The sequence below is a fragment of the Corythoichthys intestinalis genome, chromosome 4 (genome assembly GCF_030265065.1).
Source record: "Corythoichthys intestinalis isolate RoL2023-P3 chromosome 4, ASM3026506v1, whole genome shotgun sequence".
Classification (NCBI taxonomy): Eukaryota; Metazoa; Chordata; class Actinopteri; order Syngnathiformes; family Syngnathidae; genus Corythoichthys; species Corythoichthys intestinalis.
The window spans coordinates 32,812,971-33,101,328 of record NC_080398.1 but is presented as its reverse complement, the minus strand read 5'-3'; the positions used below and the strand labels follow the sequence as shown (position 1 = coordinate 33,101,328).

At 38.6% G+C, this 288,358-nt stretch overlaps 1 protein-coding gene across 6 annotated transcripts; it reads right to left on the bottom strand.

Annotated features, from left to right (window-relative positions):
* Positions 1-104,249: 104,249 nt before the first annotated feature.
* Positions 104,250-279,535, bottom strand: satb1b (SATB homeobox 1b). 6 transcript variants are annotated; one of them, XM_057834421.1, is made up of 13 exons: positions 279,343-279,535; positions 231,595-231,840; positions 214,648-214,824; positions 212,692-212,818; positions 206,126-206,174; positions 186,573-186,684; positions 182,877-182,954; positions 176,375-176,895; positions 172,505-172,717; positions 160,485-160,556; positions 157,865-158,023; positions 116,858-117,070; positions 104,250-109,271 (listed from the first exon to the last, which is right to left on the bottom strand). In XM_057834421.1, the coding sequence occupies exons 2-13, from the start codon at positions 231,809-231,811 to the stop codon at positions 108,741-108,743; spliced, it is 2,469 nt and encodes an 822-aa protein (XP_057690404.1). In that variant the 5' UTR covers positions 231,812-231,840; positions 279,343-279,535; the 3' UTR covers positions 104,250-108,740. The 6 variants fall into 6 exon arrangements, with proteins under 6 accessions (XP_057690404.1, XP_057690400.1, XP_057690403.1 ...); XM_057834417.1 differs by having other exon boundaries at positions 206,051-206,174; positions 279,343-279,534; XM_057834420.1 differs by having other exon boundaries at positions 157,865-158,020; positions 206,051-206,174; positions 279,343-279,534.
* Positions 279,536-288,358: the final 8,823 nt, after the last annotated feature.

Sequence of the window (288,358 nt, the reverse complement as noted above, 5' to 3'; positions counted from 1 at the left end):
ATCAACAAAATCTCACCTGCCGGGAAAAAAAAAAAAAAAAAAAAAAAAAAAAAAAAAACAATCAGCGGTTGGCTTTGTTTTTCTTTGCAGATTAAATGTTCAACTTTTCAAGCAGGAATGAAAAGAGAAAAAGGTGCACGGCAAATTGGGGCTAAGGGGCCTCGTTGATGTAATCTAGTAATGGCTATAATCCTGATGCATGAATAAAGATGGCCGCCGTCACCTGGCTTCTTGATGGTGGTCAAATAACATTCAATGGATTAGAAAACATTTATGTAATGCATAATATATATTTAATATATATTTATATAAATGTTATTTTTCGGTCATTTAAATCAGAGCTTGCCAATGATTACACATTTTAATCACGATTAATCGCATGAGATTACTGCGATTAATCACACTGTCAAATTGAAACTGGGGCTGTCAAAATCATCGCGTTAACGGGCGGTAATTAATTTTTTAAATTACGTTAAAATATTTGACGCAATTAACGCACATGCCCCGCTCAAACAGACTAAAATGACAGTACAGTGTAATGTCCGCTTGTTACTTGTTTTTTGGTGTTTGGCGCCCTCTGTTGGCGTTTGGGTCCAACTGATTTCATGGGTTAGTACCATGAGTGAGCATGGTGTAATTATTGACAACAACAATGGCGAGCTACTAGTTTATTTTTTGATTGAAAATTTTACAAATTTTAATAAAACGAAAACATTAAGAGGGGGTTTTAATATGAAATTTCTATAACTTGTACTAACATTTATCTTTTAAGAACTACAAGTCTTTCTATCCATGGATCGCTTTAAGAGAATGTTAATAATGTTAATGCCATCTTGTTGATTTATTGTCATATTGGCATATTTTATAGATGGTTTGAATTTCGATTAATTGCGATTAATTACGATTAATTAATTTTTAAGCTGTAATTAACTCCATTAAAAATTTTAATTGTTTGACAGCCCTAATTGAAATACGTATTTCTGAAGGCTTTCATATTAAATGTGTGGTAAATACTACTTTTCAATTCATTATCGGATGACAATGAGATTAATCACAGTTAAACTCACGTGATTAAGCGCAATTAAAATGTGTAATCATTGCCCAGTCCTACCTTAAATATCATAGAGCATCCTTTCATTGGTTAAGAGCACCAAATTCTGGTGGTCTATGGCAAATGCCAATCGAACTCTACAGTGCTGCGTAGTGAGCATGGGGCTCCCTACAGGACGTCAGGCCCCAAGGCCATCCTCATCAGTGGGGCAAATAAGTATTTAGTCAACCACCAATTGTGCAAGTTTTCCTATTTGAAAAGATTAGAGAGACCTGTAATTGTCAACATGGGTAAACCTCAACCATGAGACAGAATGTGGAAAAAAGAAAAAAAGAAAATCACATTGTTTGATTTTTAAAGAATTAATTTCCAAATTAGAGTGGAAAATAAGTATTTGGTCACCAACAAACAAGCAAGATTTCTGGTTGTCAAAGAGGTCTAACTTCTTCTAACGAGGTCTAACGAGGCCCCACTCGTTACCTGTATTAATGCCACCTGTTTTAACTCATTATCGGTATAAAAGACACCTGTCCACAACCTCAGTCAGTCACACTCCAAACTCCACTATGGCCAAGACCAAAGAGCTGTCGAACGACACCAGAGACAAAATTGTAGACCAGGCTGGGAAGACTGAATCTGCAATAGGTAAAACGCTTGGTGTAAAGAAATCAACTGTGGGAGCAATTATTAGAAAATAGAAGACATACAAGACCACTGATAATCTCCCTCGATATGGGGCTCCATGCAAGATCTCACCCCGTGGCGTCAAAATGATAACAAGAAAGGGAGCAAAAACCCAGAACCACACCGGAGGACCTAGTGAATGACCTACAGAGAGCGGGGACCGCGGTAACAAAGGCTACTATCAGTAACACAATGCGCCGCCAGGGACTCAAATCCTGCACTGCCAGACGTGTCCCCCTGCTGAAGTCAATCCATGTCCAGGCCCAACTGTGGTTCGCTAGAGAGCATTTGGATGATCCAGAAGAGGACTAAGGGAATGTGTTATGGTCAGAAGAAACCAAATAGCCCTTTTTGGTAAAAACACAGGTTCTCGTCTTTGGAGGAGAAAGAATACTGAATTGCATCCACAGAACACCATACCCACTGTGAAGCATGGGGGTGGAAACATCATGTTTTGTGGCTGTTTTTCTGCAAAGGGACCAGGACGACTGATCTGTGTCAAAGAAAGACCATAGGGCCATGTATCGAAAGATTTTGAGTGAAAATCTCCTTCCATCAGCAAGGGCATTGAAAATTAGACATGGCACGGTGTTTCAGCATGACAATGATCCCAAACACACAGCCATGGCAACAAAGGAGTGGCTTCGTAAGAAGCATTTCAAGGTCCTGGAGTGGACTAGCCAGTCTCCAGATCTCAACCCCGTAGAAAATCTGTGGAGGGAGTTAAAAGTCCGTGTTGGCCAATGACAGCCCCAAAACATGACTGCTCTAGAGGAGATCTGCATGGACGAATGGGCCAAAATACCAGCAACAGTGTGTGAAAAGTTTGTGAAGAGTTACAGAAAACATTTGGCCTCCGTTAAGGCCAACAAATGGTACATAACAAAGTATTGAGATGAACTTTTGGTATTGACCAAATACTTATTTTCCACCATGATTTGCAAATAAATTCTTTAAAAATCAAACAATGTGATTTTCTGTTTTTTTTTTTTTCCACATTCTGTCTCTCACGGTTGACAATCACAGGCCTCTCTAATATTTTGAAGTGGGAGGAGTACTTGTACAATTAGTGGTTGACTAAATACTTATTTGCCCCACTGTATATACACCCACCCATACACACCCCCACACACAAAGTGGGCCGCCCAGGCCAGAAACGCCAGGGACATTTTTTGGTTCCAGTCCACCCCTGCTACTTACTATCTTCATCAATGGCAGTCAATGAGTGCTCATTACAGTTGAAGTGTATGGACGCTAATGTTCCCTTTAGATAAGCGTTTGGGTCTCCTTCAAAGCGAATCGCTGGTCTTGAACTCTGCTTTAATCCATGATTACCAGTGTCCCAATTAAACCTAATCTACGATTACAAAATCAAATATCTTTTCCTTCACTGCGGCGAGATTATTCAAATCCCCGCTAGTGTAATCGCAGCCGCGCGTAATCTGGACCCGCCGCGTTTGCCATTCATCCGCCCGCTCGCAAAGAACCGCGGAGCAGCGGGGAACACCGTCAAACTTCGCCGCCTATTTTCGATCATTAAAATATTAATAGCAGATTAAGCGCCTTAATGTTGTCAAATACAATAGTTATTCGGCGCCTTTCTTTGAGCGGAAAGCATGTTGGGAACGGGCGCGTAATCCCCCTTCGACGCTACCTTCTCGCTAAAACGTGTGACTAATGGCCGCAAAGCCGCAGCTTTGGGAGCGACGCCGCAAAGCGCCAATGCGCTCAAACGCACCTCGGGGTCGCCGTCCCGTTATCCCGCCTCGCCGTAATAACATTAAGAGAGATTTAAAGGACGGCGTGCGTTGAGTGATAAGGTGAAGCTTCCGAAATGTTGACCACCAGCAAAATGGGATCCAACCCTTTTATACACGAATTATGATTTTGTTTTGTTTAATGAACCTTTAGAAGGCACTCATTTAACTAATTCGCTGCCATTGACAGTGTGAGACGTCCAATCCATTTAGACAGGGTGGCTGTACGTCAGTAAACCAACCCCCACTTGCCCAAAAATTACAACCAGGGCCGGCCCAGCCTATACGCAGACTATGCAGCTGCTTAGGGCCCCTGACCACTAGGGGGCCCCCAATCTGGCGATTTTTAAATTTATATTCTATTTTGTTTACTACAGTTTGCTTTACTTTCGTGAGTTTTGATACTTGATTACAAGCTTAAAAAATTAAAGTTCTTCCTTAACTTTCCTCTTTTAGAAAAAGATTTGGCGCTATCTACTGTAAGTACTGACAATCATTTGGGGTGAGAAGTTTGAAGTATGCAGTGCTACAAAATCTGATTAATATACAAAATATGGACGTATGGGTTGGATTGCATGTATGGATTTCACAGTACACTGTGACGAAATGGTGGGCCAAAAATATGGGCCCCTTTGCATTATTTTGCTTAGGGCCCCCAAATGGCCTGGGCCGGCCCGGATTACAACCTTACATGTAACCGGACCGTCAGCCCTCCGACACATACACACACACACGTCTGTGAAAAAAAGTTTCATACGTAGTACTTTGTAGTAGGTCTAAAGTAACTTTGTAGTTTGTAGTAAGATAACTACCTAACAACAAAGTATGCTAATTTGATGACAGTAAAACTAATGCTCTATAACACAGGTCATGAATGTGTAAGTAAAGTTCTTAAATAAATAAAACATACTCACATATTGTTGTGTAAAAATGATCTCCTTGGTGGTGAATAGACATGTGCCAATTACCGGTTTCAAGGTAGGTATACCGTGGTATGAAAATGTCAAGGTTCTAAAACCGCAAACATTTTCTGTCATACCATCCCTACGGTAGTTGCTATTTTGTAATGTCCCGAAAATGCAGGAAGAAATCTCTCACTTGCAGCTGCAAGGCTCAACCCTCCCTCAGGTTCTTGCTCATTATCAGTAAGTCAGCTGTGCTACACGATGGCCGGAGGAGGTGAAACTTCTGACCTTTTTCCCCCCATCGAAGACAACGAAATAGCTGGTGTGGGAATACATCGGCTACAGAAAAGTTACAGACGGCCGCAGCTTATAGGACGAGGGCCAAACGACATGTAAAACATGTTTGCAGAGGGTGGCTACCGAGGAGGCCATACTTCCAATTAGGGCTGCAACTATCAATTATTTTAGTAGTCGATTAATTGATTAATTATTTGGTCCGAATAATCGAGTAATCGGATAACGAACATAAAAAAATTAAAATATCTGAGCTGAGCCCCAAACGGTAGAAAAAAATAAATTAATATGTACAACAAAAGAACAATTGGCTAACTTACATAGCAAAAGTCCGCTAGCTTAAATGCTATAAAATGCTAACTTTTTTATTTTTTAATTGTTCTTAACAAATTCTTCGGACACATATTCCCACAAAAACAGCTAAATATACCTATAAACTAAAATACGCATGCATTAAAAAAAACTTTAGCGCAAACAAAAACTTAGTTTAGGTTGGTCTTAACAGGGAGCAGCTGGATCCAGCCATGTGAAATGAGGCAGACTAGAGGGCAGTGTATCCACCCAAATCAATAAAGCTAAATGCAAACACTTTCAAAACAAACCATTACTGTCATGTTTATGTGCCTTCTCAGTTCTTTTCTTTCCTTTCCAGCACATTATGCAGCTGGATGGGCGGGGCTGTGCTGCACACCTGTGGCACATTTGGAGCGCTCATTATTTAAGGACTCCTGTCACCGTCTGCGAGTGTCGGACTATTGCATTTGCTTGTTACCTGCTTTGCTTACCGCTGTGTGCTCATCGTCACCCTTGGTGCTTCCCGACATTCTTCGATCGTGTTCTGGTTTGATCTCATTTACTTTTGTGTTTTATTGGGATTTTGTAATTGAAATTTTGTACTGTTATATTCACGCCATTTTGGCGTGCTCTCTCAGTTGTATTTTCTTACTCGCGTTTTCTAGCGTGCTCTCTCAGTTGTATTTTCTGACCCGCGTTTTCTAGCGTGCTCTCTCAGTTGTATTTTCTTACCCGCGTTACTTAGCGTACTCTCTCAGTTGTATTTTCTTACTCGCGTTACTTTGGCGTGCTCCCTTTGTTCTCGTTTTTGTAATAAATACTTCTAATTTCAAAGTCTGTGTTTGGATCCATATTGTAACATAACAATTACAATGCCACTTTAATTAAATGAATACTCGAAGCAGCAAAATTTAATTCGAATCTTTTTTTCTAATCGAATACTTGAGTTAATCGATTAATCGTTGCAGTACTACCTCAAATTACAATTTATACAAAACTAAAGGTTAGTAACACTGTTATGAATGTTTCCTACCAGCTACAAGAGTTAACTCTAGCGTGTGTAGTGTGTCATCGGTGGTAAAACGTGTTTTTTATTTTTCTCTCTGGCAACTGTCAGTGTTGAGAGAGTGTGTGCATAATGTAAACATGATACGAGTCATACACACTTGCTTTTTATGGAAAATAACTCAATTATTTTTGTTCTGATGGTAATAATGTTGAGCTGTGGCTCTCGGTTTAGGCTCACCTAAAGGACTGCATTTATTTTAATTTCATTTAGAATCTTTCAGTTATTATTATTTTTAATTTATTTTAACTTAACATTATATTGTACTAATGCTCCCATTTGCTAATATTTATTTTTGAATAATAACAATCCTGTTCAATTAATTTTTGTTTTGTTTTGTTTTAACCCAGATATCGCAAAGTAACACATTTTAGAGCTGTAATTGCAATACCGTGATACAGTGAAATCGTGATATTTTTGGTTAAGGTTATCATACTGTCAAAATTTCATACCGGCACATGCCTAGTAGTGAGACTGTTGCCATCAGATGTGTAAGTGTGACTGTAAATGTATACTGACGGGTACAGTTGATCAGAATCAAAGGTTACTAGTGCTAACCCTTGATATTCAATTGGAAACATTTGGGGTCATTTTTGACTCCACTCATGGAACAATGGGGTTGTGATACAAAAACTGCAATTTCCTAAAATGCGATTTTTTTGTTTTTATCTTGAAGGAGATAGTACCTTTTTTCGTAGGCACTGTCCAACTGTTTGCATTACTCTAACACACGTAATATAATCAATCAGGGAATAGTTTCTCGTATTTACTGTTTGTATTACTCTAACACACCCAATATAAGAAAAATAGCACTTATACCATAGTTTAAGGAAAACAAGCAGAATATCAGGCATAAGAGATAAACAACGCGTGCATCATACAACTGACTGAGCAAGATTGACGAATCAGTTCTCCCGGACAGTCCAGAACAAATGGCGGTACGCTCTATCCCACAGGTGTCAAACCGATTCCAGAAAGGGCCAAGTGGGTGCTGGATTTTGTTCCAACCGATAACTCGCAGAGAGTTTAACCAATGAACTTCCTTCAGAAACAAGCAGCACCTGACAAAGTTTAACTGATTACACATGTAAAAGATCTAATTGGCAAAAAGGTGTCCTCTTCATTGGTTGGAAAGCAAACCTGCACCCACTTGGCCCTTTCTGGAATCGGTTTGACACCTGTGCTCTATCCCAACACATGGAACACCGGAGAACGCCCGATATCCAACTGATAAGTTTCCAAGAGCCCCTTTGACGCTGAGGTGGCAAAATCCACAACTCTCGTTGTCTGGATAACGGTAACTCCCGAATCCTCCTGTCCAATCAACAAACAGACAATAATCCTAGACACACCCTTCTTCCTGCCCACAGCCTGCCCCGCGAGAGTCTTCAAAAGACTGAATGTTTAACTAATTGTGATCATTTTCTCGGGAAGCTTTTGTTGACTTCTGATATGGTGACCTTGAAATGAGTTTGCATCCTCGCCTGAGTCTATTTCACCTTTCTGTTTGATCGCTGTTGACCCGAATAAGTTGCCAACTTGTTCTCAGTGAGCCTTCTTTAACCTTTCATAATGGAGTCAGTACAAAGGGTTAAGACTAAGGTGAACACGTGGGGTTTGGCCCTATGGCCGGATTGTCAGGGTCCCGTCAGCCCGGCCCGTTGCATCTGTGCCAGCACGGGTCCGGCGGTTCGGCTGGCGTGATTACGGTGGTCTGGCTAGAAGGTCAGATTCCTTCAATCTGCAATGGCTTCATGTCGCAAACGTGTTTTATGCGGAATTACTGGAATATGCAAATCTAAATACTTTTAATTAAAAAAATTTCAAAGAATAACAACCCTTGGGGTCATTTTGACCCCAGTTATATCAAAGAGTTAATATTATTATTATTATTATATTTATATTAGTGCTGTCAAATTTATCGCGTTAACGGGCGGTAATTAATTTTTTGAATTAATCACGTTATAATATTTGACGCACCGAACATAAAATACACGACAGCACACCCTGTGGCGAAACAATGCATTATAATTCCAATCAGTCATACAATAACAGTTAACAGCATTTGTTAACGAAAAAAAATTAAATCTGTTAGTGACACCACAAGCAATGACGAAGAATGTTTTTTTACAGAGTGTAAAGCTTTCGGTTTGCGGTTTAGCGAACGTACCTCCGGTGAACATTTCAAAATAAAAGCACGTCATGTTCGTCATATAAATAATTTATTTCTGTAGTTAATCCCACATACTTCAGAATTAATGTTATAATATGTTGAGTACATACTACAGAATACAGATTCTACGCTAAGAATAGCTTTCAAATGACACTCTTTATGACAAATATGATTGGCAATGAATAATTATTATAATTATTATCCTACTATTATTATATAGTAGTATACTATTATAATAATGCTAGAATTTTTTTTTTAAGAATTGTTTTGAATAATGTTGGAAAGGCAAAGTCAGTGTTCTGAATGTTTACTTTCCATTCTTTTGCACTAGTAAATGCTATCAGCATTTAACCTCATTGTTTATTTGTGATTAATTATTGTTATTTATAGGGTTGTTCTGATCATGTCTTTTTGCTCCCGATCCGATCGTTTTAGTTTGAGTATCTGCCGATCCCGATATTTCCCGATCCGATTGCTTTTTTTTGCTCCCGATTCAATTCCAATCATTCCCGATAATTTTTCCCGATCATATACATTTTGGCAATGCATTAAGAAAAAAAATGAATAAAACTCGGACGAATATATACATTCAACATACAGTACATAAGTACTGTATTTGTTTATTATGACAATAAATCCTCAAGATGGCATTTAGATTATTAACATTCTTTCTATGAGAGGGATCCACGGATAGAAAGACTTGTGACTTTGTATGTTGTGACTAAATATTGCCATCTAGTGTATTTTCTGAGCTTTCAGTAAATGATACTGCAGCCATTCAACCCAAATGCATGATGGGAAGTGGAACCATGACTGTGCGTAGTGCTACCAATTGATATATCTTCTCTGCGTTGGGAAACAACATAAGGTGTTAAGAAAAAGATCAATTGCTACCTTGCTTCCCCATATTGCTTCACATGATATTTGTAATCGTAGGGAGAGGGATTGTAAGTCTTTAGCCTATTAAAAAAAAGGCTCCAAAGGCTGGGAAAATTCACTCTACTCATTTTACGCTGCCTTTTATCTCTCTCAATGGGTAAAGCGGCGCCATTACAGATTGAGCGCGACAATGCGTGAGTAGGTCGTGCAACGCATGCATTTATTGCGTTAAATATTTAACGTGATACATTTTTTAAAAATTAATTACCGCCGTTATCGGGATAAATTTGATAACCCTACCTAAAGACTCTGGATGAGTGTAACATATTATGTCTGTAACGTTAAATACAATTAGAAAACGATTTAATTAAAAAAAATATATATATATTAAAAAAAGGCATGGCTGATATTTTTTTGTCGATTCCGATACTTTGAAAATGACGTGATCGGACCCGATCAATCGGGATGCCGATCGATCGGGACATCTCTAATATTTACATGATTATTTGTACTTTAATAAAGAATTTAAGTGTTCCAAAATGGTTTTGTGAATAAGTGATGAAAAAAAGGAAAGAAAAGAAAAGAAAATTATTAGATTAGTCGATTAATCGTAAAACTAGTCGGCTGACTAATCAGGAGAAAATTTGTCGTTTCGGACAGCTTTAGTGTACCGGAACATATTTCCTCCACACCCTTCTCACCTTTTTAACCCCTGACCCATGACGAGGGCCCCTGGATATGTTCGCCTTAGGCCCCAAAATTCGCCACTGCTTACAGTACAATAGCAAACTTGTGTAGGAAGTTGAGTTGCGCTGGAACGTGCCAACAGGAGCGATTTAAGTTCTCCTTCCTCCTCCTCGTCGCCGTGGGGAGAGGGGAGGTTCTGCCGCGGCCTGATAAGTCATCTACATGAATGCCTGCTGCTTCTCGCAGGTATGTAAATAAAACAACAAGCCCTCTTTTTATCCCCTCGCCACAAAAGAATGTGGCTAGATTAAACGGCGGCGTCAATAGCCAACCCTTCCCGCGACAGAGTGCCAAAAGACTAATATTAGTATCTCCGGGAAATAATCTCCCTTTTTACTCTGCAAGTTTCCCCGTCGAACGCCATTCACGTTTTATCAGAGGATTTAAGAAACGCTTTATAAGCTGGATCCCCTCGGGAGAGGTTCTCATTCGCCTCCTTTCCAGAGGCGAGCGAACCAGCGGCACCTTGGCGGTGAGCAAAGAGAGGAGGAGGAGGAAGAAAAAGAGAAGAAGAGGAGGAGGAATTAATTTTTACCCTCTGGGGGGAGAAAAAGAGAGGATGCGGAGAATCTGAAATCTCACTGTGATTGGCGTTTAGGCGCGGAGCGAGCGGAGAGAGAAGCCACGCTTGTTACCGATGATTTGTTTGGGCGAACAGACGTTTAGCGGCGCTACGCTCAAAGGGAAAAAAGTCACAGATAGCGGGAAGTAAACTGGAAGTGAAGAAGGAAAGAATACAAACTAAGGAAGGAAGTGGGAAAGCAAAATGAAACTCAAGTGAGAAGGAGAAATGGAAACAGGAGGAGGAAGAAGTAGCAAGAAACCAGCAGGTGGTAAGCAGGAAGGTGGGGAAAAAAGGAGGAATGGAGGAAACATGAAGTGACATATGAGCTGAAATTGACACGACATGAGCAGGAAGGAAGCGGGAAGTAAACAAGAAGCGAAAAGTAGGAAATTCGGTGTAGGTTAGGGTGGCCAAACGTCCTCTTTTGCCCGGACATGTCCTCTTATTACGTGCTCTCCGGAGGGTCCGGCCGGGTTTCATAAATTCATGAAAATGTCCGGTTTTTATGATTTTTCACGGGACTAATTTGAAGAGAATCCCTCCGGCCGCTAGGAGGCAGCGCCTGCCTTCGTTGACGTGGCTCCGACTAGTAGGGGCGGGAGAAGGGGTAGATTTCTTCTTGTTTTTTGTGGGCAGTTTACCCTTTGTTTCATGGGGAATTACCACCATCTAATGTCAGTTGACAGTTAGTATTATATTTTAACTTGGAGCGCCTGCCCAGTTAAGAGTTTTTTACGATGAATACGTATAAAACGGCAACAGTTGTCTTCTGTCAGAGATTTGTACTGGCGTAATCTGTAAAATCTCGTTCGGTGTTGCATCATTGCGCTGCCGATGATTGTAAACTTTTATAGCAAAGTTTGATTTTGCCTCGCCCGGTACTCGCTAACAGGGTAGCTATCAGTTTGCTCAGCCGCGCTAGGCATTACGAGCGATGTAGTTTTGAAGTGCTGCGTTTGGAAACATGCTGGTTGAATAGCTTGTCAGTTTATTTTGGTTATTGTTTGCGTACAATCTAAAACACTGAATGGGAATAAAAATTGAGTGGGAATAACAATTTGTCAACGACAATTGTCGTGATAGTAATTCATAAAAATGTTGAGTTGGCACATAGTTCAAGTATCTCGAGGCCGAGTGTCCTCTTTTCTGAAAATCAAAATATGGTCACCCCAGTGTAGGTGCACTATCTGCTCGGGGGGCCTGCGCCTTCTGATGACATCACAACAACGCTCATGTAGCATTCGGGGAATGTGGGAAGTCGGATTTTCCAACCTCCGACCAGGAAAAATATAATTGGAACACCACTCGAACTGGGAGATCCTAGTCGCGAAATCGGGGGAAAAAAGTACCACTTCACGAGTTGCTTTAATCTGACATCAAAACAACGTATTGATGACACAATAATGACGTCTGTTGAAATTAAGTTTGTTTGAGGCGCCATGTATTTTTTCTCATAAAGTAAATTAGCTAAATGATTTTTTTTTTTATTTTGCCTTTCAGCGAGGATGTAACTAAAGAAGGCAGTTTCAGTGTGCAATTGATCTCAACCGCAATTTTTCCTCCACTTTTCGATCGCTTCTGAAAAGGCAGGTTTGCTGGAGGTCAAAATGTCTTGAAATGGCCAAAATCAAAAAAAGACTAATTGTCGCTATCAACCATCTTTGTTGTTTATATTTGCTTGAAACGCTTTGAGGTCGCAACTGGGACCATCCGAGTGGGATACAGTAAGCATACCTGTCAAGTTGTACAGTAGGGATGGGAATCGAAATCCGATTCCAATTCCGAACCGGTTCCTAGTGTTTCGAGGCCTCGACATCACAATGAAAAAGCCTTGACAATCCCTTTAACGATTCCTAAAGACGCATATTGCGTCTTGACTGTCTTGTTGTCCGGACGCATCAAACTAGCATGGCGCCAAGAACCACCCGCTCCAAAGTTTGGCTACACTTCACCAGGAAAGAGGGTGAAAATGAAAGGTTCCGATGGTTTAGCACGAGTATTGCATAATAGACTGCACTTTCCTCACCGAGACAGCTATACAGCTAGCTTAACTCCGAAATGACGATACAGAAGACGTTGGTATAATTTGCTGACTTTATTCAACCATCACTTGAAGAGTGAAACTAAAAATAGAAATGAAACAAATCAATTTCGTCCCCAATAACAAACAGGTTTGCATCAACGTAAATCAGCGATGATTAGCTGCTAATACAACAATAACAAAACGGTTAGCATGCGCTCGCTAGCATTACCACATCGTTCAAACCACTACACAACTGGATTTAAGTGTCCGATCGCGAGTGGAAACACACAACAACAACACAAAAGATGATACATACAGGCGTTGCCTCTGTAGATGTTTAACAAACATTAACAAAGAACGTAGGGTCGTAGCAGTGCTTCCCTCTCTCACTAACTCGCTTGGATGCGGCATTTCATCTTCGCGTGTAAGCGCGCTCTTCTTCACGTGAGCGCGTTCTTCATCGCATGAGGAAGCGCAAGGGCGCCCCCACTTGAGCATGGAAGCACCATAAAAACTAAAAGGCATGCATTTCAATATACTGGTAAATAATACGCTTTAACAGGGGTCCCGGCCCGCCCCGACATTTGGTCCGGCCCCCTGAACAATACCAGAGAGCATTTTGATTTTTTTTTTTTTTCTTTTCTCATTAGTGTTATTTATTTTCTGGCCTTTTTCTGTGAAGAACTCAGAGAGGGTTATTTGGTTATTATCTATTTGATTAATAGTGTTATTATTATTTATTATTATATTATTATTTATATTTTATTTACTTTTGTTCCGTGAAGAATCCAGAAAGGGTTATTTGATTGTGGCTCTCTGAAAAACAATATTTTTTTACATTTAGGCACTCCTGCAATTGTGACACTTTCTGTTACAAACTGACCCCGGCCCCTCATCAGAGAAGGGAAAAGTTATGTGGCCCTCACAGGAAAAGGTTTGGGGACCCCTGCAAGTTTAACACATATTGCCAACGGCAGACCAACGACCTACAGTATATGCCAGTCAGAGGTTGCGCTAGACATTTTCGTTGTCTGTCATTTTGACTGACAGGGTCATAAAAATCCGGTCATAATCTATTTTTACCCGTCACTTAAATTTTTAAAATGATAATGATGACATATTCAATAGTATTTAGTTTTCATTCATTTTAATTAATATTGTACCGCTTGCTTGGCGGCGAAAAATTAGACACGGAAGTTGTGGTATTTTTCTCCCTCTTTTTACTCTGCTTATTATCCACTCGCTCTCGCTATATGATTGGCTGAAGAGTCTAAATGCTCTCCCGTGATTGGCCGAAGAGTTGAAATGCTCTCCCGTGAAATGCCTGTTCAAAAATGTTCCCGTTGTTACTTCTTGCGTTCGCTTAAAAGTGCTCATTTAAAAAGGAAAATCGATGGATGATACTACACACAGAGCGTATTATTAACAAATGCTAAAGTTGTATATTCATGTAGCGAGAATAAGGAACGTCAATGACAAGCGCAGGCCCCCGCGAGTGGATAGTGAGGGGAATAGGACAGTGCGCCTACGCCCCCAAAGAAAAAGAGGCAACTATATAGACCCCAATCACCAACGTCACACAATGATCTTAATTGTGGTTGTCAGCCCCAAATCTTCTAAATATATATTAAATGCATCTTACCTGGCACACCGGGTGCACCAATAAGAACCTCGCGTTGATGTGTCAATCACGGTGCCGCCGCCAGACCCCGGTGACGCTACAATATTCTGACAGAATAGCCAACGACGTCATGCATTAAGAGAGACAATAGCTAATTAATATGCTCACTCGCCACCCTATGGTCTGGGGTGTGAATTGCAACCTGTCAAAATGACGGACGGACTTCAGTTTTTTCCGTCGCCGTTTTAAAAAACCGGTCAACGACGGAAAATATTCGGTTAACGTGACCCCTGATGCCAGTATATACCAATATTTTTTTATTTCTATTAGAAAAATGTTTCAGTAAAATGTTACACATTCTTGTGCATTTGCCACTTATTGCCACAGTTAATATTGAGGCTTTGGGCCTCTTTTGACTTCGTTGTGAGTTTGTAAAGTTGTGATTTCTGATTAAACAAACTCGATGCCAATCAAAACGTTTGTTCTTCTTTTCCCCAAAATTAGAATCGATAAGAGAATCGATAAAGAATCGAATCGTTAAGCAATATCGATAATGGAATCGGAATCATAAAAATCCTATCAATCCCCATCCGTATTGTACAGTTTCGGTGTAATTTGTACAAGTGAGCACTGATATTTAAATGTGTACGCCATACGTTAAAAATTTGTACGTTTTTCGTGCATTACGTTTTTTTTTTCTTACGTTCGGATTTTGTCACCGTTTCGGACATGACGCAATGTGCGTTACTAGGTTGGTTGAATGAAGCGACAAAAGTCAGAGACACTGTGAGAGAACAGTGTTGTGATGCTGTAGCAAACGCGATGCTAGGCTAGGTGGCCCCAGTATTTCCTGACTGTAGCCGACAGCTTACAATCTATGCCTAAATATCAAATGCTTATAGAACTACATCCGAAATGACAGACGGCGGCGTTAATAAACAGCTGCCATTTTGAAGCAGTAGACTTCTCAGAAAGTCTCTGTTGTAGTGAACCTTCCTAGCGAACCTAAGTAACTTTTCATCTAAAATACTCCTAAATCGGCAAAATCTTGACTTGAATCTATCTTTAAATGGTGAAACAGTTTTAAAACTTTCACATGTCGAAAGTAGACAGAAGGGAGCTAATCCAAAAACATTAGCAATTTTAACAACTTTAACAGTTGATTCACAACATTAAACGATTTCCAAACATAGCAAAGGTTACTATGTTTTTTTTTTTGTTTATTTAATGAAAAAAAAAAAAAAAAAAAACATGAAAGGTAACACCAGTTACTTTGCCATGTAACTAATTACTCTTACCTTCAGGTAACTGAGTTCCTGACTCAATTCCTTTTTGGGAGAAGTAATTTGTAACTAATTAATTACTTTTTAAAAGTAAGATTAACAACACTGGTCATAAAGATGAAGTCTGCAGAATGAAAAGTGACTAAAGTGGAGATTTCATTCTGCCAATTTGTTGCGGAACACAATTTGCCTGCAACTATTGCTGATCACTTCTCAGAATTAGCAGAAGAAATGTTCCCTGACTCAAAGATTGCATCGGTAAGTGTATTTTCTCAGTTTTTAATTCATATTTGGACACACTAACGAACTACCTTCAAGTCAAACTGAATTGTGAGATGAAGTGCCATGAAGTGCAGCCATCAAGACATGATAGAAATTGCCAAAAGTGCTACATACAATTATAACAAAAGTCACTGTTAAATTTAATAATCATGATGCTGAAGATATTGATTGTTCTTTGATTGCACCAGGTTATATGTTACAATATTACTAATAAATCAATATTATTTTAAAGATTGAGTTTTATTTTTGTTTCATATTGGCCGCTATATAGAACGTTGTAAGCATAGGCGGATATACTATTCAGGCGAAGTAGACGATCGCCTTAGGCCCCCAACCGGTAGGGGTTCCACAACCAGCTGCCCTTGCCCCAACGAGCAACGGCTTGGGCCACCGGAGCCAGCAGCACCCCCAGCTATTCGTCATGTATAATTACCGTAATTTCCCGAATATAACGCGCACTTTTTTCCCCCAAAATCAACTTGTAAACTCATGGTGCGCATTATAAACGGGTACATGGATGGAGACAGAAATATATATGTATTACATATATATACAAACCGATTTTTTTTCATTGACACGGCCACGTTGTGTTGAAGAAACGTCGGCGGCGACCCGTTGCCGACCATTATGGTACGTGACGTCACCGTTTTGTTTCGGTAATAATTCACTGTAATCGGCCGAATGATTTCGTCTATGTTAAATTCTGCTTTTTTCACTCTTCATAAAGCACAGAATTTAGTTTCTTGAACTCATTTGAGTCGTCGTTTATTGCAGCTCCGCAATTCGGACCATAACAAATGTAAGGACACACACTTCCTGTGTCCGTCAACTATATCGGTCCCTCGGGAAACTCAAACCCAAATAACAATAGTTCCTTTTGTTACTGTCGTGTTGACAGCTATGAGCTCTCACGGATTTCCGACTTACGTTCTCACTTTCATTTTACCGTATCAATCCATGGAAGAAACATTTATTCATCATGAGGAAACGAGCAAGTTATACAACAGCCTTTAAAAGAAAAGTCACATCTGTTTTGTTTTCTCCTAGATTCTGGTAAGTTGGAGAAGTTGTCAAATCATATTATTACCGTAAATATTGTCAGTTTACGGTAATGTTTTGAACTACCAATGTGCTATGCTTGTGCAGTGTTTCACCAGTCAGTAAAATGACATCTCTGTATCTGTACACAAGCTCTGTTTTCTTCTAAAATTAGGGTGCGCGTTATAAACGGGTACAATAATTTTACAAGTAAATTTGGGGTGCGCATTATACATGGGTGCGCCTTATATTTGGGAAATTACGGTATGTCAGCATACCAAACAAAAAAATAACAAAACAAAAAAGAAAGTCATTTGAAAGTGGAATTTATATTATCTCCACCCCCCCACCCCCCCCCCCCACCCCCGTTTAGTATCGCTTAGCTCCGCTTAGCTGTTCGTTAGCTTCGCTGAGCTCTCCCGCGGTTTTCACGCCACTAAGCTCGCTATTTTTACAGCTCACTTGCTATTTTGCACGTCGGCTATCGTTTATCTCGAACACATGAGTGAACGTGCTCTCCATGAAAGCCAAAGTGCAGTGAGGGAGAAGTTGAGAACAGGCCTCTAATGCCTGTTTTAACTTTCTTTTTCTTCTTCACACTGAACATAAAATACACGACAGCACACCCTGTGGCGAAACAATGTAGTACAGTTCCAATCAGTCATACAATTACACTCAACAGCTGGTTAACAGCAAAAGCACATCATGTTCGTCATATAAATAATGATTTCTGGAGTTAATCCCACATACTTCAGAATTAATATTATAATATGTTGAGTAAATACTACATAACACAGATTCTACACTAAGAATAGCTTTCAAATGACATTCTTCATGACAAATATGATTGGCAATGAATAATTATTATAATTATTATACTACCGTAATTTTCGCACTATAAGGCGCACCTGACTATAAGCCGCCACCCACCAAATTTGACACAAAAACTGCATTTGTTCATGGATAAGCCGCACTGGACTACAAGCTGCAGCTGTCCTCACTGTATTATGGGATATTTACACCAAAAGATATTAACCGGGAAAACTTTATTTGACAGCGACATCATACGACTGTCATGAGACCAAATGAACCACCATGAAGCTTTGAACCAATTGGCGCAAAGCTTCATTGCCACAAGAAGGGGGAGACAGTCTGCCTTTGCTGCCATCTGCTGTCAACATTTTTGTTGTCCAACATGCATCCTAGCATGCATTGCAGCACTACAGATGTAAATAACAATAAAATTCAAGTTTTGTGCTAATTATTTCTTCAGTTACTGTTCCAGTTGTTTCATTATTTGCTAGTTTTGGTATTTGGTTAACACTTTATTTGACAGTGGCGCCATACGGCTATCAGTAGACAATCATAATTATGATATGAGACTGTCATGAGCATTAGTGAATGCTTATAACAGATGTCATTAAGTGTTATCTGGCAAATTATCTCACTTTTGAATGGATGTAAACAATCCGAACTGGACATAAATGGAGTTAGTAACATAATTTGCCGGACGACACTTAATGACATCTGTCATAAGCATTCAGTAATGCCCACGATAGTGTTATGTCATAATTATGAGGGTCTTATGACGCCACTGTCAAATAAAGTGTTAAGAATTAACCCAAATAAATCAACAAATAAGCCGCACAGGACTATTAGCCGCAGGGTTCAAAATGAAGGAAAAAAGTGGCGGCTTATAGTCCGAAAATTACAGTACTATTATATATAGTAGTATACTATAATAATATTGCTAGAATTGTTTTAAAGAATTGTTTTGAATAATGTTGGAAAGGCAAAGTCAGTGTTCTGAATCTGTTTACTTTCCGTTCTTTTGCACTAAATGCTATCAGCATTTAACCTCATTGTTTGTTTGTGATTAATTAGTTATTTACATGATTATTTGTACTTTAATAAAGAATTTAAGTGTTCCAATATAGTTTTGTGAATTAATAAGTGTCAACAAAAATTTCATTGCTAAATTAGTAAAAAAAGAAAATTATTAGATTAGTCGATTAATCGTAAAACTAGTCGGCTGACTAATCAGGAGAAAATGTGCCGTTTAGGACAGCCCAAGTGTACCAGAACATATTTCCTCCTCACCTTTTTCACCTTTTTAACCCCTGACCCATGAAAAGGGCCCCTGGATATGTTCGCCTTAGGCCCCAAAGTTGCCAAGTCCGCCACTGGTTGTAAGATTAGTCACCAATTTGTAAGGGCATACATCACTATTTGTCAGATTGCCAACGGCCTCGGGTTGACAGGTATGCTGTAAGTGCGACTTCCCACTTTCCTCAAATGCAGCAAAAGTGTGTAAATTGTGTGTGTGTGTGCGTAACCACTTGAAATAAGGTTCTTGCATAAATACTGTTCAATTTTTTTTTTTTAGCGTGGTTACACATTTCATATGTAAAAGGTTTAAATCAGGATTATTTAACTCGCTGAAGTAGTTTATTTAGTCTTACTTAAATAATTTAGACATTTTTTTATTTACATAATAGTTACTTAAAACAGTTGTCTGGAACCACTCGAAATAAGGTTCTCACATAAATAATGTTTCATTGTTTTGACTATACAAGAAGTAGGAAAGAAGAAGGGCAAAAAACAAAAGAATTAAGAAGGAGCAGGACAAAAATGTGCAGGAAAGAAGGTAAAGCAATTTGCAAGAAACCAGCAGTGAGCAGTTGTGCAAAAAGTCATTGATCTACCACGAGATAAGCTTTTTGGGTTTATCCTGAATTTAAGCCCACCACACACACAACCATGTGACTGTCAGGAACAAATTATACTTGGTGGCAATCTCCAGTGTTGTTTTTGCCGCGTTGACTCCGAAGATAAAGTCCCATCTTTAACTTTTTGACAGTGAACTCATTGTTTTCTTCAACCAAACATGGCATGATTGCAAAGGAAGAAGTGGATTTCCTGGCCGCAAACCTCATTCTCGCATTTTTTGATATAAAACCACAGGGGTAGACGGGTTAGCAACAATAGCAATGCGCTGCCCCCATTCTTCTGTTTCTCAAACGCCTCAGTCCAAATCTTCTCCTGGCCTTTACCGACCTCTGCGTTAATACCCCAAACTGCGGTCCATCCAAAGCCGTGAGCTTCTTCCCGACTTGGGAAGTTCTTCCTCTGAGTTCCGACAGCCAAGCGGTCACGGATCTGCTCGCGCAATTCATCTCAGAACCTCATCGCTACTTGGACGCTCCTCACCGCCAATTCTCAGAGCTTAGTTCCGACGAGTACACTTCGGTATTTTTTCGCAGATACTTTTCTCCCGCTTTTACGTCGACCTTCGCCACTTTGCTTTATGGAGATTACAGCAGCCGGCCACGGAGTCGTGAGCCAAGCGGCTCTTTATTTCCCGGGCCGCTCGAGCCCGAAAGCCTCACCGCTGAAGTCGTCGCTTCTCCGGCCGCCCGCCCGCCGTCGGCCCGGTGACTTACGGAGTCGGGGAACGAGGGTCCGCCGCTGCCAAGCTTGACTTGGAGTGCACTTTCCTGATAAACAAAAGCACATCCGGGTTTGAGCTTCTCATTTCACACTATGTGCTTTGGCTGCAGGCGACGCTTTGCCGGAGCCTCTGGCCCCGAGTCCAAAAGACGGCTCCAGTTGGCTTTCCTTAAACAAAAAAACAAAAAAAGAAGATGCCACATGTGGAGGATTAGCCGCCATCCTTCATCCTCGGAGCTCTTTGCTCGCCCTCCGCCTACCTCAACCTCCACTTTTTCGCCTCCAGAACCTGCTGCAACGTGGTCAGCCGATTCCCTTCCTCCACCTGCGAAGCACTCCCTCAATTGGATTCCCACCTTCCGTATCAAGGCCGACTTGGACAAAAAACACACTCGTGAATTCATTTTAAGCTCTTAAAAGCCGAACACAATAATCTGTTTGAGAATGCAGGTGGACTTCCAAACACTTGGTCTTTGATATTTGCTGAGCAAAATTATGAAGGGCTCTTTTGTTGCATAATTATGCAAGAAATATTTTATGGGAAACTTTATTTCCTTTCAAGTTACGGTCATTTGTAACACACAAGTTACAGACAATCTGTTTTGGGGTATTTTCGAGTCCATGGTATAACGGAGAGGTTGTACAATTTCAGCAAGTTACAGTAATTTTGGGACTATAAGTCGCACCAGCCCCCAGGGGGTTCAGGGGGTTGTTTCATCGGAGACCAAGAAAAAATATTTTACAAAAAGGGAAATGTATTTGTTTCCCTGTATATTAAGTCAAATTAGATAAAATAGCAAATATGTACACTGCGAGTTAATCTTTTTGATGTTGACATGATCTGGGTGTTGGCAATTAAATATTGAAACTTTTTGACGCATTTGTCAAAATGGGCAATGTGACTTGACAATCGTACATACGTGATAAAAATTAATTTATCATATTACAAATTTTTGCATGATAACTAGGGGTGTACCAGCACACAAAAATCTCGGTTCGGTATGTACCTCGGTTTTGAGATCATGGTTCGGTGTATTTTCGCTACAGTAAGAAAACAAAATGCAAAATATAAATGAGCTAGTTGTTTATTACACACCTTTGTGCTTTCAGCAATAGGAACATTAGCCTATACAAAGCAAGAATTCTGCTCAAAAAGTAGTGGGTATTTAAAGATAATCCAACAACAATTTGCCTTTCAGACCCCGTGTATTGGTCAGCTTTCTTTCTGAAAGAAAAGAAAAAAGAAGTCCTGTGCTAAAGAGAAAAGCAATCCCAATGACAAAGATTTTAACATGTATTTTACAAATGAAATGCCTCAGTGAATCATTTTTTTTTTTTCGCTTTCAAAAGCTTTATTGGTGGATTTTCTCACGTTAAAACGCCACACAGAAATTAATAAATTTAATTGTGTCAGCAGGATCTGTGTATTATTCTTATTATTTAATTACAGGTGTTTTAGCTCATTTCAATTTATTTTATTTGAATGGGCTATTATTTATTTTATTATGTGTTTATATTTTACAAATGCGATATATATGTGATGTTGTATAACTTTAGTTCCTATGTGAATATTAGTTCCTACTTGTTTTGTTGTGGTGGGAGGGTTTTGTATTGAACACGGAGCTATGTTGGTTATTATTATAGCAGAGAAGACAGCAGAAAATCAACAAAGACAAGTCATCTGTGGCCCGATCTACCACTCAAGAGGTCTGATGGACTCAAAAAGTGGGTTACGATTGCATATTAGTTTGAAAATCGAGCGGATCGACCATATTTTTACACGAGTGACTTCCGGTCTGCCCGACCCTAGCTACCGGTAGTAGTATTGACGCAGGACGGTTGCGTCTCGCGTCAAATAATAAACTCTGCCGTTCTTTCCACATGCGCCGTTTTGAGCCACTTCTGGGACGTGTCTAACACGCGGCCGCACTGCGACTGGAGTGCATTGGCTGATTGACTTTAACACCAGCGTTTCACTGCGTTCTCGCGGCGGCCACGTTCTCGCGCCGTCGACGTTTCTGGGTTATACTGTCGTACCGTGTTGGTCCTCATTATAGTAGAGAAGACGGAGGAAATATAATCTACACAAAGAAACTGTAACCCGATGGACTCACAGCCTCGAAAAGTTAGGGTTACATTACGTCAGAAACTCATTCGATACGCCTCCGTTCCAAACCGAGCACTACGTACCGAAACGGTTCAATACAAATACATGTACCGTTACAGCCTTAATGATAACGTTAGCTGTTTTGAGGGATAGCATTTCACGTTCAATTGTGGAAAAACTAGTCAGTTTTTAATTTGATGTATGATATTCTGAAGAAAAACAAACAACAGTTATAGTTACAGTCTCTTTTTATTCCGGACCAAAAAAAAAAAAAAAAAAAAACAATCAAGCAATGACGCCTATCCAAATTATGGGGCTTGGTTTTTTTGTTTGTTTGTTTGTTTGTTTGTTTGGGTCATCGTGTAAATTGTAGATTTATTAATTCCCACTTATTTGTTCATTTTACTTGGTACAGTGGTATGAAAAAGTATCTGAACCTTTTGGAATTTCTCACATTTCTGCATGAAATCACCATCAAATGTGATCTGATCTTTGTCAAAATCACACAGATGAAAAAACAATGTCTGCTTTAACTAAAACCACCCAAACATTAATAGGTTTTCATTAGGGCTGTCAAACGATTAAAATTTTTAATCGATTTAATCACAGCTTAAAAATTAATTAATCGTAATTAATCGCAATTCAAACCATCTATAAAGTATGCCATATTTTTCTGTAAATTGTTGGAATGGAAAGATAAGACACAAGACAGATGTATACATTCAACATACTGTACATAAGTACTGTATTTGTTTATTATAATAATAAATCAACAAGATGGCATTAACATTAACATTCTGTTAAAGCGATCCATAGATAGAAAGACTTGTAGTTCTTAAAATATAAATGTTAGTACAAGTTATAGAAATTTTAAATTAAAACCCCTCTTCATGTTTTAGTTGTAATAAAATTTGTAAAAAATTTCAATCAAAAAAATAAACTAGTAGCTCGCCATTGTTGATGTCAATAATTACACAATGCTCATGGTGCTTAAACCCATAAAATCAGTCGCACCCAAGTGCCAGCAGAGGGCGACAAAACACCAAAAAACACAAGTAACAAGTGGACATGACACTGTGCTGTCATTTTAATCTGTTTGAGCGGGCCATGTGCGTTAATTGCGTCAAATATTTTAACATGATTAATTAAATTAATTACCGCCCGTTAACGCGATAATTTTGACAGCCGTAGTTTTCATTTTAATGATAGTATGCAAACAACGACAGACAAGGGGAATAATAAGTAAGTGAATCGTCACATTTAAAATTTTGTGACCCCCCAGCCCCCCCACCCCACACCCCCCGCTTTGGAAGCAATAACAGATCAGTCTGGCACATCGATCAGGACTAATCTTGGCCCATTCTTCCATACATAGCTGCTGTACTGTAGTTCAGTCAGATTCCTGGGATATCTGGCATGAATCACTTTCTTTAGGTCATGCCACAGCATCTCATTGGGGTTCAAGTCTGGACTTTGACTTGGCCACTCCAGAACGTGTATTTTGTTCTGAAACCATTCTGAAGTAGATTTACTTTTGTGTTTTGGATCATTGTCTTGTTGCAGCATCTATCCTCTTTTTAGCTTCAACTGTCTGACAGACCGCCCCACGTTTTCCTGTAAAACAGCCTGATAAATACAGTGGGGCAAATAAGTATTTAGTCAACCACCAATTGTGCAAGTTCTCCTACTTGAAAAGATTAGAGAGGCCTGTAATTGTCAACATGGGTAAACCTCAACCATGTGAGACAGAATGTGAAAAAAAACAGAAAATCAAATTGTTTGATTTTTTAAGAATTGATTTCCAAATCAGAGTGGAAAATAAGTATTTGGTCACCAAAAAATAATATTATGCAGCTCCTGTCATTTATGCAAATGACCTTTTGATGGATGACGTAATCAACGTCCCTTTTGTGCAACAGTCAAAAATATGGTATTGTTAGGTGTTCCTTTTGACACCAGTAAAAGAACTATGGTTATTGGGTGTCTCTGAAGTCTGGTTCGCGTGTAGGTGTGAGAGGAAACCTGTGGAGCTGAGGCGCCAGGGTGTCTGGTAGTCTTTTGTTATTTGGGGTCTCCCAACGTGGCGAGGGGTTTAGGAGGATGTGGTGTGGGCTGTGTGTTCGTGGTGAGACACTGCGTCTGCGGTCAGTAGGGGTCCGCCATGCAGGTGTTGCGGGGCGTCTTTGCTGAGAAGAATAGTTGAGACATGTCCAGACAGCCCCCCTATGTAGGCCCACGTGATCTGCGTGGGGTGGGACCAGCGAATAGGTTAGTTTAGCCTTGCAATGCTAAACAGTTATTTTCGTTAGCCTACCTTAACAGTGCGCTGCGACAGACCTTTCCTCCCCAGCTGTGGACCAATTTCCCAGGCTTTGACGGTTTTGTTGGGCTATACGTTTTAAAAGTCTTACATGAGTGCCTTTTCTAGATTTTTCTAACTCAACAGTGTTTTTGATCTTTTCCCAAACAGCGTCACCACATCTACTCTAAAGCACAACGTCTGTCAAGTTTGCTTGAACATTTCAACGCTGCTGATACTGTTTTTTTTTTTTGGTACAACATCACCTTGGTTTGATTTATTTTCACAAGAGCATTTGATAGTTAGCATGTTTTATGTATACTTTTTTTTTTGGGGTACAACTTCACCCTACTTTATTTATTTATCTTACAAGAGTTTTTGATAGTTAGCATGCTCTATTTAATGAAAAGCATCCAAATAAGAGTTAAATAGCGACCTACCAACAATGTTGCAGTTTTTGGAGAGTCTTCAGAAGATGCATCTTCCTTGCGTTGCCGCGGGAGACTGATTTGACACATGTTTCAATACACATTGCGAATCTCCGCCCCCCATTTTTGAGTCGGCCTATGTCGCATTGTGGTGAGCGTGAAAAGCTGATGACATAGACCAGAAACCCTGCCTCTGTAAACATGAACGCCATGCCCCTGAAACGTGATACAATTTCCAAACCTGAATGTTTGACCGTAAAGTAGATTTAATGTTTGAATAACTGCAGACATAGCCACTCTATTAACGTATGTGAGTTTTTTCTGCCACGGTAGATCTGTTTCTAAAAAGTCAATGTGTCTGTAAGGGCTATAAGTTAAGAAATGACGAACACATTCTTAATATCAAGATGACGGAAAAACAACAGGTTGTTGTATTGCGCAGTTTCATTACAAATGTGATAGTTCAAGAGAGTCAAACTTAAGGCGGGACCCTAATCAGTAGCAAAAATAAAAAATTAAATAATGCATTGGATATTTTAAAAACACACAGCAGCTGAGCTGTATTATTAACCGTCTCTGATAATACTGCGTTACATAGAAGCTTACATTCGTGTGTAACAGAATGTAGTATATCTGATTCAGATAAATATGAAATGTTTTAAAATACTGTCTATTGTGTTCTAATTCTTCAATCAGTAAGTAAAAACATCTTTGATATGAAAGATATAACGTGTAGAACATGAAAAGTACAACATGAAATAATGAATATAAAAGAATACTCCATCCGAGGTGTTACAAACTGACTCTTAACATTAGTATATCTGGAGGAATTTCGTAGGATTCACTACAGACTTCAAAACGCATTGTCCCCAAACTATGTATAATAAAAAAATGTACGATAATTTATGATAACGTAATAATTTCTTAGTTTGTAAGTTTTTAAAGAGTCTAGTCAGCAGTATAAGTAAGTTCAGATCAAATACCGATCCACAAACACGTGCAACTAGATAAAACATTTGAGGTGTTAATTTTAACAAGGGGACAGGGGGAAGGCAAAGGTAGGGCCAAGCAAGCAAATTAACATAGAATACTGGAAGGCTTCAGAGCCCAAGACAATTATATATTTAAAAATATCTGCAATGATACTATTGTTATTTCAAAGGATTTCATGAACATTACTTAAGTGCAGTACGCATTTGTTTTGTGCATATATTCATCCATTCCACATCCTAAGAAATGATTCCACATCTTATACAGTTGGTATACCTTCTCTTGGAAAACAAAATCGGTTTGTAAGTGCATAATATGTGCTCTTACGCAAGGCAAACGTTTTCACTTGAAAAGTGCAACAAGCAACAAATACGGTACCTCGAAAAGCATACTGTAAGTTTCTGAACAACGATGAGGGAATTTGTCAGACCATCTTTAACCTTCTGTCCTTTCCTATTCCAAAAGCTACCACTACTTTCATACACTTAACTCATACCAGAGTCAATCCAAGCTAATTAAAACATTATGTTTACTAAGTTCTATTACATTCGTGCTTAACAGAATGTAGTATATCTGATTCAAATAAATATGAAATGTTTTAAAATAGTGTATAGAGTGTTCTAATTCTTCAATCAGTAAATAGAAACATCTTTGATATGAAAGATATAACGTGTAGAACATGAAAAGTAAAACATAAAATATTGAATATAAAAGAATACTCCATATGAGGTGTTACAAACTGACTCTGTTAACATTAGTATATCTGGGGGAATTTCGTAGGATTCACTACAGACTTCAAAACGCATTGTCCCCAAACTATGTATAATTAAAAAATGTACGATAATTTATGATAACGTAATAATTTAGTAGTTTGTAAGTTTTTAAAGAGTTTAGTCAGCAATATGAGTAAGTTCAGATCCAATACCGATCCACAAACACGTGCAACTAGATAAAACATTTGGAGTGTTCATTTCGACAAGGGGACAGGGGGAAGGCAAAGGTAGGGCCTAGCAAGCAAATTAACATAGAATACAGGAAGGCTTCAGAGCCCAAGACAATTATATATTTAAAAATATCTGCAATGATACTATTGTTATTTCAAAGGATTTCATGAACATTACTTAAGTGCAGTACGCATTTGTTTTGTGCATATATTCATCCATTCCACATCCTAAGAAATGATTCCACATCTTATACAGTTGGTATACCTTCTCTTGGAAAACAAAATCGGTTTGTAAGTGCATAATATGCGCTCTTACGCAAGGCAAACGTTTTCACTTGAAAAGTGCAACAAGCAACAAATACGGAACCTCGAAAAGCATACTGTAAGTTTCTGAACAACGATGAGGGAATTTGTCAGACCAACTTCAACCTTCTGTCCTTTCCTATTCTAAAAGCTAGCACTACTTCCATACACTTAGCTCATACCAGAGCCAATCCAAGTTAATTAAAACATTATGTTTACTAAGTTCTATTCAAATAAGAGTAAGGTAGTTACATACCAGCTTTGTTAATGAGCATACGTATGCGCAGTTTGATGATGAGTCGTGTTTCTCACTGATAGGATTTACACAAAATAATTTGAAAATACTTTAGCCTTAAAACTATTCATTTAACACACACGGCACCATCACCCCCCACCGTTAGGACCAGCGAAACACCCCCCAACTAGTTACAACATTTGAAGTGTTAATTTAAACAAGGGGACAGGCAAGGGCATTCCGTATGCTAGTAAGGCCTCTGATTTTTACCCATTACATAGCTTGCTGAAGACTTAAAGATTGTCATTGTTTTTCTTCTACCTCAAAACCTCTGTTTATTTTGTTTTGATATAGAACTAACTATATGTATTTTTAATACATCCACATCATTTAGCTTTTTAAATTAGTCTTTTCAGTTAGCAGTTTAAATTTGTCTTTTTAAAAACTTCAGCTGTAGTCTCAGACGCCAGGCTCTAACTGTTTTCGTAACGCAATTTATGAATTACTTTTTTCTGCATAACCACAATAAGTAGGTAAACTTTACAGTTACTTGAATGATAAATACTTAAAGACATCCTGAAGTACCTTCATCAACATGGATTTTTTTTTCTTTTAAGACATCCATTAGCTAGGTTATTGAAGACACAGAAGATATACTTTTTTCCTACAAAAGCTTTTGTTTTTTAATTGGAGTAATTGCAGATGTTTTTAATATGTCATAAAAAACATGAATTACGACAATAAAACACAACCAAGTCACTTACGCACTATGTAAAAGAATTTCAGTCCCAGTGCTTGTATTTACTTTTTTGAATGGTGTTCATTTAAAGAGAATGACCTGAAAATATGTATATTATACAGTATCAGCTTTTCTGTGATAATGTCTAAGTCAAATTATAGCCCAAATATTGCATGCCTGACTTTAGAACATATGTGGACAAAGGAAGCATGTTTCACAATCCCATGGCCATGGAGATTTTAAACATAGGCAGTGCTCATTTTAAATGTCTTTTTTTTTTTTTTTTCCCCCCCTACCACTTTTTTTTTTCTTTGCTTGCGTTTGATTGCATCTAATCCATCTTTGCCCTACAACGTACAGACCACCTACATTGGCCGACATTTCTCTACTGTCCCATGTTTTGTCAGAATATGTTGCTTTGTTATATTACGTTGTGGACTTTTTGCGAGTAAGACTGCAACGCCGAGGAAATAAAAATACTATAACGCTGTTGCAACACTTATTCCGTCTTCGGTAGGTTTTAAAACAAAAATACTCAAGGCGGAGACGGTGGAACCGACTCGGGCGTAGGCGTCGCAGCGCCACCATCAGGCATTAGCCTACATCAAGAGGTTTCTTCGCGACAACAACAGTTTTGGCGACTTGTTCGACAAAGACGTTGAGATGGCGCGCTTGCAAAAGCTGCTTAAAAGTACCGTTTATCCCATTCATTTAGCTATCTACATGTTTACATTGTGAAAATCCATTCATTTAGCTATCTACACGTTTACATTGTGAAAATGTTCATGTTTTCCTGATGTCTTTGATTCGCATTCCCACCAGGTGATACGTTCCCATGGACAATTAACCTGGCTCAGTTTAGCGCGCGCACTTTGCTGGGGCAGCAGCCCAGCTCGAGCCTCCTCAAACCAAACCAAACCAAACACATCACACAAGACGAATAATTATTCAGAAAGAAGACACTCTTTTGTTGTCTGCCGCCATGTTGACCCCCACTGGGTGGTCAGGTACTCAAACCCTTAGGTCAGTCATACATCCCCCAACAACTAGCTAAATATCTAGATTTGCTTATATTTTATAGATACCGTGCATCTTACATGAAGGCTTACACTAGGAGGATTTTTTTTTTTTTAAACAGTTTGCTGAACAATTTACAACACCTTTTTACAACGGTACTGATCGTTATTCGCATTATTTTGTTTTTGCTGGAACAAATGCTGCCTAAAAATTAAAAACTGAGAGAAACAGCGCGGCTTAGTTCCCTTCCTCATGCCTATTCCTGCTACCAGACGATTAAGTCAACCCTGCTACGTCCTGTGAAAAGTTTTAACCGGTAAAGACTCTGACTCGGGTTGGAAGGAATTGCTACAGCTTCACCCACCAGTGCCTAATTTTGTTAGGGTCTATATCGTAAGTCTTTGATGAAACAATCACATTTGCTGTTTTTACCTTTCTGGCACTGATCTGATGGGCTAAACGCTCGCCGCTTTATGTGCGTACTCTTACTTTTGTGCGTGCGTGTGTGTGTTCAGTCAGCTATCAAATTGCAATGATTATAACGTGTACATGTTTTCCACAATGTGTGTGTAATTTTATTCGTGGTCAATAGTCAGAACATTTTTTGTTAACTTATATTCTTCAATTAAAGTGATTGACGTCGACGGCACGGTTACAGAGTGAATAGCATGTCGGTCTTACAGTTTCAAGAACAATGATTCAATCCAGGCCTTTCAGTGTTTTCTCCAGGTGCTCTGTTTTCCTCCCACAATCCAAAAACATGCACGGAAGCCCGATCAAATATTTCAAATTGTCCTTGGGTATGAGTGCATGCGTAAACCGTTGTATGTCTCGTTGTGCTCTGCGAATACTTAGCAACCAAATCAAGGTGTACCCTCCAACAACCCCAAGATCCGCGAGAGGATAAGCGGCATGGAAGACGAATGAATGAAAGGTATAAAGTTTATCTATTGGATTTTGGGGTTTGGCGTAAAAGTTAGTCAACAGTTCAACTTCAATAAAATCCTGAAAATGTTATATTCGAGTCTTATTTTTAACAATATTGTACATTTTTCCCCTCTTTCTAGTCCTCTTCAGACAAGCTGTACGGTCCCACAAGTGTGATTGCAAGGAATATCGGTCAAATTTGACAAAGTTTTGGACGAAAGCTGGGTATGAATGAAAGTAAAGTGGGTTGTATCTGGATGAGAGATCCAACCAATCTGGATGAGGTAGTCGTATAGATGTTGAAAGAATGGCGTATGTGTCGCGGACCTGAAGTTCGCACGGAAGAGTCGATTGAGGGTCTCGAAGCATGTCAGCTAAATCTCACGGCTGATAAAATGTGGCAGATACTGCGGTCCACATCGCTAAATACTTTGAAATTCAAGTTGTAGCTGCAGAAACTACAAACAGATATGGCTTCATCTAAAAAATGTTTTAAAGTTGCTTTTCCTGTATACGTAACGCAATCAATGGATGTAAGACTGACAGGTTTATCGACTACTACTAATTTTGTTTATTTTAAAAACAACATCCGTCAATCATGATTGTACTTTTGTTCGTGAAATTATCAATTCATTTACTGTAATAAATGTGAAATTATCAATTCATTCACTGTAATAAATGCATATTTTGCTAATGTTCATATTTTGTGACTTTTTTTTTTCCAACCTAGACATTGGCCAAGGTTATGATTATATAACAATACTAATATTCATCATCATCATAGGTTTTGTGGAGTAGGTTACTTACTGCTTTCACACACGTTACAACCCCTCCCAGGACAATGATGCACCCACCTCCCTCATGGGCCATTAAGCTATTGCCTATCCCTCGTGGAAGCAGGGGCCATTAAGCCATTGCCTATCCCTCGTGGATCCTTCATGTTCTCAACCGCACCCTGAATGACTTTTGACTTCTTGTTTTTTTCACACCTAATGAAGGCAAATGAATAATTTGGTGATAACTATACTTGTTCTGATTCTATTAGTTACGAGACAACTTAATCAAGCAATAGCTTTTTGCTGTAGAAACATCAAAGGTAAAAATCGATTATTAAACTCACAGTGTTTATGTAGTAAACATATAAATATAGAGAATAAGGTCGCCATGTAAGAATAGAAATGGTACAAATGCATTGCGTAATGATAGCAGTGCGTGTGAGGAAGAGATATCCCCGGCAATTTAAAGTGAACCGAGGCGCTGTACTGTTGAAATAAGAACAAATAGTAATATTTACTGAAAGTAAGTGGAATAATCTGACAAATCAATATGTTTACTAGTTTTTAACACTCAAAACAAGATGGGGAAAATTATTGACTAGGTTTAGGAAAAATAATCTGAGACTATGCCTCTCGCCTGGTCTGGGAACACCTAGGGATCCCGACGGAGGAGCTTGGGTAAGGGAAGTCTTTAGAACCAACTTCCCTTGGATAAATGACCAGCTCAATAGGCAACATTGGCTGTCTACCGAACAATAATATGTGGGGGATACCCTGTCGCGTCATTTTTTTGTACAATCGTAGGTATGTGTTAAGGCAGGGGTTACCAAACTACGACCCGCGGGCCGGATACGGCCCGCCTCCACATTTGGTCCGGCCCCCTCAACAATTTTTTTTCTTAATTGTGTTATTTATTTCCTGGCTTTTTTTCTGCAAAGAACCCAGAGGGGGGAATTTGGTTATTATCTATTTAATTAATAGTGTTATTATATTATATTATATTATATTATAATTTTATTTACTTTTGTTTCGTGATGAATCCAGAAAAGGTTATTTGATTATGTCTTTGGGAAGTCCTCGCCTAGCATATGCGATGGCCCTTGGGCGGTCTCCCTGCTCTTGATAGAGCATACCCCACAACCCATCACGGCAGGCATCTGTATGCAAGATATATGGAAGCTGTGGGTCTACAAAAGCAAGAATTGGGGCTGAAGTTAGTTTCTCTATTATCGTTAGAGATGCTGTCTCACACTCGGGAGCCCACTGCTCGGCCAAAGACTGGTTGGAAGTGCAAGCGACTTGGGATGCCTCACATTTGTAAATCTTCCCTTGTGTCTTTGGTGAGAGATAATTCATGAGACGATTGAGGGGTTTCGTTATCTAGGAGAATCCCTCGACAAAACGTCGATAGTAACCCGCAAAGCCAGGGAAAAAATTCAGGTCTTTGAGAGTAGATGGGTGTGGCCAGGTTTTCAAAACTGAGATTTTATCCGAATCAGTATGAACTCTATGAGCATTCACAACATCCCCCAAATATTTAACTGAGTCTCGGAAAAAAAACACTTTTCTGGAAATGATTTTCATAAATCTGTTTCCGTGCTTCGGGCATTTGTGTCATTTTTTCACCTAAATCAAGAAAAAATTGCTTTCAACTAAGGTTTTGAACAATATATTTTCTTGAATAAAGAACATTTCTGACAAACAAGCTTTTTAAAAAAAATAGGGAGGTGTGTTTCTGCAGTGTAAGACTCCACAAAACCTATGATGATGATGAATATTAGTATTGTTATATAATCATAACCTTGGCCAATGTCTAGGTTGGAAAAAAAAAAGTCACAAAATATGAACATTAGCAAAATATGCATTTATTACAGTGAATGAATTGATAATTTCACATTTATTACAGTAAATGAATTGATAATTTCACGAACAAAAGTACAATCATGATTGACGGATGTTGTTTTTAAAATAAACAAAATTAGTAGTAGTCGATAAACCTGTCAGTCTTACATCCATTGATTGCGTTACGTATACAGGAAAAGCAACTTTAAAACATTTTTTAGATGAAGCCATATCTGTTTGTAGTTTCTGCAGCTACAACTTGAATTTCAAAGTATTTAGCGATGTGGACCGCAGTATCTGCCACATTTTATCAGCCGTGAGATTTAGCTGACATGCTTCGAGACCCTCAATCGACTCTTCCGTGCGAACTTCAGGTCCGCGACACATACGCCATTCTTTCAACATCTATACGACTACCTCATCCAGATTGGTTGGATCTCTCATCCAGATACAACCCACTTTACTTTCATTCATACCCAGCTTTCGTCCAAAACTTTGTCAAATTTGACCGATATTCCTTGCAATCACACTTGTGGGACCGTACAGCTTGTCTGAAGAGGACTAGAAAGAGGGGAAAAATGTACAATATTGTTAAAAATAAGACTCGAATATAACATTTTCAGGATTTTATTGAAGTTGAACTGTTGACTAACTTTTACGCCAAACCCCAAAATCCAATAGATAAACTTTATACCTTTCATTCATTCGTCTTCCATGCCGCTTATCCTCTCGCGGATCTTGGGGTTGTTGGAGGGTACACCTTGATTTGGTTGCTAAGTATTCGCAGAGCACAACGAGACATACAACGGTTTACGCATGCACTCATACCCAAGGACAATTTGAAATATTTGATCGGGCTTCCGTGCATGTTTTTGGATTGTGGGAGGAAAACAGAGCACCTGGAGAAAACACTGAAAGGCCTGGATTGAATCATTGTTCTTGAAACTGTAAGACCGACATGCTATTCACTCTGTAACCGTGCCGTCGACGTCAATCACTTTAATTGAAGAATATAAGTTAACAAAAAATGTTCTGACTATTGACCACGAATAAAATTACACACACATTGTGGAAAACATGTACACGTTATAATCATTGCAATTTGATAGCTGACTGAACACACACACGCACGCACAAAAGTAAGAGTACGCACATAAAGCGGCGAGCGTTTAGCCCATCAGATCAGTGCCAGAAAGGTAAAAACAGCAAATGTGATTGTTTCATCAAAGACTTACGATATAGACCCTAACAAAATTAGGCACTGGTGGGTGAAGCTGTAGCAATTCCTTCCAACCCGAGTCAGAGTCTTTACCGGTTAAAACTTTTCACAGGACGTAGCAGGGTTGACTTAATCGTCTGGTAGCAGGAATAGGCATGAGGAAGGGAACTAAGCCGCGCTGTTTCTCTCAGTTTTTAATTTTTAGGCAGCATTTGTTCCAGCAAAAACAAAATAATGCGAATAACGATCAGTACCGTTGTAAAAAGGTGTTGTAAATTGTTCAGCAAACTGTTTAAAAAAAAAAAAATCCTCCTAGTGTAAGCCTTCATGTAAGATGCACGGTATCTATAAAATATAAGCAAATCTAGATATTTAGCTAGTTGTTGGGGGATGTATGACTGACCTAAGGGTTTGAGTACCTGACCACCCAGTGGGGGTCAACATGGCGGCAGACAACAAAAGAGTGTCTTCTTTCTGAATAATTATTCGTCTTGTGTGATGTGTTTGGTTTGGTTTGGTTTGAGGAGGCTCGAGCTGGGCTGCTGCCCCAGCAAAGTGCGCGCGCTAAACTGAGCCAGGTTAATTGTCCATGGGAACGTATCACCTGGTGGGAATGCGAATCAAAGACATCAGGAAAACATGAACATTTTCACAATGTAAACGTGTAGATAGCTAAATGAATGGATTTTCACAATGTAAACATGTAGATAGCTAAATGAATGGGATAAACGGTACTTTTAAGCAGCTTTTGCAAGCGCGCCATCTCAACGTCTTTGTCGAACAAGTCGCCAAAACTGTTGTTGTCGCGAAGAAACCTCTTGATGTAGGCTAATGCCTGATGGTGGCGCTGCGACGCCTACGCCCGAGTCGGTTCCACCGTCTCCGCCTTGAGTATTTTTGTTTTAAAACCTACCGAAGACGGAATAAGTGTTGCAACAGCGTTATAGTATTTTTATTTCCTCGGCGTTGCAGTCTTACTCGCAAAAAGTCCACAACGTAATATAACAAAGCAACATATTCTGACAAAACATGGGACAGTAGAGAAATGTCGGCCAATGTAGGTGGTCTGTACGTTGTAGGGCAAAGATGGATTAGATGCAATCAAACGCAAGCAAAGAAAAAAAAAAGTGGTAGGGGGGGAAAAAAAAAAAAAAAAGACATTTAAAATGAGCACTGCCTATGTTTAAAATCTCCATGGCCATGGGATTGTGAAACATGCTTCCTTTGTCCACATATGTTCTAAAGTCAGGCATGCAATATTTGGGCTATAATTTGACTTAGACATTATCACAGAAAAGCTGATACTGTATAATATACATATTTTCAGGTCATTCTCTTTAAATGAACACCATTCAAAAAAGTAAATACAAGCACTGGGACTGAAATTCTTTTACATAGTGCGTAAGTGACTTGGTTGTGTTTTATTGTCGTAATTCATGTTTTTTATGACATATTAAAAACATCTGCAATTACTCCAATTAAAAAACAAAAGCTTTTGTAGGAAAAAAGTATATCTTCTGTGTCTTCAATAACCTAGCTAATGGATGTCTTAAAAGAAAAAAAAATCCATGTTGATGAAGGTACTTCAGGATGTCTTTAAGTATTTATCATTCAAGTAACTGTAAAGTTTACCTACTTATTGTGGTTATGCAGAAAAAAGTAATTCATAAATTGCGTTACGAAAACAGTTAGAGCCTGGCGTCTGAGACTACAGCTGAAGTTTTTAAAAAGACAAATTTAAACTGCTAACTGAAAAGACTAATTTAAAAAGCTAAATGATGTGGATGTATTAAAAATACATATAGTTAGTTCTATATCAAAACAAAATAAACAGAGGTTTTGAGGTAGAAGAAAAACAATGACAATCTTTAAGTCTTCAGCAAGCTATGTAATGGGTAAAAATCAGAGGCCTTACTAGCATACGGAATGCCCTTGCCTGTCCCCTTGTTTAAATTAACACTTCAAATGTTGTAACTAGTTGGGGGGTGTTTCGCTGGTCCTAACGGTGGGGGGTGATGGTGCCGTGTGTGTTAAATGAATAGTTTTAAGGCTAAAGTATTTTCAAATTATTTTGTGTAAATCCTATCAGTGAGAAACACGACTCATCATCAAACTGCGCATACGTATGCTCATTAACAAAGCTGGTATGTAACTACCTTACTCTTATTTGAATAGAACTTAGTAAACATAATGTTTTAATTAACTTGGATTGGCTCTGGTATGAGCTAAGTGTATGGAAGTAGTGCTAGCTTTTAGAATAGGAAAGGACAGAAGGTTGAAGTTGGTCTGACAAATTCCCTCATCGTTGTTCAGAAACTTACAGTATGCTTTTCGAGGTTCCGTATTTGTTGCTTGTTGCACTTTTCAAGTGAAAACGTTTGCCTTGCGTAAGAGCGCATATTATGCACTTACAAACCGATTTTGTTTTCCAAGAGAAGGTATACCAACTGTATAAGATGTGGAATCATTTCTTAGGATGTGGAATGGATGAATATATGCACAAAACAAATGCGTACTGCACTTAAGTAATGTTCATGAAATCCTTTGAAATAACAATAGTATCATTGCAGATATTTTTAAATATATAATTGTCTTGGGCTCTGAAGCCTTCCTGTATTCTATGTTAATTTGCTTGCTAGGCCCTACCTTTGCCTTCCCCCTGTCCCCTTGTCGAAATGAACACTCCAAATGTTTTATCTAGTTGCACGTGTTTGTGGATCGGTATTGGATCTGAACTTACTCATATTGCTGACTAAACTCTTTAAAAACTTACAAACTACTAAATTATTACGTTATCATAAATTATCGTACATTTTTTAATTATACATAGTTTGGGGACAATGCGTTTTGAAGTCTGTAGTGAATCCTACGAAATTCCCCCAGATATACTAATGTTAACAGAGTCAGTTTGTAACACCTCATATGGAGTATTCTTTTATATTCAATATTTTATGTTTTACTTTTCATGTTCTACACGTTATATCTTTCATATCAAAGATGTTTCTATTTACTGATTGAAGAATTAGAACACTCTATACACTATTTTAAAACATTTCATATTTATTTGAATCAGATATACTACATTCTGTTAAGCACGAATGTAATAGAACTTAGTAAACATAATGTTTTAATTAGCTTGGATTGACTCTGGTATGAGTTAAGTGTATGAAAGTAGTGGTAGCTTTTGGAATAGGAAAGGACAGAAGGTTAAAGATGGTCTGACAAATTCCCTCATCGTTGTTCAGAAACTTACAGTATGCTTTTCGAGGTACCGTATTTGTTGCTTGTTGCACTTTTCAAGTGAAAACGTTTGCCTTGCGTAAGAGCACATATTATGCACTTACAAACCGATTTTGTTTTCCAAGAGAAGGTATACCAACTGTATAAGATGTGGAATCATTTCTTAGGATGTGGAATGGATGAATATATGCACAAAACAAATGCGTACTGCACTTAAGTAATGTTCATGAAATCCTTTGAAATAACAATAGTATCATTGCAGATATTTTTAAATATATAATTGTCTTGGGCTCTGAAGCCTTCCAGTATTCTATGTTAATTTGCTTGCTTGGCCCTACCTTTGCCTTCCCCCTGTCCCCTTGTTAAAATTAACACCTCAAATGTTTTATCTAGTTGCACGTGTTTGTGGATCGGTATTTGATCTGAACTTACTTATACTGCTGACTAGACTCTTTAAAAACTTACAAACTAAGAAATTATTACGTTATCATAAATTATCGTACATTTTTTTATTATACATAGTTTGGGGACAATGCGTTTTGAAGTCTGTAGTGAATCCTACGAAATTCCTCCAGATATACTAATGTTAAGAGTCAGTTTGTAACACCTCGGATGGAGTATTCTTTTATATTCATTATTTCATGTTGTACTTTTCATGTTCTACACGTTATATCTTTCATATCAAAGATGTTTTTACTTACTGATTGAAGAATTAGAACACAATAGACAGTATTTTAAAACATTTCATATTTATCTGAATCAGATATACTACATTCTGTTACACACGAATGTAAGCTTCTATGTAACGCAGTATTATCAGAGACGGTTAATAATACAGCTCAGCTGCTGTGTGTTTTTAAAATATCCAATGCATTATTTAATTTTTTATTTTTGCTACTGATTAGGGTCCCGCCTTAAGTTTGACTCTCTTGAACTATCACATTTGTAATGAAACTGCGCAATACAACAACCTGTTGTTTTTCCGTCATCTTGATATTAAGAATGTGTTCGTCATTTCTTAACTTATAGCCCTTACAGACACATTGACTTTTTAGAAACAGATCTACCGTGGCAGAAAAAACTCACATACGTTAATAGAGTGGCTATGTCTGCAGTTATTCAAACATTAAATCTACTTTACGGTCAAACATTCAGGTTTGGAAATTGTATCACGTTTCAGGGGCATGGCGTTCATGTTTACAGAGGCAGGGTTTCTGGTCTATGTCATCAGCTTTTCACGCTCACCACAATGCGACATAGGCCGACTCAAAAATGGGGGGCGGAGATTCGCAATGTGTATTGAAACATGTGTCAAATCAGTCTCCCGCGGCAACGCAAGGAAGATGCATCTTCTGAAGACTCTCCAAAAACTGCAACATTGTTGGTAGGTCGCTATTTAACTCTTATTTGGATGCTTTTCATTAAATAGAGCATGCTAACTATCAAAAACTCTTGTAAGATAAATAAATAAAGTAGGGTGAAGTTGTACCCCAAAAAAAAAAGTATACATAAAACATGCTAACTATCAAATGCTCTTGTGAAAATAAATCAAACCAAGGTGATGTTGTACCAAAAAAAAAAAACAGTATCAGCAGCGTTGAAATGTTCAAGCAAACTTGACAGACGTTGTGCTTTAGAGTAGATGTGGTGACGCTGTTTGGGAAAAGATCAAAAACACTGTTGAGTTAGAAAAATCTAGAAAAGGCACTCATGTAAGACTTTTAAAACGTATAGCCCAACAAAACCGTCAAAGCCTGGGAAATTGGTCCACAGCTGGGGAGGAAAGGTCTGTCGCAGCGCACTGTTAAGGTAGGCTAACGAAAATAACTGTTTAGCATTGCAAGGCTAAACTAACCTATTCGCTGGTCCCACCCCACGCAGATCACGTGGGCCTACATAGGGGGGCTGTCTGGACATGTCTCAACTATTCTTCTCAGCAAAGACGCCCCGCAACACCTGCATGGCGGACCCCTACTGACCGCAGACGCAGTGTCTCACCACGAACACACAGCCCACACCACATCCTCCTAAACCCCTCGCCACGTTGGGAGACCCCAAATAACAAAAGACTACCAGACACCCTGGCGCCTCAGCTCCACAGGTTTCCTCTCACACCTACACGCGAACCAGACTTCAGAGACACCCAATAACCATAGTTCTTTTACTGGTGTCAAAAGGAACACCTAACAATACCATATTTTTGACTGTTGCACAAAAGGGACGTTGATTACGTCATCCATCAAAAGGTCATTTGCATAAATGACAGGAGCTGCATAATATTATTTTTTTGTCACCTACAAACAAGGAAGATTTCTGGCTGTTAAAGAGGTCTAACTTCTTCTACCGAGGTCTAAAGAGGCTCCACTCGTTACCTGTATTAATGTCACCTGCTTTAACTCATTATCGGTATAAAAGACACCTGTCCACAAACTCAGTCAGTCACACTCCAAACTCCACTATGGCCAAGACAAAAGAGCTGTCGAAGGACACCAGAGACAAAATTGTAGACCTGCACCAGGCTGGGAAGACTGTATCTGCAATAGGTAAAACGCTTGGTGTAAAGAAATCAACTGTGGGAGCAATTATTAGAAAATGGAAGACATACAATACCACTGATAATCTCCCTCGATCTGGAGCTCCATGCAAGATCTCACACCGTGGCGTCAAAATGATAACAAGAACAGTGAGCATAAATCTCAAAACCACACGGGGGGGACCTAGTGAATGACCTACAGAGAGCTGGGACCACAGTAACAAAGGCTACTATCAGTAACACAATGCAACACAACACAAAGCACTGCCAGACGTATCCCCCTGCTGAAACCAGTACATGTCCAGGCCCGTCTGCGGTTCGCTAGAGCGCATTTGGATGATCCAGAAGAGGACTGGGAGAACGTGTTATGGTCAGATGAAACCAAAATAGAACTTTTGGTAGAAACACAGGTTCTCGTGTTTGGAGGAGAAAGAATAGTAAATTGCATCCGAAGAACACCATACCCACCGTGAAGCATGGGGGTGGAAACATCATGTTTTGGGGCTGTTTTTCTGCAAAGGGACAAGGACTACTGATATGTGTAAAGGAAAGAATAAAATTTCTGATTGAGGGGTAAGAATGGACCGGCACATTCAGCAAGTGAAAAGGGGTCGATGTAAGTCTAAACATAAATAACTCATTTACTCCCAAAATCGTACGTAAACGTAAAAACGTTTTATTTCTAATTGTGTCAGTGTCCCAAAAACGGATTTATACTGTACGTCTTTTAAGTTTTTTTTTCACAAGAGACATCTCTAGGTTCTGATGCAAGTTCGCTCCAAAGCACAGCACTCAAAATCTATTTTAAAGCAATAAAACTGGCCACTGGAGGGCAGTAGTGCATTTGGTAAGAACTCATATCGGACCATGAAAGGAAATGAAGAGAAATAGTCAGGAAACGGAAGTTGGAAGAAGTAAGAAGCGTGAGAAAAATGTGAAGAACGATGTAAACACGAGGCACATGCCCCACAAAAGTTCCTTAGGTGAATTCTGTTATAAGGTCACTTCAAAGAAACATTTAAAAAAATCTATCTTGATGAGACAGACAGGCGGTGATGAGGGAAAAATTTACCCCATCTGCCGATACAGCCGCAGTCACAACAGCGTCATCTCTCAGTTCAGTAGTTTAGTTATGTGTAAATAAATTGTTACTTTGCTATCAAAAGCTCTATTTGTCTTGTTGTTTATGTTATTTTGTAGAAGGAAAACATTATTCATGTGTATGGGATGTCACAAAAGTAAAAAATAGCTGTGTTAAAGTCAGTTTTTACAAAAAGCTCAATTTCTCTGTTTTTTTCATCAGAAACAAACTAAGCTATTTTCTAATGCTGATATCTAAAGAATGGAAAAAGACATTAAGTTACTTTTTTTCCTGCTGAAAGAAGAGAGTCTAATATTTCATGTTTATATAGCAATAGAACAGAATTTTCTGTGGGCCTTGCAAAATCAGTCACAATCCAGTAAAACGACCAGGAGCGAAGGGGGTTGCTCTGGTGAAAATGGCTGGGAGTGAATGAGTTAAAGTACTGTAATTCATTTAATATGGTAGGGTAAATTCTATCCTTACAACATATGGGAAGACACTCTAAATCAGGGGTCCCCAACGACCGGGCCGCGGACCGGTAACAGTCCGTGGCGCATTTGGTACTGGGCCGCGCAGAAATAATAAATTATTTATTAAAGACTGCATTCTGGCCGATTGACTTTGGCCTGTGCCGCTTAACACACCAATATCCCTGTCTACTCTACATATACAACTACAGGATAGGAGGTCATCATAGAAATGCATTGATTGGGCTGTTAGCACTAAATCTTGTTTTGTATATCTACAGTTGTGGTCAGAAGTTTACATACACTTGTGAAGAACATAATGTCATGGCTCTCTTGCGTTTCCAGTTATTTCTACAACTCTGATTTTTCTCTGATAGAGTGATTGGAACAGATACTTCTTTGTCACAAAAAACATTCATGAAGTTTGGTTCTTTTATGACTTTATTATGGGTGAACAGAAAAAAGGGATCAAATCTGCTGGGTCAAAAATATACATACAGTAGCGCTAATATTTGGTAACATGTCCCTTGGCCATTTTCACTTCAATTAGGCGCTTTTGGTAGCCATCCACAAGCTTCTGGCAAGCTTCTGGTTGAATCTTTGACCACTTCTCTTGACAGAATTGGTGCAGTTCAGTAAAATTTGATGGCTTTCTGACATGGACTTGTTTCTTCAGCATTGTCGACAAGTTCTCAATGGCGTTTAAGTCAGGACTTTGGGAAGGCCATTCGAAAACCTTAATTCTAGTCTGATTTAGCCATTCCATTACCACTTTTGATGTGTGTTTGGGGTCATTGTCCTGTTGGAACACCCAACTGCGCCCAAGACCCAATCTTCGGGCTGATGACGTTAGGTTATCTTGAAGAATTTGAAGGTAATCCTCCTTCTTCATTATCCCATTTACTCTCTGTAAAGCACCAGTTCCATTGGCAGCAAACAGCCCCACAGCATAATACTACCACCACCGTGCTTGACGGTGGGCATGGTGTACTTGGGGTTAAAGGCCTCACCTTTTCTCCTCCAAACATATTGCTGGGCATTGTGGCCAAACAGCTCGATTTTTGTTTCGTCTGACCACAGAACTTTCCTCCAGAAGGTCTTATCTTTGTCCATGTGATCAGCAGCCAACTTCAGTTGAGCCTTAAGGTGCCGCTTTTGGAGCAAGGGCTTCCTTCTTGCACGGCAGCCTCTCAGTCCATGGAGATTCAAAACACGCTTGACTGTGGAAACTGACACCTGTGTTCCAGCAGCTTCTAGTTCTTGGCAGATCTGCTTTTTGGTGATTCTCGGTTGAATCTTCACCCTCCTGACCAATTTTCTCTCAGCAGCAGGCGATAGCTTGCGTTTTCTTCCTGATCGTGGCAGTGACAAAACAGTGCTATGCACTTTATACTTGCAAACAATTGTTTGCACTGTTGCTCTTGGGACCTGCAGCTGCTTTGAAATGGCTCCAAGTGACTTTCCTGACTTGTTCAAGTCAATGATTCGCTTTTTCAGATCCATGTATGTATATTTTTGACCCAGCAGATTTGATCACTTTTTCTGAACTGCACCAATTCTGTCAAGAGGTGTGGTCAAAGATTCAACCAGAAGCTTGCCGGAAGCTTGTGGATGGCTACCAAAAGCGCCTAATTGAAGTGAAAATGGCCAAGGGACATGTTACCAAATATTAGCGCTGCTGTATGTATATTTTTGGCCCAGCAGATTTGATCCCTTTTTACTGTTCACCCATAATAAAGTCATAAAAGAACCAAACTTCATGAATGTTTTTTGTGACAAAGAAGTATCTGTTCCAATCACTCTATCAGAGAAAAATCAGAGTTGTAGAAATAACTGGAAACTCAAGAGAGCCATGACATTATGTTCTTCACAAGTGTATGTAAACTTTTGACCACAACTGTATATAACTGAAATCATTATATAATGCCAGTAAGTTTCATTGAAAGTTGGTTGGGACAATTAGATCATCCTGAAACGTTGGTAGTGTTATGTCCCTGTCATCCTTATGCAAACCTTGACTAAATCGCATTCACACTTGTAATATGTTCTACCACTGAGTAATTCCACTGTTGATCGTGAGATAGTTAAACACTGCTTTGTTTGAAACTTAAATCTAAAAAAAAAAGAAGGCTGAAAACAAGGAAGTATTCAATCTCACTCTATCTTTTAACATCACGCTCCATCAATCCATTTAAGTTTCGGATGTAATAATCAAGTAAAGCAGAGACACATGAACACTTCTACATTCTCAAGTCCCTAAATGATCCTCTTGTTATCAAACGCGTGCGCCTATGCTAGCTCTCCTCGTACATATGGCGCTTCAATGGCGACGCGCGACACGTGCTACGACGCGGCAGCAGCAGATGGACGGAAAGCGGGAACGCACGACCAACATGTGCCTTAATGCTCCTTCTATTAGAAAAGCGGCGGCGGGATCTGACGGCGAGTGGCACCCGTCAAGGCCCGAGCGCCCGTACCAGAGCAGCGATTAGCATTCACCGTTAGCCCTCATGCGCGCCCACCAGTCTCCAACCCCCGCCCTCACCGGCCCCCGCGGGGCCCTCTGCTGTCTCGGTGAACAGATGTGCCGCCCACTCGCAACAGTTGTACGCTCCACGAGCTGGCCTTGTGGGAGACGGCGGCCCTGAAGACGATAGCTCGCCACGTTAGTGTGCTTTTACCGGAACGATATTTACCCAAAAAGCTGCACCTGCTAAATGTTGGCGCGAGGAATAATTCTGGAGTATTCAGGAACAAAAACAACTTCAATTGTTCGTAAAATACATGTCAGATTTAATTTTGGATGGCCAATTGCAAATGGAACGAACAGCACGTGGATTCTTCCTCTGGTGTTAATTTAAGCAGCTAATAATAAACAGGCACGCACTAATAACGCTTAATGAACGCTTACAGAACAACTTGGTTTTAATGCAATAGTTCATTTTAATTGCTTTTTAATGCAACGCCTCGACTAGGATGTCGCATAACTTTCATTTGTTTTTTTAATCCAGTGTGTATTGTCTTGATAAAATAAGATAAAACTTTATTAATCTTACACGGGGCGGAATGGCATATTAAAGGAGGACAATAGAAAAGATAGAAGCTTAGAAAATGATGGAATCAGAATTAAATGAAGTACATAATTACGATTATCATTATTGCGATAATGATAAGGAGGATGGTGATGATTTTTTAATTATTATTCCTATTATTAGTGTTGAGAATTAAAAGAATGGCATTGCATGTTTCAAAAAATTTGAAATACATACATAATTCCTTTTTTTTTTATATAATTTGAAAATTATATTATTAAATTATGTTAAATAATAAAAGAAACATTAAATCATTATAGATTTAAATACATATGTTTAATTTATGTTATTGATGATTATAATAAACCAAAACACTTCATTGCATTAGATGTAGTGAAAATAACTGTAATAATTGTAATGATCATAATAATTTGTTGATAAATAAAATATCATTATATATGTATGTGGCGGAAAACACTCTGGTGACTTGAAGTTCCGCTCTGAGAGCCCCAATTTGGCCAAACTCAAAATTGTCCTATATGCATGTGTGATACATCATTGGAAATCTTAAAATCTCAATTTTCTGGGGAAAGAAAAAATTTGAACGGGAGGGCATTTAAAAAAAAAAAAACAGAAAAACATTTTTTTAAACAGCAAAACCCTAACTGGAGGTGAGAGCACACAAGAGCAGAATTAAAGGCGCCATGACTTTAACGAGATATTGTCGCTTACTTACCTTGTTTTGATCCAAAAACTCCATGTAGCATGTATCATTGAGTGTCAAGACAGAGCTGTGAATGGCCACAGCTGGATTTGGGGGGGATTTTATGGGTAAAACATGGTAATATAACAAGGGCCGCGATGCAGAAATCCCAGACATCAATGAGTGGTCGACATGTTCTTTTTTTCATGTATTTACCCTTTAGTTATGAAGTAGATATCCGTGACTTAGTCAACCACTAATTGTGCAAGTTGTCCCACTTGAAAATATTAGAGAGGCCTGTAATTGTCAACATGGGTAAACCTCAACCATGAGAGACAGAATTGTTTGATTTTTAAAGAATTTATTTGCAAATCATGGTGGAAAATAAGTATTTGGTCAATACCAAAAGTTCATCTCAAAACGGAGGCCAAACGTTTTCTGTAACTCTTCACAAGCTTTTCACACACTGTATTTTGGCCCCTTCCTCCATGCAGATCTCCTCTAGAGCCGTGATGTTTTGGGGCTGTCGTTGGGCAACACGGACTTTCAACTCCCTCCACACATTTTCTATGGGGTTGAACTCTGGAGACTGGCTAGGCCATTACAGGACCTTGAAATGCTTCTTACGAAGCCACTCCTTTGTTGCCCTGGCTGTGTGTTTGGGATTGTCATGCTGAAAGACCCAGCCACGTCTCATCTTCAATGCCCATGCTGATGGAAGGAGATTTTCACTCAAAATCTCTCGACACATGGCCCCATTCATTCTTTCCTTTACACAGATCAGTCGTCCTGGTTCCTTTGCAGAAAAACAGCCCCAAAGCATGATGTTTCCACCCCCATGCTTCACAGTGAGTATGGTGTTCTTCGGATGCAATTCAGTATTCTTTCTCCTTCAAACACGAGAACCTGTGTTTCTACCAAAAAGTTCTATTTTGGTTTCATCTGACCATAACACATTCTCCCAGTCCTCTTCTGGAGCATCCAAATGCTCTCTAGTGAACTGCAGACGGTCCTGGACGTGTACTTTCTTCAGCAGGGGGACACGTCTGGCAGTGCAGGATTTGAGTCCCTGGCGGCGCGTTGTGTTACTGATAGTAACCTAGTAGCCTTTGTTACTGTGGTCCCAGCTCTCTGTAGGTCATTCACTAGGTCCCCCCGTGTGGCTCTGGGATTTTTGCTCACCGTTTTTGTTACCATTTTGACGCAACGGGGTGAGATCTTGCATGGAGCCCCAGATCGAGGGAGATTATCAGTGGTCTTGTGGTGTTGTGGACAGGTGTCTTTTGTACCGATAATGAGATAAAACAGGTGCCATTAATACAGGTAACGAGTGGAGCCTCATTAGATCTCGTGTCTCACCCGGTGAGCAAAAATCCCAGAACCACACACCTAGTGAATGACCTACAGAGAGCGGGGACCGCGGTAACAAAGGCTACTATCAGTAACACAATGCGCCGCCAGGGACTCAAATCCTGCACTGCCAGACGTGTCCCCCTGCTGAAGTCAATCCATGTCCAGGCCCAACTGTGGTTCGCTAGAGAGCATTTGGATGATCCAGAAGAGGACTGGGGGAATGTGTTATGGTCAGAAGAAACCAAATAGCCCTTTTTGGTAAAAACACAGGTTCTCGTCTTTGGAGGAGAAAGAATACGGAATTGCATCCGAAGAACACCAAACCCACTGTGAAGCATGGAGGTGGAAACATCATGCTTTGGGGCTGTTTTTCTGCAAAGGGACCAGGACGACTGATCTGTGTAAAGGAAAGAATGAATGGGGCCATGTATCGAGAGATTTTGAGTGAAAATCTCCTTCCATCAGCAAGGGCATTGAAGATGGGACGTGGCTGGGTCTTTCAGCATGACAATGATCCCAAATACACAGCCAGGGCAACAAAGGAGTGGCTTCGTAAGAAGCATTTCAAGGTCCTGGAGTGGCCTAACCAGTCTCCAGATCTCAACCCCATAGAAAATCTGTGGAGGGAGTTAAAAGTCCGTGTTGCCCAACGACAGCCCCAAAACATCACTGCTATAGAGGAGATCTGCATGGAGGAATGGGCCAAAATACCAGCAACAGTGTGTGAAAAGCTTGTGAAGAGTTACAGAAAACATTTGGCCTCTGTTATTGCCAACAAAGAAACCATAACAAAGTATTGAGATGAACTTTTGGTATTGACCAAATACTTATTTTCCACCATGATTTGCAAATAAATTCTTTAAAATTCAAACAATGTGATTTTCTGGGATTTTTTTTCCACATTCTGTCTCTCATGGTTGATGTTTACCCATGGTGACATTTACAGGCCTCTCTAACATTTTCAAGTGGGAGAACTTGCACTATTAGTGGTTGACTAAATACTTATTTGCCCCACTGTATACATGCATAAAAAGAATAATAAATAATGATAGACTGAATGATATGATTTGTCCTACTATGTTATACAGATTGTACAGTATTGTATGGGGCTTCTTATTCGCTAGAGTTAGTGTAGAATGGGGTGGATATCAATTGATTGTCATGTAAAGTACAGTAAAGCTCCAATAAACAGCAGAGTGAGTGGCAGCCCATAATAATGTTTCTGGATGTGTAAAAAGGGGCCGATTTGAACCCACAGCTTGCCACCAGCTCAAAAATCAACATCTCGCAGAAGGACTTTGCCCCCAAATTCACGTGTCAACACGCTGAGTCAACAGCAGCTGATCTGGGAGCAGCTCGGCTGCCGTCTGGACAAAAGCAAGAAAGAAAAAAAAGGAGGGGTAGAAAATGTCTGTGCCGCTTTGGATTTTCGTTTTCGTGTGTCTGTCGTTGTGAGGAAGCAGAGAAGTTTTAGGTCTCCTCTTACAAAACTGCTTTGTTCGACAATCAGGAGCCAAGATGGCCACTTGATCCTCAAACATTACATATTCTGTTTGTTCATGTATACGTCTTAGCTTCTATTGTATAGACAAGTGATTCTCAAAGTGTGCTAGTGTGGGCTCCTTCTAGTGGTATGTGAAAGAATCACTAAAAGATTTGTAAAATGTCATATTTAATACATTAAATTGGTTGAGTTGTCGTAACTGTTGTCACAATCAAGGGCGTAGGTTTGGTCTCAACATTGATAGGGACGATATAACAGCATAACCTGGATGTACACTTTTTGCTGGGGACGGGACATTAATGAGACCAAAAAGATTGAGTGAACGGGAGTCAGGTCTACAGTTCTCAAGAATATGAACCTAATCAATTGATAGGCTAAATGATCAATGCAAAATAAATCTGTATTGACTTATACTAACTTCATGTGTATTAGTTCAGGTGATATGCCGTTCGATTCAAACCTTCATTTCAAAAGCTACTAAAGAAACATTTTTAAAAATTCCAGAATATATGTCTAGATTTTATTAGTAAATTTAAATGTCAATATTTAAACATAACTTCAATTATATTAACATACACAATAAATGCAAAATTGTTAATAATCTCTTAACTATCAGGGCATGCATTTTTCCCCCTTAGGACTACTCAACATTGTCTGTCTAAATAAATAAATTAAAGCTAACTAAAAACGTATTTTTCAGGGAATAACAGAAATATAAATGGAGCGTTTCTTCTGGTAAAACACTACTGCTTTTGTCCACAAGGACAACCAAACTCAACAAGAAATGAAGGATCCTTTCAGACCACATAGATAAAATACAATTGTAAATTAACTGACACACACAGAATTGGGACTGCTCTCTCCAACCAGCTTCTTGCTCACATTTTCCTGGTTCTATAGTTTCCAGCAGAGTTCACTACATTTCTCACAGTTTAATTAATGGTAAAAGTCAAAAACACATAAAGGAGGACACTTCTCTCTAGGCAGCTTCCTACTCTAATTATGCTAAATGTGATGCAGATCTGACTTTCAGTTGCAAAATTAGAGGTGTGTTCCCTACCTCCACAACATTGACATCTTTTTACATTACTTACAGTGGCTGCTGCTGCTGCTGCTGCTGGTGCTACTTGCTGACCGAAAAAAACCCAACTTCTAATATCCTTCCTCTTCGAAAGGAGCGGAGGCGGCAGCATGACGCTACGTATTATGTCGGGGCTGTGCTTGTGTGTGTTTTGGGGGGGTCAAAGTCACCTAGTTATCAGCCAATCAAACGCAAGTTTGAAGGGTAAAAAAATGGACCGGCACATTCAGCAAGTGAAAAGGGGAAAATGTAAGTCTGAACATAACAAATAATTCACTTAATAATGGTAAGGTCAATTCTATCCTTACAACATACAGTATGTGAAGACAAACTAAATTACCTATTTAACTGAACTCATTATATAATGCAAATAAGGCTGCTTAAAAGTTGGTGGGGACAATGTCAGTATCCTGAAAACTTGGCAGTGTTATGTCCATACCGTCCCTATACAAATTTACGCCCATGGTCGCAATACTAAAAATACACCATACATACATACTGTACATACATACGTAACATACTCCAAAAATGAGTAGTAATAGTAATGGAGGACATTCTTGCATTTTCTTTGTTAACTCATTGGCTGCCATTGACAGTGCTAGAGGGCCAATTCATTTAGGGGCCGTTTAAATGGTGACTCTCCGAGAATAAGAAAAATTTCTAATTTGCATTTATATGGTTTCGTCTCCATTTGAACAATGTCGCAATTCTGCATGAAAACGATGTAGTGTTCATGCCAGGCCCTAGGAGGCAGTGCAGATTTACAAGGCGACAGCCAATGATGCACTTTGACTCCAACAAGCTCCTCACCCCGGAAGACAACATACCCGCTCTCTCTTAGCAATGGTATTTTTCTTTTGCTCCAAAAGGCAAAAAAAAGGAAACATTGCACACATTTAAATTAAAAATATTATAAAAACAGTAAATTAGAAACCGACGATCCGCCATTTGTTGTTTTTAATGTTTAATAGCGGCGCTGCGCACGCCCAATGTGACGTGTTTGAGTGCTTACGTCATCGAAGCGAAGAAGGTTGCCATTCATATGAATGCGCTGCGACCCCCCGAATCGAATCGTTCCACTTTGGAGGCAGGATTCGGAGATTTGTGCCTTTGCCTTCTGTCTTCGCCGACACCATATGAACGCAACGCCATTCGGCTACTCAGTCATTGCGTCTTCGTGTCGCAGAGTCGCCATGTAAACTGCCCATGAGACTGGAAGAGTTAAAATGAATTTGACATCTAGTGGCGTCAATGGGACTGAAATATGAGCATTTACAGCCAGTAATTTTACATGAAATGAATTTGCATCGTTTTCAATGGCAGGCAGTTAATTAACTTTCAGTTACTTGTTAATTTTAAGGTACATACGGGTCATTTCCTGTTGATTTGGGGTCAATTCTTATACATTTTGGGACATTCCCACGTCACCTCCTGTACATTTTGAATCATTTCCTAGTTATTTTAGAGCATTTTCCAGTCATCTCCTGTTCGTCACTTCTATTTGATTTTGGAGCATTTATGTGTCACTTCCTGTGGATATTGGGCCACTTTCTGTATGTTTTGGGTCTTTCACAGATCCCTGTTTGTTAATTTAGATTCTCTTTTTAATGATTTGAGGGCATTTTGGGTCACTTTCTGTACGTTATAGGTCACTTACTGTTAATTTTGTGGCAATTCGAGGATTTTTTGTGGGGGGGTCAAAAATTATGACCACCAATGTATAAACACTGAGTTAATTTTTTAAAAAGTTGTCTTTAACTCATGTAGTATTGAAAATGGCATTGAGTATTGACATCGAGTTGAAAATTTGAGAATGGTGATAACAGTAGGAGTGGCCCCATCTTGTTTAAAATCAAATCGTCAACATTGGCTGTTAAATAGCCAATTCCCTTTACGAACAGGGCGGCGTCGGCCCGAGGGTGTACACTGCGTCAGCTGATAGTGCGACGGGTGGGCCGAGGTGGGCCCGCAGGGGCAGGGTTGGCGCGTCAGAGGCCGGCCGCCGCTCTCCTGGCATTTTGGCAGAGTCAGGCGGGCGAAAGCGCATCTAAGCTGGTTTAGGAGATTCAAATATGGCCGCTCTTGGCGCCATCTTGATCGCCAGTTGGCCCCCAGAGGTAGAAAACAGGGATCCCACAGAACAGTTGCCACATTCTGCTGCCTTGTGATGGAGTTTGTTCCATGATCACACTTATTGACTGCCATTGACAGCGATAGACGTCCAGTTTATTTAAACTGGGAGGTTTTTGACATTAAAACTGTTCAGAATCCGGGCACTTAGACTTCCATTCTCTGTGTCAAACAGCTGAACAGGACAGGTTTAAAAATAAAATAAAATAAATAAATAAAAAATAAACTGGGAGGTTTAGCAGCGATGGAAGTACATGTTATATGGTGGGAGCTAAAAGTATATGAAATAAATTTTTTCGTATACCGAATCTCATTTTACATTTGCATTTTCAGTTAAAAGGACGAAAATTTGCCACTGAATAGTGTGAAGAACCGTAGTCCTTTTGTGATGACGTAATCAAAACACTGCGTAAAGCAACACTACTGGCTCACAGCCAACATGTTCGCGGTTTGGAAGTATTTTCAGGTATCAAAGAAACATAATAAATTATTAAATGAAGGAAAATTAATTTGCTTCATCACTGCTACACGCGCATTCTGAATTCCTTTTCCAATGATGTCCCGCATCATATGGAGTACAGTACATTTGAGTTTAATCAAGCGAACAGTATATGAATAAAGTAGTATTTAAATGCATACATGTGCATTTGCTGTAGTTTAGTACGATACGTTTATAGCGCCCTCCCTATGGGTTTCAGGGTTTCACCTTTCAAACTAAATTTCTTGAGGCTCCGGGGTTGTGGAACCAATGCCCTAGCAAAGGACATTAAACGGAAAATAATTTTTTTTTTAAATCAAAAAATGAAATAGAAATTGAATTATATGCATGTGCATTTTTTGACCTTTCGGTTTTCAGCCAAATGTTTCCAATATTCGGTTTTCCAATTCAGCCTAGAATTTTGCTTTCGCTACATCCCTACAAACACATGAAACAATACAGTGGGGCAAATAAGTATTTAGTCAACCACTAATTGTGCAAGTACTCCCACTTGAAAATATTAGAGAGGCCTGTAATTGTCAACATGGGTAAACCTCAACCATGACCGACAGAATGTGGAAAAAAAAAAAAAGAAAATACAGAAAAATCACATTGTTTGAATTTTAAAGAATTTATTTGCAAATCATGGTATCATGGTAGAAAATAAGTATTCGGTCAATACCAGAAGTTCATCTCAATACTTTGTTATGTACCCTTTTTTGGCCATAACAGAGGCCAAACGTTTTCTGTAACTCTTCACAAGCTTTTCATACACTGTTGCTGGTATTTTGGCCCATTCCTCCATGCAGATCTCCTCTAGAGCAGTGATGTTTTGGGGCTGCCGTTGGGCAACACAGACTTTCAACACCCTCCACAGATTTTCTATGGGGTTGAGATCTGGAGACTGGCTAGGCCACTCCAGGACCTTGAAATGCTTCTTGCGAAGCCACTCCTTTATTACCCTGGCTGTGTGTTTGGGATCATTGTCATGCTGAAAGACCCAGCCACGTCTCATCTTCAATGCCCTTGCTGATGGAAGGAGATTTTCACTCAAAATCTCTCGACACATGGCCCCATTCATTCTTTCCTTTACACAGATCAGTCGTCCTGGTCCATTTGCAGAAAAACAGCCCCAAAGCATGATGTTTCCACCCCTAAGCTTCACAGTGGGTATGGTGTTCTTTGGATGCAATTCAGTATTCTTTCTCTTCCAAACACGAGAACCTGTGTTTCTACCAAAAAGTTCTATTTTGGTTTCATCTGACCATAACACATTCTCCCAATCCTCTTCTGGATCATACAAGTGCTCTCTAGCGAACCGCAGACGGGCCTGGACGTGTACTTTCTTCAGGAGGGGGACACGTCTGGCAGTGCAGGATTTGAGTCCCTGGCGGTGCATTGTGTTACTGATAGTAGCCTTTGTTATTGTGGTCCCAGCTCTCTGTAGGTCATTCACTAGGTCCCCGCGTGTGGTTCTGGATTTTTTGCTCACTGGTTTTGTCATCATTTTGGCGCCACGGGGTGAGATCTTGCATGGAGCCCCAGATCGTGGGAGATTATCAGTGGTCTTGTATGTCTTCCATTTTTTAATAATTGCCCCCACAGTTGATTTCTTTTCACCAAGTCTTTTACCTATTGCAGATTCAGTCTTCCCAGCCTGGTGCAGGTCTACAATTTTGTCTCTGGTGTCCTTCGACAGCTCTTTGGTCTTGGCCATAGTGGAGTTTGGTGTGTGACTGACTGACTTTGTGGACAGGTGTGTTTTATACCGATAATGAGTTAAAACAGGTGCCATTAATACAGGTAACAAGTGGAGCCTCGTTAGACCTCGTTAGAAGTAGTTAGACCTCTTTGACAGCCAGAAATCTTGCTTGTTTGTAGGTGACCAAATACTTATTTTCCACTCTAATTTGGAAATAAATTCTTTAAAAATCAAACAATGTGATTTTCTGTTTTTTTTTTTTTTTTTTTCCACATTCTGTCTCTCATGGTCGAGGTTTACCCATGTTGACAATTATAGGCCTCTCTAATCTTTTCAAGTAGGAGAACTTGTACAATTGGTGGTTGACGAAGTACTTATTTGCCCTACTGTATACACCTTACCTTTCGAGTGAGGAGATGTCCTAAAGTGAAAGTGATACCAACAATAGTCCCAATAGGAAAACAAAATCATATTACTGAGCATGATGGGAAAGATTCTGACCAATACGGCAGCAGGATCATATGGCACATTTATGGCGCGACTTTTCAAATGCCACTGGGAATGACATATCTTTAATAGTGCATAGGCTTAATAATTTTTCGTAATATGAAGGGGGGGGGGGAAGCATTAAAAAAACATTTCGTGAAATGGATTTTACAGGTACCGAAGCTTTTGTATCTTGAGATACCACTATACTTGTCAAATTCTAAATAATAATAGATAAATCAATCACCAAATTTTAAGAAATAAATACAATTTTCTACTTTAAAAGGAATTTTAGGGACAAAAAATGATAAATGTGAAAAAGTAATGAATAAGTAACAATCTCATTCAGTGTTTCCTGTTTTAAATGAATCTGTATGCGTTTGACTTCCGAATTAATTTTTTGTTATATTGTGATACTCTTTTACTAAATAATGCTAAGTATTAATTGACATATTTACGTATTTTCAGTGACGTCATGCAATTCTTGTTATTTATGCGACTTTGTTAGCGTTTATTATACAGTTATCAGTATTATTTCTATTTGTTGCTATAGTTGTCATAGTAGTAGAACTGACATTTACTCTTTTTCCCAAGCTTTTTATTTTGGGGTCGTGTTGAATGAATGGACTTCCAAAACAACAGTGAGCTGATTATCGGGGCGATAGGTCGGACGGCGTGACCCATGCTCGTCCCGAACACACAATATGAACATTATGTGAGGCTCAACAAAGTCTATTGACATCGTCACAATAAAAGTCCCTGGAGGGCGCTGATGGAATTCTATGATAACCGTAAAAATCCCCTTAATTTCCCCCTGAAATGTTGTTAAAAAAGCAAAACAATTCATGTAGTCAAGCGAAGGAAGTGAATTGCGGCAATAGATGGCGCTATGATGATAGCGTATGCCTGTGCTCATACTTAACTCTTTGGCTGCCATTGACGGCAATGCAATGCCGGTGAAGGAGTTCATATGTGGGCTGTGATATTATTTTATATTTCAGTCATCTTTATCTGATAATAGTGGTTTCAGTCAAAGAAATCATAAGGTCTTAATCTACAGTGGTATGAAAAAGTATCTGAACCTTTTGGAATTTCTCACATTTCTGTATAAAATTACTATCTGATCTTTGCTCAAAATCACACAGATGAAAAATAAATCTCTGCTTTAACTAAAACCACATAAACATTTATAGGTTTTCATATTTTATTGAGGATTGTATGTGAACAATTACAGAAGGGAGAAAAATAAGTGAGCCATCACATTTGATACGCCCGACCCGCCCACAGCAGCCTCCCCCCCCCGGCAGCAATAACTTCAACCAGAGACGCTTCCTGTGGCTGCAGATCAGTCTGGCACATCGATCAGGACTATTCTTGGCCCATTCTTCCCTACAAAACTGCTGTAGTTCAAGTCTGGACTTTGACTTGGCCACTCCAGAACGTGTATTATGTTCTTCTGAAACCATTCTGAAGTTGATTTACTTCTGTGTTTTGGATCCAGGGGTCGCGTTAACCGAATATTTTCCGTCATTGACCGGTTTTTTAAAACGGTGACGGAAAAAACTGAAGTCCGTCCGTCATTTTGACAGGTTGCAATTCACACCCCAGACCACAGGGTGGCGAGTGAGCATATTAATTAGCTATTGTCTCTCTTAATGCATGACGTCGTTGGCTATTCTGTCAGAATATTGTAGCGTCACCGGGGTCTGGCGGCGGCACCGTGATTGACACATCAACGCGAGGTTCTTATTGGTGCACCCGGTGTGCCAGCGCGTCATCCAATTGGTGGACTAGATTGCCGCCTGTGTATAGACCCCAATCACATGACGTCACAACTCCGCCCCCCTGACTGGAGCCGCCATATTGTGTGTCAGCTCGTCGTGTTTACACATTACCGCTACGTACATGCCTCCTATTACGGCGTGTTTTTCTGCTCGTTAACATTAATAATCAAAATGGTGAAGGCGTGTGTGGCGGTTGGTGGCAGTAACAGAGAAGATAGACGGAGAGACTTGAAGTTCTACCGTATTCTGAGAGACCCGAAGAGGAGAGCGAGATGGACTGCTGTAATTCGACAAGAAATCTGGGCACCAAACGATCACCACAGACTATGTAGTAGTCATTTTATATCTGGTAAGATGCATTTAATATATATTTAGAAGATTTTGGGCTGACAACCACAATTAAGATCATTGTGTGACGTTGGTGATTGGGGTCTATATAGTTGCCTCTTTTTCTTTGGGGGTGGAGTTGTTGTTTTGTTGGTGTTGTTGGCGGTAAGCAGAGTAAAAAGAGGGAGAAAAATACCACGACTTCCGTGTCTAATTTTTCGCCGCCAAGCAAGCGTTACAATTATTAATTAAAAATGAATGAAGACTAAATACTATTGAATATGTCATCATTATCATTTTAAAAATTTAAGTGACGGGTAAAAATAGATTATGACCGGATTTTTATGACCCTGTCAGTCAAAATGACAGACAACGAAAATGTCTAGCGCAACCTCTGCGATCATTGTCTTGTTGCAGCATCCATCTTTTATTTTAATTTCAACTGTCTGACAGACGGCCTAATATTTTCCTGCAAAACATCCTGACAAACCGTTGAATTCATTTTTCCATTAATGATTGCAAGTTGTCCTGGCCCCGAGGCAGCAAAACAGCCCCAAATCATGATGCTCCCTCCACCATGCTTCACGGTGGGGATGAGGTGTTGATGTTGGTGAGCTGTTCCATTTTTCCTCCACACATGACGTTGTGTGTTACTCCCAAACAAATCATCTTTTGTTTCATCAGTTCACAAAATATTTTGCCAAAACTTCTGTGGAGCATCCAATTGCCTTTTTGCGAACATTAAATGAGCAACAATGTTTTTTAGAAAGCACTGGCTTCCTCTGTTGAGTCCTCCCATGACCACCATTCTTGGCCATAGGTTTACATATAGTTGATGTGTGCACAGAGATATTGGACTGTGCCAGTGATTTCTCTAAGTCCTTAGCAGACACAGTAGGGTTCTTTTTTTTTTTTTACCTCTATGAGTATTCTGCGCTGAACTCTTGGCATCATCTTTGGTGGACGGCCACTCCTTGGGAGTGAAGCAACAGTGTCAAACTCTCTATTTGTAGACAACTTCTCTGAAAGTCGATTGATGGTACATCCAGACTTTTAAAGATGGTTTTGTATCCTTTCTCAGGTTTATTCAAATCAACAATCCTTGATCGCAGGTCTTCAGACAGCTCTTTTGACCGATCCATGATGCACATGAGACAATGCTTCTTATCAAGACATTTCTTATCAGGCGTGTGATTTATAGTGGGCAGGAGAGCTTTAAAGAATCTGGGCACTTAGACTTCCATTCTCTGTGTCAAACAGCTGAACAGGACAGGTTTAAAAAAATAAATAAATAAATAAAAATAAAAAAATCTGTGATTGGGCACACATCTGACTTAAATTGTTTAGAAAAAATGGTTTCGATTGCTCTTTAAAGTGCATGTGACATGAAAAAGCATGTTTATTTCATAATACACGCAGTATTTTATGCTCCTGAATGATATGGACCGCTTGGATGTGTGTGGAAGCGATCGCTATATTTATTTAGTTTTTTGAATCCCATGAAAATGAGTGACTTCCGGCTTCGGTCTTGCATTGAGGAGGAGGGCGCTGTGACGTGTACGGTTGAAGGCGTCCTCTTCACTTTCCAGCCGTACTGTTGTGTATGAGGACTAAGGATTCAGCTGATTTTGCGGATTAATACGTTTATTTTTCGCATCACACCAGCAAAACGGCTGCAGAAAAATCTTGCTATATGAGCGAGAGGCGTGTGCGCCTTTTTGGAGTTTCAAAAGGTTCCCATTCACCGTGGATATTGGCCAAAACAAGCCCGACTACTGTGGGACCATTGGACTTACGAGGAAGTGAGTAAACATCTTGTTTTGTATTATGTCAAATACGAATATAGCGATTACAAAGTAAACACTACAAACTTTCTTTAAATAAAGGACTACCTACGTTTGATCATTGATAGGCATGTAAAAAGCTCTCCTCATGCACATTAGCTGCACGTTAGCTGCACAACAACTGCAGCCGCCCTCCTCCGGGGAACGAGCTGTAAATTGCTCTCCGCCGGGCGGTTTGCCGGTCCGCAAAGACAATCGACAACCCAGTTGTCATGTCAAATAATCCGGGCTAGTTATGTGTGTTTTTTTCGCTTCGAAGACTTTGAAACATCACTCGGTTCGGGTTAGCATGTCGGCTAGCTGTCGCGCCTCTTGGTTTGTTTACATTCTCCAAAACCGGGGAAGGGAAATGACATATGTCCGATTTAGGTGTCATAAAATATTGTTCGGGAGGTGCGATAGTAAAGGTGAAGTCGACAGTTTTGACCATATGAAGTAATTTTGCCATGTCGTCCTGAATAAGTGTATTTTTATGATTTCATATTCCATTTAGCACAAGACTGTTATTTGTCATGACCATGCCATTTATTTAGCAATTGGGGAAAATACTTGGATAAAAAGAATATCCTGTAAAAATATTGAAGTAAAGAGACAGAAACAATGACATTTTGCAGCTCTCTTCGTGGCGTTTTCCTCGTTGTGAATACTTCCCCCTCGACAAGCTGACAGGTCCTTCTCAAGCCATTGGGGAAAAATACTTGGATAAAAAGAATATCCTGTAAAAATATTGGAGTAGAGAGACTGAAACAATGACATTTTGCGGCTCTCTTCGTCGCGTTTTCCTCGTTCTGAATAATTCCTCCTCAATGGGCTGAATAGTAAAACCGATGAGCCCAGTCTCCCGCTGACGTCATCCACCTGTTGGGGACGCTCAAGCCCTATAACGGTAGGCCTGGCTAACCGGCAGATAAAAAGACTAATTTCTCGTCATCTGCGCTTTGCTAAATTGTTGTATATAGTCAAATCGTCTCAAAATATGATTCTAATTCACATAATAATGCTATTTAAGACTTTTTTCTACTGTCGTATGCTCTTTAAGTCTCCTTAGACAGAGGGTTCACTAACTTATTTTTCCCCCTTTTGTCATTGTGTGCATGTTATCCTCATTAAAATATGAAAACCTATAATTGTTTAGGTGGTTTTAGTTAAAACAGACACTGTTTTTACATCTATGTGATTTTGACAAAGATCAGATCACATTTGATGGTGATTTTATGCAGAAATGTGAGAAGTTCCAAAAGGTTCAGATATTTTTTCATACTACTGTAGTTTTAGTCACATATAAGGCTGCATCGGCACATCAATTAAATCAATTAAAATTTATTAATAAATGAGCTACCAACAAACTTGATAATTTATGCCAGTAGCTATAAGCAGTCCCGTTTAAGTCCTTGTTTGTGTGTAATGTGAGGCTGCACCAGTAATTAGAGCAAGAGAGAGGGAGTTCCCTGTTACACTGAGGTTTGGTTGCTGAATCAATAATATTACAAAGTGTCAAGAGTTAGATTGTCTTTTGTGTTATAAGATCCAGTGTGCCTCCATCAGATGTGAGTAAATGAAGCAAATTGTATTGTTTGGATTCTTTGTTGATGAGCCGTTACTACTTAGCACGGCGCTCTAAGCTAGTTAGCGATTATGCTAATCAGTGTCTTCAGTATCTGTTTGTATTGTGTTTTGGAGAAGCATATGCTTTTTATAAAGAAACCACCCATTCATATAACAACTTAGTCTCCTTTCACTACAAACTCCCATTCAAACTGTAATAATGTCATACAAGAGAGTGTGCTTTGAAATTGGATTTGGATTGTATTTATGAACAACTTTTTGATGGAACTGATTTATTACAGTCTGCCTCCTCCTTATTCGATCTTTATTTAGTTTGTTTAAAGAAAATAAATGAGTCATTGAAACAATTAATATAAACGCTTTGCCTACAAGAACAAAAAATGTCAATCGGCAACACTTTTCTATGAATTTGAATGAACTGGACTCTTGTCTGTTATGTGTAATACTGAGAAATTCTTTTTATGTTTTATACTCAGAATCTTTATTAGAACATTTTTTTAAACCAGATTAATATCATACTGTATTCTCTACCAACACCTCCCCATCAAATTGAATTAAACATCTATCGCCGTCAATGGCACTGAAACGTTCACTGCCGTCCCTGCCCATTCAAATGATTTGGACATCCATCACCGTCAATGGCAGTCAATGAGTTAAAAATATTCAGATTATTACATGTTATTTAGCTCAATGAACAGTTTCCGTCAGACCACCAAATGAGAAGACATAAAATAGCTTACGTCACCTGCCCAAGGCAGATTAGAATGGCATAGCAACACGTGCAGACTGAAACCTGATTGGACAGACAAAATAAAATCATACAGCCCACTGTATGCAGTGACCAAGAAAAGTGTGATGCATTATACAAAATACCCTTTTCTCCTACATTTCAAAGTGTTACACAACTTGTTGAACCCTTGCATGCTTTTTCTATGCTCAAAAACATGCTAGCACGTTCCCAAGGCGATGCCAAGCCCTGGCATCAGCTCCTCCTAATTTCATTGCGGCGAGCGCGGTCTCATGGAGTAGGCCCATTTATTAGAGATTGCTTTTAGTCTAATTCAATCAGGGCCTTTTTTTAAAAACTTGTTTATTTCCGTGCTGAAAGTCCGGCTGAGGAAAAGCGAGGCCGTATTTCCCTCATTAGCCGTAATAATGGGCGTAATAGCAATAATGGCATTTAATGCAATCAAAGGCAGAGACGCGGCCCATCAATGTCGGAGGTAAAATATACAAGCGACTCTACACATCATTTTGGACCACTTAAAGGAGGAGGAAGGTCGGCGGATCTCGCGCCATAAAAACTAGATTTGATTTCACGCGTTCAAACTTAGCGGCTGTTGATATATATCGTAAAAATTGTTGCCCTGTTGTCTTCCCCATGAATTAATTGGTGAAAATGGCGGCAGTAGACGTCCAATCCATTTTGACTAGGGGAGGCTGACGGAGACTGATCACTGCCAGCCCCCCAGTCAAAACAGATCAGATGAAAATTGACGTCTACGGCAGCTAATGAGCCAACATACCAACTGCTTAAGGCGAAGACGGATTCAGTTGAATCGAAATGTCTTGTACGAAGCCCCAGACATGACATAATTGGGAAAAAAATTAGCTCGTATGCACGCTCACATTGTTTGCGCACACGGGATACTATGTTGTGTGAACAAACTAGTACCGTATTTTTCGGACTATAAGTCGCACCTAAGTATAAGTTGCACCAGCCATAAAATGCCCAACGAAGAGGGAAAAAAAACATATAAGTCGCACTGGGGTATAAGTCGCATTTTGGGGGGAAATTTACAAGATAAAATCCAACACATAGAACAGATATGTCATCTTGAAAGGCAATTTAATATAAAAACTAGGGCTGTCAAACGAATAAAATTTTTAATCGAGTTAATTACATCTTAAAAATTAATTAATCGTAATTAATTGCAATTAATCGCAATTAAACCATCTATAAAATATGCCTTATTTTTCTGTAAATTATTGTTGGAATGGAAAGATAGGACAAAAGATGGATATATACATTCAACATACGGTACATAAAGACTGTATTTGTTTATTATAACAATAAATCAACAAGATGGCATTAACATTATTAACATTCTGTTAAAGCGATCCATGGATAGAAAGACTTGTAGTTCTTAAAAGAAAAATGTTAGTACAAGTTATAGAAATTTTATATTAAAACCCCTCTTAATGTTTTCTTTTTAATAAAATTTGTAAAATTTTCAATCAAAAAATAAACTAGTAGCCCGCCATTATTGATGTCAATAATTACTTACACAATGCTCATGGGTGCTGAAGCCTATAAAATCAGTCGCACCCAAGCGCCAGCAGAGGGCGGCAAAACTCCATAAAACACAATTAACAAGTGAGCGTTTCACTGTACTTTCATTTAAATCTGTGAGCGGGGCATCTGCGTTAATTGCGTCAAATATTTTAACGTGATTAATTTAAAAAATTAATTAACGCCCGTTAACGCGATAATTTTGACAGCCCTAATAAAAACACAATAGAGAACAACATGCTGAATAAGTGTATAGTATGATGTTACATGATGCATAAACAACGGAATGCGAATATACTGTCCTCACCAGGACGCTACGGCTCGGTCCTGGCTATACAGGTAGCTAAACTCCCAAATGACGATGTTGGACGTCCGTATAATTTGCTGAATCAATTTCGTCCTCGATACCAAACAGGTTCACATCAACGTAAATAAATGATAATTAGGTGCTATTACAGCAATGACTCAAACGGTGAGCATGCATTCACTAGCATTAGCACATCGTTCAAACAACCACACAACTGGCTATAAGTGTCCGATCGCGGGTGGAAAACAAACAACAACAACAGAAAAGATGATACACACAGGCGTTGCCTCTGTAGAGATATTTTACAAGCATAAACAATGAACGTAGGCCATGTTTCTCTCTCTCTGTCTCTCTCTCTCTCTCTCTCGCTCTCTCTTGCCCACTCGCTCAGAGATGCCACAAACTAAAAGCATGCATTTCAATATAAAAAGTCAATAATACAATTAAACACACATTGCCAAACATAAAACGCCAACGTGGCCATAGCTATTAAGAGTTATTCAGATAACTATAGCATAAAGTACATGCTAACAAGTTTACCAAACCATCAGCGTCACTCCAAAACACAAAAATAAGACTTGAAATGATATCATAATGTGTTAATAGTTTCACACATAAGTCGCTCCTGAGTATAAGTCGCACCCCCAGCCAAACTATGGGAAAAAAAGCTGCGACTTATAGTTCGAAAAATACGGTACTTTACGTGAAAGACTTTATACTTCGTGTGAACAGGTTTTTTGATAAAAATATTACTATTATAAATGTCGATCATATCTCACTGTCCTGATTCTGATCTTGTAGAATTAGTTAAAAGAACAAAGAAAGTGTGCTTGATGTCTTTACCGAGCTGGAATAAGCCCAAAAAGTGTACTTGTGGGAGGAGTCAATTTTTGGTTCTTTTGTAAGCTAATGCATTTTATCAAAATTTCAAAAATGATCATAAATACACTTTTGGGCCAGGGAGCGCCAAGAAACATTCCAAATACCCACCAGGACTCTTGGCACAGCCCAAATATGCAAAAAAAATAGTCTTGTGTAGGAAGTATATTTTTTTGTTTTTGTTTTGTAATGTCCGGACTTAGTTTTTTTTTGTTTTTTGTTTTTTTTCCAATTTTAAAAAATGACAAATAAACACTTTTGGTCCAGAGAGCATCGGAAAATGTTCTAAAAACCCTTCGTGACTCTTGGCACAGCCCAAATATGCCAAAAAGTGTCATTGTGGGGGAGTCCATTTTTCACAGTTTTTCAAAATTTCAAAAATGATAATAAAAACTTTTGGACCAGGGAGCACCGGGAAACCTTCCAAAAACCCGTCAGGACTCTTGGCACAGCCCACATATGCCAAAATAGTGTACTTGTGGTGGGAGTCAATTTTTGGTTCTTTTGTAAGGTCTGGGGTTTACGCACAGATCAATAAACAGTTTTGGGCCAAGGAGCACCGGGAAACTTTCCAAAACCCGGCAGGACTCTTGACACACCCCAAATATGCCAAAAAAGTATACTTGTGGGGGAATTCAATTTTTGGTTCTTTTGTAAGGTTTTGTAAGGCTTACGCATTTTTTCAAAATTGATCAAAAAACACTTTAGGGCCAGGGAACGCCGGGAAACATTCCAAGTACCCGCCAGGACTCTTGGCACATCCCAAATATGAAAAAAAAAGTCTTGTGTAGGACGGAGATTTTTTGGGTCTTTTGTAAGTCTTTTTTCTTTTCAATTTAAAAAAAATGATCAAAAAACTCTTTTTTGCCAGGGAGCACCGGGAAATGTTCTAAAAACCCTTCAGGACTCTTGGCCCAAACATTCCAAAAAGTGTACTTGTGGGGGTAGTTTATTTTTCGCATTTTTTCTAAATTTCAAAAATGATCATAAAAAAAACTTTTGGGCCAGGGACCACTGGGAAACATTTCAGATACGTGCCAGGACTCTTGGCACAGCCCAAATATGCCAAAAAAAGTGTACTTGTGTCGGAAGTGTCACGTATGTGCGTGGCAGGCAAGCGGTGTGTGGACCCAAATGCAGGGAAAGTGAGGCGAGGCAGGTAGACGATGCAAAAACGATTTAATTAAGGCTAGCAAAAACAAAGTACCAACAAATAACTCAGGTCACTAACAAAGGCTGGATATCAAAAACTTACTGAGACGAACACGAGGGCTTGGACAGGACTTGAAACTGGCGTTGACATAGACACTGACGGAGACTGACATCGACAAGCACATGGGCATTGACATTGACGATGACGCAACAAGGACTGAAAAGAAACTGGGAGCTTATATACACACGTAGACAAAGGGTAACGAGACAACGAGGAACAGCTGGGTAACACACTAGGATGCAGATTGCAGGACACTGGGAGAAGGCACAACAGGTGAAATCAATGGGCAATCACAGAGACAAGTCACACAAGGAGAAAACCAACACAAAACCTAACAGTAAGTAGATTTTTTGGTTCTTTTGTAGGGTCCGAGGCTGTTATTTTTAATTTATCAAAATTATCAAAAAACATTTTTGGGCCAGGGAGCGACGTAAAACATTACAGAAACCCACCAGGACACTTGGCACAGCCCAAATATGCCAAAAATGTGTACTTGTGTCGGAAGTAGATTTTTTTTTTGGTTCTGTTGTAGGGTTCGAGGCTGTTTTTTTTTTAATTTATCAAAATGATCAAAAAACATTTTTGGGCCCGGGAGCGATGTAAAACATTCCAGAAACCCGCCAGGACACTTGGCACAGCCCAAATATGCCAAAAAAGTGTACTTGTGTAGGAAGTAGATTTTTTGGTTCTTTTGTAAGTTTTTTTTTTTTTTTTTTTTTTTTTTATTTAAAAAAATGATCAAAAACATCCCTAATTATTTCATTTTTTGCCAGCTGTAGAGCTCTTCGTTGGGGCCCATAGGTTTAGTGCGTGTGTGTGTTTACGTACATTTTCATTGAACAAAAATAAAAGAATTTTAGAACACATTCATTTAAATATTTGCCTATATATATATATTTTAGGGCTGTCAAAATTATCACGTTAACGGGCGTTAATTAATTTTTTAAATTAATCACGTTAAAATATTTGACGCAATTAACGCACATGCCCGCTCAGACAGATTTAAATGACAGTACAGTGAAATGCTCACTTGTGTTTTATGGAGTTTTGCCGCCCTCTGCTGGCGCTTGGGTGCGACGGATTTTATATTTTTCAGCACCCATGAACATTGTGTAAGTAATTATTGACATCAACAATGGCGGGCTACTAGTTTATTTTTTGATTGAAAATTTTACAAATTTTACTAAAACGAAAACATTAAGAGGTTTTAATATAAAATTTCTCTAACTTGTACTAACATTTTTCTTTTAAGAACTACAAGTCTTTCTATCCATGGATCGCTTTAACAGAATGTTAATAATGTTAATGCCATCTTGTTGATTTATTGTTATAATAAACAAATACAGTCCTTATGTACCGTATGTTGAATGTATATATCCATCTTGTGTCTTATCTTTCCATTCCAACAATAATTTACAGAAAAATATGGCATATTCTATAGATGGTTTAAATTGTGATTAATTGCGATTAATTACGATTAATTAATTTTTAAGCTGTAATTAACTCGATTAAAAATTTTAATCGTTTGACAGCCCTAATATATTTTTTATTAGAAGTATATAGTTCATACAAAACTTGTGTGTTTATTGTTCATCTGTAAAAACAGAACACGTGATTTAACACTGGTAATTTAAGTGTAAATTATCTTTTGAATATTCACAGTTAATGCATATTGAACTGAAAACAGTAAAATAGTTAATTTGCGATAGATTTTTAAAAGAGTAAAAGAACTCAGGTTAACCACCTCTCAGAATAGTTACGCTACATAAGGGAACACATCAACAACCTTCTTACTTTTCACTCGACTTTAACGTTTTTATAAACTAACCCATTGACTGCCATTTCTTTAAGGAGTCCTCCCACGACCTCAATACAAGCAAGCTTCATCCGACATTGAGCGACGCTAAAATCTATGAGCAGATGCTGACGTGCCGTCCGCCTTTCCAGGGATTATTACTTATTTACGCACGCTGGTGACGACACGCGCACGTGAGGAACGGCCACGCTAGGCATTCTGGGTAACAAAGCCAACTAACGGAGGCCTCGGGTGGCGTGCCAGGCCCGGCCAAATCTACCTGATGAAGGCGCTTTTGTCTCCAGGTCGCTAATCGCCGAGCACACGCTAATGGCGAGCGAGCTAATTGCCAGCACGCTAACGACGAGTGCGCTAATAGGTCCGCGTCTGTCGCACGTGATTGTTTTTGACTGGTCGTCTGGTCCTGGGAAATGAGAGCAAAACGTGTTTCTGCAGACTCTCTGCTAATGTCTATGGCGCAGGCGTCAACATGCTTTGTGCGAAATGAATTAGCGCTAATTAAAAATCAACAGAAATGAGCATGCAACACTCTGTGCCCCATTAATATTTGAACCAGCGGAAGCAGCAGCAGCAGTAATTAAAGCAGCACTTGCTCTTCTGGCTCTAGCTATCCACAGAAAAACAAAATAGAAAAGAATACAGGTGTGTTTCTTGTCAACAACGCTGGTATGATGATGGATCAATATCATCCTTCATCATTTGCAGGCTTGGCTAAAACAAGACGAGTCGTTTAGCAAGTGAGACGCAAAGAATGTCGCATAAAAAATGGGTAAAATAGTCAATCCAGATTTGAAATTCAAGAAAAAGTGAGAATTTTTTTTCCATGAAAAAAATCTATTTTTCTGGAGAGAACAATAAAGAGTAGTGAAATAGACAATAAGAAATAGTTAAAGATTTTTAATTTTTTTTTATTTTTTTAAGAAATAGTGTTTTCTTTTAAGCTAAATCAATAGTATTTTTTTCCTAGAGTAAGATTTTTAAGTGTTCTGTTAAGAAAATATTAAAAATTTTGAGTAATATTGTTTGAAAAAAAACTTTCTGTTGGGGGGAAAACAACTTTTTTTCATTATTGTTTTCACGAATTAAGTTCAACTTTTGTGGTCTTTTGTGTGATGAATTTCATAAATATATATGGCAGAAAACAGACAAGACTGAAAGAGCAGTTTCTGCTCTTGCACTCCTCTTTAAAATAAAATGCTGCATTTTAAGCCAAAGAACTGTTGTGTTTGTTAGAACAATATATCTATATGCTGCCATAGCAGATTCATTGCGCATTAAGCCCCTGAACTATTTTTAATTTGTCTCTTTTACCCTGTAAACCCCCGTTTACAGACATCGAAAAACCACTTTTGTTCCAACCCCCAAATTTTGGAATGGTATGGTGTGTCAGGGTAGGGTAGGGTTTTGGTATGGGATGGGATGGGATGGGATGGGGTGATAGGTTTTTTGTATGGTATGGTACGTCTGGTATGGTATATCATGGTGGGGTAGGGTTTTAGTATGGTATGTTATGGTAGGGTAAGGAAGGATTTTGGTATGGTAGGGTTTTGGTATGGTACAGTAGGGTAGGGTAGGGTAGGGTAAGGTAGAGTAAGGTAGGGTAGGTTAGGGTAGGGTTTTGTTATGGTATGGTATGGTATGGTATGGTATGGTATGGTATGGTATGGTATGGTATGGTATGGTATGGTATGGTATGGTATAGTAAGGTAGGGTTTTTGTATGTATGGTATGGTATGAGAGAGGGTAAAAAGTAGTAGTAGTTCTCCGCTACGAGCCAGAGTAAATTTTGGTATGGTATGGTATGGTATGGCATGGTAGGGTTTTGTGATGGTATGGTATGGTAGGTTAGGGTTTTGGTCTGGTCTGGTATGCTATGGTAAGGTAGGATTCTGGTACGTTAGGTTAGGTTAGGTTAGGTTAGGTTAGGTTAGGTTAGGTTAGGTTAGGTTAGGTTAGGTTAGGGTTTTTGTATGGTATGGTAGGGTAAATTTTGGTATGGTATGGTATGGTATGGTATGGTATGGTATGGTATGGTGGGGTATGGTGGGGTTGGAGAGGGTTTTGATATGGTATGGTGGGGTATGGTTGGGTTTCGGTATGGTATGGTAGGTTAGGGTAGGGTTTTGGTCTGGTATGGTATGCTATGGTAGGGTAGGGTTTTGATATGGTATAGTATGCTATGGTAGGGTGGGATTTTGGTATTGTAGGCTTTTGGTATGGTACGGTAGGGTAGGTTATGTTATGGTAGGGTAGGGCAGGGCAGGGTAAGGTAGGCTTTTGGTATGGTAGGGTAGAGTAAGGTAGGGTATGATAGGTTAGGGTTGGGTTTTGGTATGGTATGGTATGGTATGTCAGGGTAGGGTTTTTTTTTATGGTATGGTATGGTAGGGTAAATTTTGGTATGTTATGGTATGGTGGGGTAGGGTAGGGTTTTGAAATGGTATGGTGGGGTATGGTAGGGTTTCGGTATTGCATTGTAGGTTAGGGTAGGGTTTCGGTATGTATGGTATGGTATGAGAGAAGGTAAATAGTAGTAGTTCTCCGCTACGAGCCAGAGTAAATTTTGGTATGGTATGGTATGGTGTGGTGGGGTAGGGTAGAGTTTTGATATGGTATGGTGGGGTATGGTAGGGTTTCGGTATGGTATGGTGTGGTATGGTATGGTATGGCATAGGGTTTGGGTATGGTATGCTGGGGTATGGTAGGATTTTGGTAGGGTAGAGTAAGGTAGGGTAGGATAGGTTAGGGTAGGGTTTTGGTATGTATGGTATGTCAGAGTAGGGTTTTTGTATGGTATGGTAGGATAGGGTAAATTTTGGTGTGGTATGATGTGTCAGGGTATGGTATGGTATGGTGGGTTAGGGTTTTCAGTATGGTAGGGTTTTGGTATGGTAGGTTAGGGTGGGGTTTTAGTCTGGTCTGGTCTGGTTTGCGATGGTAGGGTAGGGATTTGGTATGATAGGGTTTTGGTACGTTTTTGGTATGGTAGGGTAGGGTTTTGGTAGGGTAGAGTAAGGTAGGGTAGGATAGGTTAGGGTAGGGTTTTGGTATGTATGGTATGTCAGGGTAGGGTTTTTGTATGGTATGGTAGGGTAGGGTAAATTTTGGTATGGTATGGTGCGACAGGGTATGGTATGGTGGGGTAGGGTTTGGGTATGGTATGCTGGGGTTTGGTAGAGTTTTGGTAAGGTAGGTTAGGGTAGGGTTTTAGTCTGGTCTGGTCTGGTTTGCGATTGTAGGGTAGGGATTTGGTATGGTATGGTGTGGTATGGTATGCTATGGTCGGTTAGGATTTTGGTATGATAGGATTTTGGTACATTAGGTTAGGTTAGGTTAGGTTAGGTTAGGTTAGGTTAGGGTAGGGTAGGGTAGGGTTTTAGTATGGTACGGTATGGTATGTCAGGGTAAGGTTTTTGTATGGTATGGTATGGAAGGGTAGTGTAAATTTTGGTATGGTATGGTATGGTATGGTATGGTATGGTGGGGTATGGTAGGGTTTCGGTATGGTAGGTTAGGGTAGGGTTTTGGTCTGGTATGGTATAGCATGCTATGGTAGGGTTGTTCTCTTACTTCTCACAGGATGTTTATTTGGAAAACCTAGATGTTGCTACAGTTTTCATTATTCAATCATTCAGTGGGGTATCACAAAACAATTAGGCATGAAATGTTAAATCCAAGACCGCATATATCGCTTTGATATCAGTATTGGATTTATGGAGTTGGACAACATTGGGATATCGGTTAAAAGTCATTATTCTATATTATTGTAACCTATATATTTTCTATTCTGTGATCATAATGTCATATCTTTTTTAGAATTAAAAAAATATAAATATATACCTTTTTTTTTCCCCCAACAATTCTTTTTTCAGAAATATTTTTGCTGCAAGTCTCTCCTAGTTCAAACAGATTGGACGTCTACAACCAACAATACCATTGCAATATTATCACGTTTTCACGGAAAAAATGTTCCAAAACATTTCAAGGAGTTACCGTGTCGGAATGTTTGCTATCTGAACTGTTTTTGTTTGGGTCGCCAAAAAATAAAAAATAAAAAAAATAAAAACGGTTGAGAGACGGCAACTGTTTTTCGGCCGCGATTGCATAAATAAAGCATGTGGCAACATCTGGTCTTTGCAGCGCGGCGAGCGTTTTAATGCGACGCATGGGCTCACGCTTCCTTTTAGCGTGGAATAATCAACCATCTTTGGGGAATTCAAAAGCCTCCCGTCCCCGCTGTCTTGCTTTTCATTTACCGTCCTCCCTCCCTTCACGCCGTCACCCCATTTACCGAGACTTTCTTTCTTACTTAGTTGATTTTAATTTTTTATACCCTAGGGAACACGGCTATGTATGTGTGTCTGTCATCATCCAGCACAATTAAAATTTACGCACACTCTCGTCCTCGCTCGTCCCCATTTGCCGCCACTTCCTGCCACCCGGAAAACGCCCGTGATGGAAAAAGTTGTACATTTGTTCTTGTATGCACAGCATTACAATTAAGCACATCAATTAAACACATAAGTGACTTTTCCTGGGCTAGAGTGATATGCTGCGTTCAAACCGGCCGTTTTTTTTTCTCGTTTCGCGATGGGTTAGGGCGACAGGTTGCATCACGACCGGCGACATACGTCAGGCGCGACGCCCTGTCGCCATTTGTGACCAGATAGGCCACCCAACAGAGAAGATTGCTAAGTTTAATTTAGCAATCTGCGACAGATTTCAGCAACCAATCAAATATGCTTTCTCATTCACGTGACTTCGGTTGCCGGAACCTTCCTCAACATCCCATCAACAAAAGTGCAAACAAAGAAAGAAGAAAAAAATTGGACTGCGAGAATACTCAAAATATTCTGGGATTGAATATTATGCAATATTATGAGAATTAAGTCATACATTGTAATCAAGTTGTTTTCGTCAACAATGACGGCAAGTATTTTGTTGATAAACCATTTTTTTTCATGCCGATACGATAACGAGATAAAAATGTGTCTTGGAGACTAATTCATAATAAGACATATGACATTTCATCTGACAAGACCACAACGAGACGAAAATGCGTCATAGTTTTCGTCATATGTTCACAATGTGTGACATTTTTCTTCATAGATGGAGTTTGACTTTTGGGGTACGGGGCGGCACAACAGATAAAGACCCCGAAACGCAGTGTCAGCAATAAAAGTAATTTACAATATTATTTATAATTATAAGTTGACAATTAGCTTTTTTTGTTTCCCATCATTCTTGAGGGGAATTCTAAATTAGGCTGCTTAGGCAATACTTTTTGCCAAATCGTCATGCGTTGAATATGGTACACCTGACGGTGCCGTGCTAATGTAGTTACCCCAGTCAAAAATTGTATCCCCTGGGCAGAGCCATATGGAGGTAGATTTGTGTCTTCATTATTCAATATATATATAAAAAAAAGTTGCTTCAAACAAAATATATATTTTCAACCCCAAAAAAAGTCGCTTGAATCAAAAAAAAAAAAAAAAAAAAAAAATGTTTGAATGCAAAAATAAATTTGAAACTCACTTTTTATTGAAGCTACTTTTTTGATTGAAGTGTTTGGGCCACATTTTGGCTAGGACATTTTTGTCTTTATTATTCAATCAAAAAATAAATTGCTTCAAAAAATTTATTTTCAAATTGAAAAATCACTTCAATCAATAAAAAGAAAAATTGCAATCATAGAAAAAGTGTTTGAATGCGAAAAAATATTTGAGATAAAAAATTATGCATTTGAATACTTAATTTTTCATTCTTTGAAGCAATCCTTTTTGTGTTTGGGCCATATTATGGGTAGGACATTTGTGTCTAAATCATTCAATCCCAAATAAAGTTGCTTCAATCAAAAACATTTTTTTTTTTTTTTTTTTTTTTAAAACCTGTCCTGTTCAGCTGTTTGACACAGAGAATGGAAGTCTAAGTGCCCAGATTCAAAATTCATCAAAAACATATTTTCAATAAAAAAAAAAAATCATTTGAAAAATAAAATTGCCCTCCCCTGATTTCTTTTTGGGGGGGGGGGATTTTATGCAAAGCAAATGACCGTCTAAGTTGCTAGTCACATTATCTGTTTGAAAAATAATTTTGACCCATTATAAGATTATATTTATTTGTTCATTTCATTCATTTTTGTTGCAGTTTTATTGCTTTACAACTTTTATACATATGGGAAAGTCAATTACATGCAATGACATTTTTCGGCCACCAGGGGGGGCCTGCCCCCCCCCCCTTAAAATCTGCTCATGATTTTCTTATTGTACGTATCAGTGTTTGGGTCGTGTCACTCATGTGAGTTGTCACCCTGACCGTCACCAGTGATGCTCTTTGGACGAATAATGCTTAATTTCTGTTGGAATTCAATGTTGTTATTTTTTTTGGTTGTTGTTGTTGTTGTATTTCTTTGGCTTAATATGGTTATGTAATATGTTATTGTACAGTGTAACCCCAGTTAAAATAATTACATTAAATTACATTAAAAATTGAGAAAATAAGTAATAAATAAACCACCAAACTAGTGAGTCATTTGCATATTAAGAGTGATTAAAAATGGTAATTTTCTAAATAATTAACATTTATAAATATTGAATAAGTTACTAATTTTTGCTTTCACTAATAGTTTTTTCAAGAGTGAGAGAGCCCCTCCCCTACCCACGAGCCTCAGACAAGAGACTAGTGACGAGATTTGTCGTTCACTTGAGTAAACGAATCCATTCCGGTTCGTTCAGTAAAAAGATTCGTTCAAACAAATCGTTCAACGAATCGTTCGCCCCCCTCATCTCCCTCCCCGCCCAAACGAATCGTTCGGTTACTGAACGGGAAGTGACGTTGCCGAACGAATCACCAAAGACCGCTTCGCAGTATAACTGAACGGGAAGTGACATTGCTTGGTCCCTCCCTCTCTTCCACATTGACCACTCGTCGTAGTTTCAGAAATGAGTGACAGGCGGTATCATTCTGCTTTCACAGACAGCCTCGTCTCCCTCCTGCTGCTGCAAAAGCGAGGGAGAACTTCCGCGTCGTCTGTCCTAGTTCTATGGGCTCAGTCATGGCTCGTGCTTGCATTTCGATTTAGGACACGGTTAAACATTTTCAGACTTTCTTTAGCAGGTTCTTGATCACACATACAATCACATATACAGCATGTTTGCTGTCACGAAAATAAAAATACATCGAAAGTTTAATTTCTGAATATGGAACGACCAACACATCATATTTACATCTCGCTCTGTTGTATTTTTGTTTTTCAGTATTAAGATGATCGTGTTGAATTTTTGCACTGGTATTAATAAATAAAATAATCCGGTCAGCTCCCCTGTCGTCCCCACATCTCAGATCGTCAAATGCTGACGAGAAATAATTGTTAGCTCTTTACGATGTCGCCTTTCTACTCTCATTAGTCTGTTAAGAAAAATGTAGACATATTGCGACATCTCCCGTGTCTGCGTGCGTTGTTTTGGGCGCTTGAGTAGCACATGATGGACGGATTGACATAATTTGTCAAACCAACCAACACCCGACACGCTGACACGAAAAAAAAAAATAAAACACTCGGGAAAAAATTGACATGTATATACAGTTTCATTGCAAATCAGTATTATGGTGATCATACTAAATATTTTTTTCTGTGCACATATGAGGTAAATATCGCTGCCATGAAGCCTCCATATAGTGACAGTTCTCTGCCCGCTTCACTGCCGTCACGCGACCGCAGCTCAGCTTTTGCTTGCCTCGTAGCTACCCGTGTTTTAAATTACTGTAAATTTGATAGTATGTCGTCATAGGCAGTCACGAGTTTGTTGAGAAAAGTACTACTCTAAACAATGCTCGCTAGATTTGTGTGGTGTTTTTGTCTGTTTGAGCAGCATTTGATAGGCTCCACGTTAACAAATATGTGACAAAGTCATTTCCTTTCATTTTCTGATTCGTTCACCGCATAGTCATTACTGGAAAATCAAGTTAGCAGCAAGCTAGGTCAGGAACCGGAGGACCGAGTCACTGAACGGGAAGTGACAAAACTCAGTCTTGCCCCCCTGCCTGCACGCTGGCTGCTTATTGGCCACACGTGGACGTGAGTGACAAACGCCCTGATTCTGTTTCCGCTCCCTCCCCTGCCCGCGATGAGGCTGGCGTCTGATTGGTCGTGTGCGATGTCAGAAGACGCTGCCGCTTGCTCAACGCCCTCCCACGCAGCGAACAAGCAGCACCACCTTCATAGAACGAATCAGTGCAGATGATGATTAGTTCGGTCTCGTTCACCAAAACAATTCGTTCAAAAAGAACGAATCGTTCGCGACCGATACAACACTACAAGAGACCGATGGGAAGCGTAGCAGTTGGCTACGAGCTACCGCTAATAAAGAGACGAATTAAACCATTTTTTCTTCCAAAACGCCGATCCTGAGCCTCACTACAAGAGTGGTGTGACCCTTTGGAAGGCTCAAAACTTTAACCAGACACGTTTTAGTAAGTTTTATTTTGTTAAAATGCTTATTTTGAGAAGTTAGTTTTAGCGGAGCTACCATGCAATGGGCACATTCAGTTGCCACAACTTATACTATGAAACGTAGAATTATATTGGATGTAAGTGTCATTGGTAGTATTTTATTTCAATGAAAAAGTGATGATGTATTTTATTTTGTGACTTAAATTAATTTGATGTGAAAAATGTGCCGTATTGTGGATAAACGGTCGACTAACGGCTACGTTTGAGCCGCCATTTTAGGTCTGGAAATGCGGCCTTCCTAGCAGCTAGACTGAGTTAAAACTAGGGCTGCAGCTATCAAATATTTTAGTAATCGAGTAATCGACTGAAAATTATATCGATTAATCGAGTAATCGGATAAAACAAATATATTTTTAGGTGAAGAGCAATTATAGATATACATGAGAAAACAAGACATTTTATCATTTTCAGTCAATCAATGTCTTTATTTTTGATGTATATTGTTGAAAACAGCCAACAATTGCATCTCAGATGTAACTAGAATTTTAAAAAATGACTAATTCACTGCTTTCACTCAAAAAACTTTTAGATCTTATTTTAAAAAAGTATATCTATATATATAAACACACCTAAAAATGCCTTTACGCTTGATAACACACATCACTTAAAAGTTAGGATTTTCCCCCACGTTTTTCAATTAAATTTCTATTTGTGTCAAGCCATTTTTAAGTTCTAGTTAAGTTTTAAGTTAGTCTAAACTGTAAGTCCCGATAGGATTTTGAGTTTTTGCACTGTTCAAAATAAATGTATGATACAGGCTGTATTGGAGCACATTAGGGACTAGTGCTACTTGGTGTTTTATCCAGCAATGACTACTGAGCTAAAATTGATAGTTAGCATTATTGAGTTTTTATTTGACACCCTCATCACTCCACAACGCTATGTTATGTTATAGCCTGTATGTAAGACACGTTAGCCACGCATCGAAAGCGGTCTTAATTAATTGAAACCTAGCCCTCCGCAGTGCTAACGTAAGGTGAGCTAGTAGTGACAGTAACGTTAATCTTATACAGTACATTAGCGTTTAGCGCTCTTTATTAGCGCTTAGCGCTCTACTGCTTTAAGATGGCGGCTGTTTGCTAACGCTGCCCAGACGCGGCCGAGTCTGTCATTGCGCATCTAGTTCAACATACATGTGATCTCTATGAGACTCACTGGACGCTACCTGCAACTAACGTAGCATGAGCGGGCTAGTATTTAGCAACGTCGGCGTCGTTTGTAGCGGTTGTCGGCTGCAGTAAGTTTTTTTTTTTTGCTTCTTCCAATACGCACGTGACATCAGCGCGTTGTCCCGCATTAAAAGTAGTCCGAGCAAAACGTGATGCTTTGAGCTGTCAAAATAAACGATTACTCGAGGTGAATAAAATTACTCGGATCAGTTTTTAAACTCGAGTTACTCGAGTTGCTCGAGTATTCGTTTCAGCTCTAGTTAAAACTATTTTTTTTTTGTTGTACAAATGTCTAAAATTTATTTCTCGTGGCCTGATAACAGGCCAGGTTTTTTTTCCCCCTTGGGAAAAGCCACTGAGTTTCCCCCGAAACTCAGACTACCAATTGAAGAGTGACGACGACGTCAAGGACAACAGGATTCTCGGTAAGAGCTGAGTGGCGAGCTAACCCAAGAGCTGGATTTTCCCTTCTGAACAACGAGCTACCGTCACAACCAAGGTTGCGGTAGGAGTTGGATTATGTTTTTTCTTTTGGATGGACAGAACTGAATGGTGTGCTTCCTATACACCACAAACCCATTGGATCTTTGGAGGACAATTAACGGACAGCTAAATTGTTCTACATTTGGTTTTGAGTGTTAAGTTCTTTCAATAATTTGAACTTCTAAGTGCCTTCGAATATTATTTGGAGTGTTACAAATTGATTGTTGCGCAATATTGTGATTTTGCTTTAAAACTAAACAAAACACAATAATCACTATAAGTAGAAAACCTGACCGGTCAGAAGACAGAACAAAACTAGGGTAAAAAAAAAAAAAAAAAAAGAAAGAAACAAAACAACTGATTGCACCTACCTTTTATTATAATCTTTAATATAAGATTAAGGAGGTTTATAGCAAAAGGTATTTTGCACAGGTACACCTTGTAAATTGATGGACATTACTTTTTTTGTTAATTGTAGTTTGTCCATTGTCTTGTTAATTTGTTTAGTAAATTGCCGGCTTTGTTTCAAGTAGTATCTGTCTCTGGTTCCTTCCTTTTCTTACTTACCACTCCCCGAACCTAGAACTAGTCCGGTAGCCCACATCACCCTCTGCCTAACAGCAGAGGCGCTACAACAGTGTTATAATAAAAATTCATATAGATAACTTTGTGCTGACAAAAAAATACCATTAAAAAAACAAACATCTTAAGCAGTGACTCACAATGTTACTCATTACTTGAGTATTCTTCTGGTCAAATATTTTTTTACTTGTACTTGAGTAATATTATTTTGAAGTAACACTACTCTGACTTATAAATATAATAAAAATTTTGGCTACTCTACCCACTTCTGGTAGTAGTGCTCTGTGCTTCCGGTTGTAAATAAAACCACTGGAAAACCCTTTGTTCTTGTAGACGCGACAATGTGTGCTCGTCCATTAATGTTCATTCGAAATTTTTCTTGAACTAAAAGCCTTTAAATTTTTACAGGCAAAAAAATATTCAGTATTCGTCGCCTAAAACTACGAAAACGTTTTGAGTATTCGTTGATGAAAACTAGATGAAGACTAAGACCTTTTGAAATGACTAAAATACAACTAAGACGAATAAGTATTTCGTTCAAGAAACTATGACGATAATTAAAAGGGCTGCCAAAAACGACATGGATTGTAATATTTTGAGGGAAAACTCATAGTATTACGATATTAAAGTCGATTATAGTCTTAATATTATGAGAATGTAGGCTTACATTATAATGTTAAAGGATTGAAATCGTAATATTACGAGATTAGTTGTTTTGTTGGTTATTTTTACGTTACGTAACTAGGCGTGCTGGTATGATACTCTGACAGTATGGTAACCTTAAGCCAAAATATCACGGTTTGACCGTATTGCAATTACAGCTCTAAGATGTGTGACTTTCAGATATTAGGGATAAAAAAATATATATATATATTCCATTGAACAGGATTTTTATTTTTCGAAAAATATTAGCAAATTGGAACATACAGTACGTATAATGTTAAGTTCAAATAAATAAATATATATATATATATATATATATATATATATATATATATATATATATATATATATATATATATATGGCGGAAAACACAGACAAGAATGAAAAAGCAGTTTCTGCTCTTGCACTCCTCTTGAAAAGAAACTGCTGTATTTTAAGCCAAAACAACTGTTGTGTTTGATAGAGCAATATGTCTATATGCTGCCATAGCAGATTCACAGCGCATTAAGCCCCCGAACTATTTTTATTTTGTCTGTTTAACCCTGGAAACCCACGTTTACAGACGTCGCGCAACCGCTTTTGTTTCAACCCAGCCATAAAACGAAGGTAATTAATTATATTTATTATTCAGCATGTCTGTCGTTTATAGCTTAGAATCATTAATTGATGTCTAATGTTTCGTTAAAAAAAAAAAAAAATTTAAAAAATGATTCACTCGCATATTTTAAATTTTTAAACAAATTACGTCACAATGAAAAAAATGGCGTCTGTAAAAAAGTCACGGATATATACCTCATAACTATCGCTTAAATGTGCTGTATTCTTTTGTTACTGTCGCATTTTCTCCGATATGTTAGATGGTAAATAATTGATCCAAACAAAAACAAAAAAAACATTTAAAAGGGTAAATATATGAAAAAGAACATCTCAACTATTCCTTGATGTCTGCGATTTCTGCATCGCGATCTTTGTCATATTACCATGTTTCACCCATAAAATCCCCCCAAAATCCAGCTGTGGACATTCACAGCTGTGTCTTGACACTCAGTGATACATGCTACATGGAGTTTTTGGATTGAAACAAGGTAAGTACGCAATAATATCTTGTTAAAGTCATGGCGTCTGTAATTCTGCTCTTGCGTGCTCTCACCTCCGGATGGGGTTATGCTGTTTATAATTTTTTTTTTTTTTTTCAAAAAGCCCTCCTGTTCAAATTTTTTCTTTCCCCAGAAAGTTGAGATTTTAAGCTTTCCAATAATGTATAGACCCTACTCACCTACGTCACAAAATGACGTGTCGCTGTAGCCGGCCGCCATATTATCCGTATTTTTTTAGACCTATTCTCATTGTTTTCAATTAGTCGTGCAAGTTATAGAGCAATTCATGGAAGCCCTGGTGTTATCTGACGCCGTAAACCCATTGGATGCGTTGCATAAAAGGCATTATGTGAAAAAGCTTCAGTTTATCCATTCGCCAGATCCATATTTGATGCCTAAATCGATGTTTTTCGACCTGCTGTCTTCGCCGTCTATGCCTGACCCTGATATTTACAACTATGCTACGTTGCTGGTTGGGTGAAACAGATCCTCGTACACGAAAATTCGGCAGGAATCTTGTGCTCTGGAAGGTGAGTTACGAAATTTTCCATTCAAAATCTTTTGTTCTTGCTACAGTGCCTTGCAAAAGTATTCGGCCCCCTTGAATCTTGCAACCTTTCGCCACATTTCAGGCTTCAAACATAAAGATATGAAATTTAATTTTTTTGTCAAGAATCAACAACAAGTGGGACACAATCGTGAAGTGGAACAACATTTATTGGATAATTGAAACTGTTTTAACAAATAAAAAACTGAAAAGTGGGGCGTGCAATATTATTCGGCCCCTTTACTTTCAGTGCAGCAAACTCACTCCAGAAGTTCAGTGAGGATCTCTGAATGATCCAATGTTGTCCTAAATGACCGATGATGATAAATAGAATCCAAATGTGTGTAATCAAGTCTCTGTATAAATGCACCTGCTTTGTGATAGTCTCAGGGTTCTGTTTAAAGTGCACAGAGCATTATGAAAACCAAGGAACACACCAGGCAGGTCTGAGATAATGTGGAGAAGTTTAAAGCTGGATTTGGATACAAAAAGATTTCCCAAGCTTTAAACATCTCAAGGACCACTGTGCAAGCCATCATATTGAAATGGAAGGAGCATCAGACCACTGCAAATCTACCAAGACCCGGCCGTCCTTCCAAACTTTCTTCTCAAACAAGGAGAAAACTGATCAGAGATGCAGCCAAGAGGCCCATGATCACTCTGGATGAACTGCAGAGATCTACAGCTGAGGTGGGAGAGTCTGTCCATAGGACAACAATCAGTTGTACACTGCACAAATCTGGCCTTTATGGAAGAGTGGCAAGAAGAAAGCCATTTCTCAAAGATATCCATAAAAAGTCTCGTTTAAAGTTTGCCACAAGCCACCTGGGAGACACACCAAACATGTGGAAGAAGGTGCTCTGGTCAGATGAAACCAAAATTGAACTTTTTGGCCACAATGCAAAACGATATGTTTGGCATAAAAGCAACACAGCTCATCACCCTGAACACACCATCCCCACGGTCAAACATGGTGGTGGCAGCATCATGGTTTGGGCCTGCTTTTCTTCAGCAGGGACAGGGAAGATGGTTAAAATTGACGGGAAGATGGATGCAGCCAAATACAGGAACATTCTGGAAGAAAACCTGTTTGTATCTGCACAAGACCTGAGACTGGGACGGAGATTTATCTTCCAACAGGACAATGATCCAAAACATAAAGCCAAATCTACAATGGAATGCTTCAAAAATAAACGTATCCAGGTGTTAGAATGGCCAAGTCAAAGTGCAGACCTGAATCCAATCGAGAATCTGTGGAAAGAGCTGAAGACTGCTGTTCACAAACACTCTCCATCCAACCTCACTGAGCTCGAGCTGTTTTGCAAGGAAGAATGGGCAAGAATGTCAGTCTCTCGATGTGCAAAACTGATAGAAACATACCCCAAGCGACTTGCAGCTGTAATTGGAGCAAAAGGTGGCGATACAAAGTATTAACGCAAGGGGGCCGAATAATATTGCACGCCCCACTTTTCAGTTTTTTATTTGTTAAAAAAGTTTAAATTATCCAATAAATTTTGTTCCACTTCACGATTGTGTCCCACTTGTTGTTGATTCTTGACAAAAAATTAAAATTGTATATCTTTATGTTTGAAGCCTGAAATGTGGCGAAAGGTTGCAAGGTCCAAGGGGGCCGAATACTTTTGCAAGGCACTGTAACATCCACTGTCAAGTCTAATGTATTTCATGTCATTTGTCAATGGAGCTAGGGCTTTTAATGTTTATATGGTTTAGCGATAGCACTCTCACTACATACATATATAATATGTAATAAATATGAAGTGCGATAGCACTACTCCAGATTGTCCCTAGTTGAATTTATTTTTTGGCTTTTGACCTAGTGAAATTGTAAATTAATTGTATGACAACTGTCTTATTATCCCCTTATATATTTTCACGTAGTTCATTCACAACGTTTGAGTGTATGTTGTCGGCGATTAGCCTAGCAATGATCTTAATTGTGGTTGTCAGCCCAAAACCCTCTAAATATATATTAAATGCATCTTACCAGATATAAAATGACTACTACATAATCTGTGGTAGTCGTTTGGAGCCCAGTTTTCTCGTCGAATTGCAGCAGTCAATCTCGCTCTCCTCTCCGGGTCTCTCGGAATAAGGTAAAACTTCAAGTCTCTCCGTCTATCTTCTCTGTTTTTGCAACCGACCGCCACACACGACTTCACCATTTTGATTATTAATGTTAACGAGCAGAAAAACACGCCATAATAGGAGGAATTTACGAAGCGCTAATGCATTAACATGACGAGTATAGGGACAACATGCCGCGGGGGCGTGGCTGTGACGTCACGTGAGTAGGGTCTATCACACATGCATATCGGACAACTTTGAAATTTGGCAAAATTGGGGGTCTCATAGCGGAGCTTCAAGTCACCTGAGTGTTTTCCGCCATATATATATTCTAAATAAAATTAAAATAAATGCTCAAAACAACTCAACAATATTACCATCAGAACAAAAATAGTTTAATCATTTTCAATAAAAAGCACGTGTGTATGACTCGTATCATGTTTATATTATACTCTCTTTCTCAACACAGTTGCCAGAGAGAAAAAAAACACGTTTTACCACCGCTACACACACTGGAGTTAACTCTCGTAGCTGATGGGAAACGTTCATGAAAGTGTTTACTAAACTTTAATTTTGTATAAATGTGAAATCATATTGGATATTGCCTCCTCAGCAGCCACCCTCCGCAAACATGTCGGTTGAGTCTAAGCCGTAGCTGTCTGTAACTTTTCTGGTGCCCAAGTATTCCCATACCAGCGATTTCGTTTTTCTTCGATGGGGGAAAAAATCCAGTTTCACCTCCTCCAGCCATCGTGTAACACAGCTGACTCACTGACACTGAGCAACAACCGGTGGGGGAGGGTTGAGCCTTACAGCTGCAAGCGAGGGATTACTCCATGCATTTTTGGAACATATAAAATAGCTAATACCTTAGGGACGGTATGACGGAATTTTTTTACGGTTTTGAAACCTTAATGGTTTTATACCACAGTATACCTTGAAAACAATTTGTGAAGTTGGGTGACCACTCATCATCATGCTTGGGCATTGCTTGTGGTGTCCCCCAGGGTTCAGTGTTAGGTCCAAAACTGTTTATTCTTTATATAAATGATATATGCAGTTTCAAGAATACTTAAATTAGTTTTATTTGCAGATGACACAAGTATTTTTTCTTCTGGGGGGGATTTACATGAGCTCCTGGGTAGGGTTTATGATGAAATTTGTAAATTAAAAACATGGTTTGACAGAAACATATGATCATTAAACTTAAGTAAAACAAAATTTATGTTATTTAGCAGATGCAATAAAAACAGTGAAGTACAAATACAGATAGATGGGGTAAATATTGAAAGGGTCTATGAAAACAAATTTCATGGGGTAGTTATTGATGAGAAGATTAAGTGGAAAGCTCATATTAAACATATACAAAGTAAATTATCAAGAAGCATTTCAGTACTGAGTAAAGCAAAACACAGTCTTGACCATAAATCACTCCACATACTTTACTGTTCTTTAATCTTGCCATATTTACACTACTGTGCAGAAGTCTGGGGTAATACTTATAAATGTACAATGAATTCACTATCCATTTTACAAAAAAGAGCCATAAGAATAGTAAATAACCCTGGTTATAGGCATCATACAAATACATTATTTTTAAATTCCGGAACATTAAAATTCATGGACTTGGTTCATTTTCAAACAGCTAAGCTAATGTATAAGGCTTCACACAGGTCACTTCCTGGCAATATACAGAAATTATTTTTTAACAGGGAAGGACAATACAGCTTCACTTACAGCATCAGAGGGTACGAACTACACTAAAAAGTTTTTGCGTTTCAGTTTGTGGAGTGAAGCTGTGGAATAAACTAGATGAGGGGCTTAAGCAATGTCTAAGCATGACCCAGTTTAGGAAGTGGTACAAGCACATGGTTTTCACTGGGTACAGGGAAGAGGAAGGGGTTAAATTATAGGGGTATTCACATATCTGTTATTGGCTAAGTCCTGTTTATTTTTGTTTATCTTGCATCTTCTGTATATGGTTATTTAGTTTATTTCATTGTTAATATGAGGACTAGTTATATAGGGCGGACAGATATAATTAAGGAATAGAAATGGGGGTAGGTTTTAATAAGCAAATGCTTCATCCTACTCCAGACATGTCCAAAGTGCGGCCCGGGGGCCAAATGCGGCCCGTGGTCAAATCTCATCCGGCCCCCAGCCTGTGTCATAAAATCAATAATGTCTGGCCCGCACACAGAAGTAATAAATTGGTCAGCAGTACTGCTACCAGCATATGAAGTAGCTTACACACTAAATGCTGCTCCTCATTTACCCACTAAAAGGCAGCAGCACTCTAAGCAACATTACCCTGCGTGACCCTTTACTCCCAATTTTCTAAAATGGCGACAATCAACAACAAAAAAAAGAAAGTTGACTGAGATGGCCGACGCCTCAAGGATAGGTGGAATTTGGACTATTTCTTCAGTAAAATACGCAAAAACTGTGTCTGCCTCATTTGCAAAGAGACAGTCGCTGTTTTTAAAGAGTTCGATGTGAGGCGATATTACTAAACAAGACAAGCTGACATGTATGACAAGATTACAGGGAAGATACAGAGTGAGAAATTGAAGCAACTTGAACCTAGTTTAATTTCTGTTATCTCGAGAATATCATTGGTTCTGTCTGATTTAAAAAAAAAAAAAAAATTTGTTTTGTTTGTCTATTATTTTTATTTTTTTCTCATGTCCAAATAAAGCATTCATTCATTCATTCATTCATTCATTCATTCATTCAAACCGGTAATCGGCACATGCCTATGTTATGCAGACTTTTGGCGACATAAGATCTGTATAACACAAAACAAATTTTGGCGTGATATCAAAAGATTAAAGAAATATTAGAAGAAAAATTATAATAAAATAAAAAATCAAAGTCGTTAAAAACCATATTTCTACGTATCATGAGCCGGGAGTTGATTCATGTCATTCGTTCGTTCGTTCATTTGACCATTCCGGTCAAAATGGATTGGACGTCTAGCACTGTCAGTTGCCACGTTTACATGGAGCCAAATATTCCAATTACAATCGGAATATTTGTTCAAACCGAATAAATGTGTTCCATATAAACACCTCATTCAGACTGAACAGGCCCAAACCGAATGGAATTTCATTCCGATTCACAGGGGTGGAATATTCCTTTTCCCAAACCGATTAGAAGTAAAATTATATCATGTAAACAGGGAAGCGGAATGGTGTCTGGTTGCGTTCTTTCTGCGCATGCTCCGTACTGACGTGGTGACGTCACTCGGTGACATAAGTAACGTCACTTCCAAGCACACGCACAGCGCACCCACACAACTTTTTAAATGAACGGCGTATCATTCTGAAGTTTTGTTTCCACTCGAAAAGTTAAAACAGCAGCTGATCTGACGATCGATCTCCATGTTTTGCAACGTGACGCTTTGTTTTGATTAATCTGCGCATGTCAGACGGCAGTTGTCAAACGTCCTTTCGGAATAAAGGCAGTCACATGTAAACGCTGGATCGGAATAGATGAAGTGACATGTAAACAGCTGATGTGAAATTTCCATTCGGAATGATTTGAATCGGTATGAATAAAAGTCAGCATGTAAACGTGGCTAGTGGCACTGGAAGATGAACATTCATAGCCAGTCCTTCCCGTTAAAAATGAATTGGATGTCCACCATTGTCAATGACAGGCAATAAATTATTTTGGGTTACTTGTTCATTTTGGGGTTATCAATTGGAATAGGAAGGCCACCATTTTGTTGTGAAGCAGTATATAGATCAATACTAAAGAAGTTTTGTTGCCTCATGGGTGTCAAGAATGGCTTCACCGTTTCATCATTTTGAAGCTTAGCTATGAAATTTGGGATATGAGAAGCTATTTGTCACCCATTTGTAAATGAACGGAAAACGTGTGTTGTGTAGAAATTCTATCTCACAGTGATGTGCCTATTCTGGGCGTTAAAATATGACGTCAAGGAAAAATGATGTTTCTACCCTGCATTCAATAGCAGGAAGTGGTAAGAAACAAAAGGCATTATCAAGACGCGCCGGGTTCCCAAAAGGCGAAGGCAGGTCACAGCTAAAACCAAGACACCGTTGCGTTTTCACTTAAGTCCAACATGGCAAGGCAAAGTGCCACTCCAGGGATTTTTCAAATTAAGAGAATCATATAGCTTTTTAAGCATTACTAATCACGTGTTATAAACTGCTGAAAAAAGTGCCCTTTTGCCAACTATGTGGAAACATATATTCTCCGCTACGAGCCATCTGTCGGCGCGTCGCGATGATCCCGGGATCGAAGCGCGTCGCCGCAACTTGAGCATCCCGCCAACTCCCAGGTGCGAACGCACTTTGGCTAAATCCCGCAATCTTTCCTTCAATAAGGTTTCAAATATTGCCGAGGTTCAGCGAGGTTTAACGACATTTAGGAAAATCAAAGATGAAGGCTCTGAGGGATTCAGAATGTTTGCGGGCTAAAAGTCAAAGACGAATTGCAGTTTTTCTAAAATGGGACTAAAGCACAGGCGGAGTTTGACTTTTGGGCCGGGGGGGCACAACATGTTGAAGACCCCAAAACGCAGTGTCAGCAATAAAATTAACTTACAAGAATAGTTAATATTTATAATAATAAGTTGAAAATGAGCATTTTTTGTTTCCCATCATTCTTGAGGGGAATTTTAAATCTGGCTGCTTAGGTCAGCTGTACTTTTCGCCAAGATCGTCATCCATTGAATATGGTACGCCCACCGGTGTCGTGCCATTGTAGTTACCCCAGTCAAAAATTGTATCCCCTGGGCGGAGCCATATAGAGGTAGATTTGTGTCTTCATTATTTGATAAAAAAAATTTTTGTTTGAATGCAAAAATTAATATGAAACTCAAAAAATGCCTTTGAAAGCTATTTTTCTTTGAAATTTTTGGGGATTGAAGTCTTTTTTTTTTTTTTTTTTTTTTTTTAATTGAAGTAATGTTGTTTTGCGTTTGGGCCATATTTTGGCTAGGACATTTGTGTCTTTATTATTCAATCCAAAAATAAGTTGCTTCAAAGAAAAAATATATATTTTCAAATATAAATATACATTTTCAAATCACTTCAATCAAAAAAAAAAAAAAAGATACATAAATAAATCATTAAAAAAAGTTTTTGAATGCAAAAAAATATTTGACACTCAAATATTTGCATTTGAACACATTTCATTTTTAATTTAAAAAGTTTTCTTTGATTCTAGCAATCCTTTTTGTGTAAGGGCCATATTATGGGTAGGACATTGGTGTCTAAGTCATTAAATCCCCCCAAAAAGTTTTTTCAGTCAAAGAAAAAATATATATTTTCAAACAAAAGTAAAAATCATTTGAAAATTTTAAATAATATGCAAAGCAAATGACCGCCTAGGGTGCTAGTCACTGTTTGAAAAATTATTTTGACCCATTATAAAAATATCTTTTTTGTTCATTTACTAATTTTTTTTGTTTCCTTTAATGCTTTACAACTTAATAAAATTAATCATGTTAAAATATTTGACGCATTTAACGCACATGCCCCGCTCAAACAGATTAAAATGACAGCACAGTATCATGTCCATTTGTTACTTGTGTTTTTTGGGTGTTTTGTCGCCCTCTGCTGGTGCTTTGGTGCGACTGATTTTATGGGTTTCAGCACCAAAAGCATTGTGTACTTATTGACATCAACAATGGCGAGCTACTAGTTTATTTTTTTGATTGAAAATTTTACAAATTTTATGAAAACGAAAACATTAAGAGGTGTTTTAATGTAAAATTTCTATAACTTGTACTAACATTTATCTTTTAAGAACTACAAGACTTTCTATCCATGGATCGCTTTAACAGAATGTTAATGTTAATGTCATTGTGTTGATTTATTGTTATAATAAACAAATACTGTACTTATGTACAGTATGTTGAATGTATATATCCGTCTAGTGTCTTATCTTTCCATTCCAACAATAATTTACTGAAAAATATGGCATATTTTATAGATGGTTTGAATTGCGGTTTAATTACGATTAATTAATTTTTGAGCTATGATTAACTCGATTAAAATTTGTAATCGTTTGACAGCCCTAATATATACTGTATATAGGAAAGTTAATTACATGCAATGACACCGCCATTAGGGGATGCCTGCCCCCCCTTAAACTCTGCTTTGGGACTAAAGATAGCTAAAGATGAATGTAGCACGTATTAGGGCCAAAGAAAAAGAAAAAAGAAGGGACATGTCGTACTATTGCTACGAGAAAAAAAAGTATTAAAAAGTCTAAAAGTCTAAGACTATTAGGTAGGGGTAGTGCAGCTGTAATCAGCTACACATTATACGTACATGTATCGTAGCTGAGAGCTAAGACATAATCCTGGTTAATGAAATATTTCAAATAGATCTTTGTTATGATTCTTCTTGGGAAAAAAAAATATGGGGAAAAAAAATTTGTTTGTCATGATACTAGGCAATGTCGCCGCGGCATGACATGCTAAGGCTATCCAACAACGATGGAGCCCACCACAACAGCTTCAAAAAATCCTAGGGGAAACCCTGAAGGCTCTCACCAAGTCCCTTATTTCCTTCAGAAATGTTATCTTCCAATATCTGTCATTCCCTTACTTGAGAAAATGGCTAATTTTAGCATAGAATTGCATTAAACACTTGTAAAAATTGTACTTTTCATAAAAAGTAAAATTTTTTGTAAAAATGACTTGTACCTGTAGCATAAATAAATGTCTAAATAAAGCGTGCGCAAGAGACAGTGAGAGGCAGTCAAGCACTTTTCATGGCCTCCCTAAGTACTTGGGAAAAAAACAGCCCTATAAAAACGTTATTGCGAATACGAGTGGCACCTCAGCGCACCCGCGCTGTTGAGTCTGTTTTGGTCAACGCACAAGTGGCGTCGACGCGTTATAGTACCGCTCCCAAAAAGTGGCGATGGGAGTTCAGAGTTCAACGAGCGATAAGAGGATGCCAGCTGTTAGTCATATGTTTGTTACCAAGCACAAATTTTCAACAGTTTTCATATAGCTGCAGCTTGCTATTCTTTTCACTCATTAGCTGCCATTGACGGCGGGAAACGTCCAATCCATTTTTTACTGAGAGGGGCTAGCAGCAATTGAACGTCTATGGCAGTTAATGTTTTAAGGAGACTAAACTTCCTGTCGCGCCGTGACAGAGTGCAGGTCCGCCAGAACCTGCATTAGACATGATGCCGGATGTTTTATCTACAGGTAAATTCAATCAAATCAAATAATACAATAAGTACGCACAGGTCAGTCTGACGACCCATAAGCCTGAGGGAAGGCACCGGAAATTTGACACTGACTTCAATGGGAAGTGATTGACATCTCAGGCACAAAAACAGCGTTGACACGAGTGACAATTACGCGACAACGAAACCTGATGTCAATATTTCAGTAGGAATAATGGTAACTCTATACAATAAGGGTCCCTTAATTAACATTAGTTAATGCATTTTTAGACAATAAGTAATGTTTAAGTAACATTACTAGGGATGGGAATTGATAGGATTTTTATGATTCCGATTCCATTATCGATATTGCTTAACGATTCGATTCTTTATCGATTCTCTTATCGATTCTAATTTGGGGAAAAAGAAGAACAAATGTTTTGATTGGCATCGAGTTTGTTTAATCAGAAGTCACAACCTTACAAACTCACAACGAGATCAAAAGAGGCCCAAAGCCTCAATGTTAACTGTGGCAATAAGTGGCAAATACACAAGAATGTGTAACATTTTACTGAAACATTTATCTAATAGAAATAAAAAATATTGGTATATATTGGCAGATAGGTTGTTGTTCTGCCTTTGGCAATATGTGTTAAATGCAGGGGTCCCCAAACTTTTTCCCGTGAGGGCCACATAACTTTTCCCTTCTCTGATGAGGGGCCGGGGTCAGTTTGTAACAGAAAAAGTGTGACGATTGCAGAAGTGCATAAATGTAAAACATTGTTGTTTTTCAGAAAGCCACAATCAAATAACCCTTTCTGGATTCTTCACGGAATGAAAGTAAATAAAATAAAAATAATCATATAATATAATAATAATAATAATAATATTTAATAATGCAAAACACTATTAATTTAATAGATAATAACCAAATAACCCTCTCTGAATTCTTCAAGGAAAAGGCCAGGAAATAATTAACATGATTGAGAAAAAAAAAAAATCCAAAATGGCCGGACCAAATGTGGAGGCGGGCCGTATTTGGGCCGCGGGCCGCAGTTTGGGGACAGTTGGGTTAACGTGTATTATCTACCATTACATTGAAATGCATGCCTTTTAGTTTTTGTGGCGCTTACACGCTCAAGTGGGGGCGCCCTTGCGCTTCCTGACGCGAAGAAGAACGCGCTCACGTGAAGAAGAGCGCGCTTACACCCGAAGAAGAAATGCCGCATCCAAGCGAGTGAGCAAGTTAGTGAGAGAGGGAAACACTTCTACAAGCCTACGTTCTTTGTTAATGTTAATATCTACAGAGGCAACGCCTGTATGTATCATCTTTTGTGTTGTTGTTGTTGTTGTGTTTCCACTCGCGATCGGACACTTAAATCCAGTTGTGTAGTGGTTTGAACGATGTGCTAATGCTAGCGAACGAATGATAACCATTTGTTATTACTGTTATTAACAGCTGATCATCGCTGATTTAGGTTGATGCAAACCTGTTTGTTATTGGGGATGAAATTGATTTGTTTCATTTCTATTCTTAGTTTCACTCTTCAAGTGATGGTTGAATAAAGTCAGCAAATTATACCAACGTCTTCTGCATCGTCATTTGGGAGTTTAGCTTGCTGTATAGCCAGGACTGAGCCTTAGCCTCTCTGTGAGGACAGCGCAGTCGTATTCCCTCCCGATGCAGTTATCTCCACCTTGCAATGACTGCAAGTCGCTTTGTTGTAATTTTTCCTCGTGAAGTGAAGACACACTTTTGAGCGTATGAACCTACGTGCTGTCATTGTTATGTTTATGGCTGCAATGCTCGTGCTTACCCGTCGTAACCTTTCATTTTCACACTCTTTCCTGGTGAAGTGTAGTCAAACTTTGGAGCGAGTGGTTCTTGGCGCCATGCTAGTTTGATGCGTCTGGACAACAAGACACGTCACGACGCAATACGCGTCTTTAGGAATCGTTAAAGGGATCGTTAAGGCTTTTTCATTGTGATGTCGAGGCCTCGAAACACTCGGAACCGGTTCCGAATTGGAATCGGATTTCGATTCCCATCCCTAAACATTACAATAATTAATATAATTGCTTATCTAACATCTATTAATATATTAATTAACATGAGTTAATTGATGCATTAGTTAATGCATAACCAGACAGTAACTAATGGCTTGGTAAAATTAAAAAATATAAATAGGCCTATAAAGGGTTAGGGTTAGGGTTTAGGGTTAGGGTTTGTTAAGTTAAGCATTTATAATTTCTTGGTTAAGGGACACATGTGCTACACTTTACCATAAGGGTCCAAAAAGCATTCAGTAATGGTTAATAAAGGTTAAGGGGGGGGGGGGGGGGGGGTGTAAGCATTTATAATTTCTTAGTTAAGGGACACATGTGCTACACTTTATAATAAGGGTCCAAAAACATTCAGTAATGGTTAATTAAGGTTAAGTAATACTTATGAGGTACGCCCACGTGAAATAATACCATACTTAAGGTGAGGTTAGCAGCACCCAAGGACTCACAGAGCAATGTTTCTCATTTTAAAATAACAGTCACTTGTTAGTAGCAGTATTCATTATTAACTATTTATTAATGCACTAATGTATATGTGAATTAATGTTAAGTAATGTATTATACACTCACTGGCCACTTTATTAGGTACACCATGCTAGTAACGGGTTGGACCCCCTTTTGCCTTCAGAACTGCCTCAATTCTTCGTGATTCAACAAGGTGCTGGAAGCATTCCTCAGAGAGTTTGGTCCATATTGACATGATGGCATCACACAGTTGGTGCAGATTTGTCGGCTGCACATCCATGATGCGAATCTCCCGTTCCACCACATCCCAAAGATGCTCTATTGGATTGAGATCTGGTGACTGTGGAGGCCATTTGAGTACAGTGAACTCATTGTCATGTTCAAGAAACCAGTCTGAGATGATTCCAGCTTTAAAACATGGCGAATTATCCATTACACCACCACCACCAGCCTGAACCGTTGCTACAAGGCAGGATGGATCCATGCTTTCATGTTGTTGACGCCAAATTCTGACCCTACCATCCGAATGTCGCAGCAGAAATCGAGACTCATCAGACCAGGCAAAGTTTTTCCAATCTTCTATTGTCCAATTTTGATGAGCTTGTGCAAATTGTAGCCTCAGTTTCTTGTTTTTAGCTGAAAGGAGTGGCACCCGGCGTGGTCTTCTGCTGCTGTAGCCCATCTGCCTCAACGTTCGATGTACTGTGCGTTCAGAGATGCTCTTCTGCCTGCCTTGGTCGTAACGGATGGTTATTTGAGTCACTGTTGCCTTTCTATCAGCTCGAACCAGTCTGGCCATTCTCCTCTGACCTCTGGCATCAACAAGGCATTTCCGCCCACAGAACTGCCGCTCACTGGATATTTTTTTCTTTTTCGGACCATTCTCTGTAAACCCTAGAGATTGTTGTGCGTGAAAATCCCAGTAGATCAGCAGTTTCTGAAATACTCAGACCAGCCCTTCTGGCACCAACAACCATGCCACGTTCAAAGTCACTCAAATCACCTTTCTTCCCCATACTGATGCTTGGTTTGAACTGCAGGAGTTTGTCTTAAACCATGTCTACATGCCTAAATGCACTGAGTTGCCGCCATGTGATTGGTTGATTAGAAATTAAGTGTTAACGATCAGTTGGACAGGTGTACCTAATAAAGTGGCCGGTGAGATTATATATCATATATTATAACCTAACCTTAAGTATGGTATTATTTCACGTGAACGTAACTCATAAGTATTACTTAACCTTTATTGACCATTACTGAACTCTTTTTGGACCCTTATTGTAAAGTGTAGCACACGTGTCCCTTAACTAAGAAATTATAAATACTTAAGTTAACAAACCCTAACCCTATATAGGCGTATATATATTTTTTTAATTTTACCAAACTATTAGTTACTGTCTGGTTGTGCATTAACAAATGCATTATCTAATGTTAATTAATATATTACTAAATGTTAAGTAAGGGATTATATGAATTATTGTAATGTTACCTAAACATTAGTTATTGTCTTAAAATGCATTAAATAATGCATTAATTTAATCTTAAATAATAAATTAATAAATGTTAGATAAGGGATTAAATAAATTATTGCCATGTTACCTAAAAATGAGTTATTGTCTAAAAATGCATTAACTAATTTTAATTAAGGGACCCTTATTGTAAAGTGTTACCGAAATAATTCATGCGCATTCTTTGATTTGTGTTTTAAACTTTATTCTAATTTTTCTAAATATGTTGGAATTATGCAGGCAACTATGTTGGTAATACTCAATACATTGTAGTAGAGTTGTTCGATATTGTCGGGTAGCCGATAATATCGGCCATTAAAAGCATTTTAAAATGATAATATAATATCGACATTGGTTTCTTAGTATCGATTTTGAGCTACTATGCATGTTACCTTCAAAGTGAATGTAGAAACCTTCTGCCTTTGTATAAGGGCTGGTCACAGTTTAGCACAGCAATTATGCTTATTGACCATTAGATGTCTCCAAACTAAGATGCTTGAGATTTTTTATGTGAGCAGACCATTTGCTATTGTGGTGCAAAAAATAAATGAACAATAAATGATTGAAAAATAATGAATTATTATTATAGGCACTTATCCCCATAACTTCAGTTGAAGTTGTTTTCTTATTTTTCACAGAATGTTTATTTGAAAAATATTGAAGTTATTACATTTATCATTATTCAACCATATAGTGGGGCATCACAATACAATTAGCCATAATATGTTAAGTTCATGACCGCATATATCAGTGTCGGTTTCATATCGATATCGGATTTTTGGAGTTGGACATTATCAGGATATCGGTTATCGGTTAAAAAGTCACTATCGGACAAATCCACATGATAGGTTTGCTGCAGCTCTCGATTATTTTAGTAGTCGATTAATCGATGAACTAGTTAGTTTGAATAATCGAATAATCGGATGAGGAGCATAGAAAATTAAAATACCTGAGCTGAGCCTCAAATGGAATAAAAACATAAATAAATGAGGATTTAAGTACAACAAAAAGAACAATTGGCTAACTTACATCGCAAAAGTCCGCTAGCTTAAATGCTATAAAATGCTAACTTAAAAAAAAAAAAAAATTCTCATTAATTTACATTTTGTTTTTTCTATTCTTGTTTTTAAAATACTGTAGTATTTTAAAGTAACAATTTTAGTGGGGTTTCCCCTCGATGATAACAAAATACAATTATGTTCTCCAGTAATTCAGTTAGAAAAAAAAAAAACTTTATTTGCAAAAAATGAAGATAAAATGTTTTTTCTTTTTTTATTGGTTAAAAACTTTAAAAACAAACCAATACTGAAATTTATTGTATGCTTTATACTAATAGATAGACTCAACGTAACCTAACCAAACTCAAACTCCGTTTAACAATCCATTAGTTTTGCCTTTGTGTTCTCGTTATCATTGTACTTTTCGCAAATTAAATTATTTGTCCTCATGATTATGCGAAACATACTATAGATTCCCCCATCACCCCTTGTTTTCATATGCGTCACATGCTGCGAATTACGCTAACCTCACTGTCTTCTGTTACCTTCCGTGATTGACATGTTTGTCATTTAGGTGAACAGTCAGAAGCAGGTCAAACCTGTTTTGGATGACATCACAATTGTTCATTTAAACTCACTGGCTGTCATTGACGATGCTAGGTGGCAGTGAATGTTCACTGCCATCCATTTCAAATGGATTGGACGTCTAGCCTCATCAGTGACACTGAAAGAGTTAATTATCAGAAGCAATAATTATCTTGTTAATTAGGTAATTATATGTTTGAAAGTTTGAAAAACAAACAATGCGGTCAGGGCGCATTCACAACAGAATGTTTTTAACTCATTGGCCTCCATTGAAGGCAATGGACATCTATAACCGTCGTTGTTAAATAAGGTAGTTGACAGAAAGCGGAGGCAAAACAGACGTTTGTTCATTTCGGCGTTTTCAATTAGCGAGCGACTCGCCGGGGCAAACAAATATGAATAAAATGTGTGTCAATATGAATAAAGGGAGGTGAAGACGGCAGCAAACAAGAGGAGCGCCGCCGAGTCATTATGAGGGGTTTCTGTCTGTTTGTTGAGATTGAGAATGTGCAGATGGCGAGCGATCGCCGGTTGCGTTGTTCCGTCGCTCGTTGAAAGAAAATGAAGTGAATTGCGTTGTGGGAAAAGTTTCTCTCTGTGAAAAAAGTGGGTGTCACAGCGATACGATACTAGTATCGGTATCTACTAATACTACTACTACTACTTTACTGATACAAGTATCATTAACGTATCGGAGCGAAAAAAAAAAAAAGAATGGGCAGTGCTAAGAAATTGAGATCTAGTTTCCAACCGTTGGTTGCCCTACTCAATATGGCCACTGTAAAAAGCTTTGTGCTTTTCCCAGCATACATTGCGGCGCTACAAATGTAATTTATGTTCGAAGTTAATGTTGTGTGATAACTATTTCTTTTCCAGTTGTTTCATGACTTTCTAGTTAGCTATTTAGTTTGTTGTTGTATGATCATTTTAGTTTGGTTTATGAACGAATTTTCATTCGCTGCCACCCACCCACTCACTTCAAATAGACTGAAGGTTTCGCGATGTCAATGGTGGACAATAAATTGAGCAGTGTCTGACCACGGAGACAAGACTGAAAATACAACTGCTCTTGCACCCTTATTTAAAATAAACTGCTGTATTTTAAGCCAAAAGCACTGTTGTGTTTGATAGAACAACATGTCTATATGCTGCACAGCAGATTCATGGCGCATTAGGCCCCCGAACTATTTTTAATTTGTCCGTTTTACCCTGAAAACCCCTGTTTACAGACGTCGCGCAACCGCTTTTGTTTCAGCCCAGCCATAAAACGAAGGTAATTATTTATATTTATCATTCAAAATGTCTGTCGTTTTTAACTTAGAATCATTAATTGATGTCTCATATTTCGTATGGGGAAAAAAAAAAGACTTTAAAAAATTACTCGCATATTTTAAACTTTTAAACAAATTATGTCACAATGAAAAAAATGGTGTCTGTAAAAAACTCACGGAAACTCATGGGAAAACCCATTGGCAGTGTATCAAATACTTGTTCTCCCCACTATATGTATATGTATATATATATATATATATATATATATATATATATATATATATATATATATATATATATATATATATATATATTAGGGCTGTCAAACGATTAAAATTTTTAATCGAGTTAATTACAGCTTAAAAATTAATTCATCGTAATTAATCGCAATTAATCGCAATTCAAACCATCTATAAAATATGCCATATTTTTCTGTAAATTATTGTTGGAATGGAAAGATAAGACAAGATGGATATATACATTCAACATACGGTACATAAGGACTGTATTTGTTTATTATAACAATAAATCAACAAGATGGCATTAACATTATTAACATTCTGTTAAAGTGATCCATGGATAGAAAGACTTGTAGTTCTTAAAAGATGAATATTAGTACAAGTTATAGAAATGTTATATTAAAACGCCTCTTAATGTTTTCGTTTTAATAAAATTTGTAAAATTTTCTATCAAAAAATAAACTAGTACCCCTATTCTGTCCTCAATGTGTGTGAGTACACAAATTGACAGATAGCGAACATAAGTTCCAAAAAGAAATCAGACAGTGTGGCAAAGTTGCATGGGCTTTACTGAAGTCATCTCTTTTTGACAGGAGCACGTTTCTTGTATTTTTGTAAAACTGAAAATAACAAGGCAATGTGTCAATAACTTGCATAAATCACAAAATAACATCAAATGTACACACACGTGTCCATTTGAGCAGTAGCACTAGCCAATTAGCTCACAAGCATCTAACAATGTAACTGCATTTCACCATATATGTGAACAAATTCAAATACACATCATCAATAACTATCTAATGCTCATGAATATAAACAAAGGAGGAATATAACTCACAAGCGATGCATGTATTAGACACAAACAGTGTGATGGGGCTATGAGAACTGCCACTGAATACTGGATGCGGACGTTAGCTGGTCTGAATAGCACTGTCTATTAATGTGAGTTCGCGTCGACATATAATCACGTCAGAAAAGCGCGCCGAAACCCAAATAATCAGCTGCACTGAATCGCCAGCAGAGGGCGACATTACGCCACATAACATATGCAAGTCACACCCAAGCGCCAGCAGAGGGCGGAAAAACTCCATAAAACAATTAACAAGTTGGCCTTTCACTGTACTGACATTTAAATCTGTCTGAGCGGGCCTAGTGCGTTAATTGCGTCAAATATTTTAACGTGATTAATTTAAAAAATTAATTAACGCCCGTTAACGCGATAATTTTGACAGCCCTAATATATATATATATATATATATATATATATATATATACGTATGTGACTGTCGATTGATGAACATCCAGACTTTTAGAGATGGTTTTGTATCTTTTCCCAGATTTATACAAATCAACAATCCTTGGTAGCAAGTCTTCAGATAGCTCTTTTGACCGAGCCATGATGCACATCAGACAATGCTTCTCATCAAGACATTTCTTACCAGGTGTGTGTTTTATAGTGTTTTGGTAAAAAATGGTTTAATTCCTCTTTGTCTCCTTAGGCAGAGGGTTCACTTACTTATCATTCTATCCTTCTATTCTTCCTTATCCTCATTCAAATATGAAAACCTAGAAATGTTTGAGTGGTTTTAGTTAAAGCAGACAGTTTTTTCATCTTTGTGATTTTGACAAAGATCAGATCACATTTGATGGTGATTTTATGCAGAAATGTGATAATTTCCAAAAGGTTCAGATACTTTTTCATACCTTTGTAACTTGTAGTGTTAGCATGGCATTTGTGTTAGCATAGCGTTCATGCTAGCATTAGCATTTAACTCTTGCCTTTTACATACAGTTTGTGGCGTCCAGGTGAGTGTAGTTACAGTAATTTAAAATACTGTGCGTTTTTCCTGCTACAATGTCTGTATTGTCATCAAGAAGATGTTGATGTCCTAGTAGACTTAACAATGTGCTCGTCTGTTTATGTTAGGGTGACCAAACGTCCTCTTTTGCCCGGACAAGTCCTACTTTCACGTAGTGTCCTCGTGGTCTGGGCGGGTTTTATAAATTCATAAAAATGTCCAGTTTTTATGATTTTTCACGGGACCAATTTGAAGAGAATCCCTCTGACCGCTGGGTGGCAGCAGTTGACATGGCTCCTACGAGAATGGAGGGAAGTAGTAGTTCTTCTTGTTTTTGTTGGCAGTTTACCCCTATCATGAGGCATTACTGCCATCTACTGGGTTGACGATTTGGCCACAATGCCTGAAGTTTTTTTTTTAATGATAAATACGTATATAATGGCAACTGTTGACTTCTGTCGGAGCTTTGACTGTAAAATCCCGTTTGGATCGCATCGGCGCGCTGCCAATGATTGTAAACTTTTATAGCAAAGTTTGATTTTTGCCTCAGCTAGCTATCAGCCAGCTAAACCGCGCTAGGCATTATGGGAAACGTAGTTTTGAACTACTACGTTTGGAAACATGCTGATTGAATAGTTTGTCAGTTTATTTCAGTTTTTGTTTGTGTGCAATCTAGAACATTGAATGAGAACATCAATTGAATGGGAATAACAATTTGTCAAGGACAATTGTCGTGATAGTAATTTATAAAAATGTTTAGTTGGCACATAGCCTACTGTGTGTATGTGTATTGACTGGACTACATTTCCATGGGTCTGCATTATATATATCTATATAATATTTTAGTCATTTTTTTTTTTTTTTCAAACTGCATTTTTCCATCCAAAATGAGGGGCCACACTTTAAATATATTAAAGTGATATAGGCATCTTTGAGTGAACTTCGAGTAAAATTCAAGTAACTTGAGGTCGGGCTGAGGCTGGGCAGAGTGTCCTCTTTTTTAGAAATCAAAATATGGTCACCCTAGTCTATGTTAATTCAAAATTGTTGGTAACCTTTTATTTATTTATTTATTTATTTATTCATGGACTAAAACTTTTGACGTTTATAGGCCAAAACATTTTGAAAATTGTTGACTAAAACTAGACGAACACGAACACATTTTGAAATAACTAAAATATAGAAGTCGGACATCCGGGCATTAATGACGTCACCAGCCACAACAAAGCGTCACCATATTGAAAACGGGGCAAAAGACGAGTCACAAGCAGTTGCTCGGTCGTGCGTTGTAATACAAAAGCGTTGAACTTTCGTCTCATTTGCGGTCTTTTTTCCGTCGGAATGACTAGAAGTTGCTGTGTTGCGGGTTGTCATACAAGGAAGAGTTCGGAGCCGCATTTGAAGTTCTTTACTCTTCCTCGTGAGAAGAAAAGGAGTGACAAATGGCTGAAAGCGATTGATCGAGGAACAGTAAAAGAAGACGGTTCCGTGGACTATTCTCACCTGTGGGAACCTAAATCCAAGCACATTTACGCTAGCAGCCGACATGTTATCACTGGTGAGTAAACTTTAACAGATTTTTTTTTTTTCCCCAATTAGCTGCTAGGATTCAATAGACTAGGCACTGGTTATTATTACCGTAACCGGCAACTCGCAAAGCGTTATTTTTCTTTTGCCGTGAACTGCTCTGATTAGTCATTCGGTATATTATTGGCCTGGTGGGAATTGGTTATTTTGCCGTGACGTGTTCACGGCTAAATAACGCTTGGAGGCGAATTACCGGTTACGGCAGAAATAATCACTCCGTATATACTACCAGTTTTCTTCGTTCCACACAGTACATATTACACATAATTGACAAAGGTCAACTTACTGGGTTACTTTATGAGATAGTTGTATATGTTTCCGAACTCCAATGCAGGCCATTCCTTTGGATTGTTCATCCAGCTATCAGCTGCGACTTTGTATGCGCAGATTTGCAAGCCGCGTCTGTCGGCAGTGACTCGTGATAATAATAAGCCATTTTTAAGACGTTTTTATGAAAAAAGACGCAAAACACACCTGAAATAGTAAATGAATTTCAGACGTTTGTCTACGGAATGTTTAGCTGTGTGTGCCCCCTTTGCAAAATGGCGACACGTTGCTATGGGGATGGGAATTGATAGGATTTTTACGATTCCGATTCCATTATCGATATTGCTTAACTATTCGATTCTTTATCGATTCTCTTAGCGATTCTAATTTGGGGAAAAAGAAGAACAAACATTTTGATTGGCATCGAGTTTGTTTAATCAGAAGTCACAACCTTACAAACTCACAACGAGGTCAAAAGAGGCCCAAAGCCTCAATGTTAACTGTGGCAATAAGTGGCCAATACACGGTAATTTTAAATTGTATCGCCTCCTCGCGTCTGTCGGCAGTGACTCGTGATAATAGGAAGCCATGTTTAAGACGTTTTTATGAATAAAGACACAAAACACACCTGAAATAGTATATGAATTTCAGACGTTTGTCTACGGAATGTTTAGCTGTGCGTGCCCCCTTTGCAAAATGGCGACAAGTTGCTATAGGGATGGGAATTGATAGGATTTTTACAATTCCGATTCCATTATCGATATTGCTTAACGATTCGATTCTTTATCGATTCTCTTATCGATTCTAATTTGGGGAAAAAGAAGAACAAACATTTTGATTGGCATCGAGTTTGTTTAATCAGAAGTCACAACCTTACAAACTCACAACGAGGTCAAAAGAGGCCCAAAGCCTCAATGTTAACTGTGGCAATAAGTGGCAAATACACAAGAATGTGTAACATTTTACTGAAACTTTTTTTTAATAGAAATAAAAAATATTGGTATGTATTGTCATATTGGTTGTTGTTCTGCCTTTGGCAATATGTGTTAAACGCAGGGGTCCCCAAACTTTTTCCTGTGAGGGCCATATAACTTTTCCCTTCTCTGATGAGGGGCCGGGGTCAGTTTGTAACAGAAAAAGTGTGACGATTGCAGGAGTGCCTAAATGTAAAAATTTATTGTTTTTCAGAAAGCCACAATCAAATAACCCTTTCTGGATTCTTCACGGAACAAAAGTAAATAAAATAAAAATTATAATATAATATAATATAATAATAAAAACACTATTAATTAAATATATAATAACGAAATAACCCTCTCGTAGTTCTTCACAGAAAAGGCCAGGAAATAAATAACCATTGAGAAAAAAAAAAAAAATCAAAATGCTCTCTGGTATTGTTCAGGGGGCCGGACCAAATGTGAAGGCGGGCCGTATTCGGCCCGTGGGCCGTGGTTTGGAGACCCCTGGGTTAAAGTGTTTATTTATCATTATTGAAAGGCATGCCTTTTAGTTTTTATGGCGCTTTCACGCTCAAGTGGGGGCGCCCTTGCGCTTCCTCACTTGAAGAAGGACGCGCGCACGTGAAGTAGAGCGCGCTTACATGCGAAGAAGAAATGCCCCATCCAAGCGGGTGAGCGAGTTAGTGAGAGAGGGAAACACTGCGATTAGCCTACGTTCTTTGTTTTTGTTCATGTTTGTAAAATATCTACAGAGGCAACGCCTGTATGTATCATCTGTTGTGTTGTTGTTGTGTTTTCCACTCGCGATCGGACACTTAAATCCAGTTATGTAGTGGTTTGAGCTAATGCTAGCGAACGTATGCTAACCGTTTATTATTACTGTATTAGCAGCTATTCATCACTGATTTACGTTGATGCAAACCTGTTTGTTATTGGGGACGAAATTGATTTGTGTAATTTCTGTTTTTAGTTTCACTCTTCAAATAATGGTTGAATAAAGTCAGCAAATTATACCAACGTCTTCTGCATCGTCATTTGGGAGTTTAGCTAGCTGTATAGCCAGGACTGAGCCTTAGCGTCTCGGTGAGGTCAGTACAGTCGTATTCCCTACCAGTGTTGTTAATCTTACTGAAAAAAAGTAATTAATTATAGTTACAAATTACTTCTCCCAAAAAGTAATTGCGTTAGTAACTCAATTACCTGCATGTAAGAGTAATTAGTTACTTGGCAAAGTAATTGGTGATAATTACCTTTTTTTTTCTCCTCCAAAAAAAAAAAAAAACATGTCACACACTATGTGAAGTTTTTTTGTGAAGGTTTTTGGTAAAATTGGCCTGAGCCCAATTCTTTACCCTACTTTACCCTTTACCCTGAATCAACTGTTAAAAGTTGTTAAAATTGCTCCCATTATTGCATTAGTTCCCTTCTCTCTACTTTCGACATATGAAAGTTTTAAAAATGTTTCATCATTTAAAGATAGATTCAAGTCAAGATTTTGCCGATTTAGAAGTATTTTAGATAAAAAGTTACTTGGGTTCGCTAGGAAGGTTCTCTACAACAGAGCCGTCCTAAAAAGTACTGCTTTAAGATGGCGCTGTCTACTAACGCATTTAGTGCCATGTCTGTCATTTTGCATCTAGTTATATCTATATACAGTACATGTGATATCTACCATGTCTACCATATCTACCATAACATGCGGGCATAGTTTGTAGGCTATCGGCTACAACATGTATTATTGGAGCTACCTAGCATCGCGTTTGCTCGGCGTCACAACTTTCTAGCCTCCTTCCCACTCCTGCTCTGCTCTGTCGTCTCGGTGAGTCCGTCTCCCTCAGACTTTTCGACCAATATAGTAACGCATAGTAACGCATGCCTTTCCGTCCTCAGTAATGGTAACGGCGTTGCCAAGATGAGAAAAGTAATTAATTAGATTGCACACTACTGAAAAAAATAACGCCGTTAGTAAACCCGTTATATTGTAACGACGTTATTAACAACACTGTTCCCTACCGATGCAGTTATCTCCACCTTGCAATGACTGCAAATCGCTTTGTTGTAATTTTTCTTCGTGAAGTGAATACACACTTTCGAGCGTTTGAACCTATGTGCTGTCATTGTTATGTTTACGGCTGCAATGATCGTGCTAAACCATCGTGACCTTTCGTTTTCACCCTCTTTCCTGGTGAAGTGTAGCCAAACTTTGGAGCGAGTGGTTCTTGGCGCCATGCTAGTTTGATGCGTCTGGACAACAAGACACGTCACGACGCAATACGCGTCTTTAGGATCGTTAAAGGGATCGTTAAGGCTTTTTCATTGTGATGTCGAGGCCTCGAAACAGTAGGAACCGGTTCGGAATTGGAATCGGATTTCGATTCCCATCCCTAGTTGCTAAGCCAGGTGACGTCATCGTGACATCATGCCGACTTCCTCCATGAGTGAGACTGATAAGTGTTTTCGTCCAAAAGACTAAGGTGAAAATTAAAAGGCCTACCAAAAACAACACTGCTACAAACGTGATGTTGACGTTAACTTTGTTTTCTTGACGTATGGCGCAAAATCCTCATTTTTACAAAGCCCTGCTACATGTGGACATGGCCTATATATCATAAGCAGGGGTCGCGTTAACCGAATATTTTCCGTCGTTGACCGTTTTTTTAAAACGGTAACGGAAAAAACTGAAGTCCATCTGTCATTTTGACAGTTTGCAATTCACACCCCAGACCACAGGGTGGCGAGTGAGCATATTAATTAGCTATTGTCTCTCTTGATGCATGACGTCGTTGGCCTTACTCGGAAAAATGTCAAGGCAACTGAGTGTCCGAAGTTTCTTCAAAAAGCCCCAAAACGACGATGGTGGTGATAAAAGAGGTGAAAAAAAAGAGTGTGGCCGCAGAGGGCGGATTCAGCCTCCAGAACAACATCAAAACGGCCATGAGAAGTTGTCTGTCCGAGGCAAAAGTCCAAAAACTCATGACAATAGCCTCTGCAGCAATCCCACTTGAGACATTTGATTATGCACAAGCGGGCGCACAATTCAAGTCCATGCACACCAGGAGGAAGGTGTGAGACTGCGTTCAGGCCACAGCAGGTGAACTGTTAATTTCATTGTTCCATATGTAGCCTACCTACTGGGGCCACAGTCAGCTGTTTTTGTCACTGCGGAGAAAAAGTTACATATTCATCTGCTTGATGTGTGATGGCACGGGGTGGATTCTCTGTTAAGCTTGTTCGGACAAAATATTATTAAAATGAATGAAAACTAAATACTATTGAATATGTCATTATTATCATTTTAAAAATTTAAGTGACAGGTAAAAATAGATTATGACCCGATTTTTATGACCCTGTCAGTCAAAATGACAGACAACGAAAAAGTATTCCAATTTTGTACTCCTACAAAAGAATAAGACGAAAATTGGCAGGGATGGCAAAAACAACACCGATCAAAGCAAAATGTCATTCCTTAAAAAAGAAAAAAAATCAAGAATGCAATAGTTTATACTGTGGCATTTTGTTTATTCATGAAAAAGAAAAACAGCAGAACATCAACAGAAGGCCGACCGGTACACGCGGCGTCGCCGGCTAGCGAACATATCCCGCCAAAACGCGCTCGGCACGAAAAAAAGGAATTTCCAGCGGATGGAACGGAACCGGAGGCAGCGCAGACCTTCCTCCGCTCGGCGCGTTCGCTTGCACTCTATTTACACATGTACACTTTTACAAACACCAAAAGTCGGTCGTCCAGATGAAACCGCGACAAAGAAAACAAGTGGCGCGTTAGCCGCTAAACCCAAAAAGGAAGACGGACACCGTTTCCACACAGATTGCATAATATTTCTCTCGCTCGATCGCACGCGCTCCCCCGACATATTTGCATTAACCTTGGAAAAAATTGCATACGACAAGATTTTTTTTCTCTTTCTTGGATTTAAGACACTTTTTGCTCCCTGCTAAACAGAAAAAAACACGGTGAAAAAAAAAAACAAAAACAAGGTTGTCTGCTTTTTGTATAAATAAAAAACGCCGAGGGAAGTAAAAAGTTACATCATCACTGCAAATAAATACTGGAAAGATGGCGTCGTTCACATTTCTCATTGTGTGTTCCAGTGGCAAAAGGAACTGCGCGTGTGGTACAAGGCATTGTTGGCATAGTTGATATCATATATAGCACATCTATTTCTTTATACACGTACAGTAGGGAGAAGTGGATTGTGTTCCGTTCCTGGTGGACATTTAAGGCCTTGTCAAGCAACTTGGTCCTTCGTTTGTGGTCAACACAAAACATCACACGTGGAGAAAACACTGGTGCTCGTCGGGAATGAATTCAGTGCCATTGACGATGATAGACGTCGTTTTTTTTTTTTAAGTTTGTCACTTGTAGACGCCCTATCCATTTGAACTGGGAGGCTGGCAGCGAATGAACGAACGTTCATTCGCTGCCAGCCTCCCAGATCAAATGGATAGGACGTCTATCGCCGTCAATGGCAAGGGATGAGTTAAAAACTATATAAATGAGTAACCCAAAAGAGTATTATTACTATTATTACTTCTGAGTCAAATTAGAAGATGATAGAGTGAAATCAGTGTGAGGACGTGTCCACATGTACATGTTCACACACAAAAAAAAATTCAAGACAACTTATCCAACTAAGTACAGTACACCTAAGGTTTTGTAAGTCCCAAGTTATTGCTGAAAACTCAAACCTAAAACTTTTAAATACACCCCCCGGCAAAAAAAAAATGTTTTGTGTGTTTTCAATGTCTTTATGCAGACTTAGCATTGGAAAGAGATATGGCGGAAAACAAGACTGAAAAAGCAGTTTCTGCTCTTGCACCACTCTTTAAAATAAATTGCTGTATTTTAAGCCATGAGAACTGCTGTGTTTGATGGAACAATACGTCTATATGCTATAGGGCTGCAGGTAATATTTTAGTAATCGAGTAATCAACTGAAAATTCTATCGATTAATCGAGTAATCGGATAAAACAAATATTTTTAGGTGAAGAGCAATTATAAATATACATGAGAAAACAAGACATTTCATCTAATCTTGAACCATTTTCAGTCAATCAATGTCTTTATTTTCGATGTATATTGTTGAAAACAGCCAACAATTGCATCTTAGATGTAACTAAAATAAAAAAAGACTAATTCACTGCTTTCACTTAAAAAACCTTTAGATCTTATTTAAAAAAAAAATCTATATATATACCTCAAAATGTAATTACGCTTGATAACACACATCACTTAAAAGTTAGGATTTTTTCCCACGTGTTTCAATTGAATTTCTATTTGTGTCAAGCCATTTTTAAATTCTAGTTAAGTTTTAAGTTAGTCTAAACTGTAAGTCCTGATAGGATTTTGAGTTTTTGCAGTGTTCAAAATAAATGTATGATACAGGCTGTATTGGAGCACATTAGGGACCAGTGCTACTTGGTGTTTTATCCAGCAATGACTACTGAGCTAAAATTGATAGTTAGCATGATTAAGTTTTTATTTTACACCCTCATCACTCCACAACGCTATGTTACGTTATGTAAGACACGTTAGCCACGCATCGAAAGTGGTCATAATTAATAGAAACCTAACCCTCCGCAGGGCTAACGTTACTTGAGCTAGTGACAGTAACGTTAATCTTATTTATTAGCGCTTAGCGCTCTTTATTAGCGCTTAGTGCTCTACTGCTTTAAGATGGCGGCTGTTTGCTAACGCTGCCGAGTCTGTCATTTCGCATCTAGTTCAACATACATGTGATCTCTGTGAGACTCATCAGACGCTACCTGCTACCAACGTAGCATCGTGCGGGCTAGTATTTAGCAACGTCGGCGTTGTTTGTAGCGGCTGTCGGCTGCAGTAAGTTTTTAAAAATTTTTTGGGCTTCTTCCTCTACGAACGTGACATCAGCGCGTTGTCCCGCATTAAAAGTAGTCCGAGCAAAACGTGATGCTTAGAGCTGTCAAAATTAACGATTACTAAAGGTGAGTAAAATTACTCGGATCAGTTTTTAAACTCAAGTTACTCGAGTTGCTCGAGTATTCGTTTCAGCTCTAATATGCTGTCATAGCAGACTCATGGCGCATTAGGCCCCGAACTATTTTAAATTTGTCCGTTTTACCCCGAAAACCCCCGTTTACAGACGTCGTGCAACCGCTTTTGTTTCAACCCAGCCATAAAAAGAAGGTAAGTAATTACATTTATTATTCAAAATTTCTGTCATTTTTAGCTTAGAATTATTGATTGATGTCTAATATTTCGTTTAAAAAAAACAAAACGACTTTAAAAAATTATCCACTCGCATATTTTAAACTTTTAAACAAATTACGTCAGAATGAAAAAATTGGCGTCTGTAAATAAGTCACGGATATCTACCTCATAAGTATGGCTTAATTTTATTACTGTTATTTTCGCATTTTCCCCGATATGTTCGATGATAAATAATTGATTCAAACTAAGAAAAAAAAAAAAGAAAAAAAAAAGGTTTAATAGGTTAAATATATGAAAAAGAACATCTCAACTTCTCCTTAATGTCTGCAATTTCTGCATCACGACCCTTGTTATATTACCATGTTTCACCCATAAAATCCCACAAAAACCGGCTGTGGCCATTCACATCTGTGTCTTGAGACTCGATGATACATGCTACATGAGTTTTTGAATCAAAACAACGTACCTTATTTTTCGGACTATAAATCGCTGTTTTTTTTTTTTTCATAGTTTGGCTGGGGGTGCGACTTATACCCTGGAGCGACTTATGTGTGAAATTATTAACACATTATTATATCATTTCACATGTTATTTTGGTGTTTTGGAGTGACACTGATGGTTTGGTAAATTTGTTAGCATGTTCTTTATGCTTTAGTTATCCGAATAACTCTTAAAAGCTATGTTACGTTAACATACCGGCCTCGTTTGCATTTCGTTGTTCATGCATCATGTAACATTATCATACTGTACACTTTCTCAGCATGTTGTTCTCTATTGTATTTTTATTTTAAATTGCCTTTCAAAATGACATATCTGTTCTATGTGTTGGATTTTATCAAGAAAATTACCCCCAAAAATGCGATTTATACTCAGGTGCGACTCATATATGTTTTTTTCCTCTTCGTTGGGCATTTAATGGCTGGTGCGACTTATACTCAGGTGCGACTTATAGTCCGAAAATTACGGTAAGTACGCGATAATATCTTGTTAAAATCATGGCGTCTTTAATTATGCTCTCGCGTGCTCTCACCTCCACTTAGGGTTTTGCTGTTAAAAGTTTTTTTTTTAAATGCCCTCCTGTTCAAATTTTTTCTTCCCCCAGAAAATTGAGATTTTAAGCTTTCTGATGATGTATCACACATGCATATAGGACAATTTTAAAATTTAGCCAAATTGGGGGTCTCAGAGTATAACTTCAAGTCACCTGAGTGTTTTCCACCATGTATTTATAAGACATGTTTCTCTTTTTTTCCCTTAGGTATAAAGAAAAAAAAAAACCTAACATATATATATATATTTATATATATATTAGGGCTGTCAAAATTATCACGTTGACGGGCAGTAATTAATTTTTTAAATCAATCACGTTAAAATATTTGACGCAACAAACATGCCCTGCTCAAACAGATTAAAATGACAGCACAGTGTCATGTCAACTTGTTACTTGTTTTTTTTTTTTTTTTTTTTTTTTTTTTTTTGGTCGCCCTCTGCTGGCGCTTGGGTGCGACTGACTTTATGGGTTTAAGCACCATGAGCATTGTGTAATTATTGACATCAACAATGGCGAGCTACTAGTTTATTTTTTGATTGAAAATTTTACACATTTTATTAAAACGAAAACATTAAGAGGGGTTTTAATAAAACATTTCTTTAACTTGTACTAACATTTATCTTTTAAGAACTAATGCCATATTTTATGGATGGTTTGAATTGCGATTGATTACGATTAATTCATTTTTAAGCTGTGATTAACTCGATTAAAAATTTTAATCGTTTTACAGCCTTAATTTTAAGTCAGCCGAAGTTTTGCCTCAAAACTTGATAATTCAAGTAAACACTTTTAACTTAATAAGAGTTATGCTAACATGAGTTACAGATACTTAAAATAACAACTAAAGAAAACGAACATTTGTGAGTTGAATTGTACTTAAAATCTTGAGTTAGCATAACTTATTTTTATTTTATTTTTCAAGTGTTGTCATAAAAACAAAAAAAAAATAAAGCAGCAAACTGGCGACCGCAAGCACCTACAAACTAACTTGCAATGAAAAAGAAAATAATATTTTTTTTCCTAGAAACTTCGTGATATTAAAATACAGACATGTTTTGAAGCAAAAAAATATAAAATCTTAGTTTTTTTTTTTTTTTAATCTCCCAAAAATAGTTAGGGCCCGAGCACCAAGTGGTGCGAGAGCCCTATTATTTTGCAAAGGATTGTTTTTTTGTTTGTTTTCCCTAGAAAACACAAAAGTCAAAATATTCAAATGAAATGGGACCCTTTGATTAAAAAAAAGATTTTCTTCTAATAACGTGAATATGTCCAATATTTGTTACAAGTACATGTGGACATGTCCCATAAGACGTAGTGCAGTTAGTAAATGGTTAGCTTAGTAACGCAAAGTCACTTTTAACTCACAAAACAGCAACATGTTTACTAAAACATATATTTTTCTTTCATTCTGTGTGAGTAGATTGTCATTCATCCAGGTCAGTGTCACCCATGACGGCCCAATCGGGGGAAAAAAATTGGAATGTTCTTGTCGAATTGATTGTTTTGTCTGGCGAAAACATTGAAACAAGACAGTCGTCTGAGCTAGCGTTTCCACTGGTTTTGTTTTTCTTTGTGCGGGATACCAAACGACGCCAGCAGAGTCTTTACAGTGATTCATCATAATCGTACAATACTTTTACAAAATGCAAAAAGGCCGAGTCCGGGCGAGCCAGTGGCTTTCAGTCGTCGGCGACGGGCGTGGGGCCGCTTCTGGCCCGCTCCTCCGTCTTGACTACCAACACGTTATTGTTGTCGGTCTGCGTGCTCTCGTCCGTCTCCTTGAGATTCTCGGCGGGGTCCGAGGGGTCCTCGTCGGGGCCTGCGGGGCTGCCGCCGCCACTGCTGTTGTTGTCGGGCGTCTCCTTGGGCGGCGCTTTGACCGGCCGGTTGACGTAGAAGCGCTGGTTCTGGAAGAATTTGATGACGGTGAGTTTGGGGAGGTCCAGTTGGGCGGAGAGCGTGTGGACGGCCTCCTCGTCCGGGTAGGGGCCCACGTCCTGGAGGAAGCTCTGCAGGATGCCGAGCGCCTCCAGGGAGATCTTGCCGCCGCCCGTGCGCGACTTGAGCAGGCCGCGCGCCGCTTCGTCCTCCGTCTCGGCAGGGGAGGCGGTCGAGGGTTGGCGGGGTGGAAGGCGGGGCCCCGACGGGGGCTGTTGGGACGGGAGGGGTTGAGACGGGTGCTGCAGAGACAGCGCCGGCTGGTGCGGGGACTGGAAAACACGAGTGACGACAGAAAAGTCAGGTGGGGGGGTGTTTGGAAGTTTTCTTGTCTGAGTAGTGCAAACGGATCAAAAAGCTCATTGCATGTGTGCAAGCGTGAATGGGAATTATCAACCAAAAAAGTAGAGATACATTTTTTTTAAAAAAAGGCAAAAAGATTTTTTTAGAATTTGTATGATATATCTAGACTTGTTATACTTATATATACCAGTGTATATATATATTGCCCTACAATCATAATGTTTTAATTAATAATAAATTGTGATTACAAAGGTTAAAATGAAACATTTCCCCCATAAAAAATAATTGTGATTTTCTTTTCTCTAACTTGTTTTAAGATAACAAGCTATTTTAAATGTTGTTTATTTTTTTATGACAAAGGAAAAAAGATTTATCCTAATCCTCATTCATTGCCATTGAAAGAAAATATTTTATATTTAAAAAAAAAAAAAAAAAAAAAAGTATCTTTTTTCAGGATAAAGATGTATTTTTTTGTGTAAAATACTTTTTTAAGAAGTATCTTTTTTCAGGATAAAGATGTATTTTTTTGTGTAAAATACTTTAACATTAAGCAAACATTTAAGGGTAAAAAAAAAAAAAGAAAGACTTTTTCAGTGGAGAAAATGTATTTCTCACCTGACCAAAGCACACGGTCCCAGTTGAAGCCTGGGACTGTGTATTTTTGTGTGAGACCAAGATTGAGCTTTTTGGCAACAAACACTCTAAGTGGGTCTGGCGTGCCACGAAAGATGCGCATGCTGAAAAGCACCTCATACCCACTGTGAAGTATGGGGGTGGGTCAGTGATGCTGTGGGGCTCTTTCGCTTCCAAAGGCCCTGGGAACCTTGTTAGGGTGCATAGCATCATGAATGCTTTGAAATCCCAGGACATTTTAAATCAAAATCTGTTGCCCTCTGCCCGAAAGCTGAAGATGGGTCGTCACTGGGTCTTTCAGCAAGACAATGACCCTAAACATATGGCCAAATCTACACAGAAATGGTTCACCAGACACAAAATCAAACTCCTCCCATGGCCATCTCAGTCCCCCGACCTTGTTTTGTTGGTAAAAGGGGGTTGTACAAAGTATTAACACCAGGGGTGCTAATAATTGTGATACACATTATTTGATGTCAAATAATTTTTTTCTTTATGTGGGATTTTTTCCCCACTGAATGAATGCACTTGTATTGAAGGTTGGATTTTTCTCTTTTTTTCCCATTAAGGTCCCATATTATTTGAATTAAAAAATATATATTAGAAGCTAAAAAACACATCTTTTTCAGGGGTGCCAATGATTATGGAGGGCACTGTAGAACTACATGCGAAATGACAGACTCTGTAGCGTTAGTAAACAGCCGCAATTTTAAAGCAGTAGAGTTCTCAGAAAGGCTCTGCTGTAGTGAGCCTTCTTAGCGAACCTAAGTAACGTTTTATCTAAAATACTCCTAAATTGGCAAAATCTTGACTTGAATCGTTCTTTAAATGATGAAAGTTTTAAAACTTTCACATGTCGAAAATAGACAGAAAGGAACTAATGCAAAAACAGGAGCAATTTTAACAACTTTAACAGTTGATTCACAACATTAAATGACTTCCAAACATAGCAAAGGTTACTATGTTTTTTTTGGATTTATTTATTTATTTATTTATTTATTTATTTATTTATTTTTGAAAAAAATGAAAAAGAAAAAAACATGAAAGGTAACACCAGTTATTTTGCCAAGTAACTAATTACTCTTACATTCAGGTAACTGAGTTACTAACTCAATTACTTTTTGAGAGAAGTAATTTGTAACTGTAATTAATCACTTTTTAAAAGTAAGATTAACAACACTGGTCATCAAGATGAAGTCTGCAGAATGAAAAGTGACGAAAGCGGAGATTTCATTCTGCCAATTTGTTGTCGTACACAATTTGCCCGCAACTATTGCTGATCACTTCTCAGAATCAGCAAAAGAAATGTCCCCTGACTCAAAGATTGCATCGGTAAGTTAATTTTATCAATTGACCTTTTTCATTTATAATTGGACACACTAACGAAAAACCTTCAAGTCAAAATGAATTGCGAGCTGAAGTGCCATGAAGTGCAGCCATCAAAAGACGTGAGAGAAATTGCCAAAAGTGCTACATACAATTATTAAAAAAGTCACTGTTAAATTTTAGCAATCATAATGTAGCTGAAGATATTGATTGTTCTTTGATTGCACCAGGTTATATGTTACAATATTACCAATTAATTCATATTATTTTAAAAAATTTTGTTTTATTTTTGTTTCATATTGCACGCCATATACGACGTTGTAAAATTAGTCACCAATTTGTAAGGGCATATGTCACTATTTGTAAGATTGCCAATAGTCTCGGGTTGACAGGTATGTGCTAGTGTGGGTAGCTCGCGGCATCTCCACCCCAAAAAGTTTTTTTTTTTTTTTTTTTTAAAGTACATAGTTAATTATGATTATGTTGTGTGAACAACATATGAGGTTATGCAGCAATGAGTCTCTCTAAGCAGGTTCTTGCTCACATTTTTCTGGTTCTATCCTTTCCAGAAGAGTTCACTACATTTCTCACAGGTTAATTCATGTTAACAGTAGTAAAACACAAAAAGAAGGACACTTCTAAGCACTTTCCTCCTAGAGTTTTGCAGCTTAGCAAGTTCACACAGCTTAATGTTATGCTAACTCTGATGCAGGTCGGACTTTCAGTAGCAAAATTAGTGGTGTGTTTCCCACCTCCACAACATTGGTGTCTTTTTAAATTACCGTAATTTCCCGAATATAAGGCGCACCCGTGTATAACGCGCACCCCAAATTTACTTGTAAAATCTAGGGAAAATTACTGTACCCGTGTATAACGCGCACCCTAATTTTAGCACCAGTAAATAGAAGAATACAAGAAAACAGAGCTCGTGTACAGATACAGAAATATCATTTTACTGACTGGTGAAACACAGCACCAGCATAGCACATTGGTAGTTCAAAACATTTCCGTAAACTGCCAATATGTACGGTAATAATATGATCTGATAACTTCTTGAACTTAACAGAATCCAGGAGAGAACAAAACAGATGTGACTTTTCTTTTAAAGGCTGCTGTATAACTTGCTCGTTTCATCATGATGAATAAATGTTTCCTCCATGGATTGATACGGTAAAATTAAAGTGAGAACGTAAGTCAGAAATCCGAGAGAGCTCATCGCTGTCGACACGACTGTAACAATAGGAACTATTTCTATTTGGGTTTGAGTTTCCCGAGGGACAGATATAGTTGACGGACAGAGGAAGTCTGTGTTGTGTTACGTTTGTTATGGTCCGTTGACTCAAATGAGTTGAAGAAACTAAATTATGTGCTTAATGAAGAGTGAAAAAAGCAGAATTTAACACAGACGAAATCATTCGGCCGATCAGAGTGAAGTATTACCGAAACAAAATGGTGACGTCACGTACCGTAATAGTCCGCAATTGATCGCCGCATACGTTTCTTCAACACAACATGGCCGTGTCAAAAAAAAAAAAAATCGGTTTATATATATATATATATATATATATATATATATATATATAAATACAGTGCACTCCATAATTATTGGCACCCCTGAAAAATATGTTTTTTAGCTTCTAATATATATATTTTTTAATTCAAATAATATGGGACCTTAATGGAATTTAAGAGAAAAATCCAACCTTCAATACAAGTGCATTCATTCAGTGGGGAAAAAAACCCTACATAAAGAAAAAGTTATTTGACATCAAACAATGTCTGCCACAATTATTAGCACCCCTGGTGTTAATACTTTGTACAACCCCCTTTAGACAACAAAACAAGGTCTGGGGAGTGAGATGGCCATAGGAGGAGCTTGATTTTGTGTCTGGTGAACCATTTCAGTGTAGATTTGGCCATATGTTTAGGGCAGACATGTCCAAAGTCTGGCCCGGGGGCCAAATGCGGCCCGTGGTCAAATTTCATCCGGCCCCCAGCCTCTGTCATAAAATCAATAACGTCTGACCCGCACACAGACTTAATAAATTGGTCAGCAGTACTGCTACCAGAATATGAAGTAGCTTACACACTTAATGCTGCTCCTAATTTACCCACTAAAAGGTAGCAGCACTCTAAGCTACGTGCAAATGTGACATACAGAATGGCTTGCTAAAATGTGCTTAAATATATTGTTCTCCGTAAAGGACGTCGGCCAAGGTCGGCCCCCCACATTTTTACCACACCAAATCTGGCCCCCTTTGCAAAAAGTTTGGACACCCCTGGTTTAGGGTCATTGTCTTGCTGAAAGACCCGGACGACCCATCTTCAGCTTTCAGGCAGAGGGCAACAGATTTTGGTTTAAAATGTCCTGGTATTTCAAAGCATTCATGATGCCATGCACCCTAACAAGGTTCCCAGGGCCTTTGGAAGCGAAACAGCCCCACAGCATCACTGACCCACCCCCATACTTCACAGTGGGTATGAGGTGCTTTTCAGCATGCGCATCTTTCGTTGGCATTCCAGATCCACTTAGAGCAGGGGTGGGCAAACCAGTCCTCGAGGGCCGCAGTGGGTCCTGGTCTTTGTTCCAACTGATTCAGCACACACAGTATAACCAATAAGGTTTCAGTGGAAACAAGGAGCACCTGACTGCAATCAACTGATTGCACTTGTAAGAAACCAGATTGGTGAAAGGCTGTCCTCTTGATGGGTATGAACAAAAACCCGCACCCACTGCGGCCCTTTGTGGAATTAATTGCCCACCCCTGACGTGTTTGTTGCCAAAAATCTCAATCTTGGTCTCACACAAAAATACACACGGTCCCAGGCTTCAACTGGGACCGTGTGCTTTGGTCAGATGATACCCAGATTGAGCTAATAATTGTGACACACATTATTTGATGTCAAATCATTTTTTCTTTGTGTGGCATTTTTTCCCCACTGAATGAAGGTTGGATTTTTCTCTTTTTTTTCATTAAAGTCCCATATTATTTGAACGGGGAAAAAAATTATTAGAAGCTAAAAAACACATCTTTTTCAGGGGTGCCAACAATTATGGAGGGCACTGTATATATATATTTCTGTCTCCATCCATGTACCAGTGTATAATGCGCACCATGATTTTACAAGTTGATTTTGGGGAAAAAAGTGCGCGTTATATAACTACGGTACTTACAGTGGATGCTGCTGGCCCAAAAAGAACTTATAATATCTTCGGAGGAGGTGGCATGTTGTCGACATGTATTTCTGTCGGGGCTGTGTGCGTGCGTAAGTGTGTCATGGGGTGGGTCAAGTCATCAGCCAATCAAACATGCAATTGAGGGGGGGGGGACTGGACCGGCACATTCAGCAAGTGAAAAGGGGTAAATATAAGTTTAAACATAATGAAAATAATTCACTTCATAATGGTAGGGTCAATTTTATCCTTACAATATATGGGAAGACAATCTAAATGACCTGTATTACTGAAATCATCATATAATGCATATTGCTTAAAGGTTGGTGGGGACAATTTAAGCATCCTGAAAAGTTGGTAGCGTTATGTGACTACCGTCCCTATGCAAACCAAAGCCCTTGGTATAATCGCAAGCCTCACACTCAGATAACTCTTCTGGATGCCATGAATGCAGCACGCAGTGACATCACAGCAGATGCCTGAACAGGCTGGATATGGCATTCAAGAAGAATCCTTCCACGCTGCATTGCAAAAGAGGACATCCATTGTGACGTGGTTGAAAATTTGTGGCCCAAAAGGGAGGAATGTCAAGATGTGTAGAAAGAATGGGGGAAAAAATCCCGACATGTAGCACTCAAGTTTAGTTGTGCCGATTATCTTATGTTTACATTACTAATTTTGCTATTTTTTTTCCCGTTGTGATACTCAGTACTGTCTTTTGCTTTCTGTATCACAGTGACATAATATGTCAAGAAATTGTAAAAATAGTAAAAGTTTAAACTGAATCTTGTCCAGTATCTTGCAATCAATCTCCCACACACAAAGGTAACTTTTTATCGAAACTTACGTACACCACCTTCAGCATTAGAGCCTTCCACCAGAGTAACTGTTCAATTGAGATTGATGAGCAACAAAGACTTGTCATTCTGACAGCACTGACATGTCCATTGATACAGGAATTAAAATTTTGAGCGATAGACTAAGTATTTTGCACAAAAGCAGTCTTTTGCAGGTAATCCATGTATTTTTACTACTTGTGCAATATTGTGCAATTCTGATCTGAGAAACGTACCAAAGCAATTGAGAAAAACTGTAACTTTGAGGCTGTCAAATCGGATTGGACGTCTGTCACTGTCAATGGCAGTCAATGACTTATGAACATTTTAGCTTATTTTGTTTTTTAATTTACCCTGAACAAAACGACTCACAATTTTGTCTCTAACCTTTGACTTTCTGTCAGCTGAGTGCACTCAATTGTGATTGTTAAACACGACGTCATTTGCCTGCAGCTGGTCTGCCGGCATTTGCGCATTTATTACTTAGCGTAAACAAACGATGTTGAAACGTCTCATTTGGTGTTTGCGGGTGTGTGTGGGCTGTGAATGGGTGAGCATAGGTGCCTGTTGACCTGTCAAAATGCTCGCGTTTCGATTTGAACGGGTGAGTCACGCGCTAGACGTGACGAGAGTGTGTTGGCATAACACTTGACTAGAAGGCACACACACTAGACTCTTCATTAGGTACGGTTTGTAATCACACAATACTCAATACGAAAAGTCCCAAATTCCACCTTCATAAAGAAGATACTGTGCGGTTTGAAAAGGTTGGAATATTAGTGGTTAGCTTGTGGTGTGCATGTTGAAAGTATTTAGGAAAAAGCCCAGATTTCAACTTGGATCAAATCTAAGGCATGTACCAGGTGCTGGTAATTTGGATTCAATATGATGTGACAGTAAAGTTGAAATTACGTTGAACAATAAAAAAAAAAAAAACAAACAAAAAAACAAAAAAACATGGGTTTATAGATAGGAAAAGATCAAAGTGGAACCAAAAAAAAAAAAAAAATCTGGATTTTGTTGTCTTTTTCCATTTATGTTAGGAATAAAGTGAAAATAATTGGAATATTCATTTTTGGGTGTCTATTTTTTTTTTTTTTAAATAGGTTTTTATGTTTCAGTATTTTTCAATAAAGAGCTATATTTCATTTTTTCAAAGAAAACTACGCGAGAGAAAAATGTAATTTAATCTTAGTAAAATGTGAATTAAAAAAAAATATATATTTTTTTAGAATAAAAATGTCATGTCAAGTTTTATTTCTCCATAAGTAATTTTTGGAGGGGGGTATATTTTAATACGACATTCTTTTTAACAAAACAAACTATGATTTAGTAATTTTTCCAGCAGCATTTTTTTCCTTTATAAAGCTGTAGAGATTAATTTGTTTTTGTTTTTTTCTTAGGGGAAAAAAAACTTTAATTTTGATCCAATAAAAAAATAAAATCCCCGAAAGTAATTTTCTCAAGAATAAAAACAGATCTTTTTAAGAAAAAAAAGAAGTTTTTTCCTCTAAGAATAAAGCTAAAAATAATAATAAGTTCTTAAAAGTCCTGTTAATTTTAAGTAATGCATACTGTATTTTACCTGCATGTGGTCAGCGGTGACGTGTGAGAAGTGCGCGGGCCTGTCGTTGTTGTTGTGATGCTGCTGTCCGGCGCTGCTCTCCTGCTCGTAGATGGCGTCACGCTCCATCTGCGGCAAGCTGAGGAAGCGGCGGATCATGGACAAGTTCTCCCACAATGTCCGGTTCTCCGGAGACGGGTCCTCCTTCCAGCGCAGAAGCTCACACAGCCAACCCTAAAAAGACACACATACACACAAAAAAAACACTATATCTCAATAGATATAAAAAGTCTACACACCCCTATATAGTTGCAGAAGTTTGAACAACCTCTGGCGTTGTGGCTTTTAAACAAATCATATTAGAGAAAATGCTGCTTAAACAAGTTATTAATAAAATATACAGTATACAACGTTCAACAACAGAAATGCTCATTTCCATTAGCATGCCTATCGTATTTCAAATTATATTTGAGCATTCAGCTAGTAGACGTTCTTTACTATGTGTTTCGAACAGTTTAGTCTTTTACTTATTTAATGAACTTCCAACTGGTAGTCGGTATTTAAAAAAAAAAAAAAAAAAAAAAAAAAAAAAAGATTTTGGTGATCAGTTGAGAAATATTTAATAGACCAAACATGGTTCGGATGCAAAAATAGTCAATGTTGAAATTCAAATTATATTACATTCCAATTAAGGTAAACTGTAACACTAATCACACATTGCAAAGAAAAGTATACATACTGTGCAAAGCTGTACAGTATAGATTTGTGCTAATGTAACAGCTGCACGCAGGTCCATTGTGTACGTTGCACTAAAGACCGCACTGGCTGCCAGAGCTGCTAGCCTGGACTTTTAGTCAAGCGGTTAAGCATGGTCTTCGGCCGTGCTAGAGACGCTGTACGGTGCGGGTTCATAGTATAGAGTTGTGTGTCATCTGCATAGGTGTGATAGGAGACGTCATACTGTTCCATGATCTAAGCTAGGGGAAGCATAAAGATGTTAAATAAGAGTGGTCCAAGAATGGACCCTTGAGGGACTCCACACGTGAATTTGGTTCGTTCTGAATGATGGTTTCCGAATGACACAAAGAAATCTCTGTCATGTAAATAAGATGTGAACCACTAAAAAACAGTGTCAGTGAGCCCTACAAAATGCTCCAACCTGCTGAGTAGTATGTTGTGATCAACCGTGACAAATGCAGCACTGAGATCCAATAGTAGCAGAACAGATAATTTGCCTGCATCAGTATTCCGACGAATATCATTTAGGAGACCGGTTTCATTGCTGCCGTGATCCGGTTTGGCAGTGAAGGTTTCGTGGGGTGAGTGTAACGGGTGTATGCAGGTCCGTTGTGTGCGTTACATAGCAAAACCTCCCTCCCGATGACTTCAAGAGAGAGCCGCTAGAGCTGCTATCCTTTGCTTTTAGCTTAGCGGTTAGCGCGCTCTTCCGCCGTGCAGGGCGCGCTGTTCGGCGCGGGCTCAATTCCTGACCTGACTGACGGGTACGGATTGCGTCTTGCGCCGCAATTCCATGCGAACACCCACAAGCTCAATGGCAATATATAATAGATGACGCCATGTACGCGCTAAGAAAAAATAGTTTAATTTGGCTTTATTTAAGTGTCAAAATTTTTAAAAATGAGAAAAAAAGTTCTAAAAAAATTGTGAAAAGATTGAGCTCAAAGTCATTGATTGGTTGACGTCGAATCCATTTCAACAGGCAGTGGTCATTTACTGAGTTGAATTTTTTTTTTTTAAGCGACTGGCAGCGATGGCCAGAACCTCCCAGTCAAACAGATTGGACGTCTATAGTCATCAATGGCAGTAAACGGAACAAATGCTTGAAAAAGAACTAAGAAGCTCTTAAGAAGACTTCAAAAAGTCTCTTTGAAAAACTTTAGCGTGTCCACTTCCAAAAACTTTAAGTCCCGTTGCCAAATGTTTGTTCCTCCTTGTACGTTGCTTAAGAACATTACGGCCAGGTTGGGTCGGCGATCTGGCGTTTGTCGCCGGGCGGATTACACGAGCGGCCCTCGCTGGCGCACCCGCTGCACGCGGGAGATAACTCAGCACTTTGCGCGTCCCGTTCCAGATCCTCCCGTAAGCCTCGTCAAACGGGAGGAGGAGGAGGAAGAAAGAGAAAGAGGGGCCATAAAGCCTGCGTGCCCACCTTGTTCCTTTGCCACATTTATTGTTGCCTTTTTAATTTGCATGCAGAGGGATTTGGACCGAGCTCCACTTGGGCCGTCTGTGCTTTCAGCTGATTCGGCAGAGAGGGAGGACACACACACACACGCTCGTGCACACACACAAATGGTTGTCTTGTCCAACGCGAGGCTGCGACGGCGTAATCCAACTCAAACACTCTGCAAAGCAGCAGGATTAAACCCAAAGTAGCAGAGCCAATCAAAGCCCACACGGCGGGAACTCCCCTTCTCTGCCAGGAAGTCCATTTCATTAAACGCAAACGTCTATTAGCTCGCCGCTTGTCACGTTCAAATGCTTTGATTTTTTTTTTTTTGGTCCCCTTTCTCTTTTTTGGTCCTGTTACTTCTTGGAACTCAAATAGCTCAAAGTCGCGTGCGCATCCAGCTGCTAAGTTAACTTTTTTTTTTCTTCTCCAGGCTGGGATAATTTCCAGCTAAAGTCATTATTTTTTGACAATTGTTGCGCTTTCCAAATACAGGTAGTCCCCAGGTTACGATGTACCCGACTTACGTGATTTCGACTTTACGACGCAGGAGTTTCGATCGCCATTTTGTCTCCAGTCATTTTTTATAGTCACGTAAATAGTAGGGTTGGGAATCTCTGGCATGAAGCAATTTGATATGTATCTAGATACACAGGTTACGATTCGATTAAAAAAACGATACATTTTTAAGGCCGAACGATTCGATACAGTTTAAGAATGATACGGTTCGATACAGAGTGAAACCGATACGATAGTAAACATTTGTGTGTGTTCGTACAGTATTTTAAACATATAAAAAGACCACATTTCTAATATAGCAAAATCAAACAACAAAATTTCATACCAATGTTATGTTTTATTTTTTTATGAAAAAAAATAAAGCTTACTATATGACCGTCATTTTGTTGGATGTGATTGATAATAAAATAATCAAAAAATATATATAATATACATAATATAATAAAATATAATAAAAAAATAATTTACTGTATTTCCTGACGTTTTGAACACAATAGGTAGGTAATTTAAGTGCAAAATTTCAACGTAAACATCTTACAAGCAAAAAATATTAATATTCGTCACTTCAAAGTCCGACTTTTGTTTTCCTGGGTGCGTTGAGAATCAATCGCTGCACGTCGCTGGCGTGGTGCGCAAACTGTCCATTGTTTTAGCATGTTGCTTCGTTGCCACTACTAGTTTCTTTTTTGGCTGTGAAGAAAACGCTACGGAGCGTGCGTTTCAGTGGTTTTGTTAGCTCTCACGTTGTTATGACACGCCCGTGACGATCGGGTAATGACGGCGACTACTAGCAGTTCTGCCAAAATGAATGGGAAGTTGAGGCAACCACGACGGCGGTTATGATCTAAGTGCGCTGTGTGGTGAATGACACCAGCGCAGCATGTGAGGTAAAAGCTAAATTAATATCATATTAAGCGATGCATTGAACTAGGCATAGAAGCCGATTGTTGTGCTCGCGATAGCCGAATTCTATCTCTACTATCGGTTCATTGAATATTTAATGGCTAATTACTGTCGAATGGTAACTTTACTACCGATACAGCTGTATCTCTCACCTGTAAAACCGGATATCCGGTCGTATCGGTTTATCGTTCTCAAGCTTAGTAAATAGTACCTAATTGTACCTCACAGTGTTATTAATATGACTGTTCTGCCTTTGGCGAAATGTGTATTTAATTATAATTAGACATACGCAGATTACCGGCTTCAAGGTATACCGTGGTATGAAAACCTCACGGTTTCAAAACTGCAAAAAGTTTTCGTCATACCGTGCCTAAGGTATTACCTATTTTTGATGTCCACAAAAACGCGGCTGCAAGGCTAAACCCTCCCCAACTGGTGTTACCCCGGTAACACACCGTCAACGATTCCGCCGCGATAACGCACCAGTGACGCTCGGCGTCAATTTCCATAGGACGCGTTTTACGGGCAGCGCGTCGGTGAAGCGGCTTGATCGGTTCACGCGAGGATTGCAAAATCGCGCGAGAGTAGCGGGTATTTAAAGATAATAATTAGGGCTGTCAAACGATTAAAATTTTTAATCGAGTTAATCACAGCTTAAAAATTAATCGTAATTAATTGCAATTCAAACCATCTATAAAATATGTCATATTTTTCTGTAAATTATTGTTGGAATGGAAAGATAAGACACAAGATGGATATATACATTCAACATACTGTACATAAGTACTGTATTTGTTTATTATAACAATAAATCAACAAGATGGCATTAACATTATTAACATTCTGTTAAAGCGATCCATGGATAGCAAGACTTGTAGTTCTTAAAAGATAGATGTTAGTACAAGTTATAGAAATGTTATATTAAAACCCCTCTTAATGTAAAACTTGTAAAATTTTCAATCAAAAAATAAACTAGTCGCTCGCCAATGTTGATGTCAATAATTACACAATGCTCATGGTGCAGAAACCCATAAAATCAGTCACACCCATGCGCCAGCAGAGGGCGACAAAACACCAAAAAACACAAGTAACAAGTGGACATGACACTGTGCTGTCATTTTAATCTGTTTGAGCGGGGCATGTGCGGTAAATGCGTCAAATATTTTGACGTGATTAATTAAAAACATTAATTATCGCCCGTTAACGCGATAATTTTGACAGCCCTAATAATAATACAACAACCATTTGCCTTTCAGACCTCGCATATTGGTCAGCTTTCTTTCTGAAAGAAAGAAAATGAAAGAAGTCCTATGCTTAAGCGAAAAGCAATCCTAATGACAAAGATTTTAACATGTATTTTACAAATTAAATGACTCAATCATTTTTTTTTCTTATAAACATTTTTCTAAAGCTTTATTGATAGTTTTTCTCAAGTTAAAGCACCACTCAGAAAATAATAAATTTAATTGTGTAGCAGGATTTGTGTATTATTATTATTTAATTACAGGTTTTTTAGGTAATTTCAATTTTATTTATATGGGCTATTATTTATTTTATTAAGTATTTGTTTTACAAATGTGATGCAGTATTTATATATATTCTATACTTTATGTTGTATAATTTTACTTACTATGTGAATATTAGTTCCTACTTGTTTTGTTGTGGTAGGAGGGTTTTGTATTGAACTCGGGGGTACTGATGCGCCGAGATTAAAAGCAGAGTTGATACTGCCCTGCCGTGTTGTTTATTATTACAGCAGAGAAGACAGCAGTAAACCAACAACAAGTAAACTGTGACCTGATCTACCCACAGCCTCAAGAAATCTGATGGACTCGAAAAGTAAGTTGCAATTGCATATTATTTCGAAAATCGAACGGATCCACCGTATTTTTACACGAGGGACTTCCGGTATGCTACCTAGTAGTATTGACGCAGAAGGGCCGCGCCTCGCGTCACCAAAAAAAAAAAAAAAAAAAAAAAAAAAAAAAAAAAAAAAACTCTCCCGTTCTTTTCGCGTGCGACGCGTTGATCCGCTTCTGGGACGCGTCTAACACACAGCCACACAGCGACTGGTGTGCATTGGCTGATTGACTTGAACGGCTGTTTTTCACTGCGTTATCGCGGCGGTATCGTTCACGCGCCGTTGACGTTTCTGGTGTGTTGCGCCGGTTAGTGTCAGTGAGTCAGCTGTGTTACACGATGGCTGGAGGAGATGAAAATCCTGAACTTTTCCCTCGCATAGATGAAAACGAAATTATGTAAAAACATGTTTGTGGAGGGTGGCTGCAGAGGAGGCAATACCTCCAGTATGATGAAAAAAAATTAAAGGTTAGTAAACACTATCATGAATGTTTCCCACCAGCTACGACAGTTAACTCCAGTGTGTTTAGTGTGTCTAGCGGTGGTAAAACGTGTTTTTTTCTCTCTGGAAACTGTCTGTGTTGAGAAAGCGCGTGTGTATAATATAAACATGATACAAGTCATATACATGAGGTTTTTATGGTAAATAATTAAATTATTTTTGTTCTGATGGTATTATCATTGAGCTGCAGCTGTGGGTTTACGCTCACCTAAAGGACTGCATTTATTTTATTTTGAATATTTTAGTTATTTATGTTTTTTAAAATTTTAACATTATATTTATGTTCCAATTTTGCTAATGCGTTTTGAAAAATAAAAAATTATGTCCAATGGAAAAAAAGTTTTTTTTTTAAGCTAGATATCTTAAAGTAACACATTTTAGAGCTGTAATTGTAATACTGTGATACCGTGAAACCGTGATATTTTTGCTTAAGGTTATCATAACATCTGAATCTCATACTAGCACATGCCTAATTATTAATGTTGACTTTTGTGTTGTGATGCATGCTTTAATTTTGGCGAAGTAAGCGTAGAGCAGCTAGCACTTCCGCACGGGAGTATGAGTGCATGTACACACGAAGAAGAGCGCATTTGCTCCCACAAAGAAGTCGCGCGGATGAGGGGAAAGATTACAATTTAGCTTGCACAACTTTTATTTGACATCCCAAGTCTTGTATCTTCTTATCTAGATTACTCGCGCGCACTTTACCTTCACCGCCACTCTGAGCGCCCCTAGTGAACCACCAAGGAATTGCTCAACAAACACTGAATGAGCAGTTTACAGCCTCCATACTCTATAGCATGGCCAAAGTGTCAAATAAAAGGATCGCTATTTGGCGTGATCATATCGATAACCCATAAGGTTGTAAAATATCGCAATGTGTCGGCATATCGAGATTAACACTCTTACTGTATAGTGCAGAGGTCGGGAACCTATGTCTCACAAGCCATATCTAGCTCTTTTGATGAGTGCATCGGACTCTCCGCCAACCCGTAATTTTAAATGTGGAACCTGCTGGCTCATTTGACAAGAACGAGCTGTGATGAGCTGATGGTCCATACACACATTTTTCTTGGACCTTCAAACATACGTCGCAATAATATGCTTCAATTCAGTGCCCATTGGTGGCCCTCCCATTGCGGATTGCACAGAGCTGGGTGTGAGTACAAAGCTCATCTTGCGTCTTAAATCTCTGCTCAGCCAGAAGCGGGGCTAGCCCCTTCCAACTCAAAGCCGAGCGATTTGAAGTATATAAAAATGCGTAGGGGAAAATTAAACCACGAAAGTGAACTGCGTGGTACCTCAAGTCTTAGAGGTGCGCAATCAGTTTGACTGCTATGACTTTTTCGCCTGTCAAAATTGTTGCGTTCCCTGGTTGCGGTTTTACACTTCCAGGAAATATATGCAGTGCCACACCACGATTCTATTTGTTATTTTCCAAGTGGTGAGTGCGCAACGATTGTAACATACCAAGTAACGATGTCAGGCTTTCGTTGTTGTTTTCTAGAGATTTATTTCAATCACAACTCGGTGACTGCCCGCATGATGCGTTCAAATGCGCTCATGAAAAAAAAAAAAAACAAAACAGTGATTACAGTGCCGACTCGACTGGGAACAGAATATGTAAAAATAAATAAATAAATATACATATTAAATATAAAGTATATAAACACACAAACTGTATGGCTCTCGTAGAATATTTTTTTTAAATGTTTTTTTTTTTGGGCTGTCACGGTCAAAAAGGTTCCCGATCCCTGGTATAGTGTATAGATTAAAAATGTCACAAGGGTTTCCCCTATTGATTTATTAACCTGTAAGGCTTTCCTAAAAAAAGAGACAATTAATAGTATAAAGATGACATGTTCTGGTTCATATGTGAACAAACCTGTCCCAGCTCTCTGCCATTGCACTCAATTACATTATATTTTTTGTTTGTTTGTTTGTACAAACTGTATTTCAAGATTGTGCCTTTTGTAAGACTATACTTTTAAATGTTGATAATAAATGGCCTGCGTCATCATCAACATTCCTCACATTGTGCCGACAAATGTAGTTAACATTTCTCGTCAAGCTTTCCTTTTAAACAACCAGTGCAAAAACTTGATTGGGAAAAAAAAAGCCATTGTCGGCAAAAGATGTCCAATCAATTTTGAATGACAGGACTTTTCCCAGATCAAACGGATTGGACTAAAACAGTACGAAACAGTTGAGTTTGAATAGTCAAATTATATAACCACAGTATTTTCTCACAGTGCCAAACAATCAAAAAGACGGAACGGAAACCAGTTTAGGCAGGGCAAATTCGTCATGTTTCACCAACCGCAACGCCAAAGGCCTAATTGTGATAAATCTGGTTACTGTTACCATTTTTAATCATTTAGTTTAGGTCAATTACAATAAGTAAAACAAGCATTCATTAGATAATTTTCTCGAGGGAAAGTCTAGCACACATTTAAAAAAAAAAATTGTCCCGTTAATTTGAGAATGTTCTCCTGCCGAAATACTTTAAAAATAAATAAATAAATAAATAATAAAGGTAATTAACAAAAAAAAAAAAAAAAAAAAAAGCATTATTTTTTTTTCTTACCTTTTGGCAACAATTCTCAATTTAAATCATTTTAATCAGTTAAGAAATTGTGAATTTGGTATTCCCCCCCCCCCCATTATTTTACTTTGTTTTACTGCCAAATATGAAATTCTTAAAAAAAAAAAAAAGATTTTTAATATAATCGACTTGAAAACCTTACTTACTCGGATTTGACTGATTTATCGGACCTTTAATTGTTTCCAAAATCATGTAGATTAACATGTAATAAGTGATAACCTTGCGCATTCGTTAATTCACTCCCTCCCAGACAAAATTGGACATCTATCGGCATCAATGGCACTCAAACATGAGCATTCAGAGTCAGTCCTCCTAGTTTAAATGAACTGGAAAACTATTGTTGTCAATGGCAGGCAATGAGAAAGACCCTCATTTGTTTACAAAATATTGCAAATATACTCAGTCAACAACAGCGAAAAAAACAAAAAACAAAACATCAATATTGTTATTTCACTCCCACTTCAAACGGATTGGACGTCTATGGCCATCAGTGGCTGCCAATGCCAGGCAATGAGTTCATTTTGGAGCATTTCATGTCATTTCCTTTTGATTTTTGGTCATTTTCCTTTTGGGGCATTTAACTTTCTGTTGATTTGGGGGAAATTATAGGTGACTTCCTGTTAATTTTGGGTTACTAAAGAGAAAGTGACACGACAATGTCCCCAAATGAAAAGGAAGTGACTCAAAATGAACAGGCAGGGACTTGTAAATGCCCACAAAAAAGACTAGCTTTAAATGCTCTGTCATAGAATTCATAATGATATTGACGGGACACGTTCCCCAGACACTGCGCCATGCTTTCAAGCAGCGGCCCATCCAAAACTCCGCTTCAGTCGCTCGAAGTCGGTCGCAGTTATTCTCAAACACGTAGAGCGAGCCAACCCCGGATTTAGGTTGAAAAGTTATGAAAGCTGTACCGTAGTGATTTTGTTCAAGGATTCGAGGTTATTATTACATTTTTCGAACCATGCATGCATTTTGAAACATTGTGAAAAAAAATCAATGGGAGATACTAACCACAAAGGCGTTAGCGTCTTAATTCGCAATATTTACGTAATATACAGTATACTGTATGCTAACTGCCCGTTTTTTCCCTTTTAACCCATTTGCTGCCAAAAACGTATAAATACGTTCTATTTTTAATTGTTTCTGTGTCTTTAAGAAGTATTTATACGTCTTTTACTTTTTTTTCCCAAAGAGACATCTCTGGGATCTGATTCAATTTAGCTCCAAAGCACAAAGCTGAAAATCCATTTTAAAGCAATAAAACTGGACACTGGAGGGCAGTAGAGCATTTGGTAAGACCCACAACTCGATTCAACAGCAACGAACGACCGAATGGAAGCCAGGCGGCGGACGACCGAGCAGAACAACCGGTAGGACACCCGGGATGCCAGGCGCTGGACGACTGAGCAGAACATCCGGGACCACTAGTGCAGCAGACGATGTCTCTGAGTCCGTGCTGCTCGCGAGCAGACCCCGCAGAGTCTCAAAAAATTCATCATTATGAGACAGGTGGCGATTAGGGAAAAGTTAAACCGGCTGTCGCGGCCGGAACCGCGTCATCTTTCAGTTAGTTATGTGTAAATAAATTGTTACTTTACTATCAAAAGCTCTATTTGTCTTGTTGTTTATGTTATTTTGTAAAAGTAAAACATTATCCACTTGTTTGGGATGTAATTAAAGCAAAAAATAGCTGTGTTAAAGTCAAAGTTATGTTTGAAATGTATGCTTTAACAAAAAGCTCAATTTCTCCGTTTTTTCATTAGAAATTGGAAAATTGCTCAAACTAAGCTATTTTCTAATGCTGATTTCTAAAGAATAGAAAAAGATATGAACAAACTTTTTTTTCTGCTGAAAGAAGTGAGTAATCTTTCTTTTGGTGGGTTCCATGTTTATATAGCAATAGAACAGACTTTTCAGTGGGCCTTGCAAAATCAGTCAAAATCCAGTAAAACGGCCGGGAGCGAAGGGCCTTGCTCTGGTGAAAATGGCTGAGAGTGAATGAGTTAACCAAGAATTGAGACTGTTTTACATTCATATCCTTAAATAATTCAGGGATTTAAGCATTTATTCATAAGATTTTTCAACATAAAAAGCTCTTTGTCCGTGTTTCCACTCGGTCAGCTTTGACGGAGATAGGCCCCCTATTAATTGGCCCCGCGCTCCGTCAATATATTGTGAAGTCTATGGCTCTGTTTTCAGTACCACTGACAGCGCGAGACGTCCAATCGAGTCAAAATGAATCGCATGTCTAGCGACGTCAATGGCAGCTAGTGAGGTAACGTAGACAGTATTCTAATAGAAGATTTTGGTAGCAACCTGTCTGTTCCTTTTTTTTAAAATGACATATCGATTCTTGGCGGGAGTATATCGATAACCTTTTTTGGCAATAAGGTATCACGATATATCACTTTTTCGATATATTCTCAAACACCTAATTGTAATGTCGCCATAGTAATGCCTGTCCTGAAGCTATTTGTGTAAACACTGTGCAAGTGACTTACTGAGGTATGAAATCCTCCTATAGATGTTTGACAAGCTCCCAGATGCTGTAAACAGCTTCATCCCAGCAATAAGCGGCTACAACCCAGGATTACGGCGCGACGACGGCGCACACCTGCCACAATATTGCGGCGTAATCCTCCGCCTCTGGGTCACCTAATTATTAATCAGTCGACTTTTTCCCCAACAGCTGACCGAGAAGTGGCGGGTTCACGCTCGTAAAGCTGTCCACAAGTGTTTTGTGCTTCAAAATGGCACAATGGTGTGATTCAGAGAGTTGATGTGGTGCGCGAGGGCGAGAGGTGAAGTCACAAGCTGCCCAATGACACACACACACACACACACACACGAACGAGCAGCACCTTCCCATCTAATCTCATTTGCTGGTTATCGGGCCCCATCAGGCTGACCTCGGACGGCGGATGAATGAAATAAGCCAACAGATGTCCAGCGGTTTGCCTTTTTTGCTGCTAAAGTCAGTCCTAAAAATAAACACACAGTCATTTGGTTCATGGAAGGGCTGTGACAACCGGTTATTTTGATAGTTGATTAGTCACCAATTATTCTGCCGTTTGGTAAACCAATGATTTTATATACACCGTAAAACATGTTATATTACTCTGCATAAAACCTTTTAAATGAAACCAAAAATATACACTGGTAAAAGACAGATTATGAATATTGTGTAAATGTATCATTGTTTTCCAAAGGAAAAGCAGGTAATTGAAAATATCTCATTTTGATAAATTACAAATCAAGAGTTCCAACATTTTTTTTAATTTAAACAAATAAAAAATAGGGCTGTCAAACGATTAAATTTTTTAATCGAGTTAATTACAGATTAAAAAATAATTAATCGTAATTAATCGCAATTTAAACCATCTATAAAATATGCCATATTTTTCTGTAAATTATTGTTGGAATGGAAAGATAAGACAAGATGGCTATATACAGTACATTCAACATATGGTACATAAGTACTGTATTTGTTTATTATAACAATAAATCAACAAGATGGCATTAACATTATTAACATTCTGTTAAAGCGATCCATGGATAGCAAGACTTGTAGTTCTTAAAAGATAAATGTTAGTACAAGTTATTGAAATTTTATATTAAAACCCCTATTAATGTTTTCATTTTAAAAACATTTGTAAAATTTTCAATCAAAAAATTAACTAGTAGCCCGCCATTGTTGATGTCAATAATTACACTATGCTCATGGGTACAGAAGCCCATAAAGTTAGTCGCACCCAAGCCCCAGCAGAGGGCGACAAAACTCTCAAAAACAAGTGGACATTGCACTGTGCTGTCATTTTAATCTGTTTGAGCGGGGCATGTGCGTTAATTGCGTCAAATATTTTAACGTGATTAATTTTTTTAAAAAATTACCGCCCGTTAACGCGATAATTTTGACAGCCCTAATAAAAAATAGAGTTTATGGTATTCTTTATGTTTTGTTTTTACAGTGCTGGCAAAAAGAATAGGCACCCCTGCAATTCTGTCAGATAATGCTCAATTTCTCCCAGAAAATGATTGCAATTACAAATGCTTTGGTAGTAATGTCTTCATTTATTTTGCTTGCAATTAAAAAACAAAACAGAGAATTAAAAAATTTAAATAAGTATAATTTTACACAAAAATTCAATAATGGCCCAGACAAAAGTATTGGCACCCTTTGAAAAACCATGTGCTGCTTCTGTAATTTGTGTAATTAACAGAACTTGTTACTTACCTGTCACACATAACAGGTGGTGGCAATAACTAAATCACACTTGCAGCCAGTTTAAATGGATTAAAGTTGACCCAACCTCTGTCCTGTGTCCTTGTGTGTACCACATCGAGCATGGAGAAAAGAACGAAGACCAAATAACTGTCTGAGGACTTGAGAAACCAAATTGTGAGGAAGCATGGGCAATGTCAAAGCTACAGGTCCCTCTCCAAAGACCTGAATGTTCCTGTGTCGACCGACCGTGCGCAGTGTCATTAACTATGGCACTGTGGCTAACCTCCCTAGATGTGGATGGAAAAGAAAAATGGACGAGAGATTTCGACGAAAGATTGTGCGGATGGTGGATAAAGAACCTGGACTAACATTCAAACCAGTTCAAGCTGTCCTGCAGTCCAAGGGTGCAACAGTGTCAACCCAAACTATCCGTCGGCGTCTGAATGAAAAGGGACTCTATGGTAGGATACCCAGGAAGACCCCACTTCTGACCCAGAGACATAAAAAAGCTAGGCTGGAGTTTGCCAAATCTTACCCGAGAAAGCCAAAAACGTTTTGGAAGAATGTTCTCTGGTCAGATGAGACAAAAGTAGAGCTTTTTGGGAAAAGGCATCAACATAGAATTTGCAGGAAAAAGACACTGACCCCAGAGTGAACCATGGCGGAGGTTTCCTGATGTTTCAGGGTTGCTTTGCTACCTCTGGCACTGGACTGCTTGACCGTGTGCATGACATTATGAAGTCTGAAGACTACCAACAAATTTTTTTAGCATAATGTAGGGCCCAGTGTGAGATAGCTGGGTCTCCCTGAGAGGTCACGGGTCTTCAGTACCCAAAACACACTTCAAAAAGCACTAGAAAATGGTTTGAGAGAAAGCACTGGATACTTCTAAAGTGGCCAGAAATGAGTCCAGACCTGAATCCCATAGAACACATGTGGAGAGATCTGAAAATGGCAGTTTGGAGAAGGCACCCTTTAAATCTCAGAGATCTCAGAGACCTGGAGCAGTTGGTCAAAGAAAAATGAATGAAATGAAAAAGTCTAAAATTCCAGCAGAGCATCGTAAGAAACTCATTGATGGATACCAGAAGCAGTTGTTCGCAGATATTTTCTCTACAGGTTGTGCTACCAAGTATTAGGCTGGGGGTGCCAATATTTTTGTCCGGCCCATTTTTGGAGTTTTGTGTAAAATGATCATGATTTATTTATTTATTACATTCTCTCTTGTGTTTTTTCATTGCAAGCAAAATAAATGAAGATATTACTACCGAAGTATTTGTAAATGCAATCATTTTCTGGGAGAAATTGAACATTATCTGACAGAATTGCAGGGGTGCCAATACTTTTGGCAGGCACTGCATTAAAAATATATTCCTCCAAAAAATATAAGACTAAACACAAAATGTTTCAGTTTTTTTTAAAATAAAAATAAAATAAAAATAAAACATGATTAAAAAATATACTGTATATGTATAATATTTTTTTGTTTATGTTTTGGGCTTATTTAAGTTTTAAGAAAATAACAGATATTTACTTTTTCTTGTTTTATTAACATATCTTTTCATAATATTTTTTTTAATTTACTTTTTTTTTTTTTTAAAAAGAAATTACTATTACTAATAATAACAACAACATCAGAATTAGGACAATATTTACTATTCAGAGCCTTTACAGTTTTTAGGGCAACATTGTCCAAACTAGGGTTGTTCCGATCATGTTTTTTTGCTCCCGATCCGATCCCGATCGTTTTAGTTTGAGTATCTGCCGATCCCGATATTTCCCGATCCGATTGCTTTTTTTTGCTCCCGATTCAATTCCAATCATTCCCGATAATTTCTCCCGATCATATACATTTTGGCAATGCATTAAGAAAAAAATGAATAAAACTTGGATGAATATATACATTCAACATACAGTACATAAGTCCTGTATTTGCTTATTATGACAATAAATACTCAAGATGGCATTTACATTATTAACATTCTTTCTGTGAGAGGGATCCACGGATAGAAAGACTTGTGACTTTTATATTGTGACTAAATATTGCCATCTAGTGTATTTGAGCTTTCAGTAAATGATACTGTAGCCATGCCCAAATGCATGATGGGAAGTGGAACCATGACTGTGTGTAGTGCTACCAATTGATATATCTTTTCTGCGTTGGGAAATAACATAAGGTGCTAAGATAAAGATCAATTGCTACCTCCTTTCCCCACATTGCTTCCCATGATATTTCTAGTCGTAGGGAGAGGGATTGTAAGGCTTTAGCCAATTAAAAAAAGGCACCAAAGGCTGCCAAAATTCACTCTACTCATTTTACGCTGCCTTTTATTTCTCTATATAGGTAAACCGGCGCCATTACAGATTGAGCGCGACAATGCGTGAGTGGGTCGTGCAGTGCATGCATTAATTGCGTTAAATATTTTAACGTGATACATTTTTTTAAAAATTAATTACCGCCGTTATCGGGATAAATTTGATAACCCTACCTTAAGCCTAAACTAAAGACTGTGAATGAGTGTAACATATTATGTCTGTAACATTAAATACAATTCGAGAATGATTTAATTTAAAAAAAAATATATATATTAAAAAAAGGCATGGCCAATATTTTTTTGCGGATTCCGATACTTTGAAAATGACATGATCGGACCCGATCGATTGGGATGCCGATCGATCGGGACATCTCTAGTCCAAACTATGTATTAACTATCAAAATATTTGTCGATTAATTTTACAATCAATTCATTCATCGTGACATCGTCACCCACACGATGATAAATCATTTTTCGTCAACTCTTGCTAACCAAAACAGCAGCACACAATGAAACAATATACACACACACAGCTTCCCATCAAATCTCATTTGTTGGTTACCAGGCTGACATCAGCCTGAAGGATAAATCAAATAAGCCAACAGATGCCCATCAGTTTGTCTTTTTATGCTGCAAAAGCATGTCCTAGATTGTTTCAGTGTAGATGTTTCCATGCCCTTGACTGGGATAGACGTCCAATCCATTTGAGCTAACTGCTGCTGTCCTCCAAAACAAAAGACCAAGCGGTTTTATTTTCGATGCAGTATGAAGCGCGTTCAGATGAAACCCTTCCATTATAAAAACGGCCGGTCCCGCTCCGACGTGCGCCGCCTAGGAAATAGATTCCGCCACAGTGGACGCCCATCTGCCGAGGACGAGCGGCGCGCCATATGCCCGTCTCCCGCCACAATAAGCAATAATTGCGGAGGAACGAGGAGAAAGGGGGTGGCGAATTTTCGTCTTGCTATGTGAACGGAGAGAAAATGGCCTGCTGGCCACAGGAGGAGGTGTGGAAATACAGTTGGCCTTAAATGAACTGCATAGGCAGCGGTACAAGATGATTAGCCAAATATATACTGTAAAATTTTACAAAGGTTCATCTCTCATGGTAGATACTAGGGCTGAACGATACTGGAAAAAACAGACATTGTGACTTTTTGGGGGTTTGCAATATATTGCGATATTAAAACTAGTAGAATTTTCACCAGATGATTTGAATAGCTCTGTTTGGGGAAGACTTTGGTGGATTACTATAACCACATTGTATTCATTGTAGATTTTTTTTTCTATTTCAGAGGATCGGAATCGGGTAAAATGGATGTTTTCTGCTTCATGCTTGTACAGCCTCTTACTCTCCCTCCTGCTACTTTTCTTGGTCACCAGTGCAGCAGGCGTTTGGTACTTAAAGTTAACTATGATTGACAGGTTTGTAGCTTTGATCTGGCCAGAGAAACCTCGTTTGCTCTACGATCAAAGGCACAAATGTGTTAATCATCATTAAGATTGCTCCACAGTCTGAAGTGTGCTGTGGCAAGTCATTGTGTAAGTGAGAGGCTGTTCTCCGCAGCGTGAGCGCCAAAGGAAAAAAAATCGGCAGATCGGCAGATTCTCAAAATCAGGTGACTCGGACTCGGGTGCAAAAATATGCGCTCATGACATAGAATACCGTTTAATCCAGGGGTTTATCTGTGAATGATGAAGATTGGTGTATATAAAAGGTATCCAGGAAGCCATGTCTCTACAAAATTGCTGCTTTTATGAAGAAAAGCAAAAGCTAACATTTAAAGAAAAAAAAAAAAAAAAAATTGCCCGTGTTGCGATCGGACTATTGCGCATGCGCACATTGCGATGGCGATGTTTACACGATAAATTGTGCAGGCATAGTAGATACGTTAAAGTCCAAACTGTGTACAAGTATTGACTGTATTTATAATGTTACTACTCTGATAACATTGTACGTTGTACTGCTATGTGAAAAACATTTTATTTAATTTTAGCACTAGCATATGTTATCAATGGACTTGCACATACCACTTTTACCGTATTTTTATTTTTTTTCCATAGTTGGGCAGGGGGTGCGACCTATACTCTGGAGAGACTTATGTGGGGAAATATTAACACATTGTTATAGCATTTCATATGTTATTTTCACACTTGGAGTGACACTGATGGTTTGGTAAACTTGTTAGCATGTTCTTTATGCTATAGTTATCTGAATAAATCGGGCACGTTGTCAGTTCATTGTTTATGAGTCATGTAACGTTAGCATACCGTACACTTATTCAGCCTGTTGTTCTCTACTCTAATATAAATTTTCAATTGCCTTTCAAGATGACATGTCTTTTTCTTGGTGTTGGTTTTCATCAAATAAATTGGCACCAAAAATGCTACTTATACTCTGGTGCGATTTATGTTAGATATGTTTTTTCCTTTTCATTGCGCATTTTTTGGCAGGTGCAATTTATAAGCCCCTTTCACACATACCTGAGCTCCAGTTAAGTTTTGTGATTTAAACGGGTAGCCCCTATGTGTGAAAGCAATTTCCCGGGTCGACTGACATGGACATTTACCGGGTCCCGTCTTAGTATAATGTCCGGGACTTACTTGGAACACGGCATGTGTGAAAGCACTGGTTTATTTCCCGGGTCACAGCGCGAAGGCTGATGACGTAAATATCATGGCGGGTCGACTGCTATTTCCTGTTTTTTCGCAGTAAGACGAAAAGCGGTAAATAAACATCGCAGTTATCAACATGGCAAACTGGAAATAGCAAAATCATACTGGAAACGTGACAAAATTAAATTGCTACTGGATCGTACAGCCGAGGAAGCGATAGTCCATCATCCATTTAGGAAATGTGTGGTTTATTTTGTTGCGGATGCTGACCAAAATAGACGTAATGTCCAGATTATGAAATCCCGCCAGCCGCCCTCCCCATAGAGAGCATAGAGTCGCCAACACAGAACAAGTCTGAAAGTGTCCAACCCAGGTTATTCCCGGACAACTGTCTGAAAGCCATGACACGGATAAATCCTACGTCACCTTACACTGGAATTTACCGGGCTATAAGTCTGAAAGGGGCAATACTCAGGTGCGACTTATAGTCCGAAAAATACGGTACATATACAGTATATTCTAGTTACGTTTCTAGTGTAGTAAAATTCCTTCCTTCCTTATTCGGAAAAAAAATATTGATTTGAAAATATCTGCTAGAGTTAAGAAATGAACAATGCAATCATAAAAATGAAATTCAGAGAGAAATAAAACCTCAAGAATTAAGCTACAACTTAAATATATTAGGTACAAGTGAACATTTTCTGAAAAATTGTAGATTTAGCAATGTTAAATTTTGCAAGAATAAAATAATGCTTGGGAATAAGGCGAGTGCAGTTACAGTATACTGACAGCCATTCACTTCGACTATGCTAACATAGGTTAATGATGGCATTTATTGGGTTGCCACTTGTGTTCAAATTCCGAACCCTTGACCAACACCACAATTTGGAATTAAATGCCCTCCGAAGTTGTACAAATTGGAAGGGTTTGTTGGTTTTAAAAATGTTTCAAATAAAAGCAGATAAGCCACTCTATCGACGAGTAGCGTTGTCTAGCGATGGATCACGACGTGGAGTCTACTGAGCATGGGAAAAGTGTGACAATAACCCACAAAACCAAAACGTAAATATCCTGTTGTGCTTGTTTGTTTGAAAATGACAAGCGAGCCTCTCGGGCAACCGGATGATGAAATTGCACTTTGGAATCCTGACTCACGAGTCTTAAGTAGAGGATTAAACAGTGAATCATAATTAACATAACATAATTCTTCCTTTCCCAACAAATAATCATAATAGCGAGTCAAGAGGCTGCCAGACTAGAGTATCGCCGCGCGGCGTGACACACCATCCGAGCGGTCGCGACCTCTCTCAGGGAAAACAATGGGCTGACTTGACAACAATGACACACCACGCAGTGACCGCGCAGGAAAAGCCACCTCAGAGTGTCAGCGCACCCTCCCGGGAGGACAATGGCGCGGCGGATCGGCGGGGCGGCTTGCGTCACGGCCGGCCCGGCCAATACCGTGCGTGCGGAAGGAGGTTCGGACGGTGGGGGTTGGAGGTTTAAGCAAGCAAACAGAGGCAGATGGAGCATAAAGAATAACCAAAGGCAAATGACCAGTTCATCTTAAATGGAGCACATTAAACATCTGCGTGGCTACACTTGCTTTTAAGCGCGTCTTTTATTCTTGTGCCGCACACACAAACATTCACCAGACTCACCTTCAAAGCAAATTGGGTAAAAAATGCGGATTTTGTTTCAATAAAGTACACAATGTATCATTATTTGCCCCCCCCCCCCAAAAAAAAAAAAAAAAAAAAAATCATACATTGACATTTTGAGGGGTTCCCTACTCATGGACAATTTCCATTTAGTTAAAAAGTGTAGGTGTGACTAGCGCTACTTAGTTATTATTATGATTTCAAATCCAGTCTACTTTTACAAAGTGACGTGATATTTGGTAGGCATGTCTATCATGAGAAAGACCCACCAAAAATTGTCAAGAAAACCATGCTAGAAATAAAAAAGGAAGTCTGCCATGTTGGCCATTTCAGTGTTGCTTTTGGTAGGCCTTTTAATTTTTGTCTTAGTCTTTTGCACGAAAATACTGATTTGTCTTACTTAGTCATATTTTAGTCATTTCAAAATTTTTTCATCTTTCTCTAGTTTTAGTCGACGAAATGGCATACAAATTTTGCCTAGTTTTAGTCGACAGTTCGTGAAAATGTTTTTTCAATTCAAATTCAAAGTTTTAGTCCAAAAATACATAAACGTTTCCAATAATTTCAAATGAACATAGACGAGCACATACTGCAGCGTCTACATGGACAACGCCAACTTTGTGATGATAATACACATTCACCAGGAAAAGCTGTACATTTATTTCAATTAAACCTACCTAGAAGCCACGAACTTTATGTAAAAAAATACGTTTTTTGAGCGTTTAACATCCTTTAGGCTTACTGACCAGAAAATCCAAGTGGCTCTGCTTTTGACTGGCCAGCGTTTTAAGAGGATTCCCTCCATTCTGAAGCTAAAGCTAATACTAAGATGAATGCAATGCTAACGCTAGGAGTTACATTTAGCGTCTGAGGATCTCTCAGCACAGACCTTTAAAGGCTAAAGCAACATTGCATATTCTCTCTTGCCAAGAAAACATATCTTACCATGTTTCCAAACAAGCAAGATGGAGCATAACCTAGCTTGAGACTAGGGGCTGCAGCTATCGAATATTTTAGTAATTGAGTATTCGGCTGAAAATTCTAGCGATTAATTGAGTAATTGGATAAAACATTTTTTTAGGTAAAGAGCAATTATAAATATACATGAAAAAACAAGACATTTAACCTAAGATTGAACCATTTTCAGACAATCAGTGTCTTTATTTTCAATGTACATTGTTGAAAACAGCCAACAATTGAATCTCAGAATTGACTAGGAAAAAAAACCCAACAAAAACAAATTCACGGCTTTCACTCAAAAATTTTTTAGATCTTATTTAAAAAAAAAAAAAAAAAAATCTTATTTCTTACCTAAAAATGTCATTACACTTGAACACATCACTTAACAGTTTGGTGTTTTTCCCACGTGTTTCAATTGAATTTCCATTTGTGTCAAGCTATCTTTAAATTCTAGTTAAGCTTTAAATTAGTCTAAATTGTAAGTCCTGATAGAATTTTGAGTTTTTGCAGTGTTCAAAATAAATGTATGATACCTGCGGTATAGGAGCACATTAGGCACCAGTGTTACTTGGTGTTTTGAACGGTTCCGATTCCGATTCCAAGTTTCGATTCCGGTTGCAAACGGGCAATGTCAAAAAAATTGCTTAATTTCTTAACTTCACGATTATTTTTTGAATTATAAGAACTTTCAATTAACTTTGCTATGATTTTTCTCACAGGGCTATTTTTAACTTGTATATAAATATCAGTCTTTGAACTTGAATCTGATGAAGTTTCTTTCCACAGGAGTGCACGTTCACAAAGATGTTTATTTTTCAAAAGCTCACAGAGAAACATTTACACATATTCTTTTGCCTATGTTTTAGAGTGTCTTATGCTGCAGGCATTTATTGTATTGCATCGTTTGTTTTAGGTGGTATTTCTAGTTAAGGGCTGACATCTGTCAGGCGGGGAGTGTTAGGTCCCTAGATCTCAAGTTGACTACTTTTTAAGTTTGATTTCTTTCTAAACTTATATATTGTTTATCTGTCCACAAGATGTCACAATTGAAACTCTGGACTCTACAGTTTTTCTTTGGTATTATACATGCGCTTGGCTTCCCTTAGTGATAACTACTTTAGTTGGAAAAGATTCCCTGAGGTGTACAAACGCTACACACCTCCCCGGCACTAAACATTGTTGGGAACCCTCGTTAAAACAAAATCTGTGAGTTTGCATGTTTTAACAGAGGGTCAGATATCATTTTGGTATGTTTATGCTGTTACATTGTTGTCATTTATGTGAAGCGAAGTGACACATTTTTGTGCTAAGCTAAATTAGCCACTTGTTCGGCAGCTATTTTTTTCTGTCGGCGGTCAGGGCATCGAAACTTGGAAATTTGAACGGTTCCGGGAGAATCGGAGTGTTAGTCCTGGATCCCATCGATGCTCGATGTTTAACCATAGTGAATAGACTCAAACACATAAAAGTCTAGAGAAATCATGTCAAAAACAAATGGAGTCTGTCATTTTGATTTGAAATAGGCATTTTAGGTTATTTGCAGTGGTCCTACAATTGTAGAAAAGAAAGCCAGTTTTGGATAGCAACATGAAACTTTGTAAGCATGTAAGCGCTATCATGGGTATACCCAAATTAAGTCAAGATTTTAGGTTGAATGTGGTCATGTGAAGGGGTACCGGAATTGAAAAACTGAATTCCCAGGAAGGCAATTTTAGTTAGCAACAAAAACTTGGTTGGCATGTCTCTTTTAAAATATCGTAAAACCCCCGCCCCAAAAAAATAAAAAAGTCAAGACGCCATGCTAGCAGAGACACAGGAAGTTTCCCTCATAAGGGTATTTCTGGGAATTACCATATCAAAGACCAGCTTTTCCAAGAAATTTGGATCAATTGCTGCCTAATTTATAAAACATTTACTGGCAAGAGTCAAGATCTGCTTGTTATGATTTAATCTCCTATTTTTTTTCTTTGTTTGCAAATGAGTTTTACTACGCAAACCTCTTCAAGTCAAATACGACTATAGTTCTCATCTCACTGTAATCCAGTCTTTCCGGGGACTTATTTTGGGTTGTGGCGGCGGCACCAAAGTTTCCCTGAACGTCTTTTGTGTCGGAGCGGTGCTCGTCGGGCAGATGGAGGATAAAAATGCACCAACACGGCGGCGGTGAAGCAACAACAACAACAGCAGCTGCATTTCAAACGCACAAACAACGACGCAAAGTCTGATTCCGTCAATTAAGGCACGGGTTGTGATTTAATCCAAATACGGGCTTTAATTGCTAATATCAAAGCGTAATTAAGATGATAAATCGTGACTGATCTTATTGAATTAGCAACCGGCAGAGAAGCAGCAAATTGACTGTCAGCTAAATAAGTGTTTGTAATTGGCTGACAAGTTTGCTTCCAACACTCATCAAACGCATTTTACCCTCAGAAACTATTCCTAAATAAAAGATTGAGTTTTTTAAAATGGTCATTTAATGGGATTAGCTTGGAAAATCCCGTTTTCTTTCGGCTTTTACAAAGACCCCTTATAATGAATGTGTCAAAAAGTATTACGTTAGTCATACCATTAGTAAACATTGCAGAAAAAACACAATGTATGTGTGGGAAATGCTTGTGATGCCACCACAAAAGGTCAGCAGAGAGGAAAGAGGAAATAATGATCTGCAAAATTAAACGTAATTTGATACGATTAACATGGAAATTCCCTTTTTTGAACGGGAACGGCTTGCATTGAATGACCATTTCATAGCTTAAAGTGCCTGTGACACGAAAAAGCATGTTTATTTCATAATACACGCGGTATTTTATGCCCCTGAATGATATGGACCGCTTGGATGTGTGTGGAAGCGATCGCTATATTTATTTAGTTTTTTGAATCCCGCGCCATGAAAATGAGTGACTTCCGGCTTCGGTCTTGCATTGAGGAGGAGGGCGCTGTGACGTGTACGGTAGAAGACGTTCTCTTCACTATACAGTGTACTGTTGTGTATGAGGACGAAGGATTCAGCTGATTTTGCGGATCAATACTTTTATTTTTTGCATCACGCCAGCCAAACGGCTGCAGAAAAATCATTCTGTATGCGGGAGAGGCGTATGCGCCTTTTTGGAGTTTCAAAAGGTTCCCATTCACCGTGGATATTTACTGTGGGACCATTGGACTTACAAGGCAGTGAGTAAACATCTTGTTTTGTATTATGTCAAATACGAATACAGTGATTACAAAGTAAACACTATAAAATTCCTTTAAATAAAGGACTACTTACGTTTGATCATTGATAGGCATGTAAAAAGCTATCCTCATGCTCATTAGCAGTTAGCTGTTAGCGCGTTAGCTACACAACAACTCCAGCCACCCTCCTCCAGGGAACGAACTGTAAATTGCTCTCCGCCGGGCGGTTTGCCGATCCCCAAATAAACTCGACAACCGGGTCGTCATGTCAAATAATCCAGGCTAGTTATGTGTGATTTTCCACTTCGAAGACTTTGAAACATCCCTCGGTTCGGGTTAGCATGTCGGCTAGCTGTCACTCCTTCTGGTCTGTTTACATTATTCGAAGCCGGGGAAGGGAAATTACATATGTCCGATTTAGGTGTCATACAATATCGTTCGGGAGGTGTGACAGTAAAGGTGAAGTGGACTGTTTTGACCATTATGGAGTAATTTTGCCATTTCGTCTTGAATAAATGGATTTTTATTATTTTATATTCCATTTAGCACAAGATTGTTATTTGTCATGACCATGCCATTTATTTAGCAATTGGGGAAAGTACTTGGGTAAAAAGAATATCCTGTAAAAATATTGAAGTAAAGAGACAGAAACAATGACATTTTGCCGCTCTCATCGTCGCGTTTTCCTCATTGTGAATAGTTCCCCCTCGACGGGCTGACTGGTCCTTCTCAAGCCATTTATATAGCTATTGGGGAAAAATACTTGGATAAAAAGAATATCCTGTAAAAATATTGGGAGTAGAGAGACTGAAACAATGACATTTTGCAGCTCTCTTCGTCGCGTTTTCCTCGTTCTGAACAATTCCCCCTCAATGGGCTGAATAGTAAAACCGATGAGCCTAGTCTACCGCTGACGTCATCCACCTGTTGGGGACGCTAAGCCCTATAATGGTAGGCGTGGCTAACCGGCAGATTAAAAGACTAATTTCTCGTCATCTGCGCTTTGCTAAATTGTTGTATATAGTCGAATCGTCTCAAAATATGATTCTAATTCACATAATAATGCCATTTAAGACTTTTTTTCTGGTGTCATATGCTCTTTAAGATGTCAATCGCAGTCAATGGCAGCCAATGAGTTAAGTATGAAACCAAAATTACACATTACAGGAAAAAAAGGGGATTTCTAATGGGTTTTCGAAGTGCACATTCAACTCCAAACATATTTACGTATCTATGCTAACTACTGTTAGCCTGTCAGTGGTGTTTTGACATTATGTGTCAGCATTAAGATAGTGGACAGTGGTCACAGTTCACTGGATGAAAAGATTGGGTTTGGTAATGCATTTTTGTGTTTGAAGCATTCCGCAGGTTGATCTATAATCTCTAAAAATTGTTTTTTATGTGGTGCCTTTGCTTGAGATCTTCTAATTTCTTGTGGGGAAATTTTTGCTTTGAAATTTCACTCCATCTCACTTGCGACATTTCCGTCCAAAATAGAATCACGCAATGGCATTTATTGATTAAGTGACAACAAATCAAATTAACCGACTATTTTGATGGTTGATTAATTGTTAGAGACTCTTTTTTCAGATACCTTCTTGAGCTTAAATATAAATATTTTCGTACTCATTTAAAAAAATATATTTTTATTTTTATTTTTTAAAACTTTTTAAAATGAAAAACAAACAGGAAAAACACATTAAATGTATTGTAGGCCTATACAGAATTTGGAAAAAAGATTTCGGTTCCCCGGAAATTTGCCAAAATCTGTCCAATTCATTTCTATTGGGATGCCAATGACATGCATGCAAGTCAAATTTCCCATTCATTTCCCAAGGCATTTACCTTCCACTGACGCCCAAGTACACATATGCCATTGAACGTCACGTATGTCAATTCCATTGATGCCAATGTACTTGGACTCCATTGACGCACATTAAAGTCAATGCCGTTGACAGCCACGGACGCCAAAATTTCCCATTCATTTTCAATGGCAAAAAAAAAAAAAGTCCCCAAATCGACAGCAGACGACCAGATATCAATAGGACGTGTCCCCCAAACGTCCCCGATTCCATTAACGCATATGGAAGTCGATTCCATTGACTGCCATGGCAGCCAAATTTCCACTCATTTCCAATGGCATCTACTTTAGTTAATGCCATTGTCGCCCATGCTTGTCGATTCTATTGATGACAATGTACTTGGATTCCATTGATGCATAGGTAAGTCGATGCCATTGACGGCCACGGACATCCAAATTTCCCATTCATTTTCAATGGCAAAAAAAAAAAAAAAAAAGAAAAAAAGAAAAAAAAAAGAAAACCATGTCCCCAAATCGACAGGAAACGTCCAGATATCCAAATGTCCCCAATTCCATTAACGCTTATGGAAGTCGATTCCATTGACGGCCATGGCAGCCAAATTTCCATTCATTTCCAATGGCATCTACTTTAGTTATTGCCATCGCCCCCCTGCTTGTCGATTCTATTGGTGACAATGTACTTGGATTCCATTGACGCAAAGGCAAGTCGATGCCATTGACGGCCATGGATGTCCATATTTCCTATTCATTTTCAATGGCAAAAAAATCAATGTCCCCCTATCAACAGGAAATGGTCAGATAATCAATAGGTCGTGTCCCCCAAATGTCCCCAAATCAACAGGAAGTGACCTGATATTTTCCCCAAAATGTCCACAAATCAACCTGGGCGGGGCTAAGATCTGTATCTCCACACAGCAAAGCCCCATAGTAATTTCTACAGAAATTGCAGTTTCTAGTTTCTTTTATATATTTACTTAAAAAAAGGAAAACTAGAAGTAAAATCATTTTTATTTGCTTTCATTTCTTTAACAAAAATAAAAATAAAAACACATTAAAAAAATATTATTTTCTGTAGTCATCCATGAAAGTAGATGATTACCTATGTAATTCATTCAAATGAGTTTTTGTTCTGTTGTCGTTTTGGAAATCAAAAGTGTATAATTCACGTGAAAATGTTAAGCCCAAAGTAATATAACAGTAAAAACATGAATAATATATGAAACGATTAGTAGATTTGTCGCAAAAATAATCAGCGATTAATCAACTATCAAAATAATCTTGTAGCAAACGTACTGCTTAAGTAAAAAACTGCCCCTCCTTAGCAGGATTCGTGTACAGGGAAGACATTGTGTAATGATGGTAGACCAAAATATGATGATGATGATGCGTTAAAAAGGAAAGGAGGAAGCGGCAGAGACAGCGAGAGAGTGGACACAAGCACCATCATGAGCACTTTTATCGGCCTTAATATCTCCCCCAGCAGACACGTGCGTGCGCGTGCACACACGGGGCCATAGTTAAATTGAAATATTTGCCGGCGTGTGTCACAAGCATGCAGCATGGTAATTATGACAGATCTGATTAGGCGCTTGCGAGTCGGGCGGCTCCGGGCTGCAGGTGCGACCTTGCGCATTCCTAAGTGTGTACATAAAATTAATTACAAGCATGGGGGGAAGGGGGATTGGGGGGAGGCAGGGCGCCCGGGCGGGGCGGGGGCGGCCGCTCCCACGGGGGGCACCCTAATGGAATATTTTCCCCGAGTCTAATAATACAGTTGGTATTGACTTGAGGTAATTAGGGGGATCATTAAAGCGCTTTTCCCGGCGTATTTGCCTGCCTGATCAGATTAGCCAGAATGGGCTTCAGAACAAGCCCTGTGTGGTCTGTCAGGAGGAATGGGCCCGGGCTGAACCGGTGGTGGGCCAGGCCTTTGCTCCACGGGCCTTCGAGAAGGGATTAATAGACGCTAAATAACAACACCATCACGTTCCAGTTAAGGTGGTAGAGAACTTGGCTGTATTGTATCGATTCCTCAAACTGACCAATCACAAGACGGCAAAATACTGATGTCATCAAGCATGAATTAACTCATTGGATGCTATTGAAGGGGATAGGCGTCCAATCCATTTAGGCTGGCTGGCAGCGATCTAGCGTTGTGAATGGGTATAATGTCTAGACCGCGAATATAAGACGACCCCCACTTTTTCAGTCTTATTTCAATGCAAAAAAAACACCGTCTTATATTCGGGCCAATACGGTATTTAAAAAATCCACAGAAGGGCTAACAGCCTCGAGAGTTGCAGTTAAGGTTGCTACGATTAATCAACTTCTTATCAGTTAGCAAATTAATTGACCACTATTTGCATAGTTGATTGATCGTTCTGAAAGATTATTGACCTAAATATTGTGCAAATTGTCTTTTTTTATTTAGATTTTTTAAGTAAAAAAAAAAAATAAAAAATATAAAAAACTAAAAATTAATAAAAACCCTGCATTTTAGTGTGTGTAATTATTACCACTTGTCTTACTTTATTTCTATTTTCCAATGTTAATATCTAGTTGTCTAGTCTCTTCATCACTAGTCACCCGGTGTCCCCTTTCCCCCTTCCCCTCTGGGGAGGGGCTATTTTTCAGCTGCAGCCTCCTGACTGTCCAGACCCCTGGCTGGATAGACGTCCTCGCTGCTACCCCCGTCTCGTGTGGCTAGATGGACCTCTTCTTGCTCCTTTACTCCACTGCATTTTTACGGACTGTAACTTCGCCTGCTAATTCCCCTTAGCAGTTCTGGGGTTCCTGTCTATCCGTCCTGGGAGTGGATCTCTCCTGACTGTGGTACTCCCCGAGGTTTCTCATTTTTCTCCCAATTGACTCTGAAGTTTTTGGAGTTTTTCCTTGCCGGCATGGAGGGTCTTAAGGATAGGGGATACCCAGGACTTGAACTGTATCTATTCATCTTTGTTGCTTCATTTCTAATTGTGTATCATATTGCCTCTGCAAAGCCCTTTGAGACATCTGCTGTGATTTAGGGCTATACAAATAAAATTGAATTGAATTGAATTATTTTTATTTATTTATTTATTTACTTTAAATAATGGCACTGAAACATGACAATTCACTACCAGTCTACAAACCAGAAAATAATATTTTTGATATATAAATATTTTATAATCTTATTTTAACTATTGTCAGTGAAAAATAATTAATTCACTCCGAACCCGCCAGATTCAAATGGATTTGATGTCTACCGCAGTCAATGGCAGCCAATGAGTAAACAAAACAGTTGCTAATATATTAAAGATACAACGGGCAAGTAATTCCATTTCCTGGGTAGACAAAATTGGCATGGCAACATATAGAGCCTGAAATCCTATTGGACTGTCACGTTTCGGAAGTCTTGTTAATGTTTTGTGTGGGTTCATGTCAGATTCTTTTATTTTGGTAGTGACGTGCCTCCTTGACCTAACTTTACTTCCTGCTCTTGCCAATCAGGCTGATCATATCCACCTGTGACCCTCTGTATAAATAGCCTGCGTCTAACCTTGCCCAGTGTTGGTTTGTCTGCTATCCTGCCACGTCCTACGCCACTTCCTTGTGTAAGCCCTTTTTGACCACGATGTTTTTGAACCAATGCTATTTTGTTTTTTGGAATTGACTCAGTTGTTTGGTGTCCACCTGTTGCTGTGAATTTTTGCTATATTCCTTCTTTTTTTTTTTTTTTTTTTTTTGAAACTTTACGAACTAGAGAATAAACACTTTTGTTTGAGCACAACTGTCAAGCATTTGGGTCATTGGTGTCTCCTTGTCATGGACAAAATAAAAATTCATTCGACTTGACCTTTTTCAAACTCCGCCTCCAAAACAACTATCAACCATTCATATGTCCCAGCAACTGCTGTCAAAGCGCAAACTCAGTCAAGCTATCAGATGCCTCTAATTGGTTTATTTGGTGGTTTTGCGATTGCAAACTTTCAAAACTTTGCGGAGGAAGACTAAATGGGTCAACAAGTTAAAGACGTCCAAATTGGTTATGGAATATCTAAATCGGACATGTGGTACCACAGGGGTATATCAGTATGAATGTGGTTCTTTCCCTTTCCAAAGCCAAAAAAACAACTGGAGTCCAACGGATTACGAATTCGCAATGTATGGCATCACTCCCAGCTGAATAGCTACGAAAGAAACAAGCATACAGACTAGTTCTTTTAAATTCAGTTTAAGCTAATGCCAGAGGCTAACTAGCCAGCTGTCTTGCCAACATGTTTTAGGAGAAGCAAGAACATTCATAAAACTGAATATCAAAGATGTAGTTAATGTTATCAATATTATATCTTACTAGGATGTCATCGCTAAAAGTTGGAATCATGGGGCAGCTAACAATTCGATTACGATTCAGAGACTATGATTCGATTCCCCAGCTATTAGCGGCTTTTAATGTTTCGTACATTAGTTACAAAAACCTCTCAGGCATAAATAAACTACAAGTTAACAGTTCAAATCGGTAAATAAAACACTAAAGTCCCCATTCTGTATCAGCAACTTTAAACTACATTCAATCCATTTAATGTTGTGAATCAACAGTTAAAGTTGTGAAAATTGCTCCAGTTATTCCATAATTTCCCTTCTGTCTACTTTCAACATGTGAAGGATTTAAAACTGTTTCATAATTAAAAGACAGATTCAAGTCAAGAGTTTGCCGATTTAGGAGTATTTTAGATTAAAAGTTAATTAGATTCGCTCGGAAAGTTGCCTACAACAGCCTTCCAGAGAAGTCTACTGCTTTAACATGGCCGATGTTTACTAACGCCGGCGAGTCTGTCATTTCGCATTTAGTTCTATATCCCTTAAATACCTGCAACATGATTCAATTATCAGAGAATCCCAAAATTTGAAAAATAAGGTCCTAATGAAACCTTTTTTTTTTTCAAATTTGTAAAAAGAAAAGTCGAAATGAACATGTGTAATAAGCGCTGTAATATCTATAACCCTTGCTAAATACTTTTTTTTTTTTTCTCATGGAACCTGCAGATGCATGTGTTGACTTGCATCCATCATTTTTTTTTTTTTTTCAAAAAGAAATGTCAAACTTCTGAATTTGTCTCAATATCATAAAATTTTAGGTGTATCAAATGTGATACATTTGGCAATTAAGGGATATACATGTGATATCTGCCGTAGAATTATGTGGGCATAGTTTGTAGCGGCTGTCGGCCGCAGTCAGGTATTATTGGTTTTCTATCTAGCGGCATGAGTTGAGGATGATATTTACTCTTGGTCCATTCCTCATTGCGTCCCGAAGACCGCGCTGTGTTTTAGTTCCGCTTTACTTGGCATATTTCAATAATCGGAATTTGGATGCTTGTGAATCGTTCTCGAATATTCCACGGCTGAATCGCGAATAATCTAAGAATCGGAAGTTTTGCACACCTCTAGTCATCGCTATAACATCTATAACGCTATAAGTGTGGCTGTTTCATTATTAGCTAAAGTTAGTTAACTTCATGTCTTTGTTCACTGTCCGTTCTTTGAGTGCGCTAACGTTAGTGTTTCTTCCTTTTTAATTTAAATAAACAAAGCACCCTGAACTTTTGTTTTTATTTTTCATGTAACATTTTGTGAAGTAACACCTTAGTATCACAATCCTTTGACTGGCTATAACTGGAACCTGTGTGCTTTTGCCTTGATAGCGCATTACAATTGTCTATATTTTCAATATAAAGCAGTGCTGCAACGATTAAACGATTTACTCGAGTATTCGATTAGAAAAAAATATCCAAATTTTGTTTCTTCGAGAATTCGTTTAATTAAAGGGGCGTTGTCATGGTTTATTTTGAAACTGTTTGCATTTAGTTTAATTGATTAGGGTGGATACACTGCCCTCTGGTCTGCCTCTTTTCACATGGCTGAATCCAACTGCTCCCTGTTAAGACCAACGTAAGCTATGTTCGAGCTAATGTTTTTTAGTGCATTCATAATTTAGTTAATAGGTATATTTATTTAGCCGTTTTTGTGGGAATATGTGTCTGACCCATTTGTTAGGAGCATTGTAAAAAAAAAACTGTAGCCTTTTATAGCATTTAAGCTAGCGTACTTTTTCTATGTAAGTTAGCCAATTGTTCTTTTGTTGTATATGGATCCTAATTAAAAAAAAACAACAACAACTTATAAATACCGTTTGAGGCTCAGCTCAGGTATTTTAATTTTTCATGTTCCTTATCCGATTATTCGAACTAAGTAGTCCATCGATTAATCGAATACTAAAATATTCGATAGCTGCAGCCCTAATATAAAGTAATCTTCTGCTGCATGTTGTAAACCCTTTTGCCTCAATCTGGAGAATGTTGCACTTGTTTTGCACCAAAATAAAGCTGTTAAAAAAAACTCCGGTATATAGATGTGCCCTAAGTGTGCCGTTAGCGTGACGAAGCTTGTCGGATTAGCAACCGTAAATAAGTGGCGGCGGAGTTTTAGCGAAAGGTCAATTGTGCAGACAAGAAGGAGACTGTCAACTAGTAAAGAAAAAAAATGGGAATATATTTTTTTTATCTTATTTTAAGCCAAGACATGGTAATATTAATGTGAGCAGGCTAACAAATAAAAGTAAATAACATTTTAAAATAACAAAATGAGGAAAAAAATTAATTACGATGTGTTTAAGGTGCTAAACTATGCCTATGACTTTTCTACCTGCGCAAATGCTTCCCCTTTTGGAATTGTGAATGTAACTTAGCACTAAAAACTCACAAGCTACTTCTCCTTCTCTCTTGTCCAGACTGCTTTCCCTCCCTCGACTGTAATCAAGCTGAACAAGCGCTCCAGGCCCACGGCGTTGGTAGCCGCGGCGTCTTTGGAGGAGGAAGGTAGGCGAGGAGTGACGCGCCTGAGCCGACAGATGGGGTGAGAGGTGGCGTAAGCGAGATGACAGGGGAGTCGCAAAGTGCTCCGAGCATGCTCAGTGACGACAAGAGGAGGAAGACGAACGAGAAAGATGAGGAGGAGGGAAGGAAAAAAAAAAAAAAAGCTGGTGGGAATTCCACCGTCCATTAAACAATTTAAAGAGAGGCTCATTTTCAGAAGGAAGGGGAGGATGCCGCCGTTTGCCAGATAATTCATTCCCTAAATTAATTATTCAGACAGCTGCCTCTCTAGTTCCGCAATAAGAGACAATTTGGTTCCCATGGCAACCTAATAAGCAAGCGGGAGATAAATAAATACATGAATAAATTAATAAACAGACGCTGCCTCTTTTCGAATCCCTCGGGGCTGCCAGATCTCATCTGCTTCATTTTTTTTTTTTTTCCCCAGTTCGCAAACATTAACAACACGGGTGAACTGTGGCTCTTTTTTTTGACATGGAACATTGAAACATTTTTTTTAAATAATCCAGGACCCAGAGAGAGCTTACTAGAATGTACAGAAGCACTTATGATCCTGTCTCCAAACTCTATTTGGTACATAAGTGGCTGTTGTTGGAAATCTCCCACATTCAAAGAATGACACATGAAAAAAGGAGGTCAAGTAAAGGAGAATTAGAATCACTTTTTATAGTTCTAGTCTGCATCATAGACTGTGAAAAATAAGTACACTAACCCTGGTGGCAACACCCATAGCGTTACTGCTCTAACTGCCATCATGTTATTTCATTGAAAACCTCATTAGATTGCTATTGATAGTCATATATAAAACAGAGTTGCGCTACAAATGAACTGATTTTACATTGACCACACGGTAACTTTGCATATTACCACTAATAACAATGAAACTTGGGAACCAAACGAACAACCTTCCTACTTTTCTGACTAAACATGAACCGATCAATCGGCCACCGATTTTATAAATGCTTTGGAATCGGTTGATCACTAAAAAATATAACCGATTTTGTCTGCCAATTAGGTCTAGAGTTAGTTAGCCAATTGCTGACATTCGTGGTCCCTTATATGAGCATATAAGTGCACTTGTTGTTTATTTTCCTACTGTCGCATTCCCAACACAATGTTTACGATTGTAACATATGTTACAACGTTATGTTAATGGGAGAATTAGTGGAATTTGTACTGATTTTCCATCTAGTCACTCTTTGGTAATTGTTTCAGTAATTGTTTCATCACCATTAAGATGGCCCCAATACTGTTTCCTTCGTTTGTGAGTGAATTTAGTCAGATAAATACCGGTTTAGTGCTCACATTTGGCTCACATTGAAATTCTCCCAGCATTAAAATGATTAAAATGAGGGGAAAAAAACCTTAGAAACCTGATATTATTCAGTATTTTTCTTCTCAAAAAACTTATCAATTTACTTAAACCTTGTAATTTTCTTTTCTTTTGACTTGAATATTAAAAATGAATGAAAAAACAAAGTTAGAATTGGTAAAAAGTAAAATCGTAAAAAATTGTGATCGGAACACCCGTAGTTCTAATGGCTTGAAAGTTATTTTACAACATATATTTTGAATTGGCTGGCTAGCAGCAATCATTTGCTACAAACTTCTACCAGTCAAAATATATGGGACATCTACTGCCGTCAATGGCATCCAATAACAAAATCCCTGAATGAGTACAAAACCCATCCCCGTTAAACTTCCTCCATTTCTTTTCAAAATAAAACAGTCACTTCATCTCAGTCCTTACAGCAGAGTTAGTCCTTTCAAGCAGTGCTGCCACACACGCAGCAAGGCTACAAATCACGTCGGTCCACTAAAGTGATTCCAGCCAATTAGTCATTTTCAAAACAAGATGGCAGCAGTTGCAGCGATGTCGTCACCCTCCCTTACCCCCACACGAACCAATGACGGCCCCCCGCCCGCACCCTTCCTTCTCCTCCTGGGACTGCCATGCCAGGCGAGTGCAGGGCGACAGATGGCATACACCAACCCCCCCCTTGCCGCCCCCCGTACTACTGCACCGCGGCAACCCCCCCCTTACCCTTCCTCCCTTGCCCACCCCCTCTGGTGGACCAGATCAGTGCCATTCTGTCTCATTAGAGCCTGGCTAATTAGCGTAGCCTCTTCCAGGGAGAATGAGCAGGGATGGGGACGGCGTAGGGAGGTAGTGGGGGAGTCCTGGAGGGGCGCGGTTCTCCACTGGTCATTGACGAGTCGGAGGGCTTTGAGCCCGGGTTCCCAGGATGCTTGTTTTATGACAGCAGGGACTCTGATTCCATCTGTTGTGAAATTCCTCACAGGAAGTGTATGGAATGTTGCGACATAAAAGTTGTGCCAACGGAATGAACCCTACTTTTACCCCACCGCTCCCCCGTGACAACCTGTGTTGCCCTACACTAATTTGAGCCTGGCAAGCTAAGGAGTCTCTTCTCCTTATGTCAATGGCAACAAAGTGTTAGCTCATAAGAGAAATGCAGAGTTATTTACTCAACTGGAGAGGCGTGTATCTTGGTGTTTGAAAAGCAACAAATATCAAGACGAGCATTTCAGTGGTGTTGCACACTTTGCCTCGGTTGGTGCTGATGTTTTGGTTAACAAGAATGTAAATTATATAAAGTTATGTACACATTAGAGCTGCCACAAACTATTATTTTAATTGTCGACTAATCACAGATTCTTTTTGGAATGAATCAGCTCAAATATAAATGACATGCTATTTATTTTTTATTTATTTATTTATTTTAAAATTTTTAAACATGTCCTGTTCAGCTGCTTGGACATGCAGAATGTTAGCTCTGAATACCTTTTAATGCTGCAGAGGTTTTATTTTACACAAAGGACTTTTAAATACAGTGGTACCTCTACATATGAAGGTAAACCGTTCTAAGACGTTGTTTGAAAGTCAAAATGGTCGTATGTCAAGCAGGATTTTCCCATAGGAATACATTATAATTCCATTACAGTAATTTCCCGAATATAACGCGCACTTTTTCCCCAAAAAATCAACATGTCAAATCATGGTGCGCATTATAAACGGGTACATGGATGGAGACAGAAATACACACACAAATATATATATATATGTATAAAAAACGATTTTTTTAAATTGACACGACGGCCACGTTGAGTTGAAGAAACATATGCGGCGATCCGTTGCCGACCATTACGGTACGTGACATCACCATTTTGTTTCGGTAATACTTCACTCTAATCAGCCGAATGATTTCGTCTGTGTTAAATTTTGCTTTTTTCACTCTTCATAAAGCACATAATTTAGTTTCTTGAACTCATTTGAGTCAACGTTCATTGCAGCTCCGCAACTTGGACCATAACAAACGTAACAACACAGACTTCCTGTGTGTGCCCGTCAACTATATCTGTCCCTCGGGAAACTCAAACCCAAATAACAATAGTTCCTATTGTTACTGTCGTGTCGGCAGCGATGAGCTCTCTCGGGTTTCCGACTTATGTTCTCACTTTCATTTTACCATATCAATCCATGGAAGAAGCATTTATTCATCATGATGAAACGAGCAAGTTATACAGCAGCCTTTAAAAGAAAAGTCACATCTGTTTTGTTTTCTCCTAGATTCTGGTAAGTTGGAGAAGTTGTCAATCCATATTATTACCGTAAATATTGTCAGTTTATGGTAATGTTTTGAACTACCAATATGCTATGCTTGTGCTATGTTTCACCAGTCAGTAAAATGACATTTCTGTATCTGTACACGAGCTCTGTTTTCTTGTATTCTTCTATTCATTGGTGCTAAAATTAGGGTGCGTGTTATGAACGGGTACAATAATTTTCCCTAGATTTTACAAGTAAATTTGAGGAGCGCATTATCCACGGGTGCGCTTATATTCGGGAAATTACGGTTATTCGTTCCATAGCCCGAAAACCTACACAAAATCCTTAATAAATACTGCTGGTAATATTACAAATGGAAATTACACATAGCAAAACAAAAAAATATATATAAATAAAAATCATAATAGTAATTCCTGTAATAATGTAACGAATCGGGTTCTAATGTGGCAGATGTGTTTTGTGTGCTGTACCTGATCGCACTGTGTGGTTGACGTGAGAGAATAAGAGATGTGCGGTAGAGATTTTACTTTCTCCTTCAATGTTCTGCGTTTGTTGGCCTCAACTGCGGGAGACAGTAGGTTTGTTGTGTTGCACAAGTTCTGAAATAAATTTTTCACCACCTGCACTAACCTTCTTGGAACCCATATTGATTTCTCTCACAAGAAAAATCCACTGTGCGTCCGTCTTGTGGGAAAACAAAGAAGCTGCGGCGCTGTTATAAATCATCGTATTTTGAGCATGTCGTCGGATGTCGCAAAAAATTGCGGGTCAAACTTCACATCGGATGTTGAAAAGATCGTGTGTCGAAGCGATCATGTCAAGGTACCACTGTACTCACTTTGTGTTCAAAAAATGAAACTGGACAGAAGACAGGAATGGTAAAACTGTGTAAACGGTGGGAATCTTGGGGCACCTAACGATTCGATTACGATTACTATTCTGAGGCTATGATTCGATTATAAATTGATTACTGATGTACCCCCCCCAATGCTTTTAATGTTTCGTACATTAGTTCCAAAATTGTTTGATTGTATCAATTTACAGTTCAAAGCAGTAAATAAAATACTCAAGTCCCTATTCTGAATCAGCAGCTTTAAACTACATTAAAATTAATTTAATGTTGTGAATCATCTGATAAAGTTGTAAAAATTGCTCCCATTATTCCATAATTTCCCTTCGGTCTACTTTCAACATGTGAAAGTTTTAAAACCGTTCCATCATTTAAAGATAGATTCAAGTCAAGATTTTGCCGATTTAGGAGTATTTTAGATGAAAAGTTAATTAGGTTCGCTACAACAGAGCCTTCCAGAGAAGTCTACTGCTGGCGGCTGTTTACTAACGCCGGCAAGTCTGTGATTTCGCATTTAGTTCTATATATATGTATCTGTATATATGATTTCTACTGTAGCATGTCGCCATATGTTTGTAGCTGTTGTCAGCTGCAGTCAGGTATTATTTTTTTTTTTCTTCTAGCGGCATGAATTGAACATGATAATTACTCTCGGTCCGTTCTTCATTACGTCCCGAAGACCGTACTGACTGTGTTTTAGTTGCGCTTTACCTGGTATAATTAAATAATCGGAATTTGGATGTTTGTGAACCATTCTCGAATCTTCCGAATCGCGAATAATCTAAGAATTGGAAATTTTACACACCTCTAGTCACGACTACATTTACCGATGGGGCACACTGTAAGACTACAATGTGATAGGGCAGGGTGAGTGCCTAAGTAGTGCAGTATCAAAATGAACAACTCACAAAAATTTCGGTAACTCCTAGAATGTCAGAAGAGTTCTGACACAATTTCATGCAATGCATTAAAATGAACGATTTCAGGAAATTAAGACCTACCAAACGAAATTTAATGCCTATTTAAGACACATTACTTGACATTTTCCTCTTGAGCTAAAATTACGATACACAAAATTTTAGTGTATGTTATTGCCACTCTCAAAGTCTCCATGCTATGTTTCTTTGGAAAAATTCGATCTTGAAGATGCATGTTTGAAGGACAACGATGAGAGTGGAGGATGGGCCCGACTGGCAGGAAGCCCAGACGGGGGTCCTAGAAAATAATGGGGGTGGGTGGCAAAGGGGCCTCGCCATTGAGCCTGGCGCGGTTCTGTTACATTGACGTGTTCAGTTCTAGGGGATCCGTGGTGCATGTCGGCGGCTCTGGTTCTGGTGGGTTCGTATTTCACCCACTGAGAATGAAAGTGAGGCATTGAAGTGCTCCCTGGAGTAGAAAAGCAGTAAACACTAGTTTACTGTTGCATGTAACTGTGTGTGTGTCAACTATATGTCGACGTGCGGGCCTCTCTGATTGTATTCTGTGTGTGTTTCGGGAAAAAGACAGGGGGAGGCTGGGCGGTAGCGGCGGCGGGGTAGGTTTGGATTGCTGCCATCCTGTTCCCTCTCAGGGCTCGTAACCATCGCGGGCCTCTGCCAGCCTTTAACTGCAGCCCCTCACCCACACACATTCAATGTGGCATTTCCAGCACGCTTTAAAGACCAGGCAGTTCTTCACGTCACCTTCCCGGCAGTCATTCACAGTCATTGGAAGTGTCAGGATCGTGAGTCAACTTTGGAATCTGTTCATCACCATTCTGTTTGGTATCATTTAGGTAGCACTAGGTTTTGGGGAGGCTGGGCTAAAAATAATGTATGTTGGGTTTTGAATTGCCGTTCTAGATTACTACAGATCTGACATGACATGCCAAGTACTGTGTTACTCCCTCTGTGTCACTGGTGCCCTGTACTGCAGAGCATATTTTTTGCCATTTTTACATGATTTTAAAATGATGTTGTGAAATGTTTTTGAAGCAAAACGTTTTCTGAGTTGTGTGATTTTGCTATGAAATATCAGACCTTTATTTATTTTTTTATTTATTTATTTTATTCTAAATTTGGCTAGTAATGGCTTTTTCTGTGATTTCTGCTGATGAAGATGCAACCCAAAAAATGACCATACACAGTCACATACGCATACGCATAAGCAGACTTATTCATACAAAAAAAAAAGTATTATCCACATTGAAATTTTATGAATTGGAATTTCTTATAGGTCTGATACAAATGTTTATTAATCAGTGAATATTTTTTTGTGAAGACGACTAATCTGTTCTTACGTAAATTACGTTATTTACTGGTACAGTAAATACGAGCTTTTTCCAGGATGTGCGCTAATGTTTATCGAATAGGAAGAGCAAATGGCGATGGGTGGAAAAAGATTAATATTTTTAACTCATTTGCTCCCAAAAACGTATAAATATGTTCTATTTTTAATTGTTTCAGTGTCCCAAAGACGTATTTATACATCTTTTATGTTTTTTTTTTCACAAAAGACATATATGGGTTCTGATTCACCCTAGCTCCAAAGTGCAATGCTGAAAATCCATTTTAAAGCAATAAAACTGGCCACTGGAGGGCAGTAGCACATTTGGTAAGACCCGCAACCCGATTCAACGGAACGAACGGCCGGGCTGTAAGGTGGGGGCACCGGCGGAAGACGACCGAATGGACGTCCAGGATGCAGGGTAGCGGACGACCGAGCAGAACGACCGGGACCACCAGTGGAGCGGACGATGCCGTTGAGTCCGTGCAGAGCCCGCGCCGCCGTGCTCAGCCGCGGCAGTGGTCACCACAAAAGAAAGACTAAAAAAATCCATCTATATGAGACAGGCGGCGATGAGGGAAAAGTTTACCCCGGCCGTCGCAGCCAGAACAGCGTCACCTCTCAGTCAGTTACGTGTAAATAAATTGTTACTTAGCTATCAAAAGCTCTATTTGTCTTGTTGTTTGTTATTTTGTAAAAGGAAAACATTATTCAGATGTTTGGGACGTAACTAAATCAAAAAATAGCTGTGTTAAGTCAACGTTATGTTTGAAATGTATGATTTTACAAAAAGTTAAATTTCTGTTTTTTCATCAGAAATTGGAAAATTGCTCAAACTAAGCTATTTTCTAATGCTGATTTCTAAAGAATGGAAAAAGATATGTACTAACTTTTCTTGGTGGGTTCCATGTTTATATAGCAATAGAACTGAATTTTCTGTGGGCCTTGCAAAATCAGTCAAAATCCAGTAAAATGGCCGGGAGCGAAGGGGGTTGCACCGGTGAAAATGGCTGGAAGTGAATGAGGTTAATAGCTGCTGTCCGCCTTTGAGAGCTCGAGAATGAAGGTAATACAAGACACTAAATCGGGGGATGTGGGACCTCACGTTTCCACCAAACGCCGTAAGATTTGTTGGTGGTAAACATGAATGAAAGCAAAATTGTCTGCCCTACGGTGTGAAACTCTAACAAAACCTTCCATCTTCGAAGATGAGGCCATGCCCAAAATTGTGCTCTTGCAGTGCTCACCTGTGGATATGTCAATTTATGAGCTTTAGATTCAACCCTGACTGGTTCATGCCATCCAGTTGATATCGCTTTTTCACAACTGATGAAGGTCTCGAAATGAAACCATCGAAACAACCACACACAAACGGGGGCCAAGAGTGGAGTTCAGAGGGGGCCGACACCAGGAAAAGCTGCGATGCTGGCGTGAATGCGGCCATGCCGGCTGGGTTGGCGGATGGGTGGGAGGGTTTTGGTGGGTTGAGGGGGCGGGGGGCGTACCAGCTGCCCGGGGAGCGCCCATTACGAGATGGAGGCAGCGATAAGTGCTCTCCCAGGCCCCCTTTCGCAGGCATAATTAGCACACTTCTTATCTGCTCCTCAATTCACATTCACAGCCGCCCGCCATCAATGAAGCAGGCGGGAATCGGCGGCCAGACACAACCGCGTTCCCCCACAAAAATGTCTCGTACACCCCTTTCTCCCAGTCTTTGAACCCTTTGACAAAAAAAACACTGGTTTGTGCATCAAACTGCAATTTGGTCAAACAAAGCTATCTGCGTGTGTAATCATGCTAATCAGCAGGAAAAAAATAAAGTCTTTGCAGATATTTCGGGATGATTCCCCACCCCTGGTGATCTATTCCTCCTCCTTCTTCTCGGCGTCTTTTTTCATCAAGTGCAATTGTGGAAATCTTCCCGACTCTGTGAAAATCTTTAATAATAACTCATTATTGCTGCATTTTCTGAGGGGGGTAGCGGTCACACGTCTTTGCCAGTTTTTAACAACTGCGTGTGGGAAGCTGATACCGACAAATCCAAAGCCTGAGACGAGACGCTCCCTACGTGTGTTTTGTGTGCGTACCTGGCTTTTGGAGGCAGCCACTTTGGCAAAGAGCGCCTGGGAAACTTTGGCCCTCTTCATCTCTTGCTGAATCTCGTCGTAGATGTTGGAGTTGATGTTGAGGATGCAGCTTTCCGTTTTGCCGTTCCACTCGCTGGGCAGCGGCGACGGCTTCACCTGCTCCCAAAAAGATACATTTGAAAAAAACTACTTTTAATTCGGTTTTCAGAGTGGTATTTTACTATTACGGTGGTGCCTATTTGTTGGACACCCACGCTAGTAACTAGCAAGAGTTACTAGTGAACCGTATCGCAAAGCACTTTTGTAGGGATCTAAGTGGAGGAAAAAATGTGAAAGAAAATATTTACTATATTTTTCCGACTATAAATCGCAGTTTTTTTTTTTTTTTTTTTTACATATTTTGGCCGGGGTTGTGATGTATAATCTGGAGCAATTTATGTGTGAAATTATTAACACATTATTTTCACACTAGTGGATCAACAAAGCATGGGCTTCATTCTGTGAAAACTGAAACCATCCTGTCAGGATTCAAAAAGCCTGGACTAATTGGAACTGTAACTAACGATGAGTCTGGCATTAGTGACTTACCATAGCAAGCGCCGAACCTTCTAGCTCCGGAGTTGGCGGAGTTGTTTAAAAGTAAAAATGACACCCAGGATGAAGATTTCATTGGATTGTTAGCATGTTCTACATGCTATAGTTATCTGAATAACTCCTACTAGCTTATGTTATGTTAACATACCAGGCACGTTCTCAGTTCATTGTTCATGCGTCATGTAATGTTAGCATACCATACATCTATTCAGCCTATTAGTCCCTTTTTCTAATTTATCTATTCTATTTTTACTTTGAATTGTCTTTCAAGATGACATGTCTGTTCTTGGTGTTCTTGGTTTTATCAAATAAATTTGCCCCCAAAATGCAATTTATATGTTGACTTATATGGTTTTTTTTTCCTCTTCTTTGCACATTTTTTGGCTAGTGCGACTTATACTCAGGTGTGACTTATAGTTCGAAAAATACGGTACGTAAAGTAAAATAAATAAATAAATAAATATAATAATTAGGGATGTCCCCGATCTGATCACCTGAACGGAAATTGGACCATTTTTCAAAGGATCAGAGTTGGGTGAAAAGGATCGGGTTTTTAATTTTTCCCAAAAATATAGTTAAAAAAAAAAAAAAAAAAAACTTTTTTTTTTTTTTTTTAACTTTTTAAGGGCTAAAAAGTAAAACATTAATCCAGAAATACAATGGCATTGCCAAAAGAAAATATATATGTTTTATACTACCTAACACCCGGAAAAAGTGGAAAAGGAAGTAATGTAAACAGTACAGTACTGTAACATTTTTGGAACTTTTGTTAAAAAAATATATAGTGTATATAAACTTTTTTTTTTTTTTATATCAGATCGGGACTCTGTGTCGGCAGATTCTAAACATCAGGTGAGTCGGACTCGGGTGCAAAAATATGCGATCCGGACATCCCTAATAAAAAGAATATAGTTTTTTTTTTTTCTTTTTATGCAGAAAATCATTTAAGAAGTGGCCCCAAAAAGACAACTCTAAACATTTGACTATCAAAATAGATGTTAATCCATTTGATAATCGATTAGTCATGGATTCATCATGGCAGCCCTGACTGCAAATACAGTGGTACCACTACTTACGAACGTCTCTACAAGCCTAATTTTCAGGTTACGACATATTTAAAGGGGAAAATATTGCTTCTTGTTAAGAAATTTCAGGTTACGAGAGGCAAAAATACTATACAATACTGTAAAAGATATACGTATGTCCTTCCTGCTTTCTGCATTTAAATGTCGCTCCATAAATCCTGCTGACCTATTGGTTATAATATTTCCCATCATGCCTCCATAATGGGATTCTGTACTCCTATTAGCCAATTGTTGATGATGTTTCAATTTGGGTGTCACAGTATGATGACGTGCAAAGGTGATGGTGGTATTACTGATATAGCGGCTCGATGTCTGAGCCCAATGAGCATAAGGCTCCTCGTGTTTTTGTCTCACAAAGAGTTTTTTAAGCCCACGGACGGTTCATTACATTAGTAGCAAATTAGAACATAGGTCTCCTCGCATTTTTCTATCACGAAGAGTGAGATAGGCGATAGGCACCATCGATCTCATGGAAGAGGACATTGCCTCACTCGAAAGGTAAGATTTTTTTTTTATTTCCCTTGCATTTTATTTTATTATCTACTTCATTAGGTTAGGTATATGGAACGATTCAAATGTGTTTAGCTGTTGTTGTTTTTCTGGTTTTACCCCAATTATAAAATTTAATGTGGCCTGTGAGTAGTGCTTGGAACCCATTAGGGCATTTACATGTAAAATGCGTCTCTACGAAATTTTAGGGTTACAAGACTTCTTCCACAACCAGTTAATGTTGTAAGTAGAGGTACCATTGTACTAATATTCTTCAGCCGTTGTGTGGAGTTTTAAAATATGTTACCATTAACTCACTCAATGCCATTGACGGCGCTGGACATCTAAACGATTTTTACTGGGGGAGGCTGTCAGCTAATGATCGCTACCAACCCTCCAGGTCAAAAACATTGTCCGATTTATCACTATCATTGTTATTATGTTTTGCTTACAGGAGAAAGGCCCACAGGAATGCGAGGGTTCCAGTCTTCGGGGCGCACGCTGTTACAGTCTTCCCTCCGCGGCTGCACACAAAACAACACGGCCATTTATTCAAAATACAACAAGCTTCACGCGCACACACACATTCCCAAAACACTTTGATATGTTGTACTCTGTGATTTGCTGTGGCGTGGAGGCAGGAGGATTAAAAAACAAAAATCAAATCATCTTCATTCACAGGCGTGTTGCTTCTTGACAAGATTCCTTTGACGAGGCAACAAGTAGCCTGATAAAGCCGGGAAACTATTAGCATATGAATCATCCTCCCGGATGAGTGAAAAGAGCGCGGCGTCTTTGTCGGATTTGACTTGTGGGACAGGGGTTTACAGAAAGAGTTTGTGTTTGGATAATGTTGAGTATGGTAAGCTAAACGATTTTTTTTTTGCAGTCAATTACCCACCGATTACTTTGGCGATGACTCGATAAATCGGCTTGTGTATGAATTACGTGTTATTTATTGTTATATTAACAATAACATTTAACAATGTAACATTTAATATGGATATTTGGAAGCAACAAAAAAAAAACATTATTTATTAATTATTATTATACTATGTGTCGTATGTGTATGTACTATATGTAGTATGTTATTGTTTTCCAAAGGCAAAGCAGATGTTTGCAAATTTGTAATTTGGATTAAATACCAGATTATATCAGTCTGGTTTCTTTTTGACGAGGAAGATCAGAGATTATTTATTTTTCACTTAAAAAAACAATTTTTTAACACAAAAAAATAAATAAATAAATAAAACAAAAAGATAGCTTTTACTTAGTAAATTGAATAAATAGTGATAATAATAATAATAATTGAACTATATATATGAATATATGAATGAAAAAAATGAAAAAGAAAAAAAAAAATCAAAGAAAGGAATACATGTTCATAATGATATTGACGGGACATGTGGCGCGGGACTGATTAATAGGGGGCCTGCATTGTTGGCGTGCCCGTCAAAGCTGACCGAGTAGAATCACAGACAAAGAACTTTTTTTATGTAGAAAATTCTTGTGAATAAATGCATAAATCCCTGAATTCCTTATAGATATGGACGTATAACGGTCTTGATTCTTGGTTAAAAGCAACAAAAAAAACCTGCAGTTAGCATTTATTTTAGTAAATATGTCCAAGTACAATGCTAGTCTGTTAGGCTATGTTCATACAACAGGTCTTAATGCACGAATCCGATTTTTTCGTGTTTTTCCGACTCGAGTGAGGCATTAAATTGACGGTCTGAACGTGACAAGTCGCATCGATGTAGACCATTTCAAATCCGATCTGGGTCACTTTCGTATGTGGTACAAATCCGATCTGGGCCACATTTTTCCGGACTGTCGCGGCGGTCTGTACTGTCCAGTCTCTCAAATCGGAATTCATGCAGCAATTACGTCATCAAAAACCGAGAGAGACGCTCGGGAGCGGTGCAGCTGTGCGTCATTAGCGCCTAGCTTGCCTTGAACAAGGCTGTTTAGGAAGAGTCGGACTTGACAACAGTCATAAAAAAAAATAAAAATGGGTTGAGGATAAGCCTGAGAATGATCGGTTTTCTGTCTGCTCCATATAAGCAATATTTCAACATTGCTGACACGGCCATAAGCCTAAACTGGGATTATTTATGTCTGTTATTTGTGTCCTCTTTTTAAAAAGCAAAATATGATATCCCTGGAATGACGGATGACAGCCAGCATGCGTGGTCATTTGTTTTGATACCTCTGCGCATGCGGGTCGTCTTGCTCAGCGCTTGTCGGACTGCGAATTAGTGCGCATGCGTAATACTTGAATGGTCTCAACGGACAAAGGCAGTCTGAACGGGCACGCCAAAAAAACAGATATGACAAAAAATCGGATTCGTGCATTAAGACCTGTAGTGTGAACGTAGCCTTAGTGAATGTAGCTCGCGGCCATCTTATGTAAACAGAGGTTTTCCAGTGAAAATTCTTGTGAATAAATGCTTAAATCCCCGAATTCTTTATAGATATGTGCGTAAAACAGTCTCAATTCTTGTTTAAAAGAGAGAAAAAAAACGTGCAGTTAGCATTTATTTTACGTAAACAGTGCGAACTATGATGCTAGTCTGTCAATTAACGTGGCGGCCGCCTTATGCAAACAGAGCTTTTCCGGTGAATATTCTTGTGATTAATGCTTAAATCCCTGAATTCTTCATAGATATGGACGTAAAACAGTCTCAATTTTTGGTTAAAAGCAAGAGAAAAAAAACATGTAGTTAGCATTCATTTTAAATTAATAGTGCGAACTATGATGCTAGTCTGTTAACGTAGCGGCCGCCTTATGCAAACAGAGCTATTCCAGTGAAAATTCTTGTGAATAAATGCTTAATACCTGAATTCTTTATAGATATGGACATAAAACATTCTTGATTAAAAGCAAAAACAAAAAAAAAAAAAACAAAAAAAAAAAAAACGTGCAGTTAGCATTTATTTTACGTAAATATGTCGAAGTACAATGCTAGTCTTTTAGTCAGTGTGGCGGCCGCAGACCGGCTTGGATGTGTACTTTCTTCAGCAGGGGGACACGTCTGGCAGTGCAGGATTTGAGTCACTGGCGGCGCATTGTGTTACTGATAGTAGCCTTTGTTACTGTGGTCCCAGCTCTCTGTAGGTCATTCACTAGGTCCCCCCGTGTGGTTCTGGGATTTTTTGCTCACCGTTCTTGTTATCATTTTGACGCCACGGGGTGAGATCTTGCATGGAGCCCCAGATCGGGGGAGATTATCACTGATCTTGTATGTCTTCCATTTTCTAATAATTGCTCCCACAGTTGATTTCTTTACACCAAGTGTTTTACCTATTGCAGATTCAGTCGTCCCAACCTGGTGCAGGTCTACAATTTTGTTTCTGGTGTCCTTCGACAGCTCTTTGGTCTTGGCCATAGTGGAGTTTGGAGTGTGACTGACTGAGAGTATGGGCAGGTGTCTTTTATACCAATAATGAGTTAAAACAGGTGCCATTAATACAGGTAACGAGTGGAGCCTCGTTAGACCTCATTAGAAGAAGTTAGGCCTCTTTGACAGCCAGAAATCTTGCTTGTTTGTAGTTAACCAAATACTTATTTTCTACTCTAATTTGGAAATAAATTATTTAAAAATCAAACAATGTGATTTTCTGTTTTTTTTCCCCCGCATTCTGTCACTCATGGTTGAAGTTTACCCATGTTGACGATTACAGGCCTCTCTAATCTTTTCAAGTAGGAGAACTTGCACAATTGGTGTTTGACTTAATTCTTATTTGCCCCACTGTAGTTGTCAATGAAATTTGCGCTTAACATCCTTTAACATTTTTTTCTCAATAACTGACAGTGTGCCCTACGTATGAGTTCTAGTTATACTTAAATGACCTAGAATCTTTTTTTTCCCAGTAATGTGCTCAAGGTCACACTTTTCATTATTCATCAAACCCATAAATAGAATAATATAACTCATAATAAATTAATTTGAAAAAAGAGCACTAATCCATGATGGGCGCATTATAATATGCGCTATGTACATTACAGTGTTGTTAATCTTACTGAAAAAAAGTAATTAATTATAGTTACAAATTACTTCTCCCAAAAAGTAATTGCCTTAGTAACTCAATTACCTGAATGTAAGAGTAATTAGTTACTTGGCAAAGTAATTGGTGATAATTACTTTTTTTTTCCCCCCCTCAATTAAAAAAAAAAAAAAAAAAAAAAAAAAAAAAAAAAAACACATAAAAAAAACATTGGCCACACTATGTGAAGTTTTTTGTGAAGGTTTTTGGTACAATTGGCCCGAGCCCAATTCTTTACCCTAATTTACCCCTTACCCTGAATCAACTGTTAAAAGTTGTTAGAATTGCTCCCATTATTGCATTAGTTCCCTTCTCTCTACTTTCGACATATGAAAGTTTTAAAACTGTTTCATCATTTAAAGATAGATTCAAATCAAGATTTTGCCGATTTAGAAGTATTTTATATAAAAAGTTACTTAGGTTCGCTAGGAGGGTTCTCTACAACAGAGCCGTCCTAAAAAGTGTACTGCTTCAAGATGGCGGCTGTCTACTAACGCATTTAGTACCATGTCTGTCATTTTGCATCTAGTTATATCTATATACAGTATATGGGATATCTACCATGTCTACCATATCTACCATAACATGCGGGCGTAGTTTGTAGGCTATCGGCTACAACATGTATTATTGGAGCTACCTAGCATCGCGTTTGCTCGGCGTCACAACTTTCTTGCCTGCTCTGCTCTGTCGTCTCGGTGAGTCCGTCTCCCTCAGACTTTTCGACCAATATAGTAACGCATAGTAACGCATGCCTTTCCGCCCTCAGTAACGGTAATGGCGTTGCCAAGATGAGAAAAGTAATTAATTAGATTACCCACTACTGAAAAAAATAACGCCGTTAGTAACGCCGTTATATTGTAACGCCGTTATTAACAACACTGGTACATTATGAAAATAAACTCTGTAATTGGTGATGTTCTTTATAAATCTGAAAACTATGGCAGTTGTCGATCAGCCGATTAATCGTGGCAACGTCAGTAGTAGTGCTAAAGAATGTACAGTATTAGACTAACCTGGGTGTAAGGGTTAATTTTGGGGTTAGGGTTAGGGCAAAAAAAAAAAATGACGACGGTAGTGAAACGCGTCATTCGCCGCTAATTGTTAAGACGGTGGCGTGCCATGATGCCGCATGAGCGTCGCCACATACCTCCGCTTGTGTTTTTTACAAGCCTATAAAAACCTTCCTCTGTCTCGGCCTCAATTGCCACCCTGCATGATTTATGTGCGCATATTCACGCTGCATCGCGCCATATATGAGAGGCTGGCAGATGGCCAGGTGCGCATATGTGTTGAGCGAGTGATCTTGGTGAGAATTGCCTCATGTAGTAGGTCTACATGAGAGATGTCCGTGGGCTTTAAATCACGCGGGTAAGTGAGATCAGCCCGCAGATATTCCACTGATGTTGTCGATTTGAAAGGGAGGCCACAAATTAATTAGGCGGTTGACTTTTTATGACATCTTGTGAGCTTGTTTGGACATTTTTTCATAATAATAGTAATAAGAGTACTGTATGACTTGCATTTTTTTTTTTATAATTCAACATTCCGATCGCTAAATCAACTGGATTAGACGATAAACCGCCAGTTAACTGGCAATTTCCCAGGGTACTTCAAAGACATCACCCTAGAGATTTTTTCTTTATCAATTGAGCCCCTGCAGTCAGTTTCACTTGGCAACATCAAATTTGGTAGAACAGTCTATCATGAGTAGACAGACAAAAAAAGTCTCAGGAAGCGAAACCCTAAAATGCAAATTTCTTCAAAACGGTCATTTGGGCCATTTCCAGTACAAAATCGTACGAGGTATTTATTTTTTTTTTTTTAGAAAATTCAGACCCTGAAACTAGTTTAACTTACCAATGTTAAATTTGCTAGGTATGTATATCATGTAGGGTTGGGCATCGTTTGAATTTCAACGGTTCCGATTCCAGTTCCAAATGATTCTCGATTCAGATTCTTTTAATTGGCAGGGTAAAAAAAAATGCATTGTTTATCTTAATTTCTTAACTTCTTGATAATTTTTTTCTAATTATATGAACTTTCAATTAACTTTGCTATTTCTCACAGGGCTATTTTAACTTGTAACTAAATATTAGTCTTTGAACTTGAATATGATTAGGTTTCTTTCCAAAGGAGTGCACTTTCACAAAGATGTTTATTTTTCAAAAGCTCATGGAGAAAACATTTACACATATTATTTTGCCTATGTTTTAGAGTGTCTTATGCTGCAGGCATTTATTGCATTGCATCACTTGTTTTGGGTGGCATTTCTAAAAGTTAGTTCAGGGCTAACATTGGGGAGTGTTCTGTCCCTTGATCTTAAAGCGGAAGTTCAGGATTTTTGACATTAGGCTTAATCTTCGAGTTAGCAGGTGTTTAGTTAGTTGGTTGAGTTGATTTCAACAAATTCCATTTCGTTTGAAAGTTATTTGTTAGTTTCAGGGCTCCGGAGTGGTTAAGCTAGAGCAAGTCAATGGCACCATTATAGCATGCCAATAAAAGATAAAACGATACAGATCCACGAACAGATCCAACATAATCAAATAAATTCAAAACACAGATCATTGTTTCAAAACCCCATGGGGCCAAAACAATGTCACACCAAACTGCTGTAATTCATTTCATTCTGCAAGATTATTTTTTAGATGCGTAATACGACCACAATAAAGAGGAGTGCTTCGATCACTCGTTCTCACGCTGCATTCGAGGAAAGTGGGAAGTCGAACTTATCCCGCACGGAGGGTACCAGTTGCGACCTTAAAGCATTCCAAGCGAATGTCAACAGCAAAGATGGCTGATCGCCACATGTTGTTTCTTATTTTGGCCTTCAAAAGACATTTTGACCTCCAGCAAACCTGACTTCTCATGAGCGATCAAATAGTGGAGGTGTACTAATAATATTTTTCCACATCAGAGGTTGGAAACGCTGACTTACCACCTTCCTCAAATGCCGCATCAGTCTGCTGAGTTAATTGATGGCTGACAACATAGCGAAATGTGCATTTAGAGGCTGTGGAAACATACAAAAGAAACGGGCAAAGGAATGTTTCCACAAATTCCCAATGAAGAACGAAGAAAAATATAAACTGGTCACTTGCTATTTACAACGACATAAAAAATCAGCGGTGAAAAAAACCCAATGTGATATCACTCCGCCGTGCTCCTCTGCAAAGCTTCTGGATTACAAATGTTGCTGTCCATACTGCAATTATTGACATCCAATGGTAAGGTTTAATAACTTTATCCTGAAAACATAGCCAACACTATTGATTGCATGGGTCATCAATGATTTTCATGTGTGCGTATGTTGCTTTTTATTGGCATGCTATAATGGTACCACTGACTCGCGCTATCTTAGCCACTCCGGAGCCCTGAAACTAACAAATAACTTGCAAATGAAACAGAATTTGTTGAAATCAACTCCACCAACTAACTAAACCCCTGCTAACTCGAAGATTAAGCCTTAACTTCCGCTTTAAATTGACTACTTTTTAAGTTTGATTTCTTTCTAAACTGATATATTGCTCATACGTCCACAAGATGTCCCGATTTTAACTCCGGACTCTACACTTTTTCTTTGGTTTTGCTATGTGCGCTTGGCTTCCCCTAGTGGTGACTTACTGGAAGCAGCAAGCAAAAAGAACTTATTACTTTAGTTGGAAAAGAATGCTTGACGTGTACAGACGCTACACACATCCTCTGCACTACACATCGTTGGGAACCCATGATAAAAAAAAAATCTGTGAATTTGCACGTATTAACAGAGGGTCCGATATCTTTTCGGTGTGTTTATTCTGTTACTTTGTTGTCATTAATGTGACGTGTTGCAACACGTTTTTGTGCTAAGCTAAATTAGCCACTTTATTTGATTTGCTAATAACAGAGCAAATCTTCATGTGGCTTCTTCTTCGTGGTGTTTGCCAGCTATTTTTTCCGGTCGGCGGTCAGGGCATCGAAACTTGGAATCGAAATAAAAACAATTTGAGTGTTAGTCCCAGATCCCATCGATGCTTGATGCTGCCCAACGCTAATATCATATATAGACCCACAAAGAAAGTCTCAAGAAGGCATGCCCCAAAAGAAACAGGAAGTATGCTATATTTGTCCGAAGGCTTCATATCCAGGGACAAAATCATACTCGGGATTATTTTCAAAATACACACTCTGAACCCAGTTTCACTTACTATATATTAAAATATGTAAGTAAGTCTATAAAAAGTCAAGAAGCTTTGGCCTAAAATTCTTGGGAAGCGTGCCATATTTGTTCGACGCAAACATTTCAGTTACTTCCAGGGTCAAACTCATGGTAGAGATTTTTCTTCGCAAATCCATTCTAAAGTGACTATACATATTTCAGGGTCAATTCCAGTTAACTCATCGACTGCCACTGACAACGACAGAAGCCCAATCCATGCTGACATCATTCACAATAAGTTGACAACCTGTGATACGAAACCAGACGGCTTGAATTTGGCTTTACAATCAGTTACTTTGTTGCATTTAGCAATTATTTTTCTGAAAGAAAGGAAGAAAACAAGAAGGATTCTCAACAAGCCCCTTCTTTCACTTGGGTGTTCTTTCTCCTTGACTGCACTGACACTCAAACACAGTCTGAACGTGAAGATGCGCTTTGAGCTGCAAAGTGGTCGTCGCGCTCAAGTGCAACTCCAATGCTTCACAATCACACTTTTGACTTTCCGCGACGCTACGTGGTCATTTAAAAAGAGGGGAGGCGGGGTGCAGTTTGTAGGCGGGCGGCTATGCGAAAACAAGACAGAGGAAGTCATTGTGGGCCGCTCTCAGCGGCAGGATGCTGCTGACAAATGCACTTCTCCTTGCACGTACTGTTCCTTTAAACACGGATCACTGACTCGAGTTGTGTCGTTGTACATTTGGGCTTAATTCCCTGAGTGAGAGTCAGCAAACTAAAAAGAACGAATAAATACATGAAGAAGTCATTGTATGCATTGCTGCCACAAAAGAGTGTTTTGACAATTGACTAATTATCATCTATTTTTGTGATTAAGCGATTAATCGGCTCATTTACACGGCACATTATTTAATGTTTTATTCATAGACTTCACTATCAGTTGACGAGACAGCTCCTACAGACTTTGTGCCATGGCTTTCAGTAAGGGGCCAGGCCAGGCAGAGCGTCCTGGCAGCTTTCACTGCGATAAACTCAAACACGCTGCCTTCTAAGTTAACGCTGGATTTAGGTGGTCCATACAAACAGGCAGGAGTGTCTCAAGAGTGATTTGGGTCGAGGATTCAAGGTAATTATTATATAAAATAGCACCATGCATGCACTTTGAAATGCGACAAAAACGAATGACGAAAGCGTAACTTTACGTTCAAATATTCACGTAAAATGAATGATAACTGCCCGTCTTTTTGCCTTTACCAAGAATCTAGACAGTTTTACGTTCATATCTATAGAAATTCCGGAGTTTAAGCATTTATTTACATGAATTTTCCACTTAAAAAGCTCTTTGTTTTGTGATGGCCGCCATGTTTGATTTTGTATCCATACACAATAGCGTAACTTTACATTCAAATAATCAGGTAATTTTCTTGTCAATTGGAACTGGGAGAAGTTGGCAACGATTTGTCTTTCGTTGTCAATGGCAGAGAATTAGTCCTGCAACGATTAATCGATTAACTCAAGTATTTGATTAGAAAAAAAGATTTGAATTAAACTTTGCTGCTTCGAGTATTTGTTTAATTAAAGTGGCGTAATGGTCTATTTTGAAAGTGTTTGCATTTAGTTTAATTTATTTGGGTGGATACACTGCCTTCTAGTCTGCCTCCTTTAATACATTTGTAATTTTGTTTTTAGGTATATTTAGCCGTTTTTTTTTTTTGTGGGGATTTGTGTCTGAACCATTGTTAAGAGCATTGTTAAAAAAATAAATCAAAATAAAAAAAATTTTAAATGTGTTTTATAGCATTCAAGCTAGCGGACGTTTGCCATATGAGTTAGTCAGTTGTTTTTTTTTTTTTTTTTATGTACATAGATCCTTATTTTTATTTTATTTTTTTAAACCGTTCGAGGCTCAACTCAGGTATTTCAATTTTTCATGTTCCTTATCCGATTACTTGATTATTTGAAATAACTAGTTCATCGATTAAGCGACTATTAAAATAATCGATAGCTGCAGACCTACAGAGAATCAGTTAGCAGTTTCAGTGTAAATGTGCATTGGAAACAAAATGTATACACTGGGAAAAGATAGACTATGCATTAGGGCTGTCCCAAACGACTAATTTCCTCCCGATTAGTCAGCCGACTATTTTTACGATTAGTCGACTAATCTATTTAAAAAAAATTTTTTTTTTAACTACTTTAATAATGAAATTTTTGTTGAAGCTTATTAATTCACAAAAAAACATTTTGGAACACCTACATTCTTTATTAACGTATACATAGATAACATAAATCAAGAATAAATAATAATAATGATAAATCAATAATAAATCACAAACAATGAGGTCAAATGATGCTGGCATTAACTAGTGCAAAAAAAAAATGTAAACGGAAACACTGAGACTTCACCTCTTTAACAGGAGTCAAAACAATTCTTACTCTTTTTGTGGTATGTCATTGTCTATATTGTTCTAAATGTTAAAATGAATTGCAATGTCCCGGACAACCATTTTCAGAATACTTTGTGTGATTTCAGATGCTTTTTCTGGTGTTCATTCTGCATTAAATATTACCACAACTATTTTGAATGAGAGGCACACATACTCACAGTAACAAAAATTAAATATACAGTATTAATTTTATATTATACTACTACAATGATACTTTATAATATAAAGTGACTAACATTAGTGCAGTCATGGATTACAGCAAGCAGGCCAGTGCTGTTTCCATATATATTTTCATTATATTATGTGTATACAGGATGTATGTATATATTTTCCCCAAGTGGGAGCTTCCATGATCCTAATAAATTTAATAATAATTAAAAAATATATATAATTAAATATACGTTAATTATTTTATTAAATAAAAATGCACGTTGATACGACGCACATAAAGGTAACTTCCATTTTAAAAAATCGTTAGAAAGTTGTATGGACTTACAATCCGCTAGCTTGTTGTTTCTTGTTGTCTTCGAAAATTATACTTGGGTGAAGGTGCTTCAAGTGTTCATTCATAGCCGACGTGGTATGCGAGCTCGACTTAGCAAAGAGTACGCACAGTGGCACCCTCCATATTTTCCTTGAAATTATTCCAGGCTCTGGCTATTCTGGTCCACTTTTTTGGCTTTATGCCACTTTCATCTGTCACCAATTCTGCCCTTTTTGGTAATTGGCGGTGTTTTCAAATCCTCGCCACCACAGAGAGGAGTGAACCGGCGATTCATTTGGCTCGTTGTCGTCGGTTCGGCCCATGTCCTCCTAAGGAAGGCGGCGGCGTGCATAAAAACACGAGAGGCGTCGGATGGCTCTTAATGGATACTTTTATTGTCCAAAACAAAAACGCAGGAGCTGCAGCCACTGAACTCCGCGCTACCCGCGGCGTGCACTTTCCAAATTCACCGCTCTCACTCACTCTCTTTCGCTCCCTCTCTCTCGCTCGCCCACTTTCTTCCTCTTTGCTCAATGTGACAATGCCGGTCACACTGAACTAACAGCGGCCCCCTTGGGGGTGTTAGTTACAACCACTTGCATCGCGAGCGCCCGCCATTCTAAACTTTATTCGCATGTAATTTTTTTTAACCCGTCAATACCCGTCGACGGTGTGTTTTGCCCGTCGACGCATTTACGTCATCGATGACGTCGACAACGTCGACTAGTCGGGACAGCTCTACTATGCATACTGTGTAACTTTGTAATATTATGTAATTTACTAGGCTCAGAGAAAAGGATTTGGACACTGGTTTAAAAAAAATGTAGGTTAACGATTCCATCGATCATCAACTATTTGATTATCAAAATAGTTGTCGATTAATATGATAATTTACTGGTTGTGAATTGGTCGAATAACATTAACCACCATTTTTTGCTTGTGTGCTTTTGAATTGGTCGAATAACATTAACCACCATTTTTTGCTTGTGTGCTTCTGATTCTGATTCTGTACAATTTTTGGTTGCTGGCAAACTAATTTTGACACTTTTACACTCTATTTGAGCTCCACGCGTCACCATTCATTGTTTCGAGAACTTAAACTCATCCACCCATTCCCCCTTCACGCCCAAAAAAAGGACTCCCCGGGTGCAGCCGCACCGCCAGTCCCCCCCATAGTTCCACTCCTGCCCTAAAGCCAGTTTCTATTGGCAAACTGAAATTTGGTAGACCCACACAGAAGTTTTAAAATGCTATGCCAGACAAGACACAGAAGGTCAGCCATTATGGTTTCAAGTCTGACATTAAAAGGTTAAGTCAACACAAAGAGGAATGGAATGCGCGCACCTGAACCGGTCGGCTGGGCGGCGTGCTAATGAGCGGGGTAGCGCCCATGGCAGAAGCGGCTGTGAGGCTTCGCTCCCTCTCTTCCTGGTAGATGCGGTCGCGCTCAGCCTCAGGAAGCTGCAGGAAGTTCTGCATGGCGCGCAGGTTGACTAGCAGCGACTGCGAGGCCGTTTTTGGGTCCTCTTCTTTACGTAGGATCTCTGACAACAAGCCCTACAAGACAACCAGACAAAGTTTTTTAATAGGTCTTCAGGAAATTGTTGACAAGTACATTCAGTATCAACCACCTACTTTTGTCTTTATATCCCAAGTAGTTTATGCTTGTGATTTTATCTGATTGCTACCAAATTTAAAGCACGTACACTCCACAAATATGCGACAGTAAATTGAGAAAGTCCTGAGTTTCCGTCAGCATGGGGGAGGAGCAGGGCAGCCAAATTTGATGACTGGCCATAAATCACATACTCGGCTCCTCCTTAAGCTTCCCCATCAACACCTCCACCTGCACCCCATCTGCTGCTTTTATTAACTGGGAAAAAAACTAAGGACTAATAAATAATCCTCCAAAGACAAACTCTCAGAAGGCATACAAGGCCACATTCCTCTATCAGCCAGACAACAGAATGTTGTTTGAGTGGGAGAGGTACATATTGTACAATGGGGGGAGGGGAGTGTTTAACTAATAGATTCTTATCACTTTCTGTTTCACTTTATTTTTTTAGCACATTGAAGCTGTAAGGAGTCGTACGTCTTGACAAGCCAAACATGTGTTAACATGAAAATTGAGTAGACTACATGTTAAGTATGACTATAACAAATTTCCTAGAAAGATCTCTGAATAGATTGTAGCATGAAAGCCTTCATTGTGGTATTTTTAACTTATTAGATGGTATTTATTTCTAAGTAGTGACAAACAAATTAAAATTTACAGCAGAAGGATGAAAAGACTAGCAACATAAGGCTCTGGAGCCAAAGGTTGCTGGCCTATGATTAGGGCACTGAAAGAGTTCAGTGGGAACTGCACTTGGGTGACCAAACATCCTCTTTTGCCCGGACATGTCCACTTTTTACATCCTGTCCAGAGTGCCCGGCGGGGTTTTATAAATTCAAGAAGTGCAGTGTTCCATTGTCCCGAAAAGTGCTAAAACAAACAAACAAACAAAAAAAACGACTAAAGACTAAAGTGACGTTTAGTATTTCACTGGAAAGAGAAAAGAGTGTTTTGTTCAAGCTAGATTTTCTACAGAAGAGGTATTATTTTGAACATTATTACAGGTTATTTATTTGTACAGTAAGAATTGAAAAGACAGCTATTATTTTTGTTCAAGGATGATTCTCTAATACAGAACAGGCATTATTTATTTTTCAATCATTATTTCATTCCAGTGTTTTTACATTATTATTGTTCTATTATTTAAGGAACAATAAAGCCTGTTGAGCCCTCTGAGAATTTGAATTAGTGTCTTTGGTTATATAGCTATTATTTTGTTATAAAAATTAATCTCCATCAGGGCGGAGGAGGCATACTTTAAATATATTAAAGTGATAAGGCATTTTTGAGTGAACAACAAGTAAAACTGAAGTATCTTGAGGCCAGGCCGAGTGTCCTCTTTTTTGGAAATCAAAATATGGACACCCTAAACTACATCCCACTTGTACATACAGTACAGGGTGACCCAAAAAAAAGTTTACACTCAGTTGACTGCTTGTTTAAAAGCCATTGAAACATATCTAAATAGGTTGTCATGCTTAAGTGATTCATTAAGGTCACTCAATGCAGCTGGTAATCTCTCGTCTCTACAATTCCTGTGCTTCTGCTGAAAATGAAGAAAACTTTAGCTGTACCTGAATTGCTGCGTGCCGGTCTGACACCTACTGAGATTGCAGCAAATCTGAGAATATCCAGATGTGCAGTCTACAAAGTTAAAAAGAAGCTGAAAGATACTGGAACAGCCTCACGAAAACCTGGGTCTGGAAGTGCCCGATCTGTGGGGACTAAAAAGTTGATTGACAAGGTGATATGTGGCCACCCAGAGTCCAGATCTCAATCCCCTGGATTATAGCATATGGGCAACTGTGGAGGACAGTGCCTGTAAGAAGCCACAAACTTCTGTGGCAGCCTTGGAGAGGTCCATTGTTAGATCTTGGGAAAAGATGACAGCATCCTACATAAAGAAGACCTGTCAAGCGTTCCGCAGGCGCCTGTAGGCTGTTGTGACACTTAAGGGAGGACACATTGAAAAATAGAGTGTACTGTACATGTTCTTTACAATAATGTATAATTTGTGATTAAATTCTAATTCTAAGCTGAATAAACATGGCATTTGAATTGTATTATGGCAGTGTAAACTTTTTTTTGGGTCACCCTGTATATCCTTGTGGCTGCTATTTCAAACTGCAAAATTCCCATACTATTGTTATTTTATCTTCTTTTTTGTCGGTATAAGTGTTGTTTTCGTAAACGATACTACATAATTTCCGTCACATGTTCACAATGTGTGATATTTTGTGTGTAGTTAGCCTGCATCGTAACAGTGTCTGGTTGTGTCACTCATGTGACATGCTGCACCCCCCAATTCACCTACTGGTGTCCTCTCTAGTCTCCCATTGGTCTTTCTTATTTTGGCAAGACAGAATATGCAATGTTGCTTTAGGCTTTAAAGGTCTCTGCTGAGTGATCATCACACACTAAATGTAACTCGTAGCGTTAGCATAGCATTCACGTTTGTATTAGCATTAGGCTACTGCTAACAGCAAGCGTTCTCTTGGTTATATCTCCCATAACTATTTTTTACATACAGTTTGTGGCGTCCAGGTGGGTATAATTAATTGGAAATAATATACTGTTCTCCTGCTGAGTGTGAATTATCATGTGATAGATTTGTAGATGTTTTTAGATGCTACAATATGTGCTCTTGTGTCAATGTTCATTGGGAAATAGTTGGAAACTTTATTTTTTAATTTAATTATTTTTAGAGTGCAACTTTTTACAGATGAAATATTTGAGTAAAGGTCGACTAAAACTAGACGAAGACAAACACATTTTGAAATTACTAAAATAAGACTAAAACTAGTAAGTATTATAGTCACAAAGACTAAGACGAAAATTAAAAGGGCTGCCAAAAACAACACTGGTGGGTATTTTGAGATTTATATGTTTTGCTTTTTGCACTTTTGCTGTTTACGCTGTGGAGAGCATCTAAAGTTCAATATACAATTGTAGATTGTATATCTACAATTGAATGAATGAATTAAAGCATTCATTCATTCATTCAAGAGCATTGAAAATACAGCAATATTAACTTTTCCCCTCTTTTCTTCATTAAAATTGTAATGTAATATATTGTGTGTAATTACCACAGTAAAGGGATGCATACACATTACCACAAAATGCTTACTCCTGCTATAAACTATAGTACATGCTATTCATACTTGGGAGGCAGAAACATATTTTTAGCAATTAATTATTCCAAAACATTATTTCATGCTGCCATGGCAACCGGTAATGTCCAATCCGGATCCCGCACTAAATACCTTCAAATCTAAAACCCATGTTAAATTACACCATTGTACAGTATAAAAAAATGTCCTTCTTAAAAAGTGTGCCTAATTTGCGTAGAAAATATTGAAGCATTTTAAAGTTACAGCAAAATATCTAAAGGAAGGCATACATATAAAAATGTGTTTAAATGTAACAGCACACAACATAATACATTACAGTGTATACTATTAGTTTTATGGAGTTTTAAAAATTGTTCATAAAAAAAAAAATAAATAAATAAAAATAGTGATTGACGATTAAAACATTTGGAAAAATCTTGTCTTATTGCAGGAAATAATATGACTGGAATCATTCAGAGCATTCCTCACCTGCGTTCTATTGAAGGCCACTCGGGCGAAAACAGCCTGCGAGATGCCGGCCCGCTTGAGTTCATCGCGGACCCACTGGTATATCTCGGAAGACACCTCGGTGTTGGATCCAACCTGGGGCTCCAGTGGCTTAGCATGCGAGCCGCGGTTGACGGGAGGGTGGTTGAGGTACTGCTGCGACAGCGACTGCTGCGCCAGCAGCCGGTTGACGGCGTACTGCTGGTTGAGGATCTGCGCCATCACCAGCTGTTGGTTGACCAGCTGGGGGCTGATTGGTGTGGACACCAAACCCGGGTGGTGCAGGCCGGGGGGCATCTGTGGCTGCTGCCGCCCGCCTGCTTGGCCCCCTCCATGCGGAGGAGGCGGCGGGGCGTGGGACAGCGGGGGCACCGGCGATGAGGGCGTTTGCTCCGCGGTGCTGCCCGGGATGGGCTGCTGCTGCTGGGAGAAGCCCAGGTGGTTGTGATTGTGGTTGTGGTTGGAACCGGGCGGGGAGAGGTCAGACAGGCCGTCCATTTCAGCTGCCGGAACGACGAAGACAGAGAACAGGAAAGCCTGGGATTAAAACCCTTATTGGAACTGTAACTGAAACCCTTGTTTAAAACTTAAAACTCAAGTTTGAATCCCTTTTTCAAAAACCCTATTTTGAACCCCTAAAATTCAGTCTGAAAAACAATGTTAACCCTATGTTACTCATAAGGCTACAATGACATATTTGTTCAAAACTGTAGCTAGTATCTGTAGCTGCAAACCCTAGATCGAAACCCTCTTTTAAAACCTTATTTTGAACTCTTAAATCAGTCCGAAAACCTAATATGAACCCTTAAAACCCTATTTTGTGACATCAGTTATACCCATGCAGATACACACTGATAGACTCGAGGAGAGATGCATGTGATAATGGTATTAATTAGTGATGCACAATTATACATTTTTCAACCGGTACCGATAATTTCCTCCTCGTTCCAACCAATAAACGATAATGTCAGCCGATAATTCTATTAAAATATTTATGTAAAATTTTAAAGTATACACAAGAGAAAATATTACTCTGCAAAAATATAATTTATTGCACTGTTTTTCAACATCAAATGTGAACAAGTAGTAAATTCCAACATCTAAATATAGACAGATTGTCTGACATTGTGTAATGATAAACTTTTGGCAAGAATTACTTACAGAGTAAATACTAAGTTGCACAAAAATGCCTTTAAAAGTAAGCCATTCCTCACGTATAACATTACTACACAGCAAAAACACACCTCCTTAAAACTAGTTAAATTACCTTGTTTTCAGTGTAAATCTATTGGAAATAGGTGAAATTATCTGCCAGCACTTCAAGTATATTTCACTCTGATTTCTTGAAAAAAATTGCTAGCTGAAAATAATCTTAACAGCCTTATTTTAAGCAATAGATTGTTATACTTAATCCTAAAAAAAACTTGCCAGAAATGTTCTTGATTGAAGAATAGGTATAGTTCAAAACATTATTTTAAAGTAAATTTTTTCTTGATTTATGGTTGAAAAACGACTTTTTTTCTTTTCTTTTTTTTCTTTTTCTTTTTAAATGCATGAGAGTTAGATATAGACCTTTTGTAATTTTTCATATTAGACCTTTTTACACACATATCCAGGGAAATTTCTGTGTAAAGTGACGCAGGATTTAATCGCATCATTGCTTTCACGCATGTGGAGATGTCCCAAGAATGACGCGGGTTTGACACTTTCACAGACTTGTGCCATGTTGCCCACTGGCGCTCTATGTGCCGGGAGGGCTGCTGGCGCAATTTTATAACCCGGACATTTCGTCATTTTTGGTCGGCATCGGCTGTCACAATGTTGGTCAAATGGTGTTTTGTTCTGGAGGGAGCGTTCCCGACATCAAAACTGCAGCCAATTCAAGCTCATTAAGACTGTATTTAAGCCCAGGCGATCCAAGAGAAGCGTGTTGTGATATTAACTTGCTGGGCGCCATTCGAATTCTCTGCCGCCCTTGTTTTGAAATCCCCTACGTTGTACTGGTATTTCATACTGTGGCTTCTAACCGCTGGAGAGCCAGCCCAAAAGCCAACGGGGGAAGGAAGAATCCCACTGGCTTCTAACCACTGGAGAGCCAGCCCAAAAGCCGCCGAGGGAAGGAAGAATCCCGCTGGCTTTATTTTGTTGTCTTATCAGCTCTCTGCCTTCCACTTAGGTTAGTATTACTGATCCCCGTCGAACTCCTGTCACAGACCCATTGTGTTATACCACCTTTTCCGCGATCGCGTGTATTTTTGTTTATATTTTAATAAACCCTTGAACGCTTCCCTCCGTTGTTTTGTGATTTGAAGTACAACCTTGTTTCCGCAGTAGCGGACCCTCACATCGGCAACAAAACAAACCACACATTTGCAAAGATGGACGATGGACTCTTCCTCGGCTCTACGATCCTGTAGAAATTTAATTTTGTTATGTTTTCAGTTTAATTTAGCTATTTCCAGCTTGCTATGTTAATAATTGCAATGTTTGTTTACCGCTTTTCGTCTTACTGTGAAGAGAGAAGAAGTGACGATCGGCCCGCCATGATATTTACGTCATTAGCCATCGTGCAGTGACCCGGGAATTTAACACCTGCTTTCACGCACACCGCTTCCCGGTAAAGTCCCGGACATTATACTAAGACGCGACCAGTGAAATGTCCACATAATCTCTGTGTCAGTTGAGCCGGGAAGTTGGTTTCACACATAAGGGCTACCCGTTTAAATCCCGCGATTTTCTCAGTATTTCAGTGTGTGTGAAAGGGGCTAGGAAAGGATTTTGGAGGGACAGAGAAAAAGAAAGAAGACAGAAGAGGAGAAGAACAAAAATATATATATACCATTAAACACCTACAGTGGGGCAAATAAGTATTTAGTCAACCACCAATTGTGCAAGTTCTCCTACTTGAAAAGATTAGAGAGGCCTGTAATTGTAAACATGGGTAAACCTCAACCATGAGAGACAGAATGTGGAGAAAAAAAACAGAAAATCACATTGTTTGATTTTTAAAGAATTTATTTGCAAATCATGGTGGAAAATAAGTATTTGGTCACCTACAAACAAGCAAGACTTCTGGCTGTCAAAGAGGTCTAACTTCTTCTGACGAGGTCTAACGAGGCTCCACTCGTTACCTGTATTAATGACACCTGTTTTAACTCATTATCGGTATAAAAGACACCTGTCCACAACTTCAGTCAGTCACACTCCAAACTCCACTATGGCCAAGACCAAAGAGCTGTCGAAGGACACCAGAGACAAAATTGTAGACCTGCACCAGGCTGGGAAGACTGAATCTGCAATAGGTAAGACGCTTGGTGTAAAGAAATCAACTGTGGGAGCAATTATTAGAAAATGGAAGACATACAAGACCACTGATAATCTCCCTCGATCTGGGGCTCCATGCAAGATCTCACCCCGTGGCGTCAAAATGATAACAAGCGTGAGCAAAATTCCCAGAACCACACGGGGGGACATAGTGAATGACCTACAGAGAGCTTGGACAACAGTAACAAAGACTTATCAGTTACACAATGCGCCGCCAGTGACTCAAATCCTGCACTGCCAGACGTGTCCCCCTGCTGAAGCCAGTACACGTCCAGGCCCGTCTGCGGTTCGCTAGAGAGCATTGGGATGATCCAGAAGAGGACTGGGAGAATGTGTTATGGTCAGATGAAACCAAAATAGAACTTTTTGGTAGAAACACAGGTTCTCATGTTTGGAGGAGAAAGAATACTGAATTGCATCCGAAGAACACCATACCCACTGTGAAGCATGGGGGTGGAAACATCATGCTTTGGGGCTGTTTTTCTGTAAAGGGACCTAGACGACTAATCTGTGTAAAGGAAAGAATGAATGGGGCCATGTATTGAGAGATTTTGAGTGAAAATCTCCTTCCATCAGCAAGGGCATTGAAGATGAGACGTGGCTGGGTCTTTCAGCATGACAATGATCCCAAACACACAGCCAGGGCAACAAAGGAGTGGCTTCGTAAGAAGCATTTCAAGGTCCTGGAGTGGCCTAGCCAGTATCCAGATCTCAACCCCACAGAAAATCTGGGGACAGTTGAAAGTCCGTGTTTCCCAACAACAGCCCCAAAACATCACTGCTCTAGAGGAGATCTGCGTGGAGGAATGGGCCAAAATACCAGCAACAGTGTGTGAAAAGCTTGTGAAGAGTTACAGAAAACATTTGGCCTCTGTTATTGCCAACAAAGGGTACATAACATAACATAACAAGTATTGAGATAAACTTTTGGTATTGACTAAATACTTATTTTCCACCATGATTTGCAAATAAATTCTTAAAAATCAAACAATGTGATTTTCTGGGTTTTTTGTCTTCCACATTCTGTCTCTCATGGTTGAGGTTTACCCATGTTGACAATTACGGGCCTCTCTAATATTTTCAAGTGGGAGAACTTGCACAGCTATTGGTTGACTAAATACTTATTTGCCCTACTGTATGCTACATCGAACATAGTGGTGCAATCGTAACCTAATTATATTAGTCCAAGGACACCATGTGGCGGTGGGGGGTAACAGAGGGAAAACAGTGGAGACGGTAAGTAAGTCTGAAAGACACGTGATAGGGCAGGGTGGTATGTACAGAATTCCGGCTAATTTGAGGTGGGAATCCCAGTATTAAGAAAATCTCTAAGTAGTGATAGGTTGATATCCCACTTTATGCTATGCGGACACTTGAATTTGATTGGCTAAAATTGTCTGATTTGATAAAATATTGACTTTAATTTTTTTCCCCCACTATTACACATTATAAAAATAAATTGCCTTCATTCAATTTATTAAACAAGATTGTTTCCACTGGCATGCACAAGAGAAAGGTGTTGTCTGTCCCTTTAACCTTAGTTTTGAAAGCCTATCTTGCTTATGATGCCACAGTTGACAACTAATGACACACATTTGTTTCAACAATGTTCTTTACTGGTAACATCGATTATCTCCGCTGCAGATGACGAACGTTGGCGCCTTTGTCTTAGCACGTGAATGCGGCCTTTTCACGGCAGTACGGGGGCCGCATTCATACGTGAACACCTCCACACTTCGCATTCATACATCTCCGATAATAAAAAAAAAAAAAAAAAAAATTGAAGCGACGTATGTTTCAAGCAGATGACGGAGATTAAAAACACATGGACCTACTCCAAAAATACCCACGAGCGTCGCGCCCGTTTCTCGACTGTCAACTGGGACAAAACGAGCAGCCCAGACGTGTCTATTGAGTCTATCAAAAACAAATGATAACGGGAAGGGGGGTTAAAATGGGTTAGTGGGAGGAACAAAAAAAAAAAATCATCTTGGTAATAATCATGTCTTCTTTTCCCCGTAATCCCTGCCATTGGGGTCTGTGATGGTATGACTTGTATGTGAATGCGTGCGTGTTAGTGCTGGGGGGCATCGCCATGCAAATTGAATAGAGAAGAGGAGGAGGAGGTGGTCCTCGTGTGGAATGGTGCCACAAAAGCGCCCGGGATTAAAGGCACAATGGGAACGTGATGTGGCCCGCGGGGGTGACAGAGGGAATAAGGGGGGTGAGGTTACGTGAGAAGTGAGTAGGAATGGGAATTGATAAGCCAATTAGCGATTACGATTCCATTACCGATAATGCTGTAAACCACGGGTTATAATCAAAGTTTTGTTTGGAGGTAAAATACTATTTTCTAAAGAGATAAAGTGGATTTCTTTACATTTCAATTCCAACATAGTGGTGCCTTGAGGCATGAGTTGCTATACTTATATATCAAATAATCTTCCCCATTGAAATGAGTGGACAGACCAGTAACCTGTTCCTTTGTTCTAACCTAACCACGATAAAAGTTAGTTTAAGCAAAAATTGTGAATTTATAATATTCTATCGGTACTTAATTCTTGTTTTAAATACACGTGTCATTTGTTTTCTGTTGACTTTGGCAACAGGAGGTGGCTTGAAGCCAACCCTTTATATGTCAAGTGACTATTTGACTATTATATTTTATGATTGAAATTTAAAATTATTGGATATATTAATTAATAAATTCATCAACCAGAAAAATGGGGACAAAAATGCACAAACCCTTAAACCCCATAAAGAGTGCCTAACTGCTGTTTGTTGTTAAATGAGTAATCAGGGATTTGAAAACCAGGACCTTCCAAGAGTGAGCCAGAAATGCAAAAGACAAGTGCTTATATGCCTATAATTGCACCAATCACTTCCTTTATGTAGTAGTTTCAGCAAAATGAACATTTTCAATGGACTATTTAATTGCTTTAAGTCATGTCGACCAGTCGACCAATTGAAATCCAAAACTGCTTACTGTGCGATACTATTTGTACTCAATTCAAATGCAGTTAATTGCGTTCCAACTCTGTCATTAATTACATTCTTTTATTCCTTATTAAAATTGAGTCACAAGTACTAATTTAAACGCAATGGCCTTCATTTCTAAAGAGTGTCTGCGTGCAAGAATATGTGTCAATGTAAAAGGTACCTAGCGCATTAGCACGGGGGCTCTCGCGTAGGACACATGTGCCCAGGTAGCCCTCCAGCTGAGAAGATTGGCGGATGCCTACACAAAAACAGAGCAGCATGGTAAGGACAGAAGAAGAAACAGAGTTTAATATGCCAGAAAGCGCATCAATGACTGACAGCTGCGCAAGGTATTGCGCAATGCTACGCTATGCAATCAATGTTTACGAGTGGGCGTTCTGGAAAGGGTGTGCCGAATAATGGTTCTGCGATGCAGAGCTGACGGGTCGGTTTAAATGAGCTGAGCTGTCATCGCAAACAAAAAGAAGATTAAGGCTAATATCTTAATGTCATAATGTTGTATATTTATTAAAAAATGAAAAACGAAAAAAACTGCCAGTGATGCCCCTATCTTGAAATCAGGGACGATTTAATCTGCCTTAATAGGCTTAAATATTATGAAAAATAATAAATCTGTTAATGTTATCCCAGCAATCAGGAATTTTTCAAATCGCAGCTGTCAGCAAAAGAACTTATTATGACAATTCTGTCATTTTTAGTTTCCAATACATACTCATGTAGAGTAGACAATTGCGTGAGTCCCTCTGATCAGAGTCACAAATGAGTTGCAAGTCATTTGGCCCGAGTAAGCCCTAAACAAGCCAAAAATCTTTTCTCTTGGAGGAAAGTCAGTCCAAGTCACAAGTTTGTCGGGTCGAGTCGAATCAAGAGGTTATATAGGATCAAGTCGAATTGAGTCATGAGTTTATGTCGAGTCAAAAGTTTGTCAAGTCGAGTTGCATCAGATCACACTTTTCACTGTGCCATGTATGACAACAATTAAAAAAAATCTGTAAATACTTTGCACTGCTCATGGTGAGACAATGATTCCCATCCAAGTTGTGATAACCGCCTCCAACTCATGCTTTTTGCTCAAAGTCAAAGTAAACAGCAAGCAATTGGCTAGCTAGAGAATGAGAATCAAAACTGTAGCTTTGTCCTTATACTTTTTGACAGTTGATCTTGAACACTTTCAGAACTGGAAACCTATTTGTAAAAGCTTTCTTTTTATTGTTTTTATTTTTATTTTAATTGATCCCCCCCAAAATGTCGTGCCTCTTACTTCAAAGTGATGTGAAACCTTACAGTAAAATAATGTTGTTAAAGCGCACCAGAGTGACCAAAGCATGTACTTATTCCAACAAAACACAGGAGGGTACATTGTCGTGTGCAGTCCCCGCAATGCCAAGCTTGCTTACCACGGCAGCACGTCGGCCGTGAATGAACAACTGAAGCGCCGTCACCCAGGTATGATTTTGGAAGACGACAGGAGACAACAAGCTGGCGGAACAAGTCCATTTAACGTTTTTTTTTTGGTTTTGTTTTTTTTTAATTGAAGTTGCCTTTATGTGGGTCGTACGACAGAGTATTAGGGGCTAATGTAGCTGAAAAAGCAGCTACCTTAGTGCGTTGCCGCTTCCGTTAAAATCAACAATATTGAAAGCATCTTGTGTTTTAGAATCGGTTTAACAAAGAAATCCTTATTATTTTTCTTCATCTACATCAAATTATAATCACTACAAGAATTTATACTAATGCTTCGTTGTAGCTCCCGGTGTAAAGTGCGTAGCGGCTCACAGCTACATTACCCCGACGTAATAATGAAACTTTTTTTTTTTTTCTCGTAGCAATATTACCACTTTAATCTCTTTCTTTTTTAAAAATGTATTTATTTGGCCCGAATACTCTGTCATAGCGTCGTATCAACGTGCTACATTAAGATTTTTTCACGTACTTTACTCCAGTGATACGCGACATTTATTCATCTACTCTGATGGTGCTCATTCTAATGCTGAAAACAATATAGACATATCACAAAATGATAAAGTAAGAATCTTTTGCACTAATTAATGCATCAGCATTTGACCTAATTGCTTATTTGTGATATATTATTGTTATTTATGTGTTTATTTGTACTTTAATAAAGAATTTAAGTGTTCCAAAATGTTTTTGTGAATTAATAATTGTCAACAAAAATTTAATTGCAAGATTAGGAAAAAAAAAAAAAAAGTTCGTTAAAAAAAATTATACTAGTTGGCTAAACCATAACAAAGTCTGCAGACTAATCGGGAGAAAAATAATCATTTAGGACAGCCCTAATGCTGATATTTCACAATACCGCCCTCTGGTTGTCGGACTATAGCAAGTATGACAACCAACCCTTGTGACAACCAACCCTCAATTATAAAATAATTAAAAACTCCCCTCACCAGCTATTCAACAAACAAACAAAAATGAAAACATCACCCTTTATAACAAGACACTCGTGCGATCCATAGACTTGTAAGCTATGGTGGTGTTTCATAGTATAAAATGCCATCTGTTGCATTTACAGCATACTTAAGCATACATACACAAAGAAGGAAAGAGGCGGCATTTTGGTCAGCCTACTATACATACAATGTAACATTAGCCAACATGCAGGTTTAATTCAATATCAATGCGTTAACTGGCGGACAAAGTTCGCCGTGGTGCCATTTTTGTTGTTAATCATGGCATTTCACGTCTTGCATTTGGCCTTTCTGCATTTTTCATCGGAATGGAAGTTTATAAAAGAAAAACTGATTACTCTGTGAACTGCACAACTCGTCATGGCCATAAAAGTCCTCGAGACCCAGGCGCTCATGGTGTCCAGAGCAGCAGATGGGAACCGCTACATGCCAGGGTATGTATGCCTCAAGTTTTCCTAGTCATTTTATATTGTAGATTCATTGCCTTTCAAGGCGATATGAGTCTCAGGACCTCCTAACCCAAGCGAGTCAAGTCCAAGTCTGCGTTTTTTTCCCCCTCCAAGTCCAAGTTAGATTGAAACTGATCCATTTTGCGACTTGAGTTGACTCGAGTCCAATTGCCTGGTGTACGGTATCCCTAAGATTACCTTTAAACAGGATATCTTCTTTTGAATATTTTGTGTTAAGAGACTTTCTTGCTTTATTCTGCTTACAGTTTAACTGCCGAGACTCAAGGCCTAATCTCGAATAAGTGTTTATATTTATATTTACCGATTGCCAGAACAAAACAATGGCTTTCCGATATACAGTAATGTAAAACTGTGACATTAAACGTGACGGGAATGTTGGAAAATTTAATGTTATTCCCCTAACTCTATGTGAGTACCTAGTATTTTTTTATTACAAGAATAAATGAAATGAATAACTAAATAAGGGAATCTACTATCAGAATACTTGATGACTTTGATAATCAATTAGTTGATTAATCGTGACAGCCCTAGTCCAAATGCTACACATTTCCAATGATACTTATTGTTGTCCAATCTTAGAAGTTTAAACCCAATCTTTCTTGAAATATTTTTCCCAGCTTTAATTGACCACACAAACCACATTACTGTAGCTTTATATATACTCACGCACATAATTGGACCCAAATGACCGCTAAATAAAAATAAAGGCCTCTGTTTGGATCAAATCAAAGCAACGTTAGCTCAGATGCTAAACGGTGCAGCATAATCTCAAATTATTAGATAACAAGATAAAAATGTGTCGACCGCTTCATGTGACAACAGCGTGACAAAGACATACTTAGTCAGACAACATATTGTATTAGCGTGCGATTGTGTGTGTTTGCGCTTGTAGGACAAAAGTGTGTGTCACTTTTTTTTTGGTGTGTGTAAAAAGCCACCCCGCCCGGTTCTGCTTACCCATCATATCCTTTGTCTTCTTGAAATGTTTATACCAGCGCCCGAATTCTTGACACTTTGCCGCCGACACATTTGCATAGTAAGTGCTGTTGACAATGGAGGAAATCATACTCTGAAAGAGATTGAATGAGAGAGAGAGACAGAGAGAAAAAGACAGAAAAAGAGTAAAACGTTAGTCTGGAGTAAAAAAAAAAATGAAGTGTGACAAAATGTTTGTGAAACATGCAGCACTGAATAATAAAAACACGGGTTATAGATGGTTGGTGGTGGATCCATGCAACTCCTATTTGAAGCACCTAAAGCACTAGGGAATGTCAATTTTTTTTTTTTTTTACTTTTTTTAATACACATTCAGTGCCATGCAATGACCTATTTTTAATACAGTATATCACTTTCATGATAATAGGCAGAGGTGGGTATGAACGTGTTACATTTACAGTACTCCGTTTCATTTACTTGAGTAACTTTTTGAGCAAAATGTACTTCCTAGAGCAGTTTTACCACGCCATACTTTTTACCTTAACTTGAGTAGATTTGTGGTGAAGAAACGCTACGCTTACTCATCTACTTTGTCCACACTAGTTGTTACATTTTTTCTCTTTGTTCTACGTATTAGATTATTTTTTATCAGCGATGCCTTGAGTTACTCTACCAATTTCACCAATAAGACGTCGCTTTAACTAAAACCACCCAAACATTTATAGGTTTTCATATTTTAATGAGGATAACATGCAAACCGTGACAGAAGAGGGAAAAATAAGTGAACCATCTGCCTAAGCAGACTTAAAGAGCAGTTGAAACCAGTTTTTACCAAACAATTTAAGTCAGGTGTGCGACCAATCACTGATGAGTGGTTTAAAGCTGCCCTGTCCACTATAAAACACACACCTGTTAAGAATTGTTTTGATAAGAAGCATTGTCTGATGTGCATCATGGCTCGGTCAAAAGAGCTGTCTGAAGTCCTGTGATCAAGGGTGGGTGGTTTTAGTTAAAGAAGACATTGTTTTTTCATCTGTGTGATTTGAAAAAGATCAGATCACATTTGATGGTGATTTTATGTAGAAATGTGAGAAATTCCAAAATGTTCAGATAATTTTTCATACCACTGTATCTCAGATTTTCCGTGGTCTAACGGTGCCAAATATAAACTGGGAGAGAGATTTCGCGGTAGGAAATATGTTTTCTCCACTAGAGGGCACGCATGCTCTTTAGACAGGTGATATTTCATTTCTGTACATTTTGGTAGTCAGAATTCAATGATTTTGTGTATTTCGAGTAAAATCTTTGGCCACTCTACCCACCTTTGACGATAAGACACAATATTGATTCCCTGGACAACAATATGGTATTTGTTGGGATTACAATGTGTGCTAGGTTTTGCGTTGAGTCACGGGCCTTTGATTTTATTTAATACGAATCGAGGCTCTGAACTTAAATCTATTTGACTGCATCCGCGCCTAACCAACCGCCGTATCGATTCATTGTTACAGCCTTAGGTTTTATGTCTTTTGCATTATTTTTTTTCACACGTGAGGGTTAGGATTATCTAAGGCTGCTTTATTAGTAATTAGGGCTGGCAATAGACGTCAAATCCTTTTTGACCTCTATTTCTTCAATGACATCCCAGGAGTTAATTTATCTTTTGTCCACTGTATAGTCATTCACAAGTGCCATGCAACACAGATGTGAAGCGATTTTTCTGAAACAATGCTTAAAATTGCAGGAAAAAAAACATTAAGCCAATGTTAATACAGAGCAAGCCAACAATCATGAAAACCATATAAAAACATCAAACATGCAGCAGATTGAGTTCAGTACAACAAAGTCAAGTGACACGCAACCTTTTTTTCTTATCAAATGCCACCGAGTTTGTCTGCAGTTTTCTTTTTTGCGCATCTGTTGAACGACGACGAGATCTTTACCTTCAAAACGCCACCACGCAGTCGTTTAATAATAATAATCACGGCAGCTGGCTGGTTTTGAACAATCTGTTGGAAACTCGGACTTGAAGGAAACGGAGGGTCGCGGCGAGCATGTCGGACCCCCTCGTCCTCACCTTCCTCGGAAATGAGCTAGATATACTTTTCCTCTGTGGCGGCTTTTCATTATTAAAATGAATGTTTTAACACCTCACTGGCCTCCGGGTGAATATCAAGGTTGGCGCGGGAGGGGAAGGAAAAAAAAAACACTTTTCTATCGTCATACATATTCAAGAGCGCCCGACCATCTGTTTTCAAATTACAGGTATACACCGTCTTTATCGTTTTCCGTAATGTATGCGCTGGGGGAGGTTGCCGGCGAGCACAGCGAGCGCCGCCGCGACGTTCATGATGCTCTCCGGGAACGATAGGAGATGATCCCTCAACTCCTGACCTTCCAGTAACCTCTTCAGCATATAACACATAAGGGAAGAATGAAAACTAGAGCCAATTCTGTGCAAATTGCATCCACGTAGCCGCTGGTTGAACACTGTTGCTCGACTGCTGACTAAAAAAAAAATTTTTTGAGAACCTAACGTTCCGTTCCATTTTTGGACTATAAGACGTTTTTCATCGTTTGGTTGGTCCTGCGACTTATAGTCAGGTGTGATTTATGAACTGTATGTATGTTGTGTTGTTTAAGCGTGGTGTAGCTGATTGACCATTAATGTCGTGTGCTGACATACTGAACTATTCAGCATATTGTTCTTTACGCTGTTGTTACTATAATAATATGTAACAACTAGAGGTGGGAATCTTTGGGCATCTAACGATTCAATTACGATTACGATTCAGAGGCTACGATTTGATTATAAATCGATTATTGATGACACCACCTCGCCCCCGCTATTAGCTGCTTTTAACGTTTTGTACATTACTTACAAAAACTGTAAACAAAAAAAAAAGAAAAAAAGGCTTAAATAAATGACTATTTCAGTATCAAGTTAACAGTTAAAAACAATACTCAAATCCCCATTCTGTAACTACATTCAATTAATTTAATGTTGTGAATCAACCGTTAAAGTTGTTAAAATTGCTCCCGTTATTCCATAATTTCCCTTTTGTCAACTTTCGACATGTGAAAGTTTTAAAACTATTTTAAAGATAGATTCAAGTCAATATTTTACTGATTTAGGAGTATTTTAGAAAAATTTTAAATTAAAACTTTTATTTTAAAAGTTAATTAGGTTCACTTGGAAGGTTCGCTGCAACAGCCTTGTCAGGGAAGTCTACTGCTTTAAGATGGCGGCCGTTTACTCACGCCCGCATCGAGCTTTCTGTAGATGTGCTGCAAATGCCACCGAGTCTATATTCTAGTCTTATATAAATATGATCTCTACTGTAACATTATGTGGATGTACTTTGTAGCAGCTGTCGGCAGCAGTCAGGTATGTTTTTTTTTTTTTTTTTTTTTTTTTAAATCTCGCGGCATGAGTTGAGCTAGAGCCGTGAGTTGAGCATTGGCATTACCCGAGGGGCTGGGTAATGACAAGCATGATATTTAGCTACTCTCGCTCCGTTCCTCATTGCGTCCCAAAGACCGCGCCGCGCACTGAGTGTGTTTTACTTCCACTTTACTTGACATATTTCAATAATCGGAATTTGGATGTTTGTGAATTGTTCTCGAATCTTTTACAGCTGAATTGCGAATAATCTAAGAATCAGAAATTTCGCACACCTCTAGTAACTACGGTCTTATAATCCAGTCTGACTTCAATGTTTTTTTTCTTCTTCAAAATGCATTTGCATTGGTGCAATTTATACTCGAGGGCGACTTATAGTCCACAAAATACGGTAGGATTACATTTCGGACAAGATGTACAAACACAATTGTCTCCACCCATAGCTCCTTTCAGATTTATATCCCGGTAAATTTCCGTACAAAGTGACACTGTACTTACCCATTTCCATACCTGTCAAGTTGTACGGTTTCGGCGTAATTTGTACAAGTGGGCACTGATTGTTAAATGTGTACGCAGTACGTTCAAAATCTGTACGTTTTTCATGCATTACGTTTTTTTTTTCTCCGTTCGGATTTTGTCACCGTTTCGGCAACGAGACAATGTGCAGTAATAGGTTGGTTGAATGACGTGAGAAGAGTCAGAGACACTGAGAAAGAAGTGCGGGAGTGGGAAAGGGAGCGTTGTGACGGCGTTGCAAACGCGATGCTAGGCTAGGTGGCTCCAATAATACCTGACTGAAGCCGACAGCCTACAAACTACGCCTACATGATGCTATGCTAGATATCACATGCATGTGAACTAGATGCAAAATGATACACTTGCTGGCGTTGGTAAAGAGCCACCATCTTAAAGCAGTAGACTTCTCAGAAAGGCTCTGTTGTAGTGAACCTTCCTAGCGAACCTAAGTAACTTTTTATTTAAAATACTCCTACATCGGCAAAATCTTAACTTGAATCTATCTTTACATGATGAAACAGTTTTAAACCTTTACATGTCGAAAGTAGACAGAAGGGTCAAGTCAACCTGAATTGCGAGCTGAAGTTCAGCCATCAAAAGACATGATAGAATTTGCCAAAAGTGCTAAATACAATTATAACAAAAGTCACTGTTAAATTTTAGTGATCATGATGTAGCTGAAGATATTGATTGTTCTTTGATTGCACTAGATTATATGTGACAATATTACCAATAGATTCATATCATTTTAAAAATTGAGTTTTATTTTTGTTTCATATTGCACGCTATATAAAACGATATAAACGTCACCAATTTGTAAGGGCACATGCCACTATTTGTAAGATTGCCAATGGCCTCGGGTTGACAGGTATGCATGTCATGGCTTTCATACATGGGGAGATATCCCGGGAATAACCAGAGTTGGATACTTTCAGACTTGTCCCGTGTTGGCGACTTGGCGCTCTCACTGCAGGGATGGAGGGGGACGCGATTTTATAACCCGGACATGACGTCATTTTGGGTCGGGATCGGCAATAAAATAAACGAATATTTCCAAAGATGGACGATGGACTGTCTCTTCCTCGGCTCAACGATCCAGTAGCAATTTAATTTTGTTATGTTTCCAGCCTAATTTTGCTATTTTCAGTTTGCCATGTTGATAATTGGGATGTTTGTTTACAGCTTTTCATCTTACTACAAAGAAAGAGGAAATGACGGTTGTCCTGCCATGATACTTACGTCATGAGCCTTTGCGCTGTGACCCAATTCAATGACTGCTTTCACACATGCCGCGTCACGAGTAAGTCCCGGACATTATAGTAGGACGCAACCTGGTAAATGTCCACGTGATCTCAGTGGCAGTCCACCCGGAAAATTGCTTTCACACATAAGGGCTACCCATTTAAATCCCGGGATTTAAACTGTGTTCAGATATGTGTGAAAGGGGCTCATGTAGCAGCTTTTCCACAATTCTGCTGCTCGATTGCCAGCTAGAACTACACTAGACTGTGATAACAATGATTTTTCTAAAGAAAATAGTCCAGTCCAGTCCAAGGAAAGGTCCAAAATAATATTGTGAACTGAATCGATGTGTCATTGTCAATTACTTGAGCATTGAACCAATCAAATGGATCAAAATGCAAAACAACGATCAACATTTTCAACTTCAACTGTCAAAACCTTTTTTTTTTTTTTTTTTTTTATTTCTCAATGCTTTAGGTGAAATGTAACAATTAGTGTTAAATATATATGTGATATTATATTACTAATCTATAATATATATATATATTCACATCATATAATATATTACTATATATTATCGATCAAAGGCCATCAAATACAGTGATCCCTCACTACTTTGCGCTTCAAACTTCGCGCCCTCAGTCCATCGCAGATATTTTTTCAATTAAAAAAAAAAAAAAAAAAAAAAAATACAGATAAGCTGTCCCGAGCCGACTGCAGTCTCACGCTCGCTCCCTTTCTCTCTCTGCTTTGTTAGTCAGGGAATGAACTGGAGTTGCTTATTAAACTATGACTGACAGACAGTTAAGCTTTGATCTTGCCAGAGACTCGACCTTCAAAAGGGCCGCATGCGTCAACCATCGTTTAAATTGTTAAACAGTTGCTGTGGCAACTCATTGTGTGTAAGTTAGCAGCTGGAGCGGATTTCAGTGGTCATTCAATGAAGCACTTAATAAAGACAAGCATTTTTTGAAATACTTTTTTAAAATGGATTGGGCGTCTACTTTTTTTCTTGTTTAGAAATAATTCTGTGGGACAGTAACATACAGTGCCTTGCAAAAGTATTCGGCCCCTTTGAACCTTGCAACCTTTCGCCACATTTCAGGCTTCAAACATAAAGATATAAAATTTTAATTTTTTGTCAAGAATCAACAACAAGTGGGACACAATCGTGAAGTGGAACAAAATTTATTGGATAATTTAAACTTTTTTAACAAATAAAAAACTGAAAAGTGGGGCGTGCAATATTATTCGGCCCCCTTGCGTTAATACTTTGTAGCGCCACCTTTTGCTCCAATTACAGCTGCAAGTCGCTTGGGGTATGTTTCTATCAGTTTTGCACATCGAGAGACTGACATTCTTGCCCATTCTTCCTTGTAAAACAGCTCGAGCTCAGTGAGGTTGGATGGAGAGTGTTTGTGAACAGCAATCTTCAGCTCTTTCTACAGATTCTCGATTGGATTCAGGTCTGGACTTTGACTTGGCCATTCTAACACCTGGATACGTTTATTTTTGAACCATTCCATTGTAGATTTGGCTTTATGTTTTGGATCATTGTCCTGTTGGAAGATAAATCTCCGTCCCAGTTTCAGGTCTTGTGCAGCTACCAACAGGTTTTCTTCCAGAATGTTCCTGTATTTGGCTGCATCCATCTTCCCGTCAATTTTAACCATCTTCCCTGTCCCTGCTGAAGAAAAGCAGGCCCAAACCATGACGCTGCCACCACCATGTTTGACAGTGGGGATGGTGTGTTCAGGGTGATGAGCTGTGTTGCTTTTACGCCAAACATATCGTTTTGCATTGTGGCCAAAAAGTTCAATTTTGGTTTCATCTGACCAGAGCACCTTCTTCCACATGTTTGGTGTGTCTCCCAGGTGGCTTGTGGCAAACTTTAAACGAGACTTTTTATGGATATCTTTGAGAAATGGCTTTCTTCTTGCCACTCTTCCATAAAGGCCAGATTTGTGCAGTGTATGACTGATTGTTGTCCTATGGACAGACTCTCCCACCTCAGCTGTAGATCTCTGCAGTTCATCCAGAGTGATCATGGGCCTCTTGGCTGCATCTCTGATCAGTTTTCTCCTTGTTTGAGAAGAAAGTTTGGAAGGACGGCCGGGTCTTGGTAGATTTGCAGTGGTCTGATGCTCCTTCCATTTCAATATGATGGCTTGCACAGTGCTCCTTGAGATGTTTAAAGCTTGGGAAATCTTTTTGTATCCAAATCCGGCTTTAAACTTCTCCACAACAGTATCTCGGACCTGCCTGGTGTGTTCCTTGGTTTTCATAATGCTCTCTGCACTTTAAACAGAACCCTGAGACTATCACAGAGCAGGTGCATTTATACGGAGACTTGATTACACACAGGTGGATTCTATTTATCATCATCGGTCATTTAGGACAACATTGGATCATTCAGAGATCCTCACTGAACTTCTGGAGTGAGTTTGCTGCACTGAAAGTAAAGGGGCCAAATAATATTGCACGCCCCACTTTTCAGTTTTTTATTTGTTAAAAAAGTTTAAATTATCCAATAAATGTTGTTCCACATCACGATTGTGTCCCACTTGTTGATTCTTGACAAAAAAAATAAATTTCATATCTTTATGTTTGAAGCCTGAAATGTGGCGAAAGGTTGCAAGATTCAAGGGGGCTGAATACTTTTGCAAGGCACTGTATTTAAAACTACACGTAATCATAATTATTACATTTCAGGTGCTTAAAAAAACATTTATTAAAATATATACAGTACAAACATAAGTTTTTTTAAATTGGACTTTGGGTGGAAAAGGGTAAAAATAAATAAATAAATAAATAAATAAATAAACATGTCTTATATGTATCTCTTTCCAATGAATAAATACATTGAACACTTATCACGGCGGGTTCTGGTCCCCATTAACCGCGAAAAACAAGGGATCACTGTCAGACTTTGTAAAACCCAGCAAATATCATTAATCATGAAACTGGTGATTTAAACTCCTACTATTATAAATAATGGTGATTCCTCTGTGAGCAGTTATAACCCCTAAGGGCAAGAAGTGCAAGGAAGCCAATGCTCGAGACTTCCTGTTAGAAAGAGTGAGCAAGAGAATGCTAGAAGGAAAATGCATTGCTACTGATGGCAATGATACCTCAATGAGAACAAAGTAAATTCACTTTCAACATCTGTGGCGTTAATGTTCCCGAAAGAGTCGCCTATTTCCCTCAGGTATCTTTAAATAAAAGTTTTATTTTGAAAATCTTGGGGGATTAAACTAGGAAAAGGGAAATTTATCCAGCCAGCAGATGAGCAGCTGGTTAAGAATGCGGTTTCTCGGGTGCTGAATAAAACTAAAAACGATTGCAGGATTAGGTCAATCAACTCAAGTATTTGGACACTTTTTATTGCAACACAGATGTGAAGCACTTGTCAGAAAAAAATGGTTACTTTTACGTGCAAAAAATAATCAGTTAAGATCAAGATGCAATTTTTCTTTCGTCATTTGAATGATGTATTTAAGCACATACGTAAGCATGGAGGGTTATAAATAAATATTAATTTCGTACAAAGTTATCCCGCACGGAGAATCTGATGACGCAAATCTAGTCATTTCCGCATTTCGCCAAACCCCCGCCAATGCAGAACTTTTCGCTAAATGGTCACCTGCTTCTTTCTACTGCCAATAATACCAATCATGTTCAAGTCTTTCACTATCTTGAAAAAAGTCAAGATTTGTCTTTAAAGCATTTTGCGTTGCTTTTCAACAACTTTGTTTACTCAAAAGACCAAAATTCCTTGCACAGAGCACAAGTGCTCCTATCAATGGTGCTAGTTATCAGGTAGAATATGAGCATATTCAGGTCTATGTGTTTACATGGCCTTGCATAACCAAATAAAAAAATCAAATTGAATTTATTTATATAGCCCTATATAAGTATAACACCATTTACCATTTACCATTTACAAAAACCTGAGAGATCTTCGAAGTGCTTTACAGCAAAGCAAAATATAGTAAATCATAAATAAAAGGCAGGAACGTACTACACAATAAAATTTAGAAAAGCAAACAATCCATCGCACTTAAAGTCATTACAACAAATAAGACAAAATGAAACAGATAAAATCAGAACACATTAAAAGCTTAAAAACCAGGCTACCCTTGTGCAGGGAAAAAGCTAGTCTAAAAAAAATGGGTCTTTAACTTAGTTTTTCAAAGGCCTTGATTCGTGATGGTACAAATGTCAAGGGGCAGACTATTCCACAACCTTGGGGCAGCAACCGCAAAAGACCGATCACCCCACTGTATAAGTCAGTTGCATGTTGACATAGCAATTGCTTCAGTGACTAAGGGTAGGTTCATACTAGGGATGTCCCGATCCGATCACATGATCAGAAATCGGGCCGATCGCGCCATTTTCCAGAGGATTAGAATCGGGTGAAAATGATCGGGTTTTTAATTAAAAAATATATTTATGTTTTTCTACTTCATGCTCGTACAGCGTCTCACTCTCCTTCCTGCTGCTTTTCTTGGGGGCAATTTACATGGCGATTATGCGAAACAAAGACGCAATGACTAAGTAGCGGAATGGCTTCGCGTGCATATTGTGTCGGCGAAGACGGAAGGCAAAGACGAAAAATTTTGAATCCTGCCTCCAAAGTGGAAGAATTCGATTGCGGGGGATTGCTCCGCATGCATATCAAAGCCTCCCGCGGCGCGAGACCGCGCCGATGACGTCAGCACTCGTACTCGTAAAAACAGCAAATATGGCAGAATGTCGGCTTTAATTTATTGTTTTAATAATATTTTTTAAATTAAATGTTTTTGTGCCTTTTTGAACAAAAGAAAAATGCCATTGCTTCGAGTGGGCGGGCTTTTTTTTTTTCAGGTTGAGGACCTTGATGGGGTCAAAGTGCATCATTCGCTGTCACCTAGTAAATCTGCACTGCCCCCTAGGGCTTTGCATGAATACTACATCGTTTTCATGCGGAATTGCGACATTGTTCGAATGAAGACGGGCCCATATAAATGAAAATTTAAAATTTTTCATATTCTCGGAGAGTCACCATGCAAATGGGTCCTTGGTCAGCAGTGCCCTGGAGTTTGCTATTTAAAGTTAATGATGAGTGACGGGCGTAGCTTTGATCTTGCCAGAGAAGCTTGGTAGCTCTACCATCAAAGGCGCACATAGTCAGTCATCGTTTAGCTTGTTAAACACTAGTGGTATTGTGCTTTGGCAAGTCATTGTGTAAGTGAGAGGCTGTTCTCAGCAGCGTGAGCGTCAAAGTGTGAATTGATTTGAGTGGACTCACTCAATGAAGCATTTTTCTACGTAATTCTTTTTTTTTAAAATTACATTATGAAGGCAGCACGCTGAGACAGGAGCATGTTTGGAACTTTTAGGAGCATGTTTGGAACTTTTATGGAACAACACTTTTTTTTCGGTATCTGATCGGGACTCTCTATCGGCAGATTCTTAAAATCAGGTGACCCGGACTCGGGTGCAAAAAAATGCAATCGGGACATCCCCAGTTCATACCTCAGGTCTTAATGCACAATTCAGATTTTAATTTTTTTGTTAATATCTGTTTTTGGCGTGCCTGTTCAGACTGCATTTGTCAATTGAGCCCGCTCAAGTATTACGCATGTGCACTAACTCGCAGTCCGACACATGCTGAGCAAACTGACCCGCATGCGCAGAAGCATCAAAACAAATGGTTACACATGCTGGCTCTACATCATTCTAGGGTGATCATATTTTGATTTCCAAAAAACATGGATAACAGACATAAATAATCACCATCTAGTTTTATATTCAAAGTTTATGTGGATTGATAGAACGCATGCAAGCACTGTGCGTGCATGACGCACTCACATCCGGTCAATTTGCCTCGACCCCCGGCCATGTAAGCAATATTGAAATATTGCTCATTTGGTGCACAGAAAGAAAACCGAGCATTCTCAGCCTTGTTTTTTTTTTTCATTTTATTATTATCTCATGACTGTGGTCAACCCGCCTCCTGCCCAAAGTTCAAGCTAGGCGCTAACGCCAATGCACAGTTTCATCGTTGCCGTAGCTCCCTGCCTGTCTCGCTCTTTGCTGACGTAATTGCTGCATGAATTCCAATTTGGGAGACTTGAGAGTTCAGACCGCAGCTACATTCGGGAAAAATGTGGCTCAGATCGGATTTTAACTACAATCCAAAGTGACCTATATCGGATTTGAAATGGTCCACTTCGATGCGACTTGTCCCGTTCAGACCGTCAAGATAATGCCTCACTTGAGTCAGAAAAACACAAAAAAACGGATTTCTGCGCTAAGACTTGTGGTTTGAATCTTGGATAAGTATCCTACAGATTTTAAAGCGAGCGGTCTGTAAAAATAAGATGCTAGAAGTTCCTGTCTACTTCATGCAACGTGAAACAGTAGTCCAAAACTGCAAAAGTCTTACTGTGTATACAAGCGAGATGGACATGAGCGTAACATATGTTTAATCAATGTCTATCCAGTGACACCTGGGGATGGGCGGTGGCCAATTAGCGCGGTCTGGTTGACTGGGGGAAGGACATTTGTTTCTGAAAATTGGAAGCGAGCTGGATGAGGCACATTCGGACAAGCGGCGTATTACAAAGCCGCCTTTTGTGGCTCCGCTGAAAAGCCTTCATTCAATTTGAGTGGAGTTGAGCAGAGGGTTCGCAAGGCAAAATATTCCTTTTAACGGCTCATGCATTTATGCATGACGGCCTTCTTTATTTGCTCCTATTGGATTTAAGCCCTTTTTATCTGGGCTTTTAACGTAGCGAATCGGTCGCTACCTGCGCTATCTCCCGCTCGGTCTCCCACGAATTCTAATCCGGCCATCCCGGCGTCCATGTTTTATTTACAGCGGATCTGGGCTGGGGCTCCCTCGCTCTCCCCCTGGTTCCCCCCCTCGATGCTTTACCAAGGCTGGCTCGCCCTCGCCGCCATCTTTGACACAGATGTTCTAATAAACGCTGCTCATTAATCAGCCCTCTCCCTCAATACATCACGCTGGCGCTCTCACGGGGGGCCCGGCGTCATGTTTGTGTGCGCATGTGACACACAACAACACAAACACACACATTTACACATTACAGGACCCTGTGATGCCACCTCGGTGCCATTGGGAGGGCTCTGCTACAGCGTGTCAACAGGTAACATGGTTCTGCACTGGTGTGTAATATTTGTCCTCATGAGTGTGTGTGTATGATAGCCATCTGCAGCTCACTGAGCTTATCAGCAGGACCAGGAAGTGGCACTGGGCGACTATCGGGCCCCAACATCTACTCCGTTCCCATCAAGGGAGACAGGAAGTGTGTGCGGTATGGCTTCACATACACACACAACGATGGACAGATTACCACACTTACACACATTCCAAATCGGGCATAGAGCAAAACAGCATTGGCGGCCCTCGCCAACATCACGGCTCAATTACGCCACCCACCTCAACTGGGGTGACCCAAACGCACCCTCCCCCCATAATACACAAAGATGGCATTTTGATGACTGTTTGCAGCTGGTGCATCAGTGTGTGTCTGTAGTTTGAGGGGGTGGGGTGGGGGTAGCTCGTTTGTTGCCATAGTTTCTGTCAAAGTGGGCAAAGGGGGGCTGCCAAGCTTGGTACCAACCAACCACAGCACTAAGCCTTGATTGGCTGAATGAAGCATGCGGGATTAGCACGCTTTAAGCCTCCGATGTAGCCGTCGTGGCTAAATGCGTACATCACGTTCGTGGACATTACACCTACGATGGCTCCCAAGTGTGCAAGCAGATGTAACCAATGAATCTGAATTATGCCCATGTACCAAAATAACTAGAACAGATCGCAGTTCTCCTCAAGAAATCACATTGTATGTGTTGTTGAGCAAAAAAGAATTTGTCCACTGTACTGCCATAAAAAAAAAAAAACACAGGTGCAAATACCAAAGGTGACTCCATGTGTCTCACTCCTTAACTTACAATGTGGGTCATGAGCCAAAAATGTGTAAGGTCGTACGGAACCCTACCGAGATGACAGATGGCAAAAGCACATTGACGTATGCCCGTCGATGGCGATGAAGGTGCGAAGTCAAAACGAAGCATGTTCCCTTCACAACCCTGGATTCCGTCAGCGTATAGATACAAACACAATATTTGCATTAAATAATATACTTAACCCTTTAACACCGAACGTGTCGGCAGCGACGCGTTTACGCATATTGTCTTTGAAGCTTTGTCACGCTGTAATTATGTCACCCAAGTGCCGCTGGTTGGTCTCATTTGAAAGTGCGGAAGTTGTTGTCCACACCAGTTTTTACTTGAAGTCAATCGACCAAGTAAAACGGGAGATAATGTCATTTGAGTTCTATAGTCTTATTGCACTCATAAATATGCATTAAAACGCTGCATGGACCATGTGTCTATCTCCATATTTCCATCATTTCTTGTCCTTTTTCAAAACCGAAAGCAGCCCAAAAGACTACATATCCCAAGAGCCGTTGTGATGTCAAGAAGGACGAACCGAATGTGAACCTTTTTAATAAATTGCCAATCAAGGCGCCTTAACGGCCGGTTGGATAGAGCGAGCGACTTTGGAACATGCACAATGAATCTAAAACTAAATTTAGCGCAAGCTAATGCATTATTTCATTAACTCAAGGAAGAAGTTGAGCCGTATTTGTCGTTGTTTTCCTCGGATGAGTCAGCATCTCGGCGAGTAGAAGTGACAGCAGCGCGCAAAAGGCGGAAGAGTAGGCTGTGTGACGCTGTGTGTGACGCAGCTCCGTGACCTGTTCAAGAAGAAGCTTTATTGAGTGCGCAAAAAAAAAAATTTTTTTTAACTTTATTGGCTCGCATGCCTGAAAATTTTGAATTGAACTGAACTACTTGTCAATACTTTTGAAAATACTTTTTTTCAATGTTATATACATTTTTTTTCTTCACTGTAATCTTTTCAATTTTTATATAGATGTGTGTTTGAGAAGCTTGATTGCATGTATATACTTTTGATAAGGTGATGGGCACAATACCTAACTTCACAAAGAGATATCCTCCAAACCCTTTTTGTGTTAGGTGATATATATAATTTTTTTTCTCACTATTTTGCATTGTATATAACCTGTTGACCATAGTATGTGTAAAGGCCAAAAATATGACCATACCTGCTGTTTGTGTTGAATTGTCAAACATAAAACTATTCAATCTTATTTTTTTCAACTGAATGTTTATCCTAACAAGTTGAATAAATATTATCAAGCTTCAAAACAGTTGATAAAGCATGTTTGGTTGTTATGGAATATCAACATTTAAAATTTTGAAAAAAGATTTTTGGATTTTTTTTTTTTGTCTTTTTGGTTCCAAAATGTGGATTATAATTGGTCAGTGAAGAAAACAACAGTTTGGGCATGACGTCCATGGTGTCCTGATAAAATGGGACCCAACTTGGCCAAAATAGCCATCTTAGTCGTATTTTCCAAGGACACTTTATAGAGGAGACACTTTGGAATTAAGAAAATTCAACCACCAAAACCCGTTTCACTTGAGAAAATAAAATTGGTGGGCACAACAAAAGTTATGTAGGTAACTACGGTTCTATGAATCCAGAATGACTGCCAGAGCATTCCGTCACTCTGTGCTTACTGTACAGCACCACCTCTGGCGGTCAGCAGAATTGAAGTAGAACGAAAGTTACGTTCAATTCATCCCTGCTGACCCCCAGAGGCAGTGCTGTAAGCACAGAGTGACGGAATGCCCCGGTGGTCTGCAGGGATGAAATACAACTATCATGAAGTAGACCCACGAAAAAACCCTCAAAAACCCATTCTCAAAAGTACTCGAAAACCGGCCATTTTAGTAGTATTTTTAAAGGATTCTTTAAAGATCAACTTGTCAGCAAAGAGTGAGGCAAATAAGTATTTAGTCAACCACCAATTTTGCAAGTTCTCCTACTTGAAAAGATTAGATAGGCCTGTAATTGTCAACATGGGTAAAGCTCAACCATGACAGACAGAATGCGGGAAAAAAAAACAGAAAATCAAATAGTTTGATTTTTAAAGAATTTATTTCCAAATCAGAGTGGAAAATAAGTATTTGGTCACCTACAAACAAGCAAGATTTCTGGCTGTCAAAGAGGTCTAACTTCTTCTAACGAGGTCTAACGAGGCTCCACTCATTACCTGTATTAATGGCACCCGTTTCAACTCATTATCGGTATAAAAGACACCTGTCCACAACCTCAGTCAGTCACACTCCAAACTCCACTCTGGCCAAGACAAAACAGCTGTCGAAGGACACCAGAGACAAAATTGTAGACCTGCACTAGGCTGGGAAGACTGAATCTGCAATAGGTAAAACGCTTGGTGTAAAGAAATCAACTGTGGGAGCAATTATTAGAAAATGGAAGACATACAAGACCACTCATAATCTCCCTCGATCTGGGGCTCCATGCAAGATCTCACCCCCAAAATGATAACAACAATGGTGAGCAAAAATCCCAGAACCACACGGGGGGACCTAGTGAATGACCTACAGAGAGCTAGGACCACAGTGACAAAGGCTACTATCAGTAACACAATGCGCCACGAGGGACTCAAATCCTGCACTGCCAGACGTGTCCCTCTGCTAAAGCCAGTACACGTCCAGGCCCGTTTGTGGTTCGCTAAAGAGCATTTGGATGATCCAGAAAAGGACTGGGAGAATGTGTTACGGTCAGATGAAACCAAAATAGAACTTTTTGGTAGGAACACAGGTTCTCGTGTTTGGAGGAGAAAGAATACTGAATTGCAGCCGAAGAACACCATACCCACTGTTAAGCATGGGGGTGGAAACATCATGCTTTGGGGCTGTTATTCTGCAAAGGGACCAGGAAAACTGATCTGTGTAAAGGAAAGAATGAATGGGGCCATTTATCGAGAGATTTTGAGTGGAAATCTCTTTCCATCAGCAAGGGCATTGAAGATGAGACGTGGCTGGGTCTTTCAGCATGACAATGATCCCGAACACACAGCCAGGGCAACAAAGGAGTGGCTTCGTAAGAAGCATTCCAAGGTCCTGGAGTGGCCTAGCCAGTCTCCAGATCTCAACCCCATAGAAAATCTGTGGAGGGAGTTGAAAGTTCGTGTTGCCCAACGACAGCCCCAAAACATCACTGCTCTAGAGGAGATTTGCATGGAGGAATGGGCTAAAATAACAGCAACAGTGTGTGAAAAGCTTGTGATGGGTTACAGAAAACGTTTGGCCTCCGTTATTGCCAACAAAGGGTACATAACAAAGTATTGAGATGTACTTTTGGTAATGACCAAATACTTATTTTCCACCATGATTTGCAAATAAATTCTTTAAAAATCAAACAATGTGATTTTCTTTTTTTTTTCCCCCCACATTCTGTCTCATGGTTGAGGTTTACCCATGTTGACAATTACAGGCCTCTCTAATATTTTCAAGTGGGAGAACTTGCACAATTAGTGGTTGACTAAGTACTTATTTGCCCCACTGTATCTAAAAAGACACTGTACGTCAGCCATTTTGCCTCAAAGTAGCCATTTTAGGGTCATTTTAGCCTTTTCCAGAGTAACATATCGTAGAGATGTCTGATTGCTGTCAAATTTAAAACTAGCATACTAGACAGATACCATAAATTGTGCAGAATTAGTGTTTTTATAGGGTGTGGGCAAAGCATGGCAGTGAAGCTTAACAGCCCAGTATCCGACTCTAATAATACATATAGAAACAGCTCATCTCAACTACGGGCACAATAATAATAGACATACTGTTAAATTCGTAAAAAGGAGCGCTGAAGAGATCTTCTTTCACTCTCACTGGAGAATTGAAGCATTCTTCAATTTAATTTAAAATTGGTGCGTATGTGATCATAATAAAATGTGTGTGTGTTTACTGGCGTGTGTGTGCACGCATTCTCTTCTGAGCCTTCTTCACATATGGACCGTAAACAGGGTGATTACCAGACTGGGCTGGGCTGCGCCTGAACGCCACCCGGGGACTCTTTACATCATCAGCGCACTGCTCATGCCCGGCTAAACACACAAACACACAGCCGCAATGCTAAACAACACACACATCTATACAAACTACACACGCACAATGCATGGGAGGGTCTCCAGGTGACCATATGCTAGCCTGAGAGGAGATATGGTTGCACGTACACTACAGTTTAGACTCACATTTTAAGATATACTGCCGTTTGATTGCATTGAGTCCAGAGCTGCCAGTGTGATATAGTGACCGGAGCGCCTGTTAGCACGATATATGTGCACTCAATACAGAACGCGCAAACTGTGTGTAGGTCTGAGCGGTTACTGCAAAAGAACTCGCAATGTTTTGCCAATGACGTTATGGAGAAGTCAAGATAATGGATACATGAGAAGAAAAGCATCTATTGGCAGGTGGGGTTGGCTAACAGGAGCTCTCAAACTGGGGGTTGGGAGCCATCGTAAGAGGGTCCTGAAAATATATTTGAAATAAAATATTTTGTTATATAATTTTCAAAAATGCGTACCTATCATAATTTTGTGTGTCTAATACGGTATACTGTACGTTTTATGCTAAAAATTAAAATCAAGGGAGCACATTATATGTACATTATTAGAATATAGTATTGTCACATTTCTGAAATTAATATATACTTTTTCAAGATAAAGAATAAATAAATGAATCTATTTAGACCCGGGGTTTGACAAAATATCGAAATGGTGATATATCGTGATACTTTGTATCCCAAAAGGTGATCGATATACTCCTGCCAAAAATCGAGATATCGTTTTAAAAAGGTGTCAATGTCTAAAAAAATAAATAAATAAAAATAATAAGGAACCTGCAAGTTGCTACCAAAATCTTCTACCATAATCGTGTCTGTTAACTCTAAGGCTGCATTAACGGTGCTCGACACCCATTCCATTTAGACTGGGAACGTTCGTTCATCCGAAACCAGAGCATTCACGGTCATTCTGTCCGATTTTCAGGGCATGTACAGGTCACTTGATGTTCATTTTAGGGCATTTACAGGTCATTTTCTGTTGAGTTTCAATCACTGCCTATTCATTTGGGCGATTCTCAGGTCACTTCCTGTCCTGTAACTAAAAATAAATAGGACGTAGCCCATAAAATACCCCAAAATCAACAGGAAATAACAGAAAATCAACGGGTAAATGACCATAAATGGCCCCAAATTACTTTCATTAATCATTGCCTGGCATTGGCTGCCACTGACGGCCATACACATTCAATCCGTAGAGGTACCAAGATGTTCCCACTCCTAATTTAGACAGTATTGACATTTTGACAAATTGTACAATTTAAAAAAAAAAATAAAAAATAAAAAAAAAATACAATTCACATTTTCTTAATTTACTTCTGAAAAAAAAAAAAGGATTCTCCTCCACTACCTCGTTAAACCTTGACTGGAATTTTTTACTCAAAATTGACATGACGACCATTATCGTTATTGTGACTTCATTTTTCAAAAAAATAGGAATATCCATGGTAGATATAGACAATATTGTTGTTGAAATATTTGACATGTCAATGAAATTTTTTTTTTTTTTTTTTTTTAACAAAACAGCATACAATAAAAAATGAGGATGCTTATTACTATTGTCTATTGCATTTTCAATTTGATTACGCTTAACTAATCGGGATATTATATATTATGAATTCAGTTTTTCTTCCCGTTGAAAAACATTTTCTTATGTAATGTAATTAACATCATTACTTTTTTTTCTCGAAAACGGACTAGTTTTAAATTTCTTTTCCTTGCCCACTAGATATTTCTAATTCACATTAGGATTACATAATGCCCCCTTTAAAAATATCTCACATATAAAGACCCTCATATAAAAAAGGAATAAATAACTCTAGTAACTTAATTTTACACTATAATAATTGCCTTTTTATATGTGAGGATTATACGGTTATGAAATAAGCAAATTGCAGTTTCGTCACTCTCTTATGCTACCAAAGCATCGTCCATACAAGCGACACCGTTTTGTAAACATGACAAATCAGGACTCCAATGGCCAGTATTTTTGACATGTTAGGACCCAATGAAAAGAACAGATGTCCAATCCATTTGAACTGGGATCGCTGACAGCACGTTCCAGTTCAAATGGAATGGATGTCTACTGCTGTCAATGGCAGTAAAACATGATAATTTGCTAGCTAATATAACAGATCAAACTCAGGGCATTTGTAATCCTGTAATAATAAATTAAGGAGAATAAAGCATAATGGAGCCAGTGGTGCATTTGTGTGTGCTTTTGTGTGGCAAAAATGGGCTATTTAGCGCTTTTATAATATTACTTTTTTTACACGAGGGGGTAATAAGCAGATTGGGCTTCAGCACCTGTGATAAGGGGCATTCTTTAGCCAGAGAGCTCTGATTCATGTCTTTGAGTAACTCCTTGAGGGCGTTTCTTACTGTAGAGTGGCTCCATTGCTCAGGTGGCAGGTCCTCCAGCTTAGGACAACTGTGGAGAAAAAAGATGGGGATGGGACGGGAGGAGAAGAGGGGCATTTGAGAAGAAGATTGGAATAATGAGAAACAATTCAGATGGAGAGAAGGCAGATAACACGGATAGCACTGATGCTATCTGGAATTAAATTATAGGAGCCGCAATTTAATGTCCAACATGATTTAATCTTCATTTAAGTGTTAGGACAATTCTCCGATATGTGGGATAATCGCAGCAAGCTTTGAAGTCTGTTGAATAACACGGACTCAAAATAGTAATGTCAAGTAATCCTATAATAGTACTTTGTTGAAATAAGTTTAGTAAAACTTTCTACTGTCTTGTGGACAAACAAATAATTGTGTGGGGTGGTGACTTGATTTAGGAGTTTGTTCTCCATTATCAGTCCGAGCAGTGGAGTAATCGAAGGTTTGTCGCATTTCAGATTATGGCTTGAAAGACAAAGTAAAAGAGAAAATTCAATTGTGTTATGTTTAAACATGAAAAAAAAAAATAGGTGAATAGACAGAAATATGAATGATTTTTTTATAATGAGTCATTTTTTAAAAAAAGACTTTTTATTGTTTAAGATGCTTTAAAATCTGACTAAATAGCAAGTCTATTTCACAATAAGAGGTCGACCGATATCTCGGCCGGCCGATCGATTGATATACCGTATGGACTTTTTTCCAACTTCTGCCATCGGCCGATTAACAAGAAGAATAAGCCGATAATAAAGGATGTTGATCAGGTATTTGTATGGGCAACTGTGGCCGCCGCTGACTGACGGTAGGACCCTGGAGGAAACCTGCTGCAGCTTGAAAGCAGGCTGTTACAGAATGCTTCAAGTTTGCCTGTTTTGTAAATATCGTAAGATTCTTTTTACCTTGCATGAGAGAATATGCAATGTTGCTTTAGCCTTAAGGTGTTTACTGCGTGATCCCTACACTTTAAATGTAACTCATAGTGTTGGCATAGCATAGCACTTGTGTTAGCATTAGCATGGCGAGCATCCTCTTAAACTCTCACTTATTTAAATCTTGTCGTGATATCCTGGTAGGTTTAATGCTTTCCAAATAATGTACTGTTCTTGCTGAGTGTGTATAATCATAAAAAGAAGTGCTATGCTCATTGGTTTGTTTTTTTTAAATTGTCTTTCATAATCTACGTGCTTACAAAAAAAAAAGTATATCGGCCTCAAAATTTGGCTTACAAAATCGGTTTTGGTTATCGGCAATCAGCAGAAGTTTCTTTTAGATATGGGTATAGGCATCGGCATTTGAAAATCCTATACTGGTTGACTTCTATTCAAAACTAAAATTTACATTTTGACTAGCATTGCCAAATATATTACAATGCATATTGCAATATCACTATGCCATATTGGATCATATCACAATATGCTTCAAGCCAGCCCTATTTAAGTTGTAATATGTAATACAGTGTGGCCAATGTGAAAACAGTTCATTTTAGAATTTAAAAGGGACTATACGGAGTTTGTCACTTTTTTATTCTTTGACTGCCCCCTCCGACATTAACTGCAGCTCATGCATTGTGCGCATGCTTGTACGAGCACGACCATAAAGCAATGAGCGTTTGGCCCATCAAAACAGCACCACCACTAACATAAAAACAGTTATTAGGAAGTCTTACGTGGGTTAGAAAAGAATTTTTGCCAAGCAGAGGCTCGGTGAAACAGTGCTACTGCCGCAGGGACGCACGTGGACGTGCACAGGAGTGCGTTCGCCAAGAGTGGTTGACCTGAAAACTCTATTGAAGGGAAGAAAAAGGGTTTTTCCTCCTTGCTCGTAATTCAAATTTTGGCCCACCAAGCCAAAAACTTGATTCGGGGCACTAATAATTCAAGGTAGCAGAATGTATTTGACAAGGCCTGTCTATTCCAAGCAGGATGCAGCATGAGTGGGTATAAAGTGGCAGACTGAGCAGTAAAGAAAGACAAGCGGCAGCCCTCCTCCTCCTCTTTTTCTTTCCCTCCTCTTTCTCCTCCCTCCATCCTCTCCTTTTTCCTGCTGCAAGCGCCCCTCCAAGACAGACAGATTTCATTTGGCGCATCAAGCAGATGCATCTGGAGATTACTCCCTCTCTCTCTCCCGCTCCCTCGCTTTCATATTCTCTCTCTCCCTTTCCTGATTGTTCTGATTAGTTAATTACTTTATACAACACATCTGCTGGATTGATGCATGAATTATACATCAGCTGCATGTGGCCGCTGCCGCCGCCGCTATTATTTTGTCTTACTTTTACCTTCTCGCCATGCTCTGCCAAAACATTAGCTACATGGCTGCGCTAGTCAGGTGGGGGACGAGGAAGGTGGGTTTCACATAATGAGCAAAATAACAACAAGACGCCGGAAACGTACACGCAAAGTAGATTAGTGCAATACCTGATGGTGAACTGGTGTCGTTTTTCTATAGTCGGGTAGCCTCAGGTTTGGGGGAGTCAAATTTAAGACCCTCCTTTACTGAATGACTATGAGAAGAGAAAATTATGTTTTGAGGTACTGTATGATACGCACTCGTTTATGAAGTTCTCTAACCTTGCTAAAAAATTTGCCTGTCTATATGTATTTTAAAATTGTAACGTCAGGTATTATGAACGTATTGGTGAAATCAGTCTGACACCCGTTACTAATAAATGAGAGATGGTACTTTGTGTCCTATCACAATGGTCCAGAGTGTCACAGAGGATCTTGGATTCATCTTGGATCTTGCATTTTCCAAATATTTTTTCATATTGGAACCAAAGTATGCCTTTATCACAACTCCGAGTTACCCTGAAACGTCAATAAAATGGGACAATTTTTCTCCATTTTGCATATACTAAAGTACAATACATATTCGGGCAGCGACAAACCATTATTTTCATAGCTGACTAATCAGCTCATACATAAATCACAGATCTTAACATTTTAGCTGTAAATGTGCATTGTGATGAGACAATGAGAAAAGTTGGACAACGAATACTATGTAACTGCATCATTGTTTTCCGCAGATATATGCAAATATCTAAAAAAAAATCATCTGTGGAGTTATGACTTTGAGTTAATTTTCTTTTCTCCACATCCTACATACTTACTATCTTGTTACTACATGTGCACGACTAGCCATATCCTTGGTACAGTACAAACAAAATAGTGTTAAATAAACATTACAGTCATGCCTTTTTTCACATTTCAGTCATTGTATGTTGATATCTTTGATTTTTTTTTTCTCATAAAACAAGCACATATACTATGAACAGTATTTTCATTCTTCTTTAAGAAAAAGGGGATCTTATGTATCAAAAACTTGACATGGTAGCAAAGAACTGGAATAGTTTTAGATTCTGAATTCAAATATTCATTAAAAACTGCTGTTAGACCAAACTCAACAATGTAATGAATCAGCTTTCATTAAGGAGTACAAAAATCAGAGAATATTTATTTTTAAATGGCTCAAGGAAGCGGATTGAGACCTTTTTTAGCTAAAAAATACATTTAAATTATTCATCGACATTGATAATCGATTAGTTGATTAACTCATTTGCTCCCAAAAACGTATAAATACGTTCTATTTTTAATTGTTTCAGTGTTCCAAAGATGTATACGTATTTTACGTTTGTTTTTTGTTTTTTTACAAGAGACATCTCTGGATTCTGATTCAATTTAGCTCCAAAGCACAAAGCTGAAAATCCATTTTAAAGCAATAAAACTGGACACTGGAGGGCAGTAGCGCATTTGGTAAGACCCGCAACCCGATTCAAAGGCAACGAACGGCTGGGCTGCACGGCCAGGGCGCCGGCAGAAGACGACCGAATGGAGAACAACCTAGAAGACGCCTGGGATGCCAGGAGCTGGACGACCGAGCAGAACGACCGGGACCACCAGAGCAGCGGACGATGCCATTGAGTCCGTGCAGACCCCGCAGAGACTTAAAAAACCGCAACCCGATTCAACGGAACGAACGGCCGGGCTGTACGGTGGGGGCACCGGCGGAAGACGACCGAATGGACGTCCAGGATGCAGGGTAGCGGACGACCGAGCAGAACGACTGGGACCACCAGTGGAGCGGATGATGCCGTTGAGTCCGTGCAGAGCCCGCGCCGCCGTGCTCGGCCGCGGCAGTGGTCACCACAAAAGAAAGACTAAAAAAATCCATCTTTATGAGACAGGCGGCGATGAGGGAAAAGTTTACCCGGCTGTCACGGCCACAACAGCGTCGTTTCTCAGTTGGTTATGTGTAAATAAATTGTTATTTTGCTATCAAAAGCTCTATTTGTCTTGTTGTTTATGTTATTTTGTAAAAGGAAAACATTATTCAGATGTTTGGGATGTAACTAAAGCAAAACATAGCTGTGTTAAAGTCAAAGTTATGTTTGAAATGTATGCTTTCACAAAAAGCTCAATTTCTGTTTTTTCATCAGAAATTGGAAAATTGCTAAAACTAAGCTATTTTCTAATCCTGATTTCTAAAGAATGGAAAAAGATATGAACTTACTTTTTTCCTGCTGCAAGAAGAGAGTCTAATCTGTCCTTTTGTGGGTTCCATGTTTATATAGCAATAAAACAGAATTTTCTGTGGGCCTTGCAAAATCAGTCAAAATCCAGTCAAACGGCCGGGAGCGAATGGGGTTGCACCGGTAAAAATGGCTGGGAGTGAATGAGTTAATCATGTAAGACCCCTTTTATATTTTAGTAATCAGTAGTAAAATCATGGGTTCAAAAAACGTGAAGCAGAGCAATGAGTTCGACACATAGTTTTTGGCATTTTATCTACGCGGGGGAGAAAAAAACCTTCAAACTCTCCAAAACCTTAATCTAGAAGGTAAACAAGACAGTGCTGACACTTTGCACACACATATGCGGTGGATATTCCACAACAAAATGATATGGTGGTAAGCAAAGCCTGGAGAGGGGGCAGACGTGAGGAAGAGGAGGGTGGCTATCCATGCATTCAAGGCCAGCATGCTAGAAATAAACACAACCTTCTGTGTTCCCAATGCGTTGTGTGCGAGTGAAGAGAAGATCTCGAGAGGCCTGCACAACACTGGCTTAGCTTGCAGCTGGCACAGGTTCAACACCAGCACCACTAGGATGATTTGTGTGTGTGCGCACGAGTTTCACACCTGCAGTGACGGCGATGGACGTCTAATCCATTTTGAACTTGGAGCGATTATTCCCAGTGAAAATGAATTGGACGTCTATTGCCCTCAATGGCACTGAAACGTGATCATTCACTGCCATTTTCATAAAGTTTCAAAAGATTTTTTGAAAATAAAAGGGGGTTTCCAGTGAACAGAAGTTTTTTTCTCCTTTAATTTGATTCAGTGTCTGGTTTTTGTGTCATGCCTTAAGCGACCTTAAGCAAATTTACTCTCATAAAAGAAATCATTTTATGGTCCAAAGTCACTAAAAAGCAAACGTCTCCAATTTGAAGGGAATTATGCAAAGCACAAATACTATAGTGTACTTTGTTAAAATAAACAATTACTTTTATAAAAAAAAGAAAAGAAAAAGGTCAGTAAAGTTGTTGATGTACAATGTGTGGAAGGGTTTGGATCATAATAATACAGGTAGTCCCCTGGGTTACGAACGACTTTCGTTCTTACGCTGGCAACGTAACCCGAATTTCTGTGTAAATCAGAATTTAGGAAGCCCTAAATACCCACTCAATCTTAAAATAAATATCCAAAAACATGTATTATACATCATTGCACTATCCTCGCCATGACGTTGGAGCTAAGTCCTAGCTAAGTCCATTAGCTGCTCATGACATCAACACTTGCCGAATGTAACTAAAATTAAATAAAAACTAAATCCGTTTCATTTTTAATAACAGCAATTCAAATGTGCGTTTATAACTAGCCCCTGATACAGCTATAACAATCCGCACAAACGATTAGCATTTATCAGCTAGTGTCTGCACATCATCAAAAACAATCACAAAAACTCACTTCAAGTGTTCAACCACAATTGAAAATGCACTATAAACAGTACAAAAGATGTTATATACAGGTGTTGCCTCTTTGGACACTTCACAAGGAACAAATATGCGCAGACTTGCAGGCTTTCCCTTCTCTCTCTCACTCGGCTGCGCGACTTGTTTGTGGGAACAAAACAAATGCGCTCTTCCTCGTGTGTGCGCGTGCCTGTGCGCTCTTTTTCGTGGGCGCAATTACGTTCTTCCCTGTGTGTACATGCGCTCTTACTCGCGTACCATTAGTACTACTTGCTCTATGCTTTCTGCACTAAGATAAAACCATGCATCACAAAACAAATGTCAACTAAAAAAAAATTTTTTTTAAAACATGACTCCAGCGCCGTAAAGTCCAAATCACGTAGGTCGGGTACGTTGTAACGCGGGGACTACCTGTATTGATCAAAATGAGTTATTTGCAGTTTTCTGCTTTTTACTTTGACACTAAGTAGGTTGTAGGGTCAACCATAAACGGATGATAACTCGGGTGTGCTCCCTTGTTTAGTCCATGACAGCACTTGTAAATGCTGAACTGGGCGAATGTACTTGTGTGTCCTCACCTGTGCAGCTGGATCTTGAGCGTGACCACGTGGTAGACGTCCTGCAGCATGTCGGCCACCGTGGCGTCAGGCGCATCCGTCACATATGACAGGGGGATGGGGTTCCACTTGCCCACCTGAATCATACCTGCCAGAAAATCCAGGTGTATTGAGGACCAGCTGTACTCAGGTATCACCGTCAACATTAACATTTTTCCCCCCTGCTTGTATACCAGAATGAGACTTAAAACCTGTAAAGTTAAAGAGGCAATGACAGATGTTTAATAAGTCAAGCCTAATAGATTTAATACATTTTTTAAAGTTCTCTCTATACTTATTTTTTTATTCATTTATAATTCGTTCAGTTTGACCCAAGGCATAACAGGCCAGTTATGATACCATGTACTGTATGGTATCATAGCAGGCCAGTTATGATACTATGTATGGTATCATGTTTGCCAATTCAAACAATGGACACACAAAAAAAATCATAAATATAGAAAACTAAAATTATTTTAATCAGAGAAGTTCAAAATCATAGTATTTACAGTGCCCTCCATAATTATTGGGACCCCTGAAAAAGATGTGTTTTTTAGCTTGTAATAATTTTTTTTTAATTCAAATAATATGGGACCTAAATGGAACAAAAGAGAAAAATCCAATCTTCAATACAAGTGCATTCATTCAGTGGGGAAAAAATCCCACATAAAGAAAAAAATTATTTGACATCAAATGTGTGTCACAATTATTAAGACCCCTGGTGTTAATACTTTGCACAACCCCCTTTTGCCAACAAAACAAGGTCTGGGGACTGAGATGGCCATGGGAGGAACTTGATTTTGTGTCTGGTGAACCATTTCTGTGTAGATTTGGCCATATGTTTAGGGTCATTGTCTTGCTGAAAGACCCAGTGACGACCCATCTTCATGCGCATCTTTCGTGGCACGCCAGACCCACTTAGAGTGTTTGTTGCCAAAAAGCTCAATCTTGGTCTCATCTGACCAAAGTACATGGTCCCAGTTGAAGCCTGGGACCGTGTGTATTTTTGTGTGAGACCAAGATTGAGTTTATTGGCAACAAACACTCTAAGTGGGTCTGGCGTGCCATGAAAGATACGCATGCTGAAAAGCACCTCATACCCACTGTGAAGTATGGGGGTGGGTCAGTGATGCTGTGGGGCTGTTTCACTTCCAAAGGCCCTGGGAACTTTGTTAGGGTGCATGGCATCATGAATGCTTTGAAATACCAGGACATCTGAAATCAAAATCTATTGCCCTCTGCCCGAAAGCTGAAGATGGGTGGTCACCGGGTCTTTCAGCAAGACAATGACCCTAAACATATGGCCAAATCTACACAGAAATAGTTCACCAGACACAAAATCAAGCTCCTCCCATGGCCATCTCAGTCCCCAGACTTTTGTTGGCAAAAGGGGCTGTACAAAGTATTAACACCAGGGGTGCTAATAATTGTGACACATTATTTGATGTCAAATAGTCTTTTCTATATGTGGGATTTTTTCCCCACTGAATGAATGCACTTGTATTGAGGGTTGGATTTTTTCTCTTTTTTTCCATTAAGGTCCCATATTATTTGAATTTAAAAAAATATTAGAAGCTAAAAAACACATCTTTTTCAGGGGTGCCAATAATTATGGAGGGCACTGTAGTTAAGGAAGGCTTAAAATTAAGAAAATAATTTAAATCCCCCAAATAGTCAGTGCTTTTTCCCCCCCTAAATCAGGTCAATTTGACCCAAAAGAAACCTTATAGCACTGGCTTTAAATGTTCATAAAAATTAACAAAAATCTGTGAGCACAGTAGCAGTTCTATTTCCAGCTGTTGATTATGGAGCAAAATACTTGTAAAATCACCAAAACAAATGTTGATTTATGCCATAATTCGTAACGTTAATAGTTTTATTGCCTCTTCTTTGTTTTCCTACAAAACCTTGCTAAAATGGAGTCGTCGTCACACTTACCTTTGGCCTGGGCGGCCGAGCTGTGCGAGTAGCCTAGCGATAGCAATGCCATCTCAATCAGCTGATTGAAGAGCATGTCCTTGCGCACCAGCACGAACTCGGCATGTTCCTCCTTGCTGTCAAAATCCAGAGGATTCTCGTAGTGCTCCACCACACAGAAGACGGGCAGCATGTTGCCTGACACACACATAAGGAACCACCGTCTTTGAGTGATTGCTGTCGATGCGCAAAGACCGCATGGAGATCATAAAAAGACATTTTCCTCTTTTATTGGACAATTTCCATCTTGACCCGTCGCCTATTTGTCTCGCCGCCAAAGTGAAGAATTGAGCACGCTTTGGCAGTTAAAGTGCAGCGTTACACATGCAGGAGTTCATGTTTCAGTGCCATTGACAGTGATGGATGTCCAATCCATTTGATATTATGATTTTGATTATTCGATGCCTGGCAGTCCTTCCTATCCCAGTTCAAGTGGATTGGACATCTATCTAGGAGTGAAAGTGGGCCGGAACGGTCCAGAACACCGTTCCGATAAAAGATTCAGGGCCGGAACGTGGCGGAACGGTGCTTTGATCCCCGAAATATGACACCAACTGTCAAAACCCCGTGTTAAAAGAAAACCTGCCAGGCAGCCACATACGCATCTCCAAGAAGAACAATCTGCTAACGTAAGATTTACATACACAAGTGTTGACACCAATCCCAATAAATTGCCTGTGTAGCATAAATCCGTTTCCACCGATAATTATTACTAGGGCTGCAGCTATCGATTATTTTCGTGGTCGATTAATCGATGAAGTAGTTAGTTCGAATAATCGAGTAATCGGATAAGGAACATGGACAGTTAAAATACCTGAGCTGAGCCTCAAATGGTATAAAAAAATTAATGAGAATCTATGTACAACAAAAGAACAATTGGCTAACTTACATAGCAAAAAGGCCGCTATCTTAAATGCTACAAAATGGTAACGCTTTTTTACAATGCTCTTAACAAATAGTTCAGACTCATATTCTCACAAAAAAACAGCTAAATATACCAATGAAATAAATTACGAATGCATTACAAAGCATTAGCCCAAACAAAAACTTAGCTTACGTTGACCTTAACAGGGAGCAGTTTGATTCAGCCATGTGAAATGAGGCAGACCAGAGGGCAGTGTATCCACCCAAATCAATAAAACTAAATGTAAACACTTTTAAAATAAACCATTACAACACCACTTTAATTAAACGAATACTCGAAGCAACAAAATTTAATTCAAATAGGTTTTTCTAATCGAATACTCGAGTTAATCGATTAATCGTTGCAGCACTAATTATTATTTATTACTTCCATGGAGTTCCTCCTAGAGTCTCTGTCTGACTAGTCGTGTCGTGGTAATGTGCACAGCAACCCACCCTGGACTCTGCTGTCCGTTCAATTTTCTAACATACTGACATGTGATGAGCATGGATAGTTAGCTCTGATTAGTTGAAAAGTATGTATTTTTTCAAATTACAAATAGGGGGGGGGGGCAAGCTTGCTGAATAATGCAATAAAAAAGGGAAATGCAATGGAAAATTGATCAGATCTTTAAGAGAAAGGAACGAGTTGAAGAGGTTTATTTTATTCTATTTTATTTTGTTTGCTCTGACTGGGAGGTTCAGAACATCTTCCATGTTAATGTGCACTTTGGACTTATTTTTGTTCACTTATGTTAGGCTACTTATTTATTTCCTTAAAAAAAAAGGCAAATTTTTCGTGATCTTCAAAATATATTTTGTTTCCCTGTGCATAATGTAAGTCATCTGTACTTATTTTTTAAATGTGTGTTACTTATATCTAGATTATTAAAAAAAAAAAAAAAGTCAATGTGTACATTATCTTCAATTCTAACGTACATTTTATGTTCTTAAACAGTTAAAATTGAGGTTTTGCATTGAGATTACACGAAATGAGGGAAAATAAAAATTAGATGGAGTTTTTGATGGAATTCAAATCAGTGAAAATATACAATTTTAAAGTAAAATCCGTTTCTCACGTATGCCTTGTTTCAGCGTAATGCAGTAGCCTAATGCATGTGTAAAAATTATACATTTCCTTAAAAAAAGTTAATGTTTGCGAATCTTCAAAATATATTCCGTTTCACTGTGCATAATGTAAGTCATCTGTACTTATTTTTTTAATGTGTGTTACTTATATCTAGATTATTTTTTAGAAATGAGTCAATATATACATTATCTGCAATTCTAATGTACATCTTATGTCCTTAAACAGTTACAATTGAGGTTTTGCATATAGATTAGAAGAAATGAGGGAAAATAAAAATTAGATGGAGTTTTTGATGGAATTTAATTCAGTGAAAATATACAATTTTTCTCATTTACGACTTGTTTCAGCGTAATGCAGTAGCCTAATGCATGTGTAAAACCTGATGTTGCATTGTATCTTATGGCGTGGCTCAGTGATAGAGTAGTTGTCCCCCAACCCAGAGGTTGTGGGCTAGATTCTCCGCCCTGATGAACTTGTCTAAGTATCCTTGAGCAAGATACTGAACCCCATGTTGCTCCTGGTGCTGCGTCACCAATAGGTGGATGGGGATGTAGTGGAAAGCAGTTTGAGGGCCTTGAAGGTAGAAAGGTGCTATTCAAGTATAACTCCATCCATCCATATGTATGTATAATTAATTGTGCCTAAAGCAGTTTTTGTATTTCATTGAGGTGGTTTGACTCCCCCCCACCCCTCAAAAACAAGAAAACAAAAAAATCAGGCTCCGCGCCGAACTTTATGTCAGGGAGTTCCGGCAAATTCTAGCCACTTTCATCCCTGTGTTTATCTGTCAATGGCAGCCAATGATTTCAAGATGCGATTTTATTTTTGCCGTGTAAACTAATGGAAGATATATGTCTACGAGTTTGGGCAAAAGTATTGGGACAATAACGGTATGTAAAAAATGGAAAATACATGAGGTTTTCACATATTTTGGGGGCTGCTTTAAACCATTGGTGTGTATACAGTAGGGTTGCCATAAATGATTTTAATAGTTGACTGATCAGCGATTACACTGATTTACAAGCAGAATGCTTCCTGGATAAATGTAGTGAAACGTTACTATATTTGGGTCACTAAAAAGGAAAAATGAGGTGAAATGTGTCAATTTGCTATAGTTTTTTTTTTAGATACAGTATCTGCGTGAAATGTTAAAATCCAAACAATTTAGGCGAAATGTATTGCATAAATCCTGGTGTTTTGTTAGTGGACAAAATAAGAAAATAAGAAGACACAGTTTAAAAGCTGTGCCACACATTAATATATCCAGCTCATGTCAAATGTCGCAACTTGGAAAGCTAATATTATATAATTAGACCAATGTATCTTTGTAATAGCTAACATTAAATATCTTGAATACTTTCGCCAACAAGTACGAAAATCTTTTATTTTCCATTTAATGTCAGCAAGTACGATTCAGCCATTTTTATCTCTGAAGTACATATTTTCCAAAATTTTGTAGACCACTTCTTTTTGTAATGAGTCGACTAATTGCCTCATACTGTATGAATCACAATATGTCACAATATTGTTTTCCCTTTTTGTATTTCCAATTTGGATTTCAATTCAATAGATATAATGAAAAGCATATAAATAAGAGAATATTTACTTATAAGAAACACAAAAAACAAGGATTTGGACAGTTATCAGTTCAACGATGTGCCCAAAAGATTCGGCAATCAAAATTGTTAGCGATTAATTTGATTTTTTTTTTTCTTTTAGTTGATTAACCGTGACAACCCTGGTGTATTTTAATGTACTGGCTACTTCCTGGTTGACTGAGGACAGCATGATAATCTTCTGTTGGTCTAAAACTACCCCCTTTGTTGAAATATCCTTATCCAAACATGGCTAAAAGTTCACATAATGCGCAAATCTCACCACAGGTGCACATTAATATCAAAAACAACATTCCCAAACCTAACAAAGTACTTTGAAGCGCAAATGTTATGTCTATTAGACCTGCTGAGAGTTCTCCCACTATTGTCCTCTGCCCATTAAACTGACATTAGGTCCTAATATTTTCCAATCCCTGGCATTCCAGAAGATGCGCGTAGAGCCCTGGCAAAACAATCAATCAGCCCACGGATGCCAGGGAATGTGCTGAAAGGGCTGCTTTTCCTCCTGCCTCCATTTTAATAGATAAAGATCTAACAATAAAGACTGCTGTGTAGGTTCATTTGAGAGAGGCGGGCGGGGTGGGGGGATCAATACCAGCTTTGTTTCCCGGGTAGCCCGCAGACCGGCGGCGGTAAATATTGTTCCGGCGCGAGGACACAATGCCCGCTGTGGGCCCTCTGGCCAAGGCTTCGGCGAGAGGGCCCTTCTGCCGGCCGGCGATGATGGAGGTGAGGAATTAGGCGTTCTCAGCTGGAGCGTCGCAATCGCACATAGAAAGGGAAAAGGGGAAAAAAGCGGCCCATTTGAGGACGCCTTCTGAGCCAGCCACGGTTGAAGCACCTTATTTAATAGCGCAAAAATGATAAATAACTTGTTTACTTTACTTATATTTATATACTTAAATGAACTAAAATATGGAAAGCTTAGCTTTTTTTTTTTTTTTTCCATAAACGAAAGTTACGCAACTACGCTGTTCTTTTAACTCTTTCAGTGCTAATGATAATGATAGACGTCCAATCACATGCAAGCATGAAAATGGGTCAGGCGTTAAAAAGTTGAGAAGGGTGTGGAGGAAATATGTTCCGGTACACTCTACAACTACGGCTGTCCCAAACAATTTACCGGTAATTTTCGCCCAATTAGTCAACCGACTATTTTTACGATTAGGTCGACTAATCAAATATCCCCCCCCCCCCCTTTTTTTTTTTTTCTTTTACTAATTTTGCTATGAAATTTTTGATGACACTTATTAATTCAGAAAAACTTTTTGGAACAAATTAAATTCTTCATAAAAGTACAAATAAGCACGTCAATAACAACAATAAATCACAAATAAACAATGAGGTCAAATGCTGATAGCATTAACTAGTGCAAAAGAATAGAATGTAAACAGATTCAGAACACTGACTTCGCCTTTCCAACATGATTCAAAATAATTCTTTAAAAAAATTATCTACCATTAATATTATAGTATACTAATATATACAGTGGGGCAAATAAGTATTTAGTCAACCATTAAAAAATTAAATACTTATTTTCCCCACTGTGTAATAGTATTGTAATAATCGTAATAATCATTTATTTATTGCCAATCAGATTTTTCATAAAGGGTGTCATTTTAAAGCTATTCTTAGAGTAGAATCTGAATTCTGAAGTATGCGGGATTAACTCCAGAATTCGCTATTTATATGACAGACATGACGTGCTTTTATTTTTAAATGTTCACCGGAAGTACGTTCACTAAACCGCTCACTTTAAGCCTTACACTCCGCAAAAAAAGCTCTTTTTGAGAAGACTGCCAATGTTTTATAGCAGGCTAAAGTAAGTTGTCTTTTTCTTCATTAGCCTCAATGTAGCAATGCTAACGTTTACAGTGTTCAGTATAGATGTGTTTCCTTATTTTGTATGTCTGAACTTTAATTCTTTGGCGTGTTGATGACCAATAAACATATGTGAAAGGAACTGTTGTCTCATATGCCATCAGCACGCACGCACATATACGCATGTACGCATGCGCGCGGCGATAAAACACAGCCGTGAAAATTACCGCCCTCATTTTACTTACCGTGCCATAAATGGACTCATTGCATATCGTGACAGGCTTAGCAACTTCAATAAAACATGTCGTTAGATGGACTTACGAGCTGTCAGTTTGTCTCCTGTCGTCTTCCAAAACTACAACTGAGTGACGGCGCTTTTGGTAATCATTCACGGCCGACGTGCAGCCAAGCTTGGCATTGAAGAGACAGGACACAACAGTGTACCGTCCTTTGTTTCGTTGAAATAAGTCAATGTTATGGCGACTGTGGTGCACTTTTTTGGCTTTGTGCCACTTTCCCCGCTTGCATACCAAGCGTCCGACATTAAAAAAAATCTCCCAATTGAATTATAAAGATTTAAGATTTAACAAGACACACACACCAAGGCAAGATTCCACCTATGATCTAAATTGCAAAGACTTATTTTGCTTTTTTGCCAAATATAGAAGTCTATTGTCAAGCTTATCACATGCTTATGTGTTAATGTCTCAATGTATTACGTCAAATGTTTCACATTTTGTAATAGTTTCACACACGGCCGGAGTGGGACTCATTTTCAGTCCGGGAATTTCATGCCTTAGACCGGCCCACTATATATTATTTAAAAAAGGGATGTCCCGATCGCATGTTATGGCACCCGCGTCCAGGTCACCTCATTTTAAGAATCTTCCGATAAAGAGTCCCGTTTCGATACCGAAAAAACACACATATATATATATATATATATATATATATATATATATATAGATAGATATATACAGTGCCTTGCAAAAGTATTCGGCCCCCTTGAACCTTGCAACCTTTCACCACATTTCAGGCTTCAAACATAAAGTTATAAAATTTAAATTTTTTGTCAAGAATCAACAACAAGTGGGACACAATCGTGAAGTGGAACAAAATTTATTGGATAATTTAAACTTTTTTAACAAATAAAAAACTGAAAAGTGGGGCGTGCAATATTATTCGGCCCCCTTGCGTTAATACTTTGTAGCGCCACCTTTTGCTCCAATTACAGCTGCAAGTCGCTTGGGGTATGTTCCTATCAGTTTTGCACATCGAGAGACTGACATTCTTGCCCATTCTTCCTTGCAAAACAGCTCGAGCTCAGTGATGTTGGATGGAGAGTGTTTGTGAACAGCAGTCTTCAGCTCTTTCCACAGATTCTCGATTGGATTCAGGTCTGGACTTTGACTTGGTCATTCTAACACCTGGATACGTTTATTTTTTTAACCATTCCACTGTAGATTTGGCTTTATGTTTTAGATCATTGTCCTGTTGGAAGATAAATCTCCGTCCCAGTCTCAGGTCTTGTGCAGATACCAACAGGTTTTCTTTCAGAATGTTCCTGTATTTGGCTGCATCCATTTTCCCATCAATTTTAACCACCTTCCCTGTCCCTGCTGAAGGAAAGCAGGCCCAAACCATGATGCTGCCACCACCATGTTTGACAGTGGGGATGGTGTGTTCAGGGTGATGAGCTGTGTTGCTTTTACGCCAAACATATCGTTTTGCATTGTGGCCAAAAAGTTCAATTTTGGTTTCATCTGACCAGAGCACCTTCTTCCACATGTTTGGTGTGTCTCCCAGGTGGCTTGTGGCAAACTTTAAACGAGACTTTTTATGGATATCTTTGAGAAATGGCTTTCTTCTTGCCACTCTTCCATAAAGGCCAGATTTGTGCAGTGTACGACTGATTGTTGTCCTATGGACAGACTCTCCCACCTCAGCTGTAGATCTCTGCAGTTCATCCAGAGTGATCATGGGCCTCTTGGCTGCATCTCTGATCAGTTTTCTCCTTGTTTGAGAAGAAAGTTTGGAAGGACGGCCGGGTCTTGGTAGATTTGCAGTGGTCTGATGCTCCTTCCATTTCAATATGATGGCTTGCACAGTGCTCCTTGAGATGTTTAAAGCTTGGGAAATCTTTTTGTATCCAAATCCGGCTTTAAACTTCTCCACAACAGTATCTCGGACCTGCCTGGTGTGTTCCTTGGTTTTCATAATGCTCTTTGCACTTTAAACAGAACCCTGAGACTATCACAGAGCAGGTGCATTTATACGGAGACTTGATTACACACAGGTGGATTCTATTCATCATCATCGGTCATTTAGGACAACATTGGATCATTCAGAGATCCTCACTGAACTTCTTGAGTGAGTTTGCTGCACTGAAAGTAAAGGGGCCGAATAATATTGCACGCCCCACTTTTCAGTTTTTTATTTGTTAAAAAAGTTTAAATTATCCAATAAATGTTGTTCCACTTCACGATTGTGTCCCACTTGTTGTTGATTCTTGACAAAAAAATTAAATTTCATATCTTTATGTTTGAAGCCTGAAATGTGGCGAAAGGTTGCAAGATTCAAGGGGGCCGAATACTTTTGCAAGGCACTGTATATACATATATATATTTGAACAAAAGTTTCAAACTTCTCACACTCCTTCCTCGTTCTCTTTTTCTGGGATTGTTGCAGAGGATAAAATGTGTATATTTTTGTTTCTTTTGGAAATGCCATTGTATTTCTGGATTATTTTTTTACTTTTTAGCTCTTAAAAAAATACAAAAATATATAAGTGTACTGCCCAAAACAGCGCGTTTGCTGTGCACTGCCCAACAGCTAGCTAACATTGAATGTCCTCCAATAAAACACAAAGCTTGGTCTTTTGTTGTTTTTAAATAAAGTAATTTGTTTAAGTTTGTGAAACTGTAACAAAGAAACATGCATGCATTCAACACAACTGCACAATACACGCTGGTATACAAATACTATTGAGACACCATACTTCACTTGAGCTACAAGCTATAAGCGTGCTTCCATACAGCAGGACTTATTAACAAATTTTTCTTCATATAGCTTTTTTCCTTATACACACAGATAGATGTAAAATACTTACAGACATATAGTTTCCAAGGCAGAAACATAACAGAAACCCACAACCCTTTTTCTTTTACAAAGCATTCTGATCAATTCAAGTCAATTTTATGGCACGCCGCGTATGTAGTATATGGACTACGTGTCTAATGATCACCTTGGGCTCACGCAGCCAATCATGGGACTTGAGGAGATCTAACCTAGTAAAACTAAGTTGCTGTTTTATGACATCGAGTGTGAAGTGCGCGAGTGTTTTCGGCGCATAAAAAAAGTTGACATAGACCGCAGAAGTCACGTCTGCTAATTACTGCACAACACCAGCATATGACAACGTAATTGATATTAATTCTAATATTCACTCACTGAACATGGCAATCCTACCTGCCTGCTCTGCACCTGTGAGGAGCTACAAGCCAGTTTCCACAGTTACGTGTTGTTGTCGTATCGCCCAGTGCAAACTGCATTCTTACCACTTTTGTTGTAATCCTCTGTGATTTGAGGCCACGCGCTCATTGCATATTTTGCACATTTTTCAGCTTAAGAGTGCTCTTCTCTTTGTAATTCTTATTTTTTCGGCTCCACCCTTGCTCTTTTTATCCATGATCTGAGCACCGAGCTGGTAGCTAATTTGGCTCAAAACAGACTCCGATTAGCGGAGGGAGCTGCATGTTTTATTTTTCGCCCGCACACGTCAGGATGCACCTGGAAATAATAATAATAATCTTTTTTTTTTTTTTTTCTTCTTCTAAAGACGGTCACAGGGACAGCGGTAACAGCATGTAAGTAATACTCACGAATACTCACTCATGAATAAATACCAAACAAAAAAACTATATTCGTATTAAATATAGGTAAAACCCGTATCGGCCTGCCTCGCCGGCCGGCCCACTGAGATTCGTCCCGATCCTCCCGATTAGCCACTCCGGGCCTGGTTTCACATTATGACGTCAATTGTATCTCTTCATCACGCCAAACACAAACATCAAAAGATTACGTCAAATGTATCTCGTCATGATATTGTGTGATAGTAATTGATCATTACGATATGGTATAAAAAATATAGCATTACCACATCAACAGATTCACGATTATGGAAAAACTTCTTGTATGTGTTGGAAGGGGGGGGGGGGGGGTCTTTGTTGTCTGATGTTTCTATGCCATTAGCTGCAATTCCATTATTTTTATTTATTTATTTTTTTTTTTTTCAAAATAAAAGCAATATTTCCAAAATTTCAGTAAAATATGATCGTGACTTAAAAACATGTTTCCATTGAAGGCTGTTTAATTAAAAAGAAAAAGAAAAAAAAGCTCTCATGAAGTCTCATCCCATAAGATATTACTGAAGAAAGATGGATGCCCAAAACCTGATGCTCACGGATTGTGATATATTTTAACAGAAAATCATCTAAAAAAGCCTCGTCCTCAAGTTTTGCGATATTGAGGGGGGTTTTTTATTTATTTTTTTAATTCATTAATTTTTAAAAATGTTAATTAGCAGGTGCGGCATGGTGGCTGAGTGGTTAGCACGTCTGCCTCACAGTTCTGAGATCAAGGGTTCAATCCCGGGCTTCGGCCTTCCTGTGTGGAGTTTGCATGTTCTCCCCGTGCCTGCGTGGGTTTCCTCCGGGAACTCCAGTTTCCTCCCACATCCCAAAAACATGCATGGTAGGCTGATTGAACATTCTAAATTGTCCGTAGGTATGAGTGTGTGCATGAATGGTTGTATGTCTCCTTGTGCCCTGCGATTGGCTGGCAACCAGTTCAGGGTGTCCCCTGCCTACTGCCCGTAGGTAGCTGGGATAGGCTCCAGCACCTCCGTGACCCTCGTGAGGAAAAGCGGCATGGAAAATGAATGAATGAATGAATGAATAATTAGCAGGTCTTCAGCGAGAAATTTTGGTTTTGCGAATCCCTAGGAGTTAGGGCTGAACCAAAAAATTTACATTGTGACTTTTTGGGGGTTTGCAATATGTCGCAATGTATATTGCAATATTAAAACTAGAATAATTTTCACCAGATGTCTTAAATAGCTTTGTTTGGGAAGACTTTGATTGACTCACCACGACCACATTGTATTCATACAATACAGTTTACTCCAGGTTAAGGGGTTTCAACTGTGAATTATAAACATACATGTATGAAAAAAGGGATGCAGGAGGCCACGTCTCTGTACACTTGCTGCTTTTATGAAGCAAAACAAAAGTTTACGTGCTCAAAAAAAAACATTTGCACATCCTGCGATAGGACTATTGCGCATGCACATATTGCAATGGCGATGTTCAAATGATATATTGTGCAGGCCTACTAGGAGTAATGGAAACTTAGGCATTGACGGCGATGGAGACGGACATTCAATACATTTGAAGAGTCCAAATAAATTACATGGCCATCACCGTCAATGGCGGTGAATGAGTTAATACGTTTAAGCATGCAGGGTAAAACAACTCCTCGCTCCTTCCGCTCAGAATGATGGAGGTGAGGAATTAGACTCTCTCAGCTGGAGCACTGCCGTCGCAGATTTAAAAGGAGAGATGGTGAGGAAAAAACGGCTCATCCGAGAACACCTTCCCAGCCAAACAAAGAGAGCGCACTCACGCCAAGAGCAATTAGGACTCGGAACCTGCAGGTTTTCCAAACTCATTTAAAGAGCAAAACATCGTAACTATTAAGAAAAAAACAAAAGTGGCGCCTCTTTTTGGACAGCTTTGGTGCAGTTAAAGAAAAACGATGTCATAATGCCAAAGTGGCTCTCGAGGATGGCAAAGTTGCAGGCGAGCAAACAAGAAAGTTGGAGGGATCCGTTTAAAAATTATGAAATATTTATATATATTTTCAGTGCGGCACGGTGAAACAGTGGTTAGCATGTCCGTCTCACTGTTATGAGATAACGGGATCAATCCCTGGCTCCGGCCTTTCTGTATGGAGTTTGCATGATCTCCCCGCGCCTAGAAAGCTCAGCAGCAATGTAGCTACTAGTTTGTTAGCTTTGCTGCACTTTGAGTTGTTGTTTGAGCATGTACAGTGACTTAAGTGTGGGTAATAAAATTCAGACGTCATTTGACTGGCTGGATGATAAGCTTATGTCTATTTGTTTTTATTTAACACAATTCAACATTATTTATATAGTGTAGTATAGCACCTACAAAGGTCAGCAGCAATATTACACAACAAAACACGATTAACTCTTAAGGTTCCGAGCCCTTCTTTTTTTGGGGTTGTGGCACCTACAAAGCTCAGCAGCAAAATTGCACAACAAAAAAAAGTTTTCTTTAGTTTTTTTTTTTTTTTTTTTTTTTTTTTGGGGGGGGGGGGGGGGGGGATGATGTTGCGATCTTCCTGCACTAGCGTTGCCATCAACTGGTAGATCGCGATTGACATAATGAGCACCGCTGCTCTAAATCAATGCAATTGTGAGTGTGAGTGGTTGTTGGTCTATACTGTATCTGCCCTGCGATTGGCTGGCAACCAGTTCTGGGTGTACCCCGGCTCCTGCCCATAGTCAGCTGGGATAGGCTCCAGCACTCCCGCAATTCTCGCGAGGATAAATGGTAATGAAAATGAATGAATGTCTGCAGAACAACATGCAGTAAGCGTGAGTACCAGACAAAGATTTTACTTTTTTTTTTTGCCTCCCATTTTCTGGTTTCTTCCTGGTTCAAGTAGCATAACGTAACATGTTAAGATTGAAAGATGGGACTTACAAATTGAAAAATTCTATACTGTATACATTAAAATGATCTCATAAACATGAGATAAATCACAGAAATATCTATCGTAAATTTTCGCCATAATTATGTAATTTTCGGAGTATATAGGCACCTATTTTTTCCCTCACTTTGAACTTTGGAGCTCATGGTTGAGTGTGGCTTGTTTATGGATTAATTTTTTTTTTTTTGCAGACTATTGCATGTCTTCAGGTGTAAATATACCATAGTACAATGTGGACGCCTGCAGCTTATAGTCCAGTGCGACTTATACATGAAAAATAAAGTTTAAATGTCAAATTTGTCTGTGTATGCGCTTGCTTTATAGTCCAAAAATGACAATATGACATCAAAATTGGTATTTTTGTGTTTTTTTTATTTTTTTTTATTTTTACTTTTAATCAGATCAATTTTATTCACAACAAATCAGGAGAGTTAAAACATCGCAGTTAAGTATAACTAAGGAAAGGTTTTACTTTTAAATAAATTAAAAGAGACCACCATAACAATTATCAACCCAGTACGTTCCAAAAACAATTTTTTTCTTTTAATAGTTTTTCTTTTACATCAAATACATAGTATTGGGAAAAAATGTTTTTCACTTCAGTTTTTTTCATTTATTTTAAATATCTATTTTTAAAATTAGATATTTGAAAAAAAAAAATAGAAAAAAAAAAAAGGTTTTTACTATTCCCCTCCTTCCTTTTTAACTCCTTCAGTGCCATTGATGATAAACATCCAATCATGTGGCTCTTTTAATGAATCTGCTGTGAATTGAAATGAGTTTGTCACTTGGAAATGTACAGCAGTTGGACAAAATAATGTATAACATGCAACATTTTGGCACCATTATCATTTACCATAATTGTTAAAGAAAGGCATGAGGAACACTCTAATGAAGTTGAACATCTCGTATGGCCGGCATAATCCCCACACCTCAACATTATTGAGCATTTACAGTCAGTTTCAGAGATTCAATTAAGACGTCGATTTCCACCGCCATCGTCTCTAAAGGAGTTAGAGGGTATTCTAACTGAAGAATGGCTTAAAATTCCTTTGGAAACAATTCACACCTTGTATGAATCATTACCTCGGAGAATTGAGGCTATAATTGCCGCAAAAGGCTGGCCTACACCATGTTAAATTAGTTTTTGTTGATTTTTTAAGGTGTTTCCATTATTTTGTCCAATCCTTGTATACTGGAAAGAGGCTGCCAACCAAGGAGTCAAGAAACAACTGCCATCAATGGCCGCCAAAGAGTTAATAAAATTTAGTCAAGATAATTGTCGATTAACTTGATAATTGATTAGTCAATTAAAGCTACCCAAACTCACTTCAAAACCCAAACATTCTATTTTTAAAAAAAATGTGTCCACCATTGTTGGATTATAAAAAGTAGTTGACATCATCATCTCTCAGGAAAGTTGCGGGCGGGTAAACAAAAAGTCGGAGGAGCGATGACACAGCAGCAGCTCCGAAGCACGACACAGGGATGATTCTCACAGTGCTCCTCTGTTCGCCATTGTCTGCCACAAGAAGTGTGTGCGTTGCAATGACTAAAGGAGCATTGTGACCGGGGTTTAAAAGTTTTGGAGAGCATGCATGCAGGCACTGGGGAACCAGTGGGGTGGCATGTTACATTCAACTTTAACTTAAAAAAAAATATCTGACTGGATTCAACTTGCCAGCCTTTTTTCTTTTTGATTTATTTATACACCAAATCTTTATTAAATCTACAAATTGTCCAGGCCATAAAAAACATGGCTCATCACACTTTTCCAATTAGCAGGCAAGTTTAGCCTGTTTACTCAAAAGTGGTGGGGATTTTTTTACCCAACTGCTAACAGGCCGTCGGGGAATGAGCATTGTTTCAATGCCATTGACGATGTTAGACGTCCAATCATGTGGCTGTCTTCATGTAGACATGTGCTGAATAATGGTTTCTAGGTATGAAAACGTCAAGATTTCAAAACTGCGAAAATTTTCCATTATACCATCCCTAAGATATTAGCTATTTTTATGTCCCAAAAATGCAGGGAGAAATCTCTTGCTTGCAGCTGCAAGGCTAAACCCCCTCCCACCGGTTGTTGCTCAGTGTGAGTTAGCTGTACTACACGATGGCTGGAGGAGGTGAAACTCCTGAACTTTTTCCCCCATCAAAGAAAACGAAAATGCTGGTATTGGAATACTTCGGCTACAGAAAAGTTAGACGGCCGTGGCTTAAAGTAGGAGGTCCAACCGACATGTAAAACATGTTTGCGTCGGGTGGCTGACAAGGAAGCAATAAATCTAATATGATTTTGCATTTATACAAAATTAGTTTCAGTGTTAGTAAACACTAGTTTTAGTGTTAGTAAACACTAGAGCTGGGAAGGCACCTAACGATTCGATTACGATTACGATTCAGAGGCTCCGATTCGATTATAAAACGATTATTGATGCACCCCCTCCTTTTTTTTTTTTTTTTAATAAATGTTTTGTACATTAGTTCCAAAATTGTTCAAAAATTCTATTTCAGTATGAAGTTAACATATAGCAGTAAATAAAATGTACAAAAATAACAGTAAATAAAAAAACTCCAGTCCCCATTCTGTATCAGCAGCCTTAAACTACATTCAATTAATTTAATGTTGTGAATCAACCGTTAAAGTTGTTAAAATTGCTCCCGTTATTCCATAATTTCCCTTTTGTCTACTTTCAACATGTGAAAGTACTATTTTAAAGATGGATTCAAGTCAATATTTTACCGATTTAGGAGTATTTTAGATAAAAAGTTAATTAGGTTTGCATGGAAGGTTCGCTACAACAGCCTTGCAGGGAAGTGTACTGCTTTAAGATGGCGGCCGTTTACTAACGCCCGCATCTAGCTTTTTGTAGGTGTGCTGCTAACGCTACCTAATCTATAATGCATCTAGTCCTATATAAATGATATCTACCGTAACTTCATGTGGATGTACTGTGTAGCAGCTTTTCGGCAGCAGTCAGGTATGTTGTTGTGTTTTTTTATCTCGTGGCATGAGTTGAGCTAGAGCCGTGAGTTGAGCAGTGGCATTACCCGAGGGGCCGGGTAATGAGAAGCATGACGTTTAGCTACTCTCGCTTCGTTCCTCATTGACCGCGCGGCGCGCTGAGAGTGTTGTACTTCCGCTTTACTTGGCATATTTCAATAATCGGAATTTGGATGTTTTTGAATCGTTCTCGAATCTTTCACGGCCGAATCGCGAATAATCTAAGAATCGGAAATTTTGCACACCTCTAGTAAACACTGTCATGAATGTTTCCCATCAGCTACGAGAGTTAACTCCAGCGTGTTTAGTGTGTCTAGCGGTAGTAAAACTTTCTCTTTGGCAACTCTTTGTGTTGAGAAAGAGAGTGTGTGTATAATGTAAACATGATACGAGTCATACACACGTGCTTTTTATGGCAAATAATTGAATTATTTTTGTTCTGATAGTAATAATGTTGAGCTGTGGCTGTGGGTTTAGCCTCACCGAAAGGAGTCAATTTATTTTAGTTGTTTTTAGAATATTTTGTTATTTTTAAAAATGTATTTTAACTTAACGTTATATTTATGTTCCAATTTGCTGATATGTTTTGAAAAATAAAAATCTTGTTCAATTGAAAAAAGGTTTGTTTGTATTTTAAACCCAGATTTCAAAGTAACACATTTTTGAGCTGTAATTGCAATACCGTGATACCATGAAACTGTGATATTTTGGCTTAAAGTTATCATACCGTCAAAATATCATACCGGCATGCCAGTAATTTCATGCTACTGCTGCGAATTTAAATGAGTTTATCAGTAATAGGCATCGAATACATTTGAACTGGGAGGGTGGCAGTTATTGAACGTTCAAATGGATTGGAAATCTACGTCTATTAGTGATAAACTCCTTTAAATTCACACCAAAAGACATGATTAGACATCTATCATCGTCAATGGCAGTGAAAGAGTTGCCAATCTCATCAAAAGCTCACACTACCACCATATTTGAATGTGTATATTTTCAAAACCATACTTTATCTGTGCAAACAGTGCTGTTATTAAGAATGCAATGATATATCAATCTAGAAAAAAAAAATTGATCAATATCGAGATCTTTTTGATAGGTCGTTTTATTCAAAAGAGTGGTTTTCATTTAAATGTCTGAAATATTTCAACTAAAAAAATTGTCAAAAACGTCAAAAATTCATTTGTTTTTTTTTAACTGCTTCTCATAAAATGTAACTGATTTGTGTCAAAGCTGTGCATAATATTGTATCAAAAATTGATCAGGCGCTATTATTTAAATGAATCATAGTTTGGAATAATGGCAAATAACATATCATCAAAATATTGGTGTTTGTAACCTTACTTTTTACCATGTAAGTTTCAATTGGAAGCCGATCTGAAGCATACTTGTTATTCAAATTCAATTTCAACACAAATGCAATTAAAGCAATTTTAAATAAAACAGACATAACAGAATATTTAAGCACAAAAAAGAAGATTTGGATCATTTTTAGGTAAACAATATCTTTTAAAGGATCCATAGACTATCAAAATAGTTGTTAAATAATTTGATTAGCCAATTAATTGTGGCAGCCCTGCAGCGAATACAAATTAATAACAGGAATTCTTTGACAAGCAAACCCTGTGGTTGTTACTGATACCTATGTGGACTCGTAGTGTTGAAAAGCAATGTACCTCGCTTGTGGCAGGTCTTCAGCAGGTGATTGGCGGGCTTGTAAGGGAGCCCGGCCAGTTTGGCGCCAGTGCTGCCCAGCCTGGCCCGCCCCTGGGGGCTGCCGTTCTGCTCCATGCGGGGCAGCTTGGCCGGCGGTGGTTTGGCCTCGGCGATGCTGTTGACCAGCTCGGCGTTCTCCTTGCCCAGACACGTCTCGCTGAGATGCTCCATCATCATCTCAGCAACCCTCAACTCACTGCGGTCACCTGAGCAGATCAGAATATATTATATTAGCATAAGCCTGTCAAACTTGTTTTACGTGGTGGGTTACTTTTTAGTACCGTAATGTCTTGTGTATTGTGCATATTTTTTACCTGGAAAAAAAAAATCTGGAAAAATTGGGGGATGCTCAAAGGGCAATTTTTCATTGTTGACCTAAAAATTGTCCAAATCTTCTTTATTAGCCTTGTAAAAATAACTATTATGTTATATATTATTTATTTTTATCTATTCATTTGGTTATTCTTATAAATTTAAAAAAAAAAAAAAGGGAAAACAGTAAATATCTTCTTAATCCCATTATTTTATTTATCCAAAAAAGTGACAAAATAGACTAAACATTCTCTTTTCAATATATATTTTTTTTTATTATATTTTGTAATTTAAAAAAATTAACGAAATATGAGCGATTAATCGCAAAAATAACTGGTTATTAAGCAACTGTAAAAAAAAAAAATAATAATAATATCAATAATTTGGGGAAGCCTAGTGAGTATATTACACACTGTACTATACACTACAAAATATGGTAACAGATGACCTGATCTGATAGCTGTTCAAATTGATTGGACATCTATCGCCGTCGGTAGCCATCTTTTTTCTCAACTTATATAAAAACATTGAGACCTCAATTTTGATTGCCGTATGTTAACACATCAGTTGGCCTTGCTTTTTCTGTCGTGTTCTGTTTTTTTTTTTTTTCACAGCACATGTATTATGTATAGACATCCCACAAGTGAGTCTCACGCGAGGTGAACCAAACAAGCTTTTTTTTAGCGAGAAGGCATTAATTTGCAGGGTGTTTCCGCTCGGATGCGTACAGTTGAGGTTCTGCAGCCGAGCACGCAGGGTTTAGGCTTGGCTGGGGTTTGGTTCAGGTTTGGCGAGGCCAACCATTGGTTCGTGAATTATCTCGCAAAGGAATGTTGCCAGATGTTACAGGTGTGAAGTTATGTTTTTTAATGTGACTGCCAAATAGGGCTGCCACAATTCACCGTCAAATATTTTGATAGTCAATTTATCGTTTGGCGACATTGTTGACGTTAAAATGGTCACCTTTTGGTATCCAAAAGTATCAGGTGATTTTCTTACTTCTACATAAGGCCAACTTCTTTGTTTCTCAAATCACAAACAAAAAGAAAGTCATTTACTGGAACAGGACAATGACAGTAAACAGCAAATCTCGGAAAGTGTAATCATACATGTGGACTGACAGTTTCACATACAAGTCTGAAATTGTCAACACAACAAATACACCAGAGTACACACCAGTTCCTAGACGAACAAACAAATTGTTCATGTTTAAATACACCCATGGCTAGATTAGACGTGTCCATTAGGCCGTTTGTTAGGGTTGCACGAGTGTATAAGTCACGGTGCATGTCATTGCATCGTGTTAATTCACTGGCGCTGTCAAAGAGGACAAACTCGACCACCCCCGCGTCCAAAGATCATCAACTCCCCCCATTCATGACGCGCAATGAGCCAAGTAATTCCCTGCAATTAGGGCAGAAAAGTGAGGGATGAGGGTGGGGCGGTAGGGGGTATAAGGAAGGAATCCACACCGTGGGATCAACGTTAAAGCCACAGAAATAATAATTATATTGATCCTACATGAAAATGGATGCATGGATGATATGTATACTCTACATTCAGAAAAGGACTTTAACCAATAAAACAATGATTAGGTATTTATCATTTGTGAAGTAATAGTTATAATGATAATAATAATAATAATAATAATACAACTATATTTTATTTATTTTTTTAAGGAGTAGTGGGTTTGGGTTAGAATTGAAGAAACCAACCTGAAAAGCAGCAGCTTGCCACCACTTGGATTCCTCTTTTCTTCAAGTTTGGCCAGGGTAGTATTGAGTTTTAAAATTATAACTTGCAAAAAAGTAATATAGGAGAAAAAAAACTTCCTGTTGGCAGGTGAGTGACAGAAGGGGGGCGCGGAAGTCAAGCCGGCTTCTAGGAGGCTCCGCCGGGCAAGAGGCGGGACCACCGACCGGTGTCGGGGCTGGCTGCGTGTCTGCTCTACGCTAGCTTACACCGTCCGGCGTCATGGACGCTAACAAACAAACAGAAGAAAAATAACAACAAACGGGGGTAAAGTGAGCGGTTAGCCGCTACTTCCCAAAAAAAGATAAAAACATGGCCGTGGGAAGGTAGGTGGGAAGAGGCTGCCAGCCTGCCCGCTAGCCGCCGCCGGGAAGCGGACAGCGTACGGAACGGAACATGGTAGCCACCACCACCGCCACAAACGCCACAGTCACCGGCTACTCGGCACTTCAAACCCGGGGGCTCGGGAACTAGCTAACGGGCGCGGAAGAACGAACCACCGTCCCCTCGGCGGTTGTTGGCAGCGCGGAGCCGAAACGCGGTAAGAGCACGGAGCAGGTTCGCCACATTAAAGAAAAAACGAGAGGGGGAAAAAAGACAAGGGGAGGTCAAAAAGTGCCGTTCACTTTCCCGATATCGCGGATAAACGACGCTCTCCCAGCCGGGTTCATAAGCGGGGCTGGCCGAGCTGCTACTACCGCCACCGCTGCCGCCTGGAGGTTGGAAGAGGAGGCGGAGGATGGTGTCCTGCTGCTCGGGCTAGGCGCTCCTGTGCCTCGGCTATCCGCCTGTCGGTCTCTCCCCCTCTCTCGCTCCGGCTCTTCCTGCGTGTCCCCATTAAATTATTAGTTGTATTGACTCATCGCCCTCCTCCTCCTGCTCCGCCGCCTCTCTCACTCTCTTTCTCTCTCTCTTTCTGTCTCTCTCTCCGCTGCTCTCTCTCCCCTCGGCGGGCACATGGCGAGGCCGAGGGGGCTGCAACATTTCCGGGGTGGTGGGGGGGGGGGACTGACGGTAAACTAGTCCCGGGAGAGTAGCGGATGATTTCACCTGCACACCGGCCGTAAAAGTGGGATGGGGGGGGCGTTCAAAGTGGAAAAAGTGCGCCTAGGAAATTCTAATCAGCTTGATTGGAGTGCATTTATTAACAATAGTGGCAACTATAAATCAGTATAATCAATCATCCATATTTGTACGGCCACTCTTTCTATGTGTTTGCAAATCATCAAAGAAGGACAGGGGGGTATGTATTTTTTTCCACCAACTTGGGCAACAAATAATAATAATAATAGTTAGAATAATATCTAAAAGTGGTAAGTGTTCAAACTTGAGTTTGCCCAAAATTGATTAATATGACCAGAAATAGCTGTCATATTTGATGTAACAAATAAAACACAATTTCCAAATGCCTAAATTATTATTTTCAACTATTTTTGTATTTTAATGTCACAATCCCTATCAGACACCCACAAAACTCTTGAAAGTCATATAAATCTCACATATTGCTATCATGTTAACATATGCAAATGATAGCTTGTTCATCACACAACACCAATCATTTAGATTAACAATATGCCCTTTAAGACTTTTTAAATCCGAAAAGTTGATCATCGGGAAATATTACCCAAAATGTTTGAATGGTAACATCAGCTGTCAATTTGATATACTTAAAGCTGAAATATAACTATTTCCAAAATTTGATCATTAAGATTTTTTATATATATATATATATATATATATAAGGACAGATAACTGTAACTATCTGCATATAAACAAAATAAAGTTTTAAAATCAGCACATACTATGTATGTAGATTATAGATATTAACACATAAAACAACAAATATGAATCAAAACATGATTTTTTAAAACTTTGACCTTACGTTTGAAAAATGGTTGTCATCTGCTACATGCCTTTAACCTCCAGTCAATCAAAAAATAGTCCCCACAATCGATGAATATTATGAAAAAATAGCAGTTGATCCATTTTTAATAGCAACAGAACATCCAGAAACATCGTAGTCTTAGATGAAACAAAAGAAATCTAGAGTGACATCCTCCAAGCAACCAAAAAATAAAAAGTAAATGTTGCATTTGTTTCCCTTGACACTTGTCATTACACAACAATAGTGCAATCAACAAACAAAGGACGAGAAACTTTGCAGGTTATATCACTGTCAAGGAAACCTGTGTAGCAGGTCATTGTGCATTGACGCGACACCGTTTTAGCAGCCCAAAAAAATGTGACGAGCACCACAAAACCTCCAACTGTCAACTCGGAAGGAAGACATGCATCGAGAGCACACGCGCAGCTTGGGCAAACACACGCAAGCTGACATTGTAATTAATGAAGCCACCCTTTTTTATCTCCTGCAGATGATGTCTCTTTGACGTGTCAATAAATCCAAATGAGATTTGATTTGACTATAAACTCTTCAAGTGGGTCCCATGTGTTGGGATTTCAAAACATTGGCTGGGAGTAGGGCTGCCACAAACCATTATTTTGATAGTTGACTAATTACCGATTGTTTTTGCAATGAGTTGACTAATTTACTCATATATGAATTTTACTGTTTTAATACTCTGAGCTTTACATTTTAGCTGTAAATGTACTTACCATTAGAACAAATAACGATAGGCTTAGGAAAGGACTATGAATACTTTGTTTCAAAGTAAAAAGCAGAAAACTGCAAATATCTCATTTTGATCAATACAGGTAGTCCCCAGGTTATGACGTACTCGACTTTACGACACCAGAGTCTCGTCCGCCATGTTGTCTCCAGTGCTTTTTTTTTTTTTTTAAGTTTCATAAACAATACCTTATTGTATCTCACTGTATCTTATTTTTACTTTACTTTATTAATATGACGTGTTCTGTCCTCACTCAACATGACGTTGTTCAGATTTAGAGGCAGCAAACAAGGCAATTGTGCTTTTAAAGCTTTTTATTTCCTTCACTTTTTACAATTTGCAAAGCTGTAGCACACACGTACACTTATGTTCAAAACAACACGCATTCTAACAAAACAGTTGACACAAAACAATTGGTGTTTAAACGTCCATCTATTCTGATCAATATGTAAATTTAGTAGAATAAATTATCGTAATTTGCCTAACACAGGTTCGCTAGCTTAAATACTACGAATGCTAAAGTATTTACAATTCTCGTAGAAAATCACTCACACGCAACTCCAAAAACTGTAGTTGAAAATTTAATTACAAATGCATACACAAACATATATTAGCTGAAACAACTTACAACCTTATGTCTGCCAAACCAGAGCGCAGCTATCCTTTATCCATGTCAGAGGTCTGAGTCTACTTATCAATCATACAAGGCGACAGTCCAGCCAGACTCAACGCTGCCACCAGAGGTCAGTGTATCCGCCATCATTAAAATACAAATACAGTGGTACCTCTACATCCGATCGCTTCGACACACGATCTTTTCGACGTCCGACGTAAATTTTGACTTGCCATTTGTTTCTACATCAGCCGACATGCTCGAAAAATGACGATCTATGACAGTGCCGCAGTTTGTTTTCCCGCAAGACGGACGCACGGCAGTTTTTTTTCTGAAAGCAATCAACATGGGTTCCATTAATGTTAGTGCAGGTGGTGAAAAAAAAGCAAAATGGTGATGCTTACCCTCAAAATGAAAATGGAAACAATAGAAATATATGAGCGTCTTGTGCGCATCCGTAAACTGGCTCGACAATACCGCCGTAGAATGTCTACTCTCGACGGTCCTCCTCCGACCTCCGTTCGCCAGTGTTTATAAGTTAAGGTGGCAATTATAATTGTGGCAATATCGCCAAAGAAATCGGCAGCTTCGTAAGGTTTCTAATCATTTATTACGTCAACTTGTGCAACACAACACGCCTACTGTCCACCGCAGTTGAACAAAGTGAAAGTTAAAAAGTCCAATCTGACTCTGTCAAGTCAACAACGCAATGCGTTCAGGTACCCCACGCAAACACATTCGCCACATTAGAACCCGATTCGTTACAAAATTACAGGAATTATTATTATGATTACTATTATTATAATATTATTCGAATTTTTATTCACAATTTATTTGTTTTGCTCTGTGTAATTGCTATTTGCAATAGTACCCACAGTATTTATTAACGATTTAGTGTAGTTTTTCAGGCTGTGGAACGAATTCATGGAATTATATATATTTTTATTTTATACTTTTTATTATATATTATTCTTATTGGAAAATCCTGCTCGACATACCACCATTTCGACTTACAAACTAGGTCCTGGAACAAACTAACTTTGTATGTAGAGGTAACACTGTACAATACTTTTGGACTTTTTAGCTAGTTGTTTTGGGGTACTTCCGCGGAAATTCGGGTTAAGTCACCAGCGTAGGAACAGGACTGGTTCGTAACCTGGGGATGACCTGTAGATGAAATTTAACCATCTGCTTTCATTAACCCTTTAACACCTAAGCCTATTTTGGCCGAATTTGCATGCCTTTGATGTTGCCTTTATATTTCAAAGAAAAAACTGTTCACAATGGCCAAATTGGGTCCCTTTTTTCAGGATACCTTGAACTTCATGTCCAAACTGTTGTTTTTTTCCACTGACCAACTTTAATCCACATTTTGGACCCAAAAAGACAAAAAAATCCCAAAATCTTTTTTCAAAATTTGTAATGTTGAATTCCCACTGACAACCAAACATGCTCGACCAACCGTTTTGAAGCTTGATAATATTTATTTAACTTGCTAAGATAAACATTCAGTTGAAAAAAAATAGATTGAATAGTTTTATGTTTGACAATTCAACACAAACAGCAGCTATGGTCATAGGCGTTTTTGGCCTTCACACATACTATGGTCAAAACATGTTATATACAGTGCAAAATAGTGAGAATTTAAAAAAATATATATATTATCCAACACAAAAAGGGTTTGGAGGATATCTCTTTGTGAAGTTAGGTATTGTACCCATCACCTTATCAAAGGTATATATGTACATGCAATCAAGCTTCTCGAACACACATCTATATAAAAATTGAAACGATTCATAGTGAAGAAAAAATAACAAACATTGAAAAAGAAGTATTTTCAAAAATATTGACAAGTAGTTCAGTTCAATTCAAATTTTTTTAGGCATGCGACCCAAGGTTTTTTTTTTTTTTTTTTTTTTTTTTGCGCACTCAATAAAGTTTTGTTTTTGAACATGTCACTAAGCTGCGTCACATACAACGTCACACAGCCTACCCATCCGCGGTTTGCGCGCTGTTGTCACTTCTACTCGCCGAGACGCCGACTGATCCGAGGAATACAATGACAAATACAGCTCATCCTATTCCTTTAGTTGATGAAATAATGCATTAGCTTGCGCTAAATTTAGTTTTCGATTCATTCTGCACGTTTCAAAGTCGGTCGCTCAAACCAACCGGCCGTTGCTTGCGTCGCATGCCTCCCTTTCATTAGTTAGCGCCTCGTTCGGAAATTTATTAAAAATGATCACATTCGGTTCGTCCTTCTTGACATCAGAACGGCTATTGGGATATGTAGTCTTTTGTGCTGCTTTCGGTTTTGAAAAAGGACACGAAATGATGGAAATATGGAGATAGATACATGGTCAATGCAACGTTTTAATGCATATTTGTGAGTGCAATAAAACTATAAAACTCAAATGACATTATCTCCCGTTTTTCTTGGTCGATTGACTTCAAATAAAAACTGGTGTGGACATCAACTTCCATACTTTCAAACGAGAGCAACCAGGGGCACGTGGGTGACGTAATTACAGCGTTACGAGGCTTCAAAGATGATATGCGTAAACGTGTCGCATCCGACACGTTCGGTGTTAAAGGGTTAAGGATTGATTGATTGATTGATTGATTGATTGATTGATTGATTGATTTTGAGCAGTTACAAAAGAAATACAACAACAACAGAAAAAAGAAACCCATTAATAGTAATAGTAATCATGATATTACCAAAATATGTATACATACATATGTAGCTCGAAAGGCAGTGGGAAGAAGCCAAGCTTTTTTGGGTCCCATCCCCTATTCAGTCCTTAAAATTTCCATGGGAACACAGTCACTTCTCAATATTATCATCATCACCATCACTACTGCCATTACACTACAACCACCATCACTACAACCACCGTCATCTCCCTCACCATTGTGCCTATATATTGATCGTACATTTAATAGTCAAAATAATTATAATAACAACTTTACTCGTTCTTATGGTGACAACCATTGTTCTTGAGGTGTGTTATTATCCAACGTCATTAGAGGATGAAAGAAACCAAGGAACATTTATAATGTTTTTTAATAAGAAAATTCGCCTGATTTCGGTTTTTTATTTCGAATATGATCTTTATAAATAAATAAATGCACATTAAAAGAAGTAAAAATTTGAAAAAATTCAAGTTCTTTTTTTTTTGTTTTTGATGGAAAAATGTTTAAAAATATATTTTAAAAAATATATAATAATTAGAGGTGGGAATCTTTGGGCACCTAACGATTCGATTACGATTCAGAGGCTACGATTCGATTATAAATCGATTATTGATTGCCCCCCACCCCCGCTATTAGCTGCTAATGTTTTGTACATTAGTTACAAAAACTGTTTAAAAACAAAAAAAAAAAAAGCCTCGCAGGCTTAAATAAACGACTATTTCAGTATCAAGTTAACAGTTAAAAACAATAAATAATATACTCAAATCCCCATTCTGTATCAGCAGCTTTAAACTACATTCAATTAATTTAATGTTGTCAATCAACCGTTAAAGTTGTTAAAATTGCTCCTGTTATTCCATAATTTCCCTTTTGTCTACTTTCGACATGTGAAAGTTTTAAAACTATTTTAAAGATAGATTCAAGTCAATATTTTACCGATTTAGGAGTACTTTAGATAAAAAGTTAATTAGGTTCGCTACAACAGCCTTGCAGGGAATTCTACTGCTTTAAGATGGCGGCCGTTTACTAACGCCCGCATCTAGCTTTCTGTACATGTGCTGCTACCGCGACCGAATCTATTCTGCATCTAGTCCTATATAAATATGATATCTACCTTAACACTATGTGGACGTACTTTGTAGCAGCTTTCGGCAGCAGTCAGATATGTTGTTGTTTTTTTATCTCGCGGCATGAGTTGAGCTAGAGCCGTGAGTTGAGCATTGGCATTACCCGAGGGGCCGGGTAATGACAAGCATGATGTTTAGCTACTCTCGCTCCGTTCCTCATTGCGTCCCGAAGACCTTGCGGCATGCTGAGTGTGTTTTACTTCCGCTTTACTTGACATATTTCTATAATCGGAATTTGGATGTTTGTGAATCGTTCTCGAATCTTCCACGGCCGAATCGCGAATAATCTAAGAATCGGAAATTTCGCACACCTCTAATGATAATAAAAATATTACTATATTCACTATTAAGAGGCTCCGACAATAGGATTTAGTAAATTTTAACATTAAAAAATGTCTCTAATCAACTATCAAAACAGTTGTTGATTAATTTTATAATCGATTTTTTAATCGAGGCAGCCCAAGATGGCAGCGAATGCTGATGTTTCAGTGCCACTGATGGCTGTAGACGTCAAATCCTATTTGACGGGCGGGGTTGGGAACAATCATTCGCCAATGAGTTAAAATATTGTGTGTGCTGTTGGCAACAGTTGAACAATTGGTTGAGACTGCTATATTTTAAAGGTGGCTCTAATGGAATTTTAGACAGCACCATAAGCGCAAAATCAAATTTGAAGTGATGGAAGTGGGAAAAAAAAAAAACTTCAACCCTCCAAATCTGCATTGATATCTTATAAAAATGTATGGTTTTATGGGTGAAAAGGTTCTGCTTGGACCTTTCCTCATTATTTCCTGGTTATGCAGGCAACAGTTAGGTGGGGTTATTTTTACACATGCAAAGTCACATTCAATTCGCATTGCATGCGAAATGTTCATATATATTTGCATATACAGCTTTCGGAATGGAGAAGATGAACTGTGAGGCAATTTGCCCATTTGGCAGACTGCATCCTGGGTGTGCCAGCTTTGGAGAGCTGTCAAGTTTGACACTTGATCAACAGTTCCTAGTCTTTATGCTTAGAGTGTCATCAGCAGGTTGCAACAGAAAGACTGGGAGAGGAAGTGGATGTTGTTAGGAAATGTCATTGATCAAAACCGCTTGTAAATTCTGCTGTTCACTTCTTTGAACAAACAAGTTGTACAAAAAGCTCTGAATGCATAAACTGTACTGTACAATCAAAGGTGGTAATGAAAGAAGAACCACAGGAAACTGACAAACGGGAAGTTTGCTAACTATCAACCAGACTAGAGGTGGCAAGCCGCCCTGAGAGGTCAGACACATATGCAATATTTGCAGACCAAAACCAAAAACACAGTAATCATCTCATCTCTGCAAAGCTGCTGTTTCATAAACTCGGCAACCACAGACACTTTCACGTAACGTCGACAGGACTTAGAAGAAAAGGAAGGGTTGCATCGAGGTTAACCCGCAATTGTTCTTCCATGCGCTCGTGAGGTCAACAGTTTGAGTAGTCCCACTGAATTCCCCGCAAAAGGTGAGAACGGAAACTTTGAACGTGAAACTACAACTGAAACATCACCTGAGAAGGAACAACGCCTGGCCAAAATGTTTTGAGGGGGTGGAAGCAAGTTTCTCATGATTGTTGCGAGGGTTGTTTTTTTTTTTTTCTAGAAATGATGCTAACTAGAAGAGAAGTGAGTTGGTTCTGTATTGAAGAGTAAAGTCGGTCGTACTGGGTTGCTAGGTCATAATTGCTACATATCGATTAAAATTTTTAATCGAGTTAATCACAGCTTAAAAATTAATTAATCGTAATTAATTGCAATTCAAACCAGCTCTAAAATATGCCATAATTTTCTGTAAATTATTGTTGCAATGGAAAGATAAGACACGAGACGAATATATACATTCAACATACTGTACAAAAGTACTGTATTTGTTTATTATAACAATATATCTCCAAGATGGCATTAACATTATTAACATTCTTTCTATTCAAGGGATCCACGGATAGAAAGACTTGTAGCTCTTAAAAGATAAATGTTAGTACAAGTTATAGTAATTTTATATTAAAAACCCTCTTAATGTTTTCGTTTTAATAACATTTGTAAAATTTTCTAAAGAAATTAGTAGCTCGCCAGTGTTGACGTCGCCGAGCGGTGACATCACATGGGCTCCCTGCCATTCTTCCACAGTGTCTTTAACTACGTAAGGTAGTGATTAAAATACACCACAAGGTGTCAATGGCGAGTTTTAAATGACTTAGAAATCAAGCCAATGAGTGTGTTTTGCCCCTCGACTGACGCCGTAGTTCCGATCCATTGTACTTCACGGTCATTTGAGTGCTGGCTTCACAACGTACGAGACCTCTGATAGTTAGTATATGGTGATTAAATATTGCCATCCAGTGTATTTGTTGAGCTAAACGAAATGTTTGAATAGAGTTTGACCAAAGTCTGAGTAAGTTTTATGTGTATTTTGCATAGCTATTTTGATTGGGAATGCCAGCTTTTCTTTTTGTGAACGTTATTTTTTTGAGAGATAGGAATATTATTTTTGTTGTGCTTTCACTTAATGATACATATTTTGGTATGAAGGAGTTGCCGAAGCTTATGCCAATAAACGGCGTGGTCCAATGAACGCCTATGTACACTTGCCTTTCTCTGCCTCTTAGCTCTCAATGTGCAAAAAATGGCGTCATTGTAATCTGTTTGAGGCAATGCATGAGCGGGTCATTCCGCGCATGCATTAAATGCATCAAATATTTTAAGTGACTAATTTTAAAAAATTAATTACAGTCCATTAATGCGATAAATTTGACAGCACTAGCATAAAGTCATCGGCTGCCATTGACTGCGCAAGACTCATCCGCCTCCTCCCAGTCAAAGCGGACGAGACATCTAGCGCCGTCAATATAACTGAAAGATGAGTATCCACGGCCAGTTCTCCTAGTTTGAATGAATTGGACTTCTCTTCTTGTCAATGGCAGTCAATGAGTTAATGTCTTGCTGGATTAATTAATTGCCTTCAATTTGGGCTGGGAAATTATATGAACATGATCATTGATCATGAGAAATCATGAGGTCGATTTTCAGTGATTATTCATGAGCGTCAACCTGGCACGCCAGATTGATTGTTCCATATATTCAATGAGAATATCTGGGAAAGATTTAATCGAGACCTGTTTCATGGGAGGAATCCTCAAAAAATATACGGCTGCTGATTGGACGATGGCTCTTCTCTATTCACTCGTGAAAACATTGTTTCCTGTTACAAAGCTTTTACGGACGTTCTTTCCTTCTCTTTTAAAGTGGAAATTAGGTGTATTTCAGACAAAATTTGGGAAATTGACCTATCCACAAAAAACGCTTTGCATTACACCATATTACTCAAGCGAATAGTCACTTCCTGGTCACGTCTGCAGCTCCCGCCTCTTTCCCCTGATTGGCTCACCATCAGAAGGTGACCAATCCACATGAAACCACAATTGAAGGTACCGGTTTGCGGAAGAGGAAAAACGTTTCCCGTCAAGAAAATATTTTCGTGAGGAATGCGGAGATAAAAGCAACACTAGGTAACTTTTCAACCTTTATAAAATATTCTCATAACATTTGTGATAACATGTCGACTAGGGGTGTGACAAATTATCGAAAGGATGATATATCGTGATACTTTGTATCCCAAATGGTTATCGATATGCTTCTGTCAAGAATCGAGATATCGTTTTAAAAAGTTGTCAATGTTACCAAAATCTTCTACCATAATAGTGTCTCAGTTAACTCTAAGGCTGCCATTGACGGTGCTCGATGCCCAATCCATTTAGACTGGGAACGTTCGTTCATTCGAAACCAGAGCATTCACAGTCATTCGGTCCGATTATCGGGGCATTTACAGGTCACTTGCTGTTCATTTTCGGGCATTTACAGGTAATTTCCTGTTGAGTTTGAGTCACTGCCTATTCATTTGGGTGATTCCCAGGTCACTTCCTGTTTTGTAACTCAAAGAGGAAGTGACCTATAAAATACCCCAACATCAACAGGAAGTAACTGAAAATCAACAGGTAAATGACCTTAAATGGCCCAAAATTACCTCATTGCCGCATTGGCTGCCACTGACGGCCATAGACGTTCAATCCGTTTGAAGTGGGAGGGATGGCATTCGTTCATCCGCTGCCACCCTCCCAGTTCAAATGGATTGGACGTCTACTAGCAATAAACTCCTTCCAATTCACAGCAGATACTTGTTTTTCTGTTTTTTAGTTGTATGTAAAAAATCCTAGAATGATTTCCTGACCAATGTATCAATAATTGTTGTATCGCCATATCGTCAGGTCATCGTTATCGTGAGCTTTATATCGTATCGTGAGGTACCAAGAGTTTCCCACTCCTAATGTCGACTGACAACTAGTTGAATGACACCTCTTTTATATCTTGAGGGGGTCTGTATCGCTTTCACCGGTACTAATTAACGTTGAGGTGGGTAGCAGGAATCCCGCCACACACAAAAAAACAAACTACAGCGCTGACAAGTTCGGGTGGATATGGGGTAGCCACACGGTTGCTAACCGTCATATGCTATTGTTTAGCCACAACTGGATTCATTACGTTATTAATATTCATCCTTCACACAGCCGCTGGAAACAGAAATGTTGTTCAATCCATCTGCAGGCGACCGGGAGATTGATTGATGATTTTATGACACTTTGCGGGTGTGCGCTGGTTCTAATGGGAAACACAGTCTTCCTTAAGGCAAAACACTACCCCTTTTGTCCACCAGCGTCGCTAAAATCGACTAAAACTGAAAAATTCCCAGGTGTTTCTTTAATTGTATTTCCAACAAAATGTCAGAAACTGAACTATCTACAAGAACCCCTTTGCACTTTGTCATTACACGTCTGCAATTCCCATCTCTATCTTCTGATTGGCTCGAACATCAGATGACCAGGGAAGTAGTTGGACAGTTGAGGTTTGCAAGACTGTACTGCATGATGAATCAATTAATCAGGAAGTACTGTCTTGCTTGCAAGGCTTCGCGAGCATATTCCTTTGATCAAACTTTCTGGAAATGCTCGTGACAACAGTCGACCATTTATTTCGTGTCGTATTTACATTGCATGTTAAAAAGTTATAATGCACTCGTTTCATAAGATTTCATTACAGATTCTTAAAACTATCTGAAATTCAAAATCCAGTTTTTTTTTTTTTAAATAGTAATATTTAGGGGTGTAACAGTACACAAAAATCTCGGTTCGGTACGTACCTCGGTTTTGAGGACACGGTTTGGTTCATTTTCGGTACAGTAAGAAAACAAAATGCAAAATATAAATTTGCTAGTTGTTTATTACACACCTTTGTGTTTTCAACAATAGGAACATTAGCCTATACAAAGCTAGAATTCTGCTCAAAAAGTAGCGGGTGTTTAAAGATAATCCAACTCCAATTTGCCTTTCAGACCCCGCGTATTGGTCAGCTTTATTTCTGAGAGAAAGTAGAAAAAAGAACTCCTGTGCTAAAGAGAAAAGCAATCCCAATCTTATGAACGGTTTTCAAAAAGCTTTATTGGTGGATTTTCTCAAGTGAAAGCGCCACACAGAAATTAATAAATTTAATTGTGTAAGCAGGATCTGTGTATTATTCGTATTATTTAATTACAGGTGTTTTTGCACATTTCAATTTTTTTTTTTTTTTTAATGGGCTATTATTTATTTTATTATGTGTTTATATTTTACAAATGTGATGTAGTATTCATTTATATTGTATATTTTATGTTGTATAACTTTAGTTCCTATGTGAATATTAGTTCCTACTTGTTTTGTTGTGGTAGGAGGGTTTGGTATTGAACACGGGGCCGTGTTGGTTATTATGATAGCAGAGAAGACAGCAGTAAATCAACAAAGACAAGTCAACTGTGCCCCGATCTACCACTCAAGATATCTGATGGACTCAAAAAGTGGGTTACGATTGCATATTAGTTTGAAAATCGACCGGATCCACCGTATTTTTACACGAGTGACTTCCGGTCTGCCCGATCCAAGCTACCGGTAGTAGTATTGACGCAGGAGGGTTGCGTCTCGCGTCAAATAATAAACTTTGCCATTCTTTTCGCGTGCGTCATGTTGAGCCGTTTCTGGGACGCGTCTAACATGCGGCCGCACTGCGACTGATGTGCATTGGCTGATTGACTTTAACGCCCGCGTTTCACTGCGTTCTCGCGGCGGCCACATTGTCACGCCGTTGACGTTTCTGGGTTATACTGTCCTACCGCGTTGGTCCTCATTATAGTACAGAAGACGGAGTAAATGTAATCTACACAAAGAAACTGTAACCCGATCGACTCACAGCCTCGAAAAGTAAGGGTTACATTACGTCAGAAACTCGTTCGGTACGCCTCCGTTCCAAACCGAGCACCACGTGCCGAAACGGTTCAATACAAATACATGTACCGTTACACCCTTAGTAATAATTATTTAGAGGGGACGATATCAATAAACAAATGAGCTAGTGTTAAAAAATAGCCCAACACCAATTTCGCTAGTACACAAAATTTATTATTCATATGTATTATGAAAGGTCGCACAAAAAAACTCAAAGAGCCACGGCCAAAATTGAAAACAGAGGGTTTGACCAGTCATTTAGTATTTGATCGAAGTCAGGCAAACCAACTCATTCCCAATTGGAAGCAAGTAAATTAGACATGATCATTTCTTTGCGCACTTTAGCTTAATATAGTCATAGCATGACATCAAGGTTTGATTAAGATGAAGTTCAAGGGCCCGTCCAGCATCAACTGATTTTGCATCAGCGTGACAATTAATGTCATGTGTTTAATTAACACAGAAATAATGAGCTTTTGAATGTTGTAGATGTTTGTTTTAAAACGGGTTTAAAGAATTTGTTCATTGAAAGGCTCTTCAATTTTGACATGTGATTCAACAATTGCCTAAATAAACACTTTGGTTTAACGATTCTCTGAGGAAAACAAGAAAAAACTGACTCCTCTGTTGTAGGGCTCACGTAAAAGTCTTTATATTCAATGTTTCAGTGCCATCAGTGACAGTCAATAAGTTAAAGGATAACATGAAATAACCCTAAAATAGTTTAATCTGGATATACAAGGGACAATTCAGTATGTGTTAGCCACTGAAAAATAATAATACATTTCATATCTAGAGCGCTTTTCCTGACACGCAAAGACACTTCACAAGAAAGATGGGAATATTAGCTCAACAACAATAACAAAACAATCATAAAATTTGATTGAAAGCAGGATAAAAGTATATAAAATTTTAAGAGGTAAAGATAAAACCGAGATAAGGATAATGGTGGGTAGGAAAGAGTAAACAGGTGTAGTGCTGCAACGATTAATCGATTAACTCGAGTATTCGATTAGAAAATAAATAAACGAATTCAATTTTATTGCTTTGAGTATTCGTTTAATTAAAGTGGTGTTGTAATGGTTTATTTTGAAAGTGTTTGCATTCAGTTATATTGATTAGGGTGGATACACTGCCCTCTGGTCTGCCTCATTTCACATGGCTGAATCCAACTGCTCCCTGTTAAGACCAATGTAAGCTAAGTTTTTGTTTGAGCTAATGTTTTTAATGAATTCATAATGTAGTTTATAGGTATGTTTTTGTGCGGGAATATGTGTCTGAACCATTTGTTAAGAGCATTGTAAAAAAAAAAAAGTTAGCATTTTATAGCATTTAACGCACTTTATGTTGGTCTCCCCAAGTCCTCAATTTCTCGTCTCCAACTTGTTCAAAATACTGCTGCTCGATTTTTAACAGATACACCTAGACGTGAACATATTACCCCCGTGCTATCATCGCTCCACTGGCTTCCAGTCCATTTTAGAACTGATTTTAAACTTTTACTGTTTGTTTTTAATTCTATTAATGGCCAGGCTCCTTCTTACTTATCAGAAATTTTAACCATCCGTAACTCTGGCAGGACTCTTCGCTCTTCGAGGTCCAAACTCAAACAGTGGGGAGACCGATCTTTTGCGGTTGCTGCACCCAGGTTATGGAATAGTCTTCCCCCTGAAATCCACACCACTACTAATTTGGGCCTTTTTAAATCTCGTTTAAAGACACACCTTTTTAGACTCGCCTTTCCCCAAGATTAGTTTAGCCTGGTTTTATTTCTTTAGGGTTTTTAATGTTTTCGGATTTTACCTGTTTTATTGTTTTATTTGCTGTCTGACTTTAATCGTGATGCGTTGTTTCGTTTCTTTTTTCTTTTTTTCTTCCTAATGTCATTGTATAATACTTTCCTGCCTTTTATTTACTATGTGCCATGTTTTTCTCTGTTGTAAAGCACTTTGGGGACCTTTCGGGTTTTGTAAAGGGCTATATAAATAAATTTGATTTGATTTGATTTGATTTAAGCTAGCGGACTTTTGCTATGTAAATTAGTCAACTGTTCTTTTGTTGTACATAGATCCTCTTTTTTTTTTTTTTTATACTGTTTGAAGCTCAGCTCAGGTATTTTAATTTTTCATGTTCCTTATCCGATTACTCGATTATTCGAACTAACTAGTTCATCGATTAATGGACTACTAAAATAATCGATAGCTGCAGCCCTAAACAGGTGTGTTTTAAGTCTGGATTTGAAAAGTGAAAGGATAGATATATTGCGAAGATCGAGGGGTAGGGAGTTCCAGAGTTGGGGGGCACAGTGACTAAAAGCTCTGGAACCAAAGGTGGCGAGACGGACACGGGGAACCGAAAGGTGGAGGATCGAGGAGGAGCGAAGTGAACTGGGGGGACGGTTAATACAGAGGAGATTGCATAAGTAGGGAGGGGCCAGGCCACTGAGTGCTTTGAAGGTAATGACAAGGATCTTGGAGTTGATTCTTTGACTGGGAACCAGTGAAGATGACAGAGGATGGGGGTGATGTGGTGTGTGGTGGGGGTCTGAGTTATGAGGCGTGCTGCTAGGTTTTGGATGAGCTGCAGTTTCTGGAGGGACTTATTTGGGAGACCAAAGAGCACTGACTTACATTAATCGCGCCGGAAAGTGACTAGACTAGAAATGACCGCTTCCAACAAATATGGCATACTTCCTGTGTATGTTTGGGTATGGCTTCTTGAGACTTTTTTGTGGGTCTAATCATTATTGAGTTACTGTACTTACCAAATTTCAAATTGGTTTGTGAAACTGGCTCAAGGGGCTTAATTTGAGAAGAAAAATATCTAAGATGGGGTTTATACATGGAAATACTTCCTGGTCATGGCTTCTTGAGACGTTTTTGTGGGTCTACCCATTTTAGACTTATCTACTAAATGTCATATTGGTAATTGTAATGGGGCAGGGGGGGCACAAGATGTTGATAACCCCGAAACGCTGTGTCAGCAATAAAAATAACTTACAGGAATATTTATAATAATAAATTGACGATGAGCGTTTTTTGTTTCCCATCAATCTTGAGGGGAATTCTAAATAGGGCTGCAAAAATGTATATTTTCAACCAAAAAAAAAAAGTCGCTTCAATCAAAAAAAAAATGTGTTTGAATGCAAAAATAAATTTGAAACTCAAAAATCGAAAAAAAAAAAAAAAATGCATGTGAAAGCTATTTTCTTTGAATAATTTTTATTTATTTATTTATTTATTTATTTTTATTAAACTCGTTTTTTTTTTTTTTTTTTTTTTTTTTTTTGGGATTGAAGTAATGCTGATATGTGTTTGGGCCACATTTTGGCTAGGACATTTTTGTCTTCGTTATTCAATCAAAAAATAATTTGCTTCAAAACAAATATAGATTTTCAAAAAGAAAAATCACTTCAGTCAAAAAAAGAACAATTTCAATCATAGAAAAACGTTTCTGAATGCGAAAATATATTTGAGATTGAGAAATATGAACACTTAATTTTTCTTTGAAAAAGTTTTCTTTGATTGAAGCAATCCTTTTTGTGTTTGGGCCATATTATGATCAGGACATTTGTGTCTAAATCATTCAATCCCCAAAAATGTCGCTTTAATCAAAAAAATATTTTCAATCAAAGAAAAAAATCATTTTAAAAAATATTTTCTTCTCTAATATATAAATATATATATGTTTTTTTTTATTTTTTTATTTTTTATTATATGCAAAGCAAATGACAGTATAAGGTGCTTGAAAAATAATTTCAACCCTTTATAAAAATGTTTTTTTTGTTCATTTCATTCATTTTTGTTGCAGTTTTATTGCTTTACAACTTTTACATATATATATATATATATATATATATATATTGGAAAGTCAATTACATGCAATGACACTTTTCGGCCACCAGGGGGGCCTGGCCCTAAAAATCCGTTTATGGCTATAAACAACCAAATAATCCAGAAGGATAACAATTTGGGATGTTGACAATCAGTAATCAGGTCCAGTCTAGTCATTTTTAGATCGGAATCAGGTGTTTTTGTTTTATTTTTTTTTCTGTTGTATAGCAACAAAATAAGATGTACAAGGATATCGTCAAAAGAAAAAAAAAAAAAGTATGTTCTGTTCGACGCAACAGTTTTCAAAGTCGCGTGAAAATGAAGGGGTTTTTTAAGATTTTTGGGGGGGTTACAAAGCAAAAATGTATGTTTCGGAATACATTCACTAACAAATTGCCCAGGTATCTGATAGGTACTCTGTATGTATCGGCAGATCCTCAAAATCAGGTGTCCTGGACTTCAACCTGGGTGCCAAAATATGGGATCGGGACAACCTCAACTTAAATGGCGCCTCAAACAAATATGGCTGTGCATTTTTGGGCATGGCTTCTTCAGACTTTTGTGGGTTTCTCCAGCACATACGTCATGTTATCGACATTTTTATGTGGTTTTAACTTTGTCTTTTAAAAGAAATATTTTTTAAAACAAAAAAAAACAAAAAACAAAAAATCCCCTTCCACCGTAAATGGCAGACTTTCTGCCCATTTTTAGGTATGGGTTGTAGAGATTTCTTTTTTCAACACATGATGGACACATCTAGCAAATTTCAGGTTGCTCAGTGAAGCTGCATTCAGAACTGATTTTTCAAAAACGCCCACAAGCCCCAATTGTCATATTTTGGTGGTGTAATCCTGATAACTAGCTCACAAAAGCCCATGAAAACATGACCAAATTGGCGGCGCTAAAAAGAAAACGTGAACAGGAAGCTGTGCATCACCCACTAACAATTAAACCTGCTTTGCACCATGCAGGGCTGCCGCAAAAACAAGGTGCGCGTTGATGTGCTTTACACCGCGTTTTCTCTTATTTTTCAGCCTCAGTGGGGAAAATTGCTTCTGTTTCTCTGTAGCGTGACGCAAGCAGCCGCAGTCATTTCCACCGCGATTGTCGGGTGCCATCAGAGAGTGCCGATAACCCCTGCCAGGCCTTGGCACGGCCAACAGGTGGCGGAGCTGCCAGCCAGCCGGCTTGGCAGCGACGTGGCTGCGGCGAGGAAAGAAAAAAATACAAAAATCTGACATCCAGAAGGGGCGCAGACTTGCACTGAACGCACCGGCGAAGAACACTGCTGATTATCAATTAACGTAGCGTTTTTGTGTGCTCGGGGTGCTTGAGGGGATTGCTTTGGAGACACAAAAAAGTAACTCGAGGTACAATTGCTGTAGAAATTGCTTGTGAATGCTGAATGCTGTGGGAGCAATTGGATTGTTCAAATGCGGAATGTAATTCCGTGAAGAAATGTGAAAGGATGGGGCAAAAAACAATGTGGAAAAAGCGGAATAATGAAAAATGCTTAGATTTTTCTAGAATGGAATTTGAATCATTTGACTAAATATGGAAGGATTGGTTAAATTTTGATTTTTAAAGGTGATTATTTTCACTGAAATATGGAATTGTGGGTAAAGTAGAAATTTGGGTATTATGGAAAATTTAAGAATTCTCAAAGGATAGTGTCAATATGTAAATTCTCTGCTTCTTAAAGTGGCCACAAAGAGCTTTTTACGTTGAAATTCTTGTCAATAAATGCTTAAATCCCTTAATTCTTTATAGATTTGGACGTAAAGCCGTTTCGATTCTTGGTTAAAAGCAAAAAACCGGGTAATTAGCATTTATTTTTCTTAAATATGTCGAATGTGCTGCTAGTCTTTAAGCCACTGTGGCACCGCCTTATCACCACAAAGAGCTTTTTACGTTGAAATTCTTGTGAATAAATGCCATCACATAGACTTCATAATGTATTCACGGGCCGTGGAGCCGATTCATAGGGGGCCTATCTCTGTCAAAGCTGACCGAGTGGAAACACAGACAAAGAGCTTTTTATGTTGAAAATTCTTGTGAACAAATGCTTAAATCCCTAAATTCTTTAAAGATATGGACGTAAAACAGTCTCAATTCTTGATTAAAAGAAAAAAGACGGGCAGTTAGCATTTATTTTACGTAAATATTGCAAAGTATAACGCCAATGCTGTCGCGGCTAATTTCACCTATTGACTTTTTCACTACGTTTCAAAATGCATGCATGGTACGAAAAATATAATAATTACCTTGAATCCTCGAACAAATCACTCCTGAGAGAATCCTTCCAGTTTGTATGCGGTACAGCTTTCGTACTTTTTCAATCTAAATCCAGCGTTGGGTCGCTGCATGTGTTTGAGAAGAACTAAGACCGACTGCGAATAACTGAAGCAGAGTGGGGGACGGTCCCCCCTACGCAGTGTCCGGGGAATCTGTCATAGGCGGAGTTTGACTTTTGGAGCAGAGGGGGGCACAATATGTTGATGACCCCGAAACGCAGTGTCAGCAATAAAATTAACTTACAAGAATATTTATGATAATAAGTTGAAAATGAGCGTTTTTTTTTGTGTGTGTGTTTCCCATCATTCTTGAGGGGAATTCTAAATCAGGCTGCTGGCAGGACAGCTATACTTTTTACCAAGATCATCATTCATTGAATACGGTACGCCCGCCGGTGTTGTGCCAATGTAGTTACCTCAGTCAAAAATTGTATCCCCTCGGCGGAGCCATATGGAGGTAGATTTGTGTCTTTATGATTCGATCAAAAAAAAAAGTTGCTTCAATCAAAAAAAATGTGTTTGAATGTAAAAATTAATTTGAAATTCAAAAAAAAGCATTTGAAAGCTATTTTTATTTGATTTTTTTTTTTTGATTGAAGCAACTTTTTTGATTGAAGTAATGTTGTTTTGCGTTTGGGCCACATTTTGGCTAGGACATTTGTGTTATTATTAATCAATCAAAAAATAAGTTGCTTCATACAAAAAAATATTATTTTTTTTCAAAAGAAAAATCACTTCAATCAAAAAAAGAAAAATTTTCATCATAGAAAAAAAGTTTCTGAATGCGAAAAAATATTTGAGCCTGAAAAATTGCATTTCAACAATTAATTTTTCATTTAAAAAAGTTTTCTTTGATTTTAGCAATCCTTTTTGTGTTTGGGCCATATTATGGGGTAGGGCATTTGTGTCTAAATCATTCAATCCCCCAAAAAGTTGCTTCAATCATAAAAAAATATATTCAATCAAAGAAAAAAATCATTTATAAAAAATAAAATTGCCCTCCCCATTCTTTTTAAGTGATATGTAAAGCAAATGACCGTCTAAGGTGCCAGTAACATGATCTGTTCGAAATATAATTTAGACTCATTATAAAAATATATTTATTTGTTCATTTCATTCCTTTTTGCTGTTTGTTTTCTTGCTTTACAATGTTTATATACATTTCATATCAATTACATGCAATGACACTTTTCCGGCCACCAGGGGGGCCTGGCCATCCCTTAAACTCTGCTTATGGAATCTGTCCCGTCAATATAATTATGAATTCTATGGCCATCACTCATCAAAACACAGAATTCTGATTTTTTTTTTTATTCGCGGAATAACAAATAAACAAAAATTCATCCCTTTTAATCCATTTCGGGGGGGGCTGTCATGTTGTCCAATTACAGTACTTCCTGTATGTCGACATCAAAATCATGTTGTAGACCTGGTGTGAATGTATTTATCGCAAGTGCAGGTTGGTTAATAACTTGGTTTGTCCAACCAATCACGTCATCAACCGATCTTGTATTGAACAAAAATGTATTATATTTATTTGTAATGACTCGAGATTAAACGGAAGTGAGCCCAAAATGCCCCAAAATGAACAGGAAGTGACCCGTGGATGCCACAAAATGTACAGGAAATAAGCCAGGAGTAACCAAAAATGAACAGTAAGTCACAAGTTACAGGAAGTGATTCAAAATAAGCAGGGAGTGTGCTGTAAATGCCCCCAAATGAACAGGAAGTGGCACGTGAATGTCCCCAACTTACTGGCTGCTATTGACTCAGCTAGATGTCAGATGTAGTAAATGATCATGCCAAACAGACGTCCAATCCATTTTTTTATTTTATTTTACAGAACATTGACAGTTAACCAAATACCGTATTTTTCGGACTATAAGTTGCAGTTTTTTTTTTTTTTCCATAGTTTGGCTGGGGGTCCAACTTATACTCTGGAGCGACTTATCTGTGAAATTATTAACACATTATTATATCATTTCACATGTTATTTTGGTGTTTTGGAGTGACACTGATGGTTTGGTAAGCTTGTTAGCATGTTCTTGATGCTATAGTTATCTGAATAACTCTTAATAGCTATGATACGTTAACATACCAGCTACGAGGGGTGTGCCACCTTAGGCACCCCACGATTTAATTCGATTATGATTCAGGGTGCTACGATCCGATTGTTAAACGATGATCGCGGTATTGACGATCGCGATTATCACGATTATCGATGCATCATACATTAATACTTAACACAGTAGCCAAACAAATTTATGTCCATTATTTATTTAGAATATCCTAATGATTCAACAGAAACGATGGAAACATGCCCATACAACAAAAAGCTACCTTTAAGCTGCTTTTTTATTTATTTATTTATTACAAGAAAGTGCAAAAACATTAACTATTTTAAAGGGAGTACTTATTTCTCTCAACAATACAATAAAATTTACATAGGTAGAATGAATTTCACATTTTTGGGGGGAAAAAAAGTCTTTAGAAATAAGACTTATTTTAACCAATATACTTTGTTTTCACAGAATTCTGTACTATTTTGCATGTCTGTAGTGTTACCGCTGTACTTAATCGTGGTTTTACACGTTTTGCATATGAAATTCACGTTAGCGAATTAGCCAATTAGCTTAGCGCTCGGCGCTAACTATTAACATCTCAAAAACAACAACTGGCTAAACAGTACAAGAGGGTTCATGTACTCACCTCTTTTAGATGCACACGGGTGTTAGCAACACACTCAGGACATTTTTCAATTGAAATGCCTTAAAACTACTGCTGGACATCTAAATGTCAAGGAGCAACAAACTATCTCTCTTCCCCTCTTGCTCTAAAAAAATAACTTGCGCACAAAAGCGCGACCACCGGGTTGCGGTTCTGTACCTGCCTCTCTCATACACAAATTTATTTTCCATTCTTTTAAAAATGAGTAAATCTCTCTCTCAGTAACCAGCAGCATCCATCATAACGTGCGCGCGCCAGTTAACGGCGGCAGACGTGTCTTGAATTTCGTTCTGCTACGAGCGGCTGCCATAAAGTTATGAGGGAAAAACATCGTTTTTGAACCTTTATGAATCGTAATCGAATCGTCACGTGTCGAATCGGGATGCATGTAATAATTAGGGCTGCAGCTATCGAATATTTTAGTAATCGAGTAATCGACTGAAAATTCTATCGATTAATCGAGTAATCGGATAAAACTTTTTTTTTTTTTTTAAGGTAAAGAGCAATTATAAATATACATGAGAAAAAAAGACATTTAATCCAATATTGAACCATTTTCAGTCAATCAATGTCTTTATTTTCGATGTACATTGTTGAAAACAGCCAACAATTGCATCTAAGATATGACTAGAAAAAAAATTCACTGCTTTCACTCAAAAAACTAGATCTTATTAAATTAAACTTATTTCTTACCTAAAAATGTAATTACGCTTGATAACACACATCACTTGAAAGCTACATGTTTTTCCCACGTGTTTCAATTTAATTTCCATTTGTGTCAAGCTATTTTTAAGTTCTAGTTAAGTTTTAAGTTAGTCTAAACTGTAAGTTCTGATAGGATTTTGAGTTTTAGCAGTGTTCAAAATAAATGTATGATACCTGCTGTATTGGAGCACATTAGGGACCAGCGCTACTTGGTGTTTTATTCAGTAATGACTACTGAGCTAAAACTTACAGTTAGCTTTATTATGTCTTAATTTTACACCCTCATCACTCTACAGCGCTGTGTTATTACAGATTATTTAAAGCCTGTATGTAAGACACGTTAGCCACGCATCGACAGTGGTCATAATCAATCGAAACCTAGCCCTCCAAAGGGCTAACGTTACGTGAGTGAGTGACAGTAACGTTATATTTATTAGCAATGAGAAGTCTACTGCTTAAAGATGGCGGCTGTTTACTAACGCTGGCCAGACGCAGCCGAGTCTGTCATTTCGCATCTATCTGCATGTGATATCTATGAGACGCATCGGACACTACCTGCTACTAGCATCATGCGGGCGTAGTTTTTAGCAACGTCGGCGCAGTTTGTAGCGGCTGTCGGCTGCAGTAAGTTGTTTTTTTTTTTTTTTTATTGCTTCTTCCTCTACGCACGTGACATCAGCGCGTTGTCCCGCATTAAAAGTAGTCCGGGCAAAACGTGATGCTTAGAGCTGGCAAAATTAAACGATTCCTCGGGGTGAATAAAATCACTCAGATCAGTTTTTAAACTCAAGTTACTCGAGTTGCTCGAGTATTCATTTCAGCTCTAGTAATAATCAATTTTTTTTAACTCCTCTAACAGCTACGTTGGCATTTCGTTGTTCATGCATCATGTAACATTATCATACTGTACACTTATTCAGCTTGTTGTTCTCTATTGTATTTTTATTTAAATTGCCTTTCAAGATGACATATCTGTTCTATGTGTTGGATTTTATCAAGTAAATTTCCCCCAAAAATGCGACTTATACTCCGGTGCGACTTTTTCCTCTTCATTGGGCATTTTATGGCTGGTGCAACCTATACTCAGGTGCAACTTATAGTCCGAAAAATACGGTATTATATTCGCTCATTATAAATTTAAAAATTTTGCATCGGTCTGGCAGATGAATAGACTCAAGTGTTTTTTTTATTGTGGGATTTATTAAATTCTTTGCAGCTTCTAATAACACGATTGTCGCTAAAGACCCCCGCCACCAGCCCGTCGCCCACCGCTCAGACTAATTTGTATTAGTAATCGCAAATAATAGTATTAATGCCCATTAGCGGCGAGGCGAGGGGCGAGCATGAAGACATTACAACACCTACGTGCACTCAGCCTCTAAATAAAGACGCTTCCTCCGCGCCGAGCCAACTATTCCGCATTTCCATAATCATTCCAGTCTCCGCTCCCATTAGTGTCTGTTCTTTTTTTCTCACCCAACCTCCTCCTCCTAAATAGACAGGATATTTTGGTCCCGCGGTTTAAAGAGCGCAGGCCCAGGTGTAGCAAAAATGTAATGACGAGTGACATTTAAACGCTTTCTGTGGCGAATGCGGCCTCTTTTGCTCTTCGGGTTTTCTTTACAAACACGGCCAAGCAGCACCGAATCAAGCCTGGTGCAATTACAACAGCCAATGTGAGTAGGTGTGTGTATATACGTTAAGCCCAGATAAAGCTTCATTTAGTGGTTCTGAACTCAAGAACAAATATTTTTCTTATTATTAAGCCAAAGAAGGGTTTCACGCTTGAAAACACTTGTGCTTGTTCACCTCCTTCGTTCCTCCTTTTTTGTTGTTTCAGTATCAATATTTCGAACTATTAAAAACCGATGGCAACTACAAGAATATTTGTTATTTTTCAAATAAACTTGCATTGAACAAATTAAGAAATACTAATGAATAAATGTATTTTTTTCCAATTTAAACTGATTATCTGGCAGCAACCCTAACCCTGTAAATAATTAGTGGGGATAGGCTCCAGCACCCCTTGCGACCTTTGTGAGAAAAAACACTATGGAAGATGAAAGAATTATTTGAAATAAAATATTAATTAAAAAAAAAAAAAAAAAAAACTAAAGAAACAGTATGAGAGAGCAGACAGAGTGAATCGAATTGCCCCAGTGACCTTTGACCTCAACACCCCCAAATGTAACCCTCTTCCATTTCTTATCACAAAGATATCATGCACGTTTGATCACAATTCTTTTCGTCATTCTTGAGTTATCTTGAATATGAACATACAAATTCGATTTTGTCTTGTGACCTTTGACCTCATTAGCCCATTTTTTGTTTGTTTTTTATTTTTAATGCATCACATTGCAGATTGATATACTGTAATTTTCGGACTATAAGCAGCTAATTTTTCCCTCATTTTGAATCCTGCGGTTTATAGTCCAGCGCATCTTATTTTTTTATTATTTGGGTTAATAGGTAACACTTTCTTTGACAGCGGTGTCATAAAATTGCCATGAGACCATCATAATTATGACATGACACTATCATGGGCATTAATGATATTGTAAATTATGTCACTAACTCCATTTATGCTCAGCTCAGATCTTTGCATGCCATTCAAAAGTGAGATAATTTGCCAAATGACACAAAACGACATCCGTCATAAGCATTCATTAATGCTCATGGCAGTGTCATATCATAATTATAAATGTCTTATGACAGTCTTATAGCGCCACTGTCAAATAAAGTGTTACCAAACACGTCTTATGACAGTTTTATAGCGTCACTGTCAAAGTGTTACAGAACACCACAACTATCAATTAGTGAAATAATGGAACAGCAACTGAAGATACCGTTAGCACAGAAAATGAATTTTGATTGTTATTTACATCTGGAGCGCTGCAATGCATGTTAGGAGGCATGTTGGGCGACGACAGTGTTGACAACAGGGGTCGACTGTCTCCCCCAATCGAACAGTGATGGCCAAATGAAGCTTCATGAAGGAATGAACCTTTGCAGCCAATTGGTTCAAAGCTTCATGGTGGTTCATTTGCTCTTATGGCAGTCTTATGATGTCGCTGTCAAATAAAGTGTTAGCGGTTAATATCTTTTGGTGTAAATATCCCATAATACAGTGAGGACAGCACAAGCTTATGGCCCAGTGAGGCTTATGTATGAACAAATGCCATTTTCGTGTCAAATTTGGTGGGTTGCGGCATATAGCCGGGTGCGCCTTATAGTCAGAAAATTACGGTACTCCCACTTTGGTTGTTCATTATCTTTTGTTTATTAGGAGAAAGCAGCGAGAAGGAAGAGGTTATGGGAGGACAGAAAGTAAGGAAGCAGACAGAAGAGGAGATGAACAAACAACAATAAGAAATACATTGTTACATGCTAATGCTACCTTTGATCATAATTGTACTATCGCTAGCTAATTATGTTTAACCTTGGACACCATAACCGAGGAGAAAGAAGATGACCCAAAAATTTTCACCCCTTCCGTTACATAATACAAACATATTCTGCAAGTTTTTCAGACAAAAGAAACAATCAGACAAAATACAATTGTACAATGTATTGGCAGAGTTAAAAAAGAAACAAAATTAAAAATAAAAAAAATCTATTTAATAAATATGACAAAAACTGGTGCTAGACAAAAACCTGAGGCAGTAAAACAAAGAATAAATCCTACTAAAAATTATCTCAAACAAGTTGAAAGTAATCAAATTCAGCAAAGTCAGGAAATTTTTGGTCTTTACAACTGTTTCTTATCATTGATGGTGTAAATCGAGTAAAAACTGAACATCGTCTTGTAATGGCGCAATCTTTTGTTGTTCTTCTATGAAGTACTTGATAAATAATGACACATTCTGGGATTATTTAGGTCTACATACAGTAAAGTTGTGACTAGTGGGTGTAAAAATGAATTGACAATTTACAAAAAAAGAGTTCTGGGAACAAATGTGCGTGGGCGGGCAGGTTTCATAATGTGTAACAAGTGAAAAACCAACATACAGGAAACGCCAGACACTTACAACAATTGTCATCATTTCATATCTATTGACAATTTCACAATGTCAATCACCCTGCGACACCCTTTATTACGGAGTGGGTGCTTTGCGCGTTTTATTAACGACTTCACGTGAAGAGCACGGCTCATAATGGTGTCCTCTACGCTGAGCAAATATTCTGTAACGTTTCTCCCCTTACAAATCCAATTAGTCGCAGCTTTTATACCATGTTTTTCTTGTTCGCGCCGAGCGTGGCTTTCAATTAGCGGTGAAATAAGGTGATTTCTTACGTTCTTCAAATGTCCGCCCGACAGCGTGGGAGGCGAGAGGCGAAAAAGAAGAGGTGTAATGAACACACAGTAGGCTTCTAAGTGCTTAATTGTTTTCGAATTGCGAGAGGCGGACGGAAATAGACGAGGAGCGAGTGTGGTGACACTGTGATGACCCGGTGCGATATCGCTCCTTGAATAATTAATATCAAAAAGGCCCATGTGGTGATTAAGGATATAAATCACACATTTTATAAAGATCTGATATCATGTCTATTGATGTCTATTATCAGAAATACGATATTTGCTGATATTAAAAAAATCTTACAAAACTTGATTCAATACAACGGCCTTTGGTTTTAATACGATAATATGCACACGTTCAGTTATATTTAACTTAAAGCAGTGGTTCTTAACCTGGGTTTGATTGAACCTAGGGGTTCGGTGAGTAAGTCTAAGGGGTTCGGTGAAGATTAAGACACACGGGGCCCTATTTTCATACTCTGACTAAAGAACAAGTGTCGTTTTAGACCAGGTTTTGGACTGGGTTGCCTCCGGATTACAGGCTTTATTTCATTTCTTTGTCTAATGGGAGGTGAAACTGGTTTGCTCAGTGGAAGGTTGACACACACTTGGTATGAGGAAGTACAACAGACCTACAGGTATCATGCACTGCGCAGATAATAAAAAAAAAAATTTTTTTTTAAACCATTTGTGTCACATTTTACGTCTTGAAAATAATATGTGATGCAACCATAATTTAAGAATGTAGACATTATGAAGAACCACATTTGGAGTATATCAAACTCTCATGTGATACGTTAAAGCTGTTCAGACTATAAGGACACTCAGATTCCTATGTATAAGTAGCTGAACAGGACTGGTGAAAAGTATAAAATAAATAAAATATAAAAGAACATAGACATGACATTTTATTTTCCAATGTAAAAAAACGGTAAGTGGAAAAATCACAATTTATTTGTAGGAAATTTGAAATCAGAATAAATTTCAATGGGAATTTGCTTGCAAGATTACCTACAGTGATCCCTCGTTTTTCGCAACAAATGGGGACAAGAACCCACCGAGATAATGAAAAACCGAGAAGTAGTGCCCCCTAGGGATGGGAATTGATACGATTTTTACGATTCCGATTCCATTATCAATATTGCTTAACGATTCGATTCTTTATCGATTCTCTTATCGATTCTAATTTCGGGAAAAAGAAGAACAAACATTTTGATTGGCATCAAGTTTGTTTAATCAGAAGTCACAACCTTACAAACTCACAACGAGGTCAAAAGAGGCCCAAAGCCTCAATGTTAACTGTGGCAATAAGTGGCAAATGCACAAGAATGTGTAACATTTTACTGAAACATTTTTCTAATAGAAATAAAAAATATTGGTATATTTTGGCATATAGGTCGTTGTTCTTCCTTTGGCAATGTCCCCAAACTTTTTCCTGTGAGGGCCAAATAACTTTTCCCTTCTCTGATGAGAGGCCGGGGTCAGTTTGTAACAGAAAAAGTGTGACGATTGCAGGAGTGCGAAATGTAAAAAAATTATTGTTTTTCAGAAAGCCACAATCAAATAACCCTCTGTGGATTCTTCACGGAACAAAAGTAAATAAAATAAAAAAAATAATATAATATAATATAATAATAATAATTAATAATAGCACTATTAATTAAATAGATAATAACCAAATAGCCCTCTCTGAGTTATTCACTGAAAAAGGCCGGGAAATAAATAACACTACTGAGGGAGAAAAAAACAAAAAAAATTCAAAATGCTCTCTGGAATTGTTCAGGGGGCCAGACCAAATATGGAGCCGCGGGCTGTAGTTTGGGGACCCCTGTTTTTATTTACCAGTATATTGAAATGCATGCCTTTTAGTTTTTATGGCGCTTTCACGCTCAAGTGGTGGCGCCCTTGCGCTTCCTCACGCGAAGAAGAGCGCGAAGAGAAGAAATGCCGCATCCAAGCCAGTGAGCGAGTTAGTGAGAAAGGGAAACACTGCCACGAGCCTACGTTCTTTGTTAATGTTTGTAAAATATCCACAGAGCCAACGCCTGTATGTATCATCTTCTGTGTTGTTGTTGTGTGTTTCCACTCGCGATCGGACACTTAAATCCAGTTGTGTAGTGGTTTAAACGATGTGCTAATGCTAGCGAACGCATGCTAACTGTTTGTTATGACTGTGTTAGCAGCTAATCATCGCTGATTTACGTTGATGCGAACCTGTTTGTTATTGGGGACGAAATTGATTTGTTTCATTTCTATTTTTAGTTTCAAATGATGGTTGAATAAAGTCAGCAAATTATACCAACGTCTTCTGCATCGTCATTTGGGAGTTTAGCTAGCTGTATAGCCAGGACTGAACCTTAGCGTCTCGGTGAGGACAGTGCAGTCTATTCCCTCCCGATGCAGTTATTTCCATCTCGCAATGACTGCAAGTCGCTTTGTTGTAATTTTTCCTCGTGAAGTGAAGACACACTTTCGAGCGTTCGAACCTACGTCATTGTTATGTTTACGGCGGCAACGCTCGTGCTAAACTATCGTAACCTTTCATTTTCACTCTTTTTCCTGGTGAAGTGTAGCCAAACTTTGGAGTGAGTGGTTCTTGGCGCAGTGCTAGTTTGATGCGTCTGGACAACAAGACACGTCACGACGCAATATGCGTCTTTAGGGATCGTTAAAGGGATCGTTAAGGCTTTTTCATTTTGATGTCGAGGCCTCGAAACACTCGGAACCGGTTCTGAATTGGAATCGGATTTCGATACCCATCCCTAGTGCCCCCCCAATAATTTTTTGTGTGTGTGTTTAATGTATTTATTCAGATTTAGCATTAGAAAGAAATACATATAAGACATGTTTTTCACTTTTTTTTCCCATAGTATAATTAAATAAAAAAATCATAATAATAAATAACTTTTATGGATATATATTTTAAAAAATGGTTTGTAAGCACTCCAAATGTACCGTATTGGTCCGAATATAAGACGGCCCTGATTATAAGATGACCCCCTCTTTTTCGTGACTCAAGTTTGAAAAAAGACTTTTTGAACACCAAATTAATTTTTACACGGAAAATAATTACAGTACATCTGAAACAAATAATTATAACAACATATTTGAGAGAAAACGCATGTTATTTTGCCTCATTCAAATCTTAATATCTGAACCTTTAAATATGTAAACTTAAGTGCAATCACATTTGTAAATGAATGGCTTCTGGTTTTTGAAATGTAAATAAACCAATCTATTGTGATAAAACAACAAAATTGCAATAACTGCAATAACCATCAAAGTGAGGTCTAACTGTAGCTGTCGTCTTCTGAAAAAAAATCTTGCAAACTGGTTGAACTTGAGAGTAGCTGAGATCTGTCATGACAGAACATTACTCAAGTTCAGCATTCGCGTCAATGATATCTGGCGCCATCTAGCGTCGTGAATGGGTATAATGTCTAGACCGCGAATGTAAGACGACACCCCTTTTTTCAGTCTTACTTCAATGCAAAAAACACTGTCTTATATTCGGGCCAGTACGGTATTAATTATGATAAGTTTTAAACATGTTACTGTCCCACCAAATTATTTTAAAACGATAATAAAGTAGAAAAATGCTTGTCTTTATTAAATGCTTCATTGAGTGAGTCCACTCAAATCCGCTCGAGCTGCTCACTGAAGGCCAAGTTATGCTTCCGCGTCAGACCTGCTTCTCAATTTTCTGACTTCGCGTCGCGTCAACGGGTGTGACGTGGTGGAAATCGACTGTGATTGGTCCGCTCAGACTGTTGTTTCTGGTTCAGCGCAAAATCACCACCATTGTCGAACATGATTTTGCAACACGCAAAAATGGACCAAGCCGACGAGAGTATCAACGAAGAGCAAGTACGACCACTTTTACAATGTCTCGTCAAGACATTATGAAAATTGCCAAATGCCAAGCAATTCGTGGGAGGAGTTCGCTGAAAATACGGGGCTGGAGGTCAGCCAGAGATTGAATAAAAAAATGGAAGAACCACCAAGACCAGTATGTGTGTGTTCGGAATCAAATGGCAACACGAAGCGGTAACCCAGTCGGCCAAAAACTGCCAGCTTTTTATCACTTTATGTCGTATTTTTGATTTTTGCACTTCATCATTTATTGTGTAAATATGTTTGCTGTGAGTCTGTGACTTATTTACGTGTCACACTTCAAGTATATGAAGAATAAAGCACAGGTTTGGTGTCCAAAGAGTTGTTTTGATGTTTAATTTTCAACAACAGACAGTTCACACTCGATAAATCATCACTAATTGAGAGTGCCTCGATGCTTTTATGATAACGTTAACATCAAGGCTTCCAACCCAGTTTGGGAAGTTCCGTAGCCGCCAGAAATCTGCTATGGCTTCCCACTGGCTGGTTGTAGGACACGGCAAACATATCTGGGTGGAGGGCTTTGCAGACCTCGGACAAAACGCTGGACGCAGTGCTCGACGCCAGTTTGAAGCTAGCCCTCACAGCTTGCTGGTCTCCACCTAGAGGCGAGAAGTCTCTGTGCGGCAGCAGAAGTCGGACAGTCCGCCTCGAAACCGCTTCTGCGTCGCCTGCGCCTCAACCAGGGGTCGCATTAACCAAATATTTTCCGTCGTTGACAGTTTTTTTAAAACGGTGACAGAAAAAACTGAAGTCCATCCGTCATTTTGACAGGTTGCAATTCACACCCCAGACCACAGGGTGGCGGCGAGTGAGCATATTAATTAGCTATTGTCTCTCTTGATGCATTACGTCGTTGGTCTTACTCGGAAAAATGTCAAGGCAACTGAGTGTTGTATTTTTCAAACGCTGAGAGACAAGTCTGGGACACAGCCTCTCGAGTAGGTACAAAATCAATCGACAAATCAGATTTGTTTATTTGCGTGACGTGTTCTTCTCGAGCAACGTCACTCTTGCGCGCCGAAAGTCGTCTCTAGAACAACACGGATGGCGAACGGGAGAGCCGAGAATATGTTTCAATCCACGGTAAATTCAGTTTTAAATGAGCTAAAACACATCGCAACGAATCATTGGCAACAGTCTGTCTCGCGCTAGCCATGTTAAATAAACTCCGTTCTCCTCGTATGTTTACTTCCGCGCGCAAGTCCCTCGTCCTGCCCTCGTCGCTTTGCTAACGGCACGTCTGCCCGTCGCTGATTGGTGCACTCCGCTGTCTGTTTGCCTCTTGTTAAGCTTGTTCGGACAGAATATTCATTAAAAATGAATGAAAACTAAATAAATACTATTGAATATGTCATTATTATCATTTTAAAAATGTTAAGTGACGGGTAAAAATAGATTATGACCGGATTTTTATGACACTGTCAGTCAAAATGACAGACAACGAAAAAGTCTAGCGCAACCTCTGGCCTCAACATTTGTATGATCAACATTTATTCAGTGTTGATGAGCTGAAGATCCACATTCAAGCGTTCCATCTTGCATTGTTTTTTTTTTTTTCTCCGTCAAACTAGACTAGAGGAAGTCAACATGCATGCCCCAAAACCGTACCAACATAACACCACAACCATCTAGTGGCTTGGGGGTTAATTAAGGAGCAACGCGTTCCCTCACCTCAGAACTATCGAATGCTCATTGACGCCGTAGTCACTTCGCCGTCACCGCAACGCAGGAGGATAACTCAGGCATTACACACAATGAGTTGCCACAGCAACTGTTTAACAAGCTAAATGATGATTGACGCATGCAGCGCTTTGAAGTTTCGGCTTCCAAGCATCTCTGGCAAGATCAAACTTTAACGTCTGTCAATCATCGTGAACTTTAATAAGCAACTCCGATACACTGCCAGACCAAGAAAAGCAGCAGGAGGGAGAGGGAGACTACGTGATCGGATTGGGGCAGCTCATCTGTATTTATTTTTTTAATTGGAAAAAAACCCCGAGATGGAATGAGGACGCGAAGTTTGAAGTACGAAGTAGCGAGGGATCACTGTATATTTGTCTTGAATTTGAAAATGGTAAATGGTAAAATGAAGCTTCATTATTAAGTTCCGAAGGGTTCGATGAATGCATATGTGATACTCGTAGGGTTCGGTACCTTGAACAAGGTTAAGAACCACTGAGTTAAAGTAATGAAAACTTTGAATGAAAACAGTTCGCTTCAACAAAACGGCATAAATATTGACAATGCTGATCAAGGATTCATGTTTTAATTGTTTTGATGGATCGTTGCTTAACCAATCAATGTATCAATTTAGATCGTTGACAGTAGTGACTAAACTTCAGAGACCAGTGGTCTCAAAGTTCCAGACCGGGAGCCAAATGCGGTCTGTGGGACAATATTTTGTGGCCATTTACTTGAAGCCTGAAGGACAAAACTAGCATAGCTTAGGCTAATGTCACTTTTCTACGTCTATGTCTAGACTGCTCAACTGTGAATTCCAAATTGTAGCTCAACATAACTCATTGGCTACCACTGATGCCAATAGACATCCAGTCCTTTTTGACTGGGAGGTTTGGCAGCAATCTCCCAGTTCAAATGTATCCTTTGTTACATACAGTAGATACTTATCTTTATTATTGGCAAAATATATTATGGTATTATGGCAAGGCGAGTTACTCTACAACACTGTCCCCTGATTTTTTTGTGTTTACCCCAAAACATGCAGCTGAATGAACAATAGCCAATGAGTTAACAGTGATACTATTTGATCTCTGATGTCCTCGATGAAAGCAGAGTGATTAAATTAGACGCTGAGAACACGTAGACCGAATCAGGTACTAAAGATTATAGCAGATGTTGTCATTGTTTGACGATCATTTGAACCATTGCTGGGAAATTACGAGTAAAAGAAAATCCAGTTTTGTGTAATTGTTTGGACGGATGAAAGTGTCATGCATTTGGAAATTGCACCCAAGTCTTACTTTACATAAACTTCCGACTTTGAAGAACGCAAAAGAAATTTGCGAAAAATTCTAGCACTTGGCAAATTTGGAAATTAGTTTAAAATAGAAGGGCTGTCAGTGAATGATCATGTTTCAGTCGCTGCCAGCCTCTCCCAGTTCAAATGGATTGGACGTCTGTCACCGTCAATGTCACCCAAAGAAAATAGGGCAGTCAAAATTATCGCGTTAATGTGCGGTAATTAATTTTTGTAATTAATCACGTTAAAATATTTGACACATTTAACGCACATGCCCTGCTCAAACAGATTAAAATGACAGCACAGTGTCATGTGCACTTGTTACTTGTGTTTTTTGGTGTTTTGTCGCCCTCTGCTGGCGCTTGGGTGCGACTGATTTTATGGGTTTTAGCACCATGAGCGTTGTGTAATTATTGACATCAACAATGGCGAGCTACTAGTTTATTTTTTGTTTGAAAATTTTACAAATTTTATTAAAACGAAAACATTAAGAGGGGTTTTAATATCAAATTTCTACAACTTGTACTAACATTCATCTTTTACGAACTACAAGTCTTTCTATCCATGGATAGCTTTCACAGAATGTTGATAATGTTATTGCCATCTTGTTGATTTGTTATAATAAACAAATACAGTACTTATGTACAGTATGTTAAATGTATAGATCCGTCTTGTGGCTTATCTTTCCATTCCAAAAATGATTTACAGAAAAATATGGCATATTTTATAGATGGTTTGAATTGCGATTCATTAATTTTTAAGCTGTGATTAACTCGATTAAAAATTTTAATCGTTTGACAGCCCTAAAAGAAATCTAAATATTTTTTTAACTTACACTTTATACAGGGGAAGTTCCATCTCATTTCATGTCAAACAGGGACAAAGGCTATCCTGGCCTCTGTTGAAAGCTGAATAAAATCAGAACGCTGACAGGAAAGCGGGGAAAAATAAGAGAATAAATAAAAAAGAACGCGGGTGTCGACTTAAAGATGCGTCGCCTTTTTATCGGCGTATTTTTCTTTGCCGCTTTAATCCCTCGTCAAAGGAGGCGTCACTCATCCGGCGAGAAACAAAACGCTCGATAAGGACGCAGTGTGTGTTGCGGTACGTGGGTGGGTATTAACAACCTGATCTCAGACGGATGCGCTTTCCCGCAAACTCTCCCTCCTCCTCCTCAATAAAAAAACAACAACAACAACAAGAAAAGGATTCCCAAAACCTCCTCAGATGGGATAAAGACAAGCATCGGAACGCAGGACAATGAAGTGAAGAAAATAAGCCCTGAGCTAATGTGATTTGAATCGTGACTTCAAACTTGTATTAAATTGTATTTGCCACGCTGTAGCATAACCACAGAAGAAGAGCGCACATATGGGAGGCTTGTCATGCCGTACAAAAAGCGTGACGAAACCGACATGACGGACTTTGCCTTTGTTTGGCTTTTTATCTCCCCCGCGAGGACTCGACAACCTTTTGAGGACCCGCGAACAAGTAAAACCGTATGGAAATCACATGACAAAACACACACTGAACATGGAGGAAAGACACCTTAAGTGGATGAGGAATAAAGCTTTCATGTTTCTGTGGGGATGCGGGTCAAATTGACCCGATGGAAATCGAGGAAAGCAGAGCGGTTCTACGTATTCTAATAGGTTTACAGTGATCCCTCGCTAATCCGCTAAATAATTGCAGTATTTTATAGAGGTTTCCCGATCCGATCACGTAGTCTCCCACTCTCGCTTGCACTGGAGTCTCTTATTTTAGTTAACAATCTTGCCAGAGACGCTTACTTCAAAGCGCCGCATGCGTCAATCATCTTCTAACTTGTTAAACAGTTGCTGTGGCAACTCATTGTGTGAAAGTCAGCAGCTTGAGCGGATTTGAGTGGACTCACTCAGTGAAGCCTTTCATACAGACAAGCATTTTTCTACTTTATTCTTGTTTAAAAAGTATTAGGTGGGATAGTAACATGATTAAAACTTGTTATTATTATTACATTTGAAGTGCTTGAAAACCATTTGTTAAAATATATGGCGGAAAACATGGACAAGACTGAAAAAGCAGTTTCTGCTCTTGTACTCCTCTTTAAAAGAAACTGCTGTATATTAAGCCAAAACAACTGTTGTGTTTGACAGAACAATATGTCTATATGCTGCCATAGCAGATTCATGACGCATTAGGCCCCCGAACTATTTTTAATTTGCCCGTTTTACCCTGAAAACCCCCGTTTACAGACTTCTCGCAACCCAGTTTCAACCCAGCCTTAAAACGAAGGTAATTAAATATATTTATTATTCAAAATGTCTGTCATTTTTAGCTTAGAATAATTAATTGATGTCTAATATTTCATTAAAAAAAAAAAAAAAAAAAGACTTTAGAAAATTATTTACTCGAATATTGTAAACATTTAAACAAATTACGTCACAATGCAAAAAATGGCGTCTTTAAAAAAAGTCACAGATATCTACCTCATAACTATCGCTTGATTATATTTTTTGTTTCTGTCACATTTTTTCCGATATGTTAGATGATAAGTAATCGATCCATACAAAGAAAAATTAGGAAAAAAATGTTTAAAAAGGTACATACATGAAAAAGAACATCTCGACCACTCTTTGATGTCTGCGATTTCTTTATCGCGACCCTTGTTATATTACCACGTTTCACCCATAAAATCCCCCAAAAATTCAGCTGGGGCCATTCACAGCTGTGTCTTGACACTCAGTGACACATGCTACATGGAGTTCTTGGATCGAAACAAGGTCAGTACACGATAATATCTCGTTAAAGTCATGGCGTCTGTAATTCTGCTCTCGCGTGCTTTCACCTCCAGATAGGGTTTTGCTGTTTAATTTTTTTTTTTTTAAATGCCCTCCTGTTTAAAATTTTTCTAGCCCCCAGAAAATTGAGATTTTAAGCTTTCCAATGATGTATCACACATGCATATGGGACAATTTTGAAATTTGGCCAAATTGGGGGTCTCGGAGCAGAACTTCAAGTCACCTGAGTGTTTTCTGCTGTCCTATATGTGTTGTCCTATATGCATGTGTGATACATCTTTGGAAAGCTCAAAATCTCAATTTTCTAGGGGAAGAAAATTTCTGAACAGGAGGGCATTTAAAAAAAAATTTTTTAAACCCCTCAACTCTTAACTTGAGATGACAGCATAAGAGAGCACAATAAAAGACACCATGATTTTAACAAGATAATATCGCGTACTTAACTTGTTTTGATCCAAAAACTCCGTGTAGCATGTCTTACTGAGTGTCAAGACACAGCTGTGAATGCCCACAGCTGGACTTTAGGGGATTTTATGGGTGAAACATGGTAATATAACAAGGGTCGCAATGGAGAAATCGCAGATATCAAGGAGTGGTTGAGATTTTTTTATTCAAATATTTTTCCCATTTTTCTTTGTTTGGATCAATTATTTATCATCTAAAATATCAGAGAAAATGCGACAGTAACCCAAAAAAAAAAATACAATTAAGCGATAATTATGAGTTAAATATCCGTGACCTATTTACAGACACTATTTTTTTCATTGTGACGTAATTTGCTTAAAAGTTTTAAGATATGCGAGTGAATAAATTTTTAAAGTCAATTTAATTTTTTTAACTAAATGTAAGACATCAATTAAATATTCTAAGCTAAAAATGACAGACATTTCGAATAATAAATATAATTTCTTACCCTCTTTTTATGGCTGGGTTGAAACAAAAGCGGTTGCGCGACGTCTGTAAATGGGGGTCTCCAGGGTAAAACGGACAAATTAAAAATATTTCGGGGGCTTAATGCGTCATGAATCTGCTATGGCAACATATAGACATATTGTTCTATCAAATTCAACAGTTCTTTTGGCTTAAAATACAGCAGTTTTTTAAAAAGTTTTGTCTGTGTTTTCTGCCATATATATTTGTATGTATACATAAAAGTTTTTTTTAATTATTATTATTCTACTTTGGGGAAAAAAGTGAAAAAACATGTTTTATATGTATCTCTTTCCAGTGCTAAATCGGAATACATACATTGAACACACACACACACAAAAAAAATGGGTGGGGTGGGGGGGGCTACTTCGCGGTTTTTCACTTATTGTAGCGTTAACCGTGAAACCGCGAAAAACAAGGGATCACTGTAATTTGTAATGTTTTTGTTTAGGCGGTAATCTAACAAACATTGAATTTGCATTGTTAGTTCTATATTTTAGGACTGGATATACTAATATTAAGAAAAGGAAAAAATACACACTGATTGAGCAAAGGAAAATGAGCTTCAAACCCTGACTACCTACCTCAGGTCTTATTGACCCATGTAAAGACCAAGAAGGTTAAAATAAAATGTTAAAAGTTTTAGAATGGCTGCATTTTTTTCCTCAATAGGAGTGAAATACATGATTAAAACCTTCATTTGCAGTTGTTGCTTTGCATTTAAACGTGGAGTGGGTCAGATTGACCTGAAAATCTGTGAAGAGTAAGTGGAGACGAGCAATAAGGATTAGCAACACCGGTATGAAATTGATTATCGAGGCGAAAAAACTGAAAAGAAACTGATCTGAAAATGACCTTTAAACCCAAATGTGGCATCAGGGTTTAGGACGAAATTTGTTCCACCGAATTTTTGTATCACTTTTGTCACCTCAAAGTGTAATTAGTTCAGGTATTTTGGACAAATGTTTGTGTTAGGTGGTTTATTTTTAGAACTTGGTGAAAATACGCTTTGAACTGTTAGTTGAGTTGTGGGTTAAATTGACCGTTTGAAAATCAAGTAAAAGAAAACATGTTTTCTTTTGTCTGCAAATCTTATTTTTGTTTTCTAGAGAAAGAAAAAAATACATATATTTTCTAATGTTTTGTCATGATTAAAAGTACAGTGGTACCCCAACATACGATCGCTTAGACGATTTATGACAGCGCTGCAGTTTCTTTGTTTTCTCGCAAGACGGACACACGGCGGAGAAATCAACATGGGTTCCAAGGAAGATAGAAATGATAAAAAAATATAAGCATGGTGTGCGCATCCGTGAACTGGCTCGGCAATACGAATGTAGAATTGTCTACGATCTCGCCGGTCCTCCTCCGACCTCTGTTCACCAGTCTTTATAAGTTAAGGTGACAAATATAATTGTGGTAACATCGCTAAGGAAATCACCAGCTTTGTCATTAATCATTTATTGAAGAACTTGTGCAACACAACACACCTACTGTCCGCCGCAGTTGACACTAACAGAACATTAAAAGAGAAAGTAAAATCTCTACCGCACCTATCTCACTGTAATGTCAGCCACACGGTGCATTCAGGTACAGCACGCAAAACACATCCGCCACATTAGAACCCGATTTGTTACATTTTTACAGGAATTATTATTCAGGTTTTTTTTTTTTTTATGTATAATTTATTCGTTTTGCTTTGTGTAATCACCTTTTATAATGGTACCATCAGTATTTATTAAGGATTTAGTGTAGGTGTTTGGGCTGTGGAATGAATTAATGGAATTATTATGTATTCTTATGGGAAATCCTGCTCGACATACGACCATTTCTACATACAAGTCCTGGAACGACTTGACCTGTGAATACCATTGACATGCCTACAAACCACAAGCTGACTGTACATAAGAAACTGCTAATCATTCATCCGGAGGGGGGGGCTCGTCTATAATTTTTTTAAGGAACGAGGCATTCAAACTCGCTTCAACACGCATCAAAAAGGAAAACCAAATAAACGCTGCATGAATCATTTAATACCAATCGTAAAATCGGAGGTGGAATCCCAAAAGTGCGTGAGGTAGGCAAGCCTCTTATTTACTGGCGACAGTCTCGTAAAAGACGTCTAAACAGGTATTTAGCCTCGTGCCTACCGCAGGTATAATTGGACACTTTGCCACGCAAACCTGCCATCATCATCCAGACGCTAAAAGACTGCAATTAATGCTTTTAGCCGAGATATCATTCTCTGCGAAGTGAGAATATCAGGCAGATTTGTGTGTGTTTAATTCATTGGATGCCTTGACGGCAATAAACGTCCAATTACTTTTGACTGCGAGGACTGGCAGTGATTGATCGCTGCCTGTCCTCTCAGTCAAAATGGATTGGTCGCCTAATTTCACTTAGCAGCATGAAATTCGGTAGGTGTGTCAATCATGAGTAGAACCACAAAAAAGTCTCAAGAAGCCATACCCAAAAATAAACAGGAAGTATGCCATATTGGTTTGAACCAGCCATTTTGGGCTTTTCCCAAGGCTGACCCATCATAGACATTTTTCTTTGTAAATCCAGCCCCGGAAGAGTTTCACTTAACAGCGTGAAATTCGGTAGGTATGTCAGTAATGAGTAGACCCACAAAAAAGTCTCAAGAAGACATGTCTGAAAATAAACAGGAAGTATGCTATATTTGTTAAATGTGGTCATTTCTGGTAAAGATGTCCGATCACGTCATTTTCATAGTATCGGAATCAGCAAAAAAATATCGGACATGCCTTTTTTTATATATATATATATATATATATTTTTTTTTTTTAATTTAAATCGTTTTCTAATTGTATATAACGTTACAGACAAAATGTCTTACACTCATCCAGAGTAGTTTTGGCTTAAAGTAGGGCTATCAAATTTATTGCGTTAACGGTGGTAATTATTTTTTCTTAATTAATCCCGTTAAATAATTAAGGCATGCGCTGCACGACCCACTCACGCATTGTTGCGTTCAATCTGTAAAGGCACCGTTTTACCAATATATAGAGCTAAACGCAGCGTATAATCAGTAGAGGGAATTTTGACAGCCTTTGGAGCCTTTATTTGGCTAAAGCCTTACATTCCCTCTCTCAGCAATTAAAATTAACGTGGGAGACAATGTGGGGAAGAAAGGTAGTAGTTGATCATTTTCTTAACACCCCGTGTTGTTTCCCAACGCAGAGAAGATATATCAATTGGTGCCCCTATGCACAGTCATGGTTGCACTTCCCATCATGCATTTGGGTTGAATGGCTGCAGTATCATTTACTGAAAGCTCAACAAATACACTAGATGGCAATATTTAGTCACAGTGTACAAAGTCACATTAATCCTTTAAGAATTACAAGTCTTTCTATCCGTGGATCCCTCTCACAGAAAGAATGCTAATAATGTAAATGCCATCTTGAGGATTTATTGTCATAATAAACAAATACAGTACTTATGTACTGTATGTTGAATGTATATATTCATCCGAGTTTTATTCATTTTTTCTTAATGCACTGCCAAAATGTATATGATCGGGAAAAATTATCGGGAATGATTGGAATTGAATCGGGAGCAAAAAAAAAAGCAATCGGATCGGGAAATATCGGGATCGGCAGATACTCAAACTAAAACGATCGGGATCAGATCGGGAGCAAAAAAAAACATGATCGGAACAACCCTAATTTCTGGTATTTCAAGGGACAAACTCAATAAAGACATTTTTCTTTGGAAGTCCAGCCCCGGAAGACAGTTTCACTTAGCAGCATGAAATTTGGTAGGTATGTCAATCATGAGTAGACCCACAAAAAAGTCTCAAGAAGACATGTTCGGAAAAAAAAAAAAAAAAAAACACATGTAAGCTATATTTGTTTGAAGCGGTCATTTGTAACGCATTTCTTTTTGTAGGGACAAACTCAATAAAGACATTTTTTTGTAAGTCCAGCCCTGGAAGACGGTTTCATTTAGCAGCTTGAAATTTGGTAGGCATGTCAATCATGAGTAGACCCACAAAAAAGTCTCAGAATACATGTCCTAAAATAAACGGGAAGTAAGCTATAATTGTTTGAAGTGGTCATTTCTGGTGTTTCTAGGGACAAACTCAATAAAGACTTTTTCTTTGTAAGTCCAGCCCCGGAAGACAGTTTCATTTAGCAGCTTGAAATTTGGTAGGTATGTCAATCATGAGTAGACCCACAAAAAAGTCTCAAGAAGACATGTTCAAAAATAAACAGGAAGTAAGCTATATTTATTTGAAGCACTCATTTTGGCTATTTCTAGAGGCAAACTCAATAAAAACATTTTTCTTTGTAAGTCCAGCCCCGGAAGACAGTTTCACTTTGCAGCATGAAATTTGGTAGGTATGTCAATCATGAGTAGACCCACAAAAAAGTCATGAAGCCATGACCAAAAATAAATGGGAGCCATGTGATATATGTTTGAAGCGACCTTTTTCGAGTCATTTTGATCATGGTCAACGTTCCTTTATTTTAAAACTAATGAAAGATATTTAGTTGTTTAACTTATCAATGTGAATTTTTTTCACGCATTTCAATCATGAGTACTCCCACAAAAAAATATCAACAAGACATGACTGTAAATAAAAAGTTAGCCATCTTGGTGTGAAAATTCTGTTTGCGGCTGTGGATCATTTCCAGTATTTTAAAGACAAACTCATATTCAAGATTTTCCTTTATAAATTAAGCCCCTGAACGTGAAATTTGGTAGACATGTCTGTCATGAGTCAACAAACAAAAAAATCTGCAAAAGTCGTGCCTGAAATTAAACAGTAAGTCTGCCGTTTTGGTTTGAAGCGGCTGTTTAAGGGTCCTTTGGGACATTTGCAATGCTCTGTCAAAGACGACGCAAATTTGAAGCACATATATAATAGATGGACAGACAACAATTACCAGAATGTTGTCATTTCATGTCGGCAGACTTTTACAACTTGTGATTAAAAAGAAAACTCTGAAGGCAGCAAACAGCTTCCCTGAGAAATCGACTCAGATTAAGCAATATGTTCACCATTACAGCTACAGTGGAGTAAAACTCAAGACTGACAAGTGTCAAAATATTCCCAACAGCTCTCTGCAGGATACATCCTCTTCATTTCCACATGCGTTTTCACCCGCTATCCCCTGGAGGCTTTTTATTTTCCCGCAACGGGAATAAAACTTGACGATTGAAGCAATTTGAAGGCGAGCTTCATTTCATCACAAACAATGACTAAAAAAACCGACCCCACCTTGCGACTAATTGGCCCCGCGGGGTCAAAAGACTAAACTGGCATGACACTCCCAGCCGGAGACCTAGGTGGTAGGCGTCAGTGGCAGCTGATGAAACTTAAACCCGCATGTTTCCGAAATAAGCCATCTAGAAGGCGGACGATTTTGTTAACAAATGACTGGTTGCTGTAAATTACAGAATCAAATAGAACATTTTGGATTTTAAAACACGAATGAAATCTTTCCTCTGCGGCGTTTACACAATCTTTCTTTACGGTCTGAGAAAAAGAAGAATTTAACGCTTGAAAACACCTTGTCGCCTTCATTCCTATCATTCCTGTGCTAGTCATTTTGATTTTTGAGCTCAAGATTTATTTGGTTATTTCAGTTGAAATATTTTAAGACTATTAACACCAATGACAACAACTCCAAGAATATTTGCTAGTTTTACAACTGGCATTTTTCAACCAAACTTGAATTTCACTGATTAATAAATTACATATAAATCAATTAAATATATGATTTGTAAAGAAATATTGTACAAAAAATTGATTGCGTACAAAGGACAAGAACTACTGCCATATAAAAACTAAAAAAAGAGCAAAAAAACAAAAAACGACATGTTTGTCTGTTAAAAATGACTCCAAACAAGACAAGACTACTAAAATCCAAAGACTTCGAAAGGTTAATCACATATTTTTACTGACTCCTTACCATTGATGGTGATAGACGTCCTACCATTTATACTGGTACTGCCAACCTATCCCAGTCCAAATGCATTGGATGTCCATCACCGCTAATGGCAGCCAATGAGTTAAGTACAACACCAACTTAACATTATCTGATCAGATCCTTATTTCATTGAAACCTCGCACGGCGCGCCATACAAACCAGCTCCACAACATACTTTGTATGTTTTACTGTGACAAAATATAACTAACACCTGCTAATAAGTTGCAGTACTGAACATTTCATGTCAATTCACGCCAGGTATGGTTGCTGTTTTTAATGTAAAGTTTTGGAAAAACTGCAGTTCTACACAGAAATATGATGTTGTATCATATTAACATCATTAGTTTTTCAGCAGTGTTGTTGTCACCGCAAAAAATATCAATCAAGCAATTGTTTTGAGTTACTCATGCATGATTTCATCTTTGACTCACGTACAAAGCATCCACACCTATGTAAATACACGCAATGTATGCATGATGTAAGGATTTTTAAAATATTGACTGCCATTGACGTCGATGGACATCCAATCCGGTTTTTGACTAGGAGAGGCTGGCTGCCATCCCTCCCAGTGAATGATTTAATGGTTCAAAACATCACACAAAGGCTGATAAATAGCATCGATACTGATTGATAATCGCATTAATCGACAACTATTTTGGGAGTCAATTTAGACTTTTTTTTTTTTTTTTACCTAAAAATTGTCCAAATCTTGTTTTTTAAACCTCAAATTAAGAAATATTTTCTTATTTGAAAAAAAATGTATAAAATAATAATAGTGATATTAAATTTAAAAAATAATAATAATAATAATAATAATGCCTTATGTGTTATTTTAATTGTGTGTATTAAAATATATTTATATGCATTTGAAAAAGAGGGAAGCTGTAAATATTTTTATTTTTTTTATTTAAAAAAATAATAAAGTAATATTAATAAATATTCTCAGATTTTCTTAGTCCTCAATGAAATTAATGAAAGTCTATCGCTGTCAATGGCACTGAAATGTTACCATTCAAGCAACTGTTGTAAATTATGTTTCCAAACATAAATTTTACCCACGTTACAGACTTTCAAAATTGACAAACATGCATTTTCATAAATCAAATCTGTCAAAACTGAATTCCTCGGGTCAATTAAGTATGAATACTTGAAGGTCGACCAACTAATATAAACTCAGTACAATATGTCAGCAACAAAATCTAAAAATTATCCCCCCCAAAATGCTTTTCCCTTTTTGTCCCAGTGAAAAACGAACGCCTCACGTCAATTATATGATTTAATTGCAAAACATATTTGCTCAACTTCAAGCAAATCCTAACCTTCACATGAGCTCAGTCTGTTTCCAAAATATGAAATATGAAGATCATCAATACAAAAAGTTATAAAAGTGTCATTAAAATCCCATTTGTCTGCACCTACGCTAAAAAGACAAAATCTCAAATACATATCTTCTATTAATACGCACGCGTGCGTGTGTGTTCTCCTAAGATGGCCTCTTTTTTCCTCATATTTATTCAACTAAAACCGACATGAATGCGTGCTAAAAGCCGGCGTTTATATTTACCATTAAAAGCCTGCGCGCTCTTAAGTTTTTAATTCATATTTTCTCCCTTTATGAAATATTCAACTCCAGCGGCAGCAGCAGAAGAAGCCACTTTGGTTCCGTGTGGGTTTTAAGTGAAAAAAGGAAGGTCTGCCTTTTCTGCTTTTCATATTTCTTTTTCATAGATATGAAATATCCTTGAAGTAGCACTTATTAGCTTTATGATTTTATTCCCCCACGGGGAAAAAAAATTGTATTGAAGCACATGAAAAGCAAAGTGAGAGCTGAACGTACCTGTCAAGTCAGCAGTGGCTCGACCTCTCGTTTGCCATCAAAAGTTCCACAGTGAAAACAAGAAAAAAAAAAGGCGAGAAAACTGCAAATATTTTTCAAGTTTGAGGATGCGGCGAAGGGTTAGGATGCGAGGAAGGAGGAGAGGAAGAGAAGGAGGAGAGGCGAGTGGTGGCATGCGAGGGGCGGCGGCAGGTATACCACCAGAGCGCCGCCCCCCGCAGCCCCCCGTCGCCACCGCACGCGTGTGCGCAAATCGATCATTTGCCAGCTGTACGGCGGCTTGCCCCACTTTGCGGTGACGCGCGCGTTTGCGCACGCACGAGGGAAAGCAGCAGCGCAGAACCGAACCCCCCTCCAAAAAAACCGCATCCGAATGACGCTAATCTGATTAATAAGGCACTAAAATTATTAAGTGAAAATTTTTAAAGAGGACAAAAAAGGGGGGAAGTCAACATTCCGGCGCAACATGACACGGAAATGACATAAATCAAATCAAAAAATGATCTAATAAGACATAATGGAATCAAGAATTAAGGGGAAAAAAATCAAAGCGAGTTCCATCAAATCCGAACTTAGTTGACCTCAGACTCTTTCAAACAGCTGCGCATTCTAATGTTAAGTTGAAAATGTTGGGAAAAAAATAGATTATCATATTGACTTAATGAATGGGTTATGATGACACGTGAACGTTTCACGAGGTTAAAAAAAAGCACGTGTGTGTTCTCCTATAGTTGTTTTTAAAAATTATCAACGTGCTTAAAATGATGATCTCAACATGCGAAACAACATTTCTATTAAATTGCTGCTTAATGTGTCAACGGTGCGCGTGCGCGTGTGATTGACAGTTTGCAGGTGTGTCGAACGTGCGCGCAAAAGGGAGGAAAAATTATCAGTTTAACGTGTATAGGAGGACAATACATGTGTAATATGTAATTTTACATAGGAAATATGTATTTTTTGCTTTAATTAACAATGAATTATAAGGAGAAAAGTGCGCAAATGTGAGATTATAACGGAAATCGTTAAAAATGATTTAATTAGAAGAAAGAAAAATTGAATTAAAATGAAAAATAGACACGTTTTTTAATAACAGGGACGTTTATTTTTTTGTTAATTAAAAGTAAATTATCATTTTAAAAAATGATGTATAATTAATAGCATGAAAATATGGTGAAAATTATAATACGCTGATTAAAAATGTTACATTGTCTTTCCGTTTTTTTCCCATTCAGAAAAATAAAAGCAGCAAAGTTTCCATGTTGTTCTCGTGCAACTCAAGCAAACTTTTATCATAAGCAAAATCTGCATTTATAAATCTAAAAAGAAATGGAATGTTTTTGCTTCCTTCTTGTTTGCTCACGCATTTCCCCCCGTTTTCCTCGTGGGATTCCAAATGAGAATAGGAGCATGCAGTTGAAAGCCATTCCAAATCATTAGAAATTCTCGCTCGGTGTTTTCATCATTGCGGACAACAGCTGCTCATTTCAATGTGCCTCTTGTTTGTTTTGCACTCAAGCTGCTCCTGCGATACTGTTTGTGTCCGCAAGGAGGCGGCGATGAGAAACAGTGCAATCGTGTGTTTTCAGGCTCATTTGCTTTGATGCTCCATAAAATAATATGATTATTTTTTTGGTGCCATTGACGGCGATGGACGTCCAATCCATTTGGACTGGGAGAGACTGGCAGAGATTATTCTATCACCATCAATGGCGGCCTGTGAGTTAATAAGGAGATTTTTTCCCCCTGAGATTTCTTTGTATTTATTTGAATTCGTCATCTTTTAGACATATTGTTTTCGTTTTGTTTAGTTTGTGATAAGTGAATTTACTCATGTCAATTCAATTTGAATGAAACAAGTTGAAAAATTGTTTTTGCTTGTTTTTAATCGACTTAAGTAGCACTACCTTATATTCTCATGTATAATACACACACCTAAAATTCCAAATGATTTTCCCCTGTAACTATGTATTGCACCCAGATAATTGCTGGCAGCCATGCTACCCAAAAACACAATAATAATAATAATAATTACCAGTTCAAATCCATTTTGAATACATTTTCAAATTGATGTTTTTTTTCCATGACTTTATGTTCAGCCAAATGGGAAGAGTGGAAACAGATATGACAACAGAAATCAATAGTACAAAATTACAATATCAGATATCAGTAGAACAAAATATTATGAATACATTTGTAAAATTAGACAGTATATCTGACAGCCATCTGTAATTTATTTATTTAAACAGACTTCCCTATACTATATTCAGTGCATATACTATGATATGATATGATATGATATGATATGATATGATATGATATGATATGATATGATATGATATGATATGATATGATATACTGTATTTTTCGGACTATAAAGTCGCACCAGCCATAAAATGCCCAACGAATAGGAAAAAAACATATATAATTTGCATTGGAGTAGAAGTCAAATTTTTGGAGGAAATCTACTTGATAAAATCCAACACATAGAACAGATATTTCATCTTGAAAGGCAATTTAAAATAAAATAAAAAAATAGAATAGAGAACAACATGCTAAATATGATAATGTTACATGATGCATGAACTAGGAAATGGGAACGTGGCCGGTGTGTTAATGTAACATAGCTATTAAGAGTTATTCAGATAACTATAACACCATAACTATAGCATAAAGACATGCTAAGTTTACCAAACCATCAGTGTCACTCCAAAACACCAAAATAAGATGTGAAATGATATAATAATGTGTTAATCATTTCACACATAAGTCACTCCAGAGTATAAGTTGCACCCCCAGCCAAACTATAAAAAAAAAAAACTGGGACTTATAGTCCGAAAAATACGGTACCTATTAGACCGGGGCACGTGCCCAGGTTATCGATCTGCAGTTCCCCAGTATAAATTTCACCGGTGAATGAAATTAAAAAATAAATAAAATACTTTGGAGTTTTAATTCTACAAAGCATAATCTACAGAATGCACCTATTTAATAAGGGCATATTACTGTACCCTATTCACATACACAATCTGCACATGGCTACTTAACCCTTAAACACCGAACATGTCGGCGGCGACAAAATTCCGCATATCATCTTTAAAGCCTCGTCACGCTGTAATTACGTCACCCAAGTGCCGCCGGTTGGTCTCATTTGAAAGTGCGGAAGTTGGGGTACACGTCCGTTTTGACTTGAAGTCAATCGACCAAGTCAAACGGGAGATAATGTCATTTGAGTTTTATAATTTTATTGCACTCATAAATAAGCATTAAAATGCTGCATGGACCATGAGTTTATGTCCATACTTCCATAATTTCTTGTCCTTTTGCAAAACTGAAAGCACCACGAAAGACTACATATCCCAGGAGCCGTTGCGAGTTCAGAAAGGAAGAACATCATCTGAAAAAGTTTATTATATTACCTAAAGAGAGGGAGGTGAGGTAATGAGCGACGGCCGGTTGGATTGAGCGATCGACTTTGAAACGTGCAGAATGAATCGAAAACTAAATTTAGAGCAAGCTCATGCATTATTTCATCAACTCGAGGATGAGTTGGCGAGATGGGAAGACAGGCAGGCTGACAGCGCAAACGGCGGAAGAGTGGACTGTGTGACATAGCTCTGTGTCCTGTTCAAGGGAAAATGAGTGGCATGCCTGAAAAAATTTAACTGAACTAGTTTATTATCAATATTTTTGAAGACTTTTTTTCAATGTTATATTTGATTTTTTTTTCCACTATCAATCTTTTCAATTTGTATATAGATGTGTGTGTTCGAGAAGCTTGATTGCACGTATATACTTTTGATAAGATGATGGGTGAAATACCTAACCTCACAAAGAGATATCCTCCAAACCCTTTTTGTGTTAGATGATATATATGTGCAGTATATATACTTTGTATATTAGGGCTGTCAAACGATTAAAATTTTTAATCGAGTTAATCACAGCTTAAAAATTAATTATCGTAATTTCCCGAATATAACGCGCACTTTTTTCCCCCCAAATCAACTTGTAAAATTATTTGGTGCGCATTATACACGGGTACAGGGATGGAGACAGAAAAAAAAAAAATATATATATATATATATATATATATATATAAAGACAGATTTTTTTTTTTTATTGACACGGCCATGTTGTGTTGAAGAAACGTATGCGGCGACACGTTGCCGACCATTACAGTACGTGACGTCAGCATTTTGTTTCGGTAATACTTCACTCTGATCGGCCGAATGATTTCGTCTGTGTTAAATTCTGCTTTTTTCACGCTTCATAAAGCACAAAATATAGTTTCTTGAACTCATTTAAGTCAACGTTTATTGCAGCTCCGCAACTCGGACCATAACAAACGTAACACAACACAGACTTCCAGTGTCCGTCAACTATATCTTTCCTTCGGGAAACTCCAACCCAAATAACAATAGTTCCTATTGTTACAGTCTAGTGTACAGTGAATGCGCTCTTTCCGATTTCCGACGTAAATCCTCACTTTTATTTTACCGTATCAATCCATTGAAGAAACATTTATTCATCATGATGAAACGACCAAGTTATACAGCAGCCTTGAAAAGAAAAGTCACATCTGTTTTGTTTTCTCCTGGATTCTGGTAAGTTGAAGAAGTTGTCAGATCATATTATGACTGTACATATTGTCAGTTTACGGTAATGTTTTGAACTACCAATGTGCTATGCTGGTGCTGTGTTTCACCAGTCAGTAAAATGAAATTTCTGTATCTGTACACGAGCTCTGTTTTCTTGTATTCTTCTATTTATTGGTGCTAAATTTAGGGTGCGCATTATACACGGGTACAATAATTTCCCCTAGATTTTACAAGTAAATTTGGGGTGAGCGTTATACACGGGTGCGCCTTATATACAGGAAATTACGGTAATCGTAATTAATCGCAATTCAAACCATCTCTAAAATATGCCATCTTTTTCCGTAAATTATTGTTGGAATGGAAAGATAAGACAACAGACGGACATAAACATTCAACATACTGTACATAAGTACCGTATTTGTTTATTATAACAATAAATCCTCAAGATGGCATTAACATTATCAACAATCTTTCTGTCAAAGGGATCCACGGATAGAAAGACTTGTAGTTCTTAAAAGATAAATTTGACGACAAGTTATAGTAATTTTATATTAAAACTCCTCTTAATGTTTTCATTTTAATAAAATTTGTAAAATTTTCAAACAAAAAATAAACTAATAGCTCGCCATTGTTAAGGTCGCCGAGCGGGACGTCACATGGGCTCCCTGCCGTTCTTTCAGAGTGTCTTTAACTACGTAAGATAGTGATTGAAATACACCACAAGGTGTCAATGGCGAGTTTTAAATTAATTAGAGATCTAGTCAAGGCAAAGTCTGAGTAAGTTCTAGTGTATTTTGCATAGCTACTTTTGATTGGGAATGCCAGTTCTCTTTGCATTGAGCGCTTTTCTTTTTGTGAACGTTATTTTTTTTTGAGAGATTGGAATATTATTTTTGTTGTGCTTTCACTAAATGATACTGTAGCGACATAACTGTTCTGCCCAAATGCATGATGGGAAGTTAGGCAACCATGACTGTCAGTGGTAGCTGCAAATGTTCTGCGTTGTGTTCAATTAAGCTTGTTAAGAAAAAGATCATCTCCTGTCATTCTTCCCCACGTCGTTCGCCACAATACTTATATTTGATGTGAAACAGTTGCCAAAGCTTAAGCCAATAAGTATTTAGTCTACCGCCAATTTTACAAGTTCTCCTACTTGAAAAGATTGGAGAAGCCTGTAATTGTCAACATGGGTAAACCTCAACCATGAGAGACAGAATGTGAAAAAAAAACAGAAAATCACATTGTTTAATTTTTAAAGAATTTATTTCCAAATTCGAGTGGAAAATTATTTGGTCACCTACAAACAAGCAAGATTTCTGGCTGTCAAAGAGGTCTACAGTGGGGCAAATAAGTATTTAGTCAACCAGTAATTGTACAATTTCTCCCACTTGAAAATATTAGAGAGGCCTGTAATTGTCAACATGGGTGAACCTCAACCATTAAAGGCAGAATGTAGGGGGAAAAAACCTAGAAAATCACATTGTTTGATTTTTGAAGAATTTATTTGCAAATCATGGTGGAAAATAAGTATTTGGTCTATACCAAAAGTTCATCTCAATTCTTTGTTATGTACCCTTTTTTAGCAATAACGGAGGCAAAACGTTTTCTGTAACTCTTCACAAGCTTTCACACACTGTTGCTGGTATTTTGGCCCACTCCTCCATGCAGATCTCCTGTAGAGCAGTGATGTTTTAGGGCTGTCGTTGGGCAACACGGACTTTCAACTCCCTCTTCACCCCGTGGCGTCAAAATGATAACAAGAACGGGGAGCAAAAATCCCAGAACCACACGGGGGGACCTAGTGAATGACCTACAGAAAGCTGGGACCACAGTAACAAAGGCTACTATCAGTAACACAATGCGCCGCGACCGCCAGGGATTCAAATCCTGCACTGCCAGATGTGTCCCCCTGCTGAAGAAAGTGCACGTCAAGGCCCGTCTGCGGTTCACTAGAGAGCATTTGGATGATCCAGAAGAGGACTGCGTGAATGTGTTATGGTCAGATGAAACCAAAATAGAACCTTTTGGTAGAAACACAGGTTCTATTGTTTGGAGGAAAAAGAATACTGACTTGCACCATACCCACTGTGAAGCATGGGGGTGGAAACATCATGCTTTGGGGCTGTTTTTTCTGCAAAGGGACCAGGACGACTGATCTGTGTAAAGGAAAGAATGAATGGCGCCATGTATCGAGAGATTTTGAGTGAAAATCTCCTTCCATCAGCAAGGGCATTGAAGATGAGACGTGGCTGGGTCTTTCAGCATGACAATGATCACAAACACACAGCCAGGGCAACAAGTGAGTGGCTTCGTAAGAAGCATTTCAAGGTCCTAGAGTGGCCTAGCCAGTCTCCAGGTCTCAACCGCATAGAAAATCTGCGGAGGGAGTTGAAAGTCCAAGTTGCCCAACGACAGCCCCAAAATATCACTGCTCTAGAGGATATGTGCATGGAGGAATGGGCCAAAATACCAGCAACAGTGTGTGAAAAGCTTGTGAAGAGTTACAGAAAACGTTTGGCCTCAGTTATTGCCAAAAAAGGGTACATAACAAAGTACTGAGATGAACTTTTGGTATTGACCAAATACTTATTTTCCACCATGATTTGCAAATAAATTATTTTAAAATCAAACAATGTGATTTTCTGGTTTTTTTTCCCCACATTCTGTCTCTCAAGGTTGAGGTTTAACCATGTTGACAATAACAGGCCTCTCTAATATTTTCAAGTGGGAGAACTTGCACAATTAGTGGTTGACTAAATACTTATTTGCCCCACTGTAACTTCTTCCAACGAGGTCTAACGAGGCTGCAATCGTTACCTGTATTAATGGCACCTGTTTTAACTCATTATTGGTATAAAAACACCTGTCCACATTCTCAGTCAATCACACTCCAAACTCAACTATTGCCAAGACCAAAGAGCTGTCGAAGGACACCAGAGACAAAATTGTAGACCTGCACCAGGCTGGGAAGACTGAATCTGCAATAGCTAAAACACTTGGTGTAAACAAATCAACTGTGGGAGCAATCATTAGAAAATAGAAGACATACAAGACCACTGATAATCTCCCTCGATCTGGGGCTCCATGCAAGATCTCACCCCGTGGCGTCAAAATGATAACAAGAATGGTGAGCAAAAATCCCAGAACCACATGGGGGGACCTAGTGAATGACCTACAGAGTGCTGTGACCACAGTGACAAAGGCTACTATCAGTAACACAATTCAAAGCCAGGGACTCAAATCCTGCACTGCCAGACGTGTCCCCCTGCTGAAGAAAGTACACGTCCAGGCCCGTCTTCGGTTCGCTAGAGAGCATTTGGATGATCCAGAAGAGGACTGGGAGAATGTGTTATGGTCAGATGAAACCAAAATATAATTTTTTGGTAGAAACATAGGTTCTTGTGTTTGGAGGAGAAAGAATACTGAATTGCATCTGAAGAACACCATACCCACTGTGAAGCATGGGGGTACAAACATCATGCTTTGGGGCTGTTTTTCTGCAAAGGGACCAGGACGACTGATATGTGTAAAGGAAAGAATGAATGGGGCCATGTATCGAGAGATTTTGAGTGAAAATCTCCTTCCATCAGCAAGGGCATTGAAGATGAGATGTGGCTGGGTCTTTCAGCATGACGATGATCCCAAACACACAGCCAGGGCAACAAAGGAGTGGCTTCGTAAGAAGCATTTCAAGGTCCTAGAGTGGCCTAGCCAGTCTCCAGGTCTCAACCGCATAGAAAATCTGTGGAGGGAGTTGAAAGTCCGTGTTGCCCAACGGCAGCCCCAAAACATCACTGCTCTAGAGGAGATCTGCATGGATGAATGGGCCAAAATACCAGCAACTGTGTGTGAAAAGCTTGTGAAGAGTTACAGAAAACGTTTGGCCTCCGTTATTGCCAACAAAGGGTACATAACAAAGTATTGAGATTAACTTTTGGTATTGACCAAATACTTATTTTCCACCATGATTTGCAAATAAATTCTTTAAAAATCAAACAATGTGATTTTCTGGGTTTTTTCCCACATTCTGTCTCTCATGGTTGAGGTTTACCCATGTTGACAATTACAGGCCTCTCTAATATTTTCAAGTGAGAGAACTTGCACAATTAGTGGTTGACTAAATACTTATTTGCCACACTGTATATAGGACTCAATGCAGAGCAAACTGGGGTATATAAAATATGCATAGCGGGAATTTAAACCACGAAAGGGAACCGTGTGGTACCCCAAGTCACACAGTCGGGCAATCGCTCTCATTTTCGTGACTTTTTGGACTCTCAAATTGTCGCCACTTTCAGGAGAGCGAGACTCATGAAACGGCCGCCCCGAGAGGCACCACCTCTCTCAGCTAGTCACTCTCAGACGCTAAATTCAGCAACAGCATGCAAAACACAATCGCTCCATTAGAACCCGATTCTGTG

Excerpts from the sequence above, each read along its gene's own strand:
- satb1b (XM_057834417.1), bottom strand. The coding sequence starts at position 231,811 with ATGATGATGGAGCATCTCAGCGAGACGTGTCTGGGCAAGGAGAACGCC. Across the intron at positions 182,955-186,572 it reads GAAGACAAAGGATATGATGG|GCATCCGCCAATCTTCTCAG; the intron begins GTAAGCAGAACC and ends GTTTTTGTGTAG. Across the intron at positions 172,718-176,374 it reads TGGCCTTCAATAGAACGCAG|GGCTTGTTGTCAGAGATCCT; the intron begins GTGAGGAATGCT and ends GTTGTCTTGTAG.